The 231,269-nt window shown below is 41.8% G+C and overlaps 13 protein-coding genes and 1 long non-coding RNA gene across 25 annotated transcripts; 3 read left to right on the top strand and 11 right to left on the bottom strand.

Moving 5' to 3' along the window:
• Positions 1-23,678: 23,678 nt before the first annotated feature.
• On the bottom strand, positions 23,679-57,188 carry ndrg2 (NDRG family member 2). 2 transcript variants are annotated; one of them, XM_062065881.1, is made up of 17 exons: positions 56,631-57,188; positions 48,981-49,138; positions 33,225-33,316; positions 31,243-31,287; positions 31,062-31,167; positions 30,851-30,971; positions 30,506-30,568; positions 30,379-30,439; positions 30,225-30,311; positions 30,078-30,134; positions 29,902-30,005; positions 26,705-26,743; positions 26,581-26,632; positions 25,589-25,636; positions 25,475-25,510; positions 25,355-25,406; positions 23,679-25,278 (listed from the first exon to the last, which is right to left on the bottom strand). In XM_062065881.1, exons 3-17 carry the CDS (start codon positions 33,297-33,299, stop codon positions 25,115-25,117), a joined length of 1,110 nt encoding a protein of 369 aa, XP_061921865.1. In that variant the 5' UTR covers positions 33,300-33,316; positions 48,981-49,138; positions 56,631-57,188; the 3' UTR covers positions 23,679-25,114. The 2 variants fall into 2 exon arrangements, with proteins under 2 accessions (XP_061921865.1, XP_061921866.1); XM_062065882.1 differs by having other exon boundaries at positions 31,243-31,284; positions 56,631-57,184.
• Positions 57,189-69,973: 12,785 nt separating this feature from the next.
• On the bottom strand, positions 69,974-73,229 carry si:ch211-63p21.2 (FH1/FH2 domain-containing protein 1). Its single transcript, XM_062064412.1, has 10 exons — positions 73,185-73,229; positions 72,263-72,356; positions 71,785-72,125; positions 71,578-71,718; positions 71,335-71,517; positions 71,155-71,274; positions 70,930-71,091; positions 70,604-70,857; positions 70,173-70,531; positions 69,974-70,098 (listed from the first exon to the last, which is right to left on the bottom strand). Exons 1-10 carry the CDS (start codon positions 73,227-73,229, stop codon positions 70,070-70,072), a joined length of 1,728 nt encoding a protein of 575 aa, XP_061920396.1. The 3' UTR covers positions 69,974-70,069.
• A 2,415-nt stretch (positions 73,230-75,644) lies between these two features.
• si:ch211-63p21.1 (uncharacterized) lies at positions 75,645-87,143 on the top strand. Its single transcript, XM_062066984.1, has 7 exons — positions 75,645-75,865; positions 76,204-76,291; positions 76,370-76,459; positions 76,529-76,606; positions 83,468-83,538; positions 83,605-83,776; positions 86,439-87,143. The coding sequence occupies exons 2-7, from the start codon at positions 76,229-76,231 to the stop codon at positions 86,622-86,624; spliced, it is 660 nt and encodes a 219-aa protein (XP_061922968.1). The 5' UTR covers positions 75,645-75,865; positions 76,204-76,228; the 3' UTR covers positions 86,625-87,143.
• A 7,352-nt stretch (positions 87,144-94,495) lies between these two features.
• On the top strand, positions 94,496-97,526 carry LOC133661274 (kelch-like protein 33). The gene is made up of 4 exons (XM_062064413.1): positions 94,496-95,561; positions 95,634-96,573; positions 96,636-96,803; positions 97,004-97,526. The coding sequence occupies exons 1-4, from the start codon at positions 94,496-94,498 to the stop codon at positions 97,524-97,526; spliced, it is 2,697 nt and encodes an 898-aa protein (XP_061920397.1).
• A 7,051-nt stretch (positions 97,527-104,577) lies between these two features.
• On the bottom strand, positions 104,578-107,436 carry si:ch211-63p21.8 (kelch-like protein 33). Its single transcript, XM_062064414.1, has 5 exons — positions 106,503-107,436; positions 105,868-106,433; positions 105,424-105,794; positions 105,174-105,344; positions 104,578-105,097 (listed from the first exon to the last, which is right to left on the bottom strand). The coding sequence occupies exons 1-5, from the start codon at positions 107,248-107,250 to the stop codon at positions 104,578-104,580; spliced, it is 2,376 nt and encodes a 791-aa protein (XP_061920398.1). The 5' UTR covers positions 107,251-107,436.
• Positions 107,437-109,033: 1,597 nt separating this feature from the next.
• ltb4r (leukotriene B4 receptor) lies at positions 109,034-111,335 on the bottom strand. The gene is made up of 3 exons (XM_062066985.1): positions 110,856-111,335; positions 109,694-109,970; positions 109,034-109,628 (listed from the first exon to the last, which is right to left on the bottom strand). Exons 1-3 carry the CDS (start codon positions 111,326-111,328, stop codon positions 109,245-109,247), a joined length of 1,134 nt encoding a protein of 377 aa, XP_061922969.1. The 5' UTR covers positions 111,329-111,335; the 3' UTR covers positions 109,034-109,244.
• A 4,210-nt stretch (positions 111,336-115,545) lies between these two features.
• Positions 115,546-118,133, bottom strand: ltb4r2a (leukotriene B4 receptor 2a). Its single transcript, XM_062066986.1, has 5 exons — positions 118,091-118,133; positions 116,910-117,499; positions 116,644-116,844; positions 116,542-116,582; positions 115,546-116,330 (listed from the first exon to the last, which is right to left on the bottom strand). The coding sequence occupies exons 2-5, from the start codon at positions 117,459-117,461 to the stop codon at positions 116,033-116,035; spliced, it is 1,092 nt and encodes a 363-aa protein (XP_061922970.1). The 5' UTR covers positions 117,462-117,499; positions 118,091-118,133; the 3' UTR covers positions 115,546-116,032.
• A 5,576-nt stretch (positions 118,134-123,709) lies between these two features.
• tec (tec protein tyrosine kinase) lies at positions 123,710-147,690 on the bottom strand. Of its 2 annotated transcripts, none has more exons than XM_062065848.1 (18): positions 147,585-147,690; positions 143,657-143,858; positions 142,647-142,751; positions 142,493-142,574; positions 142,230-142,358; positions 142,083-142,135; positions 139,400-139,581; positions 137,579-137,644; positions 137,446-137,500; positions 137,277-137,359; positions 137,068-137,201; positions 128,167-128,241; positions 127,926-128,097; positions 127,642-127,858; positions 127,498-127,562; positions 124,293-124,411; positions 124,016-124,173; positions 123,710-123,945 (listed from the first exon to the last, which is right to left on the bottom strand). In XM_062065848.1, the coding sequence occupies exons 2-18, from the start codon at positions 143,792-143,794 to the stop codon at positions 123,862-123,864; spliced, it is 1,917 nt and encodes a 638-aa protein (XP_061921832.1). In that variant the 5' UTR covers positions 143,795-143,858; positions 147,585-147,690; the 3' UTR covers positions 123,710-123,861. The 2 variants fall into 2 exon arrangements, with proteins under 2 accessions (XP_061921832.1, XP_061921831.1); XM_062065847.1 differs by having other exon boundaries at positions 127,627-127,858.
• A 3,066-nt stretch (positions 147,691-150,756) lies between these two features.
• On the bottom strand, positions 150,757-155,971 carry mrpl48 (mitochondrial ribosomal protein L48). Of its 2 annotated transcripts, none has more exons than XM_062066988.1 (8): positions 155,796-155,971; positions 155,332-155,360; positions 155,214-155,248; positions 151,963-152,051; positions 151,716-151,885; positions 151,529-151,631; positions 151,040-151,129; positions 150,757-150,965 (listed from the first exon to the last, which is right to left on the bottom strand). In XM_062066988.1, the coding sequence occupies exons 1-8, from the start codon at positions 155,814-155,816 to the stop codon at positions 150,888-150,890; spliced, it is 615 nt and encodes a 204-aa protein (XP_061922972.1). In that variant the 5' UTR covers positions 155,817-155,971; the 3' UTR covers positions 150,757-150,887. The 2 variants fall into 2 exon arrangements, with proteins under 2 accessions (XP_061922972.1, XP_061922971.1); XM_062066987.1 differs by having other exon boundaries at positions 155,332-155,363.
• Positions 155,972-157,027: 1,056 nt separating this feature from the next.
• LOC133662138 (C-type mannose receptor 2-like) lies at positions 157,028-166,872 on the bottom strand. Of its 2 annotated transcripts, XM_062065850.1 has the most exons (8): positions 166,487-166,872; positions 166,298-166,406; positions 164,171-164,222; positions 161,137-161,538; positions 160,900-161,074; positions 160,654-160,829; positions 157,341-157,423; positions 157,028-157,276 (listed from the first exon to the last, which is right to left on the bottom strand). In XM_062065850.1, the coding sequence occupies exons 1-8, from the start codon at positions 166,738-166,740 to the stop codon at positions 157,181-157,183; spliced, it is 1,347 nt and encodes a 448-aa protein (XP_061921834.1). In that variant the 5' UTR covers positions 166,741-166,872; the 3' UTR covers positions 157,028-157,180. The 2 variants fall into 2 exon arrangements, with proteins under 2 accessions (XP_061921834.1, XP_061921835.1); XM_062065851.1 differs by having other exon boundaries at positions 166,298-166,872.
• Positions 166,873-167,023: 151 nt separating this feature from the next.
• supt16h (SPT16 homolog, facilitates chromatin remodeling subunit) lies at positions 167,024-194,207 on the bottom strand. Its single transcript, XM_062065849.1, has 23 exons — positions 193,852-194,207; positions 188,070-188,162; positions 187,833-188,003; positions 186,283-186,435; positions 186,046-186,192; positions 185,815-185,966; positions 183,087-183,259; positions 182,923-183,013; positions 181,501-181,574; positions 178,650-178,762; positions 178,508-178,573; positions 178,327-178,425; positions 177,963-178,078; positions 175,328-175,481; positions 175,133-175,260; positions 173,333-173,595; positions 173,132-173,250; positions 168,301-168,539; positions 167,991-168,236; positions 167,779-167,908; positions 167,570-167,699; positions 167,426-167,500; positions 167,024-167,355 (listed from the first exon to the last, which is right to left on the bottom strand). The coding sequence occupies exons 1-23, from the start codon at positions 193,915-193,917 to the stop codon at positions 167,249-167,251; spliced, it is 3,105 nt and encodes a 1,034-aa protein (XP_061921833.1). The 5' UTR covers positions 193,918-194,207; the 3' UTR covers positions 167,024-167,248.
• A 1,614-nt stretch (positions 194,208-195,821) lies between these two features.
• Positions 195,822-203,988, bottom strand: tox4b (TOX high mobility group box family member 4 b). 2 transcript variants are annotated; one of them, XM_062065853.1, is made up of 9 exons: positions 203,821-203,988; positions 202,352-202,420; positions 201,998-202,282; positions 201,672-201,932; positions 201,268-201,597; positions 198,902-198,982; positions 198,220-198,834; positions 197,995-198,149; positions 195,822-197,925 (listed from the first exon to the last, which is right to left on the bottom strand). In XM_062065853.1, exons 1-9 carry the CDS (start codon positions 203,824-203,826, stop codon positions 197,868-197,870), a joined length of 1,860 nt encoding a protein of 619 aa, XP_061921837.1. In that variant the 5' UTR covers positions 203,827-203,988; the 3' UTR covers positions 195,822-197,867. The 2 variants fall into 2 exon arrangements, with proteins under 2 accessions (XP_061921837.1, XP_061921836.1); XM_062065852.1 differs by lacking the exon at positions 203,821-203,988 and adding an exon at positions 202,765-203,296.
• A 1,988-nt stretch (positions 203,989-205,976) lies between these two features.
• On the bottom strand, positions 205,977-229,873 carry LOC133662140 (solute carrier family 12 member 6-like). Of its 7 annotated transcripts, none has more exons than XM_062065854.1 (26): positions 229,721-229,873; positions 222,557-222,788; positions 221,352-221,446; positions 221,149-221,277; positions 219,609-219,755; positions 219,480-219,534; positions 219,282-219,412; positions 218,971-219,212; positions 218,781-218,896; positions 218,519-218,707; positions 218,281-218,445; positions 218,099-218,197; positions 217,927-217,984; positions 217,682-217,856; positions 217,350-217,468; positions 217,176-217,274; positions 216,985-217,104; positions 216,760-216,864; positions 216,533-216,701; positions 213,511-213,706; positions 213,268-213,437; positions 213,065-213,196; positions 212,876-212,983; positions 212,116-212,348; positions 211,920-212,053; positions 205,977-206,921 (listed from the first exon to the last, which is right to left on the bottom strand). In XM_062065854.1, the coding sequence occupies exons 2-26, from the start codon at positions 222,777-222,779 to the stop codon at positions 206,830-206,832; spliced, it is 3,501 nt and encodes a 1,166-aa protein (XP_061921838.1). In that variant the 5' UTR covers positions 222,780-222,788; positions 229,721-229,873; the 3' UTR covers positions 205,977-206,829. The 7 variants fall into 7 exon arrangements, 6 of the variants coding, with proteins under 6 accessions (XP_061921838.1, XP_061921839.1, XP_061921842.1 ...); XM_062065855.1 differs by having other exon boundaries at positions 222,557-223,057; positions 229,721-229,865; XM_062065858.1 differs by having other exon boundaries at positions 229,725-229,860.
• Positions 222,585-224,809, top strand: LOC133662142 (uncharacterized). The gene is made up of 3 exons (XR_009828073.1): positions 222,585-223,353; positions 224,222-224,400; positions 224,468-224,809. It is a non-coding gene; the product is annotated as an uncharacterized LOC133662142 (long non-coding RNA).
• Positions 229,874-231,269: the final 1,396 nt, after the last annotated feature.

A 231,269-nucleotide genomic window follows, 5' to 3' on the forward strand; every position in this document is an offset into this window, starting at 1 on the left:
GCTACAGCATTCCTCTGTGGAGAGAAGAGAACCTTCCAGAAGGAAACCATCTCTGCAGCAATCCACCAATCAGGCTTGTATGGTATAGTGGCCAGACGGAAGCAATGTCTTAGTAAAAAGTTGGCCAAAATGCACTGGAAAGACTTTTGGACCATGACAAAAGAAAATAATCTCTAGTCTGATGAGACAAAGCTTGAACTCTTTGGCGTGAATGCCAGGAATTATTGTTTTGAGGAAACCAGGCACCGCTCATCACCAGGCCAATACCATCCCTACAGTAAAGAATGGTGGTGGCAGCATCATGCTGTGGGGATATTTTCAGTGGCAGAAAGTGGGAGACTAGTCAGCATAGAGGGAAAGATAAATGCAGCAATATACAGAGACCTTCTGGATAAAAAACAACTCTTCACATTCAACCTGATGGAGTTTTAGAGATGCTACAAGGAGAAATGGGCGAACATGCCCAACGATAAATGGTCTGTATTTAGTGCTTTACTATATGTTTGAAATAATACCCAAAGCGCTTTACATTATACATCACATTCACCCATTTACACACCCATTTACACACTGATGGCGGAAAGATAGGTGTGCCAAGCTTGTGTCATCGTATTCAAAAAGTCTTGAGGCTATAATTGCCGCCAAAGGTGCATCAACAAAGTATTGAGCAAAGACTGTGAATACTTATGTACATGTAATTTATTTTTATTTTTATTTTTTTTGATACATTTGCAAATTTAGAAAAAAAACTTTTCACATAGTCATTGTCTTCAGAATTTTGAAAACATAAATGAATGTATTTTTATTTTGGAATACAGCTGTAACATAACAAAGTGAGGAAAAAGTAAAGCGCTGTGAATACTTTCTGCACTGTATCACAAAAGATAAGATTATCGCAAAAAACACGGATGTATGTACGCGTATTAATCATGCAATTTATTTTCACTGTACATGCTCCTATACCTTAACCGTGATGTTTACCTAAAAGGCCGCGTGGGTTGTTATGGTCAGTGATCAGGTCAATGCATACGACGGTGCAAAGATGAGTAAGTAGAAGCTGATGGCTCACTGACAAGTTTTACTCCAAAAACACCCTCAATGGATGTTCCTTTATGACATTCTGTCAATAAAATTGTAATTCAAGCGAGTAACAACCTGTGGTTAATTGTTATTGATCCAAATTCAAAAGTGTGATTAATCCGATTTTAAAAATGAATTCTTTAACTGCACACAAAAATCGAAGTATTAGCTCTACTACTAGCAAATCCAGCTTGAACACAAATAACTCATAATAATAACTCAAACTGTTCAATCATTTCAATGTAAAAATGTAAGTAATATTACTGCAAACAAAAGTATATATGTAAATATCTAATAAATTATGATATACATACACACATGTACATATATATATATATATATATATATATATATATATATATATATATATATATATATATATATATATATATATATATATATATATATATATATATATATATATATATATATATATATATATATATATATATATATATATATATATATATATATATACTTTTATGTCTTGGTATATAGTTTGTTAGTTTATATTAGGAGTGTCCCAATCCAATATTGATATCAGTTTGATATCAGAAAAAAAACAAGTATTGGATGATATCAGCTTGCATTAAAAATATACGATATATATATACAAGCAGTCCTGCAGCGTGTTTACTTGTGCAAAGCCTGACAACCAGGTAACATCTAAATGTCCTTCAATAAGCACACAAGGTTGGTATTTTCTTGTATTTACAAAATGTAAACATGGTAGGCAATGGCCGGGTTACTGGGACCTACATGACAGCTAAGCACGCATTAGCACACAAGCAATACATATGTGTTAGGAGTCCTTAATTGAACAATATTGCAGTCTAAAACCCCACATTTGTCTATATACACAAGAAAAAAATAATTCCATCCATCCATCCATTTTTTACCGCTTGTTCCTATAAAAGTTGTATGTTACTTACAAATACAAAGTCTTCAAGGCAGAAGCGTATTTGAAAGTATCCAGTAACACACTATACATGTCCGCATCATTCTATTTATCAAGTCATGAGCTTAACATAATGAATTACTGTGATCACTAAATGTCGCCAAAAATAAATTACTACTCCAACTTAAAGATATACACTATATTGCCAAAAGTATTTGGCCTCCTGCTTTGAGTCACATATGAACTTAAAGTGACATCCCATTCCTAACCCATAGTGTTGGATTTATTATGTGTATTTGTTATGTCTATATGTATTTATGGCGGACTTACCTGGGACTTTAAGATGGGCGGGGCTACCACTGACAGGTGGTAGCTTTAAAAATGGCGTAATTGTTTCGTTTGTAAAAACAGCGTGCTTCGCCACCAGCATACCCCACTGGTAAGCTCATTTTGTTATATCCGCTTTTCTTTGTTGGATCAGCTGAATTGTTTATATTCCATGCTTGCCCGCTTCCTTGCTTTTCTGTTTGCTGTATGTCAGTGTGGCACTAAGTGATTTAATTTGACTAAAATAGTTGCCCCCCCATTAAAAACTCTTTAAGGTCAGAAAACTTGATTTAAATACTGTTTATAGACTAATTTTTTGTGATGTCAAGGTTTTCTATGTATTTCTATGCAGCATGCGATATTCAGTTACACCAGCAGAGGGCGCGTGGTGCCGTTGGTATCAGTAGCTGGCGCCGTAGAAGAAGTCTGTCAGTACGTGGTATCAGGGGCGGATTAAGAAATTTTGGCCCCCTGGGCCTGACATGGTCTTGGCCCCTCAACCCCCCGCGCGTGTGGGCGCACACACACGCACGCACTATGCAAGAAATACTGTATACTGTGAACAGACATGCACACTGTACTGTACAGAAGAGTGCACATACTGCACACACACTATTAGGTATACCACACAGACACTGACAAGCACAGGTTTCACACAGACACAGGGGGAGGGGATAAATGGCCTAAAAATAAACATTTTTGAAAATGATTACGCCCACTTCAGTGATGGTGCATTGGGTAATTTGAGAGATATTATGTATTGGAAGTTGGTAGCTATCATGAAATAAACCCCCCAACCCACCCAAAAAACTAAATCGGACATGATTTTTGCCCCCTTTTCCTCCCTTCTATCATTAAAAATAAAATAATATCTTAGGAAAACACATTGGCATAACGGCAGCTGTGCAGCAAATTGAGGCTCAAAGTCTGTATCTATTTGTGGTTAAGCTTGAGGAGAAGGAGAAAGGTAAAATGATAACATGCATCGGAGAGCACCACAAAGAAAGGTGTAGGCCAGTTCATGGTACAAGGGCTGCATGCAGGTCAAGATAGCCCATTTCCAAGAATGCTATAGTGGCTGGACAGGCACTGGACATGTCCTGAACTCAGTGTCAGACGTGGCTGCCGAATACTTGGATGAAGTGAAGCAGCTGACAGATCTCATGCTGCCCCATCTGAAGACTGTCCTGGCCAGGCAGAGGATGGATGAGGAGACCTTCCCAATGGACCCTGTCAGTGAACAGGCTAGTAACATTGATGGCACCCCTGTGCACAACATTGGGATGGAGAGACAATGTGGCAAGGTGGACTACAAACTGAAGAAGTTGGGCACACTGAACGCAGTCAATAGGTCAATAATTTTACAGAAGAGCCAGGAGCTTCAGAGGTTTCAAGGCAGCAGCACAAGCAAAAAGGGAGGTTGAACTCAACTGGAGTAAATTCATGAAGGCAAAATTCGAGAGTAGGGCAGATGAGAAACAAAAGATGGCTCAAAGAAAGGAGAGTAAGAGACTAGACATGCTGGACACACTGAAATCTTTTGATGGCCCCTTCACGATAGTGGGGAAGTTGAAAAGTTCCTTGTGGATGAAAGTCTGCACAAGAATGCAAAGCTGCAGAGAATGAAGCTTGAGGTTCAGTTTGCCAGAGAAAGCACCAAGCTTCTGCCTAAAGTCAATCCTATCTTCACAATCCAGGTGACACTTCCCAGAAATGGCAAAAGTGCAATTCTCCAAGTCATAATGGATACTTAGAATTTTATGGTGGTGGTAAGTATTCATGAAAACAGGTAGCCTAACATTAGTGAATGGGTGAATTCTGGAAATAACCTAAAAATCTTACACAGTGCACCTTTAAGCAAGGGGTTTCTTTCGTGCTTTCAATTTTGCAAAATCATCCACCACATCATTGAAGTCCAACTCTCTTGTCAGCTCACTCTCAATTGCCATTAGAGATAACGCATTTAATCTTTTCTGAGTCATTCTTGTGCGCAGCTCATTTTTTACTCTTGACAAAAGAGAGAATGAGCGTTCTCCCTCACAGTTACTGACCGGTAGAGTGAGAAAAATCTGTAGCGCAATGTATGTATTAGGAAACGTAGGCTGTAGTCCAAAATGTATTATTGTTTTGAGCAGTCCTGAAGGGGTCCTCTCCTCATCAGTGTTGTTGAGCTGTATAAAAGATTTGAACTGTATAAGCTCCTGTCCAAGACTTTCATTGAGGTCAGATGGGTATGATTCAGTGAGAATCTTGGCCTTGTGAAGGACTGAAGCATTGGACTCTGTATCCAAAGAGAAAAGGACACTGAACAAATTGTTCAGATGTTTGTAGGCCTCCAGACGGTGATTAAGGCTTGAACTCAGTTGATCAATAGAGGCAATAAATGTCTCTATTTGAAACAGTTGCCTTCCCTCAAGCACAACATCTGGGGATGCTGATTCATCAGCAAACTTTTTACGTTTCCTCGTCCGTTCAGCCCTGTAAGATGGGGTGCCACCCAACATGTTTAAGGCTTTCTGCTCAAAATGATCAAATAGATCTCTTTGGGAGAGAACAAAGGTGCGCAGAGATTCCAGCAATCTAACTGCTGTACCAAGGTCCATGTCTGCTTTTTGAAGTTGCAGACTTGTGGCCTGAAATCTGGACAGAACAGTGTCCCAAAAGCCTGCCATGAAGGCCATCTCAAGTGAATCCAGCTTCCGCACTAGACTGTCAGCTTCAGTTCGTGTGTCTCGTTTCTCTGTGTCATCAGTGGAAATAACCTGTAGTGCTGCTTTTATTTTACTGTAGTTCTGCCACAGTGCTTTGGTAGATTCTGCACGGCAACTCCAACGCGTGTTGGATAAAGCTTTAAGTGTGAGATCTATGTTGGAATTGCCAAATACCCTGTCCCATCGGTGTGTGGATGCAGTTGTGAAGTTGTAAATAGACTGAATCAAGTCAAAATACTTAGAGACTTCATTTCCACATCTGTCAATGCTGTTGACTCCCACCAAATTCAAAGAGTGAGCTGCACATGGAATATAGTGTATTAATGGGTTGCTTTTCTTTAAGTGAGCCTGCAACCCATTATACCTCCCTGACATGTTGCTGGCATTATCATAAGCCTGCCCCCTGCAATTTGACAGCTCTAACCCTAGATTTTCCAACACAGACATGACACAGTTAGCCAAACTTTCACCTGTATGGCTAGTAATGGGCTCAAAACCCACAAAGCGTTCAACAACACTGCCCTCTTTGCTAACAAAACGGAATATGAATGTCAATTGGTCCACATGAGATAAATCTGGGGTTGAATCCACAATGATAGAGTAGTATTTGCTTGCTTGCAGTTCATCTGCTATAGCCTGTTTGGTTTTTGCACCCATCAATTCAATGAATTCCTCACAAATGGTGAAGGACAGATATGAGGTATTACCTCGACCCATCTGCCCAAACTTTCTGATGTGATCCTTTAGAAAGGGATCAAATTCAGCCAGGACCTCCAGAATACCAAGGTAGTTCCCATTGAGAGGAGACCCTAACGATTCATTTTTACCCCTAAATGCAAGGCCCCTTTCTGCAAGGAATTTAATGACTGCAACAACTCTTTGTAACACCTGCCTCCAATAGCTGCTCTCTGCCTGAAACTGTTTGAACAGGTCTGCATCAACTGTGGCACCTTTGGCGCGGTTCAAGACTGCTTGCATGCAGGTTATGTGCTCAGCACTTCGCTCATGTTCACCAAATCTTTCTGAGTGTTTCCAATCACAATAGCCTGTCACAAAAGAATGCGTTTTTGGGGAAAACAGTTTGCATGCAAAGCAGTAAACATTACCAGTAGAGGGAGAGTACATCAGCCACTCTCTTTGTACTCGTTGTCCATTGGGCAAGTGTGAAGTAAAATGTTCATTGTTTAGGCATCGGGTTTTGCCTCCTAGCCCACTGTTCCTCACAGAAGCTGGATAATGGCTGTGACGGTTGTGAAATGATTTTGCACCTCTTTGAATAAGAACTTCCTTCATTGACTCAGTGAGGGTCTCAGTCCATTTAGCGGGATCACTAGGTAGAGTTGTCACTGTAGATGGTGTTGAAGAAAGATTCAGCTCATTTTCTATGCTGTCCAGAGGTGCAGTGACCTCACATTCATCCGAGCAACTGGCTACTGCTGAATTGGTTGAATCATAAGCATCAGAAGCATTTGGTTCAGTGTCTACACTTGTAGTGGTCTCAGGATCTTGGGAGCTACATGCTAGCTCAGGTGCATTGCTAACCTTAGCTGAATTTGCAGTAGCATTTATAGAATTGCTTTCAGCAGATGTCTTTGTACTGAAGAAGCTGGAGATATTTGGAACACTCTCAAGTAAAACTGATTCCTTTTTTTTCTTTTCTTGCTGAATTTTTTTTCTAGCTCCTCCACTTAAACGTTTATGATCCATATTTCCCTTCTTTCTTTGCACATTGGCTCTTTGCCTATCACAACAGATAAACCAACTATGTGTGTGTGTGTGTGTGTGTGTGTGTGTGTGTGTGTGTGTGTGTGTGTGTGTGTGTGTGTGTGTGTGTGTGTGTGTGTGTGTGTGTGTGTGTGTGTGTGTGTGTGTGTGTGTGTGAGTTTGTTTGTGTGTTTATGATCGGTGCTGCTTCCTTCAAGTGTGTGAGGTGATTTAGAAAACTAGCAACCCAGCATCAACACTCCAAAGCAGAGAATAACAGCTTACTAGCATAGACAATTGAGAGCAGAGAATCAACTGATTCGTCTGATAGACAGCAGGAGAGCAGAGTGGTCAGTGATGATCGAATCAAGAAAATGTCTAAATGGCAAGGGAACAGACTGATTTGTACTGAGGAGAAAGAGAGAGAGAGCCAATTACAGTGAAATATATTCCAAAAGAGCCAAGTGACTAGCTGAAGGCAGGGACAAATGCCTTGGAGTGACCAACAAGAGTGCAAAGTACCAAATGGCAAAATGTGGAAAGACCAACAGGCAGATCTGCTTTTACCTCTTATCTTCACAACCAAAAAGTTGCTAAATGATGTTTTCAGTCGCTAGCCAGGTATGGCCAAAAGACGCGAAATCTAGCGGCAAAGTCGGTCAATCACACTGACAGTGAAACAAATATTTTGAAAAGATAATAATTGTACACCTTTGTGCACTTTAGTCTTCTATCTAAATATTTTCACAAAGGACACCAAGGCAGCTTGCTAGCTATGATGGGAGCAACAATGTCTGATAGACAGCAGGAGAGCAGAGTGGTCAGTGATGATCCAATCAAGAAAATGTCTAAATGGCAAGGGAACAGACTGATTTGTACTGAGGAGAAAGAGAGAGCCAAGTACAGTTAAATATATTCCAGAGCCAAGTGACTAACTGAAGGCAAAGACAACAGCCAGATACCTTAGCAGAGACCAACAAGAATTCAAAGTACCTAATAGCAAGATGGCGAGACCAACACAATAAATTGTATTAGGATTTAATTTATTAACGTTAATCTTAACAGCCAAAAAGTTGCTGAATAATGTTTGTAGTCGCTAGCCAGGTATGCCCAAAACAAGAGTCGCTAAACCTAGCAGCAAAGTTGCTTAATTGCAACACACTCTAGGATTCAGGGGAATTAAGGATAATAAAGATATTAATTGTACAACTTTTTGTACTTTTTTTCTAGTTTTTTGAGTCGCCAGCCATGTATGGCCAAAAGTCGCTAATTGAATGCCAACGTTGCTTAATCGCCAACACACTGGGACTCACTGAAGGACTGACTGAATAAAAAAGATAATTAAGATAATTGTGTACTTTTCTCTTCTGATATTTTCTCTAAGGACCCCAAGCTATCTGCAAGCAGCAATAATGTCTGACAGACAGGAGAGCAGAGTGGTCAGTGATGAATGGCAAGGGAACAGGCTGATTTGTACTGAGGAGAAAGAGAGAGAGAGAGCCAATTACAGTGAAATATATTCCAAAAGAGCCAAGTGACTAGCTGAAGGCAGGGACAAATGCCTTGGAGTGACCAAGAAGAGTGCAAAGTACCAAATGGCAAAATGTGGGAAGACCAACAGGAAGATCTGCTTTTACCACTTATCTTCACAACCAAAAAGTCGCTAAATGATGTTTTTAGTCGCTAGCCAGGTATGGCCAAAAGACGCGAAATCTAGCGGCAAAGTCGGTCAATCACACAGTGAAACAAATAATTTTAAAAAGATAGTAATCGTACAATGTCTTGTACTTTTGTCTTCTTTCTTAATATTTCTCAAAGGACACCAAAATGTCGCTATCTGCAGGCAGCTTGCTAGCTATGATGGCAGCAACAATGTACCTTAGAGTGACTGACCAACAAGAGCTCAAAGTACCTAATGGCAAAATGTGGAGAGACAGACACAATAAATTGCATTAAGATGAAGAGAACTGTTGCTATTATTAATCTTAACATCAACCAGAAAGTCGCTAAATGTCACCAGCCAGGTATGGCCAAAAGTCGCTTAATTGGCCACACACAGTAACAGAGAAACTAACAAAAAAAAGATCATAAAGATAATAGTTGTACAACTGTGTGTACTTTTGTCTTCTTTCTAAATATTTTCCCAAAGGACACCAAAATGTTGCTATCTGCAGGCGGGAGCGTGCCTATGTTCCCCGGGTCCTATGTTCCCCGGGTCCTATGTTCCCCGGTTGTTCCTGGGTCTTTGTATGCGACCGGGGAACTTAGGACCCTTTTTCTAAAAAAGGGTCCTATGTTCCCTGCATTGTATCTGGCGAAATTGCGAAATTGTGCCCTGACCAAAACCATCCCTAAACCTAACCTGTCACAGGGCGTTGTGGAGCACTTTTTTTTGGCGAAATTGTGCCCTGACCAAAACTATCCCTAAACCTAACCTGTCACAGGGCGTTGTGGAGCACTTTTTTGGCGAAATTGTGCCCTGACCAAAACCATCCCTAAACCTAACCTGTCACAGGGCGTGCGGCAGCAGATAGAGCAACTCAAACGCGAACTTCCTTCCTTCGACAACTTAAACGCGTCTCTGTCATGCGTGTCTGCGTGCGTCTTACTTAGTCGCGCATTGGAAGCAGCGGGGAACATAGAACCCTTTTCTGGAAAAAGTGTTGTACGTTCCCCGCAGCGGGGAACATAGAACCCTTTTTTTTAAAAAGGGTCCTTAGTTCCCCGGTAGAGGGGAACATAGGACCCGGGTAACATAGGGACGGGGAACATAGGGATGACCCGCTGCAGGCAGCTTGCTAGCTATGATGGCAGCAACGATGTCTGCCAGACAGGAGAGAGTGGTCAGTGACGATCGAATCGAGAAAATGACAAAATGGGTCAAAGACCAAAAAGTTATTAACTGACAGCAGTGACAAATGTCAGACTGTAAACTTTCTCGAAAGAAAAGGACAAAATGGGAAGATGCTGATAATAACAGCAAAATGGAAAATATAAGAATTTCCAAGTAATGCTCAACTCAAGTGTGTGTGTGTGTGTGTGTGCGCGCGTTAAACTTCTTGTTGAATGATTTCAAATTATCTCTGAGTCTGAACTGAGGGAAAGGAAACCAAATTTTGAGCAGTCTCTCACGAGTTCAAAATACCAAATGAGGAGATTCTAAAAGAACAGACCGGTTTATGAAAGACTTGATGGGGGAGGGGCACAGCTAAGAATACTTGAGTGAGATTCTGTGATCCAAATTCGAGATAGAGCTTTTTGATAATGATAATTTGTCAGAGTAAGGTTGTGTAATCAAAATTTGAGAATGAGCTTTGTCAATCAATCAAGAATATTTGCATTAAGTTCTGTGATCAAAATTCAGAAACAACCTTTAATAATTGATAAAGAATATGTGAGTGAGGTTGTGTGATCCATCCAATTTGAGAATTAGCTTTGATAATAATGATTGAGAGCCTCTGGCCCTCTGTGGATCATGGCCGCGGGGCCAATTTTGCCTGGCCCCTTGGGGCCTCTGTGGGTCGTGGCCGCGGGGCCAAGTTGGCCTGGCCCCTTGGGGCCTCTGACCCTCTATGGATCGGGGCCAAGTTGGCCTGACCCCTCGGGGCCTCTGGCCCTCTATGGATCATGGCCGCGGGGCCAAGTTGGCCTGACCCCTTAGGACCTCAGGCCCTCTGTGGGTCGCGGCCGCGGGGCCAAGTTGACCTGGCCCCTTGGGGCCTCTTACCCTCTATGGATCGTGGCCGCGGGGCCAAGTTGACCTGGCCCCTTGGGGCCTCTGGCCTTCTGTGGCTCGCGGCCGCGGGGCCAAGTTGGCCTGGCCCTTTGGGGCCTCTGGCCTTCTGTGGGTCGTGGCCGCGGGGCCAAGTTGGCCTGGCCCCTTGGGGCCTCTGACCGTCTATGGATCGTGGCCGCGGGGCCAAGTTGACCTGGCCCCCTGGGGCCTCTGACCCTCTATGGATCGTGGCCGCGGGGCCAAGTTGGCCTGGCCCCTTGGGGCCTCTGACCGTCTATGGATCATGGCCGCGGGGCCATGTTGGCCTGGCCCCTTGGGGCCTCTGGCCCTCTGTGGGTCGCGGCCGCGGGGCCAAGTTGACCTGGCCCCTTGGGGCCTCTTACCCTCTATGGATCATGGCCGCGGGGCCAAGTTGGCCTGGCCCCTTGGGGCTTAAGATTATTATTTTTGCAAAAGTAGTTTTGCTTGGGTCGCGGCCGCGGGGCCAAGTTGGCCTGGCCCCTTGGGGCCTCTGGCCCCCTGGGCCTGGGCCCGGTAGGCCCGGTCATTAATCCACCTATGCGTGGTATGAAAAGAAGCATATGCATCAAGCTCCGGTTGTAACGCTGTGTTAATTGTTTTGCAGGTAAGCTGGTTTGCATATAACACATACAAGCAGTAGTAGAATTTATTCTGTACCTTTTAGAGTAAGCAATGTTAAGCTAATGTCTGTTTTGTGAATGTTATGAGTTAAATTCTAGTCACATTCAGGGTATTTTCTAAGATGGCGGACGTTGGTCCGAGGGTAACCACGGTGACGAGGCAAAATACACTTAGCTTTAGTTTAAGAGTAAGTTCACAACATAACTCCTCAGAGATACTTGAAAATAAAATGTTAAATGCCATTTATGTTACAAGGACATGCTAAACGAACTTTTGAGTGTTGTATTGATCATAAGCACACCAGATAGGTGTGTCAAAGCTAAATTACAGTTAGTGTGTGCTAAGGCAGTAGATTTACATTCGCACATAGGACAGTAGATTAGGTACAGGTAATGATAAGATGACACAAATAAATACAATAAATACATATAATGAATACATATAAATACAATACATATATTATTAAACGGTGATTAAGAGCATGATTCTAAGGTAGATAGAAATAGTAAAAAGGGTTTTTGTGTATATATATGTATGTGTATGTGTATACATAAATATATTTTTGGAATATTTGTAAAATTGTTCAACTCCAGACATTGTATTTTGTAGAAGAAGTCTGTCAGTACGTGGTATGAAAAGAAGCATATGCATCAAGCTCCGGTTGTAACGCTGTGTTAATTGTTTTGCAGCTTGATCCTGAAAAATAAATGTGTCGCACAACGAAAGAGTTGGCCCATCTTTCGAGCTGTGTAACATATTTTGGCGAGCCAGCCAGGAGGGGGCACCAGTGAGTCAACACCACCACCATCGACCCTCCTTCCCAAGAGACGAACCTTATTCTTCTATTAAACATGGAAAAAGTACAGCCACTGCGTGATGAACTGAGTGCAGCCTTGTGGCAGCTGGAGGAAGAGCTTCTCGTGGATGTCTGCGGGCGACTGAAATGTTCCGGCCTGGACAGCGGAGAGTCTCGCAGCCAGTCAAGAAGGGCGCTCATCAATATGGCAGAAGGCGCGTTTGATGAGATTGAGGAAAGTGAACAAGAAGAACAAGTTGAACAATGTTATATAGAGTTAAGTAAATATATAAATAAATTAAACGGTGAACTATTGTCAAAGAAAGGATCAGAAAAACTGTTTAAGCATGACACTTCCCCCAAAAGTACACCTTCTCCACTCAGAGTTCGACCAGAGCAAAAACATTCTCTGCAAGAGGTAACTTTGAGAAGGGAGTTCAAGATCTGTGGGCAGATAGGTGAACCTGGACAGAGGGATAAGCTATCCTACCTCAGTCTTGTGCGTCAAATTGGGGTGGGGACTGAAAAAGGACATTCAGAGACTGAAATAATCGAAGCAGTAATCAGGGCTATTAGTCCAGGCCTGCCCCTCAGAGATATGCTGGAAATAAAACGTGAACTGACCCTCAATAAGCTGTTCACCATATTAAAGGGACACTACAAGGTAGACAGCCCCACTGAGCTATACCACCAGCTCCTCAATATCTCCCAAGAGCCCAGAGAGACTGTCCTGAACTTTGTTTTTCGTGCCATTGAACTGAAAGAGAAACTGTTGTGGAAAGTCGCAAATGAGGAAACTGATGAACTTTACAGCCGACGCACAATCCAGCGCAAGTTTTTACGTTCCATTGAAACAGGGCTGCTCAGCGATTCCGTTAAGTATCAGTTAATGCCCCTCCTCAGTGATGTGAGCACAACAGATGAAGAATTGATCGAAAGAGTAACTGAAGCGTCAAAGCTGGAAAGTGAAAGACTTGAGAAACGTAAAAGGTCAGCTGCAACCAAGATTCCCAAAGTGCAAGAGCTCCAAACAGAATGCCAGGCAGACCCTGCACCTGTCCAGAGCCCTGCAAAGCCCAGGGAAGCCCAGACTGCAGTGGCCGTGAAAGCTGTGAAAAGTAAAGAGACTAAAAGTGAAAGCGCTGATACACAACAAATCATTGAAGAGTTGCGTAAAGAAATGAAGGTAATGTTTATGACCTTGATGGAGACCAGTCCCCGTGCAAGTGGACCAAAGCAGAGAGAAAAGGGCTGTACAAAGTGTAGAGGAGAGGGAACAGGAGATAACTGTTCACACTGCTTCAAATGTGGGCGTGAGGGTCACTTCTCTCGGGGATGCCGAGCTCTGAGACAGTCGGGAAACGGGGAGGGACTACTGAGATGGGACCAGCAGTAGTCCAAAGCCAATCGTCCCAAGGTGAGCTCCCAAATCCGGAACCAGCCCCCCCACAACCTACAGCCAAGGCCAGTGTAAGCGAAGTTCACTATTTACCCCCTCAACGCAAGTCACAGTTAGTCAGCCTTGTGGGAAACCGATGTACAGTGAACTGTGTTATGGACAATCATCCAGTCAAAGTTTTGTGGGACACAGGGGCCCAGTCGAGCATAGTTAATGAAAACTGGCGACAACAGCATCTTCCCCACACAGTCGTCCGGCCGATAGCTGAACTGTTAGAAAATGAGACACTCACAATTTATGCTGCTAATGACACGCCCATTCCCTACACTGGCTGGATTGAAGTCCGATTTCGGCTCGACAGTGATTCATCCAAAAGTGAGTTTCAAGTGCCAATACTAGTTTGCAGTGACCCAGCAGTGGCCAGTGACCCCATCATCGGCTACAATGTGATCGAGGCCATTGTCAACAACAATGAAGGCAAAACTAAAGGGGGGAGAAAGCAGCTTGCCCACAAAGTGAGTAAAGCTTTTGAAATAACTGTCAGAACTGCTCACAACGTCGTCAAGCTAGTGCAGAACAGCCACGAAGAGTCAGACATTGGTGTGGTGCGTATTGGTGTAAAAACAGTGACATTGCCAGCTAAGAAGGTCACAGTAGTTCACATGCGGGCACATGTTAGTCAACAAGTCAGGGGCCAAGACATGTTGTTCTCGCCTGACACATCTGATCCGCCACCAGAGGGCATCGTCTACAACGAGATACTGGTAAAAATCTCACACAGAAAATTGCCGTACGTGCCCATCCCAGTGACCAATACCACAGACCACACCATCTACTTGCAAAGTCGTAAAGTTATTGGGCATCTTGAATCAGTGAAGACAGTTTATTCTGCAGACATTCAAACAAAAGTAAACAAACTGACAAAAGAAGACAAAAGCAGCACAAAGTTTAAGACAAACACGCCAAACCACACAGAGCCGTCCGAGAATCAACACACACACAGACCAAAGTCGTGGGATCCGCCTGTGAGCCTCCAACACTTAACACAGGATCAACAAGCAGCGGCAAGGAGAATGTTGAGGGAGGAATGTGAGGCATTTGCATTTGACAACGACGATGTAGGCTGCATACCATCACTCAAGATGCACATCACCCTAAGTGACACCAGCCCAGTGCAAAAGACCTACATGTCTGTCCCAAAACCCCTTCACAATGAAGTCAAAGAGTACTTGCAAGATCTGCTCAACAAAGGTTGGACCACACCCTCACGGTCCCCCTACTCGTCGCCTGTCGTGTGTGTTCGTAAGAAAGATGGGGGCCTCCGTCTCTGTTGTGATTTCAGAGAGCTTAATCGCAAGTCAGTTCCAGACCGTCATCCAATACCAAGGATTCAAGACATGTTGGATACGCTGGGTGGAAGCTCCTGGTTTTCAGTGTTAGATCAGGGAAAAGCGTACCACCAGGGTTTCCTTGATAAAGAAAGCCGGCCGCTGACAGCCTTCATCACACCTTGGGGATTATATGAATGGGTGCGCATTCCCTTTGGCCTGAGCTCCGCACCCGCAGAGTTCCAGAGAAGTATGGAGAATTGCTTGGCTGGCCTCAGAGACACTATTTGCCTCCCATACCTGGACGACAACCTTGTGCATAGCAGCAGCTTTGAAGACCACGTTGAACACATCCGTCTTGTCCTCCAGCGATACAAAGAGCACGGTGTAAAGTTGACGCCAAAGAAATGTGAACTTTTTAGGAGTAGTGTTAAGTTTCTGGGAAAGCTGGTGACAGGAGAAGGCTATACCATGGATCCGGCAGAGATGGCGCCAGTGAGGGCCCTAAAAGAAAAAAGACCTGCAACTGTTGGGGAGGTACGTCAAATGCTTGGCTTTCTCTCTTATTACAGGCCCTTCATACCCAACTTCTCTCGTGTGGCCCACCCGCTGTACAGCCTGCTCAGTCCCCCAGCTCCTGAGAAAACCACTACAGCTCCTGCAGAAAAGTTCAAAAAGGGGGTCAAGAAGAACAAAGGCCACATGCCTTCACGCACGCCCATACAATGGACCAGTATCCACCAAGAAGTATTGAACCAGCTCGTCGATGCACTCACAGCGCCTCCAGTCCTCGGGTATGCTGATTTCACCCAACCATTCGTGTTACACTGTGATGCTTCGCAAGTCGGCTTGGGTGCTGTGTTATATCAGCGGCAGCAAGGAAAGATGAGAGTGATAGCGTTTGGCTCCCGCACCCTAAGTCCAGCAGAGAAGAACTACAACCTGCACTCTGGCAAGCTTGAGTTCCTGGCAATGAAGTGGGCCATCTGTGAACGCTTCCGAGATTATCTGTACCATGCTTCATCGTTCGTCGTGTACACAGATAATAACCCGTTAACATATGTGCTCACAACAGCAAAACTCAATGCCACAGGTCACAGATGGGTCGCGGAGCTGGCCGATTACAACTTCACCATTCGCTATCGTCCAGGCAAAACCAACGCTGATGCTGACGGACTGTCGCGGATGCCATTGGACATTGAAAACTACATGAACACTTGCACAGCCGAAGTCAATCAAGAAGCAATAAGTGCATCGATGGAGTCTGTGAAAGTTGAGCAATATGACCCTTGCAAAGGCGTTGGTGTGATCCAGGTCAGTGCCCTAAAGTTGATCAAAGACTCTGACACGAACCAGCCTTTCACTCCAGACCAGATCCGCAAAGCACAGGAAGAAGACGAGATCCTGGAAAGAGTCATCTGGTTTAAGACACAGAACAAAAGGCCGAGTAGAGCTGAAGCAAAGTCCGAACATCCTGCTGTCGCTGCACTGCTCAAGCAATGGCTAAAGATTCACATTGATCCAGATGGTGTCCTGCGTCGCCGCACTGTCCACAGAGAGCAGCTGTTGATCCCTAAAGCTTATCGTCCCCTGGTTTTCAAAGAGCTGCACCAGGAGATGGGCCACTTAGGGGTGGAAAGGACGCTCGACTTGATAAGAGAGAGGTTCTACTGGCCACAAATGAGTAAAGAAGTGGAGCATTTTGTCACCGAAGAATGCGAGTGTTTGAAGAAGAAAAAGCCAAGTAAGCAGACTCGAGCACCTCTGACCACGATCCATACTACATACCCATTCCAACTCGTGTCCATAGACTTCCTTCACTTGGAAAAGTGCAAAAACGGCTATGAATACATTTTGGTAGTTATGGATCACTTTACGAGGTTTGCTCAAGCCTACGCTACGAGGAACAAAACAGCCAAAACAGTTGCGGACAAGCTGTTTAACGACTTCGCACTCAAGTTCGGGTTTCCGACAAGAATACACCATGACATGGGTAAAGAGTTTGAGAACAAGTTAATGGCAAGGCTCAAAGAACTGTCAGGCATCCAGGGCTCACACACGACACCGTACCACCCACAGGGTAACGGACAGGTCGAGAGATTCAATCGCACCCTGTTGTCCATGTTGCGTACCCTGGAAGACAAAGAGAAAGACAATTGGAAAGAGTCGTTAGCTAAAGTTGTCCACGCATTCAACTGCACGAAAAGTGAAGCGACAGGCTACGCTCCGTACTACCTCGTCTTTGGTCGTGCCCCCCGATTGCCAATTGACCTCTTGTTCGACATAAAGAAAGAGAAGTCCCATGTAGATTACGACGATTATGTAAACAGTTGGAAGAAAAGAATGCAAGAGGCCTACGTTATAGCAGCAAAAACAGCTGACAAAGAAGCGGCTCGAGGAAAAGCTCACTATGACAAAAGAGTTAAAGGCAGAGACCTCAAGCCGGGCGATAGAGTTCTCCTCCGGAATCTAACTCCCAGGGGTGGTCCCGCAAAGATCCAGTCCTATTGGGAAGAGCAAGTTTACAAAGTAAAAGAGAGAAAAGCAGAAGATAGTCCAGTGTATCAGATAACTCCTGAAAACGGAAAAGGAATAGACAAAGTAGTGCACAGAAATCTTCTGCTCCCGTGCGACTTTCTGCCCTGCGAGAAGCTCCCAGCAACTACTCCACCAGCAGCAAAGAGGACGTCCAGACTTCAACGCAGACAGCAGCAGCAGCAGCCGCCAGACAACGGTGACACATCCGACGATGACTACAATGGAACCTACCGGTGGTACCTTCGGCCTGGTCCAAGAAGGCGGCAGCAGACTTCACTCAACCCACTGGCGGAGCCCTTCCAGCCTCATCAGGACCCAGTGCAACCTGAAGAGGATTTGCCACTACAGAGCGAAGAGGATTTGCCACTACTAAGTGAAGAGGACATTCCACCAGAGACTGAAGAAAATGATTCGGATCCCGAACAAGACAGTCTAGCACGTGGTGAGTCCAACACTGATGTCTCAGTCGTTGATGAAGGTGAGATTAAGACTATGAACCAGCGACCTCAGCGACAGAGACAACCACCTATGGTACTGAGTTACAACACTTTAGGTCAGCCGACTTGGGTACAGAGGGGTTGTAAGGTAAAGACTCAGGTTATTGAGAGTAAAACTTTTTGGAGACCCTGGGCTGTCCAAGGGTGCTAAGGTTACGGACTAAGTAACAGAAATGTCAGGAGACATTTAATTTTGTGGGGGAGAGTGTGGCACTAAGTGATTTAATTTGACTAAAATAGTTGCCCCCCCATTAAAAACTCTTTAAGGTCAGAAAACTTGATTTAAATACTGTTTATAGACTAATTTTTTGTGATGTCAAGGTTTTCTATGTATTTCTATGCAGCATGCGATATTCAGTTACACCAGCAGAGGGCGCGTGGTGCCGTTGGTATCAGTAGCTGGCGCCGTAGAAGAAGTCTGTCAGTACGTGGTATGAAAAGAAGCATATGCATCAAGCTCCGGTTGTAACGCTGTGTTAATTGTTTTGCAGGTAAGCTGGTTTGCATATAACACATACAAGCAGTAGTAGAATTTATTCTGTACCTTTTAGAGTAAGCAATGTTAAGCTAATGTCTGTTTTGTGAATGTTATGAGTTAAATTCTAGTCACATTCAGGGTATTTTCTAAGATGGCGGACGTTGGTCCGAGGGTAACCACGGTGACGAGGCAAAATACACTTAGCTTTAGTTTAAGAGTAAGTTCACAACATAACTCCTCAGAGATACTTGAAAATAAAATGTTAAATGCCATTTATGTTACAAGGACATGCTAAACGAACTTTTGAGTGTTGTATTGATCATAAGCACACCAGATAGGTGTGTCAAAGCTAAATTACAGTTAGTGTGTGCTAAGGCAGTAGATTTACATTCGCACATAGGACAGTAGATTAGGTACAGGTAATGATAAGATGACACAAATAAATACAATAAATACATATAATGAATACATATAAATACAATACATATATTATTAAACGGTGATTAAGAGCATGATTCTAAGGTAGATAGAAATAGTAAAAAGGGTTTTTGTGTATATATATGTATGTGTATGTGTATACATAAATATATTTTTGGAATATTTGTAAAATTGTTCAACTCCAGACATTGTATTTTGTAGAAGAAGTCTGTCAGTACGTGGTATGAAAAGAAGCATATGCATCAAGCTCCGGTTGTAACGCTGTGTTAATTGTTTTGCAGCTTGATCCTGAAAAATAAATGTGTCGCACAACGAAAGAGTTGGCCCATCTTTCGAGCTGTGTAACATCTGCTATGTCCGCAGCGCTTGTTGTGCGGCTGACTTGCTGCGTCACAACCAGCGCAAACACTCACTGTTTAGTTTTTAAACAACGTTGGCAAAATTAAAAGTAATATGCGGATTGAAATCTATTGGATTATATTGTTGTCACGTTGCGTGTGTCCGGCTGCGTTTGAGAGTTCGAAGGTTTGAGTTAAAAATACCGGCACCGGCACTTTACTTCCTGGTTTGGCTGATGGGATTTGTAGTTCTTTTGTGTAGTTCTGCTCATATGTTTAATGTGTGCCTCAAACAGAGCGCCGGTGTTTTATGTCTTTTTAGTATGTTTGTCCATGACATTATGGTGACATTATAAATAATTCTGATTACATTTAAAACATTATATGACATAAATTAATGGTGATAATAAAATGTAATGCTAAAATTAATAAGTTAGGATAAAATCACAGTGATTGATAATATGTCATATCATGGTTGACAACATTATGGTTCAGTTGATGAATTTATGTCTATTTACATTATGATGATTCAAGATAGATACATTGTTTTGTTATGTTCATGTTTTGATGATTCAAGATAGATACATTGTTTTATGTTCATGTTTTCTTGTAGGTTATTACCTGCTAATGCTGCTAATGCTGCTAATGCTGCTACTGCTACTGCTACTACTGCTGCAGCTGCTGCTACTACTACTGCTGCTGCTGTTGCTGCAATAAGTACTAAATAAAACAAGCAAAGAATGCACAGCGAGTCAGAGGTGTGGACTCGAGTCACATGACTTGGACTCGAGTCAGACTCGAGTCATGAATTTGATGACTTTAGACTCGACTTGACAAAATGTAAAGAGACTTGCAACTCGACTTGGACTTTAACATCAATGACTTGTGACTTCACTTGGACTTGAGCCTTTTGACTTGACATGACTTGCTACTTTCCCCAAAACCCAACGATTAAAAAGTTATTCGGGAGCGCTCCGTATCTTCCAAAGTGTACGTGTGTCGGTGTGTGTGTCTGTCAGGGAGTGTGCACTCTCTCAGCGTGTGTGTCTGTCAGTACAACAGCCAATCAAATTAGATCCACATTGTTTTCATCCCACGGCATTCATGCAATCAAATTGCAGAACAACCAACGAAGAATAGCTCTCAAACAACGCGCCAGTGAGGAAAAATTACGTCAAAGATAGTTTCGTTCGGGTATTAAAACTACGACTTGGTCAACAAAAAACGAATTGCAACAACTTCCAACTTCGTTCGACATTTGAAGTTGCAAACAGAACAGTAAGTTTTGAATGTAAGCTAACGTTTATTGGCTAAGTAACGTGACTTTTATTTGCTGTGTTGTTAAATCAGTGAGGCTGTAAACTCACTGCTAACACTATAACCATAGACATCTTATAAGTAGACGCAGCAGCAGAGAGTTTATTCTGTCTTGACACTTTGTATTGATATTTTGTATTACATTCTTCCCTTAAATGATCATGTTTACAGTGATTGTTTTATATGTATTTTTATGTATGTCGCTTTGGATAAAAGCCTCTGCCAAATACTTTAACACAGTAGTCCCCAACCACCGGGCCACGGTCCGGTACCGGTCCGTGGATCGATTGGTACCGGGCCGCACAAGAAATAAATAAATACAAAAAATTATTATTACTATTTTTTTTTTAAATTAAATCAACATAAAAAACACAAGATACACTTACAATTAGTGCACCAACCCAAAAAACCGCCCTCCCCCATTTACACTCATTCGCACAAATGGGGTTGTTTCTTTCTGTTACTAATATTTTTGGTTCCTACATTATATACCAATATATATCAATACAGTCTGCAAGGGATATACAGTCCCTGCAATTTTAAATGCACTTGTTTTAATAAATAAATACAGCGTTTTAAAAGCTGTATTTATTTTATTTATGATGTCGGTCCACCTTTTGCAGCTATTACAGCTTCAACTCTTCTGGGAAGGCTGTCCACAAGGTTGCGGAGTGTGTTTATATGGGGGGGACGGCGTGGCGAAGTTGGTAGAGTGGCTGTGCCAGCAATCGGAGGGTTGCTGGTTACTGGGGTTCAATCCCCACCTTCTACCATCCTAGTCATGTCCGTTGTGTCCTTGGGCAAGACCCTTCACCCTTGCTCCTGATGGCTGCTGGTTAGCGCCTTGCATGGCAGCTCCCGCCATCAGTGTGTGAATGTGTGTGTGAAAAGGTGAATGTGGAAATACTGTCAAAGCGCTTTGAGTACCTTGAAGGTAGAAAAGCGCTATACAAGTATAACCCCGTTATTATTATTTATTATATGAATTTTCAACCATTCTTCTTAAAGCACATTGGTGAGGTCACATACTGATGTTGGTCGAGAAGGCCTGGCTCTCAGTCTCCGTTCTAATTCATCCCAAAGGTGTTCTATCAGACCTTCGTATTGTGAGGCACATGCACTAACCCTTGTTCCACCGTGCTGAGTTCAATCCTGGGCTCGGGATCTTTCTGTGTGGAGTTTTTTTTTTGATTGATTGAGACTTTTATTAGTAGGTTGCACAGTGAAGTACATATTCCGTACAATTGACCACTAAATGGTAACACCCGAATAAGTTTTTAAACTTGTTTAAGTCGGGGTCCACTTAAATTGATTCATGATACAGATATAGTTTGCATGTTCTCCCCGTGACTGCGTGGGTTTCCTCCGGGTACTCCGGCTTCCTCCCACCGCCAAAAACATGCACCTAGGGATAGGTTGATTGGCAACACTAAAATGGTATTTTTTAAATGTTTTAATTTTTGTTTTTTGTCATAAAGAAATACAATCATGTGTGCTTACGGACTGTATCCCTGCAGACTGTATTGATGTATATTGATATATAATATATATTGTGTTTTTTATGTTGATTTAATAAAAAAATACAAATAATAATAATCATTAAAAAAAAAAAAAAAAATTTCTTGTGCGACCCGGTACCAATCGGTCCACGGACCGGTACCGGGTGGCGGCCCGGTGGTTGGGGACCACTGCTTTACACCACTGCATCCGACGCTTTGCATTGGACTTGGTGATGTATGGCTTAGATGCAGCTGCTCGGCCATGGAAACCCATTCCATGGAGCTCTCTGCGTACTGTACGTGGGCTAATTGGAAGGTCACATGAAGTTTGGAGCTGTGTAGCAACTAACTGTGCTGAAAGTCGGTGACCTCTTTGCACTATGCGCTTCAGCATCCGCTGACCCCTCTCTGTCAGTTTACGTGGCCTACCACTTCGTGGCTGAGTTGCTGTTGTTCCCAAACTCTTCTATTTTCTTATAATAAAGCCGACAGTTGACTTTGGAATATTTAGGAGCGAGGAATTTTCACGACTGGATTTGTTGCACAGGTGGCATCCTATGACAGTTCCACGCTGGAAATCACTGAACGCGGCCCATTCTTCCACAAATGTTTGTAGAAACAGTCTCCATGCCTAAGTGCTAGATTTTATACACCTGTGGTCGGGCTAAGTCAGGGGTTTCCAAAGTGCGGCCCGGGGGCCATTTGCGGCCCGCCACACATTCTGGTTATGCTATTGCAAAAAATAAAAAATAACATTAAAAAAAGTGGAATGAGGTGAAATCTAACGAGAAAAAGTTGCAATGTTGACACAAAGCTGCCATGCAGGCTGTTTTTTTTTTTCTTTTGTCTCTTTTTCTTTTTCTGCCATTGCTCCAAAAAAAAAAAAAAGCCAAAAAATCCATGTTATAATGAATTATTTTCAAAACTCCAATTAGTTCAAATATTTCACCTTAAAATGTTTTATGTGGTAAATATTGCATATATTGTTTAGTTGCCATATAAAAACAAAGTTTTGTTTGACAAAAGAGCATAAAACAAACAAAATAATAGTTCAAACGTAAAATCGACAGATATATCTGAAGTTGATCTCGTAACTTAAGTGTTGAAAGTTTTTTTTTAAAAACTAATACAAATGTATCATTTTATGAGTGGGGCACCTTTTGGATCCCAAATATATTTAGTGGTATTTTATTTATCTTTTCACTGTGATTACTCAAAAATATTAAAGAATTAAAATCAATGGTGTCCTGCATTATTGATCTTTTAGGGCTCTAATTACTAAATACTGCATATTTCAGTTTTACTATAAAAAACAAAGTTGTTTTTGACAGAAAAGCCATAAAACCTTTTTTTTTAAGTTGATATAGAGATTTACTGTAAGCGTTAAATAAAAAATAATACAAATTTGACTTATTTTTAACCTTTTAATGACTGAGACCCTTTATGGTCCCCGGGACCCCTAAAGGTAAAATAAATAAAAAATTCCATATATTTTGTTATGGTTTGAAAATGAAAAATATCAAAATGGCCCCCACATGCTTTAATTTTTCCGTGTGCGGCCCTCAGTGGAAAAAAATTGACACCCCTGGGCTAAGTGATTAGGACACCTGATTCTGATCATTTGTATGGGTGGCCAAATACTAATACAATATAGTGTATGTCTAGTCCAAATGGTTGATAATAAATAGGTTGGTGTTTTTTACGCTCACCATTGTTCTCTGTTTGACTAATTTGTATTGCTCAAACCTTTTCTGACATTCTACATTACAAAATATTTTGTATGCCCTATGATATGTGCTGACATTGTATCGGCTTAATATCGTATCAGCCAATAATCAAAGCTCCAATATTGGTATCGTATCGGGGGTGGAAAAAGTCGGTACAACTGAAGTTTGGACCTTATAAATTAGATTTTCTTTTGTGGAAAGCATTAAAGCAGCAAAAACACAAGATACATTTCATAAGTTTTTATTCATATCTTATAATGTGTTACATTTTCTTGTTTTTTTTGTCACACAAGTAAATCAGATTTTTTTTGTCTCAATGTTTATAACATGACTCTCCCTATTGCTAGAATTTAAAAAATGACAACGTGAACTATCACACGATCGACTAACGTGAGTATTTTGGGGGTAAACGTACACAGAAAGAAGATGCGACAGAAAAAAGGCGGGAAAGAAAATTGGGCAAAAATGTTTACATACTGTACCTCCAGTCACACGTCCCTCTACGACAAGCACCACTATTTTCCCTCTTCATTTTTGGCAACCACCTATGTCTTTAATTTGGCTCACAGTTTTAGGCAAGTATTAATAAAAACAGGGGAAAATATGCGTTAGGGCCCAACTCGGTGTAAGCTAATGGTCAGATTAGAATGATGCTTTGAAGTTCTTTAAAATTGCAGCTAATGTTGCTAATGGCAGTGGTTAGCGCTTGCGGAATCATTATTCCATCTGACAATTTAGAAGGTGCAACTTAAGCTCTGTTTGATTATCTTTCACATTTTAAAAGCCTTTTATTGCTGGCAGTGATCGTTACAATACAGAACTTTTCAGGCTATTTCTGGACTCGACCGCTACGTCCCCTGCTTGCTAACTGTGTGGAGTTCCTTTCAGTGCACATCAACTCAAGTATGCTGGCTGGGTTTTTGAGTTAGGAGGTATTTTAAGGTTAAGAGAGCTTAAAAAAAAACTCAGAAGATTAAACACAGTGATCCCTTCTCAATGCACTAGCATGCTACTTAGCGACGTCGCTGCTGTGGCGACTGGAAGCACTCTTGCTAGCCGAAGCGGACCTTATAGCGTTCTCTATTTCAGCGCCACATGGAAGAAAAAAAAAGTCAGAGGAAAGAAGCTTTCCGCCAAAAAACCCTGTCGGATGAGGGCACGAGAACAGCGAAAGACTGCTGGAAGACATTACAACCTGGCGGCCCACAGAGGGAGACTCATCCTCGGTGCAGGTTACAAACACAAAAATGAGTTCAAAATGTTTCAACTAGCACATTGTTTATCTCTGCTATGGTGTTAAGAAAAACAACACATCTGCTTCAACAATATTACTCTTTTTTTTTTAGGATTATTACTATTATTAATGGCCTATAGCGACCGGTCTAAATTAAAGGGCCAACAGAGCAGAGGGAGGCGCCATGTTTAATGTTTACCAGAACCACCCTTAATTTACATCAATCTTTTTTGTTCTCATAAAGTTTTCCTTAGTCAACACAGTGAGAATGCAAGGACTTGGACTTCAGTGTGATGCCTCCACCTTCCCACTATATTCTGCTCTGCCGGGGAATGATGGGAGTTGTAGTGACAAACATGGGAACCCATTCGTCTCGACTGGCACCTTTCTCTTGGTTTTCTCTCTCGTCCTCGACCCCTTCTCCTCCTCAGCACGACACCTCCATGGTCTGGGAGGGGCTGGGCGGCATCTGGCCCCCCTGCGAACCCTGCGACAGCGTGCGCGAGCGTGAGCGGGACCCATCCATGGAGTACGATGAGGACAGGGAGGTGGTGCGCGAGCGGGACAGGCGGGTCATGCAAGACGAAGCCACTGTGGGGGAGACAAGTGGGAGGTTCAGTCTCAGATTGCTGCTGAATACAGGACCAGCCTGACAGTGGTGACCTACTGTAGCCCATTCCCTGGATGAAGTACTTGAACGCCTCTGTCAACTTTGCAGGCTGCGAACACAAAACATCCCGTGGAGGTTGTCACTTGTTGGCAGCTTTAAAGTGCTCCTTTTGTTTACCTGAGTAAGCTGGGGGAGACCGCCAGCGTCCGCCATCTGAGGGAACATTGGTTGGTGAAAAAGGAAAAACGAAAAGGATTGGAAAACAGCGAGAGAAAAGACAAAGGAAGTTACCTTGAGGAAGGACGTAGTGGTGGGGTCCAGTTTACTGTTGCACTCCACCTGGTGGGAACAGAGGGAAAGACAACAATAAAGTTCCAGCAAAAGACACAACTTCTCCAATTAACAACAGAGTCTCATTGGCTTTGAGGCTGTAGAAAACCTCCTGATGTTGTTCTTTTTTTAAACTCCACTAGATGGCAGTAGCTTCATTTGAAGTATCATGAGGGGCCAGCACCCACCAGCTCAGTGGCCTTGTGGTTAGAGTGTCCGCCCTGAGACTGGGAGGTTGTGAGTTCAAACCCCGGCCGAGTCATACCAAAGACTACAAATAATGGGACCCATTGCCTCCCTGCTTGGCACTCAGCATCAAGGGTTGGAGTTGGGGGTTAAATCACCAAAGGATTCCCGAGCGCGGCACACGCTGCTGCTCACTGCTCGGGTGAACATAGGGGACAAATTTCACCACACAATCGTTAGGACTTTAACTTTATCTACCTCTACAAACGTTTGGTTTTTTTTTTAGTTGTTGCTGCAAAAGTCATGCAACTTGCTGCTGTTATTTACAATGAACTCATCATCACTTTTAATGCTGACAGAGTAGATTGCTCATTATTGTGCTCTATTACAACATTGGTTGTGTTGCTGATGTTTTGTGCATCATAGTTACTTTCCTAAAAAAAAGTGATTGAATTAGTAACAGAATTATTCCTTTATAAATGTAAATAGTAACCAGAGAAAGTAAATACAGTGGTACCTCAACTTAAAAAAAGTTTTGAGATAAGAATTGTTATGCTTTAAGTTGCAAGCAAAAACTTGAGGTACAAGCATCCCAGGCTACAGTTGGCGTAGGCAGGCATATAGGTGGGGGCAGTCAGATGATGAATATCAATAATTAGTAGTCTGGTTTTACTTGACTGTTTCACACCATCATTGAGGTCCCGAGAGCCAAAGCAAACACATTAACTAGTGATTAGATAAAATAGCACCATGCTCGTCACACTTACAGCAGCTTCTTCGTACGGAGCTTGGTCGCCCACCACCAGCATTACGGGACACCTGGTCAGCATTGATAGAGGACATTCAATAAGAAGATTATACAAAATACGCAAATTGAAGAAGGAGGCTTACTTGAAAGTGCAGCTGCGGTCCAGGTTCAAATCTCTGCGGCTGCGGGGGGGGGACAAAAATGACGATGTCAAACACGTCACAATATTCCTAACTCATCTAGTGATCTTGAACAGGAAATTGGACAGCGTTCTTTGAACTCAGCTTGGAACTTGGTCATCATGGAAGACATGACCAAGAATGGTGCATCTGCATGTACATGACTGGGAGGCGGCGACTTATCCTTCACTGTGTCAGAGAGAATTCTTGTACTCCGCCATTGAATATGATGTGTGCAACGTTTCTGTCTCATCTTGCACAAAATTAAAGGGGAACTGCACTTTTTTGGAATTTGGCCTATCATTCACAATCCCGATGCAAGACAAGAACACATATGGCTTTCTTTTTTTATGCATTCGAATTTGTGATGTACAGTAAGGCTGAAACGACGCGTCGACATAGTCGACGTCATCGGTTACGTAAATACGTCGACGCCGTTTTTGTACGTCGATGCGTCGCATATTTACGTCACACTACCGTCATGGCGAAGCGCAAAGCAGACGATGCGAGCGGTGCGAGCGAGGGGGAAAAATCACGCCAAAAGTCGTCAAAAGTGTGGGAGTATTTCAATACACAGCCTAATAATGTTGTTGTATGCACACTGTGTCGAGCGTAAATGGCCTATCATAGCAGCACAACGGCTATGAACGAACATTTGAAAAGAAAACCATCAACCATCAACTAGTCAATCGTCCGCGTGAGCATACGTTGTCATCATTACACAAAAACATGAATGTGTCATTTGTATCTGCTAGGGGTGTAACGGTACGTGTTTTGTATTGAACCGTTTCGGTACGGGGCTTTCGGTTCGGTACGGGGGTGTACCGAACGAGTTTCTAAGCTAAAGCTAACTTTAGCTGCTAAAGTCTTAACAAGCTGCTTCGCTCCTTCTGCCTGTCTCAGCACGCAGCATTGACCCACCCACACAACCATCTGATTGGTACACACAAAGCATTATCAGCCAATCAGCAGTGCGTATTCAGAGCGTTACCAGCCAATCAGCAGTGTGTATTCAGAGCGCATGTAGTCAGCGCTTCAGCGTGGAGCAGATAGGTGTTTAGCAGGTGAGCATCAGGCAGCGGACTCTCCCCAAATGATAATAAACACCTCCCAGTCAACTACTAGTAACATCACTATGAGCCCGTTGACCTTCTAGAAACTTAAACTGCAGCTCAGCTCACTCGCAGTCCTGGCTTGAGGTGAAGGCTAATTACCTCTCAGTTCCAGCCACATCGACCCCTTCTGAGCGCCTATTTTCAGCTGCTGGGAATATTGTAAACAAGAAAAGAACCAGAGCATGTAGACATGCTAACCTTTCTTCATTACAACTGTTAGTCACTCACTGGAATGAGTAGAATTGGTTATTGTGTACTGTGTTGGACTGAAAGTTTATTTTGCACATTTTAAAAGCAATACTTAATGTTTACAGTGCTCCAGAATATTTAGATTGGCACTTTTTTGTATTGGAGGTTTATCTTTATTTTTGCACATTTTAGCAAATAAGCAATACTTTCACTTTTGTTGAAATGTTTACACTGTTGTTACAGAATATTTCGTTTTACACTTTTTTGTATTGGATGTTTATCTTTATTTTTACACATTTTAAAGCAAAATAAGCAATACTTTTACTTTTGAAATGCTTATACTATTGCAGAATATTAAGATTTGCACTGGATGTTGACTTTTATATTTGCACATTAAAAAGCAAATGAGCTACTTTTAATTTTGTTAAAGGTTAAAAGTTTTAAATGTTTACATTGTTACAGAATATTTAGTCATGTTGTTGTCAATGTTGACTGAGTGGCCATACTTCTTTTTTTTTTGTAAATAAAAGCCATGCCTTTTGAAAAAACTGGCCTACATTTATTTTTTCATCTTCATTTTGAATAAAAAAATAATCGGTAAAAGGAAAAATAATCTATAGATTAATCGAAAAAATAATCTATAGATTAATCGATAGAAAAATAATCGTTAGCTGCAGCCTTAATGTACAGCAAAACAGTTGTTTTTTTACTTTTTAAATAGTCTGCAACAAAAAACTTGAATTAATCGTTAAAATCGATATATCCACAAGGCCCATGAGAAAGACACGAAAAGACACTTGTTTGTTCCTACCTTTTATTTTAACATGCATGAGGATTGTGATTACGATATTATTTACCGTAATCTAAACAGGAAATAATGAACATCCCATTAGTCGGCATCCCAGTGAGAGCAGACATTATACAGTAAGTAATTTTTTTATTTTTTCGTACTTAGTAGTTTGTATTTGTTGTTCAGCACTTAGCACCAGCGCTATATGATGCTTACTGTTTCACTGAAGCTGGTTCTGCTAAGCACTCAGTTTCTAAAACCTGTAGCTCATCATGCGTATATTCAGGCTAAAAAATTTAAGGTTCTGGATCATCATTTGTCCTGAATAAGTTGTTGTTGGCTCTCATGAAGTCTGCCATGAATAGTAATAGTTGTTGTTGTTGAAGGAAATAGTGAACATTGTAATGCGTCTGTGAAATTAATGCGCCGCCATATGCTTAAAATGACCAAAATGTAAAAATATGACATGTAATTTTGAATGTATTACTACATTACATATACAGTATACTTACAGTGTGCATATAAAACTTTGATGGGGTTTTTAAGGATGCTTTTTAGAGCTCTTTATTGGCAGAATAGATTGAATTTCAATTATCTCCATTGTTAGCTGACTCTTGCTAGCATTTATTTCCATGTTAGAATGCATAAAAAAAATTTAAAAAATTGTGCTCCAAAGACATGCACTTGGGGATAGGTTGATTGGCAATACAAAAAATTGGCCCTAGTGTGTGAATGTTAGTGTGAATGTTGTCTGTCTATCTGTGTTGGCCCTGTGACGAGGTGGCGACTTGTCCAGGGTGTACCCCGCCTTCCGTCCGAATGCAGCTGAGATAGGCTCCAGCACCCCCCGCGACCCCAAAAGGGACAAGCGGTAGAAAATGGATGGATGGATGGTGTTCTTGTCTCACGTAAGGGTTGTGAATGATAGACAAAACCCACAAAAAGGGTAAATCCCCTTAAAGTCCAAAAAGACAGTCTTTTGATGTTTTTGAGTTTATTCCAGTTTATTAACGCTATATGGAAAAATCCGCACCAAAGCCTTTTGCTCTATGTTTTGATGCAATTACCTGTTGTAGGTCTTCCAGAAGAGCTCAATGTTAAGCAGGTGAGGCGCTTTCGCGATACGCTCTCTGTGAGACTGCGCCAGGTCTGTGTTAGACGATAGCTCCTCCTGCGGGGGAACAAATGTTATCTCATGTTGGATTTCATCGCTTGAAATAACCTGCTTATTCTGTAAATGTACCTGGCTGAAAAGGTGGGACAGGATCTGCTCAGTGAGGGAGGACGTCACAGAGCTGAGCTGCGAATCAATAAGAGTGCTTCATCATTTCATTATCTTACAAAGCAATACATGATGAGAGCGTTTTAATGCACGCTATCATGCAGTTACTTTCTGAGCCGCCCAATCCATCCACCCTCGGGAGTTTGTGTCGATGTTAACCAGAACCAGACCCTCCACGGATTCCGGGTTAGCAAGCTGCAGAGAGACACCAAAAAAAGACATCGCAATGCTTCTTTGAATCGTCCCATTTGTCGACACTCACTGTGAACTTGGACAGGATGTACGCCCCTGCGCCCACGCCCACTCCGATCACAGTACGGAAGCTGCAGGAGACACAAGGTCAATGTTAAGTGTCGCAACGTTAGGGGCATGTTTGTTTCCTGACATACTTGAAGAACTGCAGGACGGCGGGAATCATTTCTGCGATGGTCTCCATGGAGGGGTACTGGTACCTGCAGCAGAGAGAGGTCATAGTGTGTGAATAGATAGGACAGATAGAATAAGACCTACTTTTATTCATCCCACAATGGTGAAATTATGTGGTTGCACTGCAGATTTTAACTTACAGTACCAAAAGTAAAAAGTGATGAAAAACTAAAAATGTAAAAGGGTGATTAGCTGAGCGCTTTAATCTGCATTGAATGAAATCGCAAGGTTGAAGGGTGGCGATGTAGTGATTAGAAACTCTCAAAAGATTAGAAGTTACAGGAGGAGTCGATGGATGGAAAACTTACCCCACTGGGTAAACGGCAGCACCGTCTTCTTGACCAGGAGCGTCGATGTGGATCAGGGTGAAATTCTTTACAATCTCCTGCATCTCCTCAAACTTGAACAACGGCAGGAAACAGCTCTTGTCTGGCAGCAGCACACAAAGAGAGGTGAATGAGACCCCAAACGAAAAACAAGTAAGGCGACTGTAAAAAACATCAGAGGAGAGTCACGCACTGTCCAGACCCACGTCGTGGAAGGTGAGGATGGCAGGGCGGCGGCTGTTCCGTGTGCCGTGCAGCGTCACGTGCAGGACACCATGCGGGGTCTCGATGCTGTGCTCCTGCAAGCATCGATGTGGTTTACAATTTTGATTATTGAAAGCCGCCAATAAGTTACGTGTCGTGACCATCCCCACCTGTCCCTGGTCCAGGAGTATCCTCGCTGCCAGCTCAGCATCCTGCTGGTAACCAAGGAGACCAGTTGAAAAACACAGTAACAGGAGAGAAAATAAGAAAATAATTTGTTTTATTGTAATGGTAAACCGTGGTAGGAGTTTTTTTATTACATCTACTAAAATATTTCTGAGGTGGTAATGCAAAATAAAATGCAAAAAGTTTGAGAAACATTGATCCACTGCAGATTTATTCAGCTTGAGGCCCATAAAGTAACTGTTATATAATAATAATAATAATAATAATGAATTCATGAATTTTTTTTAGCTCTTTTGATCAAAACTTAACGCTTTACAAAAAAAAGATGACTATAAAAAAATATATAGGATCTTTGACATATTTTTAGAGCAGGTCCTGTCATATAGATGCTCTTTGACTACTGTTTTTTAAATTAGCACTTGAAACTAACAGAGTTTTGCAGAAGCTCCTTAAAAATAGCAGACTGCTCGCGTCACATAGAGAATAGTCGATTAATATTTTTTGTGGTAGGTCCTTGAAAGTGGCAAATCTCTTCTGTCACACAGTCTAGTGCAGGAGTATCCTTGCTGCCAGCACAGCATCCCGCTGGTATTATGGAGACCAGTTGAAAAATAAAGTAACAGGAGAGAAAACAAGAAAATAATTTGTTTTATTGTAATGGTAAACGGTGGTAGGATTTTTTTAAAATGCATCTACTAAAATATTTCTGAGGTAGTAAAGCAAAATAAAATGCAAAAAGTTTGAAAAACATTGATCCATTGCCGATTTCTTCAGCTTGAGGCCCATAAATTAACTGTTGTATAATAATAATAATAATAATGTATTCATGAATGTTATATAGCTCTTTTCATCAAAACTTAATAACGCTTTACAAAAAAAAGATGACTATAAAAAAATATATAGGATCTTTGACATATTTTTAGAGCAGGTCCTGTCATAGAGATGCTCTTTGACTACTGTTTTTTTTAATTAGTACTTGAAACTAACAGAGAGTTTTGCAGAAGCTCCTTAAAAATAGCAGACTGCTCGTGTCACATAGGGAATATTCGATTAATAAATAATGATAAATGGGTTATACTTGTATAGCGCTTTTCTACCTTCAAGGTACTCAAAGCGCTTTGACAGTATTTCCACATTTACCCATTCACACACACATTCACACACTGATGGCGGGAGCTGCCATGCAAGGCGCTAACCAGCAGCCATCAGAGGCAAAGGGTGAAGTGTCTTGCCCAAAGACACAACGGACGTGACTAGGAAGGTAGAAGGTGGGAATTGAACCCCAGTAACCAGCAACACTCCGATTGCTGGTACAGCCACTCTACCAATTTCGCCACGCCGTCCCTATTAATAGAAATTTTTTGTGGTAGGTCCTTGAAAGCAGCAAAGCTCCTCTGTCACATAGTTTAGTACAGGAGTATCCTTGCTGCCAGCACAGCATCCCGCTGGTAACCATGGAGACCAGTTGACGCACACAGGAACGGGAGCAAAAACTTGGAAAGTATTTCAGCGCTGCTCTTATGTGTGGTTGTACTATATTGTCTCTCCGCCAGGGGTCAGCAATTAACGCTGCTCTGCGCTGCAACTGCAAGGCAGCATCAGCAGCAAAACAAGGACCCCATCCTCCCGCTCCATCAACCCTGTGGGGCTTTGACGTCAACCCAGCCAGTTAGTGCTGCCAGCCCGTGCTGCAGCCGAGCTCAAGCATGACATTCGCCCCGATTGTGTACTTCCAACGCAGAAATGCACACACAGAAAATAAGGATGATGCCGCACAAAGAGCAGGCTTATTCAAAAACTGTGTGTGTGTGTGTGTGTGTGTGTGTGTGTGTGTGTGTGTGTGTGTGTGTGTGTGTGTGTGTGTGTGTGTGTGTGTGTGTGTGTGTGTGTGTGTGTGTGTGTGTGTGTGTGTGTGTGTGTGTGTGTGTGTGTGTGTGTGTGTGTGTGTGTGTGTGTGTGTGTGTACCTTGCTGGAGTCGGCCTGACCCGTGAGAAGCGGCTTGTCCTCTGTGATGGCGATCTCTTGCATCTCTGTCGTCATGGCGTCGTGTCCTTTAGCTGGGCGGGAAAAAAAACTAAAATGTCAAACTGTGACCCCTGTTCACTCTCTCACCCCACCACACACACGCGCGTGCTTACACACACACACACACACACACACACACACACACACACACACACACACACACATTCTTGTATTCGTTACCTTCTCGAGACCTCCGAAAAATGCCTACCTCTTTAGGACCACCCTTTCTAGATATATAAAGATGTGTATTTGCAACGTTAATAATATATAGAAACTATGCAAATATAAGAAAGCTTGTTGTGAAAAATGAGTTGGAATTTCACAAGAAAAACTTGGAATTTTGCCAGTGTTATAATAAAAGTCGTAATTTTACTCAACGCAAATCAAAATTTTACAAGAAAAACTGAACATTTGTGCAATATTATGATAAAAGTTGGAATTACATTAAATAACAGTTGCAATTTTACAAGAAAAGCTTAACATTTTGGCAATTTTATGAAAACAGTCATGATTTTACTTGACAAAAGTCACAATTTTATAAGAAAATTTAAAAATGTTGGCAATATTATAATAATAATCGGAATTTCACTTGGCAAAATTATGACAAAAGTCAAAATTGTATTAAAAAAATGTCACTATTTTACAAGACCAACAAAAAATTGGCTATATTGTGATAAAAGTCTGAATTTTATATGACAAATGTCACCATTTTGCATTAAAAAAGTAATAATTTTACATTAAAAAAGTAATAATTTTACGAGAAAATATTGCAATATTACAGAAACAGAAAGAATATGAGAAATTGTTCCCAATTTTAAAGAAAAAAGTTGACACATTGTGAAAAAGACTGCTTTTAGTGAATTTTTTTTTTTTTTTGTAATTGGATTTGAATCTTCATTATTTATTTCAAGTTATTACACTATGTCTCTATGTACATATTTATTTCAATTAATTTTGGTCAAAGGGGCGCACTTCAAATTTTTATGCACACTTGTTATTTCATATGTTGACCAGAGGGGGAGCACTTTTAAAAGTGACACAGTCAATTTGAAAAATCCCTCCTTTTTGGGACCACCCTAATTTTGATAGATTTCACCACCAGGGGTGCAAATGAGACATTCTCTATTAGATGCAATGGTTTTCCGTATTGGGACCATGATTTATGTCCTAACTTGTACACCGGTCCTCATATGGAAGGTACTTTTCCTTGTTGAAGTCTCAAGAAGGTAGAAATACAAGAACACACACAGTATGTAGTCGAGTTCTTGTGGGACTTTATAAAAGTTAATTAGCAATTAGTGCCATCAGAGACAAGCAGAAAAGGATTGTGGGAGAAGAAGTGTCTTGTCGTGATATAGCCTGCAAACTCACATGCTAAAAACTATACACACAGGAAGCATACATTGCATTCCGAACATACAGTTTAACATTCTATTGTACTCTTGGACCATAAGAGAACGTCAAAAGACATTTAGATAAGATGGCAGTCACATGACCACATTGTACAATAAGCGGCACTGATACGGGCGTCACGTTAACTCCGCTGCTTGATCTAATCTGCTGCCGCTCACTGCCTGTCTTGTTTTAATCGGCCTAACATCCACCAGACGATAGGCTCACTCGCACAGTGTCATCCATCCAGAGCTCGTCACGAACAATACAGTAAAAGTGTATGGTCGTCCTGCCTCATATTGGTTCAGTTGCAAACACGCAGAATGACTAGGAAGTTATCTTTCCTGCGTAGACTTTCCCAAGAAAAGAGCAATAGCAGTCAGAAGTCACTATAGTGCAAAAACACAAAGATCCTCTATCAGTGGTTCTCAAACGTTTTTCAAAAAATACCACCTCAGAAAAAACTTGGCACTCCAAGTACCACCATAATGACCAACATTAAAATACAGTAGCATAGTAAGCCTAAGTATTCATTAAAAACAAGCCATGGGTTTAGCAAGTATATTTAATATTTTTAGCCACTGAAACGTGGCATGCAGTTCGAACAGTGACACTGTGTTTAAATATACGAGAATAAAACTCTGTACTTTAACCAAGTGATTATTTGGCGTACCACAAGATCAGGCCTGGGCAATTATTTTGACTCGGGGGCCACATTTAGAGAAAAAAAATGTGTCTGGGGGCCGGTATATCTATTTTTAGGAATACTAATACAAAACCTCACAATAATGTCTGATTGAATGTTAAAAACGTTATGGCAGACCGCCTTAAAAAACGTAATGGAATTTTATTTTTTTCTATGAAGGATAAAACACTGAATATTGACAAAATATGAACGTCACACCCCCTTTCGATCGACACATTGTACAATCAAGTGAAACGCAACAAAAATGCAACAAGCAGTGAAATATGAACGCGAAGGGTACAAAATAAACCCACCTACAATATGATATATCTGATACATCACTAAGCTTCAGAACTTTGTTGTGAAAATCTCCTTCCCGCCCACACTGCTTGGTGCCTCGTCTGAGCTGCTGTGACGTAGATTACCATAGTAACTAATTAGATGACCATAGTAACTAATTAGATTACCATAGTAACTAGTATATCATCCAAAAGCGCAGATTCCAACCATTGAAATACTTTGTATAGTTAAAGACTTAACTTAAACCTAAACATGACTGCACATCATAATGGCAGCTACACTTTCCATCTTATGGATCTAAAAAAATTTTTTGGGAATGTCCGGTAGGCCAGATTGAAAAGCTTAACGGGCCGCATGTGGCCCCCGGGCCTTAATTTGCCAAGGTCTGCACTAGATGAAGCCCGTACACCACTAGTGGGACGTGTGCCACAGCAATGTTTTTCATTGAACGCGCAGGCCGGTTTGAGTTCATCCACAGACCACCAATTGAATAACACTGCATGCAGAGCAATTCTACTACATCACAAGTATTACTGTTTTTGCTACCTCTTCCGACCAGTTAAGCAATACTATTTCAGCAAAGAAAGACTCGATTTTAAACCAATTTCAGTTAATTTTTGGTTGTTATGGATGGATGGATGATTATTCCGTACATACTTGCCATGTGTTGTTTTTTCAAAAATGCTACACGGTCAGATTTGAACTGCAGTACTTCTTATTTGGTTAGTTGAGTTTATTTTGAACATGCATACAATTGGAATACAGGGATTTGATCGATACATTTGAGTTTTTTGTTGCAGACGTTTTAATTTTTTTCTTCTAACGCCGGCATTTTTTGCCCCCATGAGCTTCCTTAGGCCTCGCCCGTCTCCTTATTTCTATAGCGGAGATCCACAAGCCTAGCAAAACATGGCTAATGCTAACGAGAGCGAGATGTTTGTCCCAAAAGAAAAGTGTTGTCAGTGCTTTAGAATTGCAGCAACAGGCGTGGAACAATCACGATGCACAGTTTCTTTAGAAAAGGCAGTAACACAATGAACGTATTCAAACATCTGAAACAGCATCGAGCCGAGTGGGGGGGAAATGCAACTCTTTACAAGACCGCATCAACAACAAACTCCACCTAAAGAGCATCTTACTGTGGCGAAATCATTTACACAAAGTTCCATGAATGATGAGAAAGGAGAACAATGCACAGAGCAATCACTAAAGCAGTCGCTCTGCACATCCAAACCGGGCACAGCTCGTACGCGTGCGTGCTGTTGCAAAACAATTCATTTCAATGTTGCAGATTATTATTTATTTGCATGCATTGTACAATGCTTCCTTTTTTGTTTACAGAAGTATTTTATTCGAGCCAAAGGTGTATCCCGTATTCCGCCCGAGTGCAGCTTGGATAGGCTTTTCAGCCCCTGCTACCCCAAAAATGCACAATTTATATCTTGTCTAAAAAGAACAACATTATAGAAATACAAATTTTGCTAAGAGTAAGATACAGTGTCATTTAAAAGTTTTTGATAAAAAAAAAAAAAAAGCAAAACTTGTTATGCATTACCTCTGTCATTTTGTATTCATTGGTTTCTTTAAAACAGGGGTGTCTAACACACGGCCCGCGGCCCGGATCAGGCCCGCGAACAGGTTTTATCCGGCCCGCGGGATGAGTTTGCTAAGTATAAAAATTTGCCAAAATCTGGGAATGAAAGAAACTGCTGTTCTAAATGTGTCTACTGGATGTCGCAATAGCAATTTGTTGTATCTTTGTAGATGATGCTACATACAGTATGTAAAAAAAATAAACCACATGATGTTAGTGCACCAGTTGAGGAAAATTAGCAAACTACATAAATAACATCCGACAAATAAAGATAAAATACTATTAACCGCAACATGTAAGTGTAAAAAAAAAAAAAATAACACTTTGATTTGTACATTTTCAGAATGTGCATGTTCTATTTTTAAACAAAGAAAACAATCTGAAGCTGTCTTTATTTTTAAGTTATCGTGCCGTGATTTTACCAGTCCGGCCCACTTGGGAGTAGATTTTTCTCCATGTGGCCCCCGATCTAAAATGAGTTTGACAGCCCTGCTTTAAAAAAAAAAGGGAAAAAATCATAAGTAAACTTTTTTTGTAAAAAATTTGGAGATTTGATTTTTTAGGCCTTATTGCCCAGGCCTATAGGAATTCATCTCTTGTTTACAGTTCACAATTCAATATGCCCAAAAGGGAGTAGTAAGACTCATAACTTATTTAATGCGAACACGTTTTCATATCATATCAGTCACCAATAAATGTGTTCACCTCTGTTCAACATAATCCAAAGGCTACAAGGGCATGGGTTCCCTGGCAAACCCAAGGACAAACCACCTCCTATATTGAATTATTTCCTTTTAATCTTGCTACTTATTTTAACTTTTCTTAATGAACCTTTATACATTATTGCCATAAGCATTTGTATTTTTATATTGTTTTTTATTTCAACTTGTTAACACCTTTTATTCCTCTTTTATTTTCCTTCACCACTGCACCAGCTTAGTCAGTCAGTTTTTTCTACTCCCATTTGGTTAGTTTGAATTTTATGTGTTATTCCTTCAACTGGCTGCACAGTTTATCTAATTAGAATCGACATTTAGGTTTTAATTACTGCAATAACCTCACTGCCAGAGACCTGCTGACAGTAAACAGTAAACCGCACGTTTGTGTGTGCTCCAGTCAGCGGGCTATTAACAAACACCACTTGCGTTGTGTGTACAGTATCTGCAAAAAGCTTTAATGGTGACAGTGTAAAATGGCTGAAGTAACTTTTCTGGTGATAGCAGTAGGGGGCCAGTTAAACTTAGTTTGAAACGGGTGGACAACAATGAGGCTACAGCAGGTTGCCAAAGACGGTGTAAGCTAACATGGGTGTTGTACACATAAACAGACTTATTTTTTAAATAGATTATTGCATATTTGTTAGTGTGTGGCATAGGGTTGTACGGTATACCGGTAGTAGTATAGTACCGCGATACTAATGAAACCTCTGAAAAGTACCGGTCCGTACCGGTTCGTTTTTTTAAACATTTATATTATGTTTATAAACTGAGGAAATATGTCCCTGGACACATGAGGACTTTGAATATGACCAATGTATGACCCTGTAACGACTTGGTATCGGAGTGATACCCAAATTTGTGGTATCATCCAAAACTAATGTAAAGCATCCAAACAGAAGAATAAGTGATTATTACATTTTAACAGAAGTGTAGATATAACATGTTAAAAGAGAAAGTACGCAGATATTAACAGTAAATGAACAAGTAGATTAATAATTTATTTTTCTACCACTTGTCCTTAATAATTTTGACAAAATAATAGAATGGAAAATGACCCAATATGTTACTGCATATGTCAGCAGACTAAATTAGAAGCCTTTGTTTGCTTACTTACTAATAAAAGACAAGTTGTCTCGTATGTTCACTATTTTATTTAAGGACAAACTTGCAATAAGAAACATATGTTTAATGTACCGCAAGATTTTTTGTTAAAATAAAGCCAATAATGCAATTTTTTGTGGTCCCCTTTATTTAGAAAAGTATCAAAGTACCGAAAAGTAACAAAATAATTTTGGTACCGATACCAAAATATTGGTATCGGGACAACACTAGTGTGGCAACTTGAGACAAGAATATGTGGAGTGGCAGTCTCAAAGTAAAAATACGTCTTCCACTCATAATTTTAGCAGATTTATGCATGTTAATAAACACAATTTAAAAATCACAATAGGATTTTTTTTCAAAATCATGCAACCCTGTTGCCAGTATTAGCGTCTTTATTAATGTTTGAACAATACACAAGCATCTCGCTAGGTGGCAGCAGTGCCCACATGAGTAAACAGGCTGACCAGGAATATGAGCAAGTACACTGTATGATTCAGCCAGTTCTTACAAAACAATACTGTTTTCGGAAATTAATAAATGTATTTTACAGAGGACCAGAGAACAATGTTATGGCCAAAAGAAGCCTTGAATATCCGTGTCTTTGTACTGTTGTGTCTTGGAGCTAGACGTACTAACCTTCTCATGTCTTCTCTCCATGTGCGTGGTGACATTAAGTCGTGCGAACTGCTGTACTTCAGTGCTGTTATACAGTCTTTACACATTGCAACACTTTTGTCACGTTTACCGTTCTTCTTTAACAATCCAAATATCTTGCAAACCCTGAACTTAATCGTGTCCGTGTTGGATATTTTTGTCTTTCCCTCTTGTTTATTTACGTTGCTTTGGCAAGTCTCGCGAGAGTTTCACTGGACGTAGGCAAGGACCCGATCGATACCGAATACCTAATTGGGCCACGCATACGCGATGATTACTGATTACACAATGGTGCTTTAGCCACATTTAATGCTGTGATATTTAAATGTTTTATATGAAAATAATAGCTTACATAGTAGTAACAGAGAACAAGAAAATAAAAATGGAAGTACAAACGTATTATTGTCGCAAAACTATTTGCAAACAAGTATCTCAATCTGTGCGTGTGTAATTCAATTGGCGTGCGTGTGCACTAATTTGTGTGTCTGTATATTAATCCGAGTGTGTGTTTTAGATCTGCACATGTGTGTTTTAAATTGTCTGTCCGTCCCTAATCACAAAAAAACCCTTGATAGGCTGTCTACTTACACGTGACTTTTGCTACAGTTCTGTTGTGTAAGATTTAAGCGCGGGTATCCCGATTTGTGAGTGTGTACCGTATTTACCGGACCATAAGACGCACTGCCGATGAATGGTCTATTTTTTATCTTTTTTCATATATAAGGCGCGCCGGATTATAGTGCGCATTAAAGGAGTCATATTATTATTATTTTTTTGTAAATTGAAAACACTTCCTTGTGGTTCTTTGGTCAAAATGATGCATAGATTATGTTTTACAGATCATCTTCAAGCCGCTTTCTGACAGTCGCTTTAGGATGCGCCGTTTTGTGGGCGGTATTATTTACGTGGCTCACATTCGGCAGCGTCTTCTTTGTTGTAGCGGTGTAGCGTGTAAGGACGGGTGTGGAAGAAGTGTCAAAAGATGGAGCTAACTGTTTTAATGACATTCAGACTTTACTTAAATCAATAACGGAGAAGCATCTCCCCATCCAAAAACAACAACACCGGAAATGTGTCCAGTGAAAAACCGTCCGACCGGAACTTTCTAATAACTAAAGTTCCTTGGGTGAATAATGTAAACTCACTATACCGGTATGTTTTAGCGCTTTCATGACGAGTTTACTGACAGATATAAGTAAGAACTTTACATTACTTTATATTAGAAATGGCAACAGCGGAGGATGAATGTCCCATAACAAGAAGATAGAGAAAAAGAAGAAAGTTATCGACTACGGTGTCGGCACGGACTACAAAAGCGGATGCATGCAATTTTTCAGGATTTATGCAGATCACAAATACAGATCAGCAGGTACCAGAAGGTAAGAAAAGTTGCTTTTGCATAATATTGAGGAACAAAACGCCAAATAATGTCTTACCTTATACGCACACCATAATAATACTCATTCCAATCAATCAATCAATCAATGTTTATTTATATAGCTCTAAATCACAAGTGTCTCAAAGGGCTGCACAAACCACAACGACATCCTCGGTACAGAGCCCACATAAGGGCAAGGAAAACTCACCCCAGTGGGACGTCGATGTGAATGACTATGAGAAACCTTGGAGAGGACTGTGGGTAACCCCCCCCCCTCTAGGGGAGACAGAAAGCAATGGATGTCGAGTGGGTCTGACATAATATTGTGAAAGTCCAGTCCATAGTGGATCTAACATATCAGTGAAAGTCCAGTCTACAGTGGATCCAACATAACAGCGAGAGTCCAGTCCATAGTGGGGCCAGCAGGAGACCAATCCCGAGCGGAGATGGGTCATGTATGAAGCACATCAAGCGGTGCGGCTTCATAGCTTACCAAAGTCGTACTAAGACATTTTGATAGATTTTTGAGCACCATGTGTAATGTTCTATATTTTCAATGGAACATATACAATTTTGGTGTTGTTTACTTGAGTCATATTGCCATCATAGTGCAGCCTACACTTATCTCTTATGTTTGACTGCAATCTACTGGTCACACTTATAACACCATGTACCAAATAAAATAGCTTTGAGGTGGGTAAGCTCAACCAAACTTATTCCTTATACTAGGCGCACCGAGTTATAAGGTGCACTGTCGAGTTTTGAGAAAATAAAAGGATTTTAGTGCGCCTTATTGTCCGGAAAATACGGTAATACAACGTGTGCGTGCACATTTAGAAATGAATGCATGTGATACAATCTCTGTGTGTATCTATGATCTGCAAGAAGCAGGAACTCTCCATTGGCTGTCTTTTTTTAAACGTGACTTTTGTGGTGTATGATTTGAGCGAGCGCATCCAGATTTGTGGGCGCGTAATACAACTTGTGCGCGCACATTTAGAAATGCCCGCCTTACGTTGTTTCTGATTGGTTTAAATTCCGTAGTTGGTTAGATGTAGGTACAGTGGATCGATGGCTTGGTCTGGAATTGGTTATTTCGATCAATCAATCACAGTTGCTTGAACTACGGAAAGCTGCGAAAACCAATGTTTATTATTATGAAAAAAATATAGAGTAGTGAATGGGGAATGTAAGCGTGGGAAATGTCAAGTGTGACGTGTCGCGTGAGAAAGGGTTAAATTGCGTGACTGTCACGCTCAAATCGTGAAGCTTGGCAGCTCTGACCAAGTTTTTGAGCGTGGTCCATCGTTGTTGACTTCAACGCTGAATAACATGATCAGAGAGACAACTCTTTTTACACGTTCAAAGCGCTGTACAGACAAATCGAAATAACAAATCCCCGACCAAGCAATCAACCCACTGTGCCTACATTTAATAATAATACCTGGGATTTATATAGCGCTTTTCTAAGTACCCAAAGTCGCTTTACATGTAGAACCCATCATTCATTCATACCTGGTGGTGGTAAGCTACTTTCATAGCCACAGCTGCCCTGGGGTAGACTGACGGAAGCGTGGCTGCAATTTGCGCCAACGGCCCCTCCGACCACCACCTATCATTCATCATCATTCAATTCACCGGTTTAAGTGGCACCGGGGGCAAGGGTGAAGTGTCCTGCCCAAGGACACAACGGCAGCGATTTTTTGGATGTAAGAGGCGGGGAGCGAACCTGCAACCCTCAGGTTCCTGGCACGGTTGCTCTACCCACTATGCCACGCCGCCCCTACATTTAACGAACCACAGAAGACACTACGCAATTTAAACCAATCAGAAACAACGTAAGGCGGGTCTTGTCGTCTCTCCTTCACACACCTCAGCCGTACGTTGTTTCTGATTGTTTTAAATTGTGTGCTGTCTTCGGTGTTTGGTTAAATGTAGGCACACCTCAGATACGCACACACAGATTGTATTACACCAGACCTGGGCATTCTGCGGCCCGCGGGCCGCATCCGGCCCTTTGTGCGTCCCTGTCCGGCCCGCGTGAGGCCAATTATAAATTACAAAATAAATTTAAAAAAGTATCTATGTCGAGTGTGCAATACAACGGTGCTGCTTTTGTTTTGAAAATCGTTATTTGTATTACTTCCGTGTGGACGTATGCGTGATTGTGAGTGAATGTGAACAACTGCAATTACAAAATAAAGTTGAAAAAACATCTATGTCCTGCGCGCAATACAACTGTGCTGCTTTTATTTTGAAAAGTATTATTTATGGGCGTGTGTCCGTGTGTAACCTGCGAGTGAAGGTGCACATGCAGCGACAAGTGATGCACGGTTTACACCCGAGACGCCAAAAAGAGAAAAGTTGATGAGGAATGCCGTGTTTTCAACAACACATGAACTGCAAAGCAACGTCCCCTCACCTAAGGTGCGTGCCTGCGCAATTGCGCACTGCTCAAGCGTCCGCTGCGCGCAGCAAGTATATATGCCGCGCACCAAATCAAATCCCATCTGAATTCTAAACAAAATAAACATATTTATTCTATGGAATTTTGCAATGCAACTTTGAGTGACAGTGACAACAAGCGGCCCTAATGGTGTTCGTCAACACCGTTCAATTGAACACCGTTCAATTATTGTAACGTCTATCGAGATGCTTCGAGGACAGGAATTATATCGATCACTTTATTGAACAAAACTGTTTATATTCGGACATAACCACACCAAAAACATGAGTAAAACAATTCTATCTCGAAAAACTAGTCATTTTCTGCCGTACAAACCAGGCCAAAACCAACTTGTCATCTGTCACCAACACGCATAGCACTAAACCACTGGTGCGTTTAAGGCCACACAAAAAGTCGGACAACTCAAACACCACACAAAGTTACACTATGACTCCTCAGTCATACGTGTGCTTATTTTACTGTCATTTATTATTAATGTTAATTTATATATATTAGTCATGGAATGCTGTTACACACACTATGTTGAAGTATTACTATTATTATTATTATTATTATTATTTATCTTACGGTATATATCAAAAATAATATTGAGCAAAATTTAATTGAAATATTGTCGATGTGGCCCTCCAGCAGTGCTCGGGTAGCTCATGCGGCCCCCGGTAAAAATTAATTGCCCACCCCTGTATTACACGCATGCACTTATCAATGGACGCGCACAAGTTGGATTACACGCTCACGAATCTGGATGCGCGAGAATCTTAGACGGCAGAACAGTCGCAAAAGTATCGTGTAAGTAGACAGCCTATAGAGGGTTCTTTCTGTACTTAAAACACACGTGGATCTGAATACACACACTCGGACTGATATACAGACACACAAATTAGTACACACGCACAGATTAAAATACAAGTTTACAAATCATTTTGCTACAATAATACTTCCATAAAGGGAGTATTATCAGGGAGAATTACCAGAATTGCAATTACTTTCACTCTACTGTCATGGCACTGAATGACGCACGGGGGCGTCACTGAGTATATATCTATATCTGCAGCCTAACAAAAAGTAGACTTTTAAATTGTCAGTATTGTGAATAGAAGTTCCGTATTTGATGTAAATAAAAATACAACAGTAAAAAATGTTATTTCTTTGTATTTTAAGTCTGCTTAGCAGAACGTTCTGGTTTCTGTACGGCTCTAAACGGTCCCTAAATATATACTGTACTTTTCAATAAAGTTTGTTTTGTTGTTTTCTATGTAGTGTTTTATAGGACATTCTGTTCAAATAAAGATTACAAAAAAGAAAACCATGGTAACAGTGACGGAATGCCCGAACATAACTGCCATAAAACAAGTTGACAGGAAGTGACGTAGTCTTTGCCGATGCGTGAAACGATCGCATCTTTCTGTACCGATCGTGAAGTGACAGGGACATATACACACACGGAGAGGGAAAAGCGGTAGAAAATAAATGGATGGATGGAGAGAGAGAGAGACAGGTAGCGCTGTAGACGCTGAGCAGACAAGGCTTCCAGCAGCGATGCAAATCAACTAAGCTGATTCATAACTTTGTAATCGGGACGTTGGCCAGTTCATTTTACGTTGTGATCGATCAGGTGACCCTTTTTAAATGAAAACCAATTTCAGATTTATATTGGTTTTTAGTACTTTTAGCTGCTACATATTTCTCTATTTGTCTCTAAAATTGTGACACCTAAACAGGAAAGAAACAAACCTTTAAAGGAGAAATTGTAAACATATGAATTACTGTAGTGTTAAACACATGCTGTGATGGAATTGTTGGTAGTAAATAGGAAGAGTTATAAAAGCTCTGCTTCTTCAGACTCCTTTTTTCAAGTACAAAAAAAAATCTCTCTCTGCATACAACTACATGGAGCCTGCGTACCACCAGTGGTTTTCATACCACAGTTTGAGAATCAATACATTAATTATTTGACTGACCTGTGCTAGCTGTGTCCTAAGGCTGAAACTTCATCCTAATAGACTCAGGCGTTGAACCCAAACACTCTGTGGTCCTGATGCAAGCCACTGGCACAAGTGACTGTCACCATGGCGGCACACCTAAGATCCCTTTTGCTCCCTTGGCTGTGCTGCTTCCCACAGTTCTGGATGGACACAATGACAGCGTGCCAACAATGACAGTGACCCCTCCCACGCTCCTCTAAGGGTCATGACCCTACTCGGGCATGTAGAACTCGTTGAAAAAAGAGCCGGAACATCCTGGCTGAAGGTTCCAGTGGCCTGAATGGGAATCAATAACAAGGAGGAGGAGGTGTCTATCGTTGTGCCCCCATGTGCATGGAAAACCGATCCTGTGATGTTCCACGCACCCATCTGCATCATGGCGCCGACCCATGTTGCTAGGCGATGTGCGACAAAATCACGGGGAATCTATAAATGGCTAACACTGTGCCAATGGATTTGTACTTGCCAGCGGGACGCCAACGTGTTTATTTCCGGACTCTTGCCACACCGTCCCTTCTATTGACCCACCTTACGTAAAGCTGGCCGTACTGATCATTTTGGTTAAAAGCCACACTTTATGTTAAGTAAGGTGATGTGGATAGTGGACTATTAATAGGCTATTTGGGAACAGAGTGCTATTTTGGCCGGGCAGCATCTGGACTCCAGCCAGCAGGGGAAGCGCCTCTTTCGCACTGTACCGCTGTGCTTCCATACACAAACTAATGCCATCCCGCACACCTACACACAACAGATCAATACTTGCTGACCCAGTTCCGGTGCCGACGGCTCCGCACGCCAACACGTCAAGTCAAAGATCCCAATGGATGGTCCGAGTCCAGACGGGTTTCTTGACACCTACTCATGTTGCGTAAAAAGCAGGGAGCTTCAGTTACAAGAACACCTATTTGTAAAAATAAAACAAAGCCCACAGCCTCAACAATGTGAAGAGTGTAAGGGTTAAAGAACCACAAACCAGTTGAGCATATGTCCTCATGCTGGCTGATGTGTGAGCAAACAGCACAGGAGTAAATGTTAATATTGGTCCAAGACGCCATTGGCGATAGCTTTGGAAGTGCATGAGACATCGTCAACACATGGAGCAAATAGGGCACTGGAAAGCAGTCATGTATCACTGGTTCCGTTGCTCTAAAGAAAGGCTACTCAACTGGCGGCCTGGGGGCCAAATCCGACCTGGGAATGACACCATCAAAACTTGTGAGGCAAACATTTGTGCAGCAAATTCCTAAAAACACCAGAGTGTTCCTTGGACCACTGCAAACACATTGGCAGATCCTTGCATTGACGTTTTAATTTTGCCAGCAAACATAAAACACTTGGGTCCAAACTTGTGATTCACTTGAGGCCTTCCTCCAGGCACCCCTTCAAATCCTCTCCTTTTTGGCAGGTGCACACTTTTTCGTAATGTGATTTATGTAACTAAGGTGTCGCTGTAGCTTGTTTACTTCAGATGCAGTCAGTATTCATTCGTTCCACTTCTAGTGTTCCTCAAGGTTCCATTTTAGGTCCTCTCTTTTTCACAGTTTAATCTATTCAACTGGTGAGTTCAGTTTAAAAGATTTGTGACAGTTTGACATTTTTGCAGCAGTTTCTTCAAAAGACTATAGTGCTGCTATTGAGATAATGTTTGACTATCTTTTTTGCAGACAGTCATTAAAAACAGCAGAGCGCTCCTGGAGTTCTGACAAAATAAATGGACCATAATCAAATGTCAACTGTAAAGGACAATGGTTCTCCGGAATATACAAAATAAGACTAATAGTGAAGGGAGAAGTGCCCCTCCACCCCCACCCCTTAACTTTCTGGACATGTGGCCCACAAAATAATTTCGTTGGATATACCTGCTCTACTAAGTTTATTCTTAAACTGTGGTACAAGTACCATTGGTGGTACGCAGACTTCATCTAGTGGCACTCAGGAACAGCAGAGATGTATTTTGAACACAGTTATACACATGAACTAACATATTTGCATTTGTGATGTTCTGTAGCAGATGACTTAAAAACAGTAGAGTACACCTGTTATATAGAGCAGTGATTCTCAAACTGTGTGCTAATTTCAAACACAGTTTCGAACACAGTGTTACTGATCAAACTGTGTGTAATGTTACAAAACTGCCAAAAATGTTGAATATAATTGTCAAATGAAACCTCTGCTTTGTTTTTTATGAATACTTGGGCTTACTACGCTACTGTATTTCAGTGTAGCTCATTATAATGTTACTTGGAGAGCCAAGTGTTTTCTGAGGTGGTACTTGGTGAAAAAAGTTTGAGAACCACTCATGTAGAGGATCTTTGACCAGAATATACATATTGCTATTTTTTTATGGCTGTACTGTATTATCCATTTGGTGAGAGGAATTTGATGCGTGAGAAAAATAGTGAAGGGAAATGTCCAGCATCCGCTGCAATTTTGTTGACCGTAGCCCTGCTCTACAGTATGGATGTAAACGAAAACAACAACAATGCCCACCCACCTTCGCTTGAGTCCACTCCGCATGTTCCCAGACAGCGGAGGTCAGCCGAAGGTCAAATACGGCGCGCAAAAGTAGGCCAGGTCATTTTTTACTATGTGGTGTTGCCTTGTTAGCGCATTAGCACGTTAGGCGGGAAACCGCTACATGACAGTTAACCCTTTCACCACCTGACGGTGTGTATACATGGTTGGAGTGTGCACACATGCGTGTGGGTGTGTGTGTGTGTGTGTGTGTGTGTGTGTTTGTGTGCATGCCTCCAAATGCTGTGTGACTCATAGAGTGCATGTCAAAGCGGTTTCTTTGTGTGTGCGTGCGTGTGAGCGTGCACGTGATCCTTCACATTTCTTTTGCCTCGAGCTGCAACCCCGAAAGCACCAAGACACACCCCCATTTGACATTGAGGAACATTGTGTGCCCCCCCCCCCTCTCCCCCACTCCAACTCCCTATAGTCTCCAAAACACCACCCTCCTCCAACCTCCACAAAACACACAAAAAAATATTGTATCAATGTGTATATATGTGTATATCAATGTGTTTGGTATATTTGAAAAAAATGCAGTGAACTCAATTAAATAGCACAAAATATGCTAAATTATAGAGCATGCGCAGTGGGTAGGGGGCTCTTCATTGGTTCAAATTCATGCAAGAGGAGAATATCAATAGTGGCCTAAATTTCTGTTGACAGGTGGGGGTGCAAAAAGATGCGCACATCAATACACACGCAGTGATTTATCGTGACTGACACTTTGCACACTTGTTTTTGCTAGCTGGACAAAGGGGGACCGGGGGGGGGGTCACTGTAGCATATATTATTTACAGAAAAAGAGGGGGAGGGGTCATGTTGCGCCACATGCAGCATCTTCTCCGCTGTTAAGAAGACTAATCCTATATGAATTCCATCACGCACATCCGGGTCCTCTCACCTCTTGCTTGCAGCACGGGGGTTAGAAGATGTCCTCACAAGGATGTCCAGGGGTCACACTGCTGGCCGCTTCCACCTCGTCCCTTGTCCGACCTTCCGCTGTCGTCCTCCGCTCGTGTTTGTTTCTTCTCCAGCAGGCTGGGAGCAGCAGGGTTCGTTCTGCACAGGGATGGGAGGGAGAGAATGCATGGAGCCGTCAATCAAAGGGGGGACATGTTTAGGGCTTTTGCAGAGGGAGGGGGGTGTTGACAAGTTCCTTCTCCTCACATGAACCAGGGGAGCTTTTTTATTTTCACCGATGAGAGCGCGTGCGTGAGGCGCGCAAACTCAGCGGCGCCTCAAAAAACGCGCGCAAGCGAGCCGGGGAGCGCGTTCCCGTTCATTAAGAGCTTCACTTCGAAGACCCTCCGTACCCCCCTTTACAGCTTCACAGTGGTACATTCCAGCCTTGATTATATTCACTGTTGTCCTGCATGTGCACGATCCATCCCACCCCTCCTCATAAGCAGGTAAACATGCTTTACCACATATTTGGTCTGATATTATAATGATTAATGATTGGGGGGGTGTATATATGTTCAAGTATTTCTTATATATATATATAAATAATCCGTTCATGAATGAGGAATATCCGTTCGGCCACCGTGTTCAATGAAAAAGTCTGGGGCCGTACTTATCAAGCTTCTTAGAATTACTCCTAAGAAGTCTGCTAAGAGTTGACTTAAGAGTAAATAAATTCTTCGCTGAAAGCTGCACTTAAAAGTTAGTTATCAAGCGTCTTACTCACACTTTCAGCGAAGTGTAGGACTGAATCTTAAGTGTCACACTCAGAGCTGAATTACGACATTACTATGTGCCGTAAACGCAATTTTAGGTGACTTCGTTTCTGTGTCCATAGAAATGACCAATCACGGAAGGGAATCCGTTGTCTAAGAATAAAGAAATATCTTGGAAATATTTAAGTGGACAATGGGAGTGTATATTTTGACAATAAACTGCAAAATAATACAAAACAAACTAGTCCCCGCCGGCACTCACGCTACCGCTCCCTCTCTTCTCTCGCCCACACACACTCACTGACGTCACTCACCTCACGGCCACACACATACGCTACTGTCATAACATTTTCTTTCCAATTCATTAATTAGGCAACTAATTTGAAACTGGTGTGGGTGGCTCTATATATACTAGCCCACTGCAGACACATGCAGAAATCAACAAGGAATCGAAAAGTATTAAATCTGTGACAAAAATAATATCCGCTCTGTCTAAACGATACCGTTTGATCAGCTGCTCGTCATCAAACAAAGCCAGGACATCCTCTCTCTCGCCTCAGTGCCATCCCCTGCTGGCAACTCCTAACCACTTAAGACACCTCTGAAGGTCTCTTAAATATCGTGGAGAGTAGGAGTGATTCTTAGACTTAAGAACGTTGATAAAAAGCTTTTATTCTTAAGTTTGAGAGTAGGACTAAATTTCGCAAATTCTCAGGACTTAAGTGTAAAATGGCACTCTAAGAAGCTTGATAAGTACGGCCCCTGATCTACAAAATTTGCAGGCAGCATACCTGCATATATAGCTCGGTTGGTAGAGCGGCCGTGCCAGCAACTTGAGGGTTGCAGGTTCAATCCCCGCTTCCGCCATCCTAGTCACTGCCGTTGTGTCCTTGGGCAAGACACTTTACCCACCTGCTCCCAGTGCCACCCACACTGGTTTAAATGTAACTTAGATATTGGGTTTCACAATGTAAAGCGCTTTGAGTCACTTGAGAAAAAGCGCTATATAAATGTAATTCACTTCACTTCACTTCACTTCACCCCTTCCCCTTCAAGCTGTCCTGGATGAACTGAAATTATTTTTTTCCAATCATTTTGGAACTTGCAAGCGTACTTCTTCTTCTTACTCGTCGTCACCATGTCTCTTCTTAGTTCTTCTGCTTCGTCTCTGTTATGTTTTTGGACATTGCTACATGCCATAGTTTTGAAGCAATGCAAGATGGGAATCCGGATGTTGTGTGTCAGTGTATTAACGTGCCGGCTGGAATAAACACACGCTGGGAAATAGCTCCGGGCCTGCCTACTTTATGGGTTATAGATAAACCTATGGATAACGGAGACATATACAGTATAATAGTTTCCTTTTCAGGTGAGATAGGACGCTAAAGGCAGTGCCTTTAAGGCACGCCCCCAATATTGTTGTTCGGGTGGAAATCGGGAGAAATTCGGGAGAATGGTTGCCCCAGGAGATTTTCGGGAGGGGCACTGAAATTCGTGAGTCTCCTGGGACAATCGGGAGGGTTGGCAAGTATGCTCCACACAAGGATCTGGGATCAAGGGCAATGCAAACTCCTTCAAGATAGCAAAAAATAATGAACCAATCAGGATCGCCGGGCGGGATTTCATAGATGTGACGTAGTGCCGAAGGGACTGTTTGATTCAAACAACAATGGCGGCACGAAGCGAGGAGTCGTGTGCGGACATTGATTCTGCTATTGCAACTGTTTTGTCGAATCTATCGAATATTCATTCTTTAAAAGATGAACAGAGAACGGTTTTGAAAGCATTTATTAACTTTTCGCTCTGTTGTGATCCAATATGTCGACTGTTCTGTTTTGGATTTCCCAGCGTCGCTCTCATCAGCGTCACGGGTTAATTTCGATGTGAGTGGTTGAAGTAGCCGGTAATTCAAGATAACGGACAAGTGGTTTATCCAATCACATACAATGATTTTTTTTTACAAGGCCCCGCCTTCTGAAATACATCTCCTATTGCGAAGTCACAGTTCCTTGTGTGGAGCTCAGCGAACTACAAGGATCTGGCGAGAGTCATGTTAGCTAAGATAGGCTCCAGCTCCAGGACAAGCGGTAGAAAATGGATGGATGGATTATTGTATTTAGACATAACTCTCCCATCAAATTATCCACAAGTTTTTTTGTTTTTTTTATTTATTAAAAAAATATACACTACCGTTCAAAAGTTTGGGGTCACATTGAAATTTCCTTATTTTTGAAGGAAAAGCACTGTACTTTTCAATGAAGATAACTTTAAACTAGTCTTAACTTTAAAGAAATACACTCTATACATTGCTAATGTGGTAAATGACTATTCTAGCTGCAAATGTCTGGTTTTTGGTGCAATATCTACATAGGTGTATAGAGGCCCATTTCCAGCAACTATCACTCCAGTGTTCTAATGGTACAATGTGTTTGCTCATTGGCTCAGAAGGCTAATTGATGATTAGAAAACCCTTGTGCAATCATGTTCACACATCTGAAAACAGTTTAGCTCGTTACAGAAGCTACAAAACGGACCTTCCTTTGAGCAGATTGAGTTTCTGGAGCATCACATTTGTGGGGTCAATTAAACGCTCAAAATGGCCAGAAAAAGAGAACTTTCATCTGAAACTCGACAGTCTATTCTTGTTCTTAGAAATGAAGGCTATTCCACAAAATTGTTTGGGTGACCCCAAACTTTTTAACAGTAGTGTATATATATAATTACGCATATATAAAATATCCATCCATTTTCTACTGCTTGTCCCTCTCGGGGTCACAGGGGAGCCTATCCCAGCTGCATTCGGGCGTAAGGCGGGGTACACCCTGGACAAGTCGCCACCACATTGCAGGGCCACTTTATAATTCAAATGAGTCGAATTTAGCACAATTTGGGATATCTACAAGGGGCTTTGAAAATAATTTTAAAAATCAGAAACTATTCATTCCCCAGCAGGCACAAGACATTGGATACAATGTTGATACACGTCCTTTAAAACAAACATTGCAAAATAGTTGTATTTGTTGGATCCATGTTGTTCTTTGGAAAATTACCAAATTTCAATGGTCATATCAACGTCACAACCTGATATTGAATAAATGTCGTCAAAAAGTATGTTTCAATGTTGTGTTGTAGAATATTGGTTGGGAAATGACCTAAATTCAATCGTCAAATCAACGTCAGAATTCGACATTGATTATACGTGGTCAAAAAGCATGTTGTTCCAATGTTAAGTTTGAGTTGCTAAACGTCAGGACCTAATTCAACAAGTTCTCAGTGTTGTGTCAATGTCTTGTGCCTTCTATGTCACATTGCTTCACTTTTTCCACATGTTGCAATGTTACAGTTTTATTCCAAAATGGAATAAATAAATTTTTCTCCACAAAATCGTACACATAATGTGATGGTCTGTTGCCCGGATCATGTTTTGTTTTAGTTTAAGACTCCCTTAGTTCTGTTTTCAGCACCCCTGGGTTTGTGTTCCTGGTTGCCATGGGTGCTGATTATGTTCATCTGTCTCTGGTTAGTGGTCGGGACGCTCACCTGCTCCCGGTCACTCATCAGTGAGCTATTTATGCCTGCCTCTCGTCACACTCGGGCTGGCTGTTTTCTGTTACGCTTGGGTCTCATGGTAATGCACGGATCGTTTCCCCAAGATGCAGACAAGAAAGCTGATTTATTTCCATCAATCAGGCAAGAATACAAAAATACAGGAAAGAGTGCACGGGAAGCTATGACAAAGCTATGGAAAGGCTTAGCATCGAAAACACGAACAAGAAGCAAGAATCATCAAACGTAAATGTTGCATGAAGCAAAAAAAACAACCAGACCGAGTGTGGCGAGAGGCAGGCATAAATAGCTCTCTGATTAGTGACCGGGATCAGGTGAGCGTCCCAACCACTAACCAGAGGCAGGTGAACATAATCAGCACCCATGGCAACCAGGAATACAAACTCAGGGGTGCTGAAAACAGAACTAAGGGAGTCTTAAACCAAACCAAAACATGATCTGGCAACGAATCATCACACATAACACCCCATAATGACTACATGAAAAAAAATATGTTTGCAAATTTATCAAAAAATAAAATAAAAAATCTTACGTACATACGGATCCACAGCCTTTGCTCATAATTTATTGATACACCTTTGAGAACAATTACAGCCTTAAAAGGGAACTACACTTTTTGGGGGGAATTTTGCATTGCATATCACTTACAATCTTCATGTGAGACAATAACACATTAGTCTTTCTCTTTGTTCTGCAGTCGAAATCATAAATAACTGATAGTACGAGGCAGCTAATGATGCAGCTATATAGGATTAATCTATTTGGCATAAAAAGGCACCCCAAAAAGGTAGTGGTCATAAGCCGAGAATTTGGTCATTTTTGAAATTCAACTTAGACCATAAGACATCACTAGGAAGACACAGCAAGATGCAGCAGTTATCACAGGAGTGAGGAAATTGACTGAATTCATCAACTAAACGGGGAACACAAGTCGTGTGCTGAAAGATATAGATATCTCATTAGTCGGCATCCCAATAGAGCGGACATTGTAAGTGACTGTTTTGTTAGGTTTTTATTTCTTGTTTAGCACTCAGCACTAGTGCTACGTGATGGACTTCAAACAAATAAATATATATAAATCTAAATATGGGAAGTAAAGGTTTGCCGGGAAGGCTGGAGTACCAACAGCAACAGTTTCTTGTGCGAGGTAAGCATACATACACATGGGAAACGTGGTATATCGCACTTTAATAACAGTGATTTAATACTCTTTTGCTTAATACAACTTTGCTTCAAAGTTGCACTTTTTCTGCATGTGTCACTCAGCAATAATCCAAACTAAACTATCAAAAGTTGCAGTAAAAAGCAGCATTAGTTCAATATTCAAGTTATTATGGGGATTATAAAATCGGGAAACCATGCAGACTCGCAATAAGCAAGGGTAAAAGCACATATTATTATAAAAAATACATTGGAGGCAGACACCACAAAAGTCATAATTTCTCTGTAATTGTTGGTCCAAAGCTAATGAGGATTTTGGCAAAATGATGGTAGTACTTTTTTGTTTTTTTTGTCGTTTTGTAATTTGTGACGTACATTTCGCCGGCAGCATTGTGTTAGAAGCCCGCTAGCCACTAAACATACTTTCACGAAATAAAAACATGTTTTATTGTAAGTTTATGAGCTGGAGTATGTTTAAAACTATATTAAGACTTATCCTTTTGGTTTAAGTTTTTTCGAAAAACTAACGTCAGAAAGACTTACTTAGACTATGTATATGAAACGTAGTTGCAGGTTTTTTTGAGGGGTTTAGAGGCAATTTAGATTGTAGGCAACATTTTTAAAAAAAAGTGTGGTTCCCCTTTAAGTTTTTTTGAATATTATATGATGCCAGATGCTTGGCACACATATGTCTTCAGTTTCGCTCATTCCTCAAGGCTGTAACCTTTTTGACCTCGGGGCTCGGTGTTTCCACTACAGAGGGGCCCAGGGCCCACTCTGATATTAACACTGAATTATTAATCTTACTCTTGATTTTAATTGTATTCAATTATGATATCTAACCTACTTACAGTTTACAAACTTGTCAAATGATATGAAACAGTGTTGATCACAAAGAGTATTATTTAACACGTGCACCTTAGGCGTATGCCAGGCTGATTAGAAAAGTAAGTACTAATCAAATATACTGCATAAGAAGGGACTTGTAAGTAAATGACGAAAATTAAATGTACTTACAATTATGTTGTGCTAAAATACATAAACTAAATAAATAATGAATATATGTTTCTCAACTACAGTGTCAATAAAATAAAAGTTTAAGTGATTATTTGTATTTGACTTTATAAAACAGGTTTTCTTTTAATTAATAAGAAAATATATAAGAGCTGTTTGTGTATTTTATGGAGCAATTTAGTTAATCATATAAGTGGCACCCAATGTTATGAAAAAGTATTGAGACTCGTTTTGAATCAAGAATCGATTCTGAATCGGATCGTTACCCCCAAGAATCGAATCGTGTGGTGCCCAAAGACTCACAGCCCTAGATATAATGCACTGTGTTCTTTCAAACTAATTCCACATTTGTAAAACTATGAAATATGCTTTGTAACAAGAAACAAATTGTTGCTTCACCATCAATAAAATGTGTGTTTCAGGCCTGCACACAGTGTTTACGCTGCTGCATACTGCACCAGGATCAGCTTCCAACCAGTCTAAAAGTAAAAAGTATGTTGGGATCTCTGAACAGTGTGTGTGTTAACAGCAAAGTAAAAAAAAAAGATGACGGGAGCATGCTGGATGTGTGCACAGCAACTGCTGCACACTTGTAAATCTGTGTTGGGACACCGCTCGGCCCGGACCGCCAGCTGTCCAGCTCAGATTAGCGGGCCTTCGGGTGGTGACGTAACACACTCCCAACTAGTGTGACACAACACAACACACAACCCAAGTGTCCCCACACCGCTGTATATTTCTGGGTGGGCCTTCACCCCATGAGCTCAGTCACGCAGCTCTTGTGTAAACACTCCCTCAGACCAGCAGGAGACTCGGCTGTGTTGCGTTGCCAGTGGCACGCCGAGGCAGAGGAATGCATTGTGTGCTCCCGTCGTGTGCACATAGACGGTGACTCACAAATAATGCCTCTCAGGGCAACGCCACAGAGAAAGTGGAGCTCTCTTTAGCTTCCCCTGGACAACACAGCTCAACGACGGCTGGTGCGCTTATTCGGTCGTTCTAATCGAGTGCATTGCGGTAATTTTACGGTGATGAGATGTCATTATCGTCATGCCATCAAACACAGAACACAATGTGCTGTAAATGTGTGCAGACAGGAACAACAAAGAAGAAATCAAAGCTGTGTTGCTTACCTTTCACCGTCTGCTTCCTCTCCTGATGATGGACTCCTGCTGCTCCAGGAAGCCGCTGTACGGTGGTCCTAATGGGCTCCTTCACAGGGACCTTTTCACCCTTCTACCACAGACACACACGCACGAACATGCCTTTTGGGGGCAATATTATTTCCCAAAAATGCGCTGATTCAAGTTCACGTCCAAAAATAACCCCTCTCTTCGCAACCATCTGCTGGTGCTCCATGTTGACATTTACTTTATCAGGCGTTGAGCGACACTCTCCTCCACCATGGCTGCGCCGCAGATTTCTTCCTTCAAAAAAAAAAAAATGTATAAATGAAATAGGAAGCACAATGCTTATTATGCTCTGAGGTTTGCAAGTACGACTCAAAGATCATGAGCACCGTGCTGTAATTAGAAATATGCTTAATGAAGTTAGAGCGGGCCATATTTGGCTCAATCAGACAGAAGTTCCCTTTTTGCATTTATTACCTCTTTCAAAAGAGAGCAGTGTTCGAGGCCCAATTAAAGTGGTAATGGCTGCAAAACTTCCTGCTTTTACCCTGTTGGATTTTCACTTCCCCCACTCCATCGCTTCTCACACACACACACACACACATGCAAGCGTAGGACACTATCATGTCCTATGAAGGTCCTGTGGGTTTTGTTTGATACTGCAACCCAAAAGAACATCAGAAATAGCTCCACTTTGAGCATGCGTCACACACGTCCTCTTTAGCGGCGCCTCAGTGGACAAAGCGGCTTTGGCGAAGGAAGGTGGCGGATGGGTTTAGGGGAGGGGGGTGTTTAGGAAGTGTTTGTAGCAGCAGAAGATGTGAAAGTTACAGATTCTCCTCAGAGATGGTGGAAGGCTATGCTGTCACTGTCAGTGAGAGTGTTTATAGCATCAGGGACAGCTGCAGAAAAGAATGGGGTGGGGGGATAATGAGCGGGTGTTATTGTTTATTTTCCTGCGGCGCTATAGCGTGGGGGGAAGGTGTGATTTGCCAACTGCGGTGTGACATCACAACTCGGTGGCTGACCTACTTAAAGTGGCCGTGACGTCAGATCTGTCTCCACGGTTCTGTAACCCCGCCCCCACTTCCTTGTGATTCATCTAAAATTGCCAATAGCCTCATTTTCCCAAACATGAAAGCTCGGCTCATCTATATTTATGCAGTGGCGCCATATGGAGTGAAGCATCACATATTTTAGTGCGGATCACTGCGTTATTGAACAACAACATGCACAAAGAAACACAATAATAACACATAGCCTAAGGCAGTGGTCGGCAACCCAAATTGTTGAAAGAGTCATATTGGACCATAAATACAAAAAAAAAATCTGTAAAATGCAAAGCCTTATATAAGTGGTATAATGAAGGCAACACATGATGTAAGTGTCTATATTAGCTATATTAGCCTACTATCAAAATGACTATGTGTCGCAGGCTGATGCAAATCTTCGTTGACAGACATGTTGAAATGTAATATTTATTCTACACATTTTTACAACATTGGAAAACATTACTAAAACATAGGCTTTTCAGAGGGTGTGATAAGTCCTGGAAATGACTGGCTTAGAATGGCCAAAGGTATAGACGTGTGTGTGTTCAAGTTGAAGGAAACGGAAACTACAAATAAAATGACCTCAAATATACCTAAAATACGAGGCATAATGATGCATTATGTATATACAGCTAGCATAAATAGTATGTTAGCATCGATTAGCTTGCAGTCATGCAGTGACCAAATATGTCTGATTAGCACTCCGCACAAGTCAATAACATCAACAAAGCTCACCTTTGTGGATTCACGCACAACATAAGACGTTTGATGGACAAGTAGAGACAAAGAAGGAGTGGCATAAAACACATCTTTCTGTGGCAGCATCAAGGAAAGTTGTACATGTAAACAAACGACGGTGCGTTCAAGGACTTACGAAATTAGGACAAAGTGGCGCGCGCCAAATACTCTCATCAGTGAGGCATGTTTAAGGTAAACAGTGGGATTTCTAACAATTAGGAAGGTTTGTGTCATGTTTGTCCTCCTACAGAAACCATATTAAAACAAAACATTTTCCCTCATCTTTTTCCATTTTCATACATTTTTGAAAAAGCTCCAGGGAGCCACCAGGGTGGCGCTAAAGAGCCGCTTGTGGCTCGAAAGCCACGCCTTGCCGACCCCCGGCCTCAAGGATGCAAAAATTAGCAGTGTTGCTCAAAATCCAATATAGTTATTTTTATTGGCTTTTTGTTTGTTTGATAGTTTTAATTAGCATGCAGATGCACTCAGAACAAAATTAAATACAGGGCCACTCTGAAATTTTTTTTTGCTCTGTACCAGTATTGGCCTGTATTTTTATTTTTTTTTAAGTAGCGTGTGTCATGCAGCACAAATAATATGTGATCTTGATTCACACTAACATGCAATCTAATTGTCAATTATAGATTTTATTTTTGGGGATTATTTTACTTAACAAGCTTCACCACAAACAAAAGCTGCCATTTTACATACGGACATTATATCGACTGACTGGGTCTCCTCACTCTCGCATCTCCCAGCGACCCTCTGCAGACAGGGCAAGTTGGCTTCACCACCCATAGGCCAGCAAGGCACGTGCTTCCTATCATCCATCAGCTTGCGGAAGACGCAATTGCATAAATAAATATGTTTTTTATTGCATGCATGACTATATTGTGGTGTGAAAAGCATTCCACTTTTTTGACTTGATTTCATTTTTTTTTTTTTTGTTCCCTGTCATCCGTCCTTCAGGGACCTCCAATGAAGATGGACAGAAAGCCCATTGGAAGTTTCATTAATGCAGAACAAGGCAATGTCTAAATAATTGCTATGATAATCATCATTTGAAAAAGTGTAATTTCTTCAAAACTAAAGCACATGGCCCTGAACATGGTGTGTCAATGTGTGTGTGCGTGCATGGTCGTAACGACCATTGAGGACACCAAGGTCGTGTCCTAGGTATTTTTTTAAGTGACAAAAAGATGGTATGGCTGACTGCAAATATACTTTATGGACATTGTGTGTGCAGTGCATGCGATAGTTTATCTTTTCTCAATATACAATCGTTGGTCATGCAGAGTCCGCTACAGCTCCAGACAATTGTTAACGCAATTAAAGGCCTACTGAAATGATTTTTATTTATTTAAACGGGAATAGCAGATCCCTTCTATGTGTCATACTTGATCATTTCGCGATATTGCCATATTTTTGCTGAAAGGATTTAGTAGAGAAAATCGACGATAAAGTTTGCAACTTTTGCTCGCTGATAAAAAAAGCCTTGCCTGTACCGGAAGTAGCGTGACGTCACAGGAGCTAGTATTCCTCACAATTCCCCATTGTTTACAATGGAGCGAGAGATTCGGAGCGACAAAGCGACAATTACCCCATTAATTTGAGCGAGGATGAAAGATTCGTAGATGAGGAACGTTACAGTGAAGGACTGGAGAGGCAGTGATGGACGTATCTTTTTTCGCTCTGACCGTAACTTAGGTACAAGCTGGCTCATTGGATTCCACACTCTCTCCTTTTTCTATTGTGGATCACGGATTTGTATTTTAAACCACCTCGGATACTATATCCTCTTGAAAATGAGAGTCAAGAACGCGAAATGGACATTTAAAGTGACTTTTATCTCCACGACAATACATCGGTGACACACTTAGCTACTGAGCTAACGTGATAGCATCGTTCTCAAATGAAGATAGAAACAAAATAAATAAACACCTGACTGGAAGGATAGACAGAAGATCAACAATACTATTAAACCATGTACATCAGACCTGGGCATTCTGCGGCCCGCGGGCCGCATCCGGCCCTTTGTACGTCCCTGTCCGGCCCGCGTGAGGCCAATTATAAATTACAAAATAAATGTAAAAAAGTATCTATGTCGAGCGTGCAATACAACGGTGCTGCTTTTGTTTTGAAAATCGTTATTTGTATAACTTCCGTGTGGACGTATGCGTGTGCGTGATTGTGAGTGAATGTGAACAGCTGCAATTACAAATTACAAAATAAAGTTGAAAAAACATCTATGTCGTGCACGCAATACAACTGTGCTGCTTTTATTTTGAAAAGTATTATTTATGGGCGTGTGTCCGTGTAACCTGCGAGTGAAGGTGCACATGCAGCGACAAGTGATGCACGGTTTACACCCGAGACGCTAAAAAGAGAAAAGTTGATGACGAATGGCTTGTTTCCAACAAGACAAGGACTGCAAAGCAACGTTTCCTCTAAGGTGCGTGCCTGCGCAATTGCGCACTGCTCAAGCGTCTGCTGCGCGCAGCAAATATATGCCGCGCACCAAATCAAATCCAATCTGAATTCTAAACAAAATAAACACATTTATTCTGTGTAATTTTGCAATGCAACTTTGAGTGACAGTGACAACAAGCGGCCCTAACGGTGTTCGTCAACACCGTTCAATTGAACACCGTTCATTATTGTAACGTCTATCGAGATGCTTCGAGGACAGGAATTATATCAATCACTTTATTGAGCAAAACTGTTTATATTCGGACATAACCACACCAAAAACATGAGTAAAACAATTCTATCTCGAAAAACTAGTCATTTTCTGCCGTACAAACCAGGCCAAAACCAACTTGTCATCTGTCACCAACACGCATAGCACTAAACCACTGGTGCGTTTACGGCCACACAAAAAGTCGGACAACTCAAACACCACACAAAGTTACACTATGACGCCTCAGTCATACGTGTGCTTATTTTACTGTCATTTATTATTAATGTTAATTCTATTTATATTAGTCATGGAATGCTGTTACACACACTATGTTGAAGTATTACTATTATTATTAATTATTATTATTATTATTTATCTTACGGTATACATCAAAAATAATATTGAGCAAAATGTAATTGAAATATTGTCGATGTGGCCCTCCAGCAGTGCTCGGGTTGCTCATGCGGCCCCCGGTAAAAATTAATTGCCCACCCCTGATGTACATGTAACTACACGGTTAAAAATTCTCAGCCTGGTAAGGCTTAACAATGCTGTTGCTAACGACACTAAGGCTAATTTAGCAACTTAGCAACCGGACCTCACAGAACTATGATAAAAACATTAGCGCTCCACCTACGCCAGCCAGCCCTCATCTTCCCATCAACAGCCGTGCTCACCTGCGTTCCAGCGTTCGACGGCGCGACGAAGGACTTCATCCGTGGGTTTGGCGGCAAGCATCGGCTAGGCGTAGTAAGTAGTCCTTGTTGTGTTGCTGTAAGTATTGTACTTAGCCGCTAATACAACGATCGATCCCACCTACAACGTTCTTCTTTGCAGTCTCCATTGTTCATTAAAGGCCTACTGAAACCCACTACTACCGACCACGCAGTCTGATAGTTTATATATCAATGATGAAATCTTAACATTATAACACATGCCAATACGGCCGGGTTAACTTATAAAGTGACATTTTAAATTTGCCGCTAAACTTCCGGTTCGAAACGCCTCTGAGGATGACGTATGCGTGTGACGTAGCCCGGCGAACACGGGTATGCCTTCCACATTGAAGCCGATACGAAAAAGCTCTGTTTTCATTTCATAATTCCACAGTATTCTGGACATCTGTGTTCGTGAATCTGTTTCAATCATGTTCATTGCATTATGGAGAAGGAAGCCGAGCAAGCAAAGAAGAAAGTTGTCGGTGCGAAATGGACGTATTTTTCGAACGTAGTCAGCCACAACAGTACACAGCCGGCGCTTCTTTGTTTACATTCCCGAAAGATGCAGTCAAGATGGAAGAACTCGGATAACAGAGACTCTAACCAGGAGGACTTTTGATTTGGATACACAGACGCCTGTAGAGAACTGGGACAACACAGACTCTTACCAGGATTACTTTGATTTGGATGACAAAGACGCAGACGTGCTACTGTGAGTATGCAGCTTTGCCTTTTTTTTGCGTATGTACGTAACTTTTTTTAAATATATAAGCTTTATGAACCTTGGGTTAGGTGAACGGTCTTTTGGGCTGAGTGATTGTGTGTGTTGATCATGTGTTTGAATTGTATTGGCGTGTTCTATGGAGCTAGGAGCTAGCAGAGGAGCTAGGAGCTAGCATAACACGTACCGTACCGTACGTGCGCGTCACGTACGTAACTTTTTAAAAATATATAAGCTTTATGAACCTTGGGTTAGGTGAACGGTCTTTTGGGCTGAGTGATTGTGTGTGTTGATCAGGTGTTTGAATTGTATTGGCGTGTTCTATGGAGCTAGGAGCTAGCAGAGGAGCTAGGAGCTAGCATAACAAACACGCAGGTGTTATTATGCAGGATTAATTTGTGGCATATTAAATATAAGCCTGGTTGTGTTGTGGCTAATAGAGTATATATATGTCTTGTGTTTATTTACTGTTGTAGTCATTCCCAGCTGAATATCAGGTACCGTGAGTATGCAGCCTTGGCTGCTAAACATTCGATAACTTGACCGTATGTGCGCGTCACGTACGTAACTTTTTAAAAATATATAAGCTTTATGAACCTTGGGTTAGGTAAACGGTCTTTTGGGCTGAGTGATTGTGTGTGTTGATCAGGTGTTTGAATTGTATTGGCGTGTTCTATGGAGCTAGGAGCTAGCATAACAAACACGCAGGTGTTTTTATGCAGGATTAATTTGTGGCATATTAAATATAAGCCTGGTTGTGTTGTGGCTAATAGAGTATATATATGTCTTGTGTTTATTTACTGTTGTAGTCATTCCCAGCTGAATATCAGGTCACCCCCGGCTCTCACAGCATCTTCCCTATCTGAATAGCTTCAACTCCCCACTAGTCCTTCACTTGCACTTTACTCATCCACAAATCTTTCATCCTCGCTCAAATTAATGGGGAAATTGTCGCTTTCTCGGTCCGAATCTCTCTCACTTCATGCGGCCATCATTGTAAACAATAGGGAACTTTGCGTATATGTTCAACTGACTACGTCACGCTACTTCCGGTAGGTGCAAGCCTTTTTTTTATCAGATACCAAAAGTTGCAATCTTTATCGTCGTTGTTCTATACTAAATCCTTTCAGCAAAAATATGGCAATATCGCGAAATGATCAAGTATGACACATAGAATAGATCTGCTATCCCCGTTTAAATAAAAAAAATTCATTTCAGTAGGCCTTTAAACAAATTGCAAAAGATTCACCAACACAGATGTCCAGAATACAGTGGAATTTTGTCGAAGAAAACAAGAGGTTTCTGTATCGGGTTCGATGGGGTCCAACCACTTCCGTGGATTTTGTGACGTCACGCGCATAAATCATATCCAAAGGAGTTTTTCAACCGGAAGTGTGGCGGGAATTTTAAAAATGCACTTTATAAGTTAACACGGCTGTATTGGCATGTGTTTCAATGTTAAGATTTCATCATTGATATATAAACTATCAGACTGCGTGGTCGGTAGTAGTGGCTTTCAGTAGGCCTTTAAGTCCACTTTTACTTTAAAAATCATCCGAAACGTGCTGTCAACACGCGCTCTTCTTAGATGGCTTCGATTTACGCTGGGCCCCTGTTTTGTTGCATGTTGAGTTTTAAGGCCCTCATATGAAATATTACCCCAAATGTATTCCTGGCCACATCGTGCTCTGGTACTGATTAAAATACGAAGACAGATATCCCCGTTTAACTGCCAGGTGGCCTGCGTCACTCATACTAGAAATACAAGGTCTTGGGTTCAAACCAATGTCGGAAAAGAAATGGTGTAAAGTTTTTAAACGGATAATTTAATGATAGCAAAATGGTATAATACGCTAAACTTCAGCATAGTATTTAAAAAAGGGGATTGTTCATTAAGTTGCTCAAGGTAATATTATTCATAATGCTGGGATACGTGATTTCAGCCTTTCAAAGCTCTTCTTAGCCCACCTTGCAATTTTTGACCTCGGTATTTGTCAAATCCTGTGTGTGTGTGTGTGTGTGTGTGTGTGTGTGTGTGTGTGTGTGTGTGTGTGTGTGTGTGTGTGTGTGTGTGTGTGTGTGTGTGTGTGTGTGTGTGTGTGTGTGTGTGTGTGTGTGTGTGTGTGTGTGCGTGTGCGCGCGCGTGCGTGCGTGCGTGCGTGCATGTGTATTTGTGCGTATGTCATGATTTTACATGGTACAGTTAATACTTTGTTTTATTATGTTTTATTTCCTGTCCAGTGCTCTTACTTTTCTTTCCCATTTTTTGTTTGCCTCCATTTGCCACCACTTCTGGCTCCCTTACCTGTCCTTGGTTGGCAATCAGGACACACCTGTCCCTAGTTGTCAATCAAGATGCTTATTATGTCAGCCCTTTCCTCTGGAATGTTTGCTTTGTACATCAGTGTGCTGCATAGCTTTTCCTAAATGCTCCCTGTGCCTGGTTGCTTTTTTCATGCACTTTCATAACACAACGTTGTGTCACCTGCACTTTGCCTGCTGTCTCTGCATCCTTATTTCTGGACCAACAACATCCAACTCACGATACATATTGCATTATTAATAATTATTTGAAATTGTGGATTAAACCTATTCAGAAAAAAATTGGAAAGCATACATATTTTTGATTTGAAATTATTTCTTAATTCACAGAAAAATAATTTATTATTTTCTGGAATGAATGAGTTAGGCTATGTCCGATATTCTAAAGCAGTGGTTCTTAACCTTGTTGGAGGTACCGAACCCCACCAGTTTCAAATGCGCATTCACCGAACCCTTCTTTAGTGAAAAATAAAATGTTGTTTTTATTTCAAATTCAAGACAAAGTTATATGTTTTTGGTAACAATTTAGTATAGGGAACATATTCTAAGTAACAAAGACTTAATTTAGAGTTTTTTGGACACTAGGGGAACATATTCTAATTAACAAAGACTTAATTTAGAGTTATTTGGTTAGGGTTAGGGTTAGAGGGTTAGGGTTATAATAAGGCCATGCCGAATAAGGTATTAAGTACTTAATAATGACTAGTTAAGAGCCAATATGTTACTAATTTGCATGTTAATAAGCAACTAATTAATGGTGAATATGTTCCCCATACTAAAGTGTTACCATGTTTTTTTACTGGTGCACAAAATGAACCGTGCAGAACATCACCTTGTTCAAAGAACAAAACCAACACAGTGCATAAACTCACAACAAATTACACACCTGCAAATCAGTGTGACTTCTGCTGTTGCCGTATCCGTAATACGCCGATAGTTTTTATTTATACAATGAGTTGGGCGTGTTTTGACCTCCGCCGAACCCCTGAGCCTGACTCACCGAACCCCTAGGGTTCAATCGAACCCAGGTTAAGAACCACTGTTCTAAAGCAGTGTTTTTCAACCTTTTTTGAGCCCAGGCACATTTTTTGCGTTGGAAAAAATCCGGAGGCACACCACCAGCAGAAATCATCATATTTTAGTGTCTTTTTCTCTTTTTTTGGTATTTTCCTGCAGCAGTTTCATGTCTTCCTTTGAGCGATATTTCCCGCATCTACTTTGTTTCAGCAATCAAGGATATTTCAGTTGTTTTTATCCTTCTTTGTGGGGATATTGTTGATTGTCATGTCATTTTCGGATGTACTTTGTGGACGCCGTCTTTGCTCCACCGTAAGTCTTTGCTGTCGTCCAGCATTCTGTTTTTGTTTACTTTGTAGCCAGTTCAGTTTTAGTTTCGTTCTGCATAGCCTTCCCTAAGCTTCAATGCCTTTTCTTAGGAGCACTGACCTTTTGTTTATTTTTGGTTTAAGCATTAGATACCTTTTTACCTGCACGCTGCCTCCCGCTGTTTCCGACATCTACAAAGCAGTTAGCTACCGGCTGCCACCTACTGATATGGAAGAGTATTACACGGTAACTCTGCCGAGCTCTAGACAGCACCGACACTCAACAACAACATATAGTTTGCAGACTATAATTACTGGTTTGCAAAAAATATTTTTAACCCAAACCGATGAAATTAGATCATCTCCCACGGCACACCAGACTGTATCTCACGGCACACTAGTGTGCCGCGGCACGCACAGTGGTTGAAAAACACTGTTCTAAAGTATAACTTTTTTAAACAAAACTAACTAAAACCAATGCCTAGTACCTTTATTTTGCATGCGGTGGAAAAGGAGTGGGCAGCACGGTTATCAAGGGGTTAGTGCATGTGCCTCACAATATGAATATGTGTGGAGTTTGCATGTTCTCCCCGTGACTGCATGGGTTCTGTCCGGTACTCCGGCTTCCTCCCACCTCCAAAAACATGCACCTGGGGATAGGTTGATTGGCAACACTAAATTGGCCCTAGTGTGTGAATGTGAGTGTGAATGTTGTCTGTCTATCTGTGTTGGCCCTGTGATGAGGTGGCGACTTGTCCAGGGTGTACCCCGCCTTCCGCCCGATTGTAGCTGAGATAGGCTCCAGCACCCCCCGCAACCCCGAAAGGGACAAGCGGTAGAAAATGGATGGATGGATGGAAAAGGAGTTTCCCGCATGGAAAAGTTCTGAACTGCCAATAATCATTCTGTTATCATTATTATTATTACCGATATATCCTACTAACACAGAACGGAAAAGACAAGTATAGGACTTTAAAAAATGGAGGTGGAAAAAAGAGGAAGTTACTTTCCCCTCTGCAATAGTGGCCTGAAGCACCTCTTTTCTCCTTTTCCTCTTGTGCTTCTTTTTCTTGCTCATTTTGGTCCACTGAGCTCATGGAAGCCCGTTCATTTAAATTCACAACAGCTAGAGGCCAAGTCGCAGGGCAGACACAGAAACATCTCAAACATATTAGGTGTTATAAAGACAAACTGGACACTTTGCACCATGCAGCGTACAACAACATTGCTTTAGTGTGTGTAACAAGAAAAAAGACTTTATACAAGAGTGTCAACATGTAGGAATGTTGGGCAGAGGAAACTGACAAACGGCCAATTTGAGTGCATCTCAATAGTTCTTGAACTAATAATTAAGCTTCAGGGCTAACAGACCCATGACTGATTGGTTGAGTCATTGATTCTGTCACATGTCGAAGTTTTTATCGACGGGTTTCAACGTGGACTTTATAAATGAGTCAGATGTTGTACTGCCTCCTGCTGGCTATGAAGGCGCTTTGCAAGTATGTCCAGCATAAACTGCAGGTTATTGTTGATTCGTATTATTGTTTAGTTTCACAACAACACTATATATTTTAAATAAAGCAGTAGAGTTGTTCACATATGTACACATGTAGACGTATCTACGATAGCAACAAAAAAGTACACTTTTTGTATCCTTATCATAATGGGTGAACATTAATGACAAAAGCAGTCGTTAATCTTACAGGAACCTCGTTGAAAAAAACATGTGTTTGAAAGCAATAAAAACACTGAACACATTGATTGTAATTATTATAAAATAAAAAGTAAGTAGCCTACCAAGGCGTTTAAACAGAAGCCAGCAACAGAGTGGTCACGCTCCCCTCGCTATGAAGTCTTCTCTGATTGGATAAGCCAACTATGTTGCGTGTCTATCGCCTTCACCAATTGGTCGATACGCTTGTTTGCCTACATCATGACGGAGGAACCCGGAAAACTATTTTTAATACTTGGTGTTATATTGCTAAATTTAACATCGACCACATTTCACAACTGTAGAACGCATTATAATCATTCTATTCTACACATAGTGGGGAAAACACAGAGCAACTGCTAGTCTATAGCCAGAGGTGGGTAGAGTAGCCAGAAATTGTACTCAAGTAAGAGTACTGTTACTTTAGAGATTTACTACTCAAGTAAAAGTAAGGAGTAGTCACCCAAATATTTACTTGAGTAAAAGTAATCAAGTACTGAGTAACTGATGAGTAACCTGTTCGTGTAATGATGACGGCAACAAATAATGCACAAAAACATAAAAAATAGCAATGAGCAAATTCAGAGCCAGGAATATCTCTTAAGCAACTAAAACAATAATATATATTAAATAATAATACATTAAAATAAAATAAAAATTAAGGCAAATTGAGCCACAATAACTTAACAGCACCATAGGCTCAGTAGGCATTGATTGATTGATTGATTGATTGAAACTTGTATTAGTAGATTGCACAGTACAGTACATATTCCGTACAATTGACCACTAAATGGTAACACCCCAATAAGTTTTTCAACGTTAATCAAATACTTAATAATTGACCAAGTCGAGGTGATCTACCTCATATATACATATACATACACACACATATCATATATATACATACATGTGTGTATATAAATATATATATATATATAATATACATTTATATATACAGTATATAATTTATATTGATTTATTTTGCCGTTTTTGTTCACATGTTAAAGGTGTTTTAATGAATATACATGCATGTTTAACATATAGATTCCTTTCTTTCATGAAGACATGAATATAAGTTGGTGTATTACCTGATTCTGATGACTTGCATTGATTGGAATCAGACAGTAGTGCTGATAACGTCCACGTTTTCAAATGGAGGAGAAAAAAAGTTCCTCCTTTCTGTCTAATACCACATGAAAGTGGTTGGTTTTTGGCATCTTATTTGTCCGGCTTCCATATTTGTTTTTATACACTTTACAAGAAATACATTGGCGGCAAACTCCGTAGCTTGCTAGCTTGTTTGCGCTGGCTTTCGGAGACTCTTATTTTGTTAACGCAGGCGCGATGGAGCGGCACTTTTATTGTGAAGACAGGAACTGTGCGGTCAGTCTTTAGGCTTTTGAGAGAGGTACGGTTGAAATAAAAGTGTCTTTTTTCCTTCACACTTTTGATTGATTGATTGAAACTTGTATTAGTAGATTGCACAGTACAGTACATATTCCGTACAATTGAACACTAAATGGTAACACCCGAATAAGTTTTTCAACTTGTTTAAGTCCACGTGTGACGGTCATGTGACCGCCTGGCTCTGTTTGATTGGTCCAACGTCACCAGTGACTGCATGTGATTGGTGAAACGGAGTCAAACGTCACCAGTGACTGCATCTGATTGGTGAAACGCAGGCATGCCATAGATTTTACTTTGAAGGTCCGTCTGACAAACCAAAACAAACAAAGCGTGCATTAACAGATCGATAAAAATCAGTAGCGAGTAGCGAGCTGAATGTAGATAAATGGAGCGGAGTAAAAGTAACGTTTCTTCTCTATAAATATACTCAAGTAAAAGTAAAAGTATGTTGCATTAAAACTACTCTTAGAAGTACAATTTATCCCAAAAGTTACTCAAGTAGATGTAACGGAGTAAATGTAGCGCGTTACTACCCATCTCTGTCTATAGCTCTATGTCGTCAATGAAGTACGCATGCGCCACCTGCTGTACCCTTTTTGATATACTATGTGGCAAGTTCAACCATAATAAGAATCTGCCCGTTTTGTTTCGAGCAGAAAGCTTTTTAATAGTTTCTTCAATACTCTCAAGTTGTTGTATGTAAAGTTAACTGTTCAAACTATATATTTGAGACGTCACTTCATCTGGTTAGCTCTCCACCAGCAGGGTTACCGCTTCAATTTTGCTGAGAGTGGACCTGACAAGTAAACAAATGTGCGCTTAGTAAGAATTTAAAACAACGGGAAAGATGATGGAGGATCTTAGCCTCACCTTGGTTGTTTAGCATCCTCCTGCGGTGCCGAGGCAGCGTCACATCCAGCTTGGAGGTGAAGTCGGTTGAAGTCAGCACGGCCTCCAGATTGCGGTGTTGCTCACTTTCCTGATTAAGTAACACAGAGCCTGTAGGCCATTGTTTCTGTGCTTGTACATGTTTTGGAGATGGTTTCCCTCTTCTTGCAGGAGTGTTTGGACTTGGACTTGCAGCTGCACGCTCCCTCTGAAGCAGAATGGTCTGCTGAGCGGCCCGGAACTCGAGAGAGAAGTTACTTATTGTTCTACAGAAGTCCTCGGCTCTGGTTTCTCGTGCCATTGCTTTAGAGTAACCCAGGAACAAGAGGAATGAGTGGAACCTGGAAATATTTATTTTGATTAATACACTCATCATGCTTACTGTACCTCAAACTAGCAGTAGGGTGACATACCGGTTGACAACCCTCCGATGGACAGCTCTCAAGACCTTCATCCTGTCCTCACACTCCCTCAGGATATGTGAAAGCCTGTGACGGAGCGCCCCATTCTGTCCTAAGCGTTCACCTCCTCCCACTAACAGTCTCCTCTGCTCCCTCTTTAACAATTTACATTCCTCTGCTCTATCTAACATCTTCATCTGCTGCCATGAAACTTTGCAGACGTCACAGAGGTGGTCTAGATTGGCTTGGACCAGGGAGTAGTCACACTGTAAACATGGAGGAGGAAGAATTGCAGACCATTTGGTGTATCTTTAAAAACACAAACAATTGCACACCACCTTGCCAGCTTTGCTAACCGCTGTCAGTTCCGAGTAGAGATCCGAGGACTGTGGGTAGAGCTGCAACAGGAGCACGCATACATGATGCAGCAGAGGCTGGCGGGAACGTGTGTCTTTCACCTGGGAAAGCTTGCCCAGGTAGCTCAACTCGAAACCGCGAGCCTGAGGCATGCAAGTCTATGCATAACACAGTATGGACCCCATTAGGGATTGCTTGCTTCTCACCTTACATCCGTTGAGGAAGTTACCAATGGCTAACACTGTCGCAAGAATGTGTCTGAAGGTCTCGCTAGCTACCAGCTGCTCCATGGCCACTTTCAGGTGGAAGAGTGGCTCGGCGATCTCCTAAAAAGAGGCGCAAACATAAATCAGAGTGTAATGATTTAAAGAGTGGTCGTCACTTACCTGTTCCAAAGAGTCGTAATCCAATGCGAAGGCCCATAGGTTAAGCCTGGAGCTCAGATGAGGGATCTCCCCCAAAGCCTGAAGGCAGAGCTCGGCTGTGGCCAGAGGGCAACTGGGGTTCTGAGTCTTAGCCTCTTTGATCAGACAGAGCTCTTCCTCGGTTGGGATAAGAGTTTGAAGCCGCTGCAGTGCACAACAAACTCTTCAGAAAAACAACATTAAGATTCAACCACTGGACTGTACCTGAATGTCCTCTCGGTCCAGCACACTGATGTCCATGCTGTATATAGCAGGGGGAAGGAGACGCAGGGGTGGCAGGCGGCTCATGGTGATAGTGATATTGTTACTCCTCGTCATTCCCAACACTGACACTACCGCTTGTTTCTGGGTCAAATGACAGGAAGATAAGACATCACTTCATGATCGTACACAAGCCCTGACATCTCTTACCCGCTCGGCCACTCTCAAGCAGGTGCTTTTGCCCTTCCATTCAAACAGCAACTCCAGCCAATCCGTATCCAAGTGGACTGGCTCAAGTCCGGCCCAAATGGTCTGAGTTCCAAAGCGAGTCCTCCTGGGAAGTGGGACCAAACTCGGCAGAGCCCTCCAGTGAAGCTTCAGGGTGGCACATTTATTGGCAGCTCTCTTCGGGGTGGCTAAGAAGCGTTTTTGGTCGAGAGGAGGAGGAGGTGGTGGAGGCGTTAGAACACCATATAATCTTTCATCTGTAGAGTTGATTCCTTCGTCTTCAGTGCTGTCCAGTTCTTCCTCATCCCAGAGGTCTGAGAAGTCTAAAGTGTTAAGGCAGAGGCGCGTGTTAGGCTTGAGGTGCCAATCCCATTTTGGGGGACTGTCCTTGGCTTGGTCTGACTCTTTCATGGTCACTTCAACATATTGAGGTGTTCTGGATGCACCCTGGATAAAGTACCTCTGGTCTTCAATGAATCACTGGAAATGTTTGACTTCAAATCTTCAATATCGCCCTGACGACTCTGCAGACATCTTTCTAGCTTCGTCTCCTTCTGAGAGAGAGAGAGAGAGAGAGAGCCCGTGCATCAGTCTTGCTTTATTTGAGTTGCACCCTTTCCCTTAATTTCCTTATCGGGCCTTCATCTCCTGTTTGTATTGCGGCTCGTACACACACAACCCAACACTATCCGCATTGCATCTGCTTCCCGCCCATAAAAGAGCTGCCTTTTTTCAATCCAACCTTGCATCACATTAATGCGCTTCTAGGACATTGCACCTCTTGAGAACTGCTCATTTTGACTAAAATTGATTTAAGACATGATGCCCAAGAAGCTGAATGATGTCGATTGGTGCAAAACACACACTTTATTGTCTTGTTCTTGAGATCAACTCGTTCATGGTCGACTTGCAGCCTTAATGAGCTTGGTTCCCTCCCTCGGTCATGCAGCCTCCCTCCCTTATCTTGTTTGGCGGCTCCAGGGACATTTCCAACAAAATGGGAATGCATGGCTGGTTCAACCAAACAAACTATATAGATTTGGACAATTTCTGGATTGGCTTCACAATGTCATAGTGGTTGGTTTGGCTCACAGTCAGGTTTTGTCAGGGTACTTCGGCTTTCTCCTATAACGCAAAAACATGCAGGTTAGGTTGTGACCCTAAATTCTGTGCAGTTCTGTAATGGCACACTGCCAAATGTTTCTGTTCTTACAAATACTGAAATAACATGTATGCAATATGTTGTGTTTTATCATTATCCTGCCTTCTCCTTTGTTGTGATGTCTGCACCTGTATATCCAGTCATTCGTCCTCGGCGAGGGGCGGACCTTGAGGCGCACCTGCTAGCAATTAGCCCGCCAGTATTTAGGCTTGTCACTGACAGCTTGGCCTTGCCGGTTAATGTCTCCTGATCCTCTCTCGTGCATGCGCCTGCTTCACCTCGCCAGACCTGGTACGTTGTCGCTCCTTATTCCTGAATTCCCTAACCTCTTTTGTGTTTGTTTCCTAGCCTCCCTGAGGTAAAGAGGATTCTTTTTGTTGGACTTTTGCCCTGCCCAGTGCGCCCTGGCCGTTTTATCCTGCCGACCACTGAGGAAACTATTTTGTCCATGTTACATGGTGTGCGCTTCTGCCCCATCGCCCTTAGTTATCCCTTTTGACTAATTACATTTTTCCTTTTTGTAATTCTACCTTGTCTCCCGTCTCTGCATCCTGGGGTCACCCCCCTTGACCAAGACTGTAACACAATGTGCAATATTTTTTTATGTAATGGTATGTGTGATGATATATATTAGAGATTTTTATTTGTATTGCACTGATGAATGGCATCTAATTTATTTGCTAACTATGATGAAATATGACAATAAAGACATTCTATTCTATATTCTAAATTGTCCATCGCTTGGAATGTGAGTAAATGGTTGTGTGTGTGTCCTGTGATTAACAGGTGACCAGTCTAGGATGTACCCTACTTCTCATCCAAAGTCCACTGGGATAGACTCCTGACATCTTCTCGATTACAAAAAAATAAAACACACAACTCATAAAGTCAAGTGAACAACAACTATACAATAGTAACATAGATCCTGTCAGGTTCTGCAACATTAAGTAGTTAGCCGTCTAACGATAAACCAATGTAAAACTCCAAACAGTTCAAAATATTAATTAGCGTAAAACGTGATATATTGCCTCACTTTGAAAAACTCAGGGTGTTACCGCTCATTTTCTTAAAAAGTCACTAGCGCACTAATCGCTAACTAGCTTGAATGCTAACATGAATAGACACATAAGATTTTTTTTTAAATGTTAATAGATTTCTGCGTGTGTATAATAACTTTGTGAGCACATTTAACAATACCATGATTATAATGATAACCGTCATAATTTTGGTCACAAAAACCATGATATTAAATTTTCATATATCGTCACTATAAGTAATACATAACTTTCATTGACTATCAATAAAATTTTACTTATTCATGTTTGTTCAACACCTTTTTTTATTTCACACAAAAAGACAAATTAATTTAAACATGGGAAAGTTATGGTGTGGATGAACTATCAGTAATAAACATGAAGAAGGGGTAGTATTAAATATAAAATTTGGTTCTTCCTGCTCCTTTTCAGATATGTTGAACAAATAAATCATTACCATAACCATAATAACGTACGCTTGTTTGTTACATATTCCTGAAGAGGTGGCCATTTTAGACCTTGGTCTGCTCTTGTCTCTGGCCAGCCATGCTCCTCCCACCCCAGTAGATGATGGCGTGGAACACCGCAGACGCCACCACAGTGCATATGTTTTGTTTTTTAACTTTTGTGGCTAAGTGTAGAAGTGGCTGGTTGCATCATCTCTGCTCTTTTAATGTCTTCAATGTCCTTTGTGTTCTTTGATGTTTCCCTCTTACACACATGTTTATGTGCGCTATGGCTATGACGGTTGTGTTTTTTCCTTGGCCTCAGTCTGAACCCCCTCTCCAGGGGCCCAGGCTTAGATTGAATATTTGTTTTTTTCATCGTTTACCTGTTTTTCATCTTTTTTGTAAGGGGCGCCGGAAGTTGACAGACCCGTCAGTGATCCTGTTCTGTCTCCCTGTAATGTTTGTCTGCTCTTGAATGGGATTGTGCTGAAAATCTTAATTTCCCCTCAGGGATTATTAAAGTATTTCTGATTGTGATTCCAATTAATGATCCGAGAATATTTGTATATTGGTGATATAATAACCAAAATGTTTAGCTTGATTGAGTTTGAGTTTGAGTTTGAGTTTATTTCGAACGTTCAAGCATACATGATACATCACAATTTCCAATTTCTCTTTTCAACATGTTCGAAAAGGAGTAGGAAGAAACAGAGCTTATTTAATCCTACCCCTTTTTACATAACGGTTGCTAAAACTGTTGTTAACTTCCTGTTCTCAATTTATTCACAATATACTCTATAAGTAATCACAATAAAAATAAATAAATAAAAAATACTCGGTGAAGTAAATTACATTTCATATAGTGAGATGAGTAAGATTATTTTGAAAATGAATGGATGGATGAAATAAATTCAGAATTTTTATTGTGGTTCTTCTTTGTACTTTTTAAACACTTTAAGTTTGAAGAGTTTCTTGAAGTGGATCATATTAGTACAATGTTTGATTTCTTTGCTTAATTCATTCTAATTCCATTAAGTGTTGTACGTGCATACACATGTTTTAAATTACATTGGCTTGCGAAAGTAGTCCCTGTATTTATCAATGATGACAATACCATATTTTGGTTTGTGTATTTAAAAAAAACAAAAACGTGTCTTTTCTCCAGCGTTTTTATTTTGAAAGGATCGAGCGGAACTCCACATTCCTACGCACTTCCGCCTCTGTTCTGAAGGCTCGCTCGCGGTATCCCGCCGAATGCGTAAACTGTCAATCATCCGTGTGTCAAGTGACGTCACGAAGGATTTGCCACAATGTCAAACATCGTCGACCAGTGCGTGCCAAGCAGCACCTGGCTGGCATCTCCACACCAGGCTCCCTTCACATTTTAGAGGTCTTCACGTCTTCGTCATGCTGTCCAGGTAAGATGATCAAACGTCTTTTTTTAATTTATTTTTTAAACCATCACCGCGTCGAATGATTCCTCAATGCTTAGCCGGTTCGCGTGTGAGTCAATGAACGGTGTGAATGTTGCGTGATTTGTAGCAATGGCCGCGTCATTTAACCGTCTGGTCCTGATGAAAAAAGTTGCCCGTTACGTAACGCGAGTGCGCCACTGCTAGCCAGATGTGACTCCATCAGTAACACCAAGTTTATTTAAACCACTCAATATTAGCACATTAAAACTAGACCTCTGAGATGAACAACGTGTAAAATCATCATTGCGAGCATGCAACGCAAACGATGCGGTCTACTCCAGGTCTATGTGAGCCAGGTCAGAGGTCATGCTGCGGGGGGACTCCCACAGCCTCTTTTCCTCAGGAGAGACGTCCGACAATGACTGTGAGGTCGTTCATCTTCTACCTCTCTGCAACACATCAGCGCACCGGCTTCCTTCAATAAAGCACTGTTCTTCTTCCTCTTAGGTGGGGCCAAGTCGCCGGGGTCCAGATGTGGCGTGCCCGTGCCAGGCCACTCCCTGCCCGCTTTATTCAGAAACGCCCACGCCTTCGTCGGTAAGCGCTCGCCGGGGGTCGCCCCACCACTGGGGTTCGTCCGAGCTCACCCGCCACGTCTGTTCTCAGGAGGCAGTGCCGCGTGAAAGCTGTGAAAGAAACCCAGTTGTGGTAATGACACGCTACTCAGAGGGATATGGAACAGAGGTACTGTAGTTTTTGTTGCCATGGAAACGTGTCTTGTGTCACTGTAAAAGTCAATAGATCAGGGGGTGTCAAACTCATTTTAGATGGAGAAAAATCTACTCCCAAGTGGGTCGGACTGGTGAAATCACGGCACGATAAGTTAAGAATAAAGACAACTTCAGATTATTTTCTTTGTTTAAAAATAGAACAAGCACATTCTGAAATTGTACAAATCATAATGTTGTGGTTTTTCTACACTTAATAGTATTCTGTCTTTATTTGTCGTTATTTATATTTTCTGAAGAAAGTACGTGATAATGTTCATCAGTCAACTCATTGGTGTTCATTTTCAATCTATCAAGATAAAAAAAACTATCAAAATCAAATTACAGAATGTTATTTATATAGTTTGCTCGTTTTCCTCGACTGATGTACTAACATCATGTGGTTTATTTTGTACATATGTAGCATCATCTATAAAGATACAAAGAATTGCTATTGCAACATCTAGTGGACACATTTAGAACAGCTGTTTCTTTCATTCAAAAATTTCAGGTTAATTTTTATACTTAGCAAACTCATCCCGCGGGCCGGATAAAACCTGTTCGCGGGTGTGTTCGTCCACACACATTAGAGTGTGTGTGGACGAAAGACCCAAACACTTAATTCAGTAGTTATATTTATAGCTGAGGCGTTTCTTTATTAAACTGCAGAGATTTAATTGGAAGCAGGAAATAATTGGAGACAGGCTGTTATTTACCAAAACTCATTATATCCAACATCTTTTTTTTTTTATCTTAAAGCTGTTGTTGTGATCCGCCTTCAGGGTACACACACACACAGAAAAAAAACAAGGTGGTGTTTATGGTTTATGGAAGCCAATCAAAGCCAACATCTCATTTGGTCTGTGCGGAAGTTTTGACAAAGTTTCATTTCCAATTGTGACAAATATAGACATTATTGATCAAATCTGTTCCCTTAAAGGCCTACTGAAATGATTTTTTTTTTAATTTAAACAGGGATAGCAGATCCATTCTATGTGTCATACTTGATCATTTCGCGATATTGCCATATTTTTGCTGAAAGGATTTAGTAGAGAACATCGACGATAAAGTTCACAACTTTTGGTCACTGATAAAAAAAAAGCCTTGCCTGTTACGGAAGTAGCGTGACGTCGCAGGTTGAAAGGCTCCTCACATTTCCCCATTGTTTACACCAGCAGCGAGAGTGATTCGGACCGAGAAAGCGACGATTACCCCATTAATTTGAGCCAGGATGAAAGATTCGTGGATGAGGAACGTGAGAGTGAAGGACTAGAGTGCAGTGCAGGACGTATCTTTTTTCGCTCTGACCGTAACTTAGGTACAAGGGCTCATTGGATTCCACACTCTCTCCTTTTTCTATTGTGGATCACGGATTTGTATTTTAAACCACCTCGGATACTATATCCTCTTGAAAATGAGAGTCGAAAACGCGAAATGGACATTCACAGTGACTTTTATCTCCACGACAATACATCGGTGAAGCACTTTAGCTACGGAGCTAACGTGATAGCATCGTGCTTAAATGCAGATAGAAACAAAAGAAATAAGCCCCTGACTGGAAGGATAGACAGAAGATCAACAATACTACTATCAGGAGACACCGAACCAAACACTGGACCTGTAACTACACGGTTAAGGCTGTGCCGCCTGTCGAAGCCTAGCAATGCTGTTGCTAATGACGCCATTGAAGCTAACTTAGCTACGGGACCTCGTCAGAGCTATGATAAAAACATTAGCGCTCCACCTACGCCAGCCCTCATCTGCTCATCAACACCCGTGCTCACCTGCGTTCCAGCGATCGACGGCGCAACGAAGGACTTCACCCGATCATAGATGCGGTCGGCGGCTAGGGTCGGATAGCGCGTCTGCTATCCAAGTCAAAGTCCTCCTGGCTGTGTTGCTGCAGCCAGCCGCTAATACACCGATCCCACCTACAGCTTTCTTCTTTGCAGTCTTCATTGTTCATTAAACAAATTGCAAAAGATTCACCAACACAGATGTCCAGAATACTGTGGAATTTTGCGATGAAAACAGAGCTGTTTGTATTGGGATACAATGTGTCCGAATACTTCCGTTTCAACCATCGACATCACGCGGTAACGTCATCATATATAGACGTTTTCAACCGGAAGTTTCGCGGGAAATTTAAAATTGCACTTTATAAGTTAAGTTTATAAGTTGTGTTGCAATGTTAAGATTTCATCATTGATATATAAACTATCAGACTGCGTGGTCGGTAGTAGTGGGTTTCAGTAGGCCTTTAAAGCTGTTGTTGTGATCCGCCTTCAGGGTACACACACACAGAAAAAAAACAAGCCAATGGAAGCCAATCAAAGCCAACATCTCATTTAGTCTGTGCGGAAGTTTTGACAAAGTTTAATTTCCAATTGTGACAAATATAGATATTATTGATCAAATCTGTTCCCTTAAACCACTGATAGTAACATAAGCTATGCTCTTCTTGTTATATTTGTTTTATTTTAAAAATGTAACTTTGAGCGAGTTGCAAACAGACCTTTTAAACAATGATTTAAAGCCATGGTCATTCATCAACAATAATATTTTTCACAACATAGAACCGATGTTGTGAAATAGCACGAAGGAACAAACAGCTCCATCAGCATTTATATCGCTGATGCATTTATTGTGAGCAACAGCGCAGCAAGTGTACCACCCATTAGTTTCACACCAACGGCTGACATTTTAAAGCGCATGCAGAGGTAAATAAATCTACTAACAGATACTTCAAATGTAGCCACCTCCAATCTTCTGGAGTTTATTAAAAAAAATTAATCATGATGTTGCCTACGTCCACAGGTGGTTTGCGTGTACTAACACGTTCTGGTGTCATTTAATATTTTTTGAATGATATTCGTTTTTTCACATAAAATATATATTACTAACATCCATCCATCCATCCATTTTCTACCGATTGTCCCTTTTGGGGACGCGGTGGGTGCTGGAGCCTATATTTCAGCTGTATTCGGGCGGAAGGCGGGGTACACCCTGGACAAGTCGCCACTTCATTATTACTAACATATATATATATACGTACATATATAACAAAACAGGCCTTCACAAAAAATAAATAAAATATGCCTTATCAACGCCTACAGCTGCCAGCACTAAAAGATGAACCTGTTTTGATGCTATGATAAATGTTATGTTGTGATGTTGTATTTTATTTTTTATTATATCGTATATGTATTGTGTGTTTTTTTTCTTTTTCTCTGTTTTTCTTTGAAATTGTAATTGTACTGCCTTTTTGTACATTATGGCCAGGGGGCTACAGATGAAAACTAGCCTTCTGGCTAATTCTGGCTTTTTTAACCATGTGTAGTCATGTGTTTTATGAAATTGCATTGTCCCCTTTGAAATAAACCAATATATATACTTAGGGATGTCCGATAATGGCTTTTTGCCGATATCCGATATTCCGATATTGTCCAACTCTTTAATTACCGTAACCGATATCAACCGATACCGATATCAACCGATACCGATATATACATTTGTGGAATTAACACATTATTATGCCTAATTTGGACAACCAGGTATGGTGAAGATAAGGTCCTTTTTTAAAAAATGAATAAAATAAAATAAGATAAATAAATTAAAAAACATTTCTTGAATAAAAAAAAGTAATAATAATAGTAACAATATAAAAACAGTTACATAGAAACTAGTAATTAATGAAAATGAGTAAAATTAACTGTTAAAGGTTAGTACTATTAGTGGACCAGCAGCACGCACAATCATGTGTGCTTACGGACTGTATCCCTTGCAGACTGTATTGATATATATTGATATATAATGTAGGAACCGGAATATTAATAACAGAAAGAAACAACACTTTTGTGTGAATGAGTGTGAATGAGTGTAAATGGGGGAGGGAGGTTTTTTGGGTTGATGCACTAATTGTAAGTGTATCTTGTGTTTTTTATGTTGATTTGATTAAAAAAAACAAAAAAACTTGATACCGATAATTTAAAAAATGATACCGATATTTTCCGATATTACATTTTAAAGCATTTATAGACATCTCTATATGTACTAATATATACTATATATACTAATATATAAACTAATAAACTTAATATATCCCGACTTAAACAAGTTGAAAAACTTATTCGGGTGTTACCATTTAGTTGTCAATTGTACGGAATATGTACTTCACTGTGCAATCTACTAATAAAAGTTTCAATCAATCAATCAATCAATCCTGTTTGATTAAAAACCTTCTTGAAGTATGCATTTTGTGCGTCTTAAGCACAATAGTGCAGTCTCTCTCCCGTGGACATTCAGCGGTTAAAAAAAAAGAAGAAAAACACTCCACGACTGCTTCTAAAATGCCCATAAAAAGTGATGGGTGTCTCCTGCTTGTTGGAAAATATAGCAAAACGCCACAGGTAGGAGCACGATAACATAACTGTGCAGCAAATGAAAGTGTCTCCATGGAGATCACCATTGGGGCGGTATAGCTCGGTTAGTAGAGTGGCCGTGCCAGCAACTTAAAGGGTTCCAGGTTCGATCCCCGCTTCCGCCATCCTAGTCACTGCCGTTGTGTCCTTGGGCAAGACACTTTACCCACCTGCTCCCAGTGCCACCCTCACTGGTTTAAATGTAACTTAGATATTGGGTTTCACTATGTAAAAGCGCTTTGAGTCACTAGAGAAAAGCGCTATATAAATATAATTCCCTTCACTTCACTTCACTTCACATACAGTACATGCAAAATCCTCATTTAAATAAAGTGGGCCCGCCCCTTTTTAATTGCAAATGCAGTCTTAGTAGATCAAATGCAAAATGCCCACTTATAGTACACGCTATTTTATAGATTGCACACGCTGCTTAGCGCGATGTATTTAGAGGTTAGTAAACTAGGCCTTATGCCAGGGGTCTTTAACCCATAGCTTGCCACCTCTTTCCAAATAGCTCACCAAAGGCTTCTGGAATATTGTACACACGGTACAAGGAAATAAACAATCACAACACGTAAACGCTAAGTTAAGACGTAGAATAAATGACCTACTACTAAGTACAAAAACAAACGACTATGTGCTAACAAACATGTAAATGTAAATGTATTTATTAGATGCAATGCATGCTGGGTAGTTGACTGCCAACTTTCCCCACAGCCACACGTGTACATCCAACCAAATTCATTGATGCTCCACCCCTTCTTACACAAAATAATTGTTTGCCTATTGGTTTCCAATCAAACAGTAGCCCTGCTGTCAAACATGATACATTGGTGGCGACAATCACGCCATGGCAAGTAGTGAAGTGAAGTGAATTATATTTATATAGCGCTTTTTTCTAGTGACTCAGAGCGCTTTACATAGTGAAACCCAATATCGACATTTAAACCAGTGTGGGTGGCACTGGGAGCAGGTGGGTAAAGTGTCTTGCCCAAGGACACAACTGCAGTGACTAGGATGGCGGAAGCGGGGATCGAACCTGGAACCCTCAAGTTGCTGGCACGGCCACTCTACCAACCGAGCTATACCGCCCCAAGTACCAAGAACAATAAGATGTTCATGAAGCATGAGAGACAGTTTTATTTTACTAATGTAAACAAGTGTGTGTGATCTGCGGTGCAAGTCGGTCACTCGGTAAAAGTAAGTAACTTTGAGCACCATTTCACTGCATAAAGTGAGATACACAATAACGAAGATGCAGATAAACAAAATTGATGATATCAACTAGAGATCTCCGATAATGGCTTATTTGCCGATATCCGATATTCCGATATTGTCCAACTCTTAATTACCGATTCCGATATCAACCGATACCGATATATACAGTCGTGGAATTAACACATTATTATGCCTAATTTTGTAGTGATGCCCCGCTGGATGCATAAAACAATGTAACAAGGTTTTCCAAAATAAATCAACTCGAGTTATGGAAAAAAATGCCAACATGGCACTGCCATATTTATTATTGAAGTCACAAAGTGCATTATTTTTTTTAACATGCCTCAAAACAGCAGCTTGGAATTTGGGACATGCTCTCCCTGAGAGACCATGAGGAGGTTGAGGTGGGCGGGGTTGGTGGGGGGGGGGGGGGTTGAGGTGGGGGGTAGGGGGTAGCGGGGGTGTATATTGTAGCGTCCCGGAAGAGTTAATGCTGCAAGGGGTTTTGGGTATTTGTTCTGTTGTGTTTATGTTGTGTTACGGTGCGGATGTTCTCCCGAAATGTGTTTGTCATTCTTGTTTGGTGTGGGTTCACAGTGTGGCGCATATTTGTAACGGTGTTAAAGTTGTTTATACAGCTACCCTCAGTGTGACCTGTATGGCTGTTGACCAAGTATGCATGCATTCACTTGAGTGTGTGAAAGGCCATAGATATTATGTGACCGGGCCGGCACGCAAAGGCAGTGCCTTTAAGGCACGCCCCCAATATTGTTGTCTGGGTGGAAATCCGGAGAAATTCGGGAGAATGGTTGCCCCGGGAGATTTTCGGGAGGGGCACTGAAATTCCGGAGTCTCCTGGGAAAATCGGGAGGGTTGGCAAGTATGACTGGGAGACGCAATTGCTCTGTACTCCTCCCTACGTCCGTGTACCACTCCGTACAGCCGCGTTTTAAAAAGTCGTGTATTTTACTTTTTGAAACCGATACCGATAATTTCCGATATTACATTTTAAAGCATTTATCGGCATCTCTAATATCAACATTTTGTTAATGTTCTGGCAAAACAAGCCTATCCATGTTGTTTGGTTTGAAATAAATTACAAAAAATACATTTTGTAGTATAGCTCTCAGAAAAAAAAAGGCGGAGAGTGTATTTTAAGTATTTATCTATTCAATTTAAAGTTAACTTTCTGTGTGCAGGAGGATTGTGTGCTGTCTGACCCTCAGGGGGAGAGCGACGCAGACGCCGACATCGAGGACACGGACTGCAGGTGGCGCCGCTCACTTGTTTCAGCTTTCCTCTCACCTTCGCCGAATAACACGTTACATCCTTCCAGGCTCCAAGAGCCAGGCTCTCTGCAGCGAATCAGCTCCCGGCGACGCAAACGACAGCGCATGGCGCGGCAGGACACCACCGAGAGCGAAGACGACGGCGGGCGGAGTCATGGATCGCATCGCTGGACTATGCGGCTCAGTCCGGATAAGTCACAGAGCCGCACCATCCTAGAGGTGGAGCACATTTCATATACACTAGTAAACCCCTCACATTTTGGCGTGTTTTGTAATTCGTCGTTCCCTCAATGAACCGCAGCTCCCCAGTGCCAGCAGCACTCATGTACGCGAACCACTACCATGCCAGTCAATTGTCTTGCAACCCACTTGTGCTGCCATCTATTTAGACCAGAGGTGTCAAACTCATTTTAGCTCAGGGGCCACATAGAGGAAAATCTATTCCCAAGTGGGCCGGACTGGTAAAATCATGTCATGATAACTTAAAGATAAAGACAACTTCCAATTGATTTCTTTGTTTAAAAATAGAACAAGCACAATCTGAAAACATACAAATCATAATGTTTTGGGGGTTTTTACACTTACATGTTGCTGTTCATAGTAGAGTATCTTCATTTGTCGTGATTTATAATTTCTGAATAAATGATGCGATAATATTCATCAGTCAAATAGGTGTGAGTTTGGCAGTTTTAAAATGCTCTCATTGGTGTAAAATTTTAATTTATCAAAGGATGTAATAAATAGTAATATCAAAATCAAATTACAGGATGTTAGTAATGTAATTTACTCATTTTCCTCAACTGATGTACCGTATTTTTCGGACTATAAGTCACAGTTTTTTTCATAGTTTGGCCGGGGGTGCGACTTATACTCAGGGGCGACTTATGTGTGAAATTATTAACACATTACCGTAAAATATCAAATAATATTATTTAGCTCATTCACGTAAGAGACTAGACCAGTGGTTCTTAACCTGGGTTCGATCGAACCTTAGGGGTTCGGTGAGTCGGGCTCAGGGGTTTGGCGGAGGTCAAGACACACCCGACTCATCGTGTAAATAAAAACTTCTCCCTATCGGCGTATTACGGATACGGCAACAGCAGAAGTCACACTGATTTGCAGGTGTGTAATTTGTTGTGAGTTTATGCACTGTTGGTTTTGTTGTTTGAACAAGGTGATGTTCATGCACGGTTCATTTTGTGCACCAGTAAAAAAAAACTGGTAACACTTTAGTATGGGGAACATATTCACCATTAATTAGTTGCTTATTAACATGCAAATTAGTAACATATTGGCTCTTAACTAGTCATTATTAAGTACTTATTAATGCTTTATTCGGCATGGCCTTAATATAACCCTAATCCTCTAACCCTGGCCCTAACCCTAACCCTAACCAAATAACTCTAAATTAAGTCTTTGTTACTTAGAATATGTTCCCCTAGTGTCCAAAAAACTCTAAATTAAGTATTTGTTACTTAGAATATGTTCCCCATACTAAAGTGTTACCAAAAACATATACATTTGTCTTGAATTTGAACAAAAAATAAAACATTTATTTTTCACTAAAGAAGGGTTCGGTGAATGCGCATATGAAACTGGTGGGGTTCGGTACCTCCAACAAGGTTAAGAACCACTGGACTAGACGTATAAGATTTCATGGGATTTAGCGATTAGGAGTGACAGATTGTTTGGTAAACGTATAGCATGTTCTATATGTTATAGTTATTTGAATGACTCTTACCATAATATGTTACGTTAACATACCAGGCACGTTCTCAGTTGGTTATTTATGCGTCATATCGTACAAGAAAAAATAAATAAATAAATAAATAAATGTTTTATTTTTTATTTTTATTTTTTTATTAAATCAACATAAAAAACACAATATATAGATTATATATCAATATAGATCAATACAGTCTGCAGGGATACAGTCCGTAAGCACACATGATTGTATTTCTTTCGGAAAAAAAACAAAAAAAACAAACCCCCCCCCCCCCCGGTCCGTGGGACAAATTTTCAAGCGTTGACCGGTCCGCAGCTACAAAAAGGTTGGGGACCACTGATATAACGTACACTTATTCACTATTCTTTATTTATTTTAAATTGCCTTTCAAATGTCTATTCTTGGTGTTGGGTTTTATCAAATAAATTTCCCCCAAAAATGCAACTTATACTCCAGTGCGACTTATAAATGTTTTTTTCCTTCTTTATTATGCATTTTCGGCCGGTGCTATTTATACTCCGGAGCGATTTATACTCAGAAAAATACGGTACTAACAACATGTAGTTTATTCTGTACATACAGTATGTAGCATCATCTGCAACAAAACTTGCGAATTTGGACTCATTTCATGAATCACACATGAAGTTAGAAGGAGATACATGTTATTTCAGCATATTTATGTGCGCCCAGATTATGTGTCCCCAGTCCTCTATCTTAACCAGGCGCATAGCTCCGCCCCTTCTGAAGTCTTGCACACTCCTGCGGCAGGGGATACAAATAATTGCTATTGCGACATCCAGTGGACACATTTAGAAGAGCAGTTTCTTTCATTCAAAAATGTCAGCAAATTTTTATACTTAGCAAAATCATCTCGCGGGCCGGATAAAATCTGGTCCTGGGCCGTACGTTTGACATTCCTGATTAAGACAATAATCGATGTGTATTGCCAGTGGATAGAAAATGTGTACTGCAATACAAGCTGTACACTGACTACTCCAAAGGGTATCAAGTACACCCATCAGGCATTGCCACTTTCATTCAATAGTATCGTCCATTGAACAGACAAAGTAAAATAGTTGCTGAAATGTGAGGGATGTACTCACGTTCTGAGATACTATATGTTGCTGACGATATTTCTTCCTGGCGTACGTGCAGGAGAGCATCTCGCAGGTGAGGCCGCTTGTCATCAAGCAGGACAAGCAAGCAGAACCGGCTAATACGGGCCAAGAACCTCTGGTGCCTGCCTGGGTGCCCCCCCTCTCTTCTCCGCTCGTACTCCTTGTCTTGCTGGTCCTAGCCGCCGCCATCGCATCCGTCGTGCTGACATGGGTCAGAACCTGAAGGGCGGAGTCAAGAGTCCACATCAAGCACAAACACATTTGTCCTTCCTGTCCTAGTTCTGTTAATTGTCGCCTTTCAATCTTGAAGCCATTCAAAAGTCAAGCCCAATATGGACCCTTCTCGAAGTCATTCAGGTCAAAATCACGTCATCGCTCTGTCATGGCCTCCTCCTCCTAAATACACTCGCACAGAAAGTCGGCGTGACACAACAATGACGACTATGCAACTCCACTCTTCCGACTGTGCGAGATTGGCCACTGAAGAACGCCCCTCCCACGTCCTTTTCTGCACCCACTCTACCCTCTTCAAGGACAGTGACCTAACTGACCTGGTTTTAAAAAGCAATAGCAAGAGAGATCCCGTTCTTATGTGACTATCTTAGTATTTTATGTGCAGTACCTTCCGATTTTAATCAAGTCAGCTGGACAATCAGTCAGTCGATTAAAGCTAAACACTGTGTGATCAATTGTTTTGTTGAGTGTTTTAAGGGTCCACAGGGCTTCAATAAAATCAACATTTTCGACTATAATTTTATTTTTTTTTGTTCATACAAGCACAATAATAAACACATTGTTGTATCAATATCTGCAAACTAAGCATTATCATCTTTTTAAAGGCAGAAATTGGTAATGTTGATGTGCCTAATGGAGTGGCCAGTGAGTGTTTATTTTAGGCCAATGAGAACATAAGAGCCCCCAAGACGGATCAGCACTAAACAATTTGTCACCCCAAGACTCTTGTAAAGTTCATAGACATATGACCTGCAGGACTGTGAGGGTGTTAACAACCTTGCAGTAGTCAACACGGTCTTCAGAAGTTCACCTTGAAAAGATTATAGTGGCACCCTCAGCTTCATCTGGGGTGAACTTGTCAGCTCTGGGCTTTTGTGTTCTTTAAATGCCTTGACTTTGTGCGTGGGTTTGCGTAATAGCAGCTGACTCATTGCCAATGTGTGTGTATGTGTGTGTCTGTCTCAGAGCAGCAGCGATCGTGGGCAGGTATAGGCGCGTTTTAAGCGGTAACTCAGTGAAGGTACCATTAGTCTTCAACAAAATGTCACCTATTATGCAAAAGTGACTTTCATTGTGTTCTAACAGCAGGGATTTCAAGAAGTATTATTCCTCTGATGGCCGCAAAAGAAAAATTGCAAAGACTTGAATAATGGAGGTGCCACTTTTGATGCATTTGTACACTAAATATGTTAAAACCAATCCAGGTTCTAAGCCAGTGGTTCTTAACCTGGGTTCGATCGAACCCTAGGGGTTCGGGAAGTCGGGCTCAGGGGTTCGGCAGAGGTCAAAACACACCCGACTCATCGTGTAAATAAAAACTTCTCCCTATCGGCGTATTACGGATACGGCAACAGCAGAAGTCAGACTGATTTGCAGGTGTGTAATAAGTTGGTTTTGTTGTTTGAACAAGGTGATGTTCATGCACGGTTCATTTTGTGCAACAGTAAAATAAACATGGTAACGCTTTAGTATGGGGAACATATTCACTAGGGCTGCAACTAACAACTAATTTGATCATCGATTAATCTGTCGATTATTACGTCGATTAATCGATTAATAATTGGTTAAAAGAGACAAACTACATTTCTATCCTTTCCAGTATTTTATGGGGAAAAAAACAGCATACTGGCACCATACTGGCACCATACTTATTTTGATTATTGTTTCTCAGCTGTTTGTAAATGTTGCAGTTTATAAATAAAGGTTTATAAAAATAAAATAAAAACAGTAGCCTCTGCGCATGTGCGTAGCATAGATCCGACGAATCGATGACTAAATTAATCGCCAAGTATTTTTATAATCGATTTAATCGATTAGTTGTTGCAGCCCTAATATTCACCATTAATTAGTTGCTTATTAACATGCAAATTAGTAACATATTGGCTCTTAACTAGTCATTATTAAGTACTTATTAATGCCTTATTCGGCATGACCTTATTATAACCCGAACCCGAACCCTAACCCTAACCAAATAACTCTAAATTAAGTCTTTGTTACTTAGAATATGTTCCCCATAGTAAAGTGTTACCAAAAACATATAATAACTTTGTCTTGAATTTGAAAAAAAAGGAGGGTTCGGTGAATGCGCATATGAAACTGGTGGGGTTCGGAACCTCCAACAAGGTTAAGAACCACTGTTCTAAGCTATTGCAACAAAAATTCCACATATTATCTTTGTGTTATGGGTAACAAAGCAAATTACTGTGATATCTAATAACATATCTGTAATGTTTGTAGGTGTACTTTGTTGCTGGTTCAATATTGAGACGGTTAGATTGATTTGGATGCTTTAATCATCAACATCGCTTGCATGCACCTGTCTCATGGATCAGGCGTAACTGTTCTCACATTGTCCACTAGTGCGTGTTGACGTCATCACGCAGCCAGCGTTTATCTAAATATCACATCACTCTTTTTTTTTTAAAGACAACCTGTCTATCAAATGAACACTAACACAGGTTCTCATACAACTTAAGTTATTCTTGTACACTTAAAATTACTGCCTTGAAATCACAAGTGTGGACACTCAAAATATCAACATCATATTTCACATTGCATACACTTGTTGATACAGAACATATGCTAAACATTCATAAACACAACCTGGCTAAACAAGATATTGAAAGGATATATTTTCTTTGCGTGTCTCCGTGACTCTAAACAGTCCATTCATAGTCATGAAGATAGGCTGGAGGATGCCTGTGCTGCCTGACTGGATGTCTAGGCGATGTAGGTGCTGGTTCTGGGTGATCATTGCCATCATTAGGATCAGGATCCAGGTCGTAGTCGAGTGGTGGCAGTTGGTCTTGCTGCGCCATGGGATGGATCTTCTTGAAGAACGAACTGTTCCTAGTGATGGTATGGCCATTCCGTTCAGCTGTCACCATGGAGCCTTTCACGTTAGTGACTGTGAGTGGTTCCTTGCTGTAAGGTGTTGTGAACTTGTTCTGTTTCACTTGACGACAAAGCACAATGTCACCTGGCTTGATGTAAGATGGTGCTGCATGTCGTTGCTCATCAGAACGGTACTTCATTTTGGCTTTTTCCTCAGTGTCCCTTTTACGCACTTCTTCATCAGCCCTAATGGTTGCTGAGCTGGCTGATGGTATCTTTGTATTCATGCGTCGTAGGAACATCAACTCGGCCGGAGATCTTCCTGTCGTGCAGTGTGGTGTAGCTCGGTACTCACGTAAGAAGATGTTTATTTGTTGCTTCCATGGGATGCCTTGCATCGGAGCGATACGAATCACCTTCCCAATCGTACGCATGAATCTTTCTGCTGTCGCATTTGCTTGTGGCCAAAGTGGTGTTATTTTTCTGTGATGGAATCCCATGTGTTGAGCAAACTGGGAAAACTGGGAACCATTAAATGGAGGTCCATTGTCTGTCTTCACAACATGTGGTATCCCAAACATTGAGAAGATGTTGTCCATGCGGGGTATCACCACACTGGACGAAATTGCATGTAGAATGTCCACTACTGGATACCGTGTGTAGTCATCTACAATCACCATCAGGTATTCTCCGGATGTGAGAGGTCCATAGAAATCTGCACTTACTGAATGCCATGGTGACTCCGGTAGCTTGGACATTTTGAGTGGCTCAGTCCTGGTGACTGGAGTGTTAGCCTGACAGGCTAGACAGGTTTTGATGATTGTCTCTGCTTGTTGATCAATGCCTGGAAACCACACTTTTTCTCTGAGCAATACCTTTGTCTTGGCAATGCCATGATGGCCTTCGTGAGCAAGTTCAAGGACATGGCGTTGTACAGATGATGGAATTACAATCCTACAGCCTCTGAGTATGAGGTCCTCGCTTGCTGACAGTGTGAGTTCATTTCTGACATGTCTGTACTGCTGAAGTGTAACAGCATGCGGCACTTTGTCAGTGATTGTGTGCCATGAATTGTTCTTAATATGTGCACCGACCTGTTGCAGAATGTCATCTTTCAGTGTCTCTGCTTTGATGTGGTCCAGCATCATTGCCTTGGGCGTAGCCAACTGCGATATGAAGTTGACATATTCCTCTGCAATCTTGGAAGCTCTCGTGCTTCCGGAAGTCTGAGATGCAAGCGGATGTCGAGACATATAATCAGCAGGATTGTCAGCTCCCTTCCTGTAGACAATCTTAAAGTCCTAGGGTTGAAGTCGAAGTCCCCATCACTCTATCCGGGCAGGTGGCTTTGACTTTGGGTTGTTCCATATCAGCTCCAACGGTTTGTGGTCAGTCACAAGGGTAAACTGATTACCGTAGAGGTATAGGTGGAAATGCTCACAGCTCCAGATAATTGCTAGGGCCTCTCGTTCTGTCTGCGAGTAGCGCCTTTCGACCTCCGTCAGTGCCCGACTGGCATACGCTATGACATGCTTCTCTCCCTTGTCTGTCTGAAAAAGAATCGCACCCAAACCACATGGGCTGGCGTCCACAACAAGTTCAGTGTCCTTATTTTGATCAAAGTAGGACATGGTAGTGTCACTGGTGAGGCGCTCTTTGAGTGCTTGTAGCGCAGCTGAATGCTCAGAACCCCAAGTCCAAGGTGCTCCTTTCTTGGTGAGCTCTCTGAGCGGTGCAGTAATGGTAGAGAAGTCTTTGATAAACCTGGAGCAATAGTTTGCCATGCCGAGAAGGCTTCTGATCTCGGCAGGGTCTTTGGGCTCTGATGCTCGATGTATGGCTGCCACTTTGCGAGGGTCAGCTGAGATGCCGTCAGCTGAGAAGATGAAGCCAAAGAATTCCAGTCTTTGCTTGTTAAATTCGCACTTATTGCGATTCAGTGTGAGGCCGCTTTCTTTTAGTCTGCAAAAGACTGCTCGCAAGGCATCGTCATGGGCTTTCTGGGATGAGCCGTACACAATGATGTCATCACTTAAATTCTTGACACCAGGGATGCCGTGCAATACCTGACAGATGGTGTTCTGGAAGACTTCAGCAGCTGACGATATGCCGAAGCTCAGTCTTTTGTACCGTCTCAGGCCTAGGTGAGTTGTAAAGGTGGTGATGTAACGGCTATCCGGATGTAGCTCTAGCTGATGGTAGCCTTTGTTGAGGTCCAATTTTGAAAAGATACGTGCACCGTTTAGTTCATGGATCACGTCGTCCATCGTGGGCGTGAGGTGACGTTCACGTTGTATTGCAACATTTGCTTGTCGCATGTCAACAAAGATCCTTACTTGATCCGGGTCTTTAGGCTTAGGTGGGGTAACTATTGGAGAGACCCAAGGTGTCGGTCCGGTCACTCTTTCGATTATGTCGTCCTCTTCCAGCTTTCGTAATTCCTTTTCGACCTTCTGTCAGATGTGGAATGGCACCCTTCTGTGTGGTTGACATGTTGGCTGTACATCTGGGTTAATGTGTAGCTTTACACTGAAATCCTTGAGCTTTCCTATCCCAGTGAACAGTTCTGGATAACTGTCAATCAGGTGATCTGACACACTCCTGATGGTGGGGTCAACAGCATTTACAATATGGATTAATTCAAGCTTACTTGCTGTGTCATAGCTCAAAAGAGAGTGTCCACTGCCCTTCAGCACATGAAAGGTTGTCTGCATGTTTCTGCCCTTTACTTTCACACAACACTCAAAAACACCAATAATAGGCAAAGCATGTTTGGACCCATATGAAAAAATCTTGATTTTGGCAGCACTCATTTCTGGCTGTGGCTTGAGCATATTGTATATGTTTTCACTAATAATGTTAACTGCTGCTCCAGAGTCAATCAACACTTCAACTTGCACATCATTGAGCCGTATGTGTGTTCTGGGGTGTTTGGGGCAGACTTCACCATTTACTGAAAATACATACTGATCATCACTGCTTGATGAATCCCTGCGTGTACCACAGTCTGATGCAGTCACTCGATTTACACGTCTTGTGTTTTCCTGTTGTCCAAATGTGGTGTATCTATTGTGATCATGATGTATATTTCTGTCTTGAGCTGATTTTCTTTGATTTGAGTGGCATACCTTTGCTAAATGGTTTGGTTTTCCACATGCATTGCAGTCCTTGCCTTTTGCTGGACAGTCTCCTCTGTGAGGATATCTCCCCCCACAGTTTCTGCATTCAGTGTCTTTGTTGTAATTTTTATTTCCCCTCTGATCACTCACTTGTGGTTTATACTTGTGTTCAAGTGCGTTAACAGCAGTGGATGCACCTTGTTCTATGCTCTCTGCTTGCTGTTCTGATATTTCTAGCGTTCTCCCAAAATTCAGCAGCGCTTCCAGCGTCATTTCATGGTCTCTGAGCGCCCTCCTGTGGATTCTCGAGGAAGTGCAGTTCTGAATGAGCTGTGCTTTTATTTCACTGTCCATATCGATAAATTCACAGTCTTTGGATAGCATGCGTAACTTAGTGTGATATGTGTCCAGATTTTCTCCCGGTTGTTGTGTGGCTTTCCTAAACTTGTACACAAGATATTGTGTGTTTTTCTTAGGGGTGAAGTATCCATCAAGTTTCGTTTTTGTTGTTTCAAAATCATCATCTTCGCCCGCTAGCGTGTCATATATGTCATGCACACGTTCCCCAGCTAAGTGCAGAAGCAAAGCCCTTTTTCTTCCATCATTCACAATGTTCATTGCAACTAGAAAGTTGTCAAATCGTTGGATCCACTTACTCCATCTTATCCCGACTGAAGTTGGATCCATCTCCGTGTCAAACGGCAGAATAGCGGCATGGCTTGCTATGGCAGAGTTCAGCATTTTTATTTTTACCTTGCTAGTTTCTTAGCATCCACTGTATGCTGCTAACTGGTTAGCTTTTAGCTTTATAACTCACGTTGCGAGTTGTAAATGTTCAGCATCGGAACTTCCTCCTTTCCTTTTGAACAGTCTTCACGCGAATATCCATTTGAGTCCTCGTCGCCACTGTAATGTTTGTAGGTGTACTTTGTTGCTGGTTCAATATTGAGACGGTTAGATTGATTTGGATGCTTTAATCATCAACATCGCTTGCATGCACCTGTCTCATGGATCAGGCGTAACTGTTCTCACATTGTCCACTAGTGCGTGTTGACGTCATCACGCAGCCAGCGTATATCTAAATATCACAATATCACATTAATATTACATTTGTTATTTTTTTTACAAGATGCAGAGGGCCAACTAACAACGGAATCATCTCCTTTGGATGTTTGCTCCATTTTTTGAAAAGAACAGGTGTTTAAAAAACTAAATTCCAGCATGAAGGCTGGATTTTGAACAACACACTTCCAAAACACTATTGAGGGACCTTTAAGTCCTACTTATCAACAGGAATCACTCTGCACAAGCAGCATTGTGAGGATGAGAGACCCAAAGGTCCATGTGATCACAAAGTGAACTTGTCAGCTTCTGATGAGGTCCTTGTGTCGGCTCTTTAACACCTGTTTGCTCCCTATAACAGCGTACTGTAAGCAACAACAACAACAGGTGTAAATGTGTGGTTGTGTTCGCCTGCCCTCTTCTTGAGCCTTGACCCAGATTCCACAGAGTTTGAATGCAGAGGAGCAATTTGAACCCACCTTGGCCCCCTGCTCCGGGCATTTAATACTGATCCCTCAATCTGATGACTTGGAATTAAAAGTGCTCGTGAAGACAGAGAGAGCCCTGGGTGGCATCCAGTTGCCTCCAAGTCTGGACGGCTGGCTTTAAGTGGGTCAGATGTTTGTTTGAGGTTTTAAAAAATGCAGTTCTTCAATGCATGGAGAGGCCATGTGTAACATTAGCACCTCAGACAGGCTGGGATTCTAATTAGCTGCTGATACACGGTCGTGTGCCCGATATAGCAACCTGTTGGCTCGCAAGGACGATGAGGTGCATGTGACAGGAGAGTGAGGCAACAAGATGCAGTGAAGACGGAGTGATGTTTTGTCTCTGAGCAAGCTCCATGGAGGTGGAAAATCCACAGCTGCAGCCCGACAGGGAGCAATGGAGAAGGGAGATGGAGAAGAGGTGGAGAACAACAGGAAGGAGGAGGGTGAGACCATGGATGAGCGAGGGGGAAGACGATGAAAAGGCAGACAATGAGGTGAGTGAGCAGGAACAAGAGGCTGGTGGAGAAACTGAGAGTGAGGGGATTGGAATTTTGCAGCTGGTAACTTTTTCCAGCCAAGATGAGCTGGGAATCTCAGCAGCAGAAGATTCCCAGGAAGATTCTAGACCTTTCAACGATAAGAAGCTGGTAACCCTTTCCAGCCTACAAGAGATGGAGCAGGGTACTAGCTATGAAGGTACTAGACCTTCTAAAGATGAAAATAAGTATCTCCAGATTGAAGGTTGTCATGATGATGAAAGAAAGTGGAGAAAGGGACAAAATACTGCAATGAAAGAGGGAAGAGATGTTTGGGAAGATGAGGGCAGAGCTGCTGTGGGGTTCTGGGGCCATGAAGAGGAGGAGGAGCCCAGTGAAGATGATGAGGAGGAGGAAATGTGCTCCCAGAATGAAGAGAGCACAAAGGTCTACTGCAAAGACGACCACCATGTGGAGATGTTCCATACTCTAACAACGTTCCGGGACTCGTTTCTGCTCACCGATCTCACTCTGAACACCAAAGATGGCAGGAAGATGCACACACACTCCATCATCATGGCAGCCGTCAGTTCCCTAGTCAAGGACAGTCTGAACAATGTGTACCAGGAAGGACAGCATAGGTCGTCCATCTCCATGGATATAGATGTGGACCACCGTGGGTTAGATGCGATTGTGGAGTTTGCCTACACTGGACTCATATCCTGTCTGGATGATGTGGAGCGACTGAAGGCGGCAGCTCAGACCCTGGGCGCTTACAGAACGCTGGATTGTCTGAGGAAGATGCAGGAGAAATCAAGAACTAATGAAGGAGGTATCTCAGCTGCAGAACAACTGGCCATCAGTTTGCAGTCCATTACAGACCTGTGGTTAGACCAAGTGGCCTGTGACGTCATCCTAGAAGCAGTTGGATCATCATTTCCGGGTGAGTAGCACACTCAGCCAATCTTCTGACACTCCTAGTTCCCTCCAGGAAGTCTAATTGTCCTGCTTCTAGTCCACAGAGTCATCCTGGCTGCTAGCAGTGACTTCTTTCGTGGAATGTTTAGTTCAGGCATGAGAGAGTCCACTCAGTCCCGCATCAGCCTTCCCTTTCTGGCAGCTTCAGATTTGGAAGTTCTCATCGGTTCCTCCTACAGTGGCACCATTCCCTTAAGCTGGAGTCGTGTGTTCAGTATCAGCAGCATCTCCCTTCAGCTCCAGTACCAGCCGGCGCTCTCCCTAAGCCTCAACTTCCTACAGCAGGAACTCAACCCACACTCGTGCCTTGATGTGGCATCATTTGCCGAAGCCTACCAGGTGGAGCAACTTCTCAAAGTGTCTGACGACTTTGTGTTGCGGCAATTCCAAAAGGTGGCGAGCACCTCCAAGTTCAAGGACCTGCCGGCCAAACAGCTCTTGAGGTACCTTAACAGTCGCTCGCTCTGTGTTCCGTCTGAGCTGGTTGTGTTTAAGGCAGTGGCAGCCTGGATTCAAGCCAGACCCAAAACCAGGCTTCGGCATGCCAAGGCGCTCATGAAGACCGTCTACTTCCCTCTCATGACCTTTGAGGAATTCAAAGAAGTTCAGTCTGTGAACATGTGGTCTAAGCACAACCTGACAGACCTGTATGAAACAGTTTGGAAGGATTTTTGCTCTAATGATATGGCACCACAGAGCCAGTGCCGCGTCTACCTGCCAGAACAGAATCTAGTCCTGACCGGAGGTGACCAAATCTCTGAGGACCTGGGCCGTCGACATATCAGCAGTGAAGTCTGGTTTGGGAATTCCCTGATGAACCACACAGGAATAAAAAAGGAAATGGAGTGGAGGCGGCTGAGAGATATGCCCGAGCCTTCCAGGTTTCGTCATGAGGCTGCGGTGCTCAAAGGACAACTGTACGTATTGGGCGGCAAGAGATACTATGGCACCGGAGACACCTTGGATTGCATGTACAGGTGAGGCATCCAGGTGTTTATATTCCAACCTTAAATTATAAATGCATCTCCTTCCACCGCAGATACGACCCGCTTCAAAACAGTTGGCAGAGAATGGCAGATATGACCCAGAAGAGGAACTCCTTCTCGGTGGTGGTAATGAGTGGGAGCATTTATGCCATCGGGGGGTGCTGTGACCCTGAATACATAGAGAGCGTGGAATGCTTTTCACCAGCTGCAAACTCTTGGAGGTAGGAAGGTATATATAAGAATATAGCAGGTTGCTAAAAGCTGTAGCTAATGTCAGTAGGTCATGTATGCTAATAGATGGGTAATGAAGTGACCACTATTAGAAGAAACAAGAAAATGCTAAGAAATGTGGTATTAGCTTGAAGTAAAACCCCAATATATGGTCATGGACTTTTGAAAATTCTCCCATTTTCTATTTTAGCTTGGCTTGTCCGCTGGATCAAACCCTGGGTGGACATGTGGCCAAAGTGTTGCAAGGACAGATTTTTATTTCTGGAGGACTGAACAGCGACTGTCTCTGTCTGGCCTCTCTGTTTGTGTACCATCCTCAGATAGGAAGCACCTACTTAGCAAACATGTCTCAACCACGGGCCTACCACTGCATGGAAAACCTGGACAACCGTCTCTACGTTGCCGGGGGGATCACAGTGGACAGTAACGACACAGCGATAGACCAACTGACCTGTGAGGTGTATGATCCCTCTAGTGACACGTGGACAGCCTTCTCGTCCCTGCTGGTGCCTCATGTGGGGGCAGGTAGCGCCATATTGGAGGGCAAGGTGTACCTACTCGGCGGATACAGCCAGGAGGACTACAGCGACACCAAAATGGTCCACCGCTATGACCCCGCCCTGCAAAAGTGGGAGAATATGGGCAAGATGCCAGGACCCAACAACGACCTGCGAGTGTCTTTGCTACATTTGCCACCACATGTGCGCATGTAGGGCATTTTCTACGATAAGTTACCCTTAAAGGGGTTAAACGGTAACATTTCTTAATGGGCTGTATTCAGAAGAGTCTAAATTTACTAAGATGTTTTTTTGTTGTACAGTAATACCTCAACTTACAAGCAATTGGTTGTGTGACAGAGCTCTTAACTCGAAACACTTGTATCTCAAATCAACATCCCCCACTAATAATGATTTTAAATCAATTTAATCAGTGCTTGGCGAGCCCAAATCAGCACCATTTTAACATGTAATATGCATTTTAAAGAAGAAAGTCAATCTTTTAGAATAGAAATATTGTATGAAAAACTATACAATCAAATGTATTACAAACAACTACAGTAGTTTTATTATGAAGTAATGTCATTGTAATGTACAAAATGTACTTTGCAGAGTGGACTTCTACGATATCTCCTTCCAGCTTCTCCATGGTCTGCTGTTTACATAATATTTTTTACAACCTTTGCTGGTGTTATCAACCCATTCTGCTTTAGTATAGTGCAGCAACACCACTGCACTCCAGAAAAAAGGTCAGCAAAGACTGTATTTTCTGAGAAGGCTGAGTAAAATAGATCTGGCTGATAACCTGCTCCTGTCCTTCTATCGCTGCTCCGTTGAGACAATACTGACCTACGGCATCTCCATGTGGTTTTCTAGCTGCACGGTGGCAGAGAGAAAGAGATTACAGGGCGTCATAAACGCGGCCCAGAGGATCGCTGCATGTCCTTTTACATCTCTAGAGGACCTGTATAAGAGACACTGCAACAGGAGAGCAAACAGCATCCTCAGGGACTCATCCCACCCAGGTCACCACTGGCTTGAACTCTTGCCCTCAGGGAGGCGCTATAAGACCATCAAAGCAAGGACAAATAGACTGAAAAACAGTTTCTATCCTGGAGCTGTTATTGCCCTAAACTCTGCACTTACACTACCGTTCAAAAGTTTGGGGTCACCCAAACAATTTTGTGGAATAGCCTTCATTTCTAAGAACAAGAATAGACTGTCGAGTTTCAGATGAAAGTTCTCTTTTTCTGGCCATTTTGAGCGTTTAATTGACCCCACAAATGTGATGCTCCAGAAACTCAATCTGCTCAAAGGAAGGTCAGTTTTGTAGCTTCTGTAACGAGCTAAACTGTTTTCAGATGTGTGAACATGATTGCACAAGGGTTTTCTAATCATCAATTAGCCTTCTGAGCCAATGAGCAAACACATTGTACCATTAGAACACTGGAGTGATAGTTGCTGGAAATGGGCCTCTATACACCTATGTGGATATTGCACCTAAAACCAGACATTTGCAGCTAGAATAGTCATTTACCACATTAGCAATGTATAGAGTGTATTTCTTTAAAGTTAAGACTAGTTTAAAGTTATCTTCATTGAAAAGTACAGTGCTTTTCCTTCAAAAATAAGGACATTTCAATGTGACCCCAAACTTTTGAACGGTAGTGTACCTGAACACTCACCACTTTATTACTTGCTTACCTCTGATAGAGATCTGCTGTGCAATATGTTTTTAAAATGTTATTATGTTTTTAAATTTTAAATTGTTTTATTATTGTTGTTGTCTTAAGACTATTTTATGTAGGTTTGTTTTAAAAGCACTGAGCTGGATTGCTGTCCAATTTCGTTGTTTCCATACAATGACAATAAAGGTATTCTGATTCTGACATTTGTCATGCTTTTGATGATTGCTTTCTTTCATTCACTTTCTTCCTTTCCAGCATTGGAAAACAAAGTTAGGTCGATCTCTAGCTATAAGCTAGTGCTAGCGAGTAAGACCAGATGTTTTGGGCGGACCTTACAAGGCTTACTGTGACTTTTGTTACGCCAATTATTGGCGGGGATTCTTGTAACTGAAATGTTGCTTGCAATTTCAAGCTGAGATACATCTCTTATCTTAAAACACTCTTCAGTTCTGGTACCTCTGTATATTTTGTGGTATATTTGCTTGTTTGTCAACCAACCAAATACAAAACACAAAACCAGTGAAGTTGGCACGTTGTCCATCCATCCATTTTCTACCGCTTGTCCCTTTCGGGGTCGCGGGGGGTGCTGGAGCCTATCTCAGCTGCATTCGGGCGGTAGGCGGGGTACACCCTGGACAAGTCGCCACCTCATCACAGGGCCAACACAGATAGACAGACAACATTCACACTCACATTCACACACTAGGGCCAATTTAGTGTTGCCAATCAACCTATCCCCAGGTGCATGTCTTTGGAGGTGGGAGGAAGCCGGAGTACCCGCAGGGTACTTAAGCAGTCATGGGGAGAACATGCAAACTCCACACAGAAAGACCCCAGCCCGAGCATTGAACCCAGGACCTTCGTATTGTGAGGCACATGCACTAACCCCTGTTTCACCGTGCTAAATAAAAACAGAATACAATGATTTGCAAATCCTTTTTAACTTATATTCAATTGAATACACTGCAAAGACAAGATATTTAATGTTCGAACTGAGAGACGTTTTTTTTTTTTTTTACAAATAATTCTTAACTTAGAATTTAATTTTGCAGGCATCAAATTCCAAATGAGCTAATATTTGCAAAAAATAACAAAGTTCGAACGTTAAGTATCTTGTCTTTGCAGTCTATTCAATTGAATATAGGTTGAAAAGGATTTCCAAATCATTGTATTCTGTTTTTATTTACGATTTACACAACGTGCCAACTTCACTGGTTTGGGGTTTTGTACAAAAACATGTAGGTAGTAGGACAGTTTCTATGCTAAATTACTTAAAACATGTAAATTACATTTTTTAGTGTGTTGTATAATAAACACCGGGCCAATTAATATGTGCAAACGTATCAATATCTTGGGACCACAATTGATGGAAACAGAAATTGCTCTACAGCGTGTAAAAAGGCCAATAAATTTAATAAAGTTTGAGAAAACTGTCTCAAATTAATGTTGTCAAAGCCATCATGATAATTTTTTACCATAATATGATCTCTGTTGTCGTTCTCTCTGGTCTTAGAGTTTGGTCACTTATCATTAAAGGACAAGAATGATGACTAACTGGTGATTTTCAGCCTTCTCCAGCCACCTTGTACAATAAACAAATACAGCGCTTATTAACTTCCCCCATTTTAATGGATGCTTCTCTATATCAGTCCTTATCAAATAGTGGGGCGGGCCCCCTTGGTGGTGGAAGGGGGGGGCTGCGATGCCGGGTGGGCACGTGTGACCTGGGGGAACATCTTTTTTTTGCCGTACTAGAATATAATGAAGCGTATGCACCACTTGGCTTCACCTTAACCCCGGTGGGAGGCAAGGACAGACCCACGTGTTGTTTCCTTTAATGTTAAGAAGCTTACAATGTTATGCAGAGGTATAGTTAGAACTATTTCATAGGCAAACTATTTATAGTGACGGTGGAGCGTGGGGCAGGCGCACAATATTTTCTTCTTTCTAGGGGCGTGACAGAAAATATTTGAGAAGCACTGCTCTGTCGCAACACATGTTCACCATCTCCCCTCTGGTCCAAAGAGTTAAGACAAAATGGTTCAGATGCAGTTTTGTCCTAATAAAACTTAACAAGTTATTGTCACATAAAGCCCATATATGCTGTTGTGTAATTTAATGTTGTATTCATTTTATATTATTCTGGCCTGTCCTAACTTTAATTGTTTGTGATTTTAAAGTATATATTCTATCCATGTTTTGGGAAATTTTGGGTACACATCTTATCAACTACACTGCAAAAACTGAAATCTAAGTAAGATTAAATATATCAAATAAGGGTGATATTTACTTATTTTCTGTCTGATAAGATCATTCTTCTCACTAAGCAGATTTTATGTTAGTGTTTTACTTGTTTTAAGTGTTTTGGTCCTAAATTATCTCAGTAAGATATTACAGCTTGTAGCTGAGATTTGATGACCTATATTGAGTAAAACATGCTTGAAACTAGAATATCAACTGTTGCAAAGCTGTGTCGTCAACACTCATAAGTATAAAACTACTTTTTTAAAGTAATAATTTCTTACTTCAAGCATGAAAAAAAAAAATCATGATCCCGAGCGCATATCATTATGTCAAGATAATGGCACTAGCATTTACTTAATTTAAGAAAATGTTTCAACATATTGAGAAAAAAGGTCTCATTTTTTTTCTACCAAGAAAAGTGCACTTGTTATTAGTGAGAATATACTTATTTTAAGGTATTTTTGGGTTCATTGAGGTTAGCTAATTTTACTTGTTTTGGAAAGTCTTGACAAGCCGAATTTTCTTGTTCTATTGGCAGATAATTTTGCTTAGTTCAAATAAAACACCCCTCATTTTTTTATTTTTTTTCTTGTTTTTGAACACTGACTTTTTGCAGTGTGTTTGTATTGCTTTTTGTGTGGAAGGTCTTTTTATTGAATGTCTGGGATCTTAGTTTTGTTTATATGTTTAATGTATGTTCTAATTTTACCGGCTGCAAAACAAGCTTATCTTTGTGTAGTAACCTAACCTAATTTGTTGTAGTCTAAGTTAACAAATGTGATTTTTGGTGTACAAAGCCCAAAACCAGTGAAGTTGGCACGTTGTGTAAATCGCAAATAAAAACAGAATACAATGATTTGCAAATCCTTTTCAACTTATATTCAATTGAATAGACTGCAAAGACAAGATGTTTAATGTTCGAACTGAGAAACTTTTTTTTTTTTTTTTTCAAATAATCATTAACTTAGAATTTAATGGCAGCAACACATTGCAAAAAAGATGGCACAGGGGCATTTTTACATGAAATTTCCTTTTAACAACACTCAGTAAACGTTTGGGAAATGAGGAGACCAATTTTTGAAACTTTTCAGGTGGAATTATTTCCCATTCTTGCTTGATGTATAGCTTAAGTTGTTCAACTGTCTCCGTTGTCGTATTTTAGGCTTCATAATGCGCCACACATTTTCAATGTGGTCTGGACTACAGGCAGGCCAGTCTAGTACCCGCATTCTTTTACTACAAAGCCACGCTGTTGTACAAACCCCAAAACCAGTGAAGTTGGCACGTTGTGTAAATCGGCATTCTGAGGGGAGTCATAATTGCGATGTGGCCCTCTATAAAACCAAGTTTGACACCTCAGGCCTATTAGCACCATTCTGTGTTTATACCTGGTTAGTGCTTGAAGGTCCCGTAGAGCTAGTGTTTTTGGTAAGCATACAAGCAAAAATCACCTTAAATTAAGTTGAACTTCAACACAAGCACATTAAGATAAATGTTATTCTTTAACCACTCTAGGAGTAATTTATCGTATAAAATATCCTACATGTCCTACAGTACATTTGTGTTTATTTAATTAGTTAGCAGACAAACAAGCAAAAATATTACAAAATATACAAAACCCAAAACCATCCATCTATTTCCCACCGCTTATTCCCTTCGGGGTCGCGGGGGGCGCTGGGGCCTATCTCAACTACAATCGGGCGGAAGGCGGGTACACCCTGGACAAGTCGCCACTTCATCGCAGGGCCAACACAGATAGACAGACAACATTCACACTCACATTCACACACTAGGGCCAATTTAGTGTCGCCAATTAACCTATCCCCAGGTGCATGTTTTTGGAGGTGGAAGGAAGCCGGAGTACCCGGAGGGAACCCACGCAGTCACGGGGAGAACATGCAAACTCCACACAGAAAGATCCAGAGGCCGGGATTGAACTCACGACTACTCAGGACCTTCGTAATGTGAGGCAGATGCACTAACCCCTCTCCCACCGTGCTGCCCAACCCAAAACCAGTGAAGTTGTAAATCGTAAATAAAAACTAAATACAATGATTTGCAAATCCTGTTCAACCTATATTCAATTGAATGGACTGCAAAGACAAGATACTTAACGTTCGAACTGGAACACTTTGTTATTTTTTGCAAATATTAGCTCACTTGGAATTTGATGCCTGCAAAATGTTTTAAAAAAGCTGGCACAAGTGGCAAAAAAGACTGAGATTTGCAAATCATTGTATTCCGTTTATATTTACATCCAACACAATTTCCCAACTCATATGGAAACGGGGTTTGTACTAGTAAAAGAATATAATAATCGAAAACAAATATTTGTGCAAATTGTTTGAGGTTATTATATGTTATATGTTGCTTACGTGCAGTGATTTCTCTAGATTCTCTGAACCTATACTACAGACCATAGATGGTGAAATCCCTGAATTCCTTGCAATAGCTGGTTGAGAAAGGTTTTCCTTAAACTGTTCAACAATTTGCTCACGCATTTGTTGACAAAGTGGTGACCCTCGCCCCATCCTTGTTTGTGAATGACTGAGCAGTTCATGGAATCTACTTTTATACCCAATCATGGCACCCACCTGTTCCCAATTTGCCTGTTCACCTGTGGGATGTTCCAAATAAGTGTTTGATGAGCATTCCTCAACTTTATCAGTATTTATTGCCACCTTTCCCAACTTCTTTGTCACGTGTTGCTGGCATCAAATTCTAAAGTTAATGATTATTTGCAACAAAAAAAAAAAATGTTTATCAGTTTGAACATCAAATATGTTGTCTTTGTAGCATATTCAACTGAATATGGGTTGAAAATGCTTTGCAAATCATTGTATTCCATTTATATTTACATCTAACACAATTTCCCAACTCATATGGAAACGGGGTTTGTAGATTGATGGCAAGCAGATATTTAAGTATCTATTTTTCATAACCATAACAAATGCTTAAAATATATTGTTGCATGATCGCATAATATTTAATTTAGAAAATATGCAATTGCATGTAGTATATTTTTCTGTCAGACTTATTGAACAAATTCATGGCGTGGTGAGCCATATGTGGCCCCCAGGCCTAGAGTTTGACACCTGTGTAGTAGGCTCTTACCTACATTCAATGTCTTATTGTCATTCTCACTAGAATGTCTTTATATCTGAAATAAAACAACAAATGTGTTAATGTACAGCAAGGAACATGTATAATATTCTGGCATCTCCTACCTGAGTTGGTCCAGTTCAGTGTCTGTCCACTGTACACAAGATCTGAATGACTTTTATTGTTAAAATATTTTAATCTTTGAGACACTGGATCATCAGCACAAAACATGACTAGCATCTTAAGTGCTGGGGCAGTCGTAGCACACAAGCCCTAATGTCAGTAACAGCTGCTGGCAGTTTTCCCATGATCTCCCAGCGCTGGGTGCTGCGGTTATACCGGTGGACGAGTCCGGACTCACTGTGGTCGTCCTGGCAGTACCCTCCGAGTATGTAGAGGTTCTCCTCCAAAAAGGCTGAAGCTGCTCCCACATGAGGCATGGGCAGTGAAGCAAAAGATGTCCAAGAATCGGTCATGGGATCATACCACTCACAGGCAAGCTGGTCGGTATAAAACCTCCTGAGATTGCACAAGCCACCAGCCACGTAGAGGAAACCTCGCAGCGCCTCCATGCAGTGCTGGGCTCGGTTTTGGGTCATATCTGCCAGGTGAGTGCTTCCTGCCTCTGGGTGGTACAGCAACAGAGAAGTAAGACACACGTACTGGTGGTCAAAACCTCCAGAGATGAAGATCTTCCCATTGAGGATGGTAGCAGCTTGGCCACTTAGTGGTTGGTCTAGAGGATGGACAAAACTGAGAAGAGATCGACAGGGATAAAATCAAGCTAAGCAACGATACTTATTGCCATTATGCATTAGGCCTTCCTCACCTCCAGGAGTCTGCCTTTGGGTCATACATCTCCACACTGTCCAAGTTGGTGTGGATCTCCTTATCGCCACCGATGGCATAAAGCCGACCTTGAAACACCACCAGTGAGAAGTTGCTTCGAAATTCCTGCATGTCAGCGCACCTCTTCCAAACTTCGTGCACAGGGTCGTAGCTGGCGTAAAAAAAACATGACAGACGAGGTAAGACCACCTTCAAGGATAAGGTGGAAGAGTGTGTGGTTCAACGGTCACCTGTAGGTGGATTTCATCACATCATTCTCACAGTAAAAGTGACATCCTCCAATCACAAACAGCCACCCCCCGATGGTTGCTACCTCATGTCTGAACATTGGCTTGCTTGGAACCTCGCCCAGCCTCCTCCACTCGATGTCCTTCACCAGGCCTGTTCCAGAGCGCAAGGAATTGGCAAACCACACTTCTCGACTTGGTATGCGAGGACCGACGTCTGGGTTGAGCTGGTCCCCACCAACAAGAACCAAGGAGGCTTTGGGGCGCCTCACTCGGCATTGATCCTGCGATGACAGGGTGGATCCAAACTCTTTGAGGGCAGCACTATACAGCTGCATCCCTTTGGCTTCCATGCGCAGGTTAATGGCCCTGACCTCTCCAAAGATAACAAAATGGAAGGACTGAGACACGTACCACCACCCAAACATCAAGCACTGCCTTACTCACCTCCTTGAACTCTCGAAACGTCATTAGGGAAAAACGAACCCCTTTCATCAATTCTCCGGCACGGCCCAGTCTCTCCTCAGGATCCGCCTCCATCCAGGAGACTATAGCTCGAAACACAACCAGCTCAGACGGCACACTCAGACCGTCGCTGCAGAGAAAGTCCAGAAGCTTCTCAGCCTGCAGGTCCAACAACTTTGCATTGGCAGAAACCTCCAAAAAGTTCCGCAGCACGTAGTCATTGGCTTCTTCAAAGAGCTCTGACATCTCATAAGCTTCCGCAAAGGAGGCAACATCCAGGCAGGTATCTGCTCCCATCTCCTGTCTCATGAAGAGCAGGCAGAGTGATATGGCTGACTTGAACTGAAACTGGAGTGCCGTGCAGGCTGTCTCAAAGATGCAGTCCCAGCTAAGAGGTAGCGTCCCACGGTAGCATGAACTAATCAGAGCACCGAGCTCTGGACCTACCTTTAAGGGAAGGACAACACGGGTTTGACGGGATTCCCTCATGCCGCTAGTGAACATGCCTTGGAAGTAGCCACTGCTTGTCGCTAAGATGACCCTGTGGGCTGACAGAAAGGTTGGGTACAAACCAAATCAACCTAATGGGAACATCAAAATAAGAGTGTTTTACCAACCATGGAACAAAGCTCCGTTCACATCCAAAATGACATCACAGCCCACTCCATCTGCCCACAGCTGCTCTACGGACTGGAGGGTACACTTCATCTCTTCACTAGCGGAGTCATTTTTAGAACCGTCATCCGCTCCCAATGTTTTGTCGCAGAGTTGTAACACTCTGGGAACTCCCAGTGCATGAGCTGCTGCCTTAATTTGGGCTACGGTGTAAACTGCTAAAAGTTTTCCAGTGTAGGCAAAGTCCACAACGGCTTGTAGCCCAGCTTGATTCACCTGTGGACCCAGAGAGAAGGACCACTGGTTGGGTCCTACTTGGTACTGGTCGCAGGTTTGATCCCTCAGGCGTTTCTTAACGACGGCACTGACAGCAGCAAGGATGGGGGAGTGCACTTGAAAGCTGCTCCCGTCCTCTGTGGTCATAATCAAGTCTGTGAGAAGACAACTTTCACGGAACTCCCTCAAGACCTCAAACACCTCATAAGGAAAGTTTTGACTGCAGTAAACCTGGAGATTATCGCCCTTATCTGACTCAACCAGTTCTACCCTCCTGCTTGTCAGCCCCAGTCGAGAGTCATTGAAAGCCACAATTCTCCTCAGCTCACGCTCATCCTGCTCGATGCCCTCCTTTCCTTCTCCGAGGACTTGCTCCCTCCTTTCCTTCTCTCTCCTCCACTGTTCTTCCCATACTGCAGGCTGGCCGCTCATGCTTGCCTCCATGTGGATTGAACCAGCTAATGTTAAGAACATAAACACAGTAAAGTGTGCGAAGATCAAACTTGCCTGCTCACTCTCTAACTGGACGGCAACAAATGCTATTCTGAGCGAGAGGGTCACACAGATTCACTTTCACATAAAAATTGGCAGACACATTGTGATCTTCACTGTGGATGGCCATGGCTTTGGGAACATAATTCACTTGCAGAGGACAACTGGCTTGTGGATGCCAAAGTCGTCTGTTCTTAAGTCACGCACTTCCATACTTGCACATTTTAAATGTGTAATTCACGGATGCACTGAAAATTCTAAGTGTAAGTTGAAAAGTGTGTGAATTAAGTTATTGACTCATTCATTGTTGTTTGAAGTTGTGGCTTTGAGGTCAGTGGGTCACCACATTAGAAGTGTCAGTTTGCAAAACAAGTTTGTCCTATTTATGTTCCTCATGTCCTACATTGACAGTGACGCAGTCTTCATTTGCGATAAATGTTTTGTTTGGTGCTTTTTCCTGCTCTAAAACCTCTTATATTTGTTCTCATGTTTGTAACTAAACTATTGCAAGAGGTCTTGTAAATTGTGTGTGATGAAACAAAGAGGAAGTAGCTGCAATGTTGTGTTGTCACCAAATCATCCAGTGGACTTTATTTAAAAGTGTGAAACAACAGCTAGAGAAGAAATACAACAAAAATACCTATTCATACACATATGATCATCCATCCATACATTTTCTACCGGTTGTCCCTCTCATGTCGCTGGAGCCTATCCCAGCTGCACTCGGGCGGAAGGCGGGGCACACCCTGGACAAGTTGCCACTTCATCACAGGGCCAACACAGATAAACAGACAACATTCACACTCACCCAAGTGCATGTCTTTGGAGGTGGGAGGAAGCCAGAGTACACTAAGGGAACCCGCGCAGTCTTGGGGTGAACATGCAAACTCCACACAGAAAGACCCCGATCCCGGGGATCGAACCCAGGACCCTCATATTGTGAGGCACACGCACTAACCCCTGTACCAACGTGCTGCCCACATAAGATAATAACGATAATAAACATAGTTAAATGAATGTTGCAAAAATGTACTTTTCTATGAATAACGATATAAACATGTCAAATTTTAAAGCTTTATTTTAAGGCTGTGAAAAATAACTATTTAACTCGAGTGATTAATCACAAAAAAATCATTGCATTAATTATGTATAGTTGCAGATTTATCGCGCAATTTATTACAGCCTCGTAACCTGTAAGAAAGTGTGGGTGTAGAACATTCATTTGTGAAAATAAATGATGTCCATTCAAGTAAAACATATATATATATATATATATATATATATATATATATATATATATATATATATATATATATAGATATAGATATATCTCTCTATATATATACATATATATATATAAATATAGTCAATGTTTCTCTGGTTTATCCGTTATACAGTGCTCAATACTGGGGTAGAGCGGAATATACAAACACAGAGGCTATTTCATCCCTACAAGCCTGTTTCGCAGGTTTCCCTGCTCTTCAGGGGATTTTTAAATATAATATTTATATTTATATTTATATGTATATGTATATGTATATACATATTGCTCGGCCCATGGCCAAATTTTTTTAACCCAATGCGTCCCCCGGGTCAAAAAGGTTGGGGACCCCTGGTGTATGCAGAAATATATATATATATATATATATATATATATATATATATATATATATATATATATATATATATATATATATATATATATATATATATATATATATATATATATAAATGTACATATAAATATGTAAATATTTAATAATAATAATAATAATTTAATAATATGTAAATATGTATATATATATATAAATGTACATGCAGAAAACATTTGTGTCCAAATATTTTTTTAAGTTAATTTAAGTTATGTAAACTGTTCTTAATCACGATGAATCCAAATTCAAAAGTTTGATTATTCCGATTATAAACTGAATCACTTGACACTAGTTTAATTACATCACCTGTTAGCACCAGCTGTGCTAGTCTAACGGCTCAACACTTGCAAGAGTTTTCAACTCCGGCTGGTCCAGCTCTCTTGCCGCCATGTTGGCGTCGTCCCCTTGCCTGCTTTTAAACGGATTCCCCAGTTTGACCGACAGCGTCTGCAGCACTGAGGCGTCGTCCCGCGACGAGCTGGTGCGTCCGCTGCGCCCGAAGGTGGACGTGCTCCTGCTTTCCGAGTTGGTGGCCTCGAAGAGCTTGCCCATGAAGCTGAGACCGGCCTGGCGGATGTGAGAGCTGCCGGCGAACACGTACAGGATGGGATTGACGGCACTGCTGAAGTAAGCGAAGGCGGTCACGTTGGGGCGGGCCATGAGAGCAGCAGCCACCGTTGACTTGCTTCCCTGCAACAGCCCAATCACCTGCGAGAGGAGAGAATTAATGACAATCCGCTCGGTCCTTACGTCCAGAAGTCTGAGAGAATCACCTCGATGATGTTGATGATGTGATACGGCACCCAGAAGATGGTAAAGGCACAGATGATCATCAGGATCAGGCGGCTGCCTTGGGCTCGACGCTGGAACATGGCGCTCTGCAGGCGGCAGATGACTGAAGAGTAGCAGGTGTTGATGAGAGAGAAAGGCACCAGGCAGCCCATGACGGTCTCAAAGGTGTACTGGAAGACCCGGTGACCCACACTGCCCCAGTGGTACGGCACGCAATATCTCAGCGTGGCGTTGTTTGGGAACACTTTCCTCAGATTGCTGCACATGCAAACACAACGCTGCAATTCCAGAGACATTATGCAGAATATACAGTCGTGGTCAAAAGTTGACATACACTTGTAAAGAACATAATGTCATGGCTGTCTTGAGTTCCCAATCATTTCTACAACTCTTATTTTTTTGTGATAGAGTGATTGGAGCACATACTTGTTGGTCACAAATAACATTCATGAAGTTTGGTTCTGTTATGAATTTATTATGGGTCTACTGAAAATGTGACCAAATCTGCTGGGTCAAAACTGTACATACCGCAATGTTAATATTTGGTTACATGTCCCTTGGCAATAAGGCGCTTTTGGTAGCCATCCACAAGCTTCTGGTTGAATTTTTGACCACTCTTCTTGACAAAATTGGTGCACTTCAGCTAAATTTGTTGGTTTCTTCAGCATTGTCCACACGTTTAAGTCAGGACTTTGGGAAGGCCATTCTAAAACCTTAATTCTAGCCTGATTTCGCCATTCCTTTACCAGTTTCGACGTGTGTTTGAGGTCATGTTGGAACACCCAAGTGCGCCCAATACCCAACCTCCGGGCTGATGATTTTAGGTTGTCCTGAAGAATTTGGAGGTAATCCTCCTTTTTCATTGTCCCATTTAAAGCACCAGTTCCATTGGCAGCAAAACATACTACCACCACCATGCTTGACGGTAGGGATGGTGTTCCTGGGATTAAAGGCCTCACCTTTTCTCCTCCAAACATATTGCTGGGTATTGTGGCCAAACAGCTCAATTTTTGTTTCATCTGACATCACACGGACAAAGATAAGACCTTCTGGAGGAAAGTTCTGTGGTCGAGACAGCCATGACATTATGTTCTTTACAAGTGGATGTAAACTTTTGACCACGACTGTACATGCAGGACTTACCTGCGATAGAAGGGCATGGGGAGGGACAGCAAGAAGGCCATGACCCAGACCCCCAGCAAGAGAACCAGCAAAGAGCGCTTAGTCCGCATCCTCTGTGACAGGAAAGGCCTGGTGACGGCCAACCAGCGGTCCATGCTCATCAGGCAGATAAGGTAGATGGACACGTACATGTTGACGCTGGAGAGGTAGTGCACCAGCTTGCACGCCGCCGAGCCAAACTCCCACCCTTGTCCACCGGCCAAGAAGCGCAGGAAGACCGGGGCGGTGAGCAGCACGGAGGCATCGGCCAGCGCCAGGTTGAGCACCAGCAAGCACGTTACCGAGCGCTTCCGGACGCGGCAAATCACGGACCACACCACGAAGAGGTTCCCGGGGAAGCCCAGCCCGAACGCCACGGTTAAGATGGCAATGCCGACCTTGGCCGAAGTGCTGATGGGCGGCGAGAAAGCGGTAGAGTTGGCATTGGACGCCATGGCTTCATCCACGCAACGATTTGACTTCTGCTACTGTGGACAGCACATTTGTAGAGAGGAAGCAGGAAGTGTTGAAATGACAGCACACAAACATTACAGCATTATTGACTTCACAATAAAGTCCTAGGACAGAGTGAGCAGGGTCAAGGGCCAAAACCATGAAGGTTGACATTGCGAACATCTGGAAGCGTTGACACAAAAAGTTTCCTACTTGTTGCTCTCAGGAAGGTTATGATCTTTCAAAATAAAAGTTACCTGTCGAGACGAGGAGACCGTTCACGTGCAGTCACTTTGACATCCCTGGCTGCTTCCAGGGCACTGAGAGGATACAACGTGTGCTCACGCTACAGGCGGACATTGTGTAATGACAAGTGTGACGTGAGGGGAAGCCCTGCAACCACGTCAGCTTTGCAGGGTTATTCAAAAAGAATGAAGCAATTTCATTTCGCAATACTTTAATAAGGAAAATGAATAGAAAAAATCCAGCCAAGTCACAAGTAATCTACACACAATCAGCTTCTTCTTTTTTTTTTTTTACAATTGTTCATTGTGGCCACTCTTTTTGATTAACCCTCTATTTCAAATATGACCTTGACTGATGGCCAAAAGTACACATGCTTGTTATTAAATGGTAAATGGGTTATACTTGTATAGCGCTTTTCTACCTTCAAGGTACTCAAAGAGCTTTGACACTATTTCCACATTCACACACACATTCACACACTGATGGCGGGAGCTGCCATGCAAGGCCTTAACCACGACCCATCAGGAGCAAGGGTGAAGTGTCTTGCTCAAGGACACAACGGACGTGACTATGTTGGTAGAAGCTGGGGATCGAACCAGGAACCCTCAGGTTGCTGGCACGGCCACTCTCCCAACTGCGCCACGCCGTCCCCTATAATTTAGATTACCTTGAAATTAATAATAATAATAACGGATTAGATTTTATATCGCGCTTTTCTATTGTTAGATACTCAAAGCGCTCACAGAGAAAAGGGAAAATTTCTCACACAGTTTCATGTACATTTGGGCTTTTGCAACAAATCACCAGGAAGTTTGGTGTGCACCTTCTAGACAAGGCCTGGGCAATTATTTTGACTCGGGGGCCAAATTTAGAGAAAAAATGTGTCTGGGGGCCGGTATATCTATTTTTAGGAACGCTAATACAAAACCTCACAATAATGTCTGAATGCTAAAAACGCTATACGACAGACCACCTTAAAAAACGGAATGGAATTTTTAATTTTTTTACTTAATGAGACACCTGTGTCTGTGGGATTTACAATATTAACTATGAAGGATAAAACACTGAATATTGACAACATATGAACGTCACACACCCTCTTGATCGACATATTTTGCAATCAAGCGAAACGCAACAAAAATGCAACAAACACAGCGAAATATGAACGCGAAGAGTAAAGAAACAAAACACCTACAATCTGATACATCTGATACATCACTAAGCTTTAGAACTTTGTTGTAAAAATCTCCTTCCGCGTCTGTCCCTGACACTCGCATTTCAGGCTAGCTGCTCTGGAAACACTCTGTGGAAACGCTCTCCACCCACACTGCTTGGTGCCTCGTCTGAGCTGCTGTGACTTAGATGACCATAGTAACTAATTAGATGACCATAGTAACTAATTAGATGACCATAGTAACTAATTAGATGGCCATAGTAACTAGTATATCATGCAGATTCCAACCATTGAAAGACTTAGTATAGTTGAAGACTTACGGTCATTAGAAAACATCACTGCACATCATAATGGCAGCTACATTTTCCATCTTAAAAATATAAAAAATTTGGGCCTTAAAAACCCCGGGCCTTAATTTGCCCAGGTGTGTTCTAGACACAAGATAGAAAAAAAATATATGGCTGCCATCAAACAAAACGCCAACTCCAGGACTGGCCAGTTATGTCAGTTATGTTACGCCCCCCCCCCCCAACTCCCGGTATCGGAGGTCTCAAGGTGGGCAAGTATGTAATAATTTGACCTGGCAAATATACCGTATTTTCCGGACCATAGGGCGCACCAGATTATAAGGCGCACTGCCCATGGATGGGCTATTTTTAATCTTTTTTCATATATTAGACGCACCGGATTATAAGGCGCATTAAAGGAGTCATCCATCCATCCATTTTTCTACCGCTTGTCCCTTTTGGGGTCAGAATTTCAACGCAAAAAACGGTACTTTTTATTTTACAGTAATATACTGTAAAGAACAACGTAAAATGTATTGTCATTTTTATTAAATTGATGGGTAGTTTGGGGTGAAGTGAAGTATTTATTTATTTATTTTGATCATTATTATGTCATGATGATAAATCTCTGACATCAATTACACGTACATCATGCTTGCATGTCTTTCAAAGAATTTTCCATCCATCCATTTTTCTACCGCTTGTCCCTTTCAGGGTCGCGGGGGGTGCTGGAGCCTATCTCGGCTGCATTCGGGCGGTCGGCGGGGTTCCCACATTATTAATCATTTTAAGTCCTAAAAAAATACATATTTACAAGGGATGGGAAGGGCAGGCCCTAATATTTTTGTGGCCCTGAACAAGATTCTGTTTGTGGCCCCATTTCAGACTTCAATGTTACTCGTGTAACACTAGACCAGGGGTGTCAAACTCATTTTAGATCGGGGGCCACGTGGAGAAAAATCTACTCCCAAGTGGGCCGGACTGGTAATATCACGGCACGATAACTTAAAAATAAAGACAACTTCAAATTGTTTTCTTTGTGTAAAAATAGAACAAGCACATTCTGAAAATGTACAAATCATAAAGTTGTTGGGGTTTTTTTACACTTACATGTTGCGGTTAATAGTATTCTATCTTTATTTGTCGTTATTTATATTTTCTGAATAAATGATGTGATAATTTTCATCAGTCAACTCATTGGTGTTAATTTTCAATCTATCAAGATAAAAAAATATCAAAATTTAAATTACAGGATGTTATTTATGTAGTTTGCTCATTTTCCTCGACTGGTGCACTATCATATGGTTTATTTTGTACATATGTAGCATCGTCTACAAAGGTACAAATAACACACGTTTACAACAGCAGGTTCTTTCATTCCAAAATTTCGGCTCATTTTTACACAGATAGAAGAGTTTTGGTCGTAAATATAGAACAAGTTTTATATTTATGATTGTCGTCCTGTCCTGTTTGGGAGCCAATTATAGACCAAGATACAATCTTATAAAACAATGTTATGAGCCAAAAGATGCTGTCAGTGGTTGGAAGGGAGGAAACCAAGCAAACTCATCCCGCAGGCCAGATAAAACCTGTTTGCGGGCCTGATCCGGCCCGCGGGCTGTACGTTTGACACCCCTGCACCAGACAGTACTACTTGTAGTACAGTCATCCCTGGCAACATCACGCTTTGAAGTTTGCGGCTTATAAAGTGGACTACGTGGGTGTTACAAGTCGTAAAGTTTTTATGCTCAAGCTATAAAAATGTTCCATTCATAGTTTATAAATCCTACTTTTTGGAAATGAATTTACTATGACCAGGCCTGGAACCTATTACTAGCAATAAACAACGGTTTACTGTATTACTTTTTTCTGGCTATGGAAGTCTGAGTGTGTGCATACAACCAACAACTAACAAAGATGCAGTTCAGTCACATTTGTAATCAGATATAAAGAAATAATGTAATATTGATATTTCACAAGTTAAGATTTGTACAGTATATATGCTATAAATAATCACACATGAACAATAAACAAAAAAGACTACACTGACAACTACAATTCAGTCAAATATGCTCAATGGTCATACGTTTATAATCCAGATTATGCCCAAAATTCATATGAAAATGCAAATAAATAGGTTGAGGGTGTGAAGGGAGAGAAACGTTTTAGCTATCTCCTATCGCAGTGAAGACAATTCAAAACCACTATGGCGCTTTGGCATTTTTCGAAAAAGTAAACAAAACGCAATAAATGGTAAACAAAAAAAATAAGTATGAAAAAAAAAAAACATTCTTTAGACATATCTTTGGGGGAAATGTTCTGCTTTTCAGTCGTTAAAGAAATACAGCTTTAAATCTGTCACGATGATGACGCGATGCTAAATTAGCGATTACCTCTATTGGAGCATGGACTTATCTCCAGCTGGCCCCACTATGGACTGGACTCTCACACTATTATGTTGGATCCACTATGGACTGGACTCTCACAATATCCAGAGGGGGGCAGGGGGAAGGGGGGGGGGGGGTCTGCGGTCCCCTCCAAGGTTTCTCATTGTCATCCCATTGGGTTGAGTTTTTCTTGCCCTGATGTGGGATCTGAGCCGAGGATGTCGTTGTGGCTTGTGCAGCCCTTTGAGACACTCGTGATTTAGGGCTATATAAGTAAACTTTGATTGATTGATTGATTGATTGATTGATTGACTGACTTCTTAGTTGTAGTGCAGCTGCAGCAACACTTGTGTTCCGGTTTATTCAAACCTTTGCTTGCCACACAAACACATTCGTACAACAACACAACCAAACCTTTGCTTGCCACACAAACACATTCGTACAACAACACAACCACACCTTTGCTTGCCGCACAAACACATTCGTACAACAACACAACCACAGCGGGACAAGACGGACGTGGAGAGTTGGTGTCGTTATTTGTCCCCCAAAAGTTTATAGAATCATCGGGCAAACGGACATAGGAGTTGTTCAAGACCACCATCAGCAGCGTCACGTCTGCAGCTTCGGCGCTTTGACATTGGAGCCCGAGTTAGAGTCCTGACCTTTTTCCTTGAGCATGACGCCGTCTGATTCTTTGTCTTTGTCCCGACTGTTTTGGCTGTTCTGACGGCTCTTCCTGGTGGCTGACTCCAGACCGGTCGCCTCGAACAGGCGGGCCATGAAAGCCAGACCCTCTCGGCGGATGTACGACTTGCCGGCGAAGAAGTAGAGCACCGGGTTGGCGCAGCTGCTGATAAAAGCCACTGAGGAGGTGACAGCTCTACCCCGATGCCAGATTTTACCCAACCTGTCGGATCGGAACTGATATTGTGATCGCAGTTTGAGGTGTTTATGTTCAAAAAAGCAGAGAGCTGAGAAAGGTTATAGAGGGGCAGGACAAACCTCAGACCACATCAGCAGCTTAAAACTGCCAGTCCAAAAAGATATAACAAAACTAGGCAAGAAAGTTGCAACCGTAACCACGACAAGCAAGTACCAAAGCATGTGTGAAGGCTTACATTGTTTTGACCGCCCCCTCTGGACATAGCGCCCATGTAACCTGGGGAAACAAACGACAGGTAAATAGTCGCCGCAAGTACACGCTGAGCAAGCACGTTTACCTGCACCATGTTGACAACGTGGTAGGGCAGCCAGAAGAGGCAGAAGGTCACCACGATGGCCAGGATGAGCTTCTCGCTGCGAATGCGCCGGCCGAATTTGGTCTTTTGGATGCGGCGCAAAATGCAGATGTAGCTGACCACTACGATGCTGTAAGGGACCAGGAAGCCCAGGACCAGCTCCAGCATGTACTGGATGACCGTCTACACACACAGATAGGCAGTCAATGTTTTCATGATGACAGTGGTGTGCGCCGACACAAACTTACGTGACTATCCTCGTCATGAAACGAGTCGCAGATGGCGCGGTCGTCACCGTTATTCGACCTTACATTGCGAAAGACGAGAGCAGGGACGGAGGCGGCGGCCACCAGTGCCCACATGACTGCCAGCGTCCACGTTACCACCCTGTGCCCGGCCAAGACGGCGACACGCTGCGGCCGCACTATCGCCAGCAGTCTGTAGAGGCTCATGAGGGTGATGATGTGGATGGAGGCGTACATGTTGGCCAGGCACAGGTAGAAGAGCACCTTGCACATCACATTCCCGAACACCCACCTCTTCATCACCAAGTAGGCGATGAAGAACGGAGTCAGTGCCATTAACGAGCCGTCAGCAATGGCCAGGTTGAGGATGAGGAGGGTGGTAATGGTCTGCTTCCGGGCGCGGGCCAGGATGCTCCAGATTACAAAGAGGTTGCCGGGTAAGCCCACGAGAAAGACGAGGCTAAGGATGAGTGCGCCCATGATGGTCGCGGAAGTGCTGTCCACGATGCTCTCGTTCCCCGGCGTGAGCGCCGTGGAGCTGTTGGCGGGCGCCATCCGGCGGCGGTGGAGGGGGTGGGGGCGCTGGTCGTCGCCTGCCAAAATAGTGTCTGAACATGAGTGAGCAGGTCAGGTCAAGTGTTTGGAGGGAGGGGCTGTGCACACCTAACGGGTTTTAACCGACAATGCTGATTCCTGAGAGGCGAGACCAGACACGCACCAGATTGAGCAACTGTTTCATTTACTGCCTGTGACAGAGTGCTCAATAATACAAACAATTAGATGGGAACCAGGTAGTTGTTAAAAGCCAAGAGGGTTCTTGCACTGACTTACACTCAAACCGAAACATACCCCACCTTCTTCGTCACTCAAAGTGTTTGTGCACTTGACTGCAGACCATTTCTCATTAACAACTCTTCACAATGAACTCAACAAAACACAAATCATTAAAAGATGAGAATGAGTGCAATCTTTTCATGGAACGCTCACAAATACTGAAAGTCATTGCACAAGCTGCTTTCCGTTCTACAAGGGTGTGTTTGTGTGTGCTGTGACTCATACACACACACACACCTGTGAAGGAATCCAGTAAACATGCAGCAAAAATCGGTAACACAGCCGAGCCACTTGTTCTGTGCACGTATGTACAGGGTTAACGTGAAACTAGACGGCAGTAAAAGACTCACCTGTTGGTGCCCAGTAGGAGAACCGAAGAATCCTGAGGATGAAGGCGTTCTTGCGCCTTTTCCTAACATCCCCCTCCCACCCAAAGGCCCATCACTGTATCCCGCCTAATGCAGCACAAAGAGTATTGACAGCGGGGAGGCGTGTCTTCCTCAGTACCTGTCCCGCCCTCGCCTGCCAGTCTGTGAACATCGTCACACATTCCCTTCAGCTGAGTGTTAACTTAGTCATGTGGACTCAAATACAGATTCTGCATCTGAATGTGACACAGCTTCTGAAAAGATCACAAGAACAACTGCTCTGGTGGTTTTGCACACAAAAATGGCAGATTCAATCCATGGGCCAGAGAGCTCGGGTGCATCACATGTCGGCAAAAGGATGGGGAGAGACGGCAGGACAAAAACATACCAAGGGAATTACTCCCAAAAAAGTGGGGTTAGGACTGCGAGACACATTTATAATGTTTAAGCACATTAACATAAATTTAGAAAATGAGAAAAATATAATGTCCGGGACAGTGCCCTGGTACCAGCACCCGGTATGTCAAAAACTCCTGGTATCACAATTTCTACATGAATTAAAGGAAGGCTATTCATCTCACTGTTTGGACTGCAAGTTGCTGGATATTGGCAGGAACTGGAACACGCTGTCGTACACGCCGATTCATAGCATCCCAAACATGCTCAATGGCATGTCCGGTGAGTATGCTGGCCATGCAAGGACTGTGATCTTTTCAGCTTCCAGGAATTGTGTACAGGTCCTTACAACATGGGGCCGTACATTGTCATGCACTTGAGGTGAATGGCACAACAATGGGCTTCAGGATCTCGTCACGTATCTCTGAGCATTCAAAATACCATCGATAAAATGCACTTGCGTCCATTGTGCATAACAAACGCCTGCCTATACCATAACCCCACCCCCACCATGGGCTACTCCATTCACAATGTTGACGTCAGCAAACCGCTCTCCCACATGACACCACAGACGCTATCTGCCATCTGCCATAAACAGTGAAAACCGGGACTCATCCTTGAAGAGGACGTGCCAGACGCCATCAAATGTGAGCATTTGCCTACTCAAGCCGGTTACGATGACAAACTGCGGTCAGGTCGAGACACTGATGAAGACGACGACCATGCAGATGAGCTACCCTGAGGCGGTTTCTCACAGTTTGTGCAGAAAGTCTGTGGTTATGCAAACACATTGTTGCAGCAGCTGTCCGGGTGACTGGTCTCAGACGATCATGGAGGTGCACCTGCTGGATGTGGAGGTCCTGGGCTGGTGTGGTTACACGTGGTCTGCAGTTGTGAGGCCGGTTGGATGTACTGACAAATTCTCTGAAACGCCTTTGGAGACGGCTTATGGTAGAAAAATGAACATTCAATTCACGGGCAACAGATCTGGTGGACATTCCTGCAGTCAAAATGCTACTGCACGCTCACTTAAAACTTGCAACATCTGCAGCATTGTGCTGTGTGATAAAACTGCACATTTCAGCGTGGCCTTTTATTGTGGGTAGAGTAGATGCTTATTTTGTATCAATTAAGAGTTATTTTAGACTTTAACAATTAAAAACTCAATTAGCAAACTTTTCTGTTAGAACTGCCACTCAATAAACTCACATTATATTCATATTTTATTTGGAGCTGTACAAAGCTAAAATCATATTGGGAAGAGGTACACTCACATATGTGTTTAGTGCTGGAATATAAAATTCCAATGACATGTATGACTATGTATATGGGATACTTAGTATCAGTTGTACGGAAAGAAGATCGTTATTTGGTTAAGGTACTTTTAACAGCCTCTAGGAAAGTCCTGGTACAAACCGGAACCTCCTAATGGAAAACTATGGCTGGACATTATCAAAGAAATATGGACATGACTCATGTACTAAATGTGAGGGAATACCTCTTCAAGAAAAGATGGTTAAAGTGGATAATTTATTTAGAAAAACATTCATGATACTTTTGAGATGATAAGTAACCTACTAGAAAAAGGAAAAATTGCTATTATATCCTTAACAGCGAGGGAGCAGGAAAGGGCTAGGAATATTATTGTCAAAAAAATATGAAGCGGCCGGTTATTCATTAACTGACATTTTACATGTGCCTCTTCCCCCACGGATTTACTCTAGTGTTTTGAGTATATTTCATTTGCTGCAAATATATTTAAATTCTCTCCCACGTTTTGAAATAAACTCTGAACTCAACCACCAGTGGTATAGCCCTGCTCTAGTCTAAAGAACCTTTTTTACTCAATGAACTGGAAATACGTCGTTAAATATACACATCCGGCTGTGTGTGTTGGGGCCCCAAGGGAGGATTAATTGTTTAAATGTACACAAAACTGACCTAAAAAAAGTACATAAAGAGGTGTCTTTCCATGTGGCCACACCCCTATTCCAGGTGACATTAGAGCTGACCAGTTACACTTCATCTGCACAATCCAGAACTTTCTGCACGCTTGCTGCTTATTGCCGGGGTCTTGGGGTCAACTCCAGGAACTTGACCTAAATTTAGATGATGACATGAGCCAGCAGCAAAGGGAGAAGACTTGAGTCAAGGTGAGTCCTGGTTCCAGGGGCGCCGAAAAGGGGGGGTAAAGGAGACGGATTCTAGGGGCCCATGATGGAGGGGGGCCCAGAGAGGCCCCTAATGATGATGAAATTATAATACACGGGGCCCTGTAAAGATTCTTTTCATGGGGCCCAAAATCCCTAGCGGCGTCCCTGCCTGGTTCTGGTGTCTTTTTAATAGTTCAGTTATGTTTTACCCATATTTGCTAAAAGTGATGTGAGTGGCCTGCAAACATCACCATTATGTCGACGCCTGGAGCTCTGATGGCATCACAACGTAAAGGACAAGTTTTAAGCCTGAATTGTATATTGACATGGCCAACCGCCGAGATGGGTTGGGAGTGAACTTGCACCTGATGGGCTGATTCCTTTAATCGACACACACACACTCTGTCTCTGCTTCCAGGGAGATGATGCGCAAGATCATTCTGCTCCGTGGACTCACCTCCAGCTGTGTCTGTGAGTCGTCCTCCCCCCGCACCTCGTCTATATTGGCATGATCACATGACCTGATGTGTTGTCTTCTTCAGGTGGATTTGAGGTTAACGTGACTCAGGCGTCCTACAGCGCCAGAGAGAACGACAACATCACTCTGCATTGGACGTTCACCAGCCATCGCAACATGCCCCTCAGCTCATTGTGGATCCATTGCGAGATCTTCGCCCAGGGCAAGGCAGCAGTCCACCTATTTCGTCTGTAAGAAGGCGTGGAGGTGGCGGTCTACAAGGGACCTTTCGCAGGGCGCCTACAGAGCGACATGGGTGCTTTGAATCGGGGACAAATCATCTTACGACTGTTTAGACTCCGACTGGAAGATTCTGGCTTGTACAGGTGTCAAGTCACAACGAGAGAGGGCAGAAAGTCTGCAGAATGTCAAGTCATCGTCAAAGGTAAGCTTTGGAACGAGAGGGAAAAACGTCAACATAAAAATAAATCAGCTAGGGAAAATTGTTACCTGTGTTTTATGTCCTCTGCCAGCTAGCAATGTGGTGAACGAGGGGGTTAACGGGACATTAGCGAGTCCCCCACCACAAGCCTCAGACGACCACGACATCTTAAGGGCACTTCTTCTCACCGCGATAGCAGCAGCGGTGGTGGCAGCACTTGCAGCGGGCTACCAGCTCTAACTCACCCTTTGATACATAAAGCAGCCGTGAACTGTCCAGCAGTGCCATGTCATGACTGTGTGGAGCAGCACAGGTCTTTAAGGAGACACGGAGAGAAGCTCTAAATTTAGCACTGTTATCTTGTTTTTATTATAACATTGTCTGTGAGGCAAATTAATAAACAGTTTTTACAAACAAAAAACAAAACAACAGGCAGCATCCTTTTTTGAATCAGTATTTTAATGGCCCAATTCTGACATTGACATTACTGCAAGGTTTAAAGGTCCCATATGATGCTAACTTGACTTTATAATTGTTATAATCATGCCCCAAGAGCAGGAATATTCCAATAAATTGTTTTGTATATTCTGTAGAACCAGAGTCCTCTACAATAGATATTTGATTTTTGTCTCTTTATTTTGTCAATGTTACAAGAGCGTTCTGCTGTTTTTAAGGACCTTTTGCTAAGAAGCTAGTCTTTGATCATCTTTTTTCACCAGTTCAATAGCCCAAATGGTGAAAAAGAGAAGACCTAAAATGGAACCTTGAGCAACACCACAAACATAACTAAAGAAGTTGAACGGGGGGTCCCTACACCTGTGGTGCCTCCCAGTGTTTCTTATTGTCCAACTGGTTTCAGATCCGGGGATGTCTTTTTGGTTTGTGAAGCCCTTTGAGGCACTTGTGATTAAGGGCTGTACAAATAAATGTTGATTGATTGATTAAAGTTTTGTGTCATACCGGTGGCACAATTAAAACTTGCTGTGGTCCTGTACGAAGCCTACTTTGTCTATTCTTCCATACTTGTGAGCGCCATTAAAAAAAACTTCCTAATTTCTGTCGTTTGGCTGGAAAGTTTTCATGGATTTGGCCCCCGAGCCCCCAGCTGAACAGTCCTACCCTGGAGTGTGTTTATTAGCACCAAACATGAGAAAAATATATCATCTCCCTCACTTGTTTGCTCCACTTCTGTGAGAAGAGGCGCTCAAATGCAGTCGCTTTTGAAGTTGCAGCTTTTCATAACGTCATTAAGGGAAAACGTCCTTCCTCATGGACATGATACCGCCTAGTTGAATGAGTCCGCCCCACGTACACTGCAAAAACTGAAATCTAAGTAAGATTAAATATCTTAAATAAGGGTGATATTTGATTATTTTCTGTCTGATAAGATAATTCTTCTCACTAAGCAGATTTTATGTTAGAGTGTTTTACTTGTTTTAAGGGTTTTGGTCCTAAATGATCGCAGTAAGATATTACAGCTTGTTGCTGAGATGTTATGACCTATATTGAGTAAAACATGCTTGAAACTAGAATATCAACTGATGCAAAGCTGTGTCATCAACACTCACAAGTATAAAACTACTTTTTCAAAGTAATAATTTCTTACTACAAGCATGAAAAAAAATCATGATGCTGAGCGCATATCATTATGTCAAGATAATGGCACTAGCATTTACTTAATTTAAGAATATTTTTCAACATATTGAGCAAAAAGGTCTCTTTTTTTTTCTACCAAAAAAAGTGCACTTGTTATTAGTGAGAATATACTTATTTTAAGTTATTTCTGGGTTCATTGAGGTTAGCTAATTTTACTTGTTTTGGAAAGTCTTGACAAGCCGAATTTTCTTGTTCTATTGGCAGATAATTTTGCTTAGTTCAAGTAAAATACCCCTAATTGTTTTCTTTTTTTTTTTAACACTGACTTTTTGCAGTGTATATGCCCACCCATGTGTTGTTATCTATCTGTCACTCAGCAGCGATGGAACTGCAAGTGTGGCCATTTTGTTTTTCTTCACCAAACTGGCGAATCTAGCAAGATGTTGTTGCCAAAATATGACTGTGTTGTTAGCACTGTAGCTCACATAGCTATGCTTGTGTCACTAATGCAGACAAACAACAACAAAAAGTTAAAGTTACAAACCACATGGTCCAGTTAAGACTTATTAAAAGCCAATTTAATCAACAATTTAGCATTAAGGCAACATTTTGGTCAACACACTTCCAATAAACTATTTTGGGACCATAGCATCCTCACATCTCATGTGCGTCTTTAAGTGTTACTGTTGTGACAGAAGTGACTAGCCTGTCAGTTGGCGAGTGCAGCATCGCCCTCTAGGGCGTCAGAGATCATCAAGCAGAGCTGAGAGAAGGACGGACGGTCATCAGGTCTCTGCGGACACAAAAAGAGTCATGCATGTGTTCCAGAATGTCAATTTGAGGAGAGCGCGGGGGACACTGACCTCCTGCCAGCACAGCTGCATGATGTCATAGACGGCAGCGGGTGCTAGCTTGGGCCTGGAGAGGCGGTGACCTGTGGTTACCAGGGTGACGACTTCATGGTTGTTGCTCTGCTCGAATGGCATGCGGCCTTCGGTGAAAGCCTCCCATATCAGCACACCTGTGTGCACAGACAAAATAAGTTATCATGAGCTAAACAATCAAAAATTTGAAGTTTTCTCACCTGAATAAACACAAATCGAATCAAAAATCTACAATGGTTAAAATGTATGTCCTCACCGTAGGACCAGACATCAGATTTGCTGCTATGTCTGCAGAAGTTGAGGACTTCAGGAGGCGACCACTTCACTGGAAACCTGGATCCTGATGATGAGGTGTACTGGTCGTCCAAAACGTACCTGAATGACAAAGCAGGACACGTTTAAAGTAGGGGTGCAAGGGTACAGGAGACTCACCGTACGGTGCATACCTCCGTTCTTGGACTACGGTTTTGGTTCATTTTCAATTCATTTTACTTTTCGGTTCACAAATATTGACTCCAATTTAATAACTCAACCCTCAATTAGCTTATATATAATGAAAATACATTAAAGTGCAGTTTGAATTTGAGTTAGTGCAAAATACCAAAGTTCAGTGATTATTTAATTTAATTTAATACTATATGGTAAATCTGAGTAGTTGAATCACAGCAAATACATAAACAAAACGTATGAATAAAAATATATATACATTATATATGTATATGTAAATATATATATATATACACCCATCCATCCATTTTCTACCGCTTGTCCCTTTTGGGGTCGCGGGGGGGTGCTGCAGCCTATCTCAGCTGCATTCGGGCGGTAGGCGTGGTACACCCTGGACAAGTCGCCACCTCATCACAGGGCCAACACAGATAGACAGACAACATTCACACACATACATACATACATACATATATACACACACATATAAATATATATAGCACAGGCTCTCTGTAGTCTATATCAGTGATTTTCAACCTTTTTTAAGCCGTGGCACACTTTGTACATTTACAAAATCCTGCGGCACACCACCAACCAAAATGACACAATACATATAGTTAATATTATAATTTTCTAAATGTATTTATACTCACTACTATTACAATGGCTTTACAAGCTCGCAGTATTAATGTTTCTGCCACAGTGTGGGACTTTTTTGATTTAGCTACGAGTTCAACAACAAGGTAGCAAGCTTTGAGGGCTCTCTTGTTTACCTTTGTGGTTTTTCTCAGAAAAGTTGCCTGTTTCTCATTGTTTGTACGTAAGCGTACAAAATAGTCCATCGGGGTGTTTCGTTTGGAGATGGCGTTTAAGCTTGCTTGGCACCATGGCGCTATTGGATAGCTTCTCACCACACACCAAGCACTGCGGAGTCGGTGCTGTCGCATCCCCGGTGAAAGTCAATCCAAATGAAAGATAGCTTTCGCTTTATTGCCTCGAGCTCACCGTCTTTTTTTATTTTGTAGACCACTCATACTAGAGCCATCATCTGGGTCAGAATTTTGACTAGAAAAACTAGATATCCTTGTCCCCTCCCTATATGGTTTTCGTAAAAAAAAGTACCACCTGTATATACTCGACCTCTTGGAAAAGGTATCGAAGAAGGAAAATGTGGTATTGGTATTTTTTTGGATCTGTCCAAGGCCTTTGACACAATAGACTTTGAGATTGTATTATATGAGCTATACCACTATGGTGTCAGAGGGGTACCTCTTGATTGGTTTCGTTCTTACCTATACGGAAGGCAACAATGTGTATTCGTCAATGATCACAATTCACCCTGTTTGACCATCAATTATGGGGTTCCCCAGGGATCCATCTTGGGGCCTCTCCTTTTTATCCTATATATAAATGATTTTGTAAACTCCTTCGAAACTTTTCATAAAATAATTTTTGCTGATGATACACATTTGTTTACCTCACACAGGAGCCTCCACGATCTACAAGTAACTGTCAATTCAGAGCTTGTGAAAGTGGATTCCTGGTTCAAATGCAATAAGCTCTCACTTAATGTTAATAAAACAAATTTTATTTGATTTCATTCTAATAAAAACCGGACAAATACTGTGCACTGCCATGTTAACATCAATGGGCAGGAAAATACAGAGAGTGTATTCCACAAAATTCCCGGGGGTCATCATTGACAAATATCTCAATTTCAAATGTCACATTAGCCATCTGTTAAACAAATTATCCAAATATGTTGGCCTGTTCTTTCACTTTCGTCATTATCTTCCTCTGTATGCTCTACTTACCCTATATAAAACTCTTTTTGAACCACATCTAAACTACTGTAGTGTCATCTGGTGTAAAACCTTCCCTACCTACCTTCACAAATTAGAATCTATGCAAAAGAAAATCATACGGGCCCTGTCATGGTCCAAGTTGAATGCCCCCACTCGACATCTATTTCATAATTATCATCTTTTAAGACTGACAGAGTTCAATATTTATCAAAATGCTTGTTTAACCTATCAAGTCATCCACAGGCTGAATCTTAGGCTCTGTAGCTTGGTTCCTATCTACCATCCCCAGCATGCCCACAGCACTCGTAACTTAGATCTGATATCAGGTAAACATCGTCTACTGGCTTGTACCGATCGAAGTGTTGTATGCAGGGGACCTAAGATTTGGAACCGGCTTAATGAGAGCCCCAAGATGCTGTATCCATTCCCCAACTTCAAAAAGAAACTGAAAACTTACCTATTAACCACCTATCTCTAATGCCTCATGTGGGGTTGACTACTGTTGGGTTTTGCATGGTCGAATGAATGTATGTGTGTATGTGTATGCATGCTTTAGTATTATTATCTTGTGTTTATCATATAGCGTTGTTGGTTTTTTTTGTTGTTGTTGTGCTTGCTACCATTTTTCATCATTCCATGTATATACTGTCCTTTGGACCCCCTGTCAAAAGCTTCTTCTAGCTTATTTGGGGGACCTTTTCACTTACCGATATCTTTAAATGATATTCACTAATATTGTAATTGTTCTATAGTATTGTGAATAAACTTGAAAACTTTGTCCAGGACCCTGTTCGCCATTTGCATTTTCCCTTCTCAAAAACTTCTCCATCACTGTCACTTGCTCGCCTCCTCTTGCTGTGATCCCAAACTGTCACTGTCACGTGATGCGCAGGCTAACGCGATTGTCTTTACAGGTATTTATCGCCCTCTGCTGCCACCTGCTGAAATAGATGAGTATTACATTATCCGCCGCACTTTATTATAGCACGGTCACCCGACAATGGTTAATTAGGAGATATTAAATAATTTCTCACGGCACACCTGACGACCTCTCACGGCACACTAGTGTGCCGCGGCACACTGGTTGAAAATGACTGGTCTATATGAGCAGATTGTTCCGTGCAGGGCAGATCCAAAGGTCCTGTATTTTACGGTGTACTGTTGCATCCCTAGTTTAAACATGTTATGGACAGCAAGAGAGGCAGGGCTTACCTGGCCATGCCAAAGTCAGACACCTTGACCATCAGGGAGTCGTTTACCAGGCAGTTCCTGGCTCCCTGCACAACAACCAAAGGACTCTTTAGCGAACACCATCAAAGACTGACACAAGTTATAGCTAACCGTGTGAGAAGAGACCAGATCTCTGTGGATGAAACTATTGCTCTCCAGGTGCTGCATGCCCTCACACACGTCTAAGCAGATGCTCAGCAGCGAAGCCGGGCTGAAGGTGCCGCGCCGTCGCTGCAAGAAGTCCAACAGGCAGCCGTGCTCCATGAACTCAGTGACGATGTAGATGGGCCGCTGCTGGCTGCACACACCGTACAACTGCACCAACTTGGGATGGGACAACTTCCTGGACAAGTAGAAATGATTTAGGGGCCACATGTGAGGGGTGTTTATTCCCTGTCATCTCTCCTTACATCATGAGTTTGGCCTCTTCAATGAAGTCCTCCTCGTACATGGCGCCGCGCTTGATGGCCTTAATGGCCACTTGATGCTGCGCCCTCCACATGCCGAGTCGCACCACACCCATCTGACCGCTGCCCAGCTCTTTCATGAAGGTTAGGTCGCTGGGGTTGATCTCCCACTTCTCTGGAACGAGAGCCACAGGATCACAAAAGCCGCCTTTAAGTTTGAAAAATAAAACGTAAAGACTCCTACCGTAGCTGAAGCCGGCCGTGGAGGGGGCAGACTTGTCCTGTTTGCCGACGGGATACCTCAACCTAGCGACAAGACCTGAGACAGAGAGTACGTTAGTGCTCCAATTGATGCCTCTATTCGATTAAATGATGAAGTTTATATAGTCGCCAGGTGTTTGGTCTCCAACACAGCCAGACACTGTCTCTGATGATCTTGATGTAAACATTTTTTACCTCCACAAAATCGGAGCAGCTGCATTTGAAGTAACATTAGTCGTGCTTCTCTACCTCTGCATGTGCTTTAAGTGTGTTAACTTACAGTACTGTTGTTTAATAATAAACTCATCGCCGCTACGAATGCGAGCTGAGCAGTTTGATCCTAACTGCTATTACAACATCGGTTCTGTGGCTCTTGTGTTGCACAATATACTTGGTAATTAATGACAATGTGGTCGAAGAGAGCTAAATTTACTTTTCTATTTTCTCATGCACTCCAAATTATTATTAAAGGGCACCTATGATTTTTTTAATCTCAGTGTTTCCAACACATTCATTTATTTGTGGCGGCCCGCCACGAAAGAATTGCGTCCGCCACAAATAAAAAAATTAAAATAAAAATAAATTTTAAAAATAAAAATCTTTTTTTTTTTGTCCTCTCCAGCTTCTCAGGCAAATCATATAGTTGATGTAGATGCCCGTATCGGCTGTTCAGATTTACTTTACAAAAGAGAAGTGTAGGATACTTCTCTCGTTGCCTTATTTGTATTTGACTTTATTAAATGTATTTATATTAGAAACACAACATGTGTATATAACAAAGGGTGCAAAGTCTGCAGGCAGTAGGAAACACATGGTTAAGTGTAGGGAGTAAAACTGATGGCAGTCTAAAGTTCAAGATTTTTGGAGCTCTTTGTTCAGTGGATCAGATGTTTGATGAAGCTCTGTGTCTATCTACCACCACTACTGTTTCCTGTTTATTTGTTACTGACTGTGGCAGGACACCTCTGCCTCTGTTTCACTTTATGTTGCTGGTAAATAATATGGTTGTAGTAGTAGGCTAAAGTTAAATTATTTAGTATGCACTAATTAAAGGGACAGAGCTTTATGAGACATTTTAGCTTTTATATTTTATAAGATATATTTTTTGTAAGAACCACAATTAATAAATATATTTCAGTGAATAACTTATTGTTCAAATCTGTATATAAATATGTACATAAAGTGTTGTAATTATATTGTAAAATGGATGGACGGATGGATGGATGGACGTTTAAAACAAAACTGTTATTATTAATTAGTAAGTATACATTTTTTGAGCCTTTTTAGAGAAAATCATATCATTGTAGTAAATTATGCAAATTACTCGATGATGTCATGTGACCACGCCTATAGCCACGCCCATAGCCACGCCCCCACTGCCACAGGTATCTTGGCAGTTTATGTGAAACACTGAATCTACACCTAAAACACTTCCTTGTGGTCTAGATCAGTGGTTCTCAAACTTTTTCGGAATCAGATTCAGAATCATCTTTATTGCCATCACACAAATGTAAAATAACATTTTTCTGACTCCTCCCGTTCTTTGTGGAAAAATATTAAAATGATTAAAAGACAATAAAATATAGCTGCAATGTAAAATGTGAGTTTTGCTGAATTTAACTAAAACGACAATAAATAATAATTATATAAGATACAGAGCAGTGCAAAAGTCCCAATTTATTAGTGACTAGTTCTAATGTGCAAAGAGAGCAAAACTGATGTGATATGTGCTCTTATGAGGTAGTTTTGTAGGACTGATAGAACTACTGTAAAAGACAGTCTATGTCTATTGTGCCCCACGTGCAATGTGTAAGGACGACTTACAGTCCTTTGCGGGGAGAAAAAGGAGGGGGGAGATAGAGGCCACAGCTCCGGGATAGAAGCTATTCCTCAGCCTGTAAGTGGTAGACATGATGGTTCTGAACCCTTGCCGGATGGTAGTGGTTCAAAGAGAGGGTTACCAGGGTGTGTGGAGTCTTTAGAGATTTTCTTGACCTTCTTCCTCAGTCTGCTGGCGTAAAGTGTGTCCATGTGAAGGATCTCCAGCCCAGGGGGCATCCTCTCAGCCATTGTGCAGCTTGCAAACCACACAATACTGCAGTTTGTGAGGATGCGCTCAATAGCGCTCTGATAAAAATTGAGCATTAGTCTTTGGGGAAGTTGGGCTTGCTTCAACTTCCTGATTAAGAACGGTCTATGTTGAGCTTTTCTAACTAGGTTTGAGGTGTGAGCAGTCCAAGAAATACTGACTCCAAGGAATTTCAGGCTCCCCACCATTTTCACGGCTTCTCCGTGGATGTAAAGGGGAAGTGGTGTCTGCCTTTTGTTCTTCAAAAGTCCATGATTATTTCCATGGTTTTTGAGGATTTGAGTATCAAGTTATTATTCTCGCACCAATCAGCCAGGTGTTCCACCTCAAGCCTTTGGGCTGATTGATTGTTGTCTGTGATGTCGTCAGTAAACCTAATTATGTGGTTGGAGCTGTGGATGTGTGTGCAGTCATGGGTAAAAAGTAGGGCTGCGAATCTTTGGGTGTCCCACGATTCGATTCAATATCGATTCTTGGGGTCACGATCCGATTCAAAATCAATTTTTTTCGATTCAACGCGATTCTCGATTCAAAAACGATATTTTCCCGATTCAAAACGATTCTCTATTCATTCAATACATAGGATTTCAGCAGGATCTACCCCAGTCTGCTGACATGCAAGCAGAGTAGTAGATTTTTGTAAAAAGCTTTTATAATTGTAAAGGACAATGTTTTATCAACTGATTGCAATAATGTAAATTTGTTTTAACTATTAAATGAACCAAAAATATGACTTATTTTACCTTTGTGAAAATATTGGACACAGTGTGTTGTCAAGCTTATGAGATGAGATGCAAGTGTAAGCCACTGTGACACTATTGTTCTTATTTTTTATTTTTTATAAATGTCTAATGATAATGTCAATGAGGGATTTTTAATCACTGCTATCTTGAAATTGTAACTAATATTGATACTGTTGTTGATAATATTCATTTTTGTTTCACTACTTTTGGTTTGTTCTGTGTCGTGTTTGTGTCTCCTCTCAATTGCTCTGTTTATTGCAGTTCTGAGTGTTGCTGGGTCGAGTTTGGTTTTGGAATTGGATTGCAGTGTTATGGTATTGCTGTGTATTGTTTTGTTGGATTGATTAATTTAAAAATAATAATAATAATAATAATAAATGAAAAAAATAAAAATACATAAAAAATAAAAAAATCGATTTTTTAAAAATGAGAATCGATTCTGAATCGCACAACGTGAGAATTGCGATTCGAATTCAAATCGATTTTTTTCCCACACCCCTAGAAAAAAGTGTGAAGATGATGGAGCTCAGCACACAGCCCTGGGGTGTTCCTGTGTTCAAAGTAAGGACAGAGGTGTGGTGCCCTATTTTCACTTGCTGTGATCCAGTGGCGTGCGGTGAGGTTAATGTCTGGTGAGGCACGACTGCATCATCACAGTCAGATTTACAAACATATGAACCTGCAGTGCAGGTAATGTGTGTACCTAATGTTGTGTCCCTGCGGTCGTTCGCGGCTCCTGCAGCGCGAGCATTGTTGTTTTTGCACTTTTTGGCTTCTTGTTAAGTGACTTTTTTTGGGTGGATTCGGTCTTGCACGTGGAGGGTTTGTGTGTGGGCTTTGGTTGGTGTGGCCGCGGTGCTCCCGTCGGGCGGTGCATTCTGCGGCGGAGGTGCTTGGCACCAGGAGGCGGGGTTATGAGACGAGCCTCCAGTTTTATGATCGCTCAGCACAAGAAATACGTGACACACATACAGTTGTTGACAAAATACACTGTACATTATATACCTCAGCTAACTAAACTATGGAAATGTATAATATAATTCATATAGCAATACAGTCTCACTGCACAGCAGGCCAGCAGTTAGCCGAGTCATTGCGCACAATCCATGTTGAGGCACAACGCAGTGATGTGCCTCAACTGGCTGCTGATCACCGCACCGTCTCTTCTCAGTATTTGAACGGCAAATGTGAAAATAAAAATAAAAATAATCTAAAACTGGTGAAGTTAAATGGAAAATAACTTTAGTATAATTACTGGATACATATAACAATTAAATTATTTTTTTTTCTTTTTACTTTTTTTTTTCTTTCTATGATGGCAGGTGAGGCCATGCCTCCCCTGCCTCTAGTGACGGCACGCCACTGCTGTGATCTTCCTGTGAGAAAGTTCATAATCCAGAAACACAGTGGGGAACCCAGGTTTAAAAGGTCCAGTTTGTTGACCAGCTTCTGAGAGATGATGGTGTTAAAGGGGAACTGCACTTTTTGGGGAATTTAGCCTATCGTTTACAGTCATTATGAGAGACAAGAACACAGGTCTTTTTTTTTTTTAGGATTTTAAAGATGATAAAAAACGATGATGTGGCTAATGGTATTCACCAACGTAGCCTTCAAAGCCCCCTAAAACAACTTTAAAACACTCCATCAACGGATTATATACACCAGGGGTGTCCAAACTTTTTCCACTGAGGGCCGCACACGGAAAAATTATAGCATGCGGAGGCCATTTTGATATTTTTCATTTTCAAAACATAACAAAATATATGGATTTTGTTTGTTTTTTACCTTTAGGGCTCCCGGGGACCATAAAGGGTCGAAGTCATTAAAATGTTAAAAACAAGTGAAATTATTATTGTTTTATTTATATAACGCTTACAGTAAATCTGTACAGTATATCAACTTCAGGTTGATATAAAGTTTAAAAAAACAAAAAGGTTTTATGCCTTTTCTGTCAAAGACAACTTAGTTTTTTATAATAAAACTGAAATATGCAGTATTTCCCCCACTGCCCAAAACATTCAGAAAGCAATGTTTGATGTGAAGTAATTAGAGCCTTAAAAAGATCAATAATGCAGGACACCATTGATTTTAATACATTATCATTTTTGAGTAATCAAAGTGAAAAGATAAATAAAATCCCATTAAATATATTTGGGATCCAAAAGGTGCCCCACTCAGAAAGTGATACATTTTTATTAGTTGTTTTTTTTACTTTCAACACTTAAAGGGAAACTTCGGTTTTTTTCAACCTGGGCCCTGTTTTCATAATTTTTTCTGTATATGTGAGTGCTGGATAAAACATTTTTTGAGGTCGCGCCAGTATTGAGCAGGGCAGGCAGCCTCCAGCCCAGCTAACGCTCGTACACAGGGCAACTGGCTCTCGTCAAAATTCGGCCTATAAACATGCATTTTTTTCACACTGACAGGCTCAGATAGTTACAATGAGTGTCCGACAACATACTAGAAAGGAGAAATTAACGTATGTCTCTACCTTTAGCTGGAGATCGCTGTTTGTTGTGAGCTGTGTCCAAATCTCACCACGCTACAAATCTCGTTCCGAAATCTCGCGATAACTCGCGACAAAACACCGGTGGAAAAACAGTTACCTGACCAAAAATTCAGCCATGACAGACAAACAAACAAACTTTTCTATAAAACTAAAATAACAGTCTTCGGTAATCCAACAGAAAATCACTTCAGTCATCTCTCTTCACCTCAGTCAGGTAACTGTTTTTCCACCGGTGTTTTGTCGCGAGTTATCGCGAGATTTCGGAACGAGATTTGTAGCGTGGTGAGATTTGGACACAGCTCACAACAAACAGCGATCTCCAGCTAAAGGTAGAGACATACGTTAATTTCTCCTTTCTAGTATGTTGTCGGACACTCATTGTAACTATCTGAGCCTGTCAGTGTGAAAAAAATGCATGTTTATAGGCCGAATTTTGACGAGAGCCAGTTGCCCTGTGTACGAGCGTTAGCTGGGCTGGAGGCTGCCTGCCCTGCTCAATACTGGCGCGACCTCAAAAAATGTTTTATCCAGCACTCACATATACAGAAAAAATTATGAAAACAGGGCCCAGGTTGAAAAAAACCGAAGTTTCCCTTTAAGTTACAAGCTCAACTTCAGATATATCTGTCGATTTTACGTTTAAACTATTATTTTGTTTGTTTTATGCTCTTTTGTCAAAGAAAATGTTGATGTTTTTGTATGGCAACCACACAATATATGCAATATTTCCCACATAAAACATTTTAAAAGTGAAATATTTGAAACAATTGGAGCCTTGAATAGGTCAATAATTCATTATAACATTGTTTTGTTTTGTTTTTTGGAGCAATGGCAAAAAAAGAAAAAAGAAAGATAGACAAAAGAAAAAAAAAAGCCTGCATGGTAGCTTTGTGTCAACATTGCAACTTTTTCTAGTTAGATGTCACCTCATTCCACTTTTTAAAATGTTTTTTTAATTTTTGCAATAGCATTTCCAGAATGTGTGGCGGGCCGGTAAACTATTAGCTGCGGGCCGCAAATGGCCCCCGGGCCGCACTTTGGACACCCGTGATATACACACTCCAAGTATATATATAATGTAGTAACAGACACGTTCATAACAATATGCAATATGTACAATATTTACCGTATTTTGGTCATTTTAATCACTGCCGGAACTGACTTCTTCCATTGAGTGAGTCCCACTTTAATATCAATCATGATACACGCAGCACGTCATGAGTGTTATTTACAACGACAGTGCTTATGCTGTCTAGCTAGCTGTGTACAAACAAAAATTAAATGTGGGCTAATACTTTACAGATACTGTAATATGATTGTTCATGTTTTTCAGTCCGTACAAACTGGTGTCCTATCACAGCGTTGTGCAATACAAACTCAAACGCATTTCGTGTTGTCGTAGAAGCTAGTTTATCTCTTTCCGTAGGTACCTTATGTGCTCCAACAGCTGTAAAATTATAAAATTATGTTGCTGAATACACAAGATGTCTAATATTTTTTTATTACTGACTGTCCAAAAGTGTTGACACACACACAGGACGGAGGATTCTTGTCTGTCCATGCAGCGCGAGCACTGATCCTGCAGCCGTGTGTGGAACTGTCAGTTCGCATGTCCTTCTGGCACATGCTAAATAAAACGCTAAATAGTGCTCGCAAAACGGTGAGGAGTGTAGGTAAATCACATTACGCGTGCTAAATAATAGTATTTGCATCTCTTCCTCCCAGTGTTGTGTGCGTTTTATGATCAGAATATATTTTTTAATATTAATGAAGACAGAGACGGAAAATGGATTGCACGCCTTATTCTGCTCACTTAACAGACGCAATCCACTCTGCACACGTTTAGTAGATAAGCTTTGCATGTGTTATCTGGTTTGCACATGTTTTAGTACTCAAAAACCTTTAGTAAATCAGGCCTTATGTGTATATACTTTTATTGATATTTTGCATTTGACTTGCTTAACCGTGACACTGATAAAGTAAAAAAGTAGAAATAGGCTACCATGTTAGCCTTTAAGTGTAGTTAAGTCCAAATAAAATAAAAATGATCTTTTGAAAACAATCAAACCGTGAAACAATCCCCAAAAACAGATTTCAATGACAAACAAAAATATATTAATTTCAATCACTTTATATCAATTTCAGTGATGGAATTATCCACAATGTATTTGTTAATGTATACCGTAATTTCCGGACTATAAGCCGCACCTGACTATAAGCCGCACCAGCTAAATTTAGGGGAACATACAGATTGCTCCATATATAAGCCGCACCCGACTATAAGCCGCAGGGTTTTGATGTGTAATTACCGTAGTATATAGGGGTTCCTGCTACCACGGAGGGGATTGTCGGGACAGAGATGACTGTTTGGGAACGCAAAGCGTCCCATTTATTAACAATAAATCTTTCAATCATTCAATCAAACTTTCACATCTTTGACATGGCGAACAGCATTCGTGCAGAGTACAAATAATACAACGGTGCAAAGTAATACAAAGTGCTCACCTGTACGTTATCAAAATAACCAGCCTACCGGTATATGAAAAGTCAGTCTTTAATCATTGTGTCATCGTCTTCCTCCTGCGTACTAAAACCACCGAAATCCTCTTCGTCGGTGTCGGAGAAGAACAGGCCGTAAATAAGCCGCACCCTTGTATAAGCCGCAGGGACCAGAACGAGGGGAAAAAGTAGCGGCTTATAGTCCGGAAATTACGGTATTTGTTTAGTAGTTTTGTGCCTCAGATGAGAGGTCATAAAAGAAATGCTGAATGGATGTTTTTGATGTATTTTTGTCTCAAAATTAAAAAAAAACACTATATAGTGACCCCTTGTTGGCTCTTCTGCCTGCTGTTCTTTATGTAGCCGTAGCCCACATTGTGATTTGTTGTATCATTTAGAGTACTTGTAATTTGAATTTGGCCATCTTGAAAACTGTGTATCTGGATCAGGTTGATCGAATCTAATGATGCTGAGAAAAATCCAGCATAAAAGTAAGATGAATTACCTGAACCTGGGGAGCAAAAAATGGGATTTAAAAAATTTGGATGATTTGGATCAAGATTAAACGTTTTGAACAACTGACTCCTGATGTTGTAATGCACATGCCAAGATTACATGAAAATCCTTTATTTTGGGGCTTTCCTCAATGCCTGTGGAGAAGCTCTCCCCTCTCTGGCTGATATTCACCTATTTTCCAAATAAGGAAGTCCACCTCGCTGTGATGTCACGACGTAGCCAGACTGCAAAACTGCAGTTGGCATTGTTTAATACAAGGACCCAACATTGTAACATTTATAAGTCAGGAATGACTAACTTTATCATAGGTCACCGATAGGCTCCAGCACCCCCCCCCCCACCCCCCGCAGAAAATGGATGGATGGATGGATGGATTTTACTAGCCTCCCTCTAATTATCGCCTGCTTCTAATTGATGCCCCGCCCTCTTTGCAGTTCAGATAAATAATCCATAATTACAGCATTTCCAGAAGTTGTGTTATTGAGCACTGTAATGGCAGTGTTTTAGTTTGTGTGTGTGAGCGTGTACCTGCTGCGTTGTGTTGGTGGTAGTTGATGAGTTCGGCAATGGAGTCGAACACATGTTTCCCAGCCAGATAAAACTGTTTCGGCATGCCTCGGGTCTCCCTGATGCGGTAATGCTTAATGGCGGCGCCTCCCTTCCTGTGGGCCAACGCCACAAATGTTACGTTCTCTGTGACCCATTAGGTGCCCTCGTTTCAGGAGTGTTTCCCTTACCCCGCCGCAGACTTGGTGTAGAGCGATATCGTGTACGTCCCCTGAGTGCTGGACTCCCTGACGATGAAGGCGCCTTCTTTGTCCTGTAGGGGGCGGCAGAGACAGGTACACTCAAAATTAGAAACGTGCTGTTGAACTGATGGCGACTAAAAGAAGAGGGAAGTCTCACCTCTTTCCGCAGGAGCTCCTCCGCCTTGTTCCTGTTGACATGTTTGCTGTACCAACTTGCACACACAAACACAGTTTTAAGCTGTCAAACAACTACAAATGAACACCGCGCTAAAATGATCGACACGACTCACGCAAACCGCGCCAGGTTTCCCGATTTCTTCTCAGTGACATAGTTGCTCGGGATGTAGCCTTCCTCCCTGTTGTGGTGAACAACGGCAATGTACACATTACACCAGTGGTGTCCAAACTATGTGCGGCCCGCCAGCGTCTTTAATCTGGCCCGTGGGAAGTCTCTAAACATCTTCTAAATCAACCTTAAAGATATTCCACGCTTACACACAAATTCGCACAATTGGACAAACGTGAGTGATAGTCAATGAGTACGGGTACTCATTGAGTATGGGTACTACTTGCTGAATGTACTTGCTGATATGTAGTCAAAAACATCCAACATAAATGTGCCACTCAAGATGACATGCCCACTGAACCATGGGGACATTATGAAAAAACACGTCTGAGCGCCATACAGATGTTGTAATTACACTCATCTAATGCTACGACAAAGCATGATGGGTAACAAAAACAAAAGAGGGAAAATACAACCTTAGAGAAAAAAAACATTTGTATGCACGTACAACACTTAAAACCTTTAATATATCAGTATGTCGAATTAAATTATGGAATGCCATTCATCCATTTTCTACCAAGTAAATAAATAAAACAATGTACCGTATTTTTCGGACTATAAGTCGCTCCAGAGTATAGGTCGCATCGGCCGAAAATGCATAATAAAGAAGGGAAAAAACATATATAAGTCGCACTGGAGTATAAGTCGCATTTTTGGGGGGAATTTATTTGATAAAACCCAACACCAAGAATAGACATTTGAAAGGCAATTCAAAATAAATAAAGAATAGTGAACAACAGGCTGAATAAGTGTATGTTATATGACGCATAAATAACCAACTGAGAACGTGCCTGGTATGTTAACGTAACATATTATGGTAAGAGTCATTCAAATAACTATAACATATAGAACATGCTATACGTTTACCAAACAATCTGTCACTCCTAATCGCTAAATCCCATGAAATCTTATACGGCTAGTCTCTTACGTGAATGAGCTAAATAATATTATTTGATATTTTACGGTAATGTGTTAATAATTTCACACATAAGTCGCTCCTGAGTATAAGTCGCACCCCCGGCCAAACTATGAAAAAAACTGCGACTTATAATCCGAAAAATACGGTACTAATATGATCCGATTTAAGGAAACTAAGTGTTTACAAAGTGCAAAGAAGAAGAACATTCTGAATGCAATGATAATTTTAATATTATATTATTATTATTAAATGTATGCAGATGATACAATCATTTATGTGGCAGCCGACACCCCTCAGCAGGCTTCAGAGATACTAAACAGACAGCTTGCTGAAATAGCAACATGGCTTCAAAATAACTGTTTAACCCTAAATTATAACAAAACAGTCTCAATGTGTTTCTCTTTGAAGAAACAATCATTAATTGAAATTCAAATAAAATAGAGCAGGTAAAGGAATTTAAATATTTGGGTGTTATTTTGGACCCTAAGCTAAAATTTGATGGCCATTCTATAAAAATGACTCAGACCATAAAAATAAATATAAACTGTAAATTGTTCAAGCTGCACAAGTTTACATGCATGCAATGACTTTATCCCGTATGTCTTATTGTGCCATGGTCTGGGGACAGGCCACGAAATGTGTAGTGAAGCCCCTGTTGTTGTTATATAAACAAACACTAAAGATATTTGCCCAAAAACCAATGAATCATCATCACTGCCATATTGCCCAAAAATATAACATGAAGAGTTTTGATCATTTAATACATTTCTAATTTTAAGAGAATATATTGATATGGGGTGTACTCACTATGAGACACTATATGGCACTGTATGTGTTAAGTCGTACCCTTGCTGGTTGCGTGCTTTGAACCAATTGAGGTCGCAGCGCTCCACGATCACATACTCGCCTCCTTGGACCAGCTGCAGGTCGTGCGGCTCGCTGCCCGCAAAGTCATACAGTGCCACCACTATCTCCTCCAGAGCGTCGCCATCTTCCTCATCCACCTCGGGAGGAAGCATCCGCCGGCACTGTGGAGGAATGGCGGGGTTAGACTGTGAAAATGTGTGTGTGTGTGTGTGTGTGTGTGTGTGTGTACTGTAGGCAGTGATGGGCAAGTTACTTAGACAATGTATTAAACTAAGCTACAAGTTACTCTCCATTAAATGTAGCAAAGATATAGAGGAAGCTATCCCTAGAGAATTGTAACAAGCAACACTACAAGCTACATGGCAAAAGTACTTTGCTGCCCACATATGCGGTCCTCTCCAAGGTTTCTCATAGTCATTCACATCGACGTCCCACTGGGGTGAGTTTCCCTTGCCCTTATGTGGGCTCTGTACCGAGGATGTCGTTGTGGCTTGTGCAGCCCTTTGAGACACTTGTGATTTAGGGCTATATAAATAAACATTGATTGATTGATTGATCTTTGGGTGTCCCACGATTCGATTCAATATCGATTCTTGGGGTCACGATTTGATTCAAAATCGATTTTTTCCCAATTCAACGCGATTCTCGATTCAAAAACGATATTTTCCCGATTTAAAACGATTCTCTATTCATTCAATACATAGGATTTCAGCAAGATCTACCCCAGTCTGCTGACATGCAAGCAGAGTAGTAGATTTTTGTAAAAAGCTTTTATAATTGTAAAGGACAATGTTTTATCAACTGATTGCAATAATGTAAATTTGTTTTAACTATTAAATGAACCAAAAATATGAATTATTTTATCTTTGTGAAAATATTGGACACAGTGTGTTGTCAAGCTTATGAGATGCGATGCAAGTGTAAGCCACTGTGAGACTATTGTTCTTTTTTCTTTTTTTTTTTATAAATGTCTAATGATAATGTCAATGAGGGATTTTTAATCACTGCTATGTTGAAATTGTAACTAATATTGATACTGTTGTTGATAATATTCATTTTTGTTTCACTACTTTTGGTTTGTTCTGTGTCGTGTTTGTGTCTCCTCTCAATTGCTCTGTTTATTGCAGTTCTGAATGTTGCTGGGTCGGGTTTGGTTTTGGAATTGGATTGCATTGTTATGGTATTGCTGTGTATTGTTTTGTTGGATTGATTAATTAAAAAAAATTTTAAAAGAAAAGAAAAAAAAGAAAAATAAATAAATAAAGATCGATTTTTTTAAAATGAGAATCGATTCTGAATCACACAACGTGAGAATCGCGATTCGAATTTGAATCGATTTTTTCCCACACCCCAATATATATATATATAAATATATATATACATACATACACATGTTTATGTATATATACATATTATATGTGTGTATATATAAATGGTAAATGGGTTATACTTGTATAGTGCTTTTCTACCTTCAAGGTACTCAAAGCGCTTTGACACTATTTCCACATTCACCCATTCACACACACATTCACACACTGATGGCGGGAGCTGCCATGCAAGGCCCTAACCACGACCCATCAGGAGCAAGGGTGAAGTGTCTTGCTCAAGGACACAACGGACGTGAAGAAGTTGGTAGAAGGTGGGGATCAAACCAGGAACCCTCAGGTTGCTGGCATGGCCACTCTCCCAACTGCGCCACGTACGACATGCAATGTTAATGTACCCGAGAGTGGACAAATGGACCCAATAACAACTACCTATAGGGGTCCCCGCACCGCACTGTATGTATTTATTGTAGTTTGCATTTTCTTTGGCCCACCCCTATAATTGTATTTATTTTCTCAGCCCTATAGTAAAAAAAACCAGCATCTAGCTATATATTGACAAAAAAGAACACAACACAATGACTTGTGTGTTGTTTGGGAACAGTTGGTAATAGTTATGTGCAGTAAAACTTTTCATGAACTCAATTCACCTTAATGTGTGTTCCTAAATTCGTGTTGGACATCTTAGATGAAGAGAGCAGTTATGATTTTGGTTTACGGAGTAAACAACTACAAACTAAGGTTTTGGCCATTGTTTTCTCTAAACGCATACTTTTGTCTAAATATGGCCAAGGACACACAATTTTGTGGTTTTCCTGCACGTCATCTTCATAACTAAAGGAAAAATAAAATCTGCGGGAAAGAATCCCTCTGCCATTTTCAAGTATGTTTCTTTTTTTTTTTTTTGATTGGTCAGCTTGAAGCGTCCCTCTGTCTCTGACTCCCTCATCGTCATGTGACATGAGTGTGTGACTGTTACGATTTTGCTTCGTGGTTTCGATGACCCGCCTATCTTGCCTCTGATTGGCCAGTCCGTAATGTTTTGACCTAACCTTGGCCAATTGTGACTCATTAAACAAACACCAACCAATCACCATGGATTTTCTCCGTATGTATGGATGTTCTCATTCATCCAGGTCGTTGTATTTTCTCAATTATTTTTTTTTGGCCTGATTCGCAGTCCCTTTTCTCTCTTTATAGCTTGTAGCTTTGATGTAAGCTACAAGCTACAATTGTCTACTTAGCTACTGGGAAATGTAGCTAAGCTACATAGCTTAGCCACATGTAGCTTGTTACTGCCCATCACTGACTGTGCGTGTGTGTGTGTTAGCGGTTACCCTCCCATCTTTGCCTTCCTCTGCGGGAATCGGGGGTAGCGGCTTCCTGGAAGCTAGAAAAGGGGAATAGAAACCAACAGCATTGCAATGAAATTTTGACCTCTGAACTTTTTTGTGCAACACTTTAAAAAACGCACACGTCCGTACCATCTCCGAAAAGGTTGTACTCTTCGCAACCAGGGGCCTGCTTCTCCTCCTGGCGGCAGCAGAGCCATGCCCCCTCACACCAGAACTGAGGGTGGAACTTGGTCAGGATCTCCTGGTTGTATCGGGTCTCTGAGGGCACACACACACACACACACACACACACACACACACACACACACACACACACACACACACACACACACACACACACGTGTCTGCACTGTAGCTGTGTTGGCACCACCTAGTGGTTAAAGCAAACTGACCCTCTTTAATGTGCTGAATCCATAACGTCCTGCTCTCCTGGCTCGGTGTGAACACATACAGTGTGTTGGTGTCGTGCACCACCTACGCACACGTACATTTTACGAGTTTACATAAGCTGCATTTGAGCCTTTTTTGCCTTGTGATTGTGCGTACCTGGAAGGGGTATTTATAATGGCAGGGGTTGATCCCCCCAACGTCTTTGACGATCTCCACACACCTAATGCGACTCAGCTGGATGGAGCCTCTGCAATACTTTTTCTGTAAAAGACAACTTAAGGTTCAGTTGGGTAATCGCTCATGCACTGGTACCTCAACTTAAGAGTGTTTGGGGAAAAAAGAGCTGTCTGCTGTCCGCGAGCAAATGTTTGCGTTCCGAACATCCCAGCCATTAGTTGGTGTAGATTAGAAAATGTCACAGAGAACCCCGTAAGAGCCGCCCAAAACATCTGGTTTTACTCTCTAGGGATGGACATAACTTTGTTTTCCAACCATGAGAGCGAAGAAAGCGGATTTGAAGGACAGTGCTGGGAAAAATAAATGTATGATATTCACGGATTTAAATTTGAACGTATCACTGATATTCTGCACCATACTGAAGCAGAATAAGTCTAACACCAGCCAAGAATGTATAAATAATTTCCAAACAATGAAAATGTATCCATTGAAATACGGAGAGGTTGCTGATGGTGTATTTGACGGAGAAGCAGCTAGAAAGAGATATCGTATAAGTCCAAGGTAAGTCCTGTAAATTATTATTACACTACTTTATAAAACTATACCGTAGTTGTGAGTAGTTAATTCTATTGTATTAGTGTCCAGGGTCTACCCCGCCTTACGCCCGAATGCAGCTGAGATAGGCTACAGCACCCCCCGCGACCCCGAAAGGGACAAGCGGTAGAAAATGGATGGATGGGATAGTTTATACAATATTTTGTTTCTAAGTGTTTGTATTTCTTTTTAAAGGGCATGTTACATGTTAAAATTGTGCTGTTCTGGGAGAGCCAAGCACTGACGAAATTGATTCCACTTAATTTCAATTGGAGGCGTTGAGTTGAGATACAAGTGTTTTGATTCAAGAGCGCCGTCACAGAACCAATTAAGCTCGTAAGTTGAGCTACTACTCTAAACGTATGTGACTGTGAAATTAAAAAAAAGGTCATGACCTCTGCCCTGCCGTCATAGTAGCTCAGGCTGCTCTTGGTGAGGACAAACAGTCTCTCCTTGTAGTTGAGCGGTGATGTCCTCCTCTTTTGCTGCGAACGCTTGATCAGCGTCTCCTTCAAGAGGGGCTCGGCGCTCATCCTGGCTCATCACAGCGTCATCCCATCGCCGGACGTCGTCAGAAGACACGGGACTCTAGCTGAGCTGTCGGGACAAACAATGAGTTTACTGGTTCTATGTGAAGCAGAAACGTGACAACAACAGAACACAACTTTTTTTTGTTTAGCCCTCACCAGTTACTTATTTAACCAATAGCAACCAGACCATTACCTGACTTGATTAGCGGCTTGATGACTCAACATATAGTAACTATCTGATACCTGGTAGATGGCACCATTAAAGCAGTAAAATGACCTTCCTTAGTAATTGCTTGACAACATGAGGAGATCAGATGCTGCTGGCAAGCACAGTAGCGACACCACGAGTAGCTACAACAACTACATACAGTGCATCTGGAAAGTATTCACAACATTTCGCTTTTTCCACATTTTGTTATGTTACAGCCTTATTCCAAAATATAATACATTTATTTTTGGCCTCAAAATTCTACAGACAATACCCCATAATTACAATGTTCAAAGGTTTTTAAATAATTGTTTGCAAATGTATTAAAAATAAAAAACAAACAAATCACATGTACATATCAAAGTGGCGGGCCGTGCGTTTTCCACCTAGGCCTTACCTCTCAAAATACCATCATTTATTCACCCCATGACCATTGCTGGATAAATACTATACAGAAACACATTTACGCACTACTGCATATTGAATTACCTCAACAGTGTACAAAACAGGTTATTTTCTGGCGCATTTAAAAATCAATAAACCTGCATCAGCAATTAAAACAAATCTTATGTGGTACTGTCAAAATTAAAATTGTAAAAAAAACATTAAACGTGAAAAAAATAAAGAAATAAAATATTTGAACTGACAATTTGTAGCACCCATTCAACGCTGTATAAGCCAGTGGTACCGCTCGTAGTTGGAAATTCGAGTGGAAGTGGCGGGCATTTCCCCATTTCATCGCCGAGACAGCGCAGCGAGCTTCCGGGGTTGGCTGATGTCGTCTCAGAAGATGTAGTTTCTCTTAAAATATCCTTCTTGAAAATGGCCTTGCAAATATATATCTGCCACTTAATCAACGTTTTGTTCTCCTTCTAAGTGGCTTAAAAAAGTGAGTATTGGTGATTTCTCTGCTAGCGCGGTATTGCTACGGCGCAACACTTTAGCTTAACAATTTAGCTTCCTGCTAAATTGCAACTTGTGATACTCACTTTGGAATGACAAGTGAGTATCCAATCACAGTCTCGTTAACATCAGGCTACCTAGATAGGCTACTGTCAACAACTCGTGATCTGATTGGCTTTTGCAATTATCTATCAACTGTGTGTGCCCGTTCACTTACAGTGCACAGACATTGTTGATACTGAAGGCCCAGGGGCAGATTTCGTACAGCCTAGCAACATAAGCTGGCTAAATTCTGATTGGATACAAACGCCATAACCTAAAAACAACAGCACTGGAATGAGCATAATATTCTACTCAGTGGCCTAGTGGTTAGAGTGTCCTCCCTGAGGATCGGTAGGTTGTGAGCTCAAACCCCGGCCGAGTCATACCAAAGACTATAAAAATGGGACCCATTACCTCCCGGCTTGGCACTCAGCATCAAGGGTTGGAATTGGGGGTTAAATTACCAAAATGATTCCTGAGCGCGGCCACCGCTGCTGCTCACTGCTCCCCTCACCTCCCAGGGGGTGAACGAGGGGATGGGTCAAATGCAGAGGACGAATTTCACCACACCTAGTGTGTGTGTGTGAGACAATTAGGGATGTCCGATAATGGCTTTTTTGCCTATATCCGATATTCCGATATTGTCCAACTCTTAATTACCGATACCGATATCAACCGATACCGATATATACAGTCGAGGAATTAACACATTATTATGCCTAATTTGGACAACCAGATATGGTGAAGATGAGGTCCTTTTTTTTTTTAATTAATAAAATAAAATAAGATAAATTAATTAAAAACATTTTCTTGAATAAAAAGAAAGTAAAACAATATAAAAAAAAGGTACATAGAAACTAGTAATTAATTAAAATAAGTCAAATTAACTGTTAAAGGTTAGTACTATTTGTGGACCAGCAGCACGCACAATCATGTGTGCTTACGGACTGTATCCCTTGCAGACTGTATTGATATATATTGATATATGATGTAGGAACCAGAATATTAATAACAGAAAGAAACAACCCTTTTGTGTGAATGAGTGTAAATGGGGGAGGGAGTTTTTTTTGGGTTGGTGCACTAATTGTAAGTGTATCTTGTGTTTTTTATGTTGATTTAATAGAAAAATAAAACAATTTAAAAAACGATACTGATAATAAAAAAAACGATACCGATAATTTCCGATATTACATTTTAAAGCATTTATCGGCCGATAACATCGGCAGGCCGGTATTATCGGACATCTCTAGTGACAATCATTGGTACTTTAACTTTAATAATATGACATGAAGAGAATATGAATAGTTTTAGATATTAAGGGAAAGTAAATTAAAAAAGACATATCTTTATTCATGATCATGATTTCTGGTTATGTTAGGCCAGCAGAGAAGGCCTTGCTAGCCCTGATGGTACACCAGTGATATATTCACAGCCTTTGCTCAATACATTGATGATGCACCTTTGGCAGCAATGACAGCCTTTGAGCCTTAAGTCTTTTTGAATATGATGCCACCAGCTTGGCACACCTATCTTTGGTCAGTTTCACCCAATCCTCTTTGCAGCAACTCTCAAGCTCCATCAAGTTGAATGGTAACGTTGGTTTTCATACAGGATGTCTATGTACATTTTTTAATTGTCATTATGTTATGGAGTATTTTGTGTAGAAATTTGAGGGGGAAAAAAATATCTATTCTTTTTTGGAGTACTTTTTGGAGTAAGGCTGTAATATTATTACTCCACAACATCTCAATATTCAAAATTCTACAAATGCATTCAAATAATGTAAAAAATGCTTTACACAAATAAATTGATCATCTACCTAAAGTAGAGACAGAAGTTGTTAGGCGCTAACAGCTACTGACACCAAAGTGAACTTCACTGTGATGATTCACTGTCTAAGCAAATTAGGTTTTTCCAAAATAAAAATAAAAATTATTCCTTGTAAAAAAAAATAGCAAACGAGGAAGTATTTTTTAAATTTGAAACAGAACAGTCGATCTAATCAACAATTTTGCTCATAATTCAACCGTCAGGAAAGGAAGGCTGACTTGTTTTTTTTGGACATAAATTTTGTTGTGCTACTCAATTGTACATGCTTTTTTTCGTGTTAAATTTAAAAATATCAAACCCTTTCACAAGTGTACGATACCCTGGTTGTTATTAGAGAATACCACAAAGCCAAACAGGATTTAAAAAGTCCTTCATTTTTCAAAGGGTATTAAAATAATGTATTCCTTTTTTTTTGGCTCAAATCTCTTCAATCAACTTATGCTCTAAACAAAAATTCCAAACATGTATTTGTATTTATTAATTATGTTAACCCCTTGAAAGCTTTTTGGTCAATGAGTATAAAGTTGGGTAACATTAGTATTTTATTCATCTAAATGTATGACATTTAATCAAAAGGCCTTCAAAAGGGTAAAAAATAATAATTTTACCAATTTTAACAAAAAAAGTTTTGAAAATATGATTCAAAAATGTTTCATGCCCTTCAAAAACTGAAGGGCTTGTATGTCCTGTTTTTAAAATTAAATGCCCCTGGAGGGTTAAAGACCATTAGACTTTGAGGACTTTGGAAACGTCAAAGCAGCGCGCTAAAAAAAAAGATGTATTAAATTAAAAACAAAGGCTTTCTCTCACCTTTATTGTTGTCCTGTTGGTCACGGTGCACAAAGTGAGTGTGAAAGTGTAGGATTGAGGAAATGCAGAGGAGGAGGCGACGCGTGAACTGCAGAAGGGTGTGAGCAAGTGCTGCCACTGTAACTACACATGAGGTCAAACAGGGTCAACTGTCAAATGTGTTGAATTTCTTCATTGAAACGTGTCAGAATTCCACCTTCAAAGACAAAAATCTATGCAAAGTATGTCAATTATGATGGTATTGGCATAACATTGAATGATAATTAACACTTGCCTACGACTTTCCTGAGTTGTGTGTGGAGCTCTCACTCCCTCAGCGTGCACAAAACCACACACACACACACAGCAGAGTAAGCACCACACGTCTCACTTTAGCACAACTTTTTTTTAGTGAGCAGCAAGCAAAACACGACAGTTAATATGAAATCTACCCCATCCTGAAACTAAACCTGATTGGGTTGCCAAGAAGCTGCACATGTCATTTGCAACTTTCACTTCTCTTTATCTGGCTGAGATGAGTGCACACACACACACACACACACACACACACAAAACAACGTTTGGTGGTCCACACTAAATGTGCTAAAAATGACGACAAAAGACGGAAAATAAATCAAATGTCTCTCTCTCAAACACACACACACACACACACACACACACACACACACACACACACACACACACACACACACACACACACACAGGCCAGACGCCAAACTCAACTTCCTGAATACAATGTGAGCAAGCTAATGATCGACTTCAATCAGTGAATAATTGACACCATCCTAACACTTCATAATCACTGTGTAGGTTCTTTTAACAGGCCTAAGCACCAGTTTTAGAGCTCTGCCTTTTGGGTAGGGGCGTCAAAGTTTACTCATCACCATGTCAAACCATTCAACTTCATCAACTTATCAATGCTGTTGGCAGTTATGTAGAAAGTAAACTTGGATTTACATTACATGCATCGGTGTACAGACCTCATCTTGAGGGCGCCCCAAGATAAACGTGTTTTGAGATAGGAGCTGTCTCTCGGCTAATTGTTATGATTTAAGTTGCAAGCATCCCTGCCCATAACATCAGGTCTTACTCCCGAGTCCCGACCACTATTTTATAGCTAGAGAATGAGATGGACATAATTGTGTTTTCCAAGCATGGAAAGGAAGAATGTGAGAGTAAAGGACAGTACTGGGACAAAGAAGAGGACAGTATTCACTGAGGTAAAGAATTAAATAATCAAAAACATGTCGCCAACTTGGCAAAGCAACTTGATCATATCACTGCTAGTTTGCATCATACTGAACGCCAGCCAAGAATGTTAAAATAATGTCTAAACGGCTGACATTTATCCATGAAAATGTAGAAACGCTGCTGATGGTGTGTTTGACAGAAACAGATGGAAGGCGTTACCATAGAAGTCCACTCCGTGTACATTGTTACATCACATCATAAAAGTACTGTATTTGTTAGCAGTACATTCTACTGTTTTGCTTTTATACAATATCCATTACCTACATTTTTTTCTTTTCAAATGGTATGTTCCATGTTAAAAGTGTGCTGTTTTGGGGGGCAAACACCAAATAAATTTATATTACTTCATTTAAATGGGAGACGCTGATTTCAACTTTTAAAGTGTTTTGTGTTAAGGGCTTTGTCACAGATTAAATTGAGTCGTGAGTTGAGGTACTACTCTACATTTAGAGAGAGATTAATCGAAGTAGTTGGCAACACAAGTGAGTTGCAAGGTAATTCTGTCTTGCATAGCGTCACAGTTTGGGGCTGCATGAGTGCTGCCGGCACTGGGGGGGATGGGGTGCAGGTTATTGAAGGAAACCAAAGAAAAAAACATTTTCCCGAAATGTTATTTCATGTAAGCATCCTTATCTAGCACTGCCTTAATCTTTTTGGACATGCAACTTACCAAAGCTGCACTTTGTTACTGGCATCATCACCCACTCCTCTCAGGTGGATGTCAGACACCTTGCTGTCTTTTACATTCCTTCATTGCACTTGAGGATGGCCCAAATAATTGGGTTGAGGTCTGGAGGAGACATGGCCAATCCATCACCTTGCCTTTCCTCAGCAAGACATCTTGGAGGTGACTTTGGGGTCGTTATTATGTTGGGAAAACTGCCATGTGGCCCCGTTTCTGCTTTACAATATCACAGTACATGTTGGAATTCATGTTTCCCCTCCATGAACCACAGCACCTTGCTGCTTTACTTTATTTACAACACTTCCTTGTGGGCCACGTTAACATTTTAACCTCTTAAGGCCCAAGCTGTTTGATTACATGCTTTTTTTATTTCTCTTTGCTATTTGGGCTTATTGGACCCTAATTAGAATAAAAACTAAGAATCATCTTTTGATATGATGTACTTAGTCCATAAGTACACAAACGTGTACTTCATGTGTAGTGACATGCTAATTCTTATTTTTACCAACTTTTTTTCAAAATTCCATTGTATGTTATACTCTTCTGACACCACCAGATGGCAGTATAAGTGTCCACATAAGAGGCCATAAGACCCAATTCAGTAGTGTACACAATTTTGGAAATAAGAGCGAAAAGGTGCTGTCTACGCATGTGGCCACTGAGGTGGTTCTTCGGCCAAAATGTTGCACAGTTTAGTTTTATAGACCATCTTAAAACAGCTTTCTGACGGTCTCTTCAGGATGCGCCCTTTTGTGGCCGGACTTATTTACGTGCTGAAGTCCTCCTACGGGCCAAACCCCCTTTGACTGTAGGGTGTCTGCACCATGTCAGCCATTTTGTAGTTTTTAACACTTTCATATCGTGTCTACTGACATACAGTATATGTAAGTTAGAACTATAAGCTACTTTTTATAAAAAAAAAAGGCAACAGTGGAGGACGCATGTGCATGTACAAGCCAGTCTGCCCCACAACAAGAAAATAGGAACTGAGTGACTACAACTGAATACAAATGGCGGAATCGCGCAAAGCTCTTTGGGTAAGCCTCTACCATACATGGAGATGTTTGCTGACGGAAGGCAAAATATGTCACTTAAGTCTCAAATTCCAAACGGCTTGTTTCGAGCAAGATTGGAAGAAGGCAAGATTGTTAAATCTCTCAGACATGCCTCAATGATTTGATTTCACATTTTCAGAACTTGAAGGGAACCCAAATACACCAAAACAGATAACAAACGTTGGTTTTGCATAATAGGACCTCTTTAATTTGTGATGAATCTAAGTTTATCAGTAGCCAACAATAAAAAAAAATTGACCTGGAAACAACAGACATGGTGTTATATAACAACAAATCTTAGACGCAAGCTGCCTATTGCCTAATCTGAGCTAAAAGACCGTCCAGATCTGGACGAGACTTGAAGCGGGCTTGGTAGTCAGCCTCGGTGTGCTGAGAGGGGACAAAAAAGGAAAACAATTACACACAATTATGAAGGGAGAAGTTGTCTTTCAAAGGGGACTAACCTCCTTCACTGTTAGTTGGACCCCTTCCGGCAGGTTTTTCAGTAGCACGTCCATCATAATGGGGCACATACTCGCCTTCAAGCTGCTCAGCTGTGTTTACATGATAAATAAATAAACTCTTTGTGTTTTTAAATTAGATAAAATAATGTCTCGGGTGTAAATAATTTCAATATTTTTATTTGACAACTGTGTGGCACAATCTTTCATTAGCTTTCATATGTGCGGGTGTGCACAAGAGAGGCATTCTCTTAAGAGACAGTACCATGCACTTCTCTAACAAAAAGCAACATAAACATAAGAATAATCAAATATTTTCACAATACTGTAACCAAGGTTCTTCTAAAGATGAAAACTGACGTTGTCAAAGCTCAACATGAAAGAAGGACGACAGCTGTGGCATGAACTAGGAAGGCACTTTATTGACCCCCAACTTTGCCTGCCTGTCACCCATTACTGAGCTCCAAGACAAAACAATCCAGTTCAACTCACCTGAATGACACGTTTGTGGGTCTTTAGAATCGAGTCCACGTACATCTTGGTGCCCTGCTCCTGCATCAGCATCACCTCTGTGGTTTGTGTTGGCAGTGCGTAGCTGAGCAAGAGTTCACATCTTAAACACTTGGCCTTCAGGGGATAAATGTTATTTTATTTTGAAAATCACCAGCATTAAAGTCACCTCTCTGCCACGCTGATGCTGAGCCAAATGCATAGGTTGTGGATGTACTGGCTGTAGTGTTCCACCGTCGTCATGTCGTAGCCCGAAACGTTGATGTTCAGAGTCCCATATGCCGTGCTGGTGGCAGCAGTGATGCTCTGCATCTGATGTTTAACATACTTCTTCCTTGGCTGACCATCAGTAGGAGACGTTCAGAAGTTGAGAGGCGCTTTTTAGTTTTAATGATGACGACTGCCTGTTTTCTTACCCCTTCTTTGGGTAAAAGATGCTTCCATCTGCCGATGCCTTCTGTTGAGGCACCTTTGTATTGTCTTTCCTGTGTGCAAGCAACACCACCTGCAGGCCACAGGAGAAGGTTATAAAACCTTGTCCACTGGAACATCACTAGCTTCTAAATCAGGCCTGGGAAATTATTTTGACTCGGGGGCCACATTTAGAGAAAAAAATGTGTCTGGGGGCCGGTATATCTATTTTTAGGAACACTAATACAAAACCTCACTATAATGTCTAATTGAATGCTAAAAACGTTATGACAGACCGCCTTAAAAAACGTATTGGTAAAAACGTTATGACAGACTGCCTTAAAAAACGTAATGGAAATTTTACTTTTGTCTATGAATGATAAAACACTGAATATTGACAAAATATGAATGTCACACACCCTTTTGATCGACATATTTTACAAACAAGTGAAACGCGACAAATATGCAACAAACAGTGAAATATGAACATGAACGGTACAAAATAAACCCACCTACAATCTGATATATCACTAAGCTTTACAACTTTGTTGTAAATGATAAATGGGTTATAATTGTATAGCGCTTTTCTACCTTCAAGGTACTCAAAGCGCTTTGACAGTATTTCCACATTCACCCATTCACACACACATTCACACACTGATGGAGGGAGCTGCCATGCAAGGCGCTAACCAGCAGCCATCAGGAGCAAGGGTGAAGTGTCTTGCCCAAGGACACAACGGACGTGACTAGGAAGGTAGAAGGTGGGGATTGAACCCCAGTAACCAGCAACCCTCCGATTGCTGGCCCGGCCACTCTACCAACTTCGCCACGTTGTGAAAATCTTATTCCAAGTCTACAGAAACGCTTCCCGCCCACACTGCTTGGTGCCTCGTCTGAGCTGCTGTGACTTGGATTACCATAGTAACTAATTAAATGACCATAGTAACTAATTAGATTACCATAGTAACTGGCAGAGGTGTGGACTCGAGTCACATGACTTGGACTCGAGTCAGACTCGAGTCATGAATTTGATGACTTTAGACTCGACTTGACAAAATGTAAAGAGACTTGCAACTCGACTTAGACTTTAACATCAATGACTTGTGACTTCACTTGGACTTGAGCCTTTTGACTTGACATGACTTGCTACTTTCCCCAAAACCCAAAGCTTAAAAAGTTATTTGGGAGCGCTCCGTATCTTTCATTTTGTACGTGTCTGTCTGTCTATCAGCGTGTGTGCTGCTTGTCAGCTGGTGTGCTGTCAGTACAACAGCCAATCAAATTATTTATACGTTGTTTTCATCACACAGCATTCATCCAATCAAGATGCAGGACAACCACCGAACAAGAGTTGTCAAACAATGCGGCAGAGAGAAACAATTATGCCAAAGTTGGTTTCGTTCGGGTATAAAAACTACGACTTGGTCAACAAAAAACGAATTGCGTATGCAAATCACGCAGTTCGAATATTACAGACGGAGACGCAACAACTTCCAACTTCGTTCGACATTTGAAGTTGCCCAAAGAAGGGTAAGTTTTGAATGTAAGATAACGTTTATTGGCTAAGTAACATGACTTTTATTTGCTGTGTAGTTAAATCAGTGAGGCTGTAAACTCACTGCTAACGTTATAACCATAGACATGTTTTAAGGGTACGCAGCATCGAGCGCTACTGCCTACTGGCGCAGACGAGACGCGGGGCCGCCATCTTGGAGTGGTGATCCGCTCCACTCAGTGCAATTCATTTGTCAGGAGCAATGAACTGTCAGCGCATTTAATTCATTTTACCTCACTGAATACCACTGATTTTCACACGGTTTTTTGTCATAAGTGTAGCTATGATAACGGACACATGTTTTGGCAAGTTTTATTATTCATAGTTTGCTTAACAGTAATATAATATTCTTATACGCTATAAGTGACCAGACGTCCGAGATCAAAACTGGGAATATAATCCCAGAGAAGGGGGAAAAAACGGTAAGCTATTTTTAAATTGAAGAAACAATATGATTAGGTTATACATACATGCGTATATCCTACATAAACAATGTATGAATACATTAGATATCTGTATATCTTAGGGACCTATAGACTGTATCTCTGTTGCTGCAGCAGCAGAGAGTTTATTCTGTCTTGACACTTTGTATTGATATTTTGTATTACATTCTTCCCTTAAATTATCATGTTTACAGTGATTGTTATGTATGTATTTTTTATGTATGTCACTTTGGATAAAAGCGTCTGCCAAATACTTCAACATATATAAACACCTGAAAGTCTTTATATCAGCTAAAACCACCAATTTGTTTCACTACATTCAGAATAAAACCAAATGCTGTTTTACCCAACAATGTTAGTATTTGAATATTGTTACTTGAAGACTTATTCCTGGTTACAATTATACTGTTAAGAAAGTATTGTCTTATATTTTGCCTAAAATGAGAATGCATCATAATCAGTGGCGGCTGGTGAATTTTGTTTTAGGTGGGGCTGAAAGTTTGTAAACCAAACCCCTGTAGGGGCGTCATCCTCCCCCAGAAGATTTATTTGTGATTTTCACATACAAATATTGAAGATCTTTGCTCCTTCTCAACTCTGTGGTAATATTATTTTCATAAAATACAACCAATAGTATGTTAATGTTTGTTTTTGCAAATGTGTTTATTCTGTAAAGGAATGAGCTAAATGTTTAAAATTGTTTAAACTATTAAAATTACTGTTAATAGTGCTATTATGAATTGCAATGTCAGCACTATTTTTTTTCCTGCAATTTCAAATGCACTTGTTTTAATAAATACATACAGCGTTTTAAAAGCATACACAATCTGTGTAAAAATATTAGTCTGTGGTTAAAAGGACTTGAAAGGACTCGAAACTCAAAATGCAGGACTTGGGACTCGACTTGAGACTTTCCAGTCTTGACTTTGGACTTGACTCGGGACTTGCCTGTTTTGACTCGGGACTTGACTCGAGACTTGAGGGCAAAGACTTGAGACTTACTTGTGACTTGCAAAGCAATGACTTGGTCCCAACTCTGGTAACTGGTATATCACCCAAAAGCGCAGATTCCAACCATTGAAATACTTTGTATAGTTCAAGACTTAGGGTCATTAGAAAACATCACTGCAAATCATAATGGCAGCTACAGTTTCCATTTTAAAGATGTAAAAAAAATTATTCAGGACGGTCCGGCGGGCCAGATTGAAAAGCTCAACGGGCCTTAATTTGCCCATGTCTGTTCTAAATACTATCTTACCCCAAACAGGAAGCTGGTGGGTGCATGTCTGAGCCCTTTCAAGACAAACAACAACGTTAAATATTTTACTGGAGAAACAAAAACAAAGGTTTAACAGACCGCAACATGGTGTACTTACCTGCAGAGCAACGTCGCTTGCCTAAGCACCTGCTAATTAAAACCAAAAACATATTGCAATAAATAGAATGCAGCTGAGATAGGCTCCAGCACCTCCCGCGACCCCGAAAGGGACAAGTGGTAGAAAAATGGATGGATGGATAACATGAACAATTAGAATGTGTGCAGTTCTGTGGACTTGTAATGAGCGACACGGCCAAATGAGGTCAGTGTTTGGAAAGGTCAAGTTGGCAGTTTGACGTTTTAATGTACACAAACGCCATTATAACATTATGTTACTTATTATAACAATGTACTGTATGTTTAATGAGAATTAAATAGTGTTTAATAGTGAATGTGTTTGTGTGAGACACAGTTAAGTCCTGCAAAGTAAGCTATAGCAGCCTCGCTAAGGACACTAGCGTTACGCAAAAGATGTCTTTAATGAAATAATCTCATCATTTGCCCAAAAGATCAGATAATTACCTTGCGTAAGACAGGATTCATATTTCGGCTTCTCTTTGGGCACAATTACTCACACGAATTGCTTGTAAACACAACACCAGACATGAGAAAGGACAATCCGGAAATGCTAACCGGAAGCTGATTCGGCTTCTTCTTCTTTTGTTGTAACGGCGGGTTGCAGTCATGACTTTACCGACACCTACTGTATCGGAAGAGTAGTTGACGTCACTTTATACGCGGCGCCACTTTTAGCTGCGTGCCTACTGTTTGGGGTTGAATAAAGGACACTAGCAATAATCTTCCATAGGTAGGAATTGTATTGATACAAAAACAAAACGTTATCTTAAAGTAGCACATGTTTTTACGTTGTCTAAATAGTAAACCTCGTGAACATTGATTAAGTTAGGATGTACTTTAAATGTACAAAGCATTGTATGGCATTGCCTTTACATCCCATCCATCCATTTCTACCGCTTGGAGCCTATCCCAGCTGCATTCGGGCGATATATATATATTGGATCCACTCGACGTCCATTGCACTGGTCGCCCAGGGGGGGTCCCCACATCTGCAATCCCCTCCAAGGTTTCTCATTGTCAGGGGCGCCGCTAGGGATTTTGGGCCCCATGAAAAGAATCTTTACAGGGCCCCCTGTATTATAATTTCATCATCATTAGGGGCCTCTCTGGGCCCCCCTCCATCGTGGGCCCCTAGAATCCGTCTCCTTCACAGCCCTAATATATATATATATATATATATATATATATATATATATACATATAATATTATACATACATATATACACACATACATACACACACAGTGGGTACGAAAAGTATTCAGACCCCTTTACTACATGCGTTCTCTCCGGGTACTCCGGCATCCTCCCACCTCCAAAGACATGCACCTGGGGATAGGTTGATTGGCAACACTAAAGTGTCCCTAGTGAGTGAATGTGAGTGTGAATGTTGTCTGTCTATCTGTGTTGGCCCTGTGATGAGGTGGGTGACTCTTCCAGGTAGCCGGGATAGGCTCCAGCAGCCCCCGTAACCCCGTAAGGGACAAGGGGCAGAAAATGAATGGATGGATATGTGCATATATGTATAAATATATATGTATATCTGTGGTGTGAGTATTCGAGGTCCAGGTCAGTGAGTGGATGAACAATGGCACTTGCTGATGACGTGGTGGGCACATGCCCCAGCATTGAAACACTATGATTAGTCGGGGAAAAACTTGTAATTGACAGCAGTAATTGTTATCACAACTACAATGTTTAATACATTTTGAGATCAAAAGTAAATGATCCCAACTAACAAAGAACAAGCCCTTCCATTCACATCCAAGCAGTTTTTTATTTGCAAGAAAGTAATTTCACAAATGAATGGTGTCATGCATCCATTAATCATTATGCTATTAGAAAATTGGGATCCGGTTTGATGACCCTGTTCAGACGGACCTTGATGTTTTCAGGAAGTCCCATTCGGAGCAACGCGGTGAAAAACTGAAAACAAAAAAACAGTACCATTAGAAAAAGTTGCGATGCTGCTTTACCGTGTGCTTCTCACATCGGTTTCCACCAGCACCGCAAGGTCTTCCTCGGTCAGTTCCAGGGCGGAGTTCAGCTTCACCTGGAGGTCGACCACGTGAGCTGCAAACATAGGAGGGGGAAGTGCAGTGATTGGCTATTTGTTTTGTGGGATATCGCTATTATAGTGGGCTAAAAACAACAAAAAAGAAAAGGGCCTCTTTTGCATTCACATTGTGAAAAGCGGAACCGTTCAATCTGGTCCACTTCACGTCTGATTGAGTGTGAGTGTTCACATAGCACAGGTTATGTCGGATCGGCAACACAAAATGTTGAAAGAGCCGTATCGGACCAAAAATACAAAAAAAATCTGTCTGGAGCCGCAAAAAATGTAAAGCCTTATATAAGTGTTAAAATGAAGGCAACACATGATGTAAGTGTCTATATTAGCTATATTAGACTACTATCAAAATGACTATGTGTTGCAGGCTGATGCAAATCTTCGTTGACAGACGTCCATCCATTTTCTACCGCTTGTCCCTTATGGGGTCGCGGGGGTGCTGGAGCATATCCCAGCTGCACAGGGATGTTGAAATTTAATATTTATTTTACACATTTTTACAACATTGGAAAACATTACTAAAACATAGGCTTTTCATAGGGTGTGATAAGTCCTGGAAATGACTGCCTTAGAATGGCCAAAGGTAAAGATGTGTGTGTTCAAGTTGAAGGAAACGGAAACTACAAATAAAATGACCTCAAATATACCTAAAATACGAGGCATACTGATGCATTATGTACATACAGCGAGCATAAATAGCATGTTAGCATCGATGAGCTTGCAGTCATGCAGTGACCAAATTTGTCTGATTAGCACTCCGCACAAGTCAATAACATCAACAAAGCTCACCTTTGTGGATTCACGCACAGCATAAGACGTTTGATGGACAAATAGAGACAAAGAAAGAGTGGCATGAAACACGTCTTTCTGTGGCAGCATCAAGGAAAGTTGTACATGTAAACAAACTACGGTGCGTTCAAGGATTTACGAAATTAGGACAAAATGGCGCGCGCCAAATACTCTCATCAGTGAAGCATGTTTAATGTAAACAGTGGGATTTCTAACAATTCGGAAGGTTGGTGTCATGTTTGTCCTCCTACAGAAACCATATTAAAACAAAAAATATATTTTTGTTCCTCATCTTTTTCCATTTTCATACATTTTTAAAAAAGCTCCAGGGAGTCACTAGGGCGGCGCTCAAGAGCCGCTTGTGGCTCGAAAGCCGTGCGTTGCCGACCCCCGGGTTAAGTGAACCACACCATTACTTTGTACACTATTTAATATTAAATAATATAGCTGTGAAAGTTCAATAAAAGGTTACTTGAATAAAATTTAAAAAATATTTGAACGCTTCACTCAACATGGACGTCATAATGTCATCAAAGCTCACCTTTAAGGGGACGCTGCTCCTCTGTAAGATGTGTTTTGCAGTGGCTCCGCTGATATTGTGACATTTCATGTATATTTTGCCATTTTTAACAATTTTAGCCGTCAATACCATCTTTCACTGCTGTAGTCTTTTCTTTGCTCAAATTTTTATCTCATACTAGTGGAATACGCAATGTCGAGCCGAGAGAAACCCGACTTCGCTAAACCAGGCTGCAAACCACGGGCCTCTCCAGAGCCTGACTTTCCAGAAAGATGGGTTGCTGATTCAACTCTGCTGCTGAGCATACGGGAGATGGTGGACGCAGGACGAGATGCATGCTGACATCTCTTATTATACGAAGGTTCAACGAGCTAAGATGTGTGACGGAATATCTGTATTGTGTGATCGGTGCCAACAGTCTCCAGCCAACTTAATACATATACATACATGGCTCTGCCCATCCCTGTGCGGTTATTGGACAGAAATGTGTAATACTTTGTGATTATTGGCGAAAAGATTGTACTGAATTCTGTAAATGGATTATTTGGGGTAGCCCCTCAGTAATCTTCTTTTAACAATTCCAAAAATAATCTTGTAGCTTTTACTACTCCGGTGGCTAGAAGACTCATTTTGTTAAATCGGAATGCAACAGCGCCTCCCTGCCACACCCGCTGGATTAAATATGCTCTTTATTTCCTCAAACTGGAAAAGATTAGGCTGACATTGACCGGCTGTTCTACAAGTTTTCAAGAAATAATGGGGTGCTTTCGTTAAATATGTAAAATAAACTGATATTCAATTTTAAAATGCCATGTACACAGATAATAAGCTTTTTGTTGTTTTTACTTGCATTGAGGTTTTGTGTCAATGTTTACCTGTACCCATTTGACTGATGTATTTGTTGTTGTAATTTTGGTTTAATTTGATTTAACTTATATTATTTGTATTTCCATCCATCCATCCATTTTCTACCGCTTATCCCTTTCGGGGTCGCTGGAGCCTATCTCAGCTTACATATTTTTATTTAATTATTTTCCCTTATTTTATGTGATCGCATTCCTGTAGCATGTATTTGCCATGGAACCAAAAAAGCTCACCTTTAAGCATTCACACACAGCACCAGCATTTTAGAGCAGGAACAAGATGATCGAAGAAAGGCACCGATATAATACATTTATCCATGGCAGTATAGGAGAAAGTTATGTACAAGTATCACTTTTGCATCTCATTGCACATAACTGTGGTACGTTCAAGGACTCTCTGTTAAAGTTAAAGACGGAGACGTCACAAGTTTTTGAAAGTGCAGGGGGACTTAACTCTCAGGAGATGCACTACTAATAAAATAATCATAATAGTATTATCCACTGATGATACTCCTTTGTGTATCAGCTAATCTCTACTTTATACTCTTAAGTAAAGGAAAATTGATAGATTTGTAATCATATTTAAGTGAATATTGACAGGTTACATGATTATCTATACTATTATTCTGGCCACTTTATAATACATTTGTTAGCTTTTTTAACAAAACAACCTAAACTTTTTTTTTTTTTTAAACAAAACCAAATTATTTAGGGGTTTTATCCAGATATGTTAATCCCATCTTTAAAATGTCAAAAACCTAATTAAGGTTTTTTAAAAAGTGTTTCAAAAAGCATGCAATAATTAGTTTTTGGCGAAAGTAAACATATCTATTGTGTGTGTGTGTGTGTGTGGTGTGTGTGTGTGTGTGTGTGTGTGTGTGTGTGTGTGTGTGTGTGTGTGTGTGTGTGTGTGTGTGTGTGTGTGTGTGTGTGTGTGTGTGTGTGTGTGTGTGTGTGTGTATGGGGTGGTGAGGTTGGGTGTAGGGTAGGATGGGGGCCCAGAATTTGGTGGTAGGCCCCTGCACATGTGACCATGCATGAATAAACACAACATCCATACCGTTGTCTGTGAGGCACACATACGGCAGATCCATGTCACAGTTTTCATCCGACCAAAGGCCGTCCTCTGTACTGAGATCCACTGCCGTGCATTGCTGAACCCCATCGGCGTTATCGGGCTGTCCCTCAGCCCACAAGCGGAAGGGGGAGTAGCTCCCATCAGACCAAAACCGGGTCCTGTGGGAGCCAAAATTAAAAGGTTAAAACAGCATATAATACAGTATGAGTTTGGGTTTCAGCATCAGACCTGCTGAGGCCGATCCAGACCTCTTCTCCTCTGGCAACTTCTCTTATTTGGTCATTGTCCGTCTCACCAAAGATGGTGGGTAGATCCGTGTAAAAAATTCGGCAATGGTTCTGAGCTTCCGTCCAATTGAGACGCTCTTCCATTAGGATAAACCTCTCAATGTCATCTTCCTTGGCTGAGAACAAGAAGAGAATGTCAGTGATCAAATCATGGCGCATGCATCAGTGATGTGCAGACCCTCGTCATTGTAGCAGACAAATGACAGCGACTCGGCGCAGGAGGAGTCGTCCCAAAGGCCGTTGACGTCCATCATCACGCACAACTGGTTCCCATTGAAGTTGTCCGGCTGTCCCGTTCTCCAGTTGCTGTACAAGCTGGGCAACAGGTAGCCGTCAAAAGGATTGGACCAAATCCACTCAGTGAGGTAGCCCCTCAGCCCGATCCAGGCCTTGCCGCCGAGGCCGCCAATGGAGTGGTGCGAGACCGCCACCAGTCTCTCTGCTTGCTCGGCGTTGTTCACCGTGGCCAAGTCTCCGTGGAAGTCGCGGCACAGTGACTGCGCCTCATGCCAATTGACGGCATCTTTGGTGTAGTGGTACTGGCGTGGAGGGCCCACGAACGACGACAGTGCACCCACGCCTACAGACACAGAGACCCATCAATGCCCAGAGGAAGGTACTTTTTTTAACCTAGCATCTCTACAATCCCCCTACCACCAGTACGATATATATATATACATACCGTATTTTACGGACTATAAGTTGCGTTTTTTTTCATAGTTTGGCCAGGGGTGCGACTTATACTCAGGAGCGACTTATATGTGAAATTAACACATTACCGTAAAATATCAAATAATATAATTTAGCTCATTCACGTAAGAGACTAGACGTATAAGATTTCATCGGATTTAGCGATTAGGAGTGACAGATTGTTTGGTAAACGTATAGCATGTTCTATATGTTAGTTATTTGAATGACTCTTACCATAATATGTTACATTAACATACCAGGCACGTTCTCAGTTGGTTATTTATGCGTCATATAACGTACACTTATTCAGCCTGTTGTTCACTATTCTTTATTTATTTTAAATTGCCTTTCAAATGTCTATTCTTGGTGTTGGGTTTTATCAAATAAATTTCCCCCAAAAATGCGACTTATGTTTTTTTCCTTCTTTATTATGCATTTTCGGCCGGTGCGACTTATACTCCAAAAAATACGGTGTGTGTGTGTATATATATATGTATATATATGTATATATATATATATATATATGTATATATATATATATATATATATATACATACTGTATATGTATATATATACACTACCGTTCAAAAGTTTGGGGTCACATTGAAATGTCCTTATTTTTGAAGGAAAAGCACTGTACTTTTCAATGAAGATAACTTTAAACTAGTCTTAACTTTAAAGAAATACACTGTATACATTGCTAATGTGGTAAATGACTATTCTAGCTGCAAATGTCTGGTTTTTGGTGCAATATCTACATAGGTGTATAGAGGCCCATTTCCAGCTACTATCACTCCAGTGTTCTAATGGTACAATGTGTTTGCTCATTGGCTCAGAAGGCTAATTGATGATTAGAAAACCCTTGTGCAATCATGTTCACACATCTATAAACAGTTTAGCTCGTTACAGAAGCTACAAAACTGACCTTCCTTTGAGCAGATTGAGTTTCTGGAGTATCACATTTGTGGGGTCAATTAAACACTCAAAATGGCCAGAAAAAGAGAACTTTCATCTGAAACTCGACAGTCTATTCTTGTTCTTAGAAATGAAGGCTATTCCACAAAATTGTTTGGGTGACCCCAAACTTTTGAACGGTAGTGTATATATATATATATATATATATATATATATATATATATATATAAACATATACACACACACATATACACTGTATATGTATATATATGTGTGTGGGACGGCGTGGCGAAGTTGATAGAGTGGCTGTGCCAGCAATCGGAGTGTTGCTGGTTACTGGGGTTCAATTCCCACCTTCTACCTTCCTAGTCACGTCCGTTGTGTCCTTGGGCAAGACACTTCACCCTTTGCCTCTGATGGCTGCTGGTTAGCGCCTTGCATGGCAGCTCCCGCCATCAGTGTGTGAGTGTGTGTGAATGGGTAAATGTGGAAATACTGTCAAAGCGCTTTGAGTACCTTGAAGGTAGAAAAGCGCTATACAAGTATAACCCATTTATATATATATACTGTATATATATATATACACATATTTATACATACACACATATATAAATATATAGACACATATATACATATATGTATATATATATATATACAAACATACATATATATGTATATATTTATATATGGTAAATGGGTTATAGTTGTATAGCGCTTTTCTACCTTAAAAGGTACTCAAAACGCTTTGACAATATTTCCACATTCACCCATTCACACACTGATGGCAGGAGCTGCCATGCAAGGCACTAATCACGACCCATCAGGAGCAAGGGTCAAGTGTCTTGCTCAAGGACACAACGGACGTGTCGAGGTTGGTAGAAGGTGGGGATTGAACCAGGAACCCTCAGGTTGCTGGCACGGCCACTCTCCCAACCGCGCCACACCGTCCCCATATATACACGTGTGTACACCCTACCATGAAAACACGAGTATATATCCAACAGTGATGAGTCAGAAAAGACTAAATTCATCATAATAGGTCCTCTTTAACAGTAATATGTGTCCCTAGTTGGTTGAGCATTAATCAGTCATCTCCCTAACTTGTTTGTTTCACTTTTGAAAGACACACTTTTTTTAAAGTTGTGGCTTTTCATGGCGTCATGAAGGACATGATACCACTTGTGACGCTCCCTGTGTATACACTTAACACTTTGTAAAATAGCATTATTCACCACACATCTGCCAACAATTTGTCATTCAGCTGCAGACATGGAGGCTGTATGTTAATAGGAGTGTCATCTTAGCATTGTCGCTATGCTAGCGTTGCCATGTTTGTGTCCTCCTGTCCCACTCCTTATTACATGTGCAATATATGGCATGTAGTACATTATAAAGTGCTGTTACAAAAAAAGTGTATAAAAAGCGCTTCTTGGAGACACATACTGTCAGTGTATATTAGCATTAAAGCTACAGTCACATATATAAAACAGAGGGTTTAAACAGGCTCTGTAAGTGTTTTTAAACTGCATAAATTCTAAACATTTTTAAATTATAGTACATGGGACTTTTAAAAGTACAAATGTTCAGACTTTCTTGTTTTCCATTACCAGCAAGGAGGACAAGGACAGACCCGCTCCACTTCATGCCAGTATTGTTTTCCTGCAACACACATGGGGTGCCAAATGTAAACATTCAGTCTCACTTTTCAAGCAGATATATATCTCACATTTAACACACCTTTCTCACATTTATACTTTTAAGTTGAAATTAATGTCTAAATCAGGGTTCCCCAAACTACAGCCCGCTGAATCCGGTCCGAGGGAAGTCCCAAGTTTATTTTTTTTATTATTTAAAAAATTATATATATATATATATATATATATATAAATATAAATTATTTTAACCCATTGCAGCCCCCGAGTCAAAAAGTTTGGGGACCCCTGCTCTAAATGTTATATCTAAATGTAACATCTAAATAAAAATGTTAAATCCAAAAGGTAAATCTAAATGTGAGCGCTAAAACGTTTGCCAAGTGTAAAAATGACTATTAGTAATATGCCAATTTTCCACCAATCTGCGGCCTCTCAGCCGCGCCCACATCTCTACTTCTCAGTGCATGCCATTCTGACATTTTCCTTACTGCGGAAGAAGGAAGCATGACAGATAAGAATAAACCTAAATAACCGGAATGGTAAAAACAAGATCATCAGTGAGTGTTAATTAAAGTCATGTTTTCTTGCGCCGGACTCAAACCTCAGACCAAATGATGTCTTCACACTCGCCATGACCTTGTTTTTACCATTTCGCTCACAATTAGGACATATCCTGAAGGACAGATGTGAACATTGTCTGACACGGAAGTGAAGCAATCAGATGTTTGAGCGCCTTGTTTTTAACTATGTCGTTATGCAACACGCCATGCATACTCACACACGTTTGGAGCCAACATTTTTAACAATATGCAACTTTATTGGCATTCATTTGTCATTTATTATCTGCCTTTTTTCCTTCTTCCATAGGAAGAAAGGTGAGTCTTTACACTATGCGGGAGATTTACATAGATAGATAGTACTTTATTGATTCCTTCAGTATAACTTAAGCGTATTACGCTACTGTGTTTTAATGTTGGTTATTATGGTGGTACTTGGTGATAAGTTTGAAAAACCACTGTTCTCGATTATAAATAATGCCTCTCACCTTGACAGTAGAAGGATGAGAATATAATCAGACAAGTCTGTCACCTTTGACAGCCAATTTAGACCCGGAAATGGCGAGAAACACGCTTTGTTCAAACCCTTTTTTCTTTGCAAAGATTATGAGTCATTCTTCTTTTAAACACTAATATATATGAACTTCTTATCAGTCAGCATCCTAATGACATCAGACCTTGTACAGTAAGTGATGTTTTATTATGTTTCTTTGCTCTCATAAAGTCTGCAGTGAATAGTAATCAGGGATTTTGTCGGAAAAAAAAGGGAACGTTATGCTTTTTTGAAATTAATGTGCTACTGTGTGCTTAAAATGATCAAAATACGTAAATATTAAAAAGGTATTACAAATGTGCCTGTAACTACATTACATATATACTTACATCATGTATATAAAACCTTGATGGAGGTGTTTGAATGTTTCTTTAAGCAATTTATAGGCAGAATAGAGCGACTATAATACGCTCTATTGTAAGTGGACTTTTGATCACATTTATTTACTAGTTAGAATGCATAAAAAAAATAACATGTTCTTATCTTACATAAGGATTGTGAATGATAGGCAAAATAAAAAAAATAAAAATGCAGTTAGTCTTTAAGATTTATATTTAACATTAAAGGTTTAGATATAACAACTAAATATAACATTTTATTTAAACGTAAATGTGATGAAAATTAGTTAAATGTGATAAAAGTGAGTTCAATGTGGGAAGTTTTTGTTTGGACAATGATGCTTCTTCTCATCTTAACTTTTGGGAGACACCGGAGTAATTTCGAATCAAGAAATAAAAGATTTTAAGACAAAATTTGCCAGAAGTGTAAATAATTCCAGGCTTAACTATACTTTTTTAAAACATTTTTTACAATGTTCACAACTGGAAAAGAACAATGTTAAACAGCTATAAACATGAACAAAGGCAGTAAACAAGCTTCGCTCAAAGCGTCACATGACAATACGGTGCTTTACATGATAAATCCTACAAAAATTGTCATCTTACAACAAAGAACTGAGAGCTCCTTACTCACCAGACTTCTTACTTTGGACGCCTCGTTAAAAGACTTAAGTGAAGTCAACACACAGCTTTCTTGTCTTTCTGGCTTCCTTGTGCATTCTATAAGATCCTCCTGCATCAAACTTTCCAAAGGAGAACAGGTTTGGGTTGTGTCGCCTCAGGGGTGCAACACAAGATGCAAGAAGTTTCCTTAAAAAAGTACCAAAAGGGGTCACTGCTGAGCTGCTTCAGTGAGGCAGGGGTGCATGAAGGTCCCGCTGGGACAGAGAGAGCAGCAGTTAGCGTTTGCCTCATCCGTTCGATAAAATGTGCTCTGGTTGACACTTTCAACAAGGAGGTCCACACATACGAAAGACACTTCCTTTTCATTTTATTCCAAAAACAGAAAAAATTACTTTTATTTAATTTTTTTTTTTTTTTTTTTTTTTTTTTAAGAATGAATAGTACAACAATCATATCTACTCAAAACAGAAAGGAGACAGAAGACAAAGGTATGCAGTGTGTGTGTGTGTGTGTGTTTATAAACCCCATTAAAAAAAGGATTGCACCCCTTCGAAAAAAAAAACTACCGGTAGTTCTGGAACACCCACAAAATTGTACAGTGAAGGCATTATGAGGGGGTGGAGCTTGCTATAAAATACCTGTCAAGTATTTTACTAGCTAAAAGAAATATTAGCAAAAAACACATTGCACGCATACACACGCACGCACACAATGCAGAAAGACAAGGAATGAAGGGAAAATGCTGGTACGTCACCACGATGACGTGTTTACCAACACAAACAATGGCTTCTATGTCTACACACACACACACACACACACACACACACACACACACACACACACCCACACACACACACACACACAGCTCGTGTATCTGAGCGTGCATGTTTGAGTCCAAAGAGCCGATCGGGGCAAAGTGAGGGTGATAAGTAGGAGGGATGGCGGTTCGAGGATTGGCAGTTTAGGCTCGCCTCTTCTTTTTGCTAGGGGCTGGTGCCGATGGGCGGATCTTCCTCTTCTTGTTGTTGTTAGACGCGTCTACGTCCTCGTACTGACTCTCCTTGTCAGCTAGACAAAACAAACAACACTTTACATGTCATTCTTCGCTCACAGCAGACCAGAAACGGGCTGTACCCACCTTTCCGAGCCTCCTCCTCCAGCTCGTCCCAGTCCTTGCCGCTCTCCTCCTCGCTGCCCATCGACGCGCTGTAGTCTGTACACAACTTTATTGCTCAGCAAGCCACTTCCCCAGCGCTCAAGAAGAGACGGTGCGGAGACTTACTTGAATTCTCAGACTCTGAGCTGTAGTCTTCATCGCTGTCCTCCTCCTCCTCAAATTCCTCATCGTCCCCGGAGGGGTTAAATGTCTCATCCTCCATCTCAGACTCGGAATCTTGCTCGGCGCCGCTCCCCTGCCGCACGAACGAGACAAATGCGGCCGTAAAATGTCAAACGTCTGACAAGGTTGTGGTCGGTGAGCGAGGGACGAACCTCGCTCTCTGGGTCCAGGAAAGACCATCCTCCTTGCTCGAAGAAGCCCTCAGGGTCGTCGACGATGGTCTTCATGATCTTGGTCCAGTTGAGAGACTGCACGCCCTCGGTGTACTTGATGTCACACGAGCTGCCAGAAAGAGACAAACGTGAATGAAAAAAAAGAGCGTCCAGTTTTTTTGTGGGCGTCCTCTACATGATGGCCAGCTTACTTGAGCCACTCCTTGATGGGGTCCAGAGAGTTGACAGGCACGGCGTTTATCATGGTGACCTTCTTGTTGTAGTCCTTATAGACGATTACCACGTCAAAGTTTTTCAGGTGGAACTGGACGCGCTCAAAGTGGACCAGCTCCACCTCGTCCAGAGTCACCACGAAGGGCGGCCATTCTGTGACGTTGACGAGGGAGCTGGAAGTGGGCTGCAGCAGGCAGGTGCTCCTGTAGGGGGCGCCCTGGAAGCTGCAAACACATTCCCAATTAGAGGTCTTGCTCATGTGGACAAAGTCCAAAGGGTGGGACTTACCCCAGGTCCCTGAAGGGAACTTCAAACTCTAGTTCTTCCCTTGTGAGCGTCTCCACCTTCTCAATGAAGTTCTTGAAGGCCGACTTGAGCTTGTGCCGCATCTCGCGCTCCATCTGCTCGGCGTAGAGGTCGTCGCGGTCGTGCATGTGCTGGTGCTTGCCCAGGTCCGTGGTGATCTCTCCCACCTCCGTGTAGAACTGCACGTCCGTGTGGCGCCGCTTGCCAAACATGATGGCGTTCTACAAGAGGGAGCAAAGCATCCACTAGAATCCAGCTTTGCAGTAATAAGTAGATGATTGGCAGGTTTGCCTGGGGCATTTGACAGAAACCTGACGTAGGGATGTTCTGATTCCAATCATCAATGAGTGAGATCGGCCATTATCAATACCGTTCAAATTTATTAACTGTAAATGTTTTCATTCATTTATCATGAGTGCTATTGATAGTTTAACAGTATGAGCACAATATTTAAACTACCGGTAGTTCCTTATTCTCTTTTGATACATACAATAGCTTGAGCAAATAAAGTCAATAGTACGCAATAAAATCAAAAATTACTATACTACACATTCAGTCCTTTTTTTCCTCCTCAAAGTCCTCCTGTGTCTAGGGACAGATTCTCTGAATTTGTAAACTAACAAAACAACAACAAAAATATTTTGAGAAAACAAAAATATCAATCAAATCATTCTGGTATCGATCATATATTAATATTACCCTTGGTGTCGACACCACCAATTTATGAATCAATCCGTCTTCTTACACGTTGTGTACCTCTGGCTGTGACAATGCTGACACACCAACAGCTGTGATTGTATCCTCTCTCTTGACTTTCATTAAAGGCCTACTGAAATGAATTTGTTTTTATTTAAACGGGGATAGCAGATCCATTCTGTGTGTCGTACTTGATCATTTCGCGATATTGCCATATTTTTGCTGAAAGGATTTAGTATAGAACAGGGGTCGGCAACCCAAAATGTTGAAAGAGCCATATTGGACCAAAAATACAAAAACAAATCTGTCTGGAGCCGCAAAAAATTAAATGCCATATTACATACAGATAGTGTGTCATGAGTAGGGATGATGTTTGATAAGAAATTATCGAGTTCGAGCCTATTATCGAATCCTCTTATCGAACCGATTCCTTATCGATTCTCTTATCGAGTCCAGATAGGTTGTTGTATATGGAAAAAAACACACAATATTTGGTTTAACAAAAGCTCACTTTTATTATATAAGAAAACAATTTAATCTAATAAATAAATAAATATTGACTTTTACCCCCCTAAAAAAATAAAATAAAATAAATAAATATTAACTGTTGTTACCCAAAGTATATTAAGTGTGATTTTTCAGAAAAACAAATATATACAGTAACACAAAAACAACCTGTCTCTGTGATCACTAAAGGTGTATAAATAATAATATAGTGTTAAATAAAATCAGTCCCTTGGGCACAAAACTGAAAATAATACAGCTCTCCAAAAAGTGCAATTCTGCTGCTATTTGACATAACTGTTTGTTATGATGCTTTGACATTTTTGCACTTTATTTCTTTATTGAAAGAAAATTCTATGAAGAGAAAAGTTGTTTGCAAATGTGGTTACAATGCTAAAAAATGAAAAGTTAAAGCTAAAAAAATAAATACACTTTATTGAGTTAACATTATTTCTTTATATAGGGGGAAAGATGTTATGAGCTAGGGCATATAACAACTACACTACCCAGCATGCAACGGGAGTGACGAGCATGCGCGGTAGCCCCGAAAAGTGTTGCATATCGTCACCCGGCAGCTAAGAATGAGGTTATTATGAGCACGCTGTGAAAGCAAACGTCAAGAACTCAGCCAACACGCCTCGTCTGCATGATTTATAATTAGACAGACAACACATATACAGTGTGATTTTGTTTTGTTTACAAGTAAAGAAAAACAAAAGTTAAAAAAGGGAGATGGCATATATGTATGTGCTGCGGTTGCTTTAAGAACGTTGCGACAGCTGCCGTAAAGGAGGTGCGTTGAATGAGGTTATTATGAGCACGCTGTGAAAGCAAACGTCAAGAACTCAGCCAACACGCCTCGTCTGCATGATTTATAATTAGACAGACAACACATATACAGTGTGATTTTGTTTTGTTTACAAGTAAAGAAAAACAAAAGTTAAAAAAGGGAGATGGCATATATGTATGTGCTGCGGTTGCTTTAAGAACGTTGCGACAGCTGCCGTAAAGGAGGTGCGTTGCTAGCCTGGTTGTTATGTTTCAGGTGGGTCGTAAAAGTGTCCGTGTATTTTTACCCTGCTCAAATTTCTCAGTAAAGTTATTCATTGGATTATACCTTTTTGTTTTGAACTTTATTACACCGTGGAGCGCTTTTTCCCGTCCATTTTTTCCTGCTTTCCCTATTTGCGCCTAATGACTGAGCTACGTGACGCCATTTCTTGTGATGTCACACGGAGCATTTCTGGTCGGGACGGGATTCGTTCCGAGGGATTCGAATAAAGAACCAACTCTTTTTATTTACTATAGTGGTCTCGATAACGGGTACCGGTTCTCAAAAAGGGATTAGAGTCCGAGGACTCGGTTCATTTCTTATCAAACAACCGGGAAAACCGGTTTCGAGTATCATCCCTAGTCATGAGATATAAATTGAATTAAGATGACTTAAAGGAAACTAAATGACCTCAAATATACCTACAAATGAGGCATAATGATGCAATATGTACATATAGCTAGCCTAAATAGCATGTTAGCATCGATTAGCTTGCAGTCAAGCAGTGACCAAATATGTCTGATTAGCACTCCACACAAGTCAATAACATCAACAAAACTCACCTTTGTGCATTCATGCACAACGTTAAAAGTTTGGTGGACAAATTGAGACAGAAAAAGAAGTGGCGTAAAACACGTCCTAGAAAGTCGGAGAAAGTTCTACATGTAAACAAACTACGGTGAGTTCAAAGACCGCCAAAATTAGTAGGACAAAACGGCAATCGCCAAATACTTGAATCGGTGAAGCATGTTTAATATAAACAGTGTGCTTTATAACAATTAGGGAGATTTGTGTCATGTTTGTCCTCCTACAGAAACCATATTAAAACAAAAAATATATATTTTTCCCCTCATCTTTTTCCATTTTTCATACATTTCTGAAAAAGCTCCAGAGAGCCACTAGGGCGGCGCTAAAGAGCCGCATGCGGCTCTAGAGCCGCGGGTTGCCGACCCCTGGTATAGAACAACGACGATAAAGTTCGCAACTTTTGGTCTCTGATAAAAAAAGCCTTGCCCCTACCGGAAGTAGCGTGACGTAGTCAGTTGTTCACCTCCTCATTTTTTCCTATTGTTTTCAACGCAGCTAGAGCGATTCGGACCGAGAAAGCGACGATTACCCCATTAATTTGAGCGAGGATGAAAGATTCGTGGATGAGGAATGTTAGAGTGACAGACTAGAATGCAGTGAAAGACATATCATTTTTCGCTCTGACCGTAACTTAGGTACAAGCTGGCTCATTGGATTCCACACTCTCTCCTTTTTCTATTGTGGATCACGGATTTGTATTTTAAACCACCTCGGATACTATATCCTCTTGAAAATGAGAGTCGAGAACGCGAAATGGACATTCACAGTGACTTTTATCTCCACGACAATACATCGGCGAAGCTCTTTAGCTACTGAGCTAACGTGATAGCATCTGGCTCAAATGCAGATAGAAACAAAATAAATAAATCCCTGACTGGAAGGATAGACAGAAGATCAACAATAATATTAAACCATGTACATGTAACTACACAGTTAATAATTCTCAGCCTGGCAAAGCTTAACAATGCTGTTGCTAACGACGCTGAAGCTAACTTAGCAACCGGACCTCACAGAGCTATGATAAAAACATTAGCGCTCCACCTACGCCAGCCAGCCCTCATCTGCTCATCAACACCCGCGCACACCTGCGTTCCAGCGATCGACGGCGCGACGAAGGACTTCACCCGATCACAGATGCGGTTGGCGGCTAGCATCGGCTAGTGCGTCTGCTATCCAAGTAAGTCCTCCTTGTTGTGTTGCTACAGCCAGCCGCTAATACACCGATCCCACCTACAACTTGCTTCTTTGCAATCTCCATTGTTCATTAAACAAATTGCAAAAGATTCACCAACACAGATGTCCAGAATACTGTGGAATTATGAAATAAAAACAGAGCTTTTTGTATTGGCTTCAATGGGCCACCGATACTCCTGTTTCATTGGCTACGTCACGCGCATACGTCATCATCCAAAGGCGTTTTCAACCGGAAGTTTAGCGGGAAATTTAAAATTGCACTTTATAAGTTAACCCAGCCGTATTGGCATGTGTTGCAATGTTAAGATTTCATCATTGATATATAAACTATCAGACTGCGTGGTCGGTAGTAGTGGGTTTCAGTAGGCCTTTAATCTAATTGTTAATTTCCTGTTAATATCTGCCTATTTTCTGCTGTAACAAGGTTCTATACTTCAACTATACTAAGCACTTATTTCTTGGTATTTAGCGATTAACTTAGCTATAAGCATGCCTTCTCATGCTTGTTCTTTGTGTGCAACATGTCCTAATACTTGACACTTAAGACATTACAAAATGCAGTTTATTCTCCGTAATGGAGGTGATAATTATTAACTTAGGGGAGTATCTCCACACTCTAAATAGGTTCCAACATATAGAGATACACAATTAATTTCTAGCTTGTCAGCCAGGGGACTAAAAATAAATACATCTCGAGTCAGAGGAGATCATCGTTTGTGAGCGGCATATAAATATATTTTTTCCAATGACATCACGGCCGATCGATCAGCACATCCCTACCTTGAGGTGGAAGTGCAGGACGATGATCATCTCGCCGTCACACGGCTGGAAGACAGCGTGCTTGATGTTGTTATAAAGGATGTCCACTTTGTCGCCGCGGACTGACGTGAAACGGAAACCTGCCCAGGGATATGAGTGGAAAGCAAATCAAGCAAAAGCAGAGGCGGTGATGGCGGCCTCAGTGAACGTACGGCCTTTTACCGTTTGTGTGGGCCTCCAGCGAGCCCTGCATCCTCTTCTGTGCAATGTTGGGCCGGATGTAGAGGTCTTTGAGCTTGGGGTTGCTACGATTCAGGTTGATGACCAGCGAGTCCTGTTTTACTATGCCTTCCTTCTCCTTTTCCTCCGCCTCCCGTGTCTTGTAGCGCTTCTGCACCTCCTTGATGATGCGGAAAGCGTTCTGCAGATTGGTGGACGGCACAGATGTGTCGCCAGGCGCCTTCAGGTTTGACGCCCGATATGTGCTGACAAAACGGGAAGAAAGCATCACTTGTCAATGTGTTTAGTTACGGTAATTTTATCATCCTGGATTTGCACTACTTGGCTGCTACCACAAGATGGTGCCATTACACCATGCCAAAGTAGTTAAGATGCAAAAGTGCCATCTCAGGTTGGCTTTATCTTACTTCACAATGGAGAAATAAAAATGCTAAAGTCACGGGGAACTATTTTATCTTTAGTATTGTCTGGCCTCTACTACTAAAAGCAGGCATAAAAAAATACTTAAATATCATAAATATCCTAAATACTTCAATTAACATCACACACGCAGGCTAATAACTAGTGGGGTCTCCAAGTAGTGCCGGTGTTCTAACGAATTGAACTGCTTTGTCAAAAAAGCAACCCAACACTACTGAGCATGCGTACACGTGTATTAATGCTAAGGTTTTCCTCAAAACAAATTAAAAATCTAAATCAACTACTTAGAGCAGACTGTCACTCACACTTCAAGTAAGTATCCCTCCATCCATCCGTAAGTAAACCTTCTAAATTATATTAATTTAAAAAAAATTTCTGACCAGTAAGCATGTAGACAGAATGAGAAAGTTCACATTGTATATTCACAAACAGTAAGCAAAGCGTGTAGGCAATTACGGCCTGAGGAAGTTCACATTGACGCAAATAACGGTAGCCTACATTTTCGTTTTCAATTCAATTCAATTTATTCAGGATACACCCTTGAGATGCAGCATCTCATTTTCAAGGGGGTCCTGGTTTTCATTACCGTTGTTTAAACAGGAATAGCAACTGGTAGCTGTTTTTGACAAAGCAGTTTGATTTGACAGAACATCGGGTCAAAAAATATTAGCATTCACAGCTGAGACTCTAGGCAACCCCCTTTTTATATAAATGTTGGGGGTTAGACGATACGCTCAGCTCACGAGACAATACACACACACACACACACACACACACACACACACACACACACACACACACACACACACACACACACACACACACACACACACACACACACACACACACACACACACACACACACACACACACGTACGCACACGCATGCATATCTGCACGCTTTTGCAGCTAATTGCAATTTAAACACCAGTATTAGCTTTTGTTAAAAAGTTTAGGCATGTCACTTTTAAAAAGATTAACGAGTTTTATGATAACATTACATTTTCATACTTTAACAGGTTGCAAAACATGATGTCCATATGACTTCAAAGAAGCTCTTTAATAATCAATATTTTAAGACCTCTGCAAACATTTTTGCTCAGCCATAAAGGTTAGTTGAGGTTCTTCAGATGAGGCAACTTCCAGCTGACTGTTGTTTTCGATTGTGCCACCCAATCATTCAAATTAACAAATTGCAGACAAATGTTTTTTCGAATCATATTATTGTTAATAAGTAAACATTTGCACGTGTTATGTATACATTTTTGTAAAGAACAGCAGGTCTCCAATTACCACCCTGTCTTTTTTGTGGTTTAGGTAAAGAAAGGCCCCAGCCAAAATTAGAGCATTGTTTGTACGTACATTTCCTTGACAAATGTAGCGTCCGGGTTGGGGAAGATGTTTCCCTCATGTCGGCCGAGGGAGCTGCCAGGGACGTAGAAGTTGATCCTGAGGTACGTGTAGTCTCCTTCGACAGACATGCTGATGTTCTACAAGCCAAGAGAAAGAAAAAGTTTGGTGGAGTCAAATCCACGATGGTTGCAAGATGGTCTGTACCTTGATTGTGGCGATGTGAAACGGCGTGGCAATGCCAAAGACCGGCATGACAACGGTCTCGTATTTCTTGTCGATGAAAATTTTCATTTCTCTGATGTCCTTCTCTCTCGGCATCTGAGACATGTTTTTGTAGGACACATTGGATTTTCTGGCCCTAAGAAGGAAGAAGAAGAATGGTGGTAAAAACCAGGACAGTAGTTTTGATGTAGTGGTGCAGAAAGTCCCCCGGACCTGACTTGATTGAGCCTTATTTTTTTAAAGCTGGCTGCTGATTTTAGAGCAGAGCCACTTTCAATTATTTTTAATCTGTCAGCTAAAAAAAAAGACATTCCATCAGTTTGGAAATCTGGGAAAAATGGAGGTGATCAGTTATTTCTAATTATAGGCTAATATCTAATTTATGTTTCTTATCAAAAATTCTGGAATCTCTCGTTTGTGATCAGTTGAAAGAGTTCCTCTATTCAAATACAATTATTTGGTATTATCAATCAGGCCTCAGGATACAGCACAGCACTATGACTGCTCCAATGAAGGTGGTAAATGACATTGTAGCGCTTGAATAAAAAAAAAACAGTACTGGGCCTCACTTTTTATTGATCTCTCCAAAGCGTTTGACACTGTAGATCACGCTATTTTAAAACGCAGGCTTTTTCTCATTGGACTGTCAGAACATACGGTCGCTTGGCTTTCAAATCATTTAAAAAACAGGACCCAGTATATTAATTACAAGGGCCTTTGTTCAGCATGTGTCACTGTTCACGAAGGGGTGCCTCAGGGATCTGTATTGGGGCCCCTCTTATTTATCTTATACATCAATGATCTTGAACAACATTTCTCTGATGTTAATATGCATTTTTATGCTGACGATACATTTTTTTATTGCTCTAGATCAGACCTGGGCAAATTAAGGCCCGGGGGCCACATGCGGCCCGTTAAGCTTTTCAATCTGGCCCGCCGGACATTCCCAAATAACGTTTTTAGATCTTTCAACTGTAGCTGCCATTATGATGTGCAGGGATGTTTTCTAATGACCGTAAGTCTTGAACTATACAAAGTATTTCAATGGTTGACATCTGCGCTTTTGCATGATATACTAGTTACTATGGTAATCTAATTAGTTCCTATGGTCATCTAATTAGTTACTATGGTAATCTAAGTCACGGCAGCTCAGACGAGGTACCAAGCAGTGTGGGTGGGGAGCGTTTCCACAGAGTGTTTCCAGAGCGGCCAGCCTGAAATGTGGGTGTCAGGGAGGGAAGGAGATTTTTACATCAAAGTTCTAAAGCTTATTGATGTATCAGATATATCAGATTGTAGGTGGGAGTTTTTTACCCTTCGCGTTCATATTTCGCGGTGTTCGTTGCATTTTTGTTGCGTTTCGCTTGATTGTGAAATATGTCGATCGAGAGGGGGTGTGACGTTCATATGTTGTCAATATTCAGTGTTTTATCGTCCATAGTTAATATTGTAAACCCCACATTCTTTATTTTCATGTACATTCTGGGTGTATCATTCAGTATAAAAAAAGTAACATTCCATTCTGTTTTTTAAGGCGGTCTGTCATAACGTTTTTAGCATTTAATCAGACATTCTTGTTAGGTTTTGTATTAGTGTTCCTAAAAATAGATATACCAGCCCCCAGACACATTATTTTCTCTAAATATGGCCCCTGAGTCAAAATAATTGCCCAGGCCTGCTCTAGATCATCTGTCGAACAGGCTGTTAATTCCCCGCACAAAGCTTTTGTGGCTGTGCAGAATTCACTTTTTGACTTAAAACTGGTTCTCAATCCTGACAAGACAAAACTCATGCTGTTTTCCAAACATAGGAAGGTGCCTTAAACTCCCCCGGTAGTGTCCACTCTTGAAGAGAATGTCATAGAAGTGGTGAATGAATATAAATACATTGGGGTTTTAATTGATGACTCTCTCACTTTTAAACCTTTTATTGATCAACTGGTGAAGAAACTAAAACTTAAATTGTTTTTTTTTTCCGTAATAAGAGATATTTCTCTTTTGGTGTAAAAAAGCGCCTTTGTCTACCACATTTTTATCTGTGCTAGATTATGGTCTTTTTTTATATGAATGCTACTCATTCCTGTCTTCAGATGATCGACTGTGTTTTTAGAGCCGTGACACACCACTGTGACTTGTACTCTCGGGTGGGATGGCCTTCTCTGTCCACTAGGAGACAGTGTCATCGGTACACTTTTATTTACAAGGCTCTTCTGGGACTATTGCCCGATTACATTTGTGCATTGATTTGACAGACAAGTACGAACTCTTATGCACTGAGATCAACGATCAGCTGTTGTCCCTTTTGCTCGCACTGAGCTGGGGAAAAAAGCTTTTGTCTATGCAGCTCCTTGTGCTTGGAACATGCAACAAAGAGACTGGAAACTGACTGAATGTTTATCCCGGAATGCGTTTAAATCCAAGCTGAGAGCATTTGAAGGAGCCTCAGTTATATGTAACTGTTTTACTTGATGTCCATCCTGTCATTTTAATGTGTAATGTGAATGTAATTTTACATGTAACTTTGTTGCCTCTTCGCCAGGACTCCCTTGAAAAAGAGGTTTTAATCTCCATGGGATTTTTTCATGGTAAAATAACAAATACATTTAAAAAACACTCACTTCTGTATCTGCTGCTCGCCTTTCTGTTCGGTCAGACGCCGCTTGGCCTCCTCGTTCAAACTGTTGGCCAGCTCCTTTTGGTGGGCCCGACGCTTCTCTTCAGCAGTCATCTCATTCTGAGTGGACGACAGACACTTGAGCCAGTGTCATGCATGCGCAATGACCAACAACACTCATGCGGCTACAAAAACAACATCCACACAAGGCACAAAAGAAGAGGCTTGCGCTCATCAGTGCCAACTACTTACCTTCCCAAGTAGCTAATAGAGACCAAAAAACAATCTTAGTCAGCAGCTCGCCTGTGCACGTCAAGTGAACGTTCCTACATGCGCGCACACACACTAACACGCACACAACAACTCACCCGGGTTCTATCGGCAAGGAGAGCTGCACTGCGAGCGCCTTTTCCCAACAGCTCTTCCGCATCATTCCCGTCCTCCTCGTCATCGTCCTCATCGTCATTCTAAGAGAGAAAGAGGACATATTCAAAGTTGGCAGTCACAAAGGGACATACGAAGGGCATGCGATAAGACAAGAATGCCTACCTTTAAGAAGATGCCCACGTTTTTGATCTTCTTCTTGACCGGTGTGAGAACTACGGCTGCCTCTTCCTGCCGCACAAACGTTTAATTTTTACAGACCAAACGGTGCCGAGCTTGTGCTCATTGCAAATTGAGAATAGATCACCTCGTTGATCTGCACAGTGTCGCCGACAAACAAGGCGTACTTCTTCTGTTCTTCTTTTTTGGCATCCTTGTTGGTGAGGTCGGCCAGGCCTAAGCTGATACTGAGCACCATGCCTGCCACACACACGCACACACGATTGGTTTGCGTAACCCAACTTTTTTTCTTTAAAATGCTGCACATAAAAAAGGTTGAAAAGTTAAAACATTCACCTAACTGTGCTGGCTGCGCTATTAGTTTTCTGACAAATGCATCACATGGTGGCGGCGTTGTTGAAACCTTATAAATTGGATGGAATGAAACTGCATCAAAAAGCTCGATGCTACAAAGCACCCGCCAATTTTACAGAATATTTACAAACCCCGTTTCCGTATGAGTTGGGAAATTGTGTTAGATGTAAATATAAACGGAATACAATGATTTGAAAATCCTTTTCAACCCATATTATAATAATAATGGATTAGATTTTATATTGCGCTTTTATGATAAATTAAATGATAAATGGGTTATACTTGTATAGCGCTTTTCTACCTTCAAGGTACTCAAAGCGCTTTGACAGTATTTCCACATTCACCCATTCACACACTGATGGCGGGAGCTGCCATGCAAGGCGCTAACCAGCAGCCATCAGGGGCAAGGGTGAAGTGTCTTGCCCAAGGACACAACGGCCGTGACTAAGATGGTAGAAGGTGGGGATTGAACCCCAGTAACCAGCAACCCTCCGATTGCTGGCTCGGCCACTCTATCAACTTCGCCACGCCGCCCCCCTATTATTAGATACTCAAAGCGCTCACAGAGAAGTGGGAAGCCATCATGCATTCACACCTGGTGGTGGTAAGCTATATTTGTAGCCACAGCTGCCCTGGGGTAGACTGACGGAAGCGAGGCTGCCAGTTTGCGCCTACGGCCCCTCCGACCACCACCTATCATTCATTCACCAGTGTGAGTAAGGTGACCTATTCCTCTCAAATGTATGTTCTTTGCCAAGATAATCCATCCCACCATTCAATTGAATGCACTAAAAAGACAAGATATTTGATGTTCAAACTCATAAACTTTATTTTTTTTTGCAAATAATAATTAACTTAGAATTTCATGGCTGCAACACGTGCCTAAGTAGTTGGGAAAGGGCATGTTCACAACTGTGTTACATGGCCTTTCCTTTTGACAACACTCAAACGATTGGGAACTGAGGAAACTAATTGTTGAAGCTTTGAAAGTGGAATTCTTTCCCATTCTTGTTTTATGTAGAGCTTCAGTCGTTCAACAGTCCGGGGTCGCCGCTGTCGTATTCTACGCTTCATAATGCGCCACACATTTTCGATGGGAGACAGGTCTGGACAGCAGGCGGGCCAGGAAAGTACCCGCACTCTTTTTTTTTTACAAAGCCACGCTATTGTAACACGTGCTGAATGTGGCTTGGCATTGTCTTGCTGAAATAAGAAAGGGCGTCCATTAAAAAGACGGCGCTTAGATGGCAGCATATGTTGTTCCAAAACCTGTATGTACCTTTCAGCATTAATGGTGCCTTCACAGATGTGTAAGTTACCCATGCCTTGGGCACTAATGCACCCCCATACCATCACAGATGCTGGCTTTTGAACTTTGCGTCGATAACAGTCTGGATGGTTCGCTTCCCCTTTGGTCCCGATGACACAATGTCGAATATTTCCAAAAACAATTTGAAATGTGGACTCGTCAGACCACAGAACACTTTTCCACTTTGCATCAGTCCATCTTAGATGATCTCAGGCCCAGAGAAGCCGGCGGCGTTTCTAGATGTTGATAAATGGCTTTCGCTTTGCATAGTAGAGCTTTAACTTGCACTTACAGATGTAGTGACGAACTGTATTTAGCGACAGTGGTTTTCTGAAGTGTTCCTGAGCCCATGTGGTGATATCCTTTAGAGATTGATGTCGGTTTTTGATACAGTGCCGTCTGAGGGATCGAAGGTCACGGTCATTCAATGTTGGTTTCCAGCCATGCCGCTTACGTGGAGTGATTTCTCCAGATTCTCTGAACCTTTTCATGATATTATGGACTGTAGATGTTGAAATCCCTAAATTTCTTGCAATTGCACTTTGAGAAACGTTGTTCTTAAACTGTTTAACTATTTGCTCACGCAGTTGTGGACAAAGGGGTGTACTTCGCCCCATCATTCTTGTGAAAGACTGAGCATTTTTTGGGAAGCTATTTTTATACCCAATCATGACACCCACCTGTTCCCAATTAGCCTGCACACCTGTGGGATGTTCCAAATAAGTGTTTGATGAGCATTCCTCAACTTTATCAGTATTTATTGCCACCTTTCCCAACTTCTTTGTCGCGTGTTGCTGGCATCAAATTCTAAAGTAAATGATTATTTGCACAAAAAAAAAAGTTTATCAGTTTCAACAACAAATATGTTGTCTTTGTAGCATATTCAACTGAATATGGGTTGAAAATGATTTGCAAATCATTGTATTCCGTTTATATTTACATCTATCACAATTTCCCAACTCATATGGAAACGGGGTTTGTAGTTGAATCCCAAAATTTGGTACAGGGTAGTCACAAGTACACGTGTGAAAAACACAGCAGCCATCAATCAAAGCGTGTTTGCAGGGGCACTATCGGGACATAGCAACTAATTGTCCATAAATCATTGACTATTGGACTATTGGACGCACTATTGGACTAATTTCCAATAGTGGAAAATTTAAGGATTCCTAATACACGCGTACTACAATGTCTCCGAAAGAAATTTCACCACAACCTACACGGCGCCCATTATTGTCTTGAGGTAAGGTGTCCAATTATATTTTACAAAAAAACAAACGCCCAGCATGAGGTTTACACAAGAAGTCATGGTTACCTTTCTTCAGCTTGTACTGATTCTTTGAGTTGAGCACCAAGGAACCTTCTCGGAACTCGATTCCCATGACGAACCTGCAAATCCACATGTGAGGCCAGTGTCTTTCAGCGTAAAGTGCGAGGGCTGCACTATTGAGAAAAAAACCTAATTGCGATTTTTCTCTCCAAAATTGCGATTGCTTTTCAATTTGTGTGATGTATTATATACTGTAAGTATGTTCATGTTCGAAATAAACTAACAAAAAGAAAGAAAGAGAAGAAAGAATTTGGGATTTTTATGTTTTAAACAGATAAATGCATAAAACGTGTCTTAAAGTGCCACACATTAGAACAGTAAGCAATAATTTACTTTCAAAAATATTGGGCTTTTAGCAGACAGTTTTTGTCTAGCTCATGCTCTTAAACTGAAGAAATAACCGATAAAAACTATAGAGCGATCATAACGTAAAGTAATCATAATATTTAAAACTAATGCAAGTAACCTTTTAAAAGGATATAAACTTTTATTTCTCATTAATGTGAAATTGTTTACCATGGTACTGTAATTGGAAGGCAAGTAACTTTTAGTTATCCTTAATTGTAAAATAAATAAATAAAATGGATTCTGATTTTTGTAAGCAAAAATGTAATAATAAATATTGAAAAACTTAAAGTGCATTTGTTTTTCCAAGTTGGAAAAACTAGGTCTGACGTCTTCTTTTTTTTTGTGCCAATCGCGGCATTCTAGCTCGTTCGTCCATGTTGATGGGCTAATAATGTCTATTAAATTTGAAGATGAAATATTTCTACAAAAGGACATTTGGCTTTGTAATCATATTTTTTCCATCCTAATTTTTCCATCCTAAACTTTGCGGAACTTCCTACTACCAAGTCGCGGATAGGCTGGCCTGAATCCTGTGTATTGTATGTGAGCGAGAAGTCCTGCTCTCCGCCCACCAAATCCAAATTATAAATGACTGCAAAGACGGCTTACTGCGTTCAGTTAATTCTACTGTTAAAGAAACACGCTCAGGTGCTGAGAGCGATACAGTGAGTGAGACCTATTTCTCCCTGTTTGAAGCGAGAGATGAAGAAACAGACATAATTTATCGATGCCGGCTAAGCATTTCAACTTAAATTTTTATTTATCAGTCAATTGATTGACTTATTGACTATCGGCTCAGACTTGGTCACCATCAAAACTTTTTTCAAGGTACAACCATTGTTTGTTGTGTGTGCTGCCTCCACTGCAGCACACAGAAGACAAAGGACGCAAGGCTCAACAATTCGGATTGGCGAACATGTCTGTCACTCAAATGCCGGTGACGGCAGAGGAAAAAAAATGTATTGCCGTTTGGTACCCGCACTAATTAAAACCTCAATGCCAATTCGATGTCAATTAATCATGCAACCCTAGCGTATGTATTTATTTACGAGAACCAACCCAAGATTTTTGGTCAGCTTGGCAATGAGATCAGGTTTCTCCTTCTTCATGTACTCCAGCACGGCATTGTAAGCGTCGCAGATTTTCACACCTGGTGGCGAGGAAATGCATGAACATAGCTTTCACAAACCAAAATATAAAACAGACCGCGCTTTTGAACACACCATGCTTGAGCTCTTTGAGCAGCTCCTCCTCCAGCTGCAGTAGGAAGTTGTAGTTGTCCTGCATCTCCTGTGGCGGGTCCACCATGAGCGTGCGAACAAGGTTGGAGCAGTACGACTTGTAGCGGATGCCCATGGCACAGGTGATGGCGCCGAAGTGTATGTGGTTCTTGTCGCTGGAGGAAATTGGGGGGGAAAAAAAATCACTAATTGTAACGTAATTGAACTTGATCAAATGAGATTTCACCTACCAGATTTTAACCAATTAATATTGGCTGCCGAGGATATTTGGGTTGTAAGGTATATCAGTACTAAGAAATTACAGGAGTACTAATGAATTTAAAAAAAACAAAAACAAAGTTCAATACTACCTTTGAAAAATACTGATACCGGTACTTTTCACACACACACACACACACACACACACACACACACACACACACACACACACACACACACACACACACACACACACACACACACACACACACACACACACACACACACACACACACACACACACACACACACACAGGAGATAGAGGAGGGCGAATTGCATAAGCGGCAATTATACATAGTTATAAAGAGGGTGCGCAAAGTGCAATATGGAGGTATTTTCAATTCAAAACTAATGATAAAGGTGAAGCTATAAACAGTGAAGCACCGCCCTGCAAGCGGTGCTTAAAACATGCCTCGCCAAAAGGTGGCAATACTTCAAACATAGGTAAAACATTTAAAAGACAAGCATCCACACCTGAACAAGGAGTTTAAAGACCGACAGACAAGAATGTAGCGAACTAGCTCCCCAGTTGCGCCCAAAAAGATACGTAGACACCAAATAGACCTGATTGGCAACTTGCCAATTATTAGCGTATTAGCGAAGTCAAAACCGCTCAGGTAACGTAATTTAATGCTAGTGAATAGGGCTGCACAATTCATTGACTTCGAACCAACACAGGTTTTAATTGGTGCGATAACTAAAACGGGTTTTTTCTACGCCTTCACGCATTCGAGTGACAGACATTTTTGGCAATCAAAAGTCTCTCTTCAAAACAGGGAGAAAGATGTCTCTGAGCATGTTTTAACTGTAGCATTAACTGAACGTAGGGAGCCCTCTTTACAGTCATTCACAATTTCAGACACGGTGGGTGGAGAGCTAGCCAACACAGACAGGCACACAGACAGAGAGCCTTGCTACTCACAAATCGCTAGTAAAAGTAACAAAAATGAGGTGGAAAAAATATGATTACCGTACAAAGGCAAAATTCAAAGCGGATGGGCAATATGATTCCTTCCACATGGACAAGCAAGCAACAATGCCATGATGCAAACAACACGACCTAGTGTTTTCAACTGGGGAAAAAAATGCACTTTAAGATGTTAAATATTTAAGGTAATTTTTTTGAGAGATTATTTTTTGTTTATTTAGGACAACTAAATTATTTACCTTCCAATTACAGTACAATAGTAAAACATTCCACAGTAATGACAAATAAGTGTATATTATTATTGACATATAGTATGATCACGGTATAGTTTTTAGCGGTTATTTATTCACTTTAAGAGCATGATGTAGACAAAAGCTGAGTCTGTCTGCATAAAGCCAAATATTTTTGAAAGTAGATTATTGCATATTGTTCTCTGTGGCACGTTGAGACAATAATATTTTGATTGACAGTCTAAAAGTCTTCCTTCACTTATTTGCGCAGTTCTATGCATTTATATGTATAAAATATAAAAATCGCAAATCGAATCGCAATTTCAGAGAAAAAAAACTCTGTTTTTTCTCAAAATCGTGCAGCCCTACAAGTGAATTTTGTACCAAATTCCTACAATTTGTGTTTTTTATCCTGAACAACGTGGGTTTTACCTGCTACATGTCTTTTCTTTGTATTTCTTAGCAATAGTATTGTTATAGTATTATTTTTAGTATTGACTAAATAGTGTAGATGTCTTAAAGCACAGACCAAGAGTTGCAACCATAAATCATGAAGTATTTAATACAAGGTCAATAAAGCATTCTATTTTGTGGTCCCCTTTATTTAGGGGATCATTCATCTTGTTTAGTTTAGAATTAACAAAAGTGACCTTACAAAGGTCTTAAGGGGGAACTGCACTTTTTTGGGGAATTTTGCCAAACATTCATTATCCAAGACAAGCACACATAAGTTTGAAACCTGAACTGGAGCTAGTACAGCCAGCCAGAATTGGTCTCTCGTCTTGCTCATCTAAATGAGAAGGCATTCATTTCAATTTAAGAGGTAATAGCATGCAGCTTTGACAATAAAGGCAAATGGCGCTCCCTTGGTAGGCTGTGTTAGTACATGCTGTGTTTACGGCAGATGACGTGCTAACGTTACTGATGCTGGATGAGATCGGTGCGGTTAAAAAACACAACATTAATTTATAGTTATTGCATGCTGTGTCTTCAAACGTATCAGCATTTTGCTTGTATGTCCTGTTTTTGATGAAATAGCAACCTTGCAATTATTACAAGTAGCGCTGTTGCAATCTTTTCTTGTCAAATGTGGCCAAAATTTGGGAATCGTTTTAAAAATTGGCAAGCAATTCCAAGGAATTGATACACTTGGAGCAAATTCTGAACAAGACGGAGCAAATTCTGAACAAGAACCATTTTTCAATTACCATCCCTAATTCTCACACATATTAAATGCTAACGTCCTTGGTTTACAACCAAAAAAAGGAAAATAAATCACTTGTTATTGATCACCTGACAACACTGAATTTGAGGCTATAGTTTCCTCCGCTCTGGATAATTGGAGGGTAACACATCTCCACCGTGGTCGGGTCCACGCCGCCCAAGTACTTCTTCTCCTCGATTGCCTTTTCGACAGACTCGGCCAGTTTGCTGTGGCGCACTTTCTGTTGGCAGAAAAACACAAGTGAGCAAGAGAGAGAAAAAAAAGTGTTCCTTTGTCCACAATGACCTCAATATCCTCACCTCATCCGCATCGACTATCTCCATGACGCGCTCCTTAAAGAACTTTGAGTAAACCTCGCTGGTGATGGCTGCCGCCTTCTTCATCAGGTTGAGCTCGCCGTCCTCCTTCACCGCCATGGTGTACGCCACCACAGCACTGATGTCCACCTTCCAAGGGGTAGAAGAAGAAGTGATGTCACACACAAACACACTCTGTCTCTCAGCTAACATCATTATCAGCTTTGAAGCTCTTCTTGCCTTTTGTAGCCCCTCAGTCGTAAGCGTGTCGTTCCAGCTCTTCATGTAGTCGCCGGGGAACTTGTCCTTGCTGAAGATGCCGACTGTCTTGCCTTTAAGGCTGCCTTTGATGGCATCCAGCATCTTGTCAAAGTTAGGCTTGTTGCTCTCGTTCTGGAATAAACACCATTAACATTATTCTTGTTTGACTTTCTTAATTCTCAATATAAAAACTGTTCGGTTCTAAAGCAAATTGTATAAAACTTGGCCAGATTTTGCTTTCTGTCATTATTATTTTTATATTCCGACCATTGTGTATGAAGCAATAAAATTATAATCTCCAATAAAAATTAACAATATAAAAAGTAAAATGAACAATTTAAAATACAAAAATGTATTGAATGTTTTATAAAAAGTGTCAATTTTTTTTTAATTAAAATAAAATAATTTGAGTTTCCATCCATCCATCCATCCATCTTCTTCCGCTTATCCGAGGTCGGGTTGCTGGGGCAGCAGCCTAAGCAGAGAAGCCCAGAATTCCCTCTCCCCAGCCACTTCTTCAAGCTCCTCCCGGGGGATCCCGAGGCATACCCAGGTCAGCAGGGAGACACAGTCTTCCTAGCGTGTCCTGGGTCTTCCCTGTGGCCTCCTACCAGACGGACGTGCCCTAAACATCTCCCTAGGGAGGCGTTCGGGTGGCATCCACACCAGATGCCCGAACCACCTCATCTGGCTCCTCTCGATGTGGAGGAGCAGCGGCTTTACTTTGAGCTCCTCCCGGATGACCGAGCTTCTCACCCTCTCTCTAAAGGAGAGACTCACTCATCGGAGGAAACTCATTTCGGCCGCTTGTACCCGTGATCTTGTCCTTTCGGTATTAACCCAAAGCTCATGACCACAGGTGAGGATGGAACGTAGATTGACCGGTAAATTGAGAGCTTTGCCTTCCGGCTCAGCTCCTTCTTCACCACAACGGATCGATACAGCATCCGCATTACTGAAGATGCCGCACCAATCCGCCTGTTAATCCCACAATCCACTCTTCCCTCATTTGTGAACAAGACTCTGAGGTACTTGAACTCCTCCATATGGGGTAAGATCTCTTTCCCAACCCCAAGATAGCAACCCACCCTTTTCCGGGCGAAAACCATGGACTCTGCATGGAGGTGCTGATTCTTATCCCAGTCGCTTCACACTTGGCTGCGAACCGATCCATTGAGAGCTGAAGATCCTGGCCAGATGAAGCCATCGGGACCACATCATCTGCAAAAAGCAGAGGCCTAATCCTGCAGCTACCAAACTGGATCCCCTCAACACTTGACTGTGCCTAGAAATTCTGTCCATAAAAGTTATGAACAGAATTGGTGACAAAGGGCAGCCCTGGCGGAATCCAACCCTCACTGGGAACAGGTCCGACTTACTGCCGGCAATGCAGACCAAGCTCTGACACTGATCATCGGACCGCCACAATCAGACAGTCCGACAAAGGGTCACACGTGTAACTTAATTACAAAACGGGGGTCAAGGGTTAACGAGCACCAACAAACAATACGACGGGCAGGCAAGCTCACCTTCTCCCTGGTGAGCAACGTGATGGGCGGTACCCCGTTGGCATTCTCGTTGCCCTTGGTGACGGCCACCTGTTTAAGGAAGTCCACCTTCTTCTTGCTGGCCAGGAAGAGGATCTTGGCGTCGCAAAAGACCATGATGGTGTCCGTCAGCTCGTAGCCAAAGAGCCAAGTCTGAAGACGCAAGGTGCCTTTAACATTCAGCTTCCTGATTATTAACATAGAGGAGAAATCTCTTACCTGTATGGCTGTGGATTTAGCGTAGACGATTTCCTCATCCACGCCCACAGAGACCACAATAGCGTCGACTTTTCCAAAATCATCCTCTCCTTTCTGGGAGTGGACATAAAGCGATTGTATAATATATGCTTATAAAGACGTACACATTACGATTGATGGCCAAGTGGCTAGCACTAGGGATTTCCCGATCAGCATTTTTGGCCTTGGATCCCGGTCCCATATAGACTATAGATTATGGAACTGAAAATGCTAGCAAGTAGTTAAAGTAAACATTATACACATTTTTATAAATCTTGTTTCATGAAATTTAAATTGTTGTAAATCAGATTGACAATTAAATGTATGGTATTAAATGCTACTTACAATATTTTGAGCAAATTAAAGTGAATAGTACACAATAACTAAACAAAAGCAAAATGTACTATTGGCTCCCAGATAAATCATTTGGGAGCCTGAGTGTGTAAGCATTAACCCCAAAAATTATTTTGTAATGAGAACAAGAAAAAGATCGATCTAATCCAGGTGTGTCAAACGTGCGGCCCGCGGGCCTGATCCGGTTTTATTTGGCCCGTGGGATGAGTTTGCCAAGTATAAAAATGAGCTGAAATTTTTGAATGGAAGAAACTGCTGTTCTAAATTTGTCCACTAGATGTCGCAACAGCAATTCTTTGTAGCTTTGTAGATCAGGGGTCCCCAAACTTCGGCTCGCGGGCCGGATACGGCCCCCCAGCGTCTAAAATCCGGCCCGCGGGAAGTCCCAAGTAAAAAAAATGCATTTTACCATCGATAACGTGACATGCAGCAAGTGCGCTCTTTAAGTCAATTAGTGTGCGAGGAATATATATGTATGAATACACACACACACACATACATACACACACACACACACACATACATACATTAGGGATGTCCCGATCCGATATTTGGATCACATCGGCCGCCGATATTTGCCAAAAAATGCGTATCGGCAAGGCATGGGAAAATGCCGATCCAGATCCAGTTTAAAAAAAAAACGCCGGTCTGTGTTTTCCAACGCACCGATTTAAATAATACATTCCACTTTTCTGCTGCTCCCTAATTTCCGTTCCGCATTTTCCAGCACACATTCAACACATCCACAGGTCTGTGGATTCTCACACAGTTGCTTTTAGCTGCTGGCATTACACGACAGGCGCTTCTCACTCTTTTCTGTGTCTCCCTCTCACAGACAGCAAGCGCACCTTACACACGTCACATACGTGACAGTATGTGACGCCCTCCCCGAGCAGAGAGGTAGCAGCATGGCTAACGTTAGCTGTGATGCTAGCGCAACCGTGCGAGCAACGTTCCCTCTAAGGTGCGCGTCTGTGCAATTGCGCACTGCTCAAGCGTCCTCTGCGCATAGCAATTATATGCCACGCACAAAATCAAATAAAAAAATAAGCGCATAAAAATTTTCGACACACGGACACGACAGAGAAAACAGTTTTCGTCATCATTGTTCAAATATTGTAACGTCTGTCGAGACGCTTATCTCCATTCGGTGCCACACGCCCACACCATCAAAATGCAGAGGCAAAAATGTCCACATCAACACCGTATGAAAAAATAAGTGATTTTTTTAGTTGTGATTTCCTTCTCTGCATGAAAGTTTAAAAGTAGCATATATTAATGCAGTATGAAGAAGAATGTTTTAATGTAGACATGCAAGCCTTGAAATAAAATTTTGAAAATCAAGACTACATTTCCTGCAAATGGGTGCATTTCTACCCTATATTTTAACTTTAGATTTATTCTCATATCAAACTCTTTTGGCTGTCTTTTTGACACTTACATCCGGCGCCCCCCTCCACACCCCGGATTATAAATAATGTAAATAATTCAATGTGATTATCTTGTGTGATGACTGTATTATGATGATAGTATATATCTGTATCATGAATCAATTTAAGTGGACCCCGCCTTAAACAAGTTGAAAAACTTATTCGGGTGTTACCATTTAGTGGTCAATTGTACGGAATATGTACTTCACTGTGCAACCTACTAATAAAAGTCTCAATCAATCAAAACACATAGAATCATCATTCTGCTGTAATTATATGCATCAAGTGTTCATTCAAGGCTAAGGCAAAATATCGAGATATATATCGTGTATCGCAATATGGCCTTAAAATATCGCAATATTAAAAAAAGGCCATATCGCCCAGCCCTAGTTCAATGATGCCATTTCTGTTTGTCATGTATAATTTTGTCTATTTTGTGTTTATCCTTGAATAAACACGTCAGTTTCTTGTTACCAACCATTGTGTATTATTCAAACTCCCCTAATTCAGCTGGCTAGTTGTTATCAAGAGTACTAAAACCCTTTTCAACATGATTCTGACAACTATGTAGGCTAAATAACTTTAAACTTTAATACATGCTCGGATAGGCCAGTATCGGTATCGGATCGGAAGTGCAAAAACAATATCGTATCGGATCGGAAGTGCAAAAACCTGGATCGGGACATCCCTAATATATACATACATATATGTATATACATATACGTATATATATATATATATATATATATATATATATATATATATATATATATATATATATATAGCGCAGCCCCCAGCCAAATTGTTTTACCCCAATGCGGCCCCGGAGTCAAAAAGTTTGGGGACCCCTGTTGTAGATGATGCTTCATATGTAAAAAAAAAAAAAAAAAAACACATATTAGTGCACCAGTCGAGGAAAATTAGCAAACTAGATAAATAACATACTGTAATTTCGATTTTGATATAATTTTTTTATCTTGATAGATTGAAAATGAACACCAATGAGTTGACTAATGAACATCGTCACATAATTTATTCAGAAAGTATCAATAACGACAAAAAAAGATAGAATACTATTAACAGCAACATGTAAGTGTAAACAAAAAACAAACAATATGATTTGTACATTTTTAGAATGGGCTTGTTTTATTTTTAAACAAAGAAAAACAATATGAAATTGTCTTTATTTCTAAGTTATCGTGCCGTGATTTTACCAGTCCGGCCCACTCTGGAATAGATTTTTCTCCAAGTGGCCCCCGATCTAAAATGAGTTTGACACCCCTGATCTAATCACTTTAGTGGCGTTTACATACTGATATGATACCACTCTAGGTGTCGATTTTATCTATATTTGGATCACCCCGACTTTACATTGACGTTTTAGGCTTTTTGTGTCGTCCTGTTCGGTGTGTAGGACCCCGATTATTACTCCGGATTCAGTGTGGAGTTTGCATGATCTCCCCTCCCCGTGCTTGTGTGTATGTTCTTTCAGGTACTTCCACATCCCAAAAACATACATGTTAGACTAATTAGAGGCGCTAAAATATCCATTTAAGTCCCATCCTAAAACTCATTTGTATACTCTAGCCTTTAAATCAGGGGTCTCAAACATGCGGCCCGCGGGCCAATTGCTGCCCGCGAGACGTTATTGTGCGGCCCGCACCTCATTATGAACGTTTAATGTTAGTGCGGCCTGTGAGTTTTATATGAATGCCGCTTGACAGCGTTGTGTGCGGAGCTGAAGCATTCTTGCCAACCCTCCCGATTTTCACCCTTCAACATTTCTGAAGACAACAATATTGAGGGCACGAGGTTTAACGTCCACTGTTTCTCCGTACAAGTAATGCGCCTGCACAGTCACATGTTGTATGCGGCTTCCACGGACACACGTAAGCGACTGCAATGCATACTTACTCAACAGCCACACGTTACACTGAGGGTAGCCGTATAAAAAAACTTTATCAATGTTACAAATATGCGCCACAATGTGAACCCACACCAAACAAGAATGACAAACACATTTTGGGAGAACATCCACACGTAACACAACATAAACACAACAGAACAAATACCCAGAATTCCTTGTAGCCCTAACTCTTCCGGGCTACAAGGAATCTACCAATCATGGTGTGGTATATGGCTCTCAAAGGCCGAACATTGACGTCACTTGCGTGATGCAAGCAGAGAAACATTTTGCTGCTTTTCCACGAGACGCTCTTCCTCCCTCCCTCCCTCCCTCGCTCTCTCTCGCTGTAAACTCCACAGACATGCTGAGGAGTATGCAAAATACCAGGGAGATGAGAGAGTGAACCGGGTTGCACATTATGTGTATGTGTATACATTGTTGCTGACTGGAGAAATCGAATAATTATTGTTAGAATAGAATAGAAAGTACTTTATTGATCCCTGGGGGAAATTCAGCACCACAGTTCGCTCACAATAGACAAGAATAACAATAAATAATATAATATATATATATAATATAAATATATTCTACATATACTCTACATTTAAGTGCAGTCAAGGAACATATGCATTATACAGTCTGATGGCTGTCGGTATGAAGGACCTCCTGTGTCGTTCCGTGTTGCATTTTGGGAGTCTGAGCCTTCCACCGAACGTGCTCATTCTCCCCGCAAGGTCCGAGTGTAGTGGGTGGTGCTAGACTTCCCCTCTCTTGTTATTACTTATGACTGATTTATTTACTTAATTCTCATTTTGTTCATTTATTTTGTGTTGAAAATAAAAATAGACATTTAAAAATAATTTTTTTAAGAAATCTTTTCTTGCGGCCCAGCCTCACCCAGACTCTGCATCCAGTGGCCCCCAGGCAAATTGAGTTTGAGACCCCTGCTTTAAATAGACCCCTCTTTTAGACCAGTTGATCTGCCATCTCTTTTCTATTCCTTCGTGGAGAGGGGGGCACTGATTAGGTGACCACAGATGAGCGCTAGCTGTTCAAAGTCAGCACCCAGGGTGACATCTGTTCATCAGTTGGGGACGTTTCTGCGCTGCTGACCTGTCTCCACTCAAGATGATCCTCTACTGGCCCCACTATAGACTGGGCTCTCACACTATTAACTAGATCCACTCGACGTCCATTGCACCGGTCGCCCAGGCGGGGGGGTCCCCACATCTGCGGCCCCCTCCAAGGTTTCTCATTGTATCCCATTGGGTTGAGTTTTTCCTTGCCCTGATGTGGGATCTGAGCCAAGGATGTCGTTGTGGCTTGTGCAGCCCCTTTGAGACACTTGTGAAACACTAGAACCCTCAATACAACTCATACAAATGATGTTCATACAATTGATGAAGAAAACGCGCATTGAAGATTGAGTGTGTGTGTATGTATATACTACGAACGACTACTGCTATGAACTATGCTCTTGCATTGATTGATTGAAACTTTTTAGTAGATTGCACAGTTCAGTACATATTCCGTACAATTGACCACTAAATGGTAACACCCGATTAAGTTATTCAACTTGTTTAAGTCGGGGTCCAAGTAATCAATTCATGCAGACAGCTTTAAACTGATTTTAAAGCCGTATAATGCATGTTTGTGTGCATTGAATACCGAAACAGATGGAAAATGCTGTATGGTATGGTGGAATTATCTGTCTTTCTCGGTTGCATTTGTGCTCATTTAGGTTTGTGCATGCGTGCCAGAGCTCTTGTGGGTATCTTGCACATGTTTCCTCCTTTCTGGCGCTGTCCAACTAGCCACCTTAGCATTAGCACTACGCTAAATCGATTTAATACGTTTCGAGTGAGAACATAGCCACACCGTGGCGTGTCAATAACTAGCTCCTAGTACAACAGCTGCTCGCTGAAGATGTATTTACAAACGGCGCAGTTTGTTTCGTATCAACTGCGTTTGTGCGTTGCTAAGCTAGCTGGCTAGTTGGCGAATGCTAGCCATTTAGCTAGCTAGTTAGCTTTTAGTTGTCCCCCACCTCGGCCGTCTCTTCGACATTCTATACCTTCCAGTTGCTGTAGAGTCTCTTAATCCGCCGGTAGTAAGCCTCCTTGTCGAGGTTAACCGCCATGGTGAGTCTGCTGCTGTTGCACACTCCAGCCGCCGACCTCGCGTCTCAGCAGGCCGGATGATGATGCTAGTGCTAGCAGTGGCGGTCCTGTTAAAGATGATGATGATCCGCTCAAAACAACGCGCCTTCCTCCTCCACGCACGTAATGATGATGCTATTGCCTCTCTTTTAACTCCCTGCAATATTTGATTTACACATAAAAACAATGGACAATTTCTCCCCTTCTGGTCCTCTCTCTCTCTCTGTACGCACTGCGAGCACACCAATCTATCACAATTAAGTCCACCTCCTCCTCCTCCTCCCCTTTCCCTCCTCTAAATATGCACAAAAAATATAAATAAATGAAAACTTAAAAAATAATATTAGGAACAAAAGTAGTAAACATCGGTTTCTGTTTTTATAAAAAAAAATATTTATTTTGTTGTTTTTGTATGGCGTGTTTAAAATGTTTCTCAACAACGCCCCCTATCGTGTGTTGACCACCCTTGCCCCCCTTTTTTCCCGCCACGGTGTTTTTTCCCGCCTTCGTCATCAAACAGAGAGGGAGTCAAATCTCGCGACAAAAACGAGAGAAGGAACCGGAAGTGAACGGTCGTCATTCATTCATTTCGCCCGACTGCCATATTTCCCAAAATGTTATAAAGAAATACGTTTAAAAAAAATCTCAATTATAATAATGATGTCGACATTGAAATGTATTCTTGATAAATATTTTTAACAACGTTTCTTGCAGCACGGTGGCACAGGGGTTAGTGCATGTGCCTCCCAATACGAAAGTCCTGAGTAGTCCTGAGTTCAATCCCGGGCTCGGGATCTTTCTGTGTGGAGTTTGCATGTTCTCCCCGTGACTGCGTGGGTTCCCTCCGGGTACTCCGGCTTCCTCCCACCTCCAAAGACATGCACCTGGGGATAGGTTGATTGCCAACTCTAAATTGGCCCTAGTGTGTGAATTTGACTGTGAATGTTGTCTTTCTCTCTGTGTTGGACCTGCGATGAGGTGGATACTTGTCCAGGGTGTACCCCGCCTCCCGCCCGAATGCAGCTGAGATAGGCTCCAGCACCCCCACCCCCGCTACCCCAAAATGGACAAGCGGTAGTAAATGGATGGATGGATGCATGGTATCTTGCTTACACAAAAACATTAAATGTGTCTTAGAAGATCTCAAAAGTCGCCTTAATTATCAATTTAACACAATTTGATTTCCTTATAGTTTATTCCACACCCCAACTAATTGATGATGAGTGCTTGTTTGGTATTAGTTACAATCATAATAGTGCCTTGTTTACAGGATGTAAATGTACATTTACATCCTGTAAACAAGGCACTATTATCATTGTGGATGAAGAAAAGCAGTGCGTACTGCTTTTCTTCATCCATATCACATCGTGTCAACCATGTCATTAGCATCAGCGTTTCATCAGTTGCATAATAATCATATTAGTACTGTATCTGAGTTTCAAAGACTACAAATACCATATTGTTATAAAAATCATTGTAAGGTTTGATGACTCTTTGTGCAGTCATGTGATGTTCACATTTAAGTTAATTGCGGCAGAAGAATGGACTATATACTCTAAGTTTATGATATAAATGCACATTTTTAATTTTATCATGTAAATGTGAGGGTGTTAACTTTTATTGTATTTTACTTTTTTTTAATCTAATTTGTTTTATTCTGTTCATACTCTATAAACGTGGCTGATGTAGGAAAGTAATGATTTACAAGAGCCCCTGTGACTTTTTTTTTTTGCTTCCTATTAATTTTGATGATATATCATCAAAATTGGCCCTGTTCCTGTATTGTTTTTAAAGCGAAGTGTTCATAGTAAAACAACTTAAAATATTACAATTGTGGGTTAATTCTGTCTATTTATGTCATCTGGGAGGTTCCAAACACCCACTGTTAAAACATAAAACATTTTATTTCACCATTGGAAACACTTGCAGGTTTTAGTGAAGCAGTCCAGCCTTCCTGCCCATGTCCATCAGCACAAAGTGTCCCATTATTAATGTATCATTTTCATTTTAAAAAGGACAAGTAGTTTGTTCCAGTAGTGTCAACAGGGCTGATGTAGTTTTTTGATTGTTGTACATCTCAGGTGGTCCACGTGACACTGAATATGCATCAGTTGTACAAAAATAATCCAAGCGGGAACACTCTCACAGGTGGAAAGTGAACCAGTTTTTCGTCTTTCCTGAATCTTAGCACCAATTTTCAGAGCGTTGCGTTGTCCTTGAAACACCCCCCTTGAGAAACAAAACCTAAACGTGTTTAATCCACAGGTCTCCAACCGTTTTTGCACCAGTGTCCGGTTTAATGTAGGCATTATTTTCCACATTTGGCAGATAAATTCAGATAATACAACTCACCATAACGCTGAATTAGTAGGAGCCTTGGGCTTGTTTCTTTCCAATGAAATGGGCCCTGGGCGGTTGATGCCACACAGTGCATACCATCAACCTGCTGGGGACTGCAGATAGATATTAGCCTTTGGCTACAATCTGGCACATTTACATTTCATATGTTTATTAATGTGCATTGTTCCATGTAACAAAGATATAACAAATGGCAACTTCCTATCAGAAGTTTTATTAAGCATCTATGAACAAGCTTATTGGTTGGTAAATGGGAAAGACGGTCGTTTTTAAATTATTTAATTTATACCGGTCCCCTTTATACCGGTCCCCGGACTGGTGGTTGGGGTCCACTGGTTTAGACAATAAGTGAAGCTCTTTTTCTTTCCCAAACTGAGCCGAATGTGCATTTTGTCTTGAATTTTAAAAAATGTGTTCATGTAGATGACGCACGAAAATACTCAAGTCACCCCGGATTTCCACAAGATACGTAATGGCTGCTGAACTGCAACACCGTAACACATCTCCAGCTTTGCCGTCCGAGGCGGCACTTGTGAAAAGGACAACAGTTTCAGTTTTGCTTTGCAAAACGACTACTTTATTTTTGTATTTGTAGCAAGCAACAACAGCAGTAGCACTATCTCTGGTGAGTTATTACACACACTTTAAACTTTCACTAACCACTCCCATGCTTCTCCCGCCTCATGGCAGGTCAGAGTTGACACAGGCCCCCAAATAGCTGTACAGGCTACACCTGTAATGATTCTTTGATTTTGGTCCTCCAGAATCAGCATGTCCTCCCTCATCCATTGTGTCAAAGGGTTGAAATAACGTCTAAAAAACCTTTCACAAGTTGACCCCGCCCATTAGGTTGTTTCAAGGTGTAAGATACAAACTGCCTTGAACACTTGGTACTTTTATTTTGAAAGTAAACCGGGTCATTTGATTTGTGTTTGGGAATGACTTTTTGTTCCGTTTTTGCTAAATTGATCCGCTGTGCTGCGGTGACTGGCAAAATTAGAAGCGCTGCGTATATTTAGCGCGGGGCTTCGGAATGTCCGAGCCGTGCACAGAGCGCCCACCAGCGGTGAAAAGTGACACATTGGTTGGAATGTAAACGGAAAACATCTGGAGCCGTTCAGCAGCCGTTATGCATCTTGTGAAAACCCGGGGTGATGCTCCATGTTTTACGCCAAGGAGCTGTTGTTTACGGCAAAACATCTTTTCACAAGAGCACACCACACCCACTGTAATACAGCAAAATCATTGAAATGAGCTGTAAAAAAAACCCCTGGAACACCTTTTCCTCCTTGATGTTTCTTCAAGTTCATTAAAAAACATTGTCTTTATAAAATGTCTCTTTTTTTTTTTTTTTAAACATTTGTTGGATGTTTTCCCTCCTTCCTGCTAGAGAGAGAGTAAAGCAGCAGTGTCGAGTTCCTCCCCATGTACTGGGATAAAACTCACATGTACCAATTCCTGAGCCTCATCTGGCCATCACTCACTCACTCACTCACTCACTCACTCACTCACTCACTCACTCACTCACTCACTCACTCACTCACTCACTCACTCACGCCTTTCCTGGGTCGCACTATGTGACAGTGGTGAAGTTCCGCCCTCTGATGGCACACCAGGCTGTGAAAACATCCCTGCAGAGAGGAAAAAGTTGGAATGCCAATTAAAGTAGCTATTTCTTCCTTGTTTGAAGGTGGACTGACCTGCAGTGTGTGGCAACACACTCGTTGCTGCAGTACTCTTTGTCCCAGTCTTTGCTCTCCACTGCCGGGTTGGTGCAGCCGGCACGTACACAAATGTTTGGATGGGCAGCTGTCGTGACGGCAGGTCTGGGCGCAACGTTCACCTCCACCTGCATCTGACACACAAGCACACATTGTAATCATTGTCAGCAGCATCCTCCAGTGGTCAAACAAAACTGCGCTTACCCCCTCCTCCGCCTCCACCACTTCTTCTACTACTTTTGTCCCCACGGCAGTTAAATCTCCCACCTCCATCGTCACATCCGACGTTTTGCTCACCGACGTCACAATTATCGGCTCACAAGAATCTAATTGGCGAGCCGCCGGGACTACTTTGATCTGCAGGGGAGGAGGAGCCGTGGCGGCGGTAGCGCCCCCTCCTCGAGGTTTAGCCTGTAGTGGGGGCGGAGCCTGGGCGTGCAGCATCTGCTGCAGCCGCGGCGGTGGGGGGGTGTTCTGCATCTGCTGCAGTGGTGGCGGTTGGCGTGGTGACGAGGCAGGCATCGCCGTGACAGAGACGGCGCCGGAGGGCAGCTGCAACTGCTTGATGATGATTTTGGTGACGGTGGGAGGGCTTGGGGTAGCTACGGCGGCAGGTGGTGGCTGTGGTTTAATCGCGCCTGTGCGGGAGCGCGTGGTGACCTGAGGCAGGTCTAGGATGATGTTGGAGGTGCAGATGTTGGTGATAGTGTTCTCCTCGGGGTTGTAGTGCTGGGCCCTGGTGGGGCGGGCAGCAACAACAGGTGCTGGAGGGGCTCGACGGGGTGGCGAAGGTTTTGAGTCCAATACTTCAATGGGAGCCTGGAGAGAATGGCACACACTATAACAACATGAACATGTGATTTTCACCAAAAACTAAAAAACCCACCTGAGAATTTAGACCGGCTCTGTATTCCGCAAGTGCTTTCAAGTAATCCTTCTTGGCAAGTTCATTTTTCCTCTTGTAAACCTTTGAAAAAGAGGAGAGACAAGGCTTTTGTCAAGTGCTGAAGAGTGGACAGACAGCACCATATAATGGACCAACTATGGCCATAAGAGGGTATCAAACTGATCCATAAATCAGTATCTCTCATACTGGTCAAATCTACTAGATTAGATATCAAATAAAAATAAAAACTATCTGATCTGACAAAACGTCCAAGTTATCACCCAAATGTCAAAACGACTACATAAATTCTCAATTTAACGCTGCACGACATGCCGTAAACCTAGATTCAGCGGCTGTATTGCAATATAGCTAGCTAACAGCTGCTAGAGCGTCAGTCAATTAGCTTCGCGATGTTGTCATCTCAGCTGTGTGAGTTACTTTACATTTAAGGAAGAGAAAAGTAGCCGAGTGCAATTTGTATGGCGCAATTGTCTCAGGTGGTGATAGCAATGGACATTTTTACACCACAAATTTGAATTAACATTTTTTTTTAGATCATCACGGTAAAAGGTATTTGGTTAGTGCTAAAAAGAAGACGGTCATTCAATCCACTGCTTTACTGGAAAATTTCTATGTGCACGTTTAAAAAGTGTAGAGGGTGAGAGGCTCTTCAGCACAGCCTCTATATTTTATGATGTTGAAGTGACAAATGAATATTTTTTTGTTATTTAACTTAGAAATGTTGTTACAATGTTGGATACTCATGTTAAAAAATGCCAAAGCATCAAATCATATGCATGAGCTTGCACACAGTTTTGATGCCTCTGTTTGCTGGCTTTTACAGTCGGTCTACGTCGTGACGTCCCAGCGAGGTGGATGTACTTATTTGGACATTACGTTAAGCTTTCAGCCAGAAACGATGTCTCCCTCTCAGCTTCAGGTTGTGACCAAACATATACATAATATTTTCATCTAATCTTGGCATCTGCTTAATAACACTGACATGTGACATGCATTGACATAAATGCTGTTAAAAACGACTTTTGTTATGCAGAGTCTGGATTGATAGGAATTATAATTATTTTCATTTGCTTTAAAACAAATTTAAACTTTTGTTTTACCGTAATTGTATTTCAAATCTTAGCAAGTCGATAAGAAGGTTGATATCAGTCTGTGTCGCTTGCTATCAGTCGATACAACTAAGTCTCGGCCAATGATAAATTTTACTCGACAATTGTGGAGTAAAATGAGTAAAAAATAGTCCCTCAAATTATTTCAAATAACCATAATTTTCAGCTTTAATTTGAGACCAAATTAAGCACTAATGTAATCATGTCATATAATTCTAATGATGCATGTAACCTTTTCTAACGCAATAAAGTTGTATTTTTAATTAGTATGTTTTACCATTGTAATTGGTCAGGGTCAATAATGTTTTGATCATCCTAAATAAGTAAACAATACAAATACAATTTGACTCTCAATTTATGTTATTGACTCTCAATTTATGTTAGCAAAAATTGCACTTCAATAAATACTGAACATCTGGAAGTGTAGTTCTTCCCCAGCTGGAAAAACTGCGTGGGTTGTTTTTTAGCCATCACTTCCCAACACATTTGGCATACAGGCTCATTTCATCCATGTTGATGGGCTAATTTTGTTTATTCGGTTTGAAGCCAAAATATTCCGATAAGGGGATAGATAGTTGGCTTTGCAATCTTTGTTCTTTTTAATTTTTGCTTCTCCCTGGCGACTGGCAAGGCTATGTCGCTGTCAGAAGCTCATAGTCCTGCCTCCATTCACAGAGACAAAGATTGTGGATGACTACCAAGAACTTTCACTCCGTTTAACTCTGCTATTCAAAAACACTCAGGCACTGGGAGCGATCCACAGAGTTAAACCTCTTGCACTCTGTTTGGAAGCTAGAGAGGAAGAAAGTAAACGCACACAGACGTGGCAATTTTTCCAATGCCGGCGCAATTATCGAGGTTATCGTTCGATTAATGTATTTATTAATCGTCCAGGCCTATATACAACGTTGCAGTATTGATATCGGGCTATCCCTAGTACCCCTCGCCCCAAAAGCTGTAGATTTAGGAGATAAAGGCACTGTAGTTGAATAGCCTTGGTCAAGGATCCTAAAAATAAGAATGTGAAGTTAATCCTGGATCAAAAGAACCGAATAATACGATCTCCTCCAGATGATACTTGGTTTGACATTCAAGCTTTACATCATGCAAAGGCAAAATGGTGCATGAAAAAAGGCAACATCCTCTGAAGACTACTTACATCATACAAGTGTAAAGGAAGTCAAACACCAACAAACAATATAAAACGATTGCATCATCCACTATGTTAAATCTTACTTGCTTCTGCTCCTCTCCGAGGCTGTCCCACATGGATGCCACTATCTTGGACACTTCTCCAAACGTGGCGTTGGGGTTTTGTCCCTTGATGGCCGCCTGAGTGTCACTGAAGAAAAGAGCGTATGCCGACACGGGCTTCTGCGGCTCATTGGGGTCTTTCTTTTCCTCCTTCTTTTTCCTTCCCCTCTTTCCGGCACCGCCTCCTTTCCGGCCGATGGCTGTAGAGATGCCGGCAGCCGGGGCAGACAATGGCGCATCGGCCAGAGTGGGGTCAAGGGACATGACCCCGGCAGAGTAGGCCGGAGTGATGGGGGACTCCACCAGGATGCTCTGATGGCAGGGACAGAAAGCGTCTTGCAGGAAGCGGTCGATTTAGAAAGATAGAGATCACGAGGGAATCTTACCCTTCTGAAGTCGTCCATGTCATCATCCTGCAGCGAGCTGGTGGGTGACGCCGTAGCCGACAGACGGTTTTCCGGCGACTCAGGGCGCTGAAGAATATTCCCTGCACCCAAGCCAAGCCCAAGTTGAGCGCTGAGCTCCGACTGGTCGATGGTGGTCAGCTGGTTGGAGCCCAGCAGGCTATGACTCATGTCTCCCAGCGGAACATCGATCGTGACCGGCGACGAGCTGCTGAACTGGGACCCGATGGGATGGCCCAGATCCTGCAGGAGGAGGAATTTGTTTTTGTGACTAAATCCAGAGTATGGACATCTCATGCCATCCTCACCATGCCCAGCGACGACCCCAGCAGAGCGCCTCCAGATTGGTTGATGACCCCAAGACTGAGGTGCTCCAGTCCCTGCGAGGGTGGGTGGACGAAAGTTGAGGCGAAGGACGGGTCGTCACCTTCCACCACAGCGTTCCTGGGCACCACCACACTGTCGGAGGTGCTGGTGTCTGAGAGCTCCCCGAAGTGAGACACCACATCGGAGACGGTAAGCGCCGAATCGGGGTCCAGGGAGATGGGCGGGATTTCAAACTCCTCATCGCCCAGACTGGGAGTGTGAAACGTCTAGATTGAGACAGGACGAGTCAGTTTAACACTCCTGACCACATTCAGGAGATGACAAGGCTTACTTACTTCTGATGGAGCGAGGAAGGGGTGGCCTGACCCTGAAATAGTCAGGTAGTTGTCACTGCCTCCCGGGAACTGAAAGACAGGGAGGGGAGTCAGTTAAAAAAGCAAGTTACTGGGTTTGAAACTGCACTAAAAGAACTGCATGTTCTCCTGCTTCATCCCATACTCCAAAAACATGCATGTTGGCAAGTTTGTTGAGGACAATAATTCATAGGCGTGAGTGGGTTTGTCTGTGTGTTTGACAGGTGACCAGTCTAAGGTGTACCCCGCCTCTCGCCCTAAGCCAGCTGGGACAGGCTCCAGATCACCCGTTACCTTCATGGGAACAAGCGCCAAACAAAAACGGATGGATGGATGCCTGCATATTTTGTTCGAATGACAAATGGCTGTCAAGCCTCACAGCTCAATGAAATCACCTTGTTGTCAGAGTCAAATCCGTTGTAGGTCTGCGGGTCCAAGAACTCTGGATCACCATCGTGCTGCCCGGTTCCGCCAGATAAATCCGAATAAAAATTCAGGTCCATCCTTTTTTGGGGTAGACAACTCCCAGGGAAATTAATAATCACAATGTCCCCGCTAACCTCTGCGCACTAATTGTGGATGCAGGATTGAAAGACATATAAATGAAAGTCAAGATGATTCCGCAAACATCCAGCAGTACTGTGGAGGATCGCGTAATCGAACATGTGGACGCCCCAAGAATAAACCAGTCCACAGGGCTGGCTAGCTACCAATTAACGTGGCTCTCTTACGGCGGTTTAGCTTTAGCCGAATTTGACGCAAGGTTGCGGTGCTGTTACTGCTACTACACACTCAGCAGCCGTTTGTCTGGAGCTCCCCGAAGCCGGCAAAATACCGGCGGCCCGGTTAAAGCTACTTGACGCGACAGGAAACCCTGCGTGACCGTTGCATCCGACCCAAATCTCCAGTCTGGCCCGGCTCAGGCTGCTCAATGGAACCGGAGACACTGATGCTAGGACAGCCCGGGCTGTTGTGTCAAACTACGCTAACCGGATATGCAGCAATGTTTGTTTCAGGATAAAATCCCACGAATATGTCCTCTTTCGTGGAATAAAGCTATCCGACAGTTTACTTCCATCACAACACTGCAATAATTTACTCCACATTTACAGCCTTCAGATTAACTTCATAATGTCAGGCTGAAATCCACGTTGCAGTGACATGGAGTTTTACTTTGAAAGACAACACCGGACAAGCATTTCACAACATTTAACAAATATAAGTTAGCCTCGTTTCATTTAGTGTTTGTTTAAAATGCTGACACGTCTCTCACAGTAGTTGTATGTTCATATGCCAACAATAAACTAACAATAATTTAATAAATGAAATCAGCTCGTATTCAACGCCACCCTGAGGTGGTGACAACCAATGCTTTTTAACTGGCTGATCGTCAACAATGACGACAAACTTGGTTATTTTTTCCATGTTAAATGGTGACATAGTCATCTTACCTCCATGATGGCGGTCTTATTGTTTTTTTCCGTCTTTGGTTCCACTTTGCCGGAGTGAACTTCGTCAACACTCGGTTTCCTCAACTATCACAACATGGCACCGGCTAGCAGATTGGAATTACTCCCGGAAGTGACGCCTGTACGTCCCAGACTCCCAGTGTTGCGTTTCCGGCCCTAGGTAAACCGTATTACCATACGACTCTACTGTATTTATCTATGCTGAACTAAAATATAAACGCAACGCTTTTGTTTTTGCTTCCATTTTCATGAGTTGTACTCAAAGGTCTAAAGGTTTTACTATATACACAAAATACCTATTCCTCTCAAATATTGTTTACAAATCTGTGTTAGTGAGCATTTCTTCTTTGCCAAGATAATCCATCTCACCTCACAGGTGCGGCAGATCAAGATGCTGATTAAACAGCATGATTATTGCACAGGTGTGCCTTAGGATGCCGTAATAAAAGGCTACTCTGAAATGCGTTTGCGTCACGCAGTGCAACACATCTCCTTCGCATAGAGTTGATCAGGTTGTTGATTGTGGCCTGTGGAATGTTGGTCCACTCCTCTTCAACTACTGTGCCAAGTTGCTGGAAATTGTCAGGAACTGGTACACAATACCAGGGGCGCCGATAAGGGGGGGTAAAGGAGACGGATTCTAGGGGCCCATGATGGAGGGGGGCCCAGAGAGGCCCCTAATGATGATGAAAGTATAATACAGGGGGCCCTGTAAAGATTCTTTTCATGGGGCCCAAAATCCCTGGCGGCGCCCCTGCACAATACACAGCATCCCAAACATGCTCAATGGCCGGCCGGGTGACATGTCCGATGAGTATGCTGGCCACGCAAGAACTGGGATATTTCCAGCTTCCAGGAATTGTGTCCAGGTCCTTGCAACATGGAGCCGTGTATTGTCATGCTATAACATGAGGTGATGGTCTCCGATGAATAGCACATCAATGGGCCTCAGGATCTCGTCACGGTATCTCTGTGCATTCAAAATGCCATCATTATAATGCACTTGCGTTCCTTGTCCATAATATACACCTGCCCATACCATAACCCCTCCCCCACCATGGGCCACTCCATTCACAACGTTGACATCAGCAAACCGCTCTCCCACACACGCTGTCTGCCGTCTGCTCTGAACAGTGAAAACCGTGATTCATCCGTGAAGAGAACACCTCTCCAACGTGCCAGACGCCATCGAATGTGAGCGTTTGCCTGCTCAAGTCAGTTACGACGACAAACTGCGGTCAGGTTGAGACCCCGATGAGGAGGATGAGCATGCAGATCAGCTTTCCTGAGATGGTTTCTCACAGTTTGTGCAGAAATTATTTGGTTATGCAAACCAATTGTTGCAGCAGCTGTCCAGGTGACTGATCTCAGATGATCATGGAGGTGCACCTGCTGAATGTGGAGGTCCTGGGCTGGTGTGGTTACACACGGTCTGCGGTTGTGAGGCTGGGTGGATGTACTGCCAAATTCTCTGAAATGCCTTTGAAGACGGCTTATGGTAGAGAAATGAACATTCAATCCACCGGCAACAGCTCTGGTGGACATTCCTGCAGTCAGCATGCCAATATTTGAGAGGATTATGTCTTTTGTGTACAGTATGTAGTAAAAGTTTTAGATCTTTGAGTTTAACTCATGAAAAATGGGAGCAAAAACAAAAGTGTTGCGAATATATTTTTGTTAATTGTAGCTTCATATGATTGTAATAAGAGCCCATTATTTAATCAAGTCGTTAGGCTGGTATTGATAATTGGACCTTGATCAAAACAGAAACATGTAGATCTAATTGAGTCTTCTTTTCTATACCTTGTCATTGTTGGGGTCATGAGTTGGAGCCAGCGCTGCCAGACATACAATAATCACGTATTTGTCCAGCAATTTCACTCTTCCCATATTGTGCGATGATTTCACACCTTCAACACATGGCTATTAGGAAACACAAACAGTATATCCTGTGCCGTGCCTGATGTTGTACATTGTCTCACGTGTCTCTTTACAGCCAGGGGGGTGCAAAAGCAAAGGGAGAACATGCAAACACCACAAATATGTTTTAATGGATATTCAAACTACATCACCAAACTGATGCACTGAGCTAAATAAAAGTGTTATCAGCAAGCAAGCACAAAGGTCATTTTAGTTTCTTCAAAATCACTTTATTTCCAAAATTTTCAAGCACAAGTTTTATGCCTCATTTCATATCAATGTCATACAAAAAGTTACACCTTTGAATCTTTATGTACAGGCAATAATCAAACATGAAAAGAAAAATCCCTGCATTGTAACACAAACAATCAGTACACGAGGGGGAAAAAAGCAAAATAGAAGACTTTGCGGTTCACAGCTTAAATTTGCAACAAGCTCTCATTCACGCTTACACACACAAAGGGAACATCAGCAGGTCAACTTTGATGAACACGTGTATCATTTAAACATAAAATACGTGCACGTGGTCCAGTGGTCCTTTCAATCAGGAAGGCCTGAAAACACCCCCCCAGAAGCACTACAATAGCTAACTGTAACATTGAAGGTATTGCAGTGGGATGCAAGGGAGGCTGTGCGTCACTTTCATGTTTGTCAGACTTTTATGTGTCACATCAGAACTACTAAGAACATGTTTTGTCAGTTAAAAATGAGGAAAATTAAAAACAATGCTTAAAAAGTAAAAAATGTGAACTTGTGACATGACTAACAAATTAACTTACTATTTTGGAAAAAGTGCATAAAAATGTGAAAAATACATATCTTGCTTTGATAACACAAATAAAAACCAAAAATTAAACCCTGAGTACTTCTGATGACATCATACGACAACCCTCACAAAAACACATGGCCTTTCTTGACGCTAGCAAAATGGAAAGGCGTGTGACAACAGAGAAGCGCGAAGACGAGTGAGTGACGAGCGGCGCTTTGATTTGAGTGTAACAATGCAGCCGATGATCAACCCTCACCTCAGTTCCTGTTGATTGGCAGCTCTTTCAAAAGCAGATTGCCCCGTCAAGAGTAAATGGTGATGACTTCACTTCCCCCACCTCGGACCAACAGAACACGCTCCAGACCCTCAGTTAGAACCTCGAGAAACTCCATGTCTGCTCAGTGAGTCAAGGATACACTGCAATTGACCTGAATTGAAGAGGATGAGGCAGCCACAAAGAATGTAGCTGCCATTAGAGGCAACTCATACATTTATAATTCATGGATTTACTATTCCAATAAAAAGTGCAAGTAATACATATAAATACGTTCAATTTAATATAACTGTGCAGTGAATTTATGTTGATGCAAATGTCTTATATTGATGTAAACTATGTAAATAAGAGGTGAACATTTTTTTGTGCCATTTGTTAACTTCCGGGAGGGGGGACACAGTAGGTGTGGCACTAAGAGAGCAACAGAAGAAGGGGATGTCTGACGTGTTTAGAGAAGTTGTCACTAGTGTACCCTAAGTTTCTGTAAGGAATATTTCTACCTTATCACCCAAGAGTGTGTGGCCACTCATTGGCCCTCTATGTGGCCAATGAGGTAATTATTTAAGTAGTATTCGAAATGTGTGTTATTTTTTTAGAAAATGTACACCGGACAAAAAATATAAACGCAACACTTTTGTTTTTGCTCCCATTTTTCAAAGACCTAAACTTTTACTATATACACACACAAAATACCCATTCCTCTCAAATATTGTTCACAAATCTGTGTTGGTGAGCATAAGGGGCGGCATGGCGTAGTGGGTAGAGCGGCTGTGCCAGAAACCTGAGGGTTGCAGGTTCGCTACCCGCCTCTTGACATCCAAATCGCTGCCTTTGTGTCCTTGGGCAGGACACTTCACCCTTTCCCCCAGTGCCGCTCACACTGGTGGCTGAATGATGGGTGGTGGTCGGAGGGGCCGTAGGCGCAAACTGGCAGCCACGCTTCCGTCAATCTACCCCAGGGCAGCTGTGGCTACAAAAGTAGCTTACCACCACCAGGTGTGAATGAATGATGGGTTCTCACTTCTCTGTGAAGCGCTTTGAGTGTCTACAAAAGCGCTATATAAATCTAATCTATTATTAATACATTATTATTTCTTCTTTGCCAAGCTAGTCCATCCCACCTCATAGGTGTAGCATATCAAGATGCTGATTAAACAGCATGATTATTGCACAGTTTTGCCTTAGGCTGCCCACAATAAAAGGCCACTATGAAATGTGCAGTTTTATTACACAGCACAATGCCACAGATGTCGCAAGTTTTGAGGGAGCGTGCAGTTGGCATGCTGACTGCAGGAATGTCCACCAGAGCTGTTGCTCGGGAATTTAATGTTAATTTCTTTACCATAAGCCGTCTTAAAAGGCGTTTCAGAGAATTTGGCAGTACATCAAACCGGCTTCACAACCCCAGACCATGTGTAACCACACCAAGCCAGGACCTCCACATCCAGCAGGTGCACCTCCATGATTGTCTCAAACTAGCCACTGGACAGCTGCTGCAACAATTTGTTTGCATAACCAAATAATTTCTGCACAAACTGTGAGAAACCGTTTTAGGGAAGCTCATCTGCATGCTCGTCGTCCTCATCGGGGTCTCAACCTGACCGCAGTTCGTCGTCGTAACCGACTTGAGTGGGCAAATGCTCACATTCGATGGCGTCTGGCACGTTGGAGAAATGATATCTTCACGGATGAATCTCGGTTTTCACTGTTCAGGGCAGATGGCAGACAGTGTGTGTAACGTCGTGTGGGAGAGCGTTTTGCTGATGTCAACGTTGTGATGCACAGAGATACCGTGCCATTTACCCAAGACCATCACCTCATGTTGCAGCATGACAGTGCACGACCCCATGTTGCAAAGATCTGTACACAATTCCTGGAAGTTGAAAACATCCCAGTTCTTGCATGGCCAGCATACTCACCGGACATGTCACCCATTGAGCATATCTGGGATGCTGTGGATCGGCGTATACGACAGCGTGTTCCAGTTCCTGCCAATATCCAGCAATTTGGCACAGCCATTGAAGAGGAGTAGACCAACATTCCACAGGCCACAATCAACAACCTGATCAACTCTATGCGAAGAAGATGTGTTGCACTGCTTGAGGCTAGTGGTGGTCACACCAGATACTGACTGTTTTTCTGACCCCCCGTCCCCTTTCCGCCAATAAAGCTAAACTGCACATATCAGAGTGGCCTTTTATTGTGGGCAGCCTAAGGCACATCTGTGCAATAATCATGCCGTTTAATCAGCATCTTGATATGCCACACCTGTGAGATGGGATGGATTATCTTGGCAAAGAAGAAATGCTGACTAACACAGACTTAAGACAGATTTGTGAAATATTTGAGAGGAATAGGTCTTGAGTTTTAGATCTTTGAGTTCAACTCATGAAAAATGGGAGAAAAAACTAAAGTTTAGAGTTTATATTTTTGTTCACAATATATTAATATTTTATGTTTCATTTCTTTAGTTCTGACGGCATCATTGAGACATGTAAAAGACATGTTCAAAAATAAATGTCTGTTAAAAACCAAGAATGATTTGAGCTTTGGTGAAACTCGAGGGGAGTAACAGTCAGAACGCAGCCTTCTTCGTGCTGGAGAAGAGGAGAGGAGTGATGTCACTCTCGAGGATCAAAAGAAAGATGACTGCATACAAGGACAACCAAAATCCGGATCCAAGAGGGCAGCGTGGTTAAGCCACACCAAGTAACCCGTTCAAAATAAATGTATTAACTTTGCTAACTTTAAAGTAACTATAAGTGCTTAAAGGGTTATTCTGCTGTTGTCTGAATTAGAAGTTTTAGGCTTTTGAAATTGATCACATGATACAAAGTGACTGTTACTAAGTACTAAGGTAAATAATTATGTTTTTCACTACAGTTAAGTTTGTAAAAATGAAAGTTACTGTACATTCAGTCACACATGTGAGGTTGTATAAAAAAAAATAAACCACCCAATGCAAAATAAACAGTTTAATGTAAAAGGTAAACAAACAATTATAAAAATGGGACCCATAACCTCCCTGCTTGGCACTCAGCAACAAAGGGTTGGAGTTGGGGGTTAAATCACCAAAAATGATTCCCGGGCGCGGCGCCGCTGCTGCCCACTGCTCCCCAAGGGGATGGGACAAATGCAGAGGACAAATTTCACCACATCTAGTGTGTGTGTGACAATCATTGGTACTTTAATCTTTAATCTTAATCTTAATGTAAAACTGCTAAATCCAACCCTGGACTCCAAAAGGTTAAGCATTTAGGGCCCCCGCACTACCGTTTGCGCTTGTTTTTCTACACGCTTGAAATGACGCACATTTCTCTTATTCTCCCATCCACAATACCGACACACGCAGTCCACGTAAAGAGGACACATGCGTGTAAGTTGTAAATGAAAGCCGGCGTGGTGTGATTCATTTACAAAGTAGGTGGACTTTGCCACGATGTAATTTTTTTGACTGTGGGAAAATCATGAAAATGGAGTGTTCCCAACACAAGGATAAAACACACTTATTTTGAAAAGGCTGTATTCATTGAAGGTACTTCAGTGATATAAATGAAATGATAACCAAATAATATCAGGTTGAACTCAGTTGCATATGCCGATCCGTGTGCCTTATGTCGAGTGTGTGTACAAACAGCATCTTCTTCCTGGCTGGATGTAAAGCATGCACAATGTTGTTTTCAAGCTGATACCAATAACTTCATGTTTCTCCGGACCGATAGCGATAACTTTTTTGGTATCTATTATTTTTAACTGTACATTTGACTGTAGTTTGTGCACACTTGGTAAGAAAAAGTCAAACAATGGTGGGTTTGACAAACAGTACCTGTAGGTTTTTCTTAATCAAATATGACATTACTACTATTGTAGAGCTACCATCATATCCAATAATTAGTGAAGTTTATGCCCTGATTAGGGATGGGTATCGTTTAGGTTTTAAGAAATACCAGTACCAAATCGGCACATTACAAAAATGGGGCTGGTGCTTAAATGTTTCCCAATCCGGTAGTTAAAAAATATAAAACGTGCACATTTTTGTAAAAAACAAAAAACAAAAACACAACGCCTTTTTTTTAACGTATTTTTTTACATTCAAGTTGAACAGACTAGTTATTTAAATGCCTCAGTGATATAAATGAAATGATGATAACTAATACATTAAAAAATAAGAAATAAAACCTACACAAATTGTCATCATTATTGAAGCAAAACAGAACAGAGAATGTGCCAAAAACAACTTAAGTTGTGATGTTGAAGCTCAGAATTCTGGATGTTCTTAAATGCAACCTTGCTGGAGAAAATGGTGTCTGTGGTTTTTGTTGTGACTACTGTCTAATTTTGTGCTGCGGTTTTAACGGTCTAATGAGGGCTGCTGTTAGAGTGTTGAGTAAAGTTTAAAGAGACTCTGGGCTTCTGTCAGAATAATACTTGCACAATTTTACCGCCAAAAACTTGTAACAGGTGGATAATAAAGCACCAGTAGTTTTTTTTAAGGTTTGGATACTAGTGGCTGGCTCTTGAGGTTTAATGTGTCAAAGCAAAGTGTATTTTTTTTCTTTGCCTGCTGAGGTTTTGCAGTACAGAAATTCCCCACGACCAATACCATAGTCATCTTGCATTACGCCATTGCCCCGCCGCCTTCTCTCCCACTCAAGCAAAGCCACAGCCATGTAACGATGGGCATTTTGTTTTCTGTTAATTAGTGGCATTTGGTCCACCTGGATTTATCCAGGTGTCTCTAACTGAAGCGATCAGATGACTGAGTTCTTTCTGGCAGTGTCTTTTACCATATTATTATTACATGTGGTGTAGAATTGTACCCAAAATATAAGCACACTGATGTTTTATCCGTGTCTCTCGACTTACTGCAGCCTTAAAAAGCACATGAAGCAAAAGTAATTACATTCATTGGAGAATACAAGCAAAGTCAGTTTTGACAGAGAATGCCCATATTATATATTTTAGGGTTGTTCTACCAAGAGCGCATATCTTGGATAAAGGTGCATAGTGGCAGACGTACGTCAAGGAAGAGAATCCCACGCAGCCAGAATCTGCGCAGCTTTTTTCCCTTATGAGAATAGCAGAATAGAGCCTACAATCATTTAGAGTTAAGGATACAATTTTCATCTCCGTCTGGGTTCTTGGGCGGTCCTGGCATGTTGAGCAGTACAACTCGGGCATCATGGGATTTGTTGACAATCACCTCGTTGAGCTTGACTGCAGTGTGCATCCTCCTTACGTTGGAATGGTCCCTGCAGCGGGAAGGCATCTTGATTCAGGTAACAAGTGTAGGAGGATAAATATGCACACTCACGGTCGGATGCTGAGCATGTCTCTAAAGCCCTCTGGCGTGGAGCATCCCGAGTGTGTAGCCCGGTACTGTGCGGCCTTCTCTTTGGTCCAGGTCATCTGAATGCGACGGTGGCGTTCCGAGGAGCCATCGCCGGGCGCTGCCCGGTCCCGCTCACCAGCGTCTGTGTCATCTTCGTCGTCAGAGCCGATGCTGGTCAGTCGCAACATGGAGTTGCGGTCTTTGACGAGTTGAGCCTGAGCCATCGGGCAGACACAAACGGTACTTGTCAGCTCTTGTAGACTTGATTTCTATTCACCGCCCCTCTCTTCAACATGGCCGCCCTTTGTGACATTTGTCTCATTTCTCTTTGTACCTGTCGGTTTCCTTTGCAGGCTTTGGAAGCTCCAGTTCCGCCATACCTGTGGGAAAGATACACCTACACACAACATACACTCACCTCACTGTCCAGCACAGTATGTACTCTAGCAACAGCAAAGGCTGGGTGTGTGGGTGTGCGTGTCTTTGCATGTGCATGCGGGTGTGTCTGCGCGCGTGGGTAGAGGGTCAGGGGTTTCCTGGTTGTTGCTCTCAAACTAACCCCTACTAACTATTGCTGGGTGTAAAGAGGGTTTTAGTAGAACTAACTGGTCTACATGGAATAGCTAATAGCTGACTACCAAAAAGGCAAACTTACGTCATCAAAACTCCACCGAACTCGCTGAGGAAAGTTAACCAATAAGATTTTAAGACCTTCTACACAGATTGCCACAGACTTATTTACCTCTCGCTCACGGTCCGATTTTGACAGCCGCATCTGACGGAGCATCTCTGACCTCTGTTCCATCATCAGGGTCCTCTCGTAGGTGTACGCACTGATGTCACTGTCATGCTGAAAGGGGGAAAAAAGCCTGTAATTCATCAATGTTTCTTAGAATGTGAACAAAGACAACAAGGTGTAGCAATGGCCTACCATCTCCACGACTTCCACTTCTGCTTCAATGCGTAGGTGATAGAGGAAGGTTGCCAGATCCTTCTTCATCTGGATAGAATTGTCTTCCATCTGGGCTACAGTGAAAATCCGCATCCCACACTTGCGCCACACCTGTCAGAAGCAAGGGGCAGCGTAAGGCATGGGATCACAAAATGGCATACACAAAAAAAGCAGTCTCGGACCTTGTGCTGGTGCAGCAGGAAGGGTAGCAGCATCAGCATCCCACCGTCATGTACGATCCACCACACGTCGATGTGGCCATCTGCACACGGCTCGCTGTTGCTGGGGAACAGTGAGATGTTTTTGGGCACCAGCAGAGCCAGGTGGGCGGCTGTTGTGACACGCACTGTGTCTGAAAGAAGGACAGGTGGCGCTATCAGCCTCCTCATTCAATAGGAGATAAGGTGGCGCGGGCCTGCACTTACGGATGAAAGTCTTCCAGGACTGCGGGTCCTCGCTCTGCCTCCAGGTGTGAGGCCATCCCATCACTACGGTGTTGGGCTTCATCCCGCCTAAGCCGCTGGACTGGATCATGTGACTGATGCCTTCACGTGCCTTTTGTGCTACAATGCACTGGCAGAAGCCCTTCACACGCTCCTTGTCCATCAGGTGTTTCAGGGTCTGACAAGCAACAATAGTATACATTATATCATGAACAAGGGTGTAACGATTGATTGATACATCAATATGTATTCCAAAATTTCAAGTACATCGATTTGTGCTCGGCAAGTTTGCCTTCCAAGAGATAAGCATCAATCCAATATCGTTTTAAAAGGGTATCGATCGATGTTATCGATGCTAGAAAAAGGAAAACATTGGCTTTAAAAACCATAGACATTATATGAAGTATAGCACTTTTAATAATAAAGATGTTGAACGTTAACTATTTTCCCGTCCCATCGAAACAAAAATGGTGGATATCTACGGCGGTCAAGAAAGGTCATAACAAACGCAAACGCCACAAGACAATAGTGTAATGTATTTGATGTCTGTGTCTGTGTGCCTTTAAGAGATGTTGCTGTTGTGTGTGACGTGTGCGAGAGCGGCAGCGTGAATGGATTCGCACAAGAGTTTGGGCGTCTGTGTGTAGAGTGTCTAAACGTGAGTTGTGGCGAACAGCAACTCTTGCATATGTGTGTTTTCACTCCCTGAGTTTGTTACCGCTTTTTACAAAAGCGACTTAGAGGGTATCCCTGTGTCTTTCCTTCTCCAATGCGGGGCATTACAATATAATTACTTTCAGCGACAGCACGATTGCAATAGCCACGAAAAATACAAACGCCACAACCTAATGATAAAGCCGCAACACAACTTTAAGCCACAAAAGACGCAGCAGACACTCTCAGAACACAAGGTGAAGTCATTTGATGAGAAATAAAATGGAAGAGATGCATGAAGGAGGCTATGGAAATTAGGAAGCCAGGGACCAACATCAACCGGTATGAGAGAGCATACATCCTTCCACATACACACACACACCTGGGACCCTGTCCTTAATTGGCAGAGAACAGATACTGTATGGCCGGGTCGGGGAACTTTATTTAGCAGGCAAAACTACTGTTAAAATGCCGGTTACTGTACTATTATTGAAAATTTAGCAGAACATTTTTCCTTTTGTTAAGTCAACCTAAAGTGATGGTTCAAATAAGATGTGAATGCATTGGCCATTAATTGTTGTTTACTTGCTTGTTTGTATCCATAATTAGTTTATACATAATTACCTTACAAGAAATGAAAGGAATGTCGGAATCTTCACTTGCAGTGTCCAGTATTTATTTCAGTCACACTGCTCGATTTGTTTTGCTAAAAAGTTACTGATTCGATTTCAACTCACTGTATCGTTATACAAAACCCAAAACCAGTGAAGTTGGCACGTTGTGTAATTCGTAAATAAAAACAGAATACAATGATTTGCAAATCCTTTTCAACTTATATTCCAATTGAATAGACTGCAAAGACAAGATGTTTAATGTTCGAACTGAGAAACTTATTTTTTTTTTGCGAATAATCATTAACTTAGAATTTAACGGCAGCAACACATTGCAAAAAAGTTGGCACAGGGGCATTTTTACCAGTGTGTTACATGGACTTTCCTTTTAACAACACTCAGTAAACGTTTGGGAACTGTGGAGACCAATTTTTTAAAACATTTCAGGTGGAATTCTTTCCCATTCTTGCTTGATGTACAACTTGAGTTGTTCAACAGTCCGGGGTTTCCGTTGTGGTATTTTACGCTTCATATTGCGCCACACATTTTCAATGGGAGACAGGTCTGGACTACAGGCAAGCCAGTCTAGACCAACTGTAGTTACTGACAGTGGGTTTCTGAAGTGTTCCTGAGCCCATGTGGTGATATCCTTTACACACTGATGTCGCTTTTTGATGCAGTAACGCTTGAGGGATCTAAGGTCACAGGTTTAGCCGCTTACGTGCAGTGATTTCTCCAGATTCTCTGAACCTTTTGATGATATTACGGACCGTAGAAGGTGAAATCCCTAAATTGCTTGCAATAGCTCGTTGAGAAATGTTGTTCTTAAACTGTTCGACAATTTGTTGGACAATTTGCTCACGCATTTGTTCACCCCATTCTTGTTTGTGAATGACTGAGCATTTAATGGAAGCTGCTTTTATACCCAATCATGGCACCCACCTGTTCCCAATGAGCCTGTTCACCTGTGGGATGTTCCAAATAAGCTTTCTCAGTCTTTTTTACCACTTGTGCCAGCTTTTTTGAAACATGTTGCAGGCATCACATTCCATCCATCCATCCATTTTTTACCGCTTGTCCCTTTTGGGGTCGCGGGGGGTGCTGGAGCCTATCTCAGCTGCATTCGGGCGGAAGGCGGGGTACACCCTGGACAAGTCGCCACCTCATCACAGGGCCAACACAGGTAGACAGACAACATTCACACTCACATTCATACACTAGGGCCAATTTAGTGTTGCCAATCAACCTATCCCCAGGTGCATGTCTTTGGAGGTGGGAGGAAGCCGGAGTACCCGGAGGGAACCCACGCAGTCACGGGGAGAACATGCAAACTCCACACAGAAAGATCCCGAGCCTGGGATTAAACCCAGGACTACTCAGGACCTTCGTATTGTGAGGCACATGCACTAACCCCTGTGCCACCGTGCTGCCCGCATCACATTCCAAATGAGCTAATATTTGCAAAAAATAACAAAGTTTTCCAGTTTGAACGTTAAGTATCTTGTCTTTAGCAGTCTATTTAATTGAATATACTGTAGGTTGGAAAGGATTACCAAATAATTGTATTCTGTTTTTATTTACCATTTACACAAAGTGCCAACTTCACTGGTTTTGGGTTTTGTTTAAAGATAGAAGATTGTCCATAAATGAAATTGGCAATCACAAATACCGAATTAAATCATTGTTCAAACGAATCGTTACACCTCTAATCATGAATAATATACTTGCCGAGGACCCACCTGCTCCGCCGCAAGCGCGTCTCCGTAGCTCTGCAGGAAGTTGCCGGGAACCACAGTGCCCACGATGGTCAGGCCTTTCCCTGCTTTCAGCTGGCTGGCTAAGGTCAGCAGGCGAGGAGACTTGATGTGTAAGTCTTCATCCAGCTTGAGTAAGACAAGCAGCTGGGGCCTTTAAGGGCGAGTGGGACTCAGAATCATGAACTTCACCTCACCAGAGACACACATACCTCCAGTTCTTGGTGTGCGGTGGCCCTTCTTCCAACCTCAGGAGGGCATAACGGGCTGCGCTGAGCGAGAGGCCACGGATCCCATCCCCCCACTCTTTCTCTGCTCTGAAACACACATACTACAGACACTCAGTGCACACTGGATCCATAGAATATTACCCAATAGCAGGCTGCACACCACCCAAGGCTATAGTAAGACTGAACAGAATCTCCATGGCAACATACCCATGATACTCAATGTACTTGTAGATCATGCTTGCGATCACCATAGCAACAATTGCGTAGTACCATGACGAGATGAACATGAGAGCAAGGCAAATCGTCATCCCCAAAAAAGACAAGGACCTGGACACAAAGGCACAGATGCTCTTGTCGTGTATGTGGCCATGACAACCTACAAGCGGCGGCAGTCACACCAGTGGTAGAAAGAGAAGCGCGGCCTCCAGTTTGGCGTCCTCAGGAGGGTCTGTAGGGCGCAGGCCAAGTTGACAAACAAATAGCACATTAAGAAGAACCTGGAAAGAAAGGAAGATGATTGACAGCTCTGATGTGGTACAAAACAGACGCTTGAGATCTGTGGCGAGTCTCACATGGTCAAGATGGGAGCCACCAGGTCCAGAGATGCAATGAGGATGCCCAGCTCGGCGATGAGGGCCGTCAGGAGCAGAGCCCATGTGGGCTCGCCGTTAGCTTTGCCGTGACCAAACACCTGCATGCGCGCACACACACACACACACACACACACACACACACACACACACACACACACACACACACACACACACACACACACACACACACACACACACACAGACACACAGACACACAGACACACAGACACACAGACACACAGACACACAGACACACACAATCAGCTCTGTAATGGAAGCCACCTGGATTACTACTTGGTAACAGTTCTGACCTGAAGGAAGGGGACAATGTTGTCCTTGGCGATCGCCTGCAGAAGTCTCGGAGCACCTGTCAACGACTGGAGGCCGGCGCCGCATGTGGAAAAGAAGGAACCCACCACAATGACCCAGGGGGTGGGCCAGGCGAGGGTGCCCACCACCAGATTCCCTTTTACGGAGTCTCCGAACCTTCAGGACACAACAAAGATCCTCTCTAATTATGCTCTTTAACAAACAGAAACACACAAGAGGAACTGACTTGTCTCGGAGGACCACGCCGTCAATGCAGGCGCCAAACAAAAGAACGCTGCTCAAGTCTGAGGAAGTGCACTCAGAACAACAACTGTGGATAAGTTGGGATCATACTCTCAGAACTACCGTTTTCTAATATTTTTTTCCAGATTCAGTTGAGCTTCTACTAGGAAGGATACAAACAACAGAAGTGGTAAGGATGGCAAGTATGGTTCCGATGGGAATAGAACGCTGGGCATCTTTCAGGTCCCCCGACCGGTTGGAACCAGCCATGATTCCTGACAGAAAACATCCAGTTGATCGATTTAGTCATGAAATCGGTAAGCATAGGTCTAACATAATCAGTGAAGAGAGTGTTTACCGGTGACAGACGGGAAGAAGATTCCCACCAGCAGCGTGAAGGATGTGGTGATGTCGGCAAAGACGTAAGGCTGCTGAGTGGACGCCAAGTGTACACCGTGCGAAGAGCTCAAAAGGCTTTTCTCCACCACATCTCCTTTGCTGAGATACGAGCTCCACAAGTTGTCTACGAGGAACAAGTCCAAAGAAGAACGTCGCAGAGAGAGTGACACTGAAAACAATCTTAAATCTAACATTACCTGCGATGATTCCGCTGGCCAGACCAGGAATGCCATCGATCCTTGAGAAGTTGTTGGTGCTGAAGTAATCGTCGCAAGAGGCGTTGAGCTCTGTACTCTGGCAGTAACGGCTCCACAAGTACGTGGTCTTCTCCATGAGAGCTGAACTGGGGTCTGGCTCAAAAGTCGGGAGGGCGGTGGTGTTGCCGTCTATTAGAAAGGAGGACGAGACATTAAAAAGTTCTGAGCTTGCTAGGTTATGGTGGTTGTTATTCTAACGCACCGATAGGAAGGGTAACGTTGGCGTCCTCCTTCTCAGCTGGCAGCAGGACGGTTTTTGCACAATGGTCGTCAACCAGATCGTGGCTGTTGATGGTTCTGTTTCCGAGCATACACACTCTGCAAAGACAACGCATCACACTCAAAAGTGCCAAGGAGCGGCCATGTGCCAGCGGTGTGATGAGTACACATACGGGAAATTGGGCGGCTTGAAAGCAGAGACCAGCGCGCCGACATAGATGGAGACGATTGAGACAATGACGCAGGCTAAGAAGACGGAGGCCAGCTTGTTGACATATTTGACACCCACAAAGACTAGCAGAGACATGAGGAGGAGGCAGATTGAGCCATAGACACGCATGTTATTCAACATGGCCGCAGCCTCGCCTTCCAACCCTTTGGCAGCAAAGATGGCTGCATCGGGAGCGATGTACATCTGGAGGAGGAAAGAAGAATCTCTGTCATGACCCAGGAATCACAGAAGTTTAAAGAGTGAAGAACCCACCAGTAGGATCTCGATGGCTCCCAGGATGTACATGGCTCCGGCAAAGGTGGTGCCCAGGTAAAAGCACAGGCCGACTGCACCCCCAAACTCTGGACCCAGAGAGCGGCTGATCATGAAGTAGGAGCCTCCAGCTGATGTAAAGAATTAAAAGTTTATTTTTGAGGTTTGGTAATAAGGACCATAGGAAGGTCACTGTACCTGGAACCACTCCGTTAGTTGCTATTGCGCTCATCGATATGGCGGTCAGCAGCGTCTGACGGACAAAAAGACACATGAGTCAAATAGGATCTTTCGGTTGATATTGGTCGTCTACTTGCAGACACTCACACAGCAGCAGCAGATAAAGACAATGCAGAGGCCCTGCAGCACACCAGCGGTCCCCACCACCCAGGTCAGACGCAGGAACAAGATGACGCCAAAGATGTTCTGCAAGCACGGCAGGTAGACGCCCATGAAAGTCCCCATCTGCGGCGACTGAGGAGGTAAAGACCGAACATTCAATGAAGGTTTCTGCCATTACCACACACCACACTTAAATTAATGCAATGTTTTCTAGCATGCAATGTTGGAATAGCGATGTCAGGATAGAGCAGAATTTCCTTTACAACACAACAACCGCCTTATCTTCGGCTGGCGGGTCCTTATCAGCAAGATTGCCATGCAGGGCAGGCTCACACTTTCACTTAAGACAAATTTCCATCAATCAATCCGAGTATTTCAACCAATCAGATTGTGAGGAATTCACAGTGGCTTCCTACTACAACCATGCCACCATATTGTACCACAAACAATCAGGCGTGAGCTTTGAGATGGACACTGAAAATCAGTAGAATTTCTGTTTATTTCAGAAAACACGGTTCTTAGGTGTACATGGGGCTCTTGTAAAGAGATTGGAAGGAGCAAAACTCATCCAATTTCTAAAACTGAAGACAAACTAAGAGAAATGTCTTGGATCAAAGCTTATGGAAGACCGCATTTTCAACTGAACGTGAAAATCAACAAGCACCAAACGGTTTGTTTCGAAGGTTTGTTCAATAACTGAACAATTAAAGGAACGTTAAGGAAATCCTATCGATACAGCATTACGTCCATGAATACAAAGGATGAAACGGTTTACTTTACACACAGACCTATGGTTCTAGCTACAGCCTACAGGCCTACTAAAGAAAGTTTTTTTTATTGAATGGTAAAAGGTAGCTTGTGGTGGAACGCAACAATTTTTACGTAACTCTCCTATAATGTGACTATCAATCACTGTGATTACATTTAGTAACAATGAAAGCATGAGAAATCTTAAATTCTTGTCTAATAAATTTGAATGGGCAGTCTATGTGCTGGCTCATCTTTCTGCATTGACTGCAAGGACTTCACATTCACACGCACATCGCAATTTCTGCCTTCCCAAACACAAATTCCATGAACGTAGCCTTGGGTAAAGTACTTTATCCCTCTCTCAAGTGATCACTGCGACCGATTTTCAGTATAGGGAAGCAAAGTTATTCTAATTTTGTCTGAAATGCAAGCAAGTGTTTGCTGATCGTCTGCCATCTTCGAGAAAAGCATTTGGGACAGGACAACAATATACGAGCTTAACGTTCATTGGACCCGTCCAATCTGGTACAGCTTGGAGAGGAAACTCTTGAAGAAGACAATATTTAGTTAGACTTCTACCCATTTAGGAACTGATGTTCTCTGTCTGCCAATCTGTGTTTAGTTTTGCCCTAGGCAGCCTGCCACTGTCAGTTGGTATCCCAATGGAAGGCGGCCAAAGAGTGGTTCGGGATGGAGCTGTTACTTTTGATACAGTAATACCTGAAAAACATGTCTCATCTATGAATTTCAGATTGTTTAAAGGATTAATTGTTACCTTGCTGACTTTCTTCTTTTCACCGATGCTCTCAGCCTCCTCGTGCTCCTTGGCCCCCTGCGTCAAATTGGTGTAGTTGGCCAGCCGACTGAGCAGAGACGACACTTTAGGCCGGGTGTCCATCTCCTCCTGTGTTTGTGTGTGAGAGAGGCAGGATGACGACGACAACAACGAAGACATCGGATGTCACACTTTGCACAAACCTCAAAAAGGGCCAGGTTTCTGTCGTACAAGTCATCGTCATCCACACCATGGCTGTTGTTGATATACACGCTGGAGATTTTAGAATTTCCATCCCCTGCAAAGGCAGACGAAAGCGAAACTGAAAGCGAGGGGTGGCCATTTAGCTCAAATGGACGGGAGCGTGAGTTGTGACTAGGTCAGCAGGTAGACCAGCATCAGCAGCCCCTGAGTCAGCAACATGACTTTCCTCTTTGCCACACTAAAACTCACACAAGAGTCACCTTCTCATACTGCCTCTTTTGCTTGTCAAAACCTATCATCTCAAGACCGTGTTAAAGTCAACGCAACATTGGTTAATAATCAGCCGCTGAGACTTGGTGGGAAAAGATTAATGGACACACACATACTATCATAGAGGTGAACTAGTTGATCCGGCTGGACAACTCATTTATGCCATACTGATTAGACTTTGGCCTTCTACTTTACGCAAAAGACAATTCATCAAATAAAAGTTTGGTTTTGGACAGCAGAGGTCACCACACCTGTGGAGAATGCATCTGGCATCACTCTTGGGAGAAGAGGAGCACCACGCTACTCCAAGGGCTTCTTTCCCAACTGAGGGACGATGTAGAATGCTGTGCACCGCGCTCGTAGGGATTAAGCGCCTTCATTTCTATTTACGGAAGCTTATTAAAACTGTGTGGGACATTCTTACTCCATACTATGCCTAAGTGGATCATGGTAACGTCACAGTTGTTAAATCCTTTGTGTGAACAAGCAGGGAAGGAGAGTGTTTACTTAATATCTCATAAGAAAACTGTGGTCACTGGCTCTTGGCTCAAATGCTGAGTCAGGAAACCAAAACAAAAAGTGCTTTTTCAACAAACATGGTTGAAAGCAGAACTTGTCTCTTTGCCTAGCTGCGACTTCCATGGTGGTGTGACAAAGTTAAGACAGACATACAGTAACTATACTCTCCAAGTCATTGACCATTTGCCTAATGATTATGATAACTTTGAGAATATCGGTGTGTATATTGTATGTCTTCAAAGCATTTTGACGACAACCCATAGGAGGCTCTACAAATGTATTTAACATTCATTCAGTTTGAAAGGTAATTAATTCTGATGTAGCTGCTCAAATCCAAATCCATTTTGGATTAGCAGAACAAATATGGCAGGCTGTCATGCACACAAGAATTTATTTTCTCCCCTCTTGTGCTCACCTTGCTCCATATTGCTGTGGCATGGAATTTCTGTCCCGCCTCCTCCCGCTGTTGTTGTGAGTCCTCCCGAGGCATCGCTATGAGGCTCGCTTCGGCTGACGCTTTCCCGGGAGCCAAAGCGTACGTGAGTACCAGAACGAGAGACGATTTCAGGCGAGGTGTCCGGCAGCCCAGGGAGGTCCTCCGCCTTGGTTGGTGTCACTGTGAACCGTACGGACGCCATGGCGAGGCCCTTGGAAAAGAAAGAGGTGCAGGGAGGGAAAAGGGCGTGGGGGGTTGATTGGTGCGAGGTATCACAGGCACGGCTGAGGCAAAGTGAGTTGGGCTAATGCGCTCAGGTGACGGTCAGGTAATTCGTTTTTTTACAGCATTGATTCTCCATGAAGGCAACAGTTTCTTTTGTTGTCTCTTTTTTGCTGGGGCAGGGACATGGGCAGATGCAGGAACAGGGGTTGGTGCAAATGTAAGGGCAAGGGCAAGGAGTTGTCACAGGTGCACAAGCTGGGACAGGAGAAGGCACAAGGGCAGGGGTGGTAATAGGGGTATGGATAAAGGCAGAAGCAGGGCCAAGGGGTAGTTATAGGGAAAGGAACAGGGAAGTAAAAGGGTCAGGGTCATGGTCAAGGGAAAGGGGTTGTTGTCATAGGTGCAAGAGCAAGGATGAAACGACAGTGGCCAGAAGAAAAAGTTTGTGTCATTGAGAGCGGAAGAAACAGCGTTATGGGAACCAATATTGCAGCAGGAAAAGGAACATTGGCCCAGGATTGGAGCAGGACGAAGAGGAACAGGGGGACACGGTGGGTTATGTTCACGGGTCATCAGAAGGGAAGGTCAATCCCAGAAAAAAGACACAAAATGAAGCAAAAGTTAGTTTAAAATCAGACAATTTTTTGTGTCAGCAGCGAGATGTATTACCCACAGCAACTCACTGAGATGTTAGATAAACATTGACAAACAATGATATATTTCAATGCAAATTAGGACGTACAATATTTATTAGTGCCTGAGTTGTTTGAGCGCGAAGGCCCTAACAACCTAAAACATCTACAAAAATGACTGACCGAGGCATTCACTCAAACAGAACGACGTCAAACAATAACTGGGGGGTGTGGGGTTCAGCCTGACATCCGTAGCAGGTGGACCAGATGCGGCTCGGCTGACTTGGCAAATTACTCAAGGAGAGCGGTTCTAACCGGTCCGGCCAGTCACGGCTGGCTTGGGGAAAAGAGAGCGGAGGCTTGCTTGTTTTGCAAGGCTGTATTAATTTAAGAGGAGGCAGCTAGTTTCCATCTGCTGCAATACTCGTCTGTCATGTCACATTTCTTTGTATTCCTTCTGACAAAAAAACAACTGTGGAATGGGTGTTGGGTAACAGTCACAGCTTCTGCATATTTACCCTGAGGAATCAATCCTTCACTTGTCATGTCTGCTGTTGTAGTTAATAGACGGCCAAGGTTAAATAATATTTAATGACTTGCTAATTTTGAGCTATTCAGGGTAGGTTTCTTTTAACAGAAGTGGCCAGGATATCAACAAACATCCTGAAATAAACTTTAAATATCAGTTCTAAATTAACTTGAATTTGATTATGTAAAATAATAAGTATTTGATCCAAGAATTCTGACACTGATAGAAGCACTCTAATCAGTCCAGTCTTGTTTGCAGAAACAAAGGAATGGCTCAAGAAGAAGCACATCAGATCCTGTGGTGCCTTTGCCAGTCTCATGACCTGCATCTCATAAAAAAAGACTGAAGGAAGCAGGATTTGCCAAGCAAGAGCCTCAAAACTGTGAAGATTTGAAGAGTAATCTGAAAGGATGAGTGGACGAAAAACACATCATGAGGTTTGTAGCAACCCTACAAGAAACTTGTGACCTCTGCGCTTGCCAATGTAGTGGCTTCTGGTTGCAGGATCTCTGTGTTTTTGTGTGTCCTCCCTTGTGTTGTGACCAGCTGCTGGCTCTCCGCCAAACCGGGGTCCGCATGGAGAGACCGGAGCAGATGCGGAGGAAGAGACGGGGCTATGGAGCTAGCGTTAAGCGTGGGAATATATGAGCTTCACGGAGCTGAATGAGCACGAATCGGACACGTCAGTCTCCCTGAACAGATTCCCGCTCATCCGCGCAGATCGGACATTGGCCGGGGGCTAGTGGGCAGTCTACGAAGGAGCCGGCTCTCTTTTTAATTTTCCTGAGGGAACTCTCCTGAAGTAATCAATAAAGTACTATCCATCTATCTATCTATCTATCTATCTATCTATCTATCTATCTATCTATCTATCTATCTATCTATCTATCTATCTAATTGCTTTGTTGGGTCTGTTCCGGTGTCTGGCCATGCTGCCCTCCCCGCACCTCACCTCAGCAGATGATGGCGTGGAGCACAGCAGAGGCCACCATGGTGTATATGGGTGTTGAGATTGTGTTTTTGCTTTGTTTTGTTGTTCATAAGGATGGGAATTGATAAGATTTTTTCAGTTCCAATTCTACTTTCGATTCTGCTTTACAATTCGGTTCCTTATCGGTTCTCTTATCGATTCATATTTGAGGGGAAAAAAAGAGAAAAAACGGTGGTTTATGTTAATGTTGTTTAATTTAGAGGTAACATGACCTTACAAAGTCTACAGTGACATCTCGACAGGCACAGGCGTAGCACAAAAAAAAATTACTTTTTTGAAAATAAATAAGAAATTATTTTTCTGTAGAATTTAACAAAATAAATCATGTGCAAATAACACAAGAATGTAACATTTAATAACACGTGTCGTGACGTCATATTAACTTATTAGAAGTCTTATGAAAACCCTGAATTGAAAATCTCAGAAAATGTAAGGTTTTAAAAACTGTAAACAAAGATCTTGAAAATTATAACAAATAAAGGCTTGACATATCTCACTTTGCATGTAGTGAATTAATATCACATATTAGTTTCACATTTGAAGTTAATTGCTGTATAATATAATGACTGAGAGAAAATGTGGTGGAGGAAAACATGCAACTTTTCTCTGGCGTCAATTGAACATTCACCTACCGAAAATTAGGATTGTCTACTGTAGCAAACATATGCAAGCTTTTCACCACAAACTTAGTCGCTGCTTGGTGAAATTTGTCTAGCAGCAGACGTGTACTGGGGCGAGTACTGCCCACTTCAGAGCTAGTCAGAATCTGTTTCTCGTCATGCTTGTGTAAATGAGAAGGCATTCATTTCAATTTTACAAATAGCACTAACATGATAGGCTGTGGTATTTAGTACCCGTTGTATTCAGAAGATGTCCAAGCATTACTGATGCTTGGATGAGATAGGGGCAGTTGAAAAACACAACTTTCATTCATAATTATTGCATGCTGTGTGTTCAAATCTTTCAGCATATTGCTCGTATGTCCTCTTCTTTTAACTATTACAAGTAGCACTGTTGCAATATTATCTTGTAAAATGTTAGTGTATGTTCCACCCGGGCATCGCCATTTTGCAATCTCACGTCACTATGCACGTTGCATAATGACATCATACCCACCCGGAAGAATCATTAAAGGAACAATGTGAGAAAATGGCAAGCAATTCCAAGGAATTGATACACTGGGAACCAGTTCTGAACAAGAACCGGTTTTCAAATCCCATCCCTAGTTGTTCGCCTGTGCATGGTGGAATCGTGTGTGCGCAATATGTATCATTTATTGCTCTTTTTTTCTTTTTTCGTTGTGTTTTACTTATGTAGCTGTATGTAGAAATGGCGCCGCTGAAGTGGCAGCTGGTTGCATCAGCTTATTGCTCTATTAATGTCTTATATGTCCTTCAATGTTTCCTTCTTGTTTTCAACGTATTTTTTGTGGACGTTGCACTGCAACCACATCATTTCAGAAGATAAAGCCTATCCTATCCTTCGCCATCAAGTACTGCCACAAGTTGCTTGGGGATCAAATACTTATTTTACTCAAATGCAAATTCATTTATAAACTAATTGCAATGTTTCTTTCTGTCTCAACCTACCCTAAACATTACAGACTGTTTCTGTAATGTCTCTATAAAGTAAAAGTAAAGTCCCAATGATTGTCACACACACACACTGGGTATGGTGAAATTATCCTCTGCATTTGACCCATCCCTATGTTCAAACCCCTGGGAGGGGAGGGGAGCAGTGAGCAGCAGCAGGGGCCGCGCTCTGGAATCATTTGGTGATTTGGTGATTGGTAATAGGAGGCGTGTGGGTCGGATCACAGTTGACTCTTCTCACCCTGGACACAAACTATTTTCCCTTCTCCCCTCAGGCAGGAGATTACGGTCCATCCAGACCCACACCTCCCGCCACCTGAACAGTTTTTTCCCCTCGGCCATCAGACACATAAACAATAACAAGATCCCATGGCTCAGTTACAGCTCATTTTTATTATTTATTACCTATTACCTATTCTGTGTTATATGTGTTTTATTTTGCACGATTGTACCAAGAAAAATTCCAAGATTGTGAACCCGTTCTCAAACAATGGCAATAAAACTATTCTGATTTTGATTTAACCCCCAATTCCAACCTTTGATGCTGAGTGCCAAGCAGGGAGGCAATGGGTCCCATTTTTTGTAGTCTTTGGTATGACTCAGCCGGGGTTTGAACTCACAACCTCCCAGTCTCAGGGCGGACACTCGAACCATTAGCCCACCGAGCTGTGTGGTATGCGCAAAATACAATTATAATACCTGCACCTACATGCTTTCTGCTGAATAAATACAATATAATCATTATTTGTATAATGTAATGTCATTATAATGCAGTGTTTTTCAACCTTTTCTGAGCCAAGGCACATTTTTTTCATTGAAAAAATCCAGAGGCACATCACCAGCAGAAAACATAAAAAAATGAAACTCAGTAGCAGATATTGACAATAAAAAGTTGTTCTCGCAATTGTTGGATATAAATCAAACCATAACCAACCATGCATCACTATAGCTCTTGTCTCAAAGTAGGTGTACTGTCACATCACGCCGTGACTTATTTCGAGTTTTTTGCTGTTTTCCTGTGTGTAGTGTTTTAGTTCTTGTCTTGCGCTCCTATTTTGGTGGCTTTTCCTCATTTGTTGGTATTTTCCTGTAGCGGTTTCATGTCTTCCTTGAACACTATTCCCTGCACCTGCTTTGTTTTCGCAATCAAGATTATTTAAGTTGTGTGGACGCTATCCTTCTTAGTGGGGACATTGTTGATTGTCATGTACGGATGTACTTTGTGGACACCGTCTGCTCCACACACTGCAAGTCTTTGCTGTCGTCCAGCTATCTGTTTTTGTTTACTTTGCAGCCAGTTCAGTTTTAGTTTTGTTTTGCAAAGCCATCCCTAAGCTTCAATGTCTTTTATTAGCGGCACTCGCCTTTTGTTTATTTTTGGTTTAAGTGTTAGATACCTTTTTACCTACACGCTGCCTCCCGCATATTGTGATCACGACAAACCATGTTCCCGACATCTACAAAGCAATTACCGTATTTTTTGGACTATAAGTCGCTCCGGAGTATAAGTCGCACCGGCCGAAAATGCATAATAAAGAAGGAAAAAAAACATATAAGTCGCACTGGAGTATAAGTCGCATTTTTTGGGGAAATTTTTTTGATAAAACCCAACACCAAGAATAGACATTTGAAAGGCAATTTAAAATAAATAAAGAATAATGAACAACAGGCTGAATAAGTGCACGTTATATGACGCATAAATAACCAACAGAGAATGTGCCTGGTATGTTAACGTAACATATTATGGTAAGAGTCATTCAAATAACTATAACATATAGAACATGCTATACGTTTACCAAACAATTTGTCACTCCTAATCGCTAAATCCGATTAAATCTTATACGTCTAGTCTCTTACGTTAGCGGTTACCAGAGTAAACTCAAATTAAGGGAGAGCATCATTCAGTCACTATGCAACAAATAGCTGGAATAAAGTTCCTGAAGATGTCAGACTTTCCCCAATTCTGAGTACTTTTAAAACTAGACTGAAAACTTTTATGTTCACCTTAGCTTTCAGCTAAATCTTTTAACGTCCGCACTGTTTTTATTTTTATTGTCTGCATTTTAATTTTGCTTTTATTTTCTTTCATTTCACTTTGTTGTACCACATGTGCTGTGAAGCACTTTGAGTCTGCCTTGTGTATGAAAAGTGCTATACAAATAAAGTTGCCTTGCCTTGCCTTACGTGAATGAGCCAAATAATATTGATATTTTACGGTAATGTGTTAATAATTCATAAGTCGCTCCTGAGTATAAGTCGCACCCCAGGCCAAACTATGAAACAAAACTGCGACTTATAGTCCGAAAATTACGGTAGCTACCGGCTGCCACCTACAGAAATGGAAGAGTATTACACGGTTACTCTGCCGAGATCTAGATAGCACAGACACTCAACAACGGCACATTTGCGGGTTACAATTACTGGTTTGCAAAAAATATTTTTAACCCAATAAAGTGAAGTTACATAATCTACCATGGCACACCAGACTGTATCTCACAGTGGTTGAAAAACACTGTTATAATGCTATAAAAAAAAATTGTTGACACAGCTAGGGCCCTTTTGCTAATAAATTATGTCATATTAGGCTATAAACAAATGAGGCTTAAGGATAGACATAATTGAAATTGATTTATTAGTGACTTTTAGCTATGCTAATAGGGAATATTTCTAAGTGAAAGTACAGTACAGTAAAAACTGTATTCACTGGTCCAGGATATAACGAGTGAATCCTCTGAGTGGCATGAAGGATAAGCCATCACTAGCCTATAAACCAGTCTAGGCTAGTTAGTAATTATACATTGAAAAAAAATAACCTTAAATGGTACATCATTTTAAATACAAAATAATGCATGTAAAATTGTTGCGACATTTCCAACCTGCGTCTACCAAACAATGGTGCTTCACAAGAGACCACTACTGTGATTATGTTTCCCCGCTAAGTTTGTGCGTTTTAGACTCACGTTAGAGGATGGAATATTGCGGCATCGGTGGGCTTGTGTCCGGCCGCAGAGACGCCGGCTGCCCCGGCTAGCACCCTGCTAACGTTAGCTAGCCATGCCGCGAAGAACTGTCAACTGTCAACACCTTCTCCCGGTTGACTGACACAACCGCCGGAACCCCGCACGACCGAGGGCCACCTTCCACTCAAACATAACCTCCACGTCAAGCTCGTACCTGCCTCTTGTTTCCTGGACAGGCCGCCTCCGGTGTGTCTTAGTCTGTTACATCTGTGGAGGGATCGGATTCTCCTCGGCACCTTTTATTGTCCAGCCGAGAGACAAAAACCGTGTGGCGTGTCCCTTCTCGGTCGCCGTCGTCTACTGCAGTTTCGCGCGTGCGCAGTGGCAAACACGCTCAAGCGCAACAGAAAGACCCACCGAGAAGATTTTTTTTTTTTTTAATTTAAGATTTATTTAGGATTTTAAATTTTTACAACACATACAGCAGTATACATTGAAATGTTGCCAATGCAAATGTCCACAAAAAAACAAACAACAGGGGGAAGGAGAAAACAAGAAGACACAATTCAGTAAGACTAATCTTAACAGTCAGTGAAGAGAAAAAAAAAAGTATATACAGTACACTATCAGTTTTTTTTCAACCTTTTTTGAGGTGAGGCACATTTTTTTCATAAAAACATACGGAGGCACATACACCACCAGCAGAAAACGTTAAAAAATGAAACTCCACAAGGTTGTCGTGTTTTCCTGTGTGTAGTGCTTTAGTTCTTGTCTTGCGCTGTTATTTTGGTGGCTCTTCCTGTTTTGTTGGTGTCTTCCTTTGAGCGCTATTCCACACACCCACAAGAAGCTGTTGCAATCCTTCTTTGTGTAGACATTGTTGATTGTCATGTCATGTACGGATTAACTTTGCGGACGCCGTAAGTTTTTGCTGTCGTCCAGCATTCTGTTTTTGTTGACTTCGTAGCCAGTTCAGTTTTACTTTCGTTTTGCATAGCCTTTGCCTTTTCCTTTCGTTCATTTTTGGTTTAAGCATTACATACCTTCTTACCTGCACATTGCCTCCCGCTGTGCTCTGCATATTGGGATCACGACAAACTATCTTCATCTCACCCGACACATTCCGACTTTTGCAAAGCAATTAACTACCTACTGCCACCTACTGACATGGAGTATTACGTGGTTACCCTGCCGAGTTTTACACAGCACAGACACTAAGCAACGGCACATTATTTGCAGATTATAATTATTGATTTGCAAAAAATATTTTTTGGACCAATTAGGTGAAGTTGCATAATTTCCCACGGCACACCAGACAATATTTCGCGACACAGTGGTTGAAAAACACTGCACTATATTGCCAAAACTATTTGTCCGCCTGACTTGACTCACATATGAACTTGAAGTGCCATCCCATTCCTAACCCATAGGGTTCAATGGGTCCACCATTTGCAGCTATTACAGCTTCAACTCTTCTTGGAAGGCTGTCCACAAGGTTGTGTGTTTATAGCAATTTTCCACCATTCCTCCAAAAGCGCATTGGTGAGGTCACACACTGATGTTGGTCGAGAAGGCCTGGCTCTCAGTCTCCGTTCTAATTCATCCCAAAGGTGTTCTATCGGGTTCAGGTCAGGACTCTGTGCAGGCCAGTCAGGTTCATCCATACCAGACTCTGTCATCCATGTCTTTATGAACCTTGCTTTGTGCACTGGTGCACGGTCATGTTGGAAGAGGAAGGGGCCCGCTCCAAACTGTTCCCACAA

Source organism: Entelurus aequoreus, linkage group LG12, assembly GCF_033978785.1.
Source record: "Entelurus aequoreus isolate RoL-2023_Sb linkage group LG12, RoL_Eaeq_v1.1, whole genome shotgun sequence".
Lineage (NCBI taxonomy): Eukaryota > Metazoa > Chordata > Actinopteri > Syngnathiformes > Syngnathidae > Entelurus > Entelurus aequoreus.

Coding starts and splice junctions, on each gene's coding strand:
- tox4b (XM_062065852.1), bottom strand. CDS start 202,872: ATGGACCTGAATTTTTATTCGGATTTATCTGGCGGAACCGGGCAGCAC. Junction 202,421..202,764: donor GATTTGACTCTGACAACAAG/GTGATTTCATTG, acceptor CCTGTCTTTCAG/TTCCCGGGAGGCAGTGACAA. Junction 202,283..202,351: donor CCTTCCTCGCTCCATCAGAA/GTAAGTAAGCCT, acceptor GTCTCAATCTAG/ACGTTTCACACTCCCAGTCT.
- ltb4r (XM_062066985.1), bottom strand. CDS start 111,328: ATGGCGTCCAATGCCAACTCTACCGCTTTCTCGCCGCCCATCAGCACT. Junction 109,971..110,855: donor CCCATGCCCTTCTATCGCAG/GTAAGTCCTGCA, acceptor TTGCATGTGCAG/CAATCTGAGGAAAGTGTTCC. Junction 109,629..109,693: donor ACATCATCAACATCATCGAG/GTGATTCTCTCA, acceptor CTCCTCTCGCAG/GTGATTGGGCTGTTGCAGGG.
- supt16h (XM_062065849.1), bottom strand. CDS start 193,917: ATGGCGGTTAACCTCGACAAGGAGGCTTACTACCGGCGGATTAAGAGA. Junction 185,967..186,045: donor AGATAGTCGATGCGGATGAG/GTGAGGATATTG, acceptor TTCTGCCAACAG/AAAGTGCGCCACAGCAAACT. Junction 178,079..178,326: donor TCCTTGCCGATAGAACCCGG/GTGAGTTGTTGT, acceptor TCGTCCACTCAG/AATGAGATGACTGCTGAAGA.
- si:ch211-63p21.1 (XM_062066984.1), top strand. CDS start 76,229: ATGCTGCGGGGGGACTCCCACAGCCTCTTTTCCTCAGGAGAGACGTCC. Junction 76,292..76,369: donor CGTCCGACAATGACTGTGAG/GTCGTTCATCTT, acceptor TCTTCCTCTTAG/GTGGGGCCAAGTCGCCGGGG. Junction 76,460..76,528: donor AAACGCCCACGCCTTCGTCG/GTAAGCGCTCGC, acceptor GTCTGTTCTCAG/GAGGCAGTGCCGCGTGAAAG.
- LOC133662140 (XM_062065854.1), bottom strand. CDS start 222,779: ATGGCGTCCGTACGGTTCACAGTGACACCAACCAAGGCGGAGGACCTC. Junction 213,197..213,267: donor TCCTGCTGCACCAGCACAAG/GTCCGAGACTGC, acceptor TGCTTCTGACAG/GTGTGGCGCAAGTGTGGGAT. Junction 212,054..212,115: donor GACATGCTCAGCATCCGACC/GTGAGTGTGCAT, acceptor TTCCCGCTGCAG/GGACCATTCCAACGTAAGGA.
- mrpl48 (XM_062066987.1), bottom strand. CDS start 155,816: ATGAATCCTGTCTTACGCAAG. Junction 152,052..155,213: donor CCACCAGCTTCCTGTTTGGG/GTAAGATAGTAT, acceptor TGTGGCCTGCAG/GTGGTGTTGCTTGCACACAG. Junction 150,966..151,039: donor TCCAACTAACAGTGAAGGAG/GTTAGTCCCCTT, acceptor GTCCCCTCTCAG/CACACCGAGGCTGACTACCA.
- si:ch211-63p21.8 (XM_062064414.1), bottom strand. CDS start 107,250: ATGTTCTTAACATTAGCTGGTTCAATCCACATGGAGGCAAGCATGAGC. Junction 105,795..105,867: donor CGTTTCGAGAGTTCAAGGAG/GTGAGTAAGGCA, acceptor ATCTTTGGAGAG/GTCAGGGCCATTAACCTGCG. Junction 105,345..105,423: donor GTGATGAAATCCACCTACAG/GTGACCGTTGAA, acceptor TTTTTACGCCAG/CTACGACCCTGTGCACGAAG.
- ltb4r2a (XM_062066986.1), bottom strand. CDS start 117,461: ATGGCGCCCGCCAACAGCTCCACGGCGCTCACGCCGGGGAACGAGAGC. Junction 116,583..116,643: donor ACGTTGTCAACATGGTGCAG/GTAAACGTGCTT, acceptor TTGTTTCCCCAG/GTTACATGGGCGCTATGTCC. Junction 116,331..116,541: donor GAGGGGGCGGTCAAAACAAT/GTAAGCCTTCAC, acceptor CCGATCCGACAG/GTTGGGTAAAATCTGGCATC.
- LOC133662138 (XM_062065850.1), bottom strand. CDS start 166,740: ATGATTGTTGTACTATTCATTCTTAAAAAAAAAAAAAAAAAAAAAAAA. Junction 160,830..160,899: donor GTCTGGATCGGCCTCAGCAG/GTCTGATGCTGA, acceptor TGGCTCCCACAG/GACCCGGTTTTGGTCTGATG. Junction 157,277..157,340: donor CGGTGCTGGTGGAAACCGAT/GTGAGAAGCACA, acceptor TTTTGTTTTCAG/TTTTTCACCGCGTTGCTCCG.
- tec (XM_062065847.1), bottom strand. CDS start 143,794: ATGAGCGCCGAGCCCCTCTTGAAGGAGACGCTGATCAAGCGTTCGCAG. Junction 142,575..142,646: donor ATTATAAATACCCCTTCCAG/GTACGCACAATC, acceptor ACGTGTGCGTAG/GTGGTGCACGACACCAACAC. Junction 124,174..124,292: donor ATCTGATGTCTGGTCCTACG/GTGAGGACATAC, acceptor CTGTGCACACAG/GTGTGCTGATATGGGAGGCT.
- ndrg2 (XM_062065881.1), bottom strand. CDS start 33,299: ATGACGACAGAGATGCAAGAGATCGCCATCACAGAGGACAAGCCGCTT. Junction 30,312..30,378: donor ACATCCTGTCCAAGTTCACA/GTGAGTGTCGAC, acceptor GTCTCTCTGCAG/CTTGCTAACCCGGAATCCGT. Junction 25,637..26,580: donor CTCCGTACGAAGAAGCTGCT/GTAAGTGTGACG, acceptor TGTTCCCACCAG/GTGGAGTGCAACAGTAAACT.
- si:ch211-63p21.2 (XM_062064412.1), bottom strand. CDS start 73,229: ATGCACGAGAGAGGATCAGGAGACATTAACCGGCAAGGCCAAGCT. Junction 72,357..73,184: donor TTAACCGGCAAGGCCAAGCT/GTCAGTGACAAG, acceptor TCTCTCTCTCAG/AAGGAGACGAAGCTAGAAAG. Junction 72,126..72,262: donor TGATTCATTGAAGACCAGAG/GTACTTTATCCA, acceptor TTAACACTTTAG/ACTTCTCAGACCTCTGGGAT.
- LOC133661274 (XM_062064413.1), top strand. CDS start 94,496: ATGGAGGTGGAAAATCCACAGCTGCAGCCCGACAGGGAGCAATGGAGA. Junction 96,574..96,635: donor ACCTTGGATTGCATGTACAG/GTGAGGCATCCA, acceptor CTTCCACCGCAG/ATACGACCCGCTTCAAAACA. Junction 96,804..97,003: donor CCAGCTGCAAACTCTTGGAG/GTAGGAAGGTAT, acceptor TTTCTATTTTAG/CTTGGCTTGTCCGCTGGATC.